The sequence below is a fragment of the Colossoma macropomum genome, unplaced genomic scaffold (assembly GCF_904425465.1).
Source record: "Colossoma macropomum unplaced genomic scaffold, Colossoma_macropomum, whole genome shotgun sequence".
Taxonomy (NCBI): Eukaryota; Metazoa; Chordata; class Actinopteri; order Characiformes; family Serrasalmidae; genus Colossoma; species Colossoma macropomum.
Window position 1 is genome coordinate 12,977,461 of NW_023494803.1, and position 288,358 is coordinate 13,265,818.

Consider the following 288,358-nt stretch of genomic DNA (forward strand, 5'->3'; position numbering starts at 1 on the left):
CAGATCAGCTGCCTTGGGCCCCTTTAAGCTCATTCATCTATTCCATTAACCTCTCTTTGTGCTCCCATCAGGCTGAATCCTGCCAGAAAATAAAATCACGGTTATCCTGACGACACCCAGGTTTACTTCACTCTCTCACCAAAAGACTGTGGTCCCGTAGATACTTTGTGTCAGTGCTCAGAGCAAATCCTGAGTCGATCAGAAGAGGATGGGTTCCCCTTTTGAGTCTTGGTTCCTCTCAAGGTTTCTTCCTCTTGCTCTTAGGGAGTTTTTCCTTGCCACTGTCACCCTCGGCTTGCTCATTTGGGGCTCGGACTTGGATTTTCTCTGAACCTGCTTTGTGATGCTTGTTGTAAAAAGTGCTGTAGAAACATATCTTGAATTAAAGGATCTGTCAACATCTTCTCCAGATAAATCAACACAGAAGTTGTATTACTTGGCAATGAGGAGGAAAGACCAAAGATCATTGCACACTTCAGAGCTCCAGTATCTAAAGACCAGGTCAGAAACCTGGGTGTACTGACGGATCCAAATCAAACTTTAATCCAGCCTGAAATTTTGGCCTGAAAACAAATTTGGACTTGGAACTGCCCTTTTTACAAATAAACATTTAATAAATAAATTTGCCTCCTGAAATCTTAATTAAATTTTCAAATACATGATTCACATGTAGAATAGAGGGTTTTACTTTGTTTACATTACAAATGTTTGTAACAGAGTAATAGGTGATGTGGGTCTATCTATCTATTATCTATCTATCTATCTATCTATCTATCTATCTATCTATCTATCTATCTGTTAATATGGAACATGTCTTTTAGTTTCCAATTAAGGGATGATTCCATATTTTATGGGATGGTTGGCCACCCCAGGCTGTAGGTCACAGTTAGGGCAGGGTTTAGGGTGTAGGGTTCAGCATGTAGAATGTAGTCTACAAGATGTAGGGCACAGGGTTTCGTGGTGTAGGGAGCAGGGTGTAGGGTGCAGGGTTCATGGTTTAGAGAGCAGGATGTAGGCCACAGGCTGTATGAAGCAGGGTGTAGGGCCCAGGCTATATGATGCAGTAAGTAGGGAGCAGGGTGTAGGGCGCAGGCTGTAGGATGCAGTAAGTAGGGAGCAGGGTGTAGGGCACAGGCTGTAGGATGCTGTAAGTAGGGCTCAGGCTGTAGGGTGCAACTAGCAGGGTGTAGCGTGTGGATGTGAACACTTCCTCATTTTTTTCTTTTTTATTTCATTTGACTCGCTTATAAAAGCCACACTTACAAAAAAATCTTACAAAAATCGAAGCCTGTAAAATTAGGCTTTAATACTCATTCAGACACTTTACTAGGAGGAGCTACACGAGAGTGCCTGCTGATATTTGAAGGAGAGCTCCACTGATTTTTCAAAATTTCTGCATAATTAAGTGGTTAAGATGTAAACAGAGTCATTCAGAGTGGTTTGGTGTGAAACACTCTGTCCTAGAGAAAGATGTTTTATATGAAGTTAGCAAAGACTTTCTGCCACTACAGGCATTAGCAGACACCCTTGACAATTGTTTAATATTTTAGGAGCTGTTCCTGTGGAAGTCCAGGTGGTTCCAAGAGTTTGAAAACTTTTTCATGCAAATGTACACACAGTAAACACGGAAAAAGTTCAGTGCTTGCTTTGTGCCTTCTTATGCTGGTGATTATGAACAGGTTTTTCAAAATCTCTTACATTTCATGCACCTGAGTCCAAATGTCCAGTACATATTATGTTTATTATTATACAGTATGTATTATGTTATTTAGTAGCTTTACCTGAATCTCTACACTCTGCCTCTCCTGCGCTCTGTTTGGCTGACCTAGCCAGGCTAGTAAAATGACAAAATAAGCACTAAGAGTCTTAAATATTGATAATGATCCAATTTCTGTATTTACTAGGTTTTCAAGGGTTTTGATTATTCATAACATTAGTCACTGGCGTCACAACGTCACTGAAGTTATATAATTGTGCTGTAACACCAGTGACTGTGACACCAGTGACATTCTGGTAAAAACTGAGGATTTTGCAAATTAGCTGACTCATTGGTGGTCAGGTGACCTTGTGCAACTATTTAAAACCAGTAATAAAAATGATATCTGGCATTATTCTGAGAAAATGTGAATTATATCATCAAAGACCTGATCCACATCATGTTCTTCAGCTTGGGTTTTCTTCTGGTAACTCCACAGGTTTTAAAGTTTCACTGATGGTTCGCCACTTATTCAGGTTGACCCTTTGGAAGCTCTAAGGAACTCTAAGCTCTAAGGAGCTCTGTGGAACCCAGCACACCTTCTCTGAGACTTTTGCTTCCGTGATTTGGGTTCAGCAGAAGGAGTGAACAGAAGCTACAGCTTTGGACAAAGTGGACCTCCTAACTTATCTGGAGTTCGGTGGCCAGGACTTCTTAGAAACATCCTTATTCTCGTGGGAGTTAATGTTCTGATTGCACAGGTAGGCAGAGATGCTGAGTTTGTCTTGTTTTTTCATGGTGTCTTCTGTCTGTCCATTCTGGCTGCTGTGACCAGTGCTTCTTAACTCAGCAGCTTCTTTGGGTCAATCTTTGGAATGCTGACAAATCCATTATTTTTCCATTTTGGCTGAAGTTCCAACCACTCCAACCATGAAATGTTCAGCTGAGCTGTCACTGGTCCTTGTCAAGCCTTGATCGGTGAAGGAATCTCCAGTAATATGTATAAATTATATATTACTGGAGATGGAAATGTATATAAATTGTTGTGTGACTGCTACTGACTGGTACAGGCTGCTAAATTTCCTTTGGGATCAATAAAGTATCCATCCATCCATCCATCCATCCATCCAAACATAAATGGAGCACTAATTCCTGAACACCTTGGTTTCTTCTCATGTCCAGTTCTGCTCTCCTGAAGTATCAGTGGGAGACGAGAGCTGCTTAATGGTTAAATGGTTCTTAGCATGGTGAAATGGTTCTTCAGATTGATGGAGAATGCATTGAAAATAGTTATGATATCAAGGTTGCATCAATAGAAGAAACTTTTTGGTGTTTCAAAAAGGTTCTACATAGAACCATATACAACACATTCTCCATCAATCTGAAGAACAATATTACCATGCATTGTTCACTGGGCTAATAAAACAGGACAGCGCTGTTGAGAGCCGCCAAGGACCCGAAAAAGTCAACTCTTATTGGTGAGGTGAGCTGATCAAACTGACTCAATGAAAAAAGCCACAATGCCCATCTCTAACTCTGACATGCTGGAGTCAAATAATCGTCTCTTTTGGAATTGACTGCTCATCACTACCAAGAGCACGATTTCACACTTAAAAGTAATGTTTCATATTTAAAATGAAATGATCATATAATAAATACGGGGATTTAAAGTAGCTGGAGCTTTTATAAAATGTTTGTAAGCATACTGCTTAAGTATTTTACAATAAATACAAACATAACAGACATTGGCATGGTAAAATCTTGTTGTGTTTGAGGCTGTAATATCAAATGTACTCAAGAACATAATGGATTTTACTCCCGTTTTCCAGGTTTCTAGAGCAGTTAGAGCTGTATTATTAGTATTAATCTCAATGAAGATTCTGAAAGTTCCTGGCTGCATGACCAGTTAAGCTTTTGGACAATCCTTTAGCATAAAAGACTGGACAGCTGACTTCGGCAGAATGAGAACATAGCATCTATCACCCTGGACACCTGAAACTTTCAACAACATCTCATAAATGATATTTCTATGACTTATAAAGCATGATCTTCAACAAAGGTTCTTCAAGGCACTAATCCTTCCCGCATGTAGTTTATTTAGTGAATAGAACAACAGGAAACATTTCAGAAATGATCAGAGATATTAACAAGATTTAGCAGAGAAAACACAAAAACCTAAGAGTGTTTATGCACAGGGACACATGTTGTACCTATATCATTACAGTTTTATGCTTTTGTGTAATATATTTATACCTAAAAACATTAATCAAGATTTCTTCACTTTTTCCTTGAAAAGGTAAGCCAACTTACTGCAATACAGTTTTCAGTTCACTTAACTTCTAATAGCAAGTTACCAGAAGAAAAATCAGTCTTACGCTCTAATTCAGTGAAATTCAGTGTTTTACACTGTCTGAAACATCTTCTTTAAGTAGCAACAACAAAATCCCAATAACACTCAGGGTTAGGGTTACATAGTCAATGGCTGGGTTATCTAATGTTTATATCTGCAGTAGATTGTGCAAATATATAAGCCTCCCCAGGCCTTGAGGTCTGAGGTACCCCAACACACCCACCCAGAGACCCCTGGGCACTGTCCCTCCCAGTCCAGTAAGTAGTCCATCTCTGTTTATGTGGTAGTTAAAGAGGAGCGGTGGATGGATTGATTTTGAGAAATGATCCTAACATCTAAATATAACTAGTGTTTTCTTTCAGCAACATGAATGTCCGTATTTTATAAAATAGAATGCATCTTAAATGCTGAAAATGTGAAAAGGTATTGTAGCTTATAAATATATGTAATAGGAATGTCCGATCTGCCCACATACAGTGTAATGGCAGATCATTTGGAGATATTTAGATTAGACTAGATTAGATTAGATTCAACTTTATCATTGTACAGAGCCAATGAAATGCAGTTAGCATCTAACCAGAAGTGCAAAATACAGTATTATTTACATATAAAGTGAAGAAGGACGGTATATAGTGGTAAAAAACATAGATATGAAAGTATCTATACATATATACATTGTGAGCGGAGAGCATACAATGAGGTAGTATGTCCTGTGAGAGCAGCATATGTAAAAGATAAGTATGCAGAGTAACTTTAGAATAATTGTTGGTGCACATATGAATAGTGCAGTAATAGACTGTGCAAATATGAACAGTGCAATAACACTAGATACACTGATATAAAGTACAATATAGTGCAGTGATTGCAAAGATGCGGTTAAAGTGGCAGTGAGAGTTTCAGCAGGGTCACAGCCTGAGGGAAGAAGCCCTTCCTGAGCCTGCAGGTGCGGGAACGGAGGCTGTAACGCCTGCCAGATGGGAGGAGGGTAAAAAGTCCGTGGTTGGGATGAGAATCGTCCTTAATGATGTTCCTCACCCGGCCCAGGCAGCGCTTATGGAAGATGTTCTCAATTTAGGGTAACTGGGCACCTGTGATGTGTTGGGCAGTTTTTACCACCCACTGGAGCGCTTTTCGGTCAGATGCGGAGCAGTTACCATACCACACTGAGATGCAGTTTGTGAGCATGCTCTCAATGGTACAGTGGAAAAAGTTCACCAGTATCCCAGGACACAGGTGAGCTTTCTTGAGGCTCCATAGGAAGCACAGACGCTGTTTTGACCATGACAGAGGAGTTTAGGGACCAGGTGAGATGATCTGAGATGTGGATACCAAGGAACTGAGTCAGACACATGCTTAGTGTGTCTGGCTCCTACCCCTCCTGAAGTCCACTATGATCTCCTTGGTTTTCTGGGTGTTGAGTGACAGGTTGTTGTCCTCAGACCATGCCACCAGGTGCTGCACCTCTTCCCTGTAGGCCATCTCATCACCACCTCTGATCAGACCTATCACTGTGGTGTCATCCACGAACTTGATTATGGAGCCATAAACAGGAACACAGTCATGGGTGAATAGGGAGTACAGAAGAGAGCTGAGCACACAGCCTTGTGGCATGCCAGTGATGGGGGAGCAGAAGACTTTAACTTAAAAGACTGATGTCTGTCAGTCAGGATGTCCAGAATCCAATTGCACAGACATGTGCTGCTACCAAGCTGGCTAAGCTTTAAGATCATCTTGGAGAGGATCACTGTGTTGAATGCTGTACTGAAGTCAATAAACAGCATTCTGACATACGAGTTTACAGTGTGGAGCACTGTGGAAATGGTGTCCTCTGTTGACCTGTTGCAGCGGTAAGCAAACTGGTATGGATCCAGTGCAACAGGCAGACAGGACTTCAGATGTGAAAGAACTAGTCTTTCAAAGCATTTGGAGATGATGGAGGTGAGTACGACAGCTGCCTTTTGTGCATTCACCTTGCTCAGAGTGTGACAGACATCCACAGTGGAGAGTGCGACTGGCTTCTCATCAGGTGGTGAATCTGTTTTGGAGAAGACCACCTTATTTCCCCTGTTGCAGCGAGCATAGAAGTGGTTGAGCTCATCGGGGAGTGAGGCATAGTTGGTAGGGGACACAGTGCTGGGTGGTTTAAAGTGAGTAATTGTATGCCTTGCCACATACACCGGGGGTCAGAGGAGTTGAAGTGCTCTTCAACCTGCTGTTTGTAGCAGTGTTTAGCCTTTGCAATGCCTCTTCTGAGGTTGGCTCTGGCTGAGCTGTAAGCCTCCTGATCTCCAGACCTGAAGGCAGCATCTCTTGCTTTGAGCCTCTGTTCATCCAGAGCTTCTGGTTAGGGAAGGTTTTTATTATTTTGTGAGTTGTCACTCTGTCCACACAGCTGTTGATATGTTCTAGGACAGAGTTGGTGTAGATGTCAATGTTGGTATGAGAGTCTGGGCTGGTGAGTGGTGGCCTGGGCTGCAAACACACTCCAGTCTGTGTGCTGGAACTGGTGCTGAAGAAAGGAGTCAGCCCTTTCCATGCAGATCCATCCAGATCTTCATCCAGTATATTTCAACAAATTAAACACTTTAAATTTTAAAATAAAAAATACTCAATAGGCAGTTTATTTAATACTTGCATTTACATTTACAGCATTAGGCAGACGCTCTTATCCAGAGCGACTTACACAAAGTGCTTTGTCTACCTAGAGAAAGTATCTTTGCTAGTTACAAATAGGTTAGAGAGAAAGCTAGTCCTGAGCTCAGATATTGCTAGAAACAAAAGCCCATGTTGATACCTACAGAAAAAGGAACAGAATTAAACACAGCGCATTGCAATGCATTTCAATAAGTGCAGTACAATACATTACAATAAAGGTACAGTGCGAGTTTTGACCATTGCCATCAGGTAGGGAGGGGCTGGTCCATTTTTGGTTTTGTATGCAAGCATCAAGGTTTTAAATCTGATGCGTGCAGCTACTGGAAGCAAGTGAAGGGAGCGCAGCAGTGGAGTGAAGTGACTAACCTTACAAAAATTGAAGAGAAGCCGTGCTGCTGCATTCTGGCTGAGTTTCAGAGGCTTAATGGCCTGCATAGGAAGACCAGCCAAGAGCGAGTTGCAGTAGTCAAGCCCAGAGATGACAAAAGACTGAACTAGCACCTGTGTGGCCTCTCGAGTGAGTAAATGCAAGGTCTTTCAAATATCATTTCCTGAATTTAACAGTAAAACACTTATCAGTATCTGTATTATTGGGGAAATAGCCTTGGTATTGCTGCAGTTTTTGGAAAATGCTGGCTCAGTGCTACAGCTCCACCTGCTGGACAAAGTTTATTCCTTCTGTGAGTTGCCTACAAATTATGAATAAACAAAAGCACAGTAGTTCCTTTCAAGATACAGTAGTTTGTAAAATACATGGGATACTTTGTGACCAAAATACAGAACCTCCTTAATTGAAATGTCTGGTGTACTAGATATTTTTCCCAGCTTATTCTAGCTCTATAGAAGCAGCTATGTCACCACACTCCCTATTGTGTGTGTTTTGAAATTATTTTTTGTACATCGCTCTTCTTAAATTCAAGGCCTGTGATATAAGTGAAGCCTGGCAATCAAATTTTAAGAACAGGGACTAGTGGTGAACTTTGTCCATGTTTTATTGAAAATATAAATTCAAGTATGAACTTGGCATTCACTCTGAATTAATTTGTTTACGTCTTAACCATTTAATTGCGTAGAATTTTTTTTTAAAAAAAAACTGGTGGAGTTCCCCTTTAATTATTGGCTGATATAAAATGCTATTTGCTGCTTCACTGTTCTCCACTCACACACTCAGACCCTACACAGGATCGCGTCCAGAATCAGAGAAAGCTTAAATTTTTCTCTGTCGAGAGTGAAAATATGAGCAAAACAAGCATTCTATGTCTTCTAGCATAAATGTTAATAAAGTTAGCTTCTTAACTACACACTTTAAAAAATGGTTCTTCAAGGGTTCTTCAGTAAAGGGGGGAGGGGGTTCTATTTAGAATCATTAGTTCTATATAATACCATCTGCATGTTTAAATGGTTCTGTGCATGGTGAAATGGTTTGTCAGATTGATGGATATTGTGCTGTATGCAGTTCTATACACCACCAAAAAGGGTTCTGCTGTTGTTACGATGTCAAGCTATTCACAATAGAGAATACTTTTTGGTGTGATACAGAACCATTTTCAAAAAGGATGCAAATGGTTCTAGAACCGCTCATAGCTCTAAGTAGAACCATCCCAGATAACAGACAGTTCTGGGCCGATTCTGGCTTATATCTGCGAGTGTTGATTGACTTCCAGATAAATATTAGGCATGTTTGCCAGAATTGGGCCAATATACTTGAAAAAGCACATTTACATACATTGACATTATTTGTGATGCATAAGTTTAGTTCCATGAGACTGACTTTTAAACTTTTTTCAGTAAAATCTAATGTTTAGGTATGGAAAATGGATGACATTATCTTGGATGTGCATATTGATTTTATCATTTGAGCTTAATAAATTGAAATAATTGGCAAAAGCAGTATTTGACTTTTACTATTTAGAACAGCTCTATTACTAGGTTTTAGGTGGTTTGAGGCAGGATGAGGATTAGGGGTGATGTGCTGGTAATGCAGATCTGCTAAATTGTTTTGGTGTTTATCTAACTCATCTAAAGTGGACCTGTGATAAACTGTCCTGGTCCATATAACATGAACATGTTATCCATTTTTGGTCCTGAGCTGAACTGAATTCCTCTGGCACTCTTTTGGTACATACCTATGGTGTACATATACTTGGTATACCTGACTTGCAACATTCCACTGGGCACCTGACCGACCTTCGACATTGAAATATTTTTGAAAAATGTCAGTTTCAATGTTGATAAAATGCTGAAACAATGTTCAATGTTAAATGGTTCTGAAAAGTTTAACAAAATACTTATAAATCAACATTGAAATTTTAACTTCAATGTTCTGCATTATAAATATGACCATAATTATTATTCTTTTAGCATTTTATTATTTTTGATCATGAAACTACTTCAGAAATCTAAATTCATATATTAAAAATGGAAAACAAGAACAATATCTAGAAAGTGAAGTTTGTGAAGAAAATTAAGTAAATATGATGCTGAAATGCAATTTGTATCACAAACTGAACGTTTATATCCAGTTAAAAATGATAAATGATGAGTATACGTTAAAATTTAAGCGTTTTTCCAAGCCCACCCATATTTAGGCGGCTAGACTCCACCTCTTTTGAGGCGGGCCGAGTCATCAACGTTCAAGGGGCGAGAGCGGCGCTCAGAGCTGCTTCTGGAAACTTCGGGAGGTTTGAAAACGCGCTTGGTGAGCAATGCTGAGTTTATTTGACGCACCAACAGTTTTCAGTCAGACCTTTACTCGGATGTGGTCCCATAGCTAATTTGTTAGTTTTAGACTGTTTATATGTAAAAACGAAAATAAGCATCAATTGCTAACAGTTAGCTAGGTTAGCTAGTAACCTCTGTCTGCTATGCTAAGCTAGCAAGTCTTTGCTCTCACAAAATAATGTAAGAGATTTTAACGACAGTAAAATGGTGCTCTTAAAAGCATTATTTTAAAATGAGAACGGCAGCGTCGAATTGTAAATGTAATAAACTGTTAATTGCTGTATAAGTTAGCTCAAGTTTAGCTAATGTTAGCAGCTGGCTAACAGCTGTGCTGGAAGACCGTTTAGAGGATGAAACAGAGATCTGAGGGAGAGACGTCGAGGGACTGGAGCTGGTGTTACAGTTAAAACAGTAAGTTTACCCTGACTAAACTAAGGCATGATGTGGTGCTGTCCTGTGGTTTACATGCAGAAATTCATATATCTAAAACAATTAAGGTTAGGTCAGTTTGGGAATTCAGCATTTGTTGCCTGAACTGGAGTTTGAGCATCCACTTTATGAAAATATGAATTGATTTATGATAACGGGATTAAGAATATTTATTGTAGCACAAGAAAACGGTATCACTGACTAGAGGTCAGTCAGACTGACATTGTTTAATTCTTCTTTCACCCTCCCTCATGCCCTTTCTACTTTAATAATAATTATTATAATGATAATGACTTTTATAATAACTTCCAGTTTTTACTTCTGATACGCAAGTAATTTAAAAACTTGTACAAATACTGATTTAATACTTTTAATATTAATTAAGTAATGTTTTACTAAGAGCATTTCTGCTTTTACTCTAGTAGAGGAGTTGAGTACTTTGTCCACCGCTGCTCCTGGCCTACCAGGAGAGGTTAGGATAAAACCCTGTCTGCATAAATCAGTATTTCTCAGGTTTGGAAACAACATCTACTGGATTTGAGAGGCTTGTGTGCTTATGCAAATGTAGTTAGTAAACATAAATGTGCCTGTATCTGTTTCAGTTATTTAAGTATAGTATTTTAAACTGTATTAAACATGTTATCTTCCTACAGCCATCCATCTACTGCTTCTGGTTCTTGCCTGATAAGGACTTACAGCTTGTCCCAGGTAATTTTATTTATAATAATTTGTAGTGTCGCTCTTTGGATTGTTAGTATGTATTTCTTTACGTATATTACTACATCTGTAGCACAAGGTATTGCTAGTATTATGTATTTGAAACAGCTGCTCACCTGCTTTGCTTTTTTGTACTGGCTGCTGTTCTTTTAGGATCATTTATAAGCAAACCCTCATTTATCTTGTGTGTTTATTACTAATTTTGATAATTTTTTTATTTTAGATGCAGCCTTGAAGAATCCACAGTCACAAGCTGGCAGTGACAATAAAATTGACCAGAGACCTCCACATCTGTTAAGTGCCGAGTATATTTAACATTGAAGGGTTGGGATCAGATGTTTGTTCTCTGTCTGCCTCTCTCTCTCACACATGCTCTATGTACACACTCACTGGACACTTTTTACACACCTAAATTAGTTTAACTAGTTAAGCCTCTCTGCATATGACCACGTCACTGCGTTGCTGTGGCGCGAACTGCCAGGTCAGGAAGTGATTTTCAACTTGGGAGGCCTGCTGCACCATTTAAGGTGGAACGGCTAAACTGGCAAAAAAAGAGGCTGCTTTAGGCCGTCACTTGGAGCAGAGAATTGTATTCTGCGCAGACAATGTATTAGAGATTGTAGTCCATCTGTTTCTCCGCATAATTTGTTTACACCATCAGTTCACAGGACCACAGCATAGGTATAATCTGGGAGGTGGTTTCCTTCTCAGCACTGCAGTGATATTGACATGGTAGTGGTATGTTATTGAGGGTTGTATTGGTAAAACTGGATCAGACACAGCAGTGCTGCTGGAGTTTTAAAACTCCTGTTAAGTGTCTTAAGTGTTTAAAGACTCAAGTAACACTACGGTCAGCGTCACTGCAGTGCTGAGAGTGATCCGCCACCCAAATAATGCCTGCTCTGTGAGGGTCATGACCATTGAAGAACAGGGTAAGAAAGTATGCAGAGAAACAGATGGACTACAGTCTGTAATTGTAGAACTACAAAGTGCACCTATATAGTAAGTGGAGCTGATAAAATGGACAGTGAGTTTAAATCCTGGGTAGCTGTACATAAAGTGGCCAATGAGTGTATACACATAATCAAGCACAATGGTGTACCGCACACTCGACTTTTATTATGTATTTTTCTTTAACTGTTTATTGGTATATGGTATATATACTTGGTATATGGTATATATACTATGTACTTGCTATTCCACCCATTTTGTCTGTGCAAGTTCTGTATATTTTTGTAAGACAATTAAAGCTGTTGTTTCAAAATTATTTCTAGTGTTGTCATTGAAATTCATGTATGCATACAGGTGAGCTTTACAAAGTAATACAGTATATACTGGCTTAATAAATGATGATGCACATCATGTTCTGTAAACAATCAACAGTTTGTTGCAGTTATGCTATGTCCACCTAAGTTGATTCACTTTTGAAAAACAAACCAAAATTAAAAGGTGATTTAACCTTGATTCACAACATTGACTCAACCATAAATAAACGTTGAAATGCCGGCTGCGGTGCCTGATGTACAGCCCATAACATGGTACTTTCATCTGGCCCATAACATGGCCGATGTAGGGTAAGTGTATGGTATGGCCCTGATCTGGCACACATCTGGCCCATTTTAGATGAAGCTGAGATAAGTTCTTTGCCCCTGATTTGGCCCTGACCTGGCCCATGTAAGGTGAGCGTATGGTACATTTAATTTGGCCCGGGTCTGGTCCACAACACGTGACATCCGGCCCATATAAAGTGAAGCTGAGGTTAAGTCCTTTGGCCCTGATTTGGCCCAGACATGGCCCATATAAGGTGAGCATATGGTAAATTTATTTGGTCCGGATTTGGCCCAGACATGGCCCATGTAAGGTGAGCATATGGTAAATTGATTTGGCCCAGACATGGCCCATGTAAGGTGAGCATATGGTAAATTTATTTGGTCCAGATTTGGCCCAGACATGGCCCATGTAAGGTGAGCATATGGTAAATTGATTTGGCTCGGATTTGGCCCATGTTTGGTGGACCTGTGGCTGAGTTGAGGCAGCCAGACTCACCCTGAGTCAACGCCGTACATCAAGGCCAAATCTGGGCCATAAGAGAACTGCAGATGTGGGCCACATTTGGGCCAAAATTGCATTGCTATCTGGGAAAGGTTTAGTCACATTACCCTTTTTAGCTAATTTGTCGTGGCTAATGTTAACTTATTCCTTTTAAATGTTTAGAGTAGTTAGCTCACGTTAGCTTGCAGTTACCTACTCATACTACAACCAACATGAGAAAGTTCACTGTTAACTAGCACAGTGATGATATAGCATCATGTAGCAAACATTATTAAGAAATCAGCAGGTACATCTATTTTGTCTCACTAATTGTATGAGTAGCTGCTTTTCCCGTTAGCTGGGGTTTGGTACAGACAGCCTTTTATAATGCATGTTAAATGTGTGCTTTTTCAGTGATCAGCAAAGACAGAGATGCAAAAGAGACAAGCAAAGAGAGAGAGAGAGAGAGAGAGAGGAGGGTAAATGAAAAAATCAATTTGAAACTATCACTTGATTTAGGCGAAGTTTAATATGTATTTTCAGCTTAAAATAAACATATAAAAATAGTTAAATGATTAATTAAATAGACAAACAGGGCAACTGGAGTCAAATACGTTTATGGAACAGTAATAGTAGTGTATGGAAGAATGGAGGTAAAGGACAAACTTACGGTTTGTGTAATACTCATGTTCGGCAGTTAGTTATGCACCATGACATGTAGGTAACATTTTTGCGAAATGGACCTCACTAAAGTTTTCATCCTAGTTACAGCCCTGAATATAAAATAATGCATTCAATTTCTAGACACATTTAAAGAATCCCTCCACTCTACTAAGACTCAATGGAGGCTGACTTTTTTTTAAAGTTCTTAATTTTGAATCAAAGTTATTTTAAAATCAAAATAAAGGTTAGGCTCAAAACCTGATTGCAACTTCTAAAGTCAGTTTTCAATACAAGCCCCGACCAAGCCCAGCATTGCTTAGTTTCAGAAATGAGACCAGACCAAAAGTTCTCTTAGATTTGTATACACTGGCTGAAGCTAGAAGCCAATACAGGCCTTCTAAAGTAATTCATTAGAACACATAACTGAGTACATGTAGACTTCCTATTTGCTGCCTTAAGCCTTCTGCTTAGTCCCACAGTATGAACTTCTTTTCACTGTTTCATTGCTTAGTTTCAGACATGAGACTAGACCAAGAGTTCTCATAGGTTTGTATACACTGGCTGAAGCTGGAAGCCAATACAGGCCCTCTAAATTAATTCAGTAGAATATATAACCGCGTACATGCAGACTTCCTAGTTGTTGTCTTAAGCCTTCTGCTTAGTTCCACAGTATGAATTACTTTTCACTGTATCCATAGTTTAATTTCAAAGTAAAGGTTTGGTTGAAAAGCTTCGAACTCCTGGCAACGCAGCATTGTCTCCCATCCAGTCACTGACCTGGACCAGCCTTGCTTAGCTTCATAGATCAGTCAAGCATAAGGGCTCCCAGCCCCATAGGGCCACTGGTTGTTGCTGGCTTCCAGTACTGGCTGGTTATACTTATGGTACGGAGCCCCTGAGGGGACGGAGGTAAAAAAAATAAATAAATAAAATAAAAATTCAAACGAATGTTTTGCAGTTCGTACGCACGTTTTTTTATTCGTGGTCACGATTTCTTAAATCGTTCCCTCGTTTTCTTTTAAACGTACGCATGTTTTCTTTACTTCGTGGGTACGATTCTTTTATTCGTGATCACGATTTTCTCATTTGTTATCTCGTTTTCTTTTAATTGTTGTCATGTTTCATTTTAACTGAACGCATTGCCCACGTGGTGAAAAGAATGCCTTTAAAAGCAAACTGATTCTAACTGTGACTTAAACATGAGGTGACAACAAGCGAACTATGACTCTCTTCCATTATGAGAACCGGAAGACAACGTGAATCCACATATTATAAAGTGAATAACATGTAGCGGCCAGTAGGTGGCGGTCTAAGACCGCAAACAGCAATTGAAACCTTACATTGCATGATCAGACTACATTTGTGGTCTACTAAGGCCATGACACTTAATTCTGAATCAAGTCTCTTTTTTTCCAAATTAAAGGTTGGGTTCAAAATCGACTGCATCTTCTAACTTCAGTTTTCAATACAAGCCCTGACCAAGCCCCAAGCATTCTAATAGGTTTGTACACACTGGCTGATGCTGGTAGCCAATACAGGCCTTCTAAAGTAATTCGGTAGAATATATAAAGAGTACATGCAGACTTCCTGACCTGGACCAGCCTTGCTTAGCTTTATACATCAGTCAAGCCTAAGGGTTCCCATCTCCATAGTACCACTGGTTGTGGCTGGCTTCCAGGATTGGCCATTGAAATTATCCAGTCACTCTATTAGGAATTAATAGAGAGTGACTTTTTTAAAAAACTTAAACCCAAATTTATTTTTATTTTAAAGTAAAGGTTAGGTTCAAAACCAGACCAAGGATCTCAGATTTGTATACACTGGCTGATGCTGTGAGCCAATACAGGTCTTCTGAAGTAATTCAGTAGAATATATAACCGAGTACATGCAGACTTCCTGACCTGGACCAGCTTGGCTTAGCTTCCTAGATGTGCACCTATATGATAAACATATTTGACAAAAATGGACAAGGAGTTTTGTTACAAGGGAGGTGTATTTAACCAAGTGGCCAGTTGGTGTATGGTAGAACCAAAAAGCATTCCCCACAGCAACAACTCGACAAAGAAAAACACGTGTTTAAAAAACACACTATTTTTATTTAGCAATACTAAGTAAACACGTTACAACACAGTGCAGCAAAATGCAAAAATACATGGTGTTTATAATGACATGCATAGCGATGAATACTTGCTGGAGTTGCTGAATGCTGGAGCATCCAGATCACGACCAGAACAATAACTACTCATACACCGCTTTGCAGCAGACATATGCTGTAACAGGACAGCACCTGCTCTGGTCGGTCTACAGGTACATGGTCCTTTCGTTCCGCCTCATCAAGCCTTCCAGGAGGTATATCTGGGGTGGACAGCATTGGCACAATTGCCTAGAAAACAAAGAAAACCTCTCACACACACTTTTTTTTTTTATCTATAATGAAATACTGAAGGCTAATGATAACATGACATTTGAAATGCTGAAAAATTAATCATTTGGACAAGTGACAAAGAGTGTAGATCAAAAGCAGTAAAAAGTGAAAAGTGTGCAGATAAAAGAACAAAACAAACACTCCTCTAACACGAGAGACAAGCTCTTGTAAATTAAGTTAAAGGGAGTACTGGTAAAATACCTAAAACAAAAGCACACTCTTAACACAAGAGATTTCAAACCACAAACAAGTTAAAAGACATTACCTGTGGTAGGTGTCCTCTCTCCCTTCAGCCATCTTGAAGGCCTCCTTTTAAGACTTGGGCTCCTCCCCAGTTACACCAGCCAGAGGCCCTCTACATGACTGATGGCAAAATCAGGTACACCTGTGAATGGAGAGACCGGAGAAGAGAGTGAGAGAGCCAAACAAGCAAGCAAGCAAGCAAACAAACAAACAAACAAACAAACATGCTCATAAGTAACACGTCTACAGCTAGACGGTCCTTTCGCTCCACCTCACCAAGCCTTCCAGGGGGTACCTCTCGGGTATCACAGCATTGGCACAATTGCCCATAAGGCAAAGAAAGCCTACAACACACAAACAGCCAAAAGCACACACAAGCAATTCACACAAGTCTAAGGGCATATTTTAACTGAAAAACATAGGTAGGCAATTGTAGTTTTTCCCCAAATGTGGTCCATCAACCAAGACACGTTCAGTGTCCTCACTTTTGCTTCTGTAGTTTTGCGCTTGAGCTACGGAGCAAATATAGCTAACATGTGACGGAAGCTTACAGACATGCATAATCTAAGCCTGAAATATTTTGCATGCATATTCAAATACACATAAGACTATAATGCAGAAAAAAAAACACATCCCATCATTGTTGTTATTAATATTATTATGATAATGATAAACAAGAAAGAGGTTGTAGTTCACTATACAGACTATGTTTCTTTCTGCAGAAAGCAATGCCAAAGGTGAAGTATAACAAGATAAATATATTTAACACGCCGATGCTAAAAAAGTGAATAATTTGTATTTATTGGTCATTTTCACCAGCAAGTAACGGACAAAGAGTGTAGATAGAAAGCAGTAAACGGTTAAAAGCGTGCAAGTAAAGTACTAAAACTGAAGCACTCCTCTAACAAGAAGCAAGTTCTTGTAAACCAAGTCAAAGGAAGTACTGCTTACATACCTAAAACAAACGACAGACATTGTATGACAATTCAGAGGTAAACTCCACAAAGAAAAGTTGATTTATTTCTTTGGGGTTTACCATATGGTGTCATTAGTAATTCCTTACACAGAAAAACGTCAAGAGACACATGTGGGTTTACTATTCCTTTTGGATAGGAATAAAATGGCCATATTTTTTTATATTGTGGCCATATTGTGTTGTAGACATCGCAACCCCCGGTTCTCATCACTGTCGGAAAACAATCCAAGTTTTTTTTTTTTGCGTCTCAATAGCTAAACATTCGCACATATATGGGCTCGAACATACGCTCTGTGGTGTCGGCTGCATGTCTCAGAGTTATGTTAACTGTAACGCAAGGTACACAGGTACGTTCCAGAGAACAATGGGGGCGGGGGGTGTTAACGACACAACATCCCAGGGACTGTGTGAAAACGCCACTTAAGGACAAAAGTCAAGTCAGGCAGGTCGTGGTGTGCACAACTATTTGTGACAAAGGTGGAGACCCTCAAAATATTTCTGATGCCACTATGGTTGCGCTCGTTCCCTGTGGCGTCCGCCGTGATGCACGTTTACCCATGTGTACGTGAGAATAGCTGGAAATGCTGTACAAGGCGTCTGCGTGGAACGCCCTCCTGGATGTTAAGCGCTGACCAGCCTGATGGCACTTGGGCTGCCTGCACACGAGAGAACACACAGTAGCGCATCCACATTCAGAAGGGCTGGCTAAGCAAAATGGCAGCAGGAGCGTGACTCATGACGGACAAGGCTGGGCAAGGGAGGAAAGTTTACTATCAATTTAAAAGATAGAGGATAATCAGCTCCTTTTTATGTCTCATAACAAAACACTACTCAAGCGCCATAAACTCGCCTCAGAAGCAGGGCGGCTGTCCGTTTCGTGGCCGTAGACATGCTCTGGCTGAAGTTGCTGTGGAAGGAGATGCTCTTGAAGGAGATGAGCAGGTGGATGAGCTGTAAACAAAGAGATAGTCAAGAGAAAAAAATAGTTTATTATTATTATTATTATACAAAAATATGGGGAAAAAAATGAATATAGACAACACAGGCAAATCCTAGCCAAAACGAATGTGGAGACAAACAATGCCGAGCACTCTGTGCAGCTACTTGAACAAAGCGAATAAACTGGCAGGCCATGCACAGAGAAGTAAAGCACTAGTCCATTTAACTAAGTTCCCCTTTTACTTCGCGACTGAACACTGGCCAATAATCCATTGTGAAGAAAGAGTTTAAGAAACTAAGTGGACTTTTCTGAAAGAAAATAAAACGTTTGATCGCATTTGTCGTCAACACATTTCAGTGATTCATTAAGCTAACCGAGAGAAAGAATACGAAATAAAAGCTAATGCATTATCAACTTTGGCATCACATTAGGACCGCCAAAAGACACTTCATACATTTTATAGGCATACCTACTAGCTAAAGCAGGCGTGTCCAATCTAATCCACAAAGGACCAATGTGGCTGCAGGTTTTCCACTCAAAACAAGCTCGAGCACACCTGATTTCACTTGTTTAATCAGTTGGTTTCAGTCTTCAAACTGCTGATCAGGTGATCTGCTTTGTTGGATTAAAAACCTGCAGCCACAACAGCCCTTTGTGGATAAGATTTGGACACCCCTGTGCTAAAGGTTCGCGGCTCGTCCGCGTTCAGAAGTCCTACAATGAATGAACACCGTTTAAACCCGCAGGATTTAACTCTTGAGCATGTGACCGCTCGGACCAATCAGACGTGGACAGCGCGAGCCCCTGACCTATCAGAAAGAGAAGCATTGAGTGCTTCCACATTTAAAATGGACAATGCTTTGTCGGTACATGACTGAGATAAGGTACGAAAAACTAATCAGAGTGCGATATTAAAGCATCTTAACAAGCTCCTTTCTGTCCCCGTGTCTCTCTGCCCCACGGTTTATCCCGAGATCAGTGTAAATGGCTTTTATTTCTTTCTTTTTTTTTTTAATGGCACACACGTCATAAAGGGCACGGAAAGAGGAAACCTCAGAAAAATTCCATGCCATTGGAAAAAAAATTGTAGTTTGGATTCAACAACAACGTTAGCCAATAATGCCAATTAACTGGGTCTTCCTACAATTCTCCACTTTTCTGGACCATGGAGCGAATCCTCAATCTGTGACACTGGGTCCAAAGTGAACAGAGAAGAAAATTAGGCAAATAAAGGCAGATGCTGAAGAAACTGTATGGCTATCAAGGTGGTGCTTCTTAATGAAGAAAGACTCTCCTGGATGGACATCTGCACAAGACACATGGAGATCCCACTTACCCAACCAGAGGAAAACTCTGCCTCACTGACACGCTGTAAGAGGTCATTCAGCCTGCTCAGTCTAGATGTACAAAATCAAAAACAGGTCAGTTTAAATTCAGCTGCAAAAACTGCTGAAAATTGTTGTATAAAGTTAATGTCAATGAAGCGCAACTATGAGGTCTCACTTCTATAAAGTGATAAAAAAGATAAAAAACAGTTCTAAACATAGTTTAGTGTGTAGAACATTTGACCTCCCAGAGGTTTAGTGTAGAGAACACATTGCTGTTTGATCTCTTTACAACAGTTTCATGCAGAGAACATAGTGCACAGATTGCTGAACACAGCGAACACACTGTAGTTTGGGCTCCCACCAATTTAGTTTAGAGAATAAATTGCAGTTTGATCTCCCAACAATAGCTTAGTGTGGAGAATATACTGCTTAGTTTGACCTCCCAATGGTTTAGTGTAGAAAACACATTGTACAGTTTGATCTGTCTGCAACAGTTTCACACAGAGAACGTAGTGCATAGATTGACTCCCGGACACATATATAATGCATGGCACAGCTTGAACATCCATACCTTTGAATGCAGAGAATACTCTGCAGTTTGAGCTCCCAACAATGTAGTGTGGAGAACACACTGCATAGTTTGACCTCAACAACACTTGAATGTAGAGAATGGCTTGCAGTCTGAATACACATACATAGTTTAGTCCTTAGAACACCTTTCAAAATTTGACCTCCCAACAGCAGAGTTTAGTGTAAAGAATGCATTGTAGTTTGATCTCCCAACAGTTCAGAACACATTGTACAGATGATGAACCCCACACATACCAGTGGTGTAGGCAGAAAAAAAATGGGTAAGCCTGTGGAAAAAGTGGGTAGGTCAACTTGGTATATACAAGTTTCCAACATGCCATGTACCACAATGTTATAACATCAAGCTGTAGGCAATTTCTGATGGCAGTCAACATTATACCTTTTCCAAGGCTTCTGCCTTGATACAAATGAATAGCAAGACTGTCAAATGACATAAAGTAGAATGCTGAATTCACATACACCCTAACCAACACTTCATTAACTGCCAGCACACTTCAGTGTAAAGCATATGTTAAATTTCATTCGCTCACAATTTTCTACAATTTTCTCCAAGTCTCCAATTACAGTAAAATGAGAACATTGTAACAATGGCTGACTTACTGAGTGATGAAATAAATGTAAGAAAATCACCCACCCACACAGAAGAAAGACTCACCTGGACTAACATCTACACACAAACACATTCAGTCTGGTGTACAAAAAAACCAAACTACACGTCTGTTGAAGTTCAGCCGCAGAAACTCAACATTGTTAAAGTGCAGCCGTGAAATGACACTTCTATAAAGTGATTAAAAAGAGAACCTCTAAAGAAACAACACACCAAAGACACAGCACAGTGGGAAAAACAAATCACCCAACAGTAATTTTCACCACCTGCTAGATGAACACACTGCATAAGTGCAGCAACAGAGAAAACTGTTATAGTAGAGAAACTACGCAAGACAGAACGAGCCCGCAGAAATGACTCCAGTTCAACAGAGAGATTGCAACTGAAGTAAATAAATTCCACAAAACATTTGAGCATCTCATAAATACATACACATGCACTGCACAGTTTGAACAGTTTAGTTTAGAGACCACCTTACAGTTTGACCTCCCATTGGTTCAATGTAGACAACACACTGCACAGTTTGATCTGTCTACAACAATTTCATGCAGAGAACACATTACACTGACTGCCAAACACAGTTTAGTGTACAGAGCACATTGCACAGCCTGAATGTCGATAGAGTTTAGTGTAGAACCTCTTCCGGTTTGAACCTTAGTGTGGAGAATGTCCTCACAACAGTTTAGAGTAGAGAACACATTGTACAGATTGCTTGCCCCACTCACACAGACAGGAGAACATCAATGACTGATCACTCCAATACACAGTGTAGTGAATACATTAATGACCCCACACATACCAGTAGCATAAGCAGGAATAAATTTTTGGGTAAGTCTGTGAAGAGCGGGTAGGACAACTTGCTTAACACAAAGTTTCAAACATGCTATGTACTGTATTGCAACAAAATTGCAATATTTGCTGACTTACTGAAAAATTAAGCAAAATCACAAAAATATACTATTATATTCCATGTTTACAAACTAGACAAAACCGCTGTTAAAACTACCCAAAAAAGTAACTCAAGCATTATAAGAATGAACACTCTAAAAGAAAGCAGTAGTTACAGGCAAATATAGGATCCTACCATGCTGGTTCACTTATTCTCTATTCCCTGAATTGTATTTCATTTTCAGTCAAGCGAGGCACAGACATCAGTAAGCCCAGGCCAGGGGAAACCTAGCTGAAGAAAAAAATCCATGCTAATTACAACGTTTTAAAATTTGGATCAACATTTAAACAACTTCAAGAAAATTGTTAAGATATTATGCAAAATTGTTAAGATAATATGCAAGAGAGAATGAATCATTGGAAAAGAATGACATTTAATAAAAAGATCTCACTTTAAGTAAATAAATCCCACAAAACAATTAACATACATAATCATGTACCAGTAACTGTACGCAGATGAATGCAAATGCAGTAGCAGACTGAATGATTCTAAACAGTTTAGTATGTAGAACGAACTGCAGTTTGAACACTCATACACAGCTTAGATAACACCTTGCAGTTTGACCTCCCAAATGGTTTAGTGCAGAGAACACATTGCACAGTTTGATCTGTCTACAACGGTTTCATGCAGAGAACAACCTGGACAGACTCAGTGCCGAACACAGTTTAGTGTACAGAATGCATCACACAGCTTGAATGTCCAAGCAGTTTAACGTAGACAAAACACTGCATTGAGCTCCCACCAATTTAGTGTAGAGTACATATTGCTATTTGACCTCCCAGCAGCAGCTTAGTGTAAAGAACGCATTGCAGTTTGACCTCAACTACAGTTTAGTGTAGAGAACAATTTGCATAGTTTGAATACATATACAAACTTTAGTCTAGAGGACACTTTGCAGTTTGAGCTCCCACCAATACAGTGTAAAGAGCACATTACATAGTTTGATCTTCCAACAACAGTTTAGGGTAAAGAACGCATAGCAGAGTTTGAATATACACAGTTTAGAGAATGCCTTGTGTAGATTGACCTCCCAAAAACAGTGTAGTGTAGATAATGGCTTGCATAGCCTGAATACACATGCAGTTTAGTTTAGAGAACACCTATTAAAATTTGACCTTCCAGAGTTTAGTGTAATAAATGCATTGTAGTTTCACCCCCAAACAGTTTAGAAAACACCTTTGCACAGTTTGACCTCTCAACAACAATTTAGTACAAAGAGCGCATTGCCACTTGACCTCCCAACAGTTCAGTGTTAACACATTGTACAGACTGCTTACTCCACATACAGACTGAAGAACATGAATCACTGATCATTCAAATACACAGCATAGATAAATACATCATCACTGATTAATACCAGTGATGCAGGCAATAATATATTTTGCGTTACCCTATGGAACAAGTGGGTAGGACAACTTGACCGATACGAGTTCCAAACAAGTTATATACCGCAATGATGTAACATCACTGCCATCAGAAATTGGCTATAGCTTGAAGTCAGTACACCTTTTTCCCAGTGCTTCTGCCCTGCTACAGAACAAAAGCAAGACTGTCAACTGAAGTCAAGTATAATGTTGGATTCACATACACAACACCCACAAATACACAGTACAATTTAGTATAAAGCATACATTCGCTCACTGCCGGCACAACCTCTGCCCAACAAAGACAGCATTATTATTAAATTACTATCAGACAGCTGAGATGTTGAAAGAGAAGGAAAAACACTGCCAACTTAAACAAACGTAACCTTTGTGAGCGAAAAGCACATTGCCACGGCAATCGTGAAAAACATCTTCTGAAAATGCATTTTGAAACTTACACTAAATCAGGTGATGGTTCTACATTTATTTTATTTTAGTTACTTTAGTTCAAGAAGAATCAGAACCGATGACAACTTGGCTGATCTCGCTGCTTGGAGCTCCTCAGGTCACTGCTATGAAGGTAGCTTCTGTTGAGTGCATCAGTTCAGTTTGAAGCCAGACTAGTTGTGGTCCTGGAGCCGGTTTTGAGTAAGAAAGAGAGATAATTGCATATAGGTTGCACGTTTAACAATTTTGATGGAAAAGAGTGATACTGGTCAGTAGCCCCTGACATCTGAGCTGTTAAGCATGGGCTTCATCACGAAGGGAATGACCTGGCAGTCTTGAAAGCCAATGTGAAAAGAAGAAAAACAGCATAAGGATTTAAGAGCAAGAAGATGAGGATTGATTGAGGCAGTGGGGACTGAAGAAAAGGCTAATAGAATCCACCAATCTTTTTCCTCCAAGAAAAAAAAAACAATCCTTTGAGGTAATGGAAGAGGGTGGTGATAGAGAAAGAGGGTTGAGGAGAGAGGAGAAAATGCTGAAGAGCTTCTGGTGAATCAGATGATGCTTCCAATTTCCCTCTGTAAGCACATGACTTTGCAGCAGTTATTTAAAGTGTGAAAGATAGAAAGTGTTCTGAGCAGTGGAGGGGGAGTTTACTGTGACGTCCAGTGCTGGGGTAGGTCTGCTGAAGATAATGTCCAGAATGTTGCCTGCTCTGTGCGTCAGAGGAGACAGCTTGAAAGTGAGGTTAAAGTATAACAACAGTGGTGGGAGACAGAATGACTGCATCTTGTCCAGTGGAGAATGAAGTCACCAAGGAGAACAAGTAGGGTTCCACCAATGAGGAGCGATTCAGAAGAACATCTAACTCATTTATAAAATTGCCTGAAAAATAGGAGAGCAATAAATGACAATGATATGAAGTTTGTTGGGGAAAGATACAGTAACTGCATGATAATCAAAAAGAAATTGAAAGGTAAGAAAATGAGAATGGAGTGAAACACTACTTTCTAGACAGAAGCAACCCTGTGCCACCACCCCTGCAAATCTGTCTCGAAGAATGGGAGAAGGTAAAGGCAGAGGAAAGTCTGCTGGAGTCGCCAAGTTCTGGGTGGTGACCCAAGTCTTTCCTGGTTAAAGCAAGGAAGTGCAGCAATTGGATGGATGGTTATGCTGAGATCAATTGCGGTTCCTGCAACAATGGGGTACTCTAGATCTGTGGGTTGTGTAGATAGGTATTAAAACATGTTGGAAGTGCAAAAATGAAATCATTAGAGATTAAAGAATAATAAGTGATATTTAGCCAAGGTCGAAGGGTCCTGTCTCTGAGTTGAGGAGAAAAGCCCAAACATTTGAGATTAGACTGAAGAGAGAGCTTAATTTGCCAAATATCAAAGGAATCCAGTGTCTTGTCAATACGATCCAAGAAGTTTGGCATGTGCGAATGCTGAATTTCATGACAAAAAGATTTAAAATTTAAGTCCTGTTACAGAATATGCGATCCTACCATGCACAGGTGTCAGAAAGTCCAGGCCAGGAGGAACCTAGCTCAGAAAAATTCCACGCTAATTAAAACATTTTTAAATCTGGATTCACCAGCATCTACCTAATGCTTACTGGCAATGATTTTATGTCAAATTTTCCACCTAAAATTTGTTCATTTGCACACAAAGTGTGGTAAAATAAGGCCCAGTGTTAGGCAATAATGGCATTTTACAGTACCTTACTATGGGTCTCCACTTTTCTGGACTTCCTCCACTTGCTCTTCCAGTACCACAGGTGCAAATCCTCAGCCTGAGGATCTGGGTCCAAGGTCAACCCAGCGGAGTGGACAGAAAAAAAAAAGAAATTGAGAAAATGAAAAATGCCAGATGCTGAAGAAACTCTGTAGATGTCGATTTGGTGCTCCTTAACAAAGAAAAACTCACCTGGGCTGACATGTAGACACAACCAATGGAGAGTCCATCTTACCCAATCACAGGAAAACTGTGCCTCATCGATATGCTGTAAAAGGCTGTCCACCATCTCACCTGTCTGTATGTACAAAAAGCAGGTCATTTAAAATGTATTTACAGCAATTAGCAGATGCACATATTCAAAGCTTCTTACAAAAGTGCTTTGTTGTCTACTCAATGTATCATAGGTAGTAGTACAAAAACCGTCAAAGATTACATCACCATGAAAAAGAGGAGCCAGCATTGAGTCTTGTGGGACACCGGTGGAGAGTCTGCATGGAAGGAAGAGACTCAGAGGAACATTCAACTCATCTATGAGGTTTCCTAGAGGTGAAAGAGTGGCAGTGATATGAAGTTTAGTGGGGAAAGACACAATAACAGCTTGACGCTAAGAAAAGAGAAAATTTAAATCTGTGAAAATGCGAGTGAAGTGAAATGCCACTTTCTAGACGAAAGTAAACCTGTGCCACCACCCCTGCCAGACTGTCTCAGAGAGTGGGAGAAATTAAAAGAAGAGGATAGAACCGCTAGATTTGCAGAGCTCCCGGGACTGATCCAAGTTTCGGTCAAAGCCAGGAGGTGCATCAAATAAACAGATGCAAATGTTGAGATGAGCTGCTGTTCCTGCATCCTTGATGGGGTGAGTCCTCTAGATTTGTGGGATGTGCAGACAGATATTGAAAAGCACAGGCTGGAAGTACAAAAATGCAAAAATTAGAGGTAAAACCTAGGCAAAGAATAGTAAATGATACACAGCCAACATCAAAAAGTCTGTGTTGTGAAAGTGAAATAAATAAATCCCACCAAACATTTGAGCATTTGCTAATACATAAATGTGAGCATCATTTGCCAATAACACCCAGTACACAGTTGAATGTGAATTAAGTAGTACAATGAATGATCCTAAAAAGTTGAGTTCTAGATACTAAAAGCAACCAATGATCAATGCCCTTCTTCACATACAGCCCTGTTTCGAAAAAGTTGGGATGCTGTGCAAGATGTAAATAAAGACAGAATTGAATGATGTGCAAATTATTTAAACCCTATATTTAATTGTAAATAGCACAAAGACAACATATTGAATGTTGAAATTCAGAAATGTTATTGTTTTTGGAAAAATATGCCCATTTTGAATTTGGTGCCAGCAACCCACTCTATTGCATCAACGCTCTGTAAGCATTTGGGAAGTCAGGACAACAATTCCTGTAGTTTTGAAAGTGAAATGTTTTCCCATTCATGCTTGATATAGGAATTCAGCTGCTCGATAGTTTAGGGTGTCCTTTGTCATATTTTTTGTTTCATAATGCGCCACCTGTTTTCAACAGGTGACATTCCTGGACTGCAGACAGGACAGTTTCGCACTGGGACTCTTTTACTACAAAGCCATGCTGTTATAATATGAGCAGACTGTGGTTTGGCATTGTCTTGCTGAAATAAGCAAGGTCTTCCCTGAAAAAGACATCATCTGGATGGCAGCATATGTTGCTCCAAAAACTGATACATATCATTTAGCATTAATGGTGCCTTCACAGATGTGCAAGTCATCCATGCCATGTGCACTAACACACCTCCATATCATCATGGATGCTGGCTTTTGAACTGTGTGCTGGTAGCAAGCCGGACAGTCCCTCTCCTGTTTGGGATTTCCAAAAAGAATTTCAAACTTTGATTCAGCAGACCACAGGACACTTTCCCATTTCGCCTCAGTCAATCTTAAAGTAGCTCAGGACCAGAGAAGGCGGTGGCATTTCTGGATCCTGTTCATTTATGTTTTCTTCTTTGTCTGGTAGAGTTTTAACTTGCATTTGTAGATGCAGCCACAAACGGTCTTCACAGACAATGGTTTTCGGAAGATTTTCTGAGCCTTTTTTGACATGTGTTTCTGAAATGTGCTGCTGGCAGCAAATTCAAAATGGGCTTTCATTTTTCAAACAACAGAAGTTCTCAATTTCAACATCTGATATTTAGTCTTTGTACAATTTTCAATTAAACACAGGATTTAAATGATTGGCACATCATTGGATTCTGTTTTTATTTATATTTTACACAGCATGTCTCGTTCAGGTTCTTCTTCTGAAGCCAGTCCACGATGCAGACTGAAGGAACAGAGAACAAATTATTGAGAAAGAAAATGATTGATTTTCACATTGTAAAATAGCCACTGTGGACTGTTGTCAAACTCAAGAGGAACAACACAGAGTGTTCCGATGAAACAGAGAAGACATCAAAGCATTGATACGCAACGAGACACGACTCACCTGGACTGCATAGAGAGCGGAATCCACTGTCTTGATATGATCCAAGGAGACGTTTGGCCTGTGTATACTGAATGGTCTTAAAGGATTTAAAGTCCAGTTCTCTCTGGTTGCTGCACAGGACACCTGTCAGCCAGGGAGAAGGTGGGGAAGATCTTGCTGGCCTGTACAGGACATAGAAGAACTGCAGATGAAAGTAAAGAAATTAGAAAGTAATAGCAGCTGCATCCAGGGAAAGAGAAGAAAATGAGTCCGGGTGGATCAGGGTAGATAGGATGAGGTTGAAAGAGACAAGAGGGGGATAGACTGCAGGGGTGACTGACAGGAAGAGTAGGGAGGGAGACTGTGAAAATGATCTGAGCAGTTGAGGGGGGTTATTGTGATACCCAGTGCTGGAGTAGGTCTGCTGAAGAATAGGTCCAGAACGTTGACTGCTCGTTGCCTGGCAGAATGACAGCAGCCTGTCCAATGGAAGGTTGAAGTCACTGAAGATCTAGATCTGAGATTTGTAGACAGACATTGAAAATCACGTTTGAAGTGCATAAATGCAGTAATTACATGAAAAGAAGTAAATGAAGGATAAATAATACTTAGCCAAGCTTGAAAGGCCCCACCTCTGTCTTGAGTGGAACAGATTATGTCCATCTACCAATACTGCCATAGGATAATTGAGATTATATGCAGGAGATATGCAAGCACTGCAAATAGAAATATTGCAATTGAAGTAAATAAATCCCTGAATAAATCATTTGAGCATTTCATAATACAAACATCACATATGATCAACACAGCACACAGTTGAATGCCAATCAAGTAACACGCTGAGTGATCCTAAACACAGTTTAGTATCCTGAATGCAAAACAGTTTCAGCTCACAACACAGTTTAAGGTATGCATTGCACAGTTTGGCCTGCTAACGACAATTCATTGCACAGAATGTATTGTTTAGGTGAATCTCCAGACCGATTCTGGGGTAGAGAAAGCATTGCACTTTACAAGTGTAGAAAGCAAAGCAGTGTCACATCCCAAAACACAGTCCACAGATTGCACGATCCACTTCCATACACACAAGGACATGAATCACTAACCACTCAAATACACAATGTAAAGAATACAACACTTAACATACACACAGTTTGGTGTAGAGAAGACTGAATGAACCTGTAAAAACAGATCCCCACCGTGGTACCCATCTCCATTTAATTCATGTTCTTCTGAAGCAACTCCAGAGTGAAAATGCAAACTTAGAAAGAAAAAAAACAAACACTAAGTTTAAAAGATATTAGCAAACTCTGTAGCCAAATGACATCACATGAAGGTGTTGTGGTAAAACAATCTTGGTTTTCAGAACACAAAATCTTCAAAAACAGCAAAAAAGAAAACTCAACTTCAGTTATGTTTTGGGGATTACTCTGCCATCTCTTGGGGTTAGGTCAGACGTCGGCAATATGCGGCTCCTTTACTGCACTGTTGCGCCTCAACAACAGAATTAGATGTTTAGGTAAAAACAGAAAAATCTTTGCAGTAAAATAAAGCTTTACTGTTTGTTCTGACAGTCTTAAATGTTGGAGTTAAGGTATAACTGCTAATTCACCAACCTTTAACCTTGAAGGTCAGTGTGCAAACTGCTGGTCACATAGCAACACAGGCAACAGTCTTGCCTAGCTAGCAGCTAAAGAAAAGGCAAAGAGAAAAATTTAAGATGAACATTGATTATTTGGATACAAATAGACTTTATAAGCAGTTAGCTGGTTTCCTGATATGTTTAATCTGCAACGAGAAACTGTCAAACACTAAAAAGTCACAAAGCTGAAGTCAGGTTCTTGCTCGTAAGCTTCTTGTTCAAATTTTCCTGTTCCACCTTAAATGTTGCAGCAGTTACATTCTGGTGCCTCAGGCACCATTTAGGGTGGAACAGGAAAATTCCAACAAGAAGCTGGTGAACAAGAACCTGACTTCAGCTTTGTGACTTCTTAGTGTTTGACAGTTTCTCGTTGCAGACTAAATGCATCAGGAAACCAACTTCAACCTTGAACTTTAAGAGACATTTTCAAGAAACTATTCCATTTTTGGAAAAGTTTTCTGCTGGAGATGCGAGAAAAGCACTACAGCTGAGCTAAAGCTTAAAGCAGAGCAAATTAAATCTGTGGTTTCATTTACAGGCTATTATATTTTTAGACTATAATAGCACATTAGAACATACTGAGACATTTACAGCCAAAATGGTAAAATGGACATAAAACGTTGCGGCTCCCAAGGTGGTTTGATTTTTGTTGAAAGGACAAAATGGCTCTTCTTAACATTTGGGTAGCTGACCCTTGGGTTAGGTTAAGGTGAAATGTAGATGGTACAGCAGTAGTTTAGAAATCTGTTACCTTTCAGAACTTAATACCTCATTTAAATGAGGGCAACAAAGAAATTTCTTTTGGATTAATGAAAGTATTATATTATAGAATAAAACAATTTACAAAAAACAGCCTTGCAGAATGCAAGAAAAGATTTATCTGCCTATGTCAGCCAGTGTATTACCACGAAAACAGGTTTACGGATTCCCACTAAATGTCAGTATTACTTGCCTAATAAAATAAATAACATTTGGAAAGGTATAAAAATCAGCTTATTAATGTGTAAAGGAAATGTACCTGTGTGTTGAATTGGGTTTGAGAGAAATTATCAGAAAATAAATTCAACTTTGAAATAAATATGGAAATGCTTCAATAAATGAGTTTAATAAAGTTGACAGACTAATATTTATGTTAATATGCCTTTAAGCTGTATTAAGTCAATATCTAAAATAAATAACTAACGTAAATCGCTGTGACTGTTTCACAGTAACGAAACTGATCATTACAGAACAATAAACTGACATTTATTCCCATAAATACAGATGTAAAACTGTAAATAAAATAACAGAATATTACAGAAATAATAATCAGGGAATCTGGGCTCTTCGGAGCTGCTCTGATCTGTGGAAGTAAGATCTGTATTCCCGCGAAAACACTTCACTCTTACGAGGCTGAAAACAAATTCCTATTTGAATTTTCCGCTCCACCTTAAGTAGACAGCAGTTAGAGCCTGGCGCCTTAGGCTTCACATTTTAATTCTCTGTTCCACCTTAAACTGTGCAGCAGTTCCATTCTAGCAACTCAAGCTTCTTATGTGAAATTTCTACCTGAAGTTCTGTTCCACCTTGAACGGCGCCTGAGGCACCAGAAAGCAACTGTTGCACCATTTAAGGCGGAACGGAAATCTGAAATAAGAGGCTGGAGAATAAGAAGCGACTTCAGCTCAGCGCTTTTTTCTGCTGGTCATTTTGGGCCGTTTGTAACACTGAAACAAAATGCGGGAAAAAAATGGGTGATTGCGCGCTCTAGGGTCCTTAATCTGTGCGCGCGCCTGAGTGTGATTTAGTGACTGTTTAATTTCCCACAGAAGTCAGAGATGAATCTCCGTTTGTAGAGGCGCTGAGGAAGAGCGGAGAATAAAGAGCGTGTACAGCAGTTTAACTCTCTCTCGCTCTCCTTCACTGAGCTGAGAAACGGAGCTCACTGTTCTGCCCCTCATTTTAACACGAGGAGGTGCTGCCTTCCCTTTGCAAACCCTTTGGCCACAATATTGCTTTTTTCCTGGTATTACTGCCACTTTAATGTCGTGATTCTACGCTTTTTTTCTCGAAATACCACGACTTTATTCTCAAAGTCTATTTTATTTTTATTAACAGTGGCCCTAAAATGCCGTGGTATTACAGAGCCCCTAACATGCCTTTGAAAAAAAATTACAAGATCAATGGGTTCGGTACACATGTTTTTTTTTTTTTTTGCTAAAGTTGAACATAAAAAATATTACTGACAGTTTCCATTTCCACAGCCCACATCCTCAAACTTTTAGAAGCATTAAAACATTTTTGTTAAAATCCTTTGGTTTACTGTTTCCATCAGTTTCTGATCTGCACAGATTCCTGAAGATGATGTGACACAGTTGAGCCGTACAGTGCGAGAGGAGACAGTGATTATGGCTCCTTTGTAGATCCACCTTAAAAAAGTCCGACAGTCACGGTTAGAGAAAAGTTAACGATGCTCTACATCATAGATAAACATGCATAGATACTACACTGACTGTTGTTCTAAGTTACAGTGATGTGTCTGCACATCCATTATTCTGGAACTGTTGATTTACTGCTTGTAAATAAATAAACGTATATTGAGATATGATGATGTTTAAATCAGACGTAACTGGTAGTATATAAGCTACTATATAACTATTCCAGTTATAAATCCAGGTTTTCATATGACTGTATATCTAAATGTCACTAACAGCGCCTTTTTTACCTCCCTCTTTCTTCAGAGTCTACACTCTGAAGAACGACAGCACTGAAAAAGGAAAGCAAACAAACTGTCTGAAATAATGATGTATTGTGTATTAAATGATATAAAGTTGTCAGTGTGTGGAAATGAATGCAGTGTCTTCCTCTTTTTGTCTGAATGTTGGTGAGTGGATTAAAAATGTCTTCACTGGTTAATGACTGTGCTGGAACATAAGATGAGATGAAGACTGTTCTGATAGACTTTATACTTCATGTAAATATAAATGTAATTATTAGGGCTGGGAGAATAAAATAATACAGCGTATCATAATATTTTTGGGAGGATAATAATTCACTTTTGAATTATTGATGTTTCCTAAACTCATTGGTAGGCTAATAGGAAACCCAAATGCATTGTTTTCTTCGTCCACCAGATGGAGCTGAGAAGTCTTTTTTTGCTTTATGGTGAGAGCAAGGCCTCTATCAGTGATGGTTAGAGAGATTAGATTAGATTAGATTAGATTCTTTATTGTTTATTGTCCAAGAGGAAATCTGTTTTCAGTCTGTGCCATTTGTACACTGTTAAAAATAAGAGTTCACACAACTCAAAGTTCTTAGTTGAGTCAAAAGTTCTCTTAATTTTTTCAGTTCTGCATCTCAGTTAAGTAAATAAAATGAACATGTTTTTTATACTCAGTGTCCCCACTAGCCAGGAATCTTTCCATCACACAATCCTGCTAGACAGCGTTTCCTCTTGGGTACACACTTGTGGATAGCTATGGCATTGCAGGAGCTCAAACTCACAACCTCCTGTTGGGGTGACAGCTTAGTCCACTGCACCGCTCAGGAACACATGAAGCAACTCAGATTTTGTGTCTACAAATGTTTAATACACTGGAGAAAATGTTTGTTGTTTTACATTTAGAGTGGCATAATTTCTTGTGGTGCAACTGTATAATGATTCATCCCAACATAAGGAGATTGTGAGTTTGAATCCCAGCAATACCATAGCTGTCCATATGCGGAAGCCCAAAAGGAAAATATGCCAGATGGGACTGTGTGATGGAAGGACTGCCGGCTAGTGGGGAAATTGAGTTAAAAAAAACATGAATTCAGTTTTGTTTGTTTAACTGAGATGCAGACCTAGAAACAATAGATGGGAAAATTTTTGACTCAACTAAGAAGTTTGAGTTGGGTGAGCTCTGGTTTCCTTAAGTTAAAAAGGAAAGACTAAGTCTGACTAATTCAACAAACATTATCAGGTGTGCTCCTCTCCTTTAGAACAACAACCTGTACCTACGCCGGCCCTTTGTGCATAAGATTGGACACCCCTGGTTTTAACTCATATGTACATTTAAGGTCCAATTCTGGCATGAAAGTTGTGGCCCAACAACATGGATGAACATCTTTATTAAGAAGGTAAGTAATATACTTTTACATACATTAACATTATTTGTGATGTGTAAGTTTAGTTCAATGAGATTGACTATTTAAAAGTCTAAAATGCAGGTATGGAAAATGGAAGTTATAACTATTCTAGCGTTTCGCGAACAGCTCTGTGGCCGCCATATTGAGGACCGAATCAGGGGGTGCCTGCTCTAGCGCGATGCCTTTAATTTGTTGTGATTTGTGAATGATTCACTTGCAAGACGCGACAGAAACTGAAAATGACGAGAGAGGACACAGACCTTTAATTAAGTGTTTTCAAACTCCAGGTTTGGAGTCCCTGCACTGCATATATTTTTGTAGTAGTTTGCTAGTACAGTGAGTGTTTTTCTCTGCTGTACACACCTCGTTCAGCTCAAGAAGGGATTAATTGGACCACTGGATCCTCCGAATTATGAGGTTGTTAAAGAGCTATAATACTAATATTGCTACATGAAAGCTAAAGCTACTGCACATCAATTTGATGTCACTAAGATAAAGGAAACTAAGGCGGGCTGTGGTGGTGCTCTGACGAGCTGTGCTACGGAAATGTTCTACAGTAGCGCTTAATTACAGTTATACCCGTAAATAAAACATCTAGGTAGGATATTTTGATAAAGGCTAAAACTCCTTATCAAAAATACTACCCGTATTAAAACTACGAGGCTGGATTAAGCTTCTTTTTCACAGCTTCTTGTTTGAATGTTCCCATTCCACCTTAAATGGTGCAGCAGCTGTGACTAGCTGTCACAAACATTAGCAAGCGAGACAAAATACTGACCTGTTGGTTCTGTGAAACAGCACAAATAAGTTAATGTTACTCAGCTGTTAAGCGTAAATAGAGAAACCTCCTCATGTCATGCCAACAACCTTCCATGAAGCTGAAGTCCGCTTCTTTTTTGCCGGCTGCTTGTTCGAATTTCCCCGGTGCACCTTAAATGGCGCAGCAGTTCAGAACGTGACCATTTAAGGTGGAACGAAAAAAAGTCGAACAAAAAGCTGGCCAATGTCCTGAGAAAATGTCCTCAGAAAAATGTTACTATCATTAAAATAAAAATTAGGATATTCTGAGAGCCAAGATCACTTTATCAGCGGGTGATAACCTGTTTAAGGAGGCTGCAAGTTTAATGACGTGAATTCAATGCGCAGTAGCTTCAGCTCTCATGTAGCAATGTTCATATTTCAACTCTTTAACGACCTCGTAATTTAGAGTATCCAGTGGTATTTGAGAGAAGAATGTTCACAGGACAAAAGTATCGGGTTCTGAACATTTTTATTTAACACAGGGGGCGATAGAGGCAATTTTTCGAAAACCCTATTCATTCTGGCCGGAGAGAAATGGAGCTTAGACCCGGAGTTCCTAATATGGGCATAAGAGCATGGCGCCGACTACAGAATGACGACACGACTACAGTGGTCTATAGAGTCGAACTGCAATGAAAGGCGTTTCCGTAAAACAAGAACGTGCACATCAGGAACGCCCACTTATCTTTCATTGGCGTTTCTGTAAACAAGAACGCCCACATCAGGAATGCCCCCTTTATTGGCGTTTCCGTGAACAAGAATGCCTACATCAGGAACGCCCCCTTACTTTTCATTGCCGTTTCCGTCAACAAGAATGCCTACATCAGGAACGCCCCCTTACTTTTCATTGCCGTTTCCGTGAACAAGAATGCCCACATGAGGAACGCCCCCTTACCATTCGTTGGCGTTTCCGTGAACAAGAATGTCCACATCAGTAACACCCTCTTATATTTTATGGGCCAGTATGTCTGCAATATGGCTTCTCTCGTTGGTGGAGATGACTTAATGGTGAAAATACGCCAAATATTTGTAAGGACATTACTCATGTTAAATTAGTATTGTCCCTACATATTTACCTAATCGTCATTTCAAAACAAATATGGGTGAATGTATAGCTTCTGAGGATTTATATAGAGTACTGTCTCCGGGTTTAGAGATCCCTGACATCTGTAGTAGACTTCTTTTTTACCTTTCTTTGTGGTACATTACTCAGCTCAGCAAAGTGCATAAACCTGTTGTATGGCAAGTTGAAATGGCAAACACGGCAATACTGTAATAATAAAATAATAAAAAAACAACAAAACAAAAAAAAACTAAAAGCATCTTAGCTGACTGAAGGTAACTTTCGGGTCATACTGTTATATAAGATTGTATGTATGCCCATAGCTCAGCTATTATAATTGAGCAGTTCGTAGCAGTTTTCTTTTGTTACCTGTCTGTATGATTTAAGTAAATTAATCAGCTTAACAAAGTATGGAATTTGACATCCTGCAATTGATATAACATGTTGATATTGTTATAATGTAGCCAGAAACCCTACATGCATCTTTTCCCACAGCTCAATTAAATTTTAGTACTTGATAAGTTAACCTTGATCAACATGAAATAACAGAAGAACACACATTCAAAATCCCAGTGATGGTGATAACCTTCAAAATAAAGCTTATAAACCAGACTTTTCTCATAATTATAAGACTTTTGGAGGAACTAAGAAAGCTGAATTCTACAGGCAATATAATTCAGCACACTTTAATGAACAGTATTTGCATTTGCTCCATCTGCACAGCAGAGCAGCACCCAAGTCTGCACGACCTTTAATGTTTCAAGACATACTAGGAGGAACATTGACACAGTACACTGGGATTCTTCTTTTGTCCCGTACTTCCTCCAGAAAGAAGTGCATGTCTGCCATTGATTCAAAAGTGAATTCCAATGGAGCTCTAAAATCCACCTCTTCATACAGGATGGCATGAAGACTAATTTCTCAAGAGCTTTGTCTCTGTCCATAGACAGAATCAGAGAAGGGTGAACTTGACATAGGAATTTCTCCATATGTTCCAAATACCAAGACTATGTTGCTCAAACATTTCTCATCATCCCTGACTCCTGTATTAAAAAAAGATAATAATAAAAAATAAAAATAAAAATAAAAACTCTGGTGGGAATTAAGATAATTAACTCCATAATTAATAGATATCAAGCTTACTATGTAGATCATTTTTAAACGCATATTTTAGGCATATACTACACACTTCTGAAACAATTACAAATTTGATCAAGTATGCAAGCACATAGTGATTACATAAACTAATTTTTAAACACAGGCTTCTCTGAAAGTTGTTGTGCTGATATGTATATTAAAAAGGTACGTATAAAACCTCTGCAAAGGTCCTTGTTAGAGCAATTTCTACATACCATAAGTTCATGAGGCTCTCAGTTTCACAGCTGTGTCCGTGGCTGGGTTCAAGTTGGCTCTCAGTGTTCTGGGTCTCATGTACGACTAGGCTGTAAGTCAAAAAATGAATCTGTAATTAATTATGTTGTTTGCAACTTTATTCCACTGGAACTGAGGCATATACTAAAAAATATAGGTGAAAAAACATGTTTGGCCCAACTATAAAAAATGTATGTCGTGCCTTTTGTGTGGAAACTTCTCCAGCAGCTGGTTGCTCCACCACCTTCTGATAGCTGGCATGTCCAACTGAGTATGTTTTATTTTTGGTTCTGAAGGCCTGGAGTCACAAAAGAGTGATTTCCCTGCTCAAACACACTTGTTTCAACTTGCTAGTTGATTCAGCATGTGTGTTCAAGCAGGAATACCCGCAAACTGTGCTGTACACCGGCCCTTAGCGGAACTTAAAATGTTTATTGTGCAAAATATGTTGTGCGCTTAAGTGTTATAAATGGCTTAACTTAGAACATTATGGACCAAAACATTTTTTCTCAGAAAGACTGATTGTGGAATTGTTAATTCACTAATGTAACAAATGTAACAAAATTACATTTTGTTAGCAATACATATAAACAGATGGAGAGATCTTACCTCATTAAAGTCAAATGGCATTGAGAGTGCAATGTAAAGTGCATACTGCAATGCTAATTTTTGTTTCATTGAATATTAAGAGAAATGCATGTAAAATTATTTTAGAAAGTACTTAAAGTTTTCATAAATTACCATTAGCATGAACACTCCACAGCCATAGCTCTTGAACTGCAGAGGTGTTCCCTGTTGTTATCTTATGTTATGATCTTATTTAAATTACTTTCCATTAAACAAGATTTTGCTACCAAAGAAGTGCAAAAACTTTACCTCACAGTCTTTTAAGTAAAACACCTTCCACTGCTCAAGGAATATAGCATTTGCCGGGTTCCTAAATAAACAAACAAACAGATGACATAAATAAACAAACAAAAACAAATTAAAACATCATCAGTATCCAGCTTCACAGTGTTTTAAATGGGCACAATGGACATTTTCAACAGTGGTAATCAGAACTTTGCAATGAGAACAAACTGCTTTAACAAAAAACACATGAACAGTATGAAACTAATATTGAAAACAGACAACAGAAAAAAAGTATGGTCTAAGAACGAACTTCCATACTTGAACATGGTCAAAGTCGCCCTTTAAGACAGGCTAATATTGATTACTGAATATAGATTACTGAAACTAAAAAATTATAGTTAAAAACATACATAACCCTGTGTCAATTGTTACATAAACCTGAAGACATATATGTAGCGGCCATCACCAATAGCACTTGGGTTTTTCGAATCTAACAAGTAAAGTTCTTTCAGTCTTGGCTTAAAATCCTGTTAAAACATGCCATGGAATTAAACATCAATTAATTATATAAATAACGTGAATACACCAAGGACACATGGCTGTGAGCAAAAATAATGTAGAAAATCATCAAAATCTCGAACAAATTATTCAGACTTGATTTCTAAGCAACTTTTAACACACAAAGAATAAAAGACTTCTTACACATAATGTCCAGTGTCCAGGGTGCCAGGCGGGAAGAAAAACAACATTGCAACTTTAGTTGCAAACTGCTACTGGAATACACATTGTTGAAAGCAACTACACCTGAAACCCCGTCTGCGTAGCTCGAAGCATCTGCGTTCGCATCTTTGCGTGAAGTATGTTTGAGACTTTAGGGTCCAAGACTACCAAAACAGATCAGGACAATCTCCATCAAACAAAGTCCTAGAAATTCTATGATCTTGATCAGGAGGGTGCAAGAACAAACCTTCATTTTTGTTCCTTTTGCTAATTTTTGCACTTAACCCTTTGTTTTAGGGTTTGTCCACTTTGGTAACAGTAATCAGTTTAGACTTCCCTAAGTCCAACTCTACTATCAGAGGTATAAGTAATGAATTACATTTACTCTTGTTACTGTACTTGAGTCCAGTTTTCCCTGTTATGGTACTTTTTGGAGTAGAATTACATTTCCAATAGGAAAGTAACTGATCTCACTCACGTTCAGATCACCATCTTTTTTTTATCATAAAATAACTGAGAATGAGGAGTGAGACATTTCAGCAAGTCTTGATATTAGTTAACAAAGACAAAACTGCCAGAAAAATACAAATATGTGACAATGTTAAAAAATAATCTTAAAGTATTCTTGAGGTTTTCCTGTATATGTGGTTATGGGTGAAGTTCCACTATAGTTTAAACACTGTAATGTTTGATGATAACAAAGCCATTAATCCTAACTGCTTCATCTAGCACGTGCTTATCTACACTTTAGTCACTGTAGTAAAGATAAGCTTTATTGAAGCTCTAGCAGCTGTGTTTTCTTTGTCACTGTGAGCCGTTAAAGCATTGAAAATAAAGCTTTTGGTACATTAACCATCAGAGTTAATCTCATGTGTGAAGCTAAATCCTGCATTAGCATTATGCTCTGGAGACTCTTTGGAAAACTTAAGTGCTCTGTTGAAAAGCTCTGGGCTGTGACTCACTGTGAAGAAACGGTATAAAAGCGAGTAAAATTTGTTCATGCTATTCGGCAACATGACTAACAGGTAAGTGAGAGAACACACTTTTACAATGTTATTATAATTATAATATAATTTTATTTTTAACTGCAATCTGAAGAATTCTCTTTATTTACATTGCTAGAAAAAAACAGCTAAACCAGTATCAGAGCAGCACAGTACAAACTGAGGACAAACTGCTACTCAGCTTAAATACTGCCAGAAATAAAAGCCAGTGCTGATTCCTTGAAAGATAGAGTTAAACACAGTATAAGTGCAATACAATCCATTTCAATAAGTATTAAGATTAGTGCTCACTTAAGTGCTGTAAAAGAGATGGTCCTCAGTCTGCATTTGAAAGACAGTGGTAGTTCGTTTCACCACCTGGACTCCAGGACAGAGAAAAGTCCTGATACCTGTCTTCACGCGTCCTGAAGGATGGCGGGTCAAGCTGGACTTGCAGCTCGAGGGGCTCGAGGAACAGATCGAGTTTTGACCATTAGGTGGGGAGGAGCTGGTCCGGTTTTTTGCTTTAGGGTTTAAATCTAATGCAGCTGAACTTATGAGTGATAAGTGATGAGTGGAAGTTAACTGCAGTATGAAAAAAAAGTGGAAATACAAGGTTTCTGTGCGACAGTGATGATATGATGTGTTTTGCTGGTATGCAGGTCAACCATTACGTCTATGCTGGGTGACCAGCTAGACTGATCAGCGTAAACCAGCTGTTTTTTTCAGCAGGATAAACCTGTTTACTGAGATCATCACCGGATTTAAATAACACTCTAACTCTGACCTCAGATCAAGGTCTGAAGGTTTTAGTGAGAATGTTCAGTTGATCAGTTTGAGCTGCAGCAGATTCACTGCAGTGTATTTTCTCTGTAAGTGTTTGGCGTCTGTGTGTGTTCGGTTCTCTCTCTCTATAGCGGAGCTGAGTGGAGCTGGCGGTCAGTGGTCGGGTTGTTGGTGTTGGCGTGTGTGCTGGAGGTCAGTGTGTGTCAACACTGGTCGTACGGTTGGCTGCCCGGAGGAAAGAGGAGCGTTGGAGAACTGGAGGCAACTTTCCGAGTGAGTAAATCTCTCTCCTGTAATTACTCATATAAAGAATTCCATCACTAGTAAGTTCTCTCAAAGTGTGATGGAAAAGCGGTTTTATTTCAGTCCGTTTTACACTCGAATGGTGATGTTCTGCTTTTATTGTTCTTAACTGACCAGCGCAACAGTACTGCTCTGTCACAGGGTGGCGCTGTAGCAAATTGGTTTTTTGGAATGTTCGCACTCTGAACCGCTTTAGTTCCTCACCAAAATATAAAAAAGCAAAGCAAATGGAAAACGTGAGCAGCAGCATCTGAACTGTTAATTTAGATTATGTAATAACAAAGAGAGACTTAAGTGTTCAGCCCACAGTGGAAACCAGGGCCCCCCTGTTACAAGGGGGTATTTCACACACTGATCTCATCACTTTAGTTCTCTGTTACTCTGTAATAAAGGCTCTGATTAGCCTCTGTGTGCAGTAATGATTATCAGACTGAACTGCAGTGTGACTGTTTCAGATGATGGATGCTGGCGATGCTGTTGTGGCTTTGCCCTTGGACTCTCCACTGGAGCAGATAACTCCACTGCAAACTGTGAGTGTTCACTCTCTCACAGACACACACACACACACACACACACACACACACATATTGCTTCACGTATTGCTGCTGTCGGAACAAACCTTGCATCTCCAAAAAAGGAACTTCACAGGACACACACAAAAAAAACATTTGTCACTTTTAATGGAAGTAAATGGAGGAATATTTTTTTCCCAAGTAATTTTGGATCATTTCTGTTGGTCTGTTCATCATGAAATTTTAATCCAACATAAAGGGCAACTGTCTATTTCAAATTATGTCAAAAATTGAAAAACAACAAAAGTGGATATTTGAGGTTTTGTCCCAACAGCAATGCTAATTATGTATAAAAATGTATAATATGTGTAATAGATAGGGATGGCGAGATTGGCCGCAGGCTGGGACAGGCAGCAGCAGTAAATCGGTCACTGTACCGGACCGTATTGGTGAAGAGGAGCTGAGCCATAAGGCAAAGCTCTCTGTTTACCAGTCGCTGTACATCCCCACCCTCACCTATGGTCATGAGCTGTGGGTAATAAACCTAAAGAATGAGATCACAGATACGAGCGCTGGACATGAGCTTTTTTCACATGGTGGCGGCTACATTCTACTGACAGGGTGGGGAGCTCAGACATCTGGGAGGAGCTCAGAGTAGAGCCGCTACTCCTCCACACTGAGAGGAGCCAATTGAGATGGTCCGGGCATCTGATCAGGATGACCCCTGGACGCCTCCCAATGGAGGTTTACCAGGCTTGGCTGACGAGGATGAGACCTTGAGGTCGATTAATACTAATGGCCTACAGCATGAAAGTAAATTACTGATTTACTGCTGAACAAATTAAACCTTAAAAACTCTTTCTGTGTGTGTGTGTGTGTGTGTGTGTGTGTGTGTGTGTGTTCATGCAGATGAATGAGGAAGACTCTGAAGCTCTTAAGAGGAAAAGAATTTCCTTCAGAAGACGAGGAAGAGCAGAATAAACTCACACTCAGTCTCTCTCAGTGCTGAATCTGAATTAAACTCTTTTATTCCCCCATCAGTTCTGCTGTTCTTCATTTTTTCAAAAGCTTTTTTCAATAACAGGGTCAGTAACACAGCGGTGAGTCCTGAGAGTTTGAGTTTCCGATGCTACAGATTCTCACTTCACAGTATGAACAGTATAAAGATATTTAACAGTTTTTCACTCTTTCAGGTGTGAATAAAGTCACTGAGTGACAGTTCGTAAGACTATAAAATAGAAGAGTATTTAGATGTTCGGATCGATATTCTTAAAATGAACACTGTCATTTGCTGACATAGAAGCTATAAAACTAGAGTTATTAGCTATGTAAGTTATGTAAGTTAGTAGTTACAGAACACGATGGTTTTGCTCTTATTTCTGCATCCTCAAGAGAAGATGTACACTTTTCTAAAAACAATTATGTAAGTTAAAGTCTATTTTATGCTCATTTACACGTAAATAGCTCAATCAGTCTTCATTCACTCCAAACAAACAGCCGAAACAGAATCAGTAGACAATCAAACATCCTTCTCAAACAGAACACTTTTGATTTAACCCATTTTTAATCACACGGCTGTAATTTCCATGTTTTCCACACAGTGGCACTCTTCAGCTCCCAAATTAATCTCACTCCTTCTGAGTTAAACTACCCACACTGTAAACATAATATCTCAGTGACTAAATCTCTGAAATCCTGTCAGTATATCCATCATTAGAAGATTACTGTTAGAACCTTATTCAGCCTATTTAGATACATGTTTACTTACATCATTTTATTCAGCAACATTGTTAATTTTTTTCAAGCTGATCATTTAACTTGTTTTAAGAAGTCAAACCAAGTAGAAACAAATATTCTTATAGTAATCTCATACTGAGAAAATATTACATTCATGGGTGAGACTGAAGATGATATAATTTTGTTTCAGTAAACACAATATTGCAGAAAATCTGGTCGCTAGATTTTGATATAAATTTTAGAATTTGATTTTAGAACTGTTTTATTACTGTTTGTTTTGTCCGCAGCTTCTTTTTCTCATCTTTTGAACGTGATAAAATAGCGCTAATGATCAAGGGTAAAAACAGAATCCTGCTTTATCGTCTTTCTTCCTCACAGCAGACGTGCTGAGAGAACCAAGATAAAAAGACGCTATTAGAGTTATTTTTCATGTGTTATATTCATAAACTGGTTGGTTGTGTATCTGCTCTTCACTCTGAGTGAATGAAGGTTTCATCTACAGGGGTTTACCAGAACACCACTTAAATTAACAATTCTCTATGATTCACCTTCAGTGCAGGTAAAGAAAATAACTGAGAATTTTTGCTTTTTCCCATTTATAGCACAATTAAATTTCCAACTGATCACCTGCTAAAATAAAACAAAAACAAAGAAACTGAGATAGAAATAAATCTCCTCTCCCAACTATTAACAGACTTTCACTGCAACAAAATACCCAGCAGATGGAGACTTCAATGAGATTTGACATTTTTCTGTAAAGTGTCAGATTAAAGCATCCAAGTGAAAGTTCATCAAAGTGTGCATAAACATTCGCAAATGAAAAATGAGCAGTGAAGCAGTTCATGAGGTAAAACTGATATTTATGACTGTTACTGAAAAACATTTACTCAGCAGCTAAAACTAAAGAACCAACAGATGTAGCTCACAAACAGCAGTGTGTGTGTGTGTTAATGTGTGTTTGTATGAATATGTGACGTCATTTGACAAATTAAATACTGCAAAACTGAATCATTTAAACTGAATTTGTTTCAGTGGTCAGTCTACAGAGGAGAACTTCAGCGAAAATAACAAAAAAAATAACTAACCCGTTAAACTGAGACACGCTTCATCTCTCAGAAACAGCGCTGTGTTCACTGTGTGTAGGAATGAGCTTTTTAGTGGACCCTTTTAATTGAAGGGGCGGGGCTACGATGCGACAATCCAATCAGAGCCCTTCGTGAAAGTGACGTTTCCGCTTTCGTCTCTGCTGATTGGCCGGGTTTCGTCACTGCACGTGGAAGACGGAAGAGAGTTCAGTCTAAACTGCGCGCGCGTCCGTCTGCGTGTTGAACGGAACGATGAGAACCGACATGATCAAAAACAGGTCAGAACACACACACACACTCTAACACACTCTCACTCACACTCTAACACACACACACACACACTCTCACTCACACTCTAACACACACACACTCTAACACTCTCACTCACACTCTAACACACATTCTTGCTGCGCAGTTTGTTTTTCAGTAACAGACTTACTATTAATGAAAACAATAGAGCAGTTAAGACTCTATACCGTCTCGTCAGGTTGTGTCAGGTGTGCTGGGAGCAGGAGAAGCTCTGAAATGTGCAGGTCAGTGTGACTCCAGGACCAGCACTGAGAACCACAGGTTAAAGTGTGAGACTGAAAAAAAAAGACCTCGTAGCTAAGAAGTCACTGGGTACCAGCGTAGACTGGTGAATATGTACGTCTGGAGGGGATTTTGAAGGCCTTATATGTGTTAGTCCACACAGCGGACTGAAGGATGGTCTGTGTAACTGAGGCCTTCCTACAAAATAACATAAATGAACAATTAAACCTTTTTTTGAATTATGAGTTATTTTGTTTTCTGTTTTTACCTCAACCTAAACTATGCTTTACATATGTTTTATTGAGCACCTGATTTTAAATACAGGACATCAAACAATGCCAAACTATGCTTTTATGATTTTTACAAAAATGTCTCCTATATTGTTTTCCATTGTGAGAGCTAAATGATCCAGATGCACTTTTACTCAGGAGAAATATCCAGATGTGTTTCTCCAACAGAAGCTCCATAATGGACAATAAACAAAAAAATAATGTGGATGAACTATATAATCACATTAATCTATGAAACACAGTATTTATTTGAGAACTAAGCAGATCAGCGTTTAATTGTAGGCAACATTTATAAATAGGTTAAAAAGCTGTCCAAATCAGCTCCTCGTACCTGCGTCTGTTTATACCTGTATCTACTTATAATAATCAATACTGTATTACAGTTGTCAGTTGCAATTATTATGACGATATATTTCATCCACACAGGCAGTTTCCATTACTGAGCTCCTTTTAGCTGTAGTTAGCAGGAGTAGCAGATCTGCAGAGGATGTTTCGTCTGGAAAAAATGGTTCCCCATAAAAACTGTTTACAATAGCAGACTGACAACAGAGATAGATATATAGATAGATAGATAGATAGATAGATTTAGATTAATTGATTGATTGATTGATTTTTATTGATCCCGAAGGGAAATTGCAGTGTTTCAGTAGCAAGACATATAATTGCACATATACTTACATATACCATGCAGAAAAATAGAAATAATATAATATGTTTGTATTAATCAAGAAAGCAACGTTTGTTACAAACGTAGTCAGTCTTAATGAGAGCAATCAGAAGATATCATGCTTATTTAGTTAATTAATTATTTATTTATTTAGAATAGTGCCCACACACACACATACACATTATTTAAGCCAATTATCTTCTGGGTTACAGGGGGGAGTGGAGCCTATCCTGACATAAACATAGCATAATTGAGATTTCCTGAAAAATAAATTATTTTTAATCTGAGTAAACAATGAGTAGTTCTACTGATAAATACTTTTTATACTGTTCAGTGTTGATTGGGTGCCAAAAGGCCAAACAGTGTTTTTCTGGTTGCTATGGTGTCCAAGGTGATTGCTAAGGTGTTGCTAGGCTGCTGTTGTGGTATCCCAGGTGTTTGCTAAGGTGTTGCTAGGCTGTTGCTGTGGTATGCCAGGTGGTTGCTAAACATTAGCTAGGCATTTGCTATGGTGTCCAGGGTGGTTGCAAAGGTGTTGCTAGGCTGTTGCTGTGGTATCCAAGGTGGTTGCTAAGGTGTTGCTAGGCTGTTGCTATGGTATCCCAGGTGGTTGCTAAGCATTAGCTAAGCGGCTGCTATGGTGTTGAAGGTAGTTGCTAAGGTTCGCTTTAATTTCAGTGATGCTTGCTGTTCGTTTCTGCCTAGCGAGTGCAGAATCTGATCTGTGAAGGAAACGGGAGTCTGAGAGGGAACTGAATCGGCCACAGTGCCAGACTGTGACTTGTGGGAGAGCGGTCAGAAAGCAGCTTTAGGTTTGGTATTTTGTATTGAGGATTTTGGTGTCTGTGTTGCTGTGTTGAAAACATGGAGACCTGCTGTGGAGACATTTGTGCACAGTTTTTCAAGGAAATTATAATTTTGTAAGTTGAAACTTACAAAAAATGAAAATGTACAGGGATTTTTGAAAATGTATTTATAAAATAATTTGGAGAAAAAAGTTCTGTAGACTCAGAAAATCTGTAAGACCTGCAAATGTGAAACTGTGTGTGTGTGTGTTAGTACTGCGTGTGTGCTGCAGTCTGTTTCTCTGCAGTCACCGGTGGGAGAGCTTCTGCTGAGCGGCTGCGAGAAAGGAGTTCACACCATCACCATCACCATGGAAACGGCACACAGGTACTACACACCATCACCATCACCATGGAAACAGCACACAGGTACTATACACCATCACCATGGAAACAGCACACAGGTGGTACACACCATCATCCTCATCATGGATACAGCACACATGTACTACACACCATCACCATCACCATGGATACAGCACACAGGTACTACACACCATAACCATGGAAACATTTATAACACAAGCTTTTACATGCCGCAGTGTGTTGTTACTGACAGTGATGAAAACATGATTGTAACATGAATCATACACTAAAGTGATCACTTTTGTGTTTGTGTGTGTGTGTGTGTGTGTGTGTGTGTGTTTGTGTGTGTGTGTGTAGTGCAGTACGCTGTGCTGATGTTGAGCTGAACGCAGAGCTGCAGCGGTGTGTTTTGTGGTTGCAGAGTTACTTCAGTTCTGCCCACTCTGTGACATCACTCACCCCTCCAGCCATACACCACCCTCTGCTACACACAGGTAACACACACACACACACACACACACACACTCACACACACTCTACTACACACTGGTAACACACCCACACACGCCCTCTACTACACACTGGTAACACACACGCACACACACCACTCTCTGCTACACACAGGTAACACACCCACACACACATACACTCTACTACACACTGGTAACACACACACTGGTAACACACACACACACACACACACTACTACACACTGGTAACACACACACACCACCACCACCCTCTAGTACACACTGGTAACACACACACACACACCCTCTACAACACACAGGTAACACACACCACCTTCTACAACACACAGGTAACACACACCACCCTCTACTACACACAGGTAACACACATCACCTTCTACTACACACAGGTAACACACACCACCCTCTGTGTATATCTGTGTGTGTGTGTGTGTGTGTGTGTGTGTGTGTGTCAGACTCCTTCAGTGCGCGGGTGTTGCGGACACTGCAGGATCGCGTCTCTGTGGGTCAGACTGTGTCCTACAGGCAGCTGGCAGAAATGGCAGGAAATAAGCGGGCAGTGAGAGCGGTGGGCGGAGCCATGAGGAGGAATCCGGTTGGTTGGATTAGAATGACTTAACAGTTTTGTGAAAAATAAAATTTACACTGTCATTTACCTTCACATGAAATTATCACACTCTCTCTGACTCTCTCTCTCTTTCTCTGGGGGGTCAGTAGGGTGGGGGAATAGGGTGGAGGTCGGTAGGGTCGAGGTATGGCGAATGGGGGTCAGTAGGGTCGGAGTATGGTGGGTGGGGGTCGGTAGGGTCGGGGTATGGCGGGTAGAGGTCAGCAGGGTGGGGTATGGGGTGGAGGTCAGTAAGGTGGGAGTATGGAGGGTGGAGGTCAGTAGGGATATGGAGGGTGGAGGTCAACAGGGTGGGGGTATGCGGTGGAGGTCAGGAGGGTAGGGGTAAGGGGTTGGGGGTCAGTAGGGCGGGGGTATGGGATGGAGGTCGATTGGGTGGGAGTGGAGGGTGGGGGTATGGCAGGTGGGGGTTGGTAGGGTTGGGGTATCGTGGATGGGGGTCGGTATGGCAGGTGGGGTGGTAGGGTCGGGATATGGTGCGTGGAGGTCAGAAGGGTGGGGGTATGGGGTTGGGGGTCAGTAGGGTGGGGGTATGGGGTTGGGGGTATGGGATGGAGGTCGGTAGGGTGGGACTGTGGGGTGGGAGTATGATGGGGATATGGAATGGAGGTTGGAAGGGTGGGGGTATGATGGGTGGGGGTCGGTAGGGGTGGAGTATGACAGATAGGGACCGGCACGGCAGGTGGGGCGGTAGCGTTGGGATATGGTGAGTGGGGGTATGGAGGGTGGAGGTCAACAGGGTGGGGGTATGCTTTGGAGGACATGGGGGTGGGGGTCAGGAGGGTGGGGGTGTGGGGTGGAGGACAGTACGGTAGGGGTATGGAGGGTGGGGGCAAGGGGTTGGGGTCAGTATGGTGGGGGTATGGGGTGGAGGTCAGTAGGGTGAGGGTATAGGGGTTGAGGTCAGTAGGGTGGGGGTATGGGGGTTGTTACCTACTGTCTCCCAGATGGTGACATAGTTAGCGGTGAGGGGGGAGGCTGAGGACCCCTCTTCAAGCATTATTCCTAATTTTTCAATTTGTGTATATTTGTAGAATTTGGAATGAATTGGTGATTGATGCAAATTGATGAATTTGTGTAAATTTCTCATGTTCGCCTAAATTTTTCACAGTGAAGAAGAAAGTGCGTCTTTGTCTTGACCTCACCTGTTACAGTAAAACGTCTGAAAATCAGGAATCAGAGATATTGATCACGTAACTGAAGAAGTGCTGTGTTACATTTTTCTCTGATTTTATGGCAGTTCTGAATTGTCCTGCTAAATCTATTGTTTCTACATAAATTATCTCTGAGTAAAGTCTTCATTTTTTCAGAATCGGTCAGTGTGGTGAAAGTAGGAATTTTGTTAGTAATTTTTTGGCAGAGAATGAAGTGCTTCAGTTCCTGTCTCTTCAGTTTGTGGTCACTCAGTCTGGACTTTGTTAGGATTTGCCTTGCTTTGTTATCTTTGATTCTGGTTAGAAAATTGCTAATGTGTATTTCTAATTAAGCATTTCATAACGTTTCATAACTTAACGCTCCAGCACCCCACCGCGACCCAGTAGGATAAGCGGTTTAGATGACGTATGTATGTATGTATAACGTTTCAATTTGTTTTGGTGTGTAATTAGGTTTTTCCAGTAGAGGCTCTGATCTGTTTTATCTTCAGTCTCTCTCAGTGTGAAGCCCTGAGCTGTTGAGTTCCCCTCTAAGTTCTTCTTATTGGCCCGCTGGCTTTATTGTACATTTGATCTCCATCACCACTGTGTTTACATTTGTAGAATAATCCTTTGTGCTCTCTCTCTCTCTCTCTCTCTCTCTCTGTATCAGGTTCCTCTCGTCATTCCATGTCATCGTGTGCTGTGCAGCTCTGGGGCGATCGGTGGGTTTATGGGAGGAAAAGGAACTGAGATAAAGCGCTGGCTGCTGCAGCACGAGAATCCAGACCATGTTAAAACACCTTAAAACGGGTCAAATCCAGATTATAGTTAAGTGAGGAATGTTTCACTGGATGGAAAGAGAGACGGAAGTTTGAGTGTGTTGTGTGTTTAGTGTTAGTTGGGTCATTCTGAGTGTTTGTGTGCAAGTGTCTAGGTGTTTGTGTGTGTGATAGCTTGAGTGTTAGCAGGTATGTTTTTGTTTATAAGAGGAGTATTTAATTAAAAGTATAATTCATTAACATTTATTAATAAATGTTTAACACTATGCATTTAACAACATTTATCTGTTTCACCAAATAAACACCTAATACAGACTCTTACACACTAACACACACACATTAAGCTTTCTGTCTGTGTTGCAGGTGAAGCTGTAATCCAGAAATGCCTGAAAGAATGAATATTTGATCATCTTTAATCTGCCTTGGTTGATGTTCATGTTAATTCACTCGTTCTTATTGAACTGCTGTTGCATGTAAGTTTAATGCTGTTAAAATCCAACAGCAGCCTAAACCTGCTAAAGCCTTCAAACTCCCACACTGGACACAGCCTGCTGATATTGGACACAGTATGCTGGTCAGTGTAGGGGACAGTCTGATGTCTGATGATGTCAGCTCTGATGATGTCAGCTCAGTGTGCAGCAGTGTTAGCGTGTAGCAATGTTCTTTACAAAGGATCAAAAAGAATCTGTTCAGGTTTATATAGTTTTGTTTGGAATTCCTGGAACAGAACAGAACAGAAAAAACACACAGTGCGCATTTGTGAAAATTCCAGTGTAGTGACATCACTGATAAAGACTGATAATCACTGGTAATCACTGTTTAATTGCTCAGAGAGGTTCTGTGATTAATTTTGTTTTTCTGTAATACATTAAAGATATACATTGTTGGATATTCATACAAAAAAAAGTTATGTTATCATTTATACCACTTTATTAGAGAAATAAAAATGGTTTTGTAGACAGTGTGTTCGTACATCAGTTTTTATTATTTTCAAAACTCTGTGGCTATGTTTACATGCAAAGATTTTTGCCAATCCGATTGAATACAATCAGATTACAGATTCAGACTGAGGTGTTTATATGCTCACTCTATTCAACAATTTGATGGAAAATCTTCGTTTACATGCTCACTAAAAGTAATCCGATGCAAAATGACGCGCATGCGTGGAGTAGCGCTTAGAGTAAACGTTACCATGACAGCGAACATGACGTGAGGTCCAGTCCGCGTGAGATGAGTTTCCAATTGGCACGCTTGTGTTATTAATTGCTTTAAAATGATGTCAGACTCAGAAAAACGTGCTTCACGTGTACTTATAAAGGAAGCGGCGAGAGGAAAACGTCGTGTTCTGAGACTCATAAGTTGGACGTCCGTCCCACCGCCGTCTTTTAAAAATCAGAGCATGAACTTCGTCTCCTCTGCAGACCAGTTTCTGCTCCGCCATGTTGAACGTTATAAACTTTCGCCATGACGCGACGCACATGCGCAGAACATACTTACACATTCCGATTGGGATGTAATCGGATTCAGGCGTTTACATGGCTATTATTCTTATATTTAACGGATTATTTGGAGGTTTACCCACCTCGTTCAATCGGATAGAAATTGTATTCCGAATGGCCTCAATCGGACTAGACTATTCCGATTGAGGTGTTTACATGGACGTATTCTAATTCCGATTTAGCTATTAGTCGGATTATTACGGATTATCAGGCTGCATGTAAACGTGGCTTGTATGTCCAAAATTGTTCTTAAGTAGCAGTGTACAGACTCCGTGATCATAATTTAGAAACAAAAAATACTAACCAGTCAGCACTCAGTAGCAGTAATACTAACCAATCAGCGTTCATTAGCAGTAATACCACCAATCAGCACTCAGTAGGAGTAATGCTAACCAATCAGAACTCAGTAGCAGTAATGCTAACCAATCAGCACTCAGTAGCAGTAACGCTAACCAATCAGCACTCAGCAGCAGTAATACTAACCAATCAGCGCTCAGTAGCTTTGCTTTGGCTTTGCCTTTTTTTATGAAATGTATGTGTCAACACTAAAGTCAAAATGCAATGTTTACGTTCTTATTTCTTTTTCATAGCAATAGGCTGCATATCGGACAAAATAAAAATGAAATGCAAAATGGATAAATCAACAGCGAAGTGACAGTTTGTGATTCAGTTTTCGGCGTGGTGGCGCTTTAAGTGTCAGAATGAAAAGGCAAATACAAACGAGCACAGGCGCCACCAGCTAGTGATTTATTTTTCATTTCCCACTTTGTTTTTTCGTTTTCAAGTTGACAGAAAGCCGTTTTAAATTTATTTTTATTGTTGTCACAAATGACCAGTGCTTCTGTAAAAAAATTAATTGCAAATATAGGCATTTCATTTCATTTTAATGCAGTGTTTTTCATTTCATTTTTAGGCAGGATATTTGCGCAGACTTTTTGGAAAAAGAAATGGCAAAAAGAGGTCTGCATTTACATTTTATTGTTTTAATTTTAATTTCTTTTTTGGCTGGATTTGCCTCCCATACATTCAGCCCCATTCACTGAGGACTCGCTCGCAGTCATGTTTCTGATGTAAAACAACGGTTCTGGTAGCGACAGAATGTTTTATCGCGAGAACAGGGCAGTGACACAGCTTTAAGCGTCATATCCGCTTCCTCGCGGTGTTCCGGTGGGATTTTGTGCTGTGAGCGGAGAAACAAACAAACAGACAAACAAACAGAAACAAACAAGCGGATTACCGAGCCGGATTACACCGAAAGAGTGGGGTTCTCAGAGGTGAGAGGAGCAGAGAGAGCTCTGGAGGAACATCTGAGTTTATAATCAGTCTGTAAAAGAGTGGATTAGCAGCGCGGCTAACGGCTATAACAGCTAACAGCTAACCCACACAGCGCGGTTTAAAGTCACGTACGTTCAGACTAGAGCTGATAGACTTCAGCGCAGCCGCTCTGTAACAGTGTAAAATTATGAAGAGAAGGCATTCATGTGTATAAGATTGGTAAACGTGCGAGATTGAAGTCTCTTATTCGAATTTTCCGTTCCACCTTAAATAGTGCATCAGTTACATTCTTGCGTCGCAAGCTGCTGCTTTAACTGCTGCGCCACTTAAGGTGGAACGGAAAATTCTAGTACTCAAGAAGCCTAAAGACGCTTAACAGCTATGTTTGAGAAACCGCATCATCGAATATAAAGGGGGAATCCAGTGATGTTTCAAAATGTCCGCCTAATTAAGCGTTTAAGATGTATATAAGCTAGTCATTCAGAGTGGTTTGGTGTGAAACGCTCCGTTTTAGAGAAACTTACTGAGTCAGAAGTGTTCACATTGGTGGTGATAGGAAACAGACGTCCACCTCTAAAAGTTTTCTCACAGAAAGTTATGACATGAAATGGTTATTTGATATGGTGTGATGGTTTTGCGAACTTAAAATCAATTCATGGTGGAGGGATACATGCAGAGCGCTGTGAGGCAAAATAGTCCCCAAAGAAAACGTATTATTTCAGATTTATCACTGTTAGGGAGCTTTTACCAAACACAGTGCTCCACAGCACCCTTTACTTTTAAGCTTCTGCTCTGTCTTCTTTACTGAGCTCTGAACCACCGAGCATGCGTCCTGCTTAGAAACATTATTTATCTGTGATTTGTCTTATCAATGTATTTGTGATTTATCTTATTTATTTATTATTTATAAATCTATCGTTTTGCCACTTTTATATTGTGCTACTAGTGTTCTTAGTAATATTATTAATTAAGGTTGTGCGTTTTGTCTGATTTTGATATTTTCACAAACAGATATTTTGTTAGGATGGTCTTAACCTAGGGATTTAGGTGAACATATTGGTGTTGCACAAAATTTAGTTTAAAATATGCGGATGATGTGCATCGTAGTTCATCTGAACAGCTCCAGAGCTGCCTGTGATTTCTTTACTTTCAGCGAACAGCACACTTACATTTACTGACTGTGTGTGTGTGTGTGTGTGTGCGCGCACGCAGATGTCGGAGGATTTGGTGAAACAGTTGAACAGTTACAGAGCTCAGCTCCAGCAGGTTGAGGCGGCTCTCTCCACCGACCCCGACAATGAGGACCTGCTCAAACTGCAAAAGGACCTGCAGGTACCCACAATGCACCTCGCTGTACATACTCTACCCACAATGCACTTCGCTGTACATATTCCACCCACAATGCACATCACTGTAAATACTTTGTCCACAATGCACCTCACCAGGTTTGGGATAGCTACTGAAAAAGTGGTAACTAGCTACCTTATAGCTACTTATAGCTAAGTTTTTAACTACTTGTCCAGAACAAGTAGTGGCTACTTTTTAGCTACTTTCAAAGCATGATTGTCAGAATGTTTGCGAATCTCAGCCTGACACACCAAACAAGCCCAACTGATACTGTGAACACTGCATTTAATCATGTGCCAGAAAGAAACATACAATGAAAAAGCTGCAAATATACAAAAAGATCACCAAAAAGTAAGTTTAGGTGTAACCAACAATCAAACTTACACAACCAAAGACGTGATATCCAACAAAAATTTAGACTAAGTAAAGGCAAAGTCAATCATTCCAGGTTTTTCCTAACAAAAATGAACAAAAATAACCGAATACAAACCAAACAACTTTGTGCAAAGCATTGTCAACTGTTGAAATATAACTACTCCAATTTAAACATTTCAGCAAGATACAGACAGACATTCAGAGTCCATTGTTAAACTTCAACACTTTAGCCACAAAATTCTCATCAGTGACTCTGGCTCTGTTTAGGGTGAAAATCAGGCCTGCGCAGCTGAATAATCTCTCCACTGCTGCAGAGCTGCCGCGGCTCATATCCTCCTTTGCTGTACAATCATTATAACACACAGGTCTAACACAGTTTTCACAATAAATTGTCTAACACTGGAGTTAACGCATAACTGCTAATTCACCAACCTTTAACGCTGAAAACTGACGCGTAGACTGCTGGTCACACAGCAACGCAGATAACGAAATGACAAAGAGAAAGATTTAAGATGAACATCGATAATTTGGAGATGATTGGACTTTTATAAGCACTCAGCTGGTTTCCTGATACGTTTAATCTGCAACAAGTCATGAAGCTGTCGTCGCTTCTCATTCTCCTGCTTCTCGTTCAAATTGTCCTGTTCCACTGTAAATGGCACAGCAGTACATTTAAGGTGGAATGGGACAATTCGAACAAGAAGCGACTTCAGCCTCGTAAAAAGTCGAACGTTGAGAGACGTTTTACAAGAAACTTGCGGAAAGGTTTCTTGAGATATGACAGAAGTGGCTATAGCTGAGCTAAAGTTTAAAGCAGAGCAAGGTAAATCTGCATTTTCTTTTATACTATATTTTTAGCCAATTCTAGTACATTAGCACACACTGAGATATATGTACAGGCAAGATAGTAAAATGTACGTATAATATAGTGGCTCCCCATGTGGTTTTATTTTTGTTGAAAGGACAAAATGGCTCTTTTTAACATTTTGGTTGCGACCCCTGAGCTAAGCCTACTGTCCGTGGCTCAGTCAGGATTGCACAATCACCACCAGCCCAGTTAACGGCCGCTTTCTGTGGTACAAATTTTGAGAGGATTGCCTGAAGCCTGTAGCGAAATTGTAGTGAAAATTATCGCTATAGCTACACAAAAATCTGTAGGTGCTACAGCTATTAGCTACATTTCATAAAACTAGCAGCTGCAGCTATTAGCTACAAAAAAGCAGTTAGCTACAAAAAGTAGCACGCTACTTAGCTTCTCCCCCCATCTCTGCACCTCACTGTACATACTCTACCCACAATGCACCTCGCTGTACATACTCTACCCATAATGCACCTCACTATACATACTGTACTCACAGTGCACTGCATACAGTGTTGGAGGAGACTAAAGATCTGTTTGTTTGTGTGTTTGTTGTTTAGGAGGTGATCGAGCTCACTAAAGACCTGTTGACATCTCAGCCAGCGGAGGGCGTCGCTGATGCTAACAGCTCCGATGCAGCTCCACCTAAAAGCAGCTGGAATGTTGGAGATCGCTGTATGGCCATGTGGAGCCAGGATGGACAGTAAGTAGCACACAAACACTTGTAATCAATATGGCTTTGTGAGAAAGTGCAGCAGAGCTGCACACACTGCATCGACTCATCCATACTGTTGAGGTTTATAATATTAAGCTTTAGGAGCTGTACTGCATCTTTAACAGGTCATTAATATGGATGTATGAGATTTTGGAATTATGGTTACATCAGTTAATTCCTACAACAATGAAAGTTGATATGATCCAGTCAAATAGTGTAATGTTAATTATTGGAAATAGCAACAGTAACCTGCCATTAAATGAGCGAAAATCTGAAAACAAAATTGAAGTTGGTCAAGCAGTTTGGCTACAGCGTGTGATTTTCTAATGGTTCTTTTTTCAGTCTTTTTGTCTAATAAGGTTATTTTTTTTTATTTGTACATATTATAGTAAACTATTAATGACCCTTTTGGACCAATGATTAAAGAAAGTACAATAAGAAAATGGCTCTCACACAGAAGCTTTGTAAAGCGAGAGTAAAGAAATGGTTCCGTCTGATGTTCTGCAAGTCTTTGGGCGTGAAGGGGTTAAACGTACAGTGGCGCTGCTCTATGGGGCTCTTACTGCACTGTCGGTTGTGTGTGTGTGTGTTCTGTACTCACCTGCTTACAGCTGTGTGTGTGTGTGTTTAGGCCGTATGAGGCAGAGATTGAGGAGATTGACGGAGAAAACGGAACGGCTGCTGTGACGTTTCTCGGATACGGAAACGCTGAGGTGGTTCCTCTGCACACGCTCCGGCCAGCCGAACAGGGCAAGACCAGCAAAGAGGAAGCAGCCAAACCCAAGTCAAAGTGAGTCTGTGTGTGTGTATGTGTTTGTGTGTTCAGTGTTACCAAAGGAATGCAGTGGAGCTGGAGACAGGAACTCAAACTAACCAGATCAGTATCATCCGCCACCAAAACGTACGATATGTGAATCATCAGTAGATTAACTGTTCGTTTATAACTTGGGGACACAAGTGAGGCTGTGCTAGCATAAATGCTATTAACGTTATCATTAGCTACCTCATTAATTGATACCAAAGGGGAATTTCACAAATTTTCCAAAATTTCCCCATAACTAAATGGTTAAGATGTAAACAGAATCTTTCAGAGTGGTTTGGTGTGAAACGTTCTAGAGAAACTTACCAAGTCAGAATTGTTCACAGTGGTGGTGATGGGAACCAGACGTACACCTCTACCATTTCACACCAAACCACTCTGAATGACTTTATACCTTAATCATTGAAATAAAGATTTTAAGACATTAGTGGAACTTTTTTTTTTTGTAAATTCTTTACATTCTGATCATTTCAAAATCATCAATTAATACGTGTACTTTTATTATTGATCAGTATTTCATTGCAGTGTGTTTTAGACGGTCTGCAGTGCCGAATGAGCTGCTTAGGGTCAACACACCCTTCATACTCGGCCGGATGGTGTAATGTGTGTGTGTGTGTGTGTGTGTGTGTGTGTGTGTGTGTGTGTGTGTAGGAAGAAGCTGCTGGCGGAGCAGAGAGAGTACAAGAAGAAGAAAGCTCAGAAGAAAGTTCAGCGTCTGAAGGAGTTGGAGCAGGAGAGAGAAGACCAGAAATCTAAATGGCAGCAATTCAACAATAAAGCTTACTCCAAAAACAAAAAAGGACAGGTGAGAGTTCACCCTCAAACCTACATCCACAGACAGGAGAAAGCAGCCATGTTTGAGCGAGATTAAATGTACTTGCAGTTTTCGGTTAGCTGCTTCTTTTGCAGCAGCTGCTCTGTGACTTTATATCTGTCTGTTTTTCTCCCACCTCACTGAGAAAACAGCACACCGAATAACATTGTTTTTCCACCAAGCTCTGTGCCTCTCTGAACGTTTCAGTCTCTTCTGGATTCACATCTCTGTGTCTTTCAGTCAGATGTCACCTCGCTTTGAAAAAGAAGTTTTGGCTGCTGATATTTACTGTATTTGGTCTCCTAGCGCATATCAGAGCCCCTCTCCCTGATATTAAACACTTTCTGAATCACAGCCAGAAAAAAGGATGCTTCTGGATAATCACTCCACTGTTTATTTGATCTGGACAATAAAACTTGGCTGGCTGGAAGAGAGAGCAGCATCAGGAGGAGAGTGAGAGTAAAACCAGTGAGAAAAGTGAGATCCTATAGGCTCAGTAAATGGGGGATTATAATGACCGCTGCAGTCTAATTGTATGACCTTGTCAAGCTGGAACGGTTGTATCAAGATCTAATGTTCTGCTGTGATAAAATACCTCATTAGAAAGTCGCTCATCGTGCTTTACAGACGCTCCCCTGATAAATGAATCCAACTCGAATAGGGCTAATTACAGTTAAGAGAAGGTGGGGTGTGAGAGAGTATAATCTTTGACGGAGGTGAGGTTTACCTAGATCCATATTACAGAAACTTCTAAAGTCTGAAATCTTAATCTTATCATTAACTCCAGATAAGAAAACAGTATTACACAAACATCCTAACTAGACTAAATATCCTAAGTACTGTCCTAACTTTAGGATAAACCCCAACAGGGTCCTAACTTCTGTTTAAGCAACCATTTCCGTAAACTGAATTAGCCCACTTTGCTAGCCTAATGCTACTCTTTATGCCAGTTAGCTGCATGTTGTTATTGTTAAGAAGTGTGGCGCCTGTTGCATAATGCTGACATAAACTTCCGCACAATGATGTTTGGATCTGGGCAACTTGGGGTAGTTTTGGGGAAACTGCAGAGGTTTTTCATCCCATATGAATCAGCCAGTCAAATCATGTGCAGATTACAGATAACATTTAGCTCCTCTGATAAAACTAATCCAGCTCCAGTAGGGCTTTAGCTAAAGCTCACTGTCAAATGTCTCTCTTTTCCACTCCAGTTAAACTTTACTCTGAACACACAGCGTAGCCTGAGCTGAAGGAGTCTGATGCCGAGACTGCTTTAGTCTGTGGTTCAGGGATGGTTTGTCAAAGAGAAACTGATTAATCAAGTAGAATCAGCTCCTGCTCGTTTGAAGACCTGCAGCCACATCGATCCACTGCTAGAGCGGTAGGGCTGCGCAAGAAATGTTTTCCAGCAGTCATGAAACTTATGTGCCTTTGATGTGACTTGCGTCACAGCGTCACGTGGAGCATCCGCGACAGGCAACGCGAAACCGCAGAAAGTATGCGAGCTTATAAGCTCGCGAAGGCACTTTCGGCTTTGCACAACCCTCGAGAATTTCTTTCTTAAGAAGTATCACGATATCTTAACAGTGTTCCCAGGCGTTGTTTCACTCATTGCTCCCATTCCACTGGGTGTTTGTGTCGTGAGTGCTGGAATAGATTCGTCATACTGCTACAAGTGGTTTCAGCTGTCTTTCGACACAACTTACACTTTACATGAATTTGTTCAACATCTGACTTTTCAAATCCGCACCAGTTCCACACCACTGAATTGATGTTTCCATTTTTCTTTGTTACGAGCTCACTCCTCTGCGAAGCGCCGCCGCCTCCATCTTGGAGTGTTTGTGTGTATTTTTTCTACCGCGCGTGGCTGAAGTCACCGCACAGACCTGTGAGAGGCGGCATTTTTTAATTTAAGATGCGTTTTTCGTACGTTTTTGTTGGTATTTTAATTAAAGTACAAGCAATGTAAACATGTACAAACTCGATTGTCACATTTCTAACATCGTGTGAAAACGTTAAATCGAATTAACCGAATTAATCGTGAAAATTGCCCAGCACTATAGAGCGGTACAGTAGACTCATTAAATCTCTCTCTTTCTGTGTGTCTCTCTCTCTCTCTCTCTCTCTCTCTCTCTCTCTCTCTCTCTCTCTCTCTCTCTTTAGGTAAAGCGCAGTATATTTGCATCTCCGGAGAGTGTGAACGGTAAAGTCGGAGTGGGGACGTGTGGGATAGCAGATAAGCCGATGACTCAGTACCACGACACCTCCAAATACAACGTCAGGCACCTCATGCCCCAGTGAGCTGTGCGAGAGTGAGAGCGTGTGTGTGTGTGTGTGTGTGTGTTTGTGTATTATGTAAGTTTGGACTGGATGCTGTGCAGATTGAGCAGCAGATCCCCAGATTAGAACGCCTTTTTATTTTGTGTAGTGGAAAGTTGTTTGTTAGAAATGTAAGAAACAGGAAATAGCCAAGATAAACAGGAAATAGCCCAGATAACGATGGGCGGTCATAATTTATGAGTGTTTCACTGCAGCTCTGATGTTTTCCAGACTAAACCTTCAACTCCACTGGAGGACTTGGGGTCAAAATGGTCCCTAAGTAACTAAATTAAGAGGAAAACCGAACCTAAACTAGTCCAAACCCTGAGTCTGACTCTAATCTAGTCTCTGACTCTTAAGCACAGCTACAGAGTAAGTCCAGTGAGGATGTTGTGGAGAGTCTGGTGGTTTGGACACTGGGGGGTTTGGAGTCCAGCAGAGCTGCTGAGAAACGTTTCAGCCACTTTAATGCACAGTGACTTCTTAGTAAATAATCCTCATTTTAAATGTTTGATATGCAATAAATAAATGAAGACAGTTTTGGAGTGAAGTGGCTTTTCTGTGAGAATCAAACATCTCTCTGTTTAGTACCCAGTACTTCAGCAAAATCTGAAGAAAACAAACACTGTGTGCTGATAATTCCATCTCCATACGCGGACCCTCACCAGCATCCACATTCAGATCAGTTTCCCCCTGCAGTGACAGAGAAACTGGTCCTGAATCAGCGCTCACGCCTCATTCTCCTCTGCAGACTTATGTTTTTTTTTTACAGGAGTCTTTACTGTCTTTGCCAAAGACACTCAGTTCCTGTAGATGCGGCTAAGAACATCTGGTGATGTTCTTCAGGGTATTTCATAGAAACGCTTTAAAGGCTGTGGTTAATGGGCCTCATTCATCAAACATTATGAAGAAGAAACTTCTTCTTAAACCCACTTACGCAGTTTTGACGAAGATTTTGACATTCATTAATGTTTTCTTATTTGGGATTTGTTCTTAGGTAAGAACAGAATCTACACACGCTCAAGAGCACAAAGGTGAGAACAGTTCTGCGCTTTAAGAACACGTCATGAATCTGACTTTTTCTTAGGACCTTTCTCAAGAACACACTTAAGAACAAGCTTAGGAAGATATTGGAGAATGAGGCTGTGTGTTTTTATTGCATGTCAGACAGATGATGAATGCGATTATTTGCCAAGATGTCAACGTGCTGTAAAGAAGTGGTTCAACAAAAATGTGTAATTCCTCCAGAATCCGCCCCCACACCCCCAACACACATACACACACTTTACCCCAAAAGTAGTCGAGGTTCTTTAGTTTTACAGTCAACACAAGTGACATTAGCCGTGTAGCTGCAGCGTAAAACCAAACACACCAAACATGTCTTGGCTGATGGACTGAATTTGCATTAAAATTGAGGGGGGGGAGGATTGGTTGGGGGTGGGATGTTAGGCGGGGTAGGAGGTCTGGGAAAATGCGGTTTTTCAGTGAACGCTCGCTTTAAGTCTCTGTTTCTCACCTGTTGAAATAATTTGAAATAATCAGCTGTCTGTCTGTGCTGTATTAATTTTGCTTCACAGTTTTGTACCTTTTCATCATTACAGACAATAAAGTTGATTTTGTTGCTGTTTGTAGAGGATGAGTGTGGAATATTTAAGCAGGATTATAATCTCAGGTGAACGCTAACCTTGCATTCTGAATGATCCTTTAAAAGGAATAATCACAATTACAACAATAATTCACTTCAATGTGCAGCACTTTTTATGAGCTAGTTTTGATGCGGTCGGTTTAGTTGGTAGATTTTTGTTGGGGATACTTAACAGAAATGTATGTTCCAGTCCTAAAATCTGATTGGCTGAGCTGAGTTCAAAGCCACTGTAAAATACTATATATATACACACACACTGATCTCCTCATGGCAACTGAATTGTGTATCACTGTGCCACTTCATGAAAAATCCTTGTGCTGCTAATGAATAATCTTTGACTCTAATGCTGCTCACATGCAGCACTGAGTGTACTGATGGAGTAAGAACCTAGTTCTGTTAAAACTGAGAGGCTGACATTTTCTTATCTAGAACTAGGCTAAAAGATGGACCCCTCAGTCGAGAAGAGCAGTCAGAAGGTGAGGGGCAGAGGCCCGATTGCCCATCATAAACAGTTTAGTTCCTGCCCAAGTACTTTAGTGAATTAAAACACTTATGGTATGATTAACTGTAAAACTGCAGTATAAAAGACTACAGAACATCACTTGAATATCTTGCACGCTTCATATGTTCCTGTTTCAGTCAGAAATTGCACCAAATTCAGACTCTCAGAGTCTCAAACGGTTCCATACTCCCTAAGTAGTGCGCTAGGAAAGTAAAAGAGGAAAGAAATTCTAGCCTCTACAGCCAAGCAGTGACTGTGTTGAGTGTGGATGTGTCTGAGTCACAAATGACTGTTTGTTAGCTATATTTTGCCCTGTTGGACTGCAGGATCCAGTATTCAAACTCCTACGTAGTGCACTATGTAGGGAGCAGGGAGCCGTTTGAGATTCAGGCCAGGTGTGAGAAGAGGGGTGCAGTTTTTGGAGCTAAATAGGACTCACAGTGGTAAATTGGTGACCAAAAAGTGCTTATAGAGTGAGGTTTTCTGCATTTAACTGTGCTGTGTTATCATATGTTTGTTGTTATAAGTTAAAAGTTCTTGAAATGACTACAATACACAGTGATAGGTGACTGAACGCTCTTCTTCTCACTCATCCATCCATGATTGCTTGGCAATGGTACCATACTGTAAAGGAACAACGTTTTTTGTTGATAAATATTAATAATAACCTAAATTTTCTAAAACATTGGGTATTTTAACATTTTATGTTGGCTGCTGTTTTATTGAAGCAGTGAGGCACTAAAGAGCGCATGTTATGGTCGTGCCTAAGAACACCCTTCCCCGTGATAAAACACACGGCCTCTTGTGACTCATTGTGTTATTTTTAGTGTTGTACGTAGTTGATGTGATTGTTTATTGAATGTGTTCTCAGTGACAGACATCACTTTCCTTTAAACTTGTACTGAACAACAAACGAATATTCAAGTGTCACTAATGCAAAACTGAAGATGGTTTCCATGATGGATTGATGGTGTGATGATGGAGGGATGGCTATATTGCTGGACACCACTGAAGGGCATCAGTGCCAAACAGTTTACACACACATACAGAGAACCACAGTGTTTATTACAGTGATGTCCAGTCTTGGTCTCTGTGACAATTCAGCTCTGATTAATATCAATGGGTGCAGAGTTTGATCTGTAGCTAATATTTTACTATTGATGCATTATTAATACAAATAAAACTATTAGAAAAATCTATCAGCTTTCTTATCTCCACTGACCATATAGTTTCACTTTGTGGTTCTACAGTTACAGACTGTGGTCCATCTGTTTCTCTGCATACTTTGTTACCCTGTTCTTCAAAGGTCAGGACCCCCTCAGATTATTTGGGTGGTGGGTCATCCTCAGCACTGCAGTGACACTGATGTGGCGGTGGTGTGTTAGTGTGTGTTGCACTGGTGAGAGTGGATCAGACACAGCAGTGCTGTTGGAGATGTTCTGACTCACTGCACACTGACCACCCTGAACACCCTACACACCCTGTCCACTCTCGCCACCCTGACCAGTCAGAGCAAACTGACCACCGTGGGTACCCTGAACACTAGGGGTGGGAATCTCTAGGCACCTCACGATTCGATTCGATTACGATTCAGAGGGCTGCGATGCGATTATAAAATGATGGGGGGGGTGTCGCTGTGTCAGACAGGGCGTGTCATCTTCCAGACAGGGCGTGTGCAACATAGCGCGAAAGCCCTGTTTCGCAACAACTGAGAATTGGCACGCAGACTGCAGGTCAGAAAAAGAGAAAGACAGACGAACATTTAGAGACGAATGGACTTATTCGCATTTATAAGCAACGTAGTTGGTTTCCTGATATGTTAAATTTGCAACGAGAGACTGTCAAACACTAAAAAGTTGCGAAGATGAAGTCGCTTCTCTTTCTAATTTTCCTGTTACACCTTAAATGCTGCCGCTTTTACCTTCAGCGCCTCAGTCAGAATTTAAGATGGAACGGGAAAGTTCAGCAAGAAGCTGGCGAATGAGAAGCGACTTCAGCCTCGTAAAACAGCCGAAAGGTGAAAGACATTGTACAAGAAACTTACTAAACCTTTGAGGAAAAGTTTTCTGGCGGAGATGGAAGAACAGTGGCTATAGCTGAGCTAAAGCTTAAAGCAGAGCAGAGTAAGCCTGTGTTTTCGTTTATATTGTTTAGTCTATACTAGGACATTAAATTCTTGTGGCTCCCAAGGTGGTTTGATTTTTGCTGAAAGGACAGAATGGCTCTTCTTAAAATTTGGGTTGTGACTCCTGACCTAACCTGGCTTTTAATGCAGAGGGAGCCGGTTGGATTTTTCGCTCATCCCGTTGTGTTTTTGTTATGTGCCACCACAGACTGTCAGGGCACTGCACTTACCCACTTCCAAGTTCCGCCCTTTACGTTCCGTCAACATTACGTTATAAATTAAATATTTAGAAAATCGATTTCTGATGTTGAATGAATCGATTCAGAATCGTCCACGTCCGCATCACGATGCATCTAAGAATCGATTTTTTTCCCGCACCCCTACTGAACACACTGACCACTCTCACCACCCTGAACACTGAGCCTACGGACTACCCTAAACAAACTGACCACTGTGACTGCCTTGAGCACACTGAGCACACTGACTGCCCCGGCTAACTTCACAAACTCACTGTTTTACAGCTAAAAACAAAAGGCTATGGTAGTAATGTTAGCTGCGGTAACAGCATTAGCATTGGTCTGTTTATCTTTTTGTTGTAATTGGCTGCTTTTCTCTGAGTGAAGTTAAAGCTGTGTGATCTGTCTGATCTCTGCGCTCTGCAGTGATAGTGAAGTGCTGAGTGACGCTCCTCCATTACAGTCAGTGGTTTTGGACACTGGTCTTTACACACACACACACACACACACAGAGGCTATACATAAGTAATGGAAGGTTTATGTATTTATTATAGAACACTGAACACACACACACAGAACTGTGTGTTTACAGAGTTAAATGCTCTACTGTGTTTACTGTAAAACAGGCTCCACCCCCCTGCACCCCCCTTACTCCAACACCCCCACTTTCAAACACCATTCATTCGTTTCATATTAAAGTCACTGTACACTCGCCATTTAACACTGCAGTGCAGGTTCTGTCCAGCAGGGGGGGGCATTCAGCTCCTTCAGGACTGGAGATCATAATAAACCACTTTAACTGTTCAATAACTTCTGAGGTTCAAATATTAATAACTGTTCCCACTTCCACACAACTACACCCCCCAACATCCACACCCCTCAATTTTTTGCCCAACCCCACCACAGCCACACCCTCAACACAACCCTCAGTAATGATACATTATCAGCTAAACTAACACACACACAGTCTGTAACAGTTTAAATCTCTAAACAAAGTTCAGAACTGAGACGCTGTATAAATATCAATAATAATCTAATTAATAATGATAGTTATTGATCAGTTGAGTTATATAAACAGTATTTCTGAGTGATTTTCAGCTTTTCAGCTGGATTGCTTTAAAATATTCAGATAAACACTTCCTGCTCATACAGCCCTTTACAAAACTACATTTCCCAGAATCCTTCACTGTCCATCATAAACATCTGGACCTGTTTTCCTCCTTAATTCTTCTCTTTCTGTTTTTCACTTGTTTTCTCTATCTTTTTCTCTTTCTTTACTCTTTTCTCTCTTTCTCCCTTTCCTTTTCCTTTTCTTTATCCTTTTCTTTCTCTTTTTCCTTTTCCCTTTCTTTACTCTTTTCTCTCTCTTTTTCTTTCTCCTTTTCCTTTTCTTTTTCTTTCTCCTTTTCTTTCTCCTTTTCCTTTTCTTTTTCTTTATCCTTTTCTTTCTCTTTTTCCCTTTCTTTACTCTTTTCTCTCTCTTTTTCTTTCTCCTTTTCCTTTTCTTTCTCCTTTTCTTTTTCTTTATCCTTTTCTTTTTCTTTTTCCCTGTCTTTACTCTTTTCTCTCTCTTTATCTTTTCCCTTTTCCTTTGGTTTCTTTTTACTCATTTTCAGGAAGGACGGGGTGCGAAATTTCTTTTTTTTCTTTTTCGGGCTCTTTGATTGGCCATCTGTTGGCTCAGTTTCCGGGATGTTGTCAGCGACGACGGTTGTTATGGAAACCTCCATCTCCTTAGAGATGCTAACTTCAGTGACCTGCAGAGTGACATCATCATCGTCTTGCTCGTTTAGCAGCAGAGCCGACAGAGCGTCTGAGAGAGAGAGAGATTCACCCTTTGATTAATTACTAAATAGAGGCATTAATCAGGAAGTTACTGTCTGTGAGAGTTCCAAGTGATTTAAGATAGAAAGGGAGAGAGGATGGACAGACAGATAGATAAACAGATAGATAGACAGACAGAGAAATAGACAGATGGGTAGTTGACCTCCTCTTTCTGGACTCTTCAGTGGAGAGAATGAGAGGGAGACCGTAGAGCCATACGTCGTTGTCGTCGTTTCTTCAACATCAGTGATGTCATCGGCCTCTGAGGAGTAAACAAACAACACAAACACAAACAACATGATCCAGTTCGACACACACTCTCCTACACATACACAGACACATTAATCTGGAATAATTCAGTTTCGTTCACACTGTCTGTGTGTTTTAACTACAGGAACACTAAACGATTCTCCAAAAGACTCACTGAAGCTGTTAAACCTCTGTACACCAGCAGGGGCAGAAGTGTGCGCCTACCTGATTGGTTGAGTTTATTCTCTATGCTCTGTGTATACTCCTCTAACTCAGTGTCTGATTGGCTGAAGGGATTTGGGGGCAGAGCAGCCGCCTCCTCCTCATCCTCATAGATGAAAGCCTGTAGAGGGAAACACTGTTTCTGCTCTCGTCCTGTTCGTCTGTTCGATTATGGTTAATATATTTGTGCTGAACTGCAGTTGAAGTGTTAAATCAGGATTACTCACAGGTCCAGGGGGCGTGTCTATAACGATATTGGCCAATAGTTGAGACTTCGGCCCTGCGGTCATCAGGTCCACTCGGTTCTGCTCCCGGATCTAAAACAGAATAAAAGTGTCTACACATCACAGATGTGATCAGACTGGTTATCAGATTATTTCTGTTTACTGAACTGCAGACTAAACGCTAATTATAATGGGGTTTGTGTTTATAGCATGTCTTATATCATCAATGAAGGAACAAAACAGTGTATATATGTTTTTGTCGTTTTCATTTTTTGGCATAATTTGAAAGCACCAGCTGCTGTTTATATTGGGTGAACGTTTATTGAAGAATGGACCAATATGCAAAATGATTTTTTACCTTAATTTCCATTTTTTTCTTTTCTGTAAAGTGTATACGTATATATATATTACTGATATATACAAAATCATAAATAATATTTGTTAGGGGTGGGAATCTCCAGGCACCTCACGATTCGATTCGTTTTTTTCAGTACAGGATTTCTTTTTTTCTCACTGTGTGATAACTTGGAACTTCTAAATCAAAGTATTTCTTATGATCCATAATTTACTTCCAATATCTTTTATTAATAAATCAAATGAAAGTGATATGCCAAGTCAACTGGAAGACTCTCATTCACTGCTCTTGTTGGGAGCGCATGAGACGCAGGCTGCCACTCATCTGCGATAAAATGCGCAGCTACAGTGAAATAAGATCCTGTGGCAATGGATCTCCACGCAGCAGATTACAGCTATTCTACCCATTTTCTTCAGTGATTTTATAACTTCAGTTTTGGTCTCGTTGTAGAGAGTGGGGGAGTCACTGTGTCAGTAAAATATGTTCGAGACGGGACACAGTATCTCAGCTCCAAAGTGTGCAACATAGCACGAAAGCCCTGGTTCTCAACGACTAAGTACGAATGCAAATCCTTGGCATTAAAAGTCGCGATAGAGTTTGTAATTCGCTTCGTCCTTTCCGAGTTGGGTGAAAGTTTTGACATCACTTGATCGATGGTCCTCTGGCTGGCAGCAACTACAACCAGGTGGAAAATGGGTGGAAACATGTAATATGCTCCACAGAAGCCAAAGTGCTTCTATACGCTAGCTCAGGGGTCGGCAACCTGCGGCTCTTTTACTTTTTTATATTTTTACCCTACACTAGGACATCAGCACATACTGAGACACGTACAGCCAAGATGGTAAAATGGACTCAAAATGTTGTGGCTCCCAAGGTGGTTTGATTTTTGTTGAAAGGACGAAATGACTTGTTAACATTTGGGTTGTCTACCCCTGCGCTAGCTTTTAATGTAGTGTGCACGCCACAGACTGTCCAGGCACTGCACTTTGCAAAGTTCTGCCTTTTGTTATCAATTAAACTTTAGAAAATCGGTTTCTGACATTTGTGAATCGATTCAGAATCGTCTACGTCCGCATCGCGATGCATCTAAGAATCGATTTTTCCCCCCACCCCTAATATTTATGTATCTATCTATATCTATATGCTGTCTGACAAAAACCTCGTATCTCCAAATCAGTACTTTTACAGCAGCTGGTGCTTTCAAATCATAACAAAAAATGAAAATGACAAAATTGTAGATAGAAGTTTATAAGATACAGATCTGAAAACATGGCGGATGCTGAGTTGAGCTCTAGCTCACATGATCATGCCTTTTTTACTGTCTCAGAAATGAATGATAAAAAGAACAGTTAACAAAACCCAACATAAACATGCTGATGAGTACAGGCTGCAGTATCAGTGTTCAATACAGAGTCATGAACAGTATGTGGTTTCCTCACCTTGTTCCGTTTCTCCAGAACCTCCGCTGGGTCTGTATTTAAAGGAACAAACTGGTTGGGGTCCTCGATTCTGATGGGGGTGCCCTTACAGCTGCCCGTCCACTAAAACATTAATACACAGAAGAACGAGCCATGATGGTGTCACAGAGTAATTAATAATGTTTCCAGGTAGAAATTTGACGATATGCAAGTAAAAGCATTGTGTTCATTGTAAGTGCTGGGTAAGTGGGTGGTGTCCAGTGGAGAACTTTGAAGGAGACGTTTGCATGTCAGATCCTAAAGCAAGTATAACAGTGAGAAAAAACATGACATCACTCTTCATTAGTGACAAAACGCAAAATCTTCATGACTTTGTTACATGTTGCTTGATTGTTTTAAAGAAAAGTGATTGTTTTCAAAGAATTAAATGCTGGATTTGGGTCATACCCAAATGCAATCTGCATTTACATTACATTACATTTACATTATATGTCACTCTGCAGTGCTGTCAGTGCGAAAGTAACTGCTAAGTACATCAGTGTATTTCTTTCTGCAACTAAAGATCTCCTGGATCAGCTGGAAGACCTCACGGTGCAGTCACAGCTCAGCATTGTGAGCGGCTGTAAAAAGGTTTTCTGTGTCTTTCTGAACGTGATGTGACGCTGAGAAATACTGCCAGTTCAGGATGTCAGAATCTGAATCCCTGGGTTATGGTTTCTGGTCCAGACTCCGTCCTGATTATGTCCCATGTGGATGCAATTTGTGAGGAGGTGGACCCACAGTCCTCAGCATGGCCAGTTATTACCTAGGATTGGCTGTGACTCCACAGAGATTTGACCCCGGAATGCCAGACTGTTATTAGGATACTAAACAGGCAGCTCATATCCCACGGTGGCCAATTTGGCCTTTGCTCGAACTCTCAGGCTGTGCCTTATCTGTAGCTGGGTTATCTTGCATTTAAGCGTGAAGTGCACATGGGCATTGTAAAGTTGACGTAGTACTGCAGGGACACAGTGTGGCGTGATGTTGAAGCCTCTGTAGAGGACTTTCCTACTGGAATCCTCTCGCACCTCCAGTTGCCAGGACATTGTAGGGAACATTTGAAGGTGCATGTCTCTGGCAAGCTTCACAGGGCACCAGCTCATTCAAGGTTCCTTCTAAGGTGCTGTGACCATCTTTCAAAATGTTTTGCCTTACTGAACATCCTGGCCACCAAGCACTCTGCCACGGGGTGTCTCCAGCCTCTCTCATAATTGGTAGTGAGTTGAAACTTCACCTTGACTGCTTCCAGCACAAGGTAAATGGAGAATCACCACTTTCTTGCAAGCGTAAATGAAGAAAGAGGTTGAAGCTGGCCTCCTCCTGAGGTCCAGGTGAAGATCAACAAAATAACTGGATGCAGCCCCTCTAAGTGACACTACACCTCAGCCCACTGACTTTTCAGCAACTGAATGGATCTCATTGTCATTATAACCTGCAGGGATTTCTGGCTCTGAAAGACCAGCACCAGAAATTTTGTTATCATGGTCTGGAGATTTGTCATGATGATCTCCCACGCTCTGCATGCATCTGCTATTAGTTACGTCTTTATATCCCTCAATTTTTTTTTGCACCTGTAATAAGTTGTGTGAGTGCGGGTGGCTGGAGAGAGGGGGCCGAATGTGAGTGGGCTCTTTGTATCCTACAATTTGTGCATTCCACATGTTTTTCACTGTTATGGCTGCTTGCTTGACAATCTAACACCAAACCAGTTTTTTTATGTGAACAGTAGATCCAGAGTGTGTGTGTTTATGTATGTGTGTGAGTGTGTGTGTGTGTGTGTGCAAGTGTGTGTGTGTGTGTACCGTGTTGTCCTGTATTTTGGTGTAGCTGTTTGGTGAGTTCAGCCACAGCATCCTCCCCCTGTCCCTCCTCACACCCTGCAGCGCGATGCTGCTCCATGGAAACGTGTCCTGTTCGTCCTGCCCAACCCCGGTAACAGTTGCTGGGATCTCCACATCATTACGGTTTTGAGGTTTCACTTTAACTATGGGATGGCGGTAAGCATAACCTGTACGGTAACCCTGGTAACAAGAACAGCAGCAAGTAAACACCCTATACACACACACACACAAACAGGGCGAAGTCGAAGGTCACTCACCAGGTTGTCCATCATCCTCATTAGAGACTCAAACTCCGCCTCCCCCACTCTCCATCTGATCTCTCCATCCTCCATCTCTCCACCAGCTGAGGGAACCACCTTCACACACTCTCTATCCACCACACACAGGTTCTCCACACCACCCGCACACAGCACAGCACACACCTGCACACAGGGGGAGAGAGAGAGAGAGAGAGAGCATCATTTCTAGCATGAGGAATTTTTTAGGTGATCATTAAAATGGGCGAAACAAGTGACCTTAGTGACTGTAAACATAGTGTGGGTCTCCTGCATGGTCTAAGTATTGGTTCTGTCATTGGGAAAGCGCAGATTCGATCTTTGGTGATGCCACAGCCATCCGTAACCAGGACCCCAAGAGATTATAACTGTCCTCTGTCTCTCTGGGTGGGCAGGATGGTCATCCCTCTCCCCCATTACAATGCCAGCCAACACAGGCATCTGTTAGCTGAAGTAACAGAATTTGCGGTTAGCGCTCTCCTCTTAGTGCGTTGAGCTCCAATGATGTTGTGTTAGTGGCAGTTTGAAAAGATGCAGTGGAGCTTCACATCACTCAGAGGTGACTTGTGTTAACCTTCACAATCCCAGCTGGCTGGACAGAGTGAGAGTTGGCTAATGGTGGAAAATGGACATGATTAAATTGTTGGGCAGGGCTGCAGGCCAGGAAACTTTACTTTGAGGTGGGGAGAGTTTTTTCTGTGTTAGCTGTGGAACTGTGTGTATGTGTGTGTGTGTGTGTACCTGTATTTCGCAGGCTTGCTGACCATGGTATGCGTAATGAAAAGCTTCTTCAATTGTTTCTCCAAACGCCAGCAGACCATGATTCCTCAACACTAACACCTGCAGCACAAACACAACACCATAATCACACAAACTACACACTAACACACTGATACGTTAGTATAATAGACTTTCTAATGGATCCTCTGAGCTCATAGTAGAATTGTAGGTGTGACCATGTTCAGGACAGAAAAAGCTGCAGTAGAGCTGTTGTTGCCGACTCTATGTATCCTGGGTCCTGTGTGTCTTAACGCTCTCATATCCTATATTTTCCTCTCTGAGCTCCACTTATAATGTTTGTGTAGTTTTAATGTACCAGTTATAATTCATTTCTACATGATCATTTTTCAGCCTCTTTTTATCTCTTGCAGTTAAACAGTCTGTTTATGTTACTGTACTTTTAAGACTGATTTATGTAAGTGAGCTCTGTTCTGATTGCCTATGTTGTATTGTGCCTCATTCAAAAAGCAGTCCGGGCTGCTGAATGGGCAGAGCTAAACTGCTGTAGATAAAATGGGTGGAGCTAAACTGCTGTAGGCTGAATGGGTGGAGCTAAACTTCTGTAGGCCGAATGGATGGAGCTAAACTGCTGCAGGCTGAATGGGTGGGGCTAAAGTGCTGAAGGCTGAATGGGTGGAGCTAAACTGCTGTAGGCTGAATGGGCAGGGCTAAACTGATGGTGTCCAGATGATGATGGTACTGTGGAGTGAACAGTAAGTTTAGAAGCTTTAACAATGTTTAAATATGACATTGAACTCTTTTATCTATAAAAAAACTAAATGGGTATTTATTTGTTTATATATTTATAGGTTTCTATTTTTATCTGTATTTAAATATTTCTATTAACTTTTGTTCTTCTCTGTGAAATGTTGTTTTAAACATTTATCTATGTCTAAATTTATTTTGGCCAAATGCACTCCTGATTCTTTGCTGATCTCCAGCGTCGGTCCAGTAAGAATAAACACAGTTACACAGGTCAGTGGAGTAACTGATCATGGTAAATGGTCATGTGGTGTGAAGACTAAGTTAAAAATAAACAGGTACAATTTGAGAATGTATGTAAATAAAACACTTCAGACCAGGAAAGACAGAAACTTAAACGTCCTCATAAACTCGTTTATCAGCTCCTGGATGCTCTACATGTTGGCCTGTTAGAAGTTTGTTGTCATGGTGACCGTTGCTGGACCAAAGTTTACCTTTGCGGTCGGACCCAGGGCCTTCTGAAGCTCCACCATCTCCTGTCCATCATCTAACTCACCATGGTAACTGAAGTAGGATACCTCCCCCAGCAGCAGAGCTTCATGGGAGATTGGTAAAATACCACACTTCATAGAGGAAATCTAAAAAAGGGAAAAATATAGTCGAATGAATAAGATCACTCTAAAAACGCTGCATCACACTGTCCACTCTTACAGCAGCAGGTGCACATGTAGATGTGTGTGTGGCATTTATTTTACAGAAAGAGTGTTTTTTTCAAAAACTACACGATCAGAAATGCTGCTGTTCCTCCGTCGTGGTTTAGGTGGGATTGAAGGTCACAGCCAGTGGCGGATTCAGGCTGTTGGAAGTGCAGCAGTGAAGAAATAAAAAGGGCACCGACTGCACAACATGGGGCCCCATCAACACACAAAAAGCTATGATGCATCATGTGTGATGGAATGTCTGCACATTATATTTGATTATATTTTATGGTTGTTTTTAGTATATTTTATAATGTGTCTTTACTTCTTCTATTTATGCATCTGTATAATAGCATCTATCTATCTATCTATCTATCTATCTATCTATCTATCTATCTATCTATCCAATGCCAGTAAGAAAGCTGTGATTTGGGAAGAGTAGTCTTGCTTAAGTTTATTGAAAAAGCAATTTACACCAAACTTTAAAGTCCTGTGGGAATTTTGTGCAAATTACCCTAAAATAATTCCTTTCAGGAAAGATTTTTACGCTTCTGCTTGATTTCCAAATTGAGTCAACAGGTTAGCGTAGAATCAGCTAAGTAAGCTATCTTTAGTTAGCTCACTCCTTAGCGAGGCATCTAGGCTAAAAACTGTGATACAGTGATCTGTATTAGCACTTGCAGTGAACATACATTAATATTTAGTAAAGCATCATTCTTTAATCATCACAAAACTCAATCTTTAAGACTTCAAAGAAAGCTTGCTGTATTACTTCCCTCGCACACTGCAGTGGGAGGTCAGGGTTACAGCTCAGACTGTACTGAGACCCCATCTGAACATTCTAGAGGGGGTGTGGCTAAAATTGAGGACTTAAATGGATGGAATAGAGGTAAGTTTTTAACAATGTAAATGAGTATGTTTAACTTTATTGCGTCATCGCTGGGCAGCATCATGTTTTCTCCACTAGGGGGCAGTAATTAAAGCATGTTATAATTGTCGTGCTCTTGAGGGCACATCACCACAGTTTATTGTATGAAGGGGCAGCCTAGAGGGCACTCAAACAGTTTTGCCCCTGCAGTCTGCAAGTGGTTACAGTCTTTCTGTGGAGGACTTCTACTACGATTGAAGTCAGTATGAGACGATTAAAGTAACACTGTGTGTGTGTGTGTGTGTGTGTGTGTGTATGTATGTGTGTGTACTCACAGCAGCAGTAGCAGGTGTGTGTGTGTGTATAACACACTTTGCGTCGGGGCGAGCGGAGTAGACAGCGGCATGGAGTTTAAACGCTGTATCATCAACACCCAATCCTGTCGAGCCGTGTTCCACCACCTGACCAATCAGATTCACTTTCATCTACAGACAACAAAACAGCAGACTGAGTGAGGGGCACCTGTTCAATGCTACACACTGCACTGACATCTGTGTGTGTGTTTCGCTGTGTGTGTGTGTATGTGTCTGTGCTTGGTTATGTGTCTGTATGTGTGTGTGTGTGTGTGTGTGTGTGTGTGTGTGTGTGTGCTTGGTTATGTGTCTATGTGTGTGTATGTGTGTGTTTACCAGACTAGCTGCTGTTGCCTCAGAGAATGAGAGACCCTGAGGAAGAATAAGAACATGATCCTGCTCTCTACAAACACGCACCTGAGAGAGAGACAGAGAGACAGAGAGAGACAGAAGGAGAGAGACACAACGATTAAACAAGTAATTTTTGTAAAAGTAGACAAACTACTGAAACATTGATCACTCACTCTGAAAGACTGGATTATGGTCACTCTGGAGGACTATACACTGGTCACTCTGAATGACTGTATAATAGTCATTTTGGAGGACTGTAAGGCTGTTACTGTGGAGGACTTTATGCTGGTCGAGCTGGAGGACTGTATATTGGTCACTCTGGAAGGTCCCATGGCTTTTGAAACAGAGTGACCAGTACACGTTCTGTTCCTAGAAAAAAAATGCAGCAGCTACTGGAGCAGCCACTCATTCATTATGCACATCATGTTCCTTCTCCAAAAACCCTCCAGAAGGGATGAATTCTGCTGAGAGCTCCTCAAACATCACCGTGCGTCCAGAAGCTTTCTGTGTCAAGAATTTCAGCTCTGAAACCTCTGAAGGAGTTTGAATGAATTATCATAATCAAAGTCCACAATGAGCCATGACTCATATACACCACTGTACAGCAGGAAGACTTACTTAATTTTGAAAAGTCCTCCGAATGCCCAGACATTCTCTCAGCCCTGAGTGAATGTGTGTGTGTGTGTGTGTGTACTCACAGTAATATATGCGTTGGTAAACTGTGTGTATCCGTACAGGTCCAGCAGGCGGTACAGGCTGGCCAGTTTGCAGCGACTCTGTCTCTCAGCTTTAGAGACCCACTCCAGCCCACACACATCATTCACCGGGCTAACAGAACCCACACCTACACACACACACACACACACACACACACACACACACATACAAAACACACACACAATGAGGAGCTCTTAACTGCACAGAGCAGGAAGCCTTTCAGTACAGACACTAGGGGTTAGAAATATGACCACATTTTATCATTATCATAATACATCAATGAGCCAAAACATTGATCAGATTGAACATGTTGTTCCAGCACATCTCACAGATGTTCAGTTGGATTGAGATGTCAGGGATTTAGAGGCTGGAGCAACACCATGAAATCGTTGTCATGTTCCTCAAACCGTTCCTGAGCAATGTGTGTAGTGTAGCAGGTCAATTATCTGCTGAAAGAGGCCACTGTCTTCAGGGAACACCATCACCATGAAGAGGAGAACTTGGTCTGCAAAGATGTTTAGGTAGATGGCACGTGTCAAACTGACATCCATATGAATGCCCAGACCAGAACATCACCCAGAGCATCACTCATCTCCACCGATTAGTCTTCCCACAGTACATCCTGGTGCCATTACCTCCCCAGGTAAAGGCCACATATTTACCCAGCCTTGCATGTAATGTAAAAGAAAATGGGTCTTATTGAACCAGGCAACCTTCTTTTATCACTCTAAGGTCCAGTTCTGATGCTGGCATGCCCATTGTAGGAGCTTTCAATGGTGGACAGGGGTCAGCATGGGCACTCTGACTGCTCTGCCACAGTACTGTTACTTGTGCCACAGTAGCTCTTCTGTCAGTGTAGACCAGAAGGAATAACTTTCATTACCCTCATGCATTAATGAGCCCCAGGTGCCCAACACCCTGATTAGGACCTCAGTTGCTCAGGTCTCCAGGCCTGCCTATTTCTCCTCATCCAACACATCGACTACAAGACCTGACTGTCCACTTACTGTCTAATATCTCCTTCCCATGCGCTATTGTTACAGGATAATCAGCGTTATTCACTTTATATCATAATGTTTTGTCTCATCAATATATATAGCACCACAGTATGTTTTTCTGTGCATATCATAAAACATAGCACTACTGGGGCTTTTGTTGTCCACTCCATTATCAAATCAAATCTCAAAAGAATAGAAAACTGTGATGTATTTGTGTATTGTGAAAATGTCTGTCATGTTATATTTTTGCCATGTGGCCCACCCCTGACAGCCACTATACTTTTCAATAAAATAATTAGAAGCACACTTCACACTCAGAACTTGGTTTATTACTGGAATAATTGCTAATGTTCAGGCTTTGTGTTATACATGCAACTCCTTAAACAGGGATTTACCAGGATGATGATAATAATAATAATAGTAATAATGATGTACACCTATGTAGCACTTTTCACAAAGCCAAGGTCTCTTTGCAATGTCAGGGAAAAATGCCCAAAGTCACATTTGTCATGAAAGTCCCGTTAAACAGGATGTCCTCTGCCTTTAACAGCTGAAAGCTCAAAAGCGAAAACTGCAGAAGCCGACACACTACTCAACTCTCATGGTGATGCGCTGGCCTCTGTTTGGGGTTTTGAGCTGTCCTGGTAGTTTGTACTGAGTCTCATGCTGATTAACTACATTTGCACTCACCACCTCATTTATTTAGCATAAAAGTAGTGTGAAATGTGTGAAAGGGTGTTGTTTGCACTCACCGTTGGAGCTGTATGTTGAAGTGTGTGTGAGTGTGTTGTTGATGATAAGGTCAGCGATGTGGTTCAGGGTGAATATCCCACCACCTTTAGCACTCTGCTCCTTCACCAAACACTCCAGCTCATCCTTAAAGTCCTGAAACACACACACACACACACACAGCTATAGCACCAACTGAATCTTAATCTCACAGCAGCATTGAAGAGTTAATTAGAGAGGGAGTGAACAAAGGGGAGGTGTGAAATTATGAGATTATTAGAGTTTGGAGTTGTGGTTTTGATTTGTGAAGTTGTGGACTTGTGAAGGTATAGGGTTGTGAGGTTGTGGAGTTGTGGGGTTGTGGAGTTGTGAAGTTGAGTTGTGAGGTTGTGGTATGAGGCTGAGTTTTGAGGTTGTGGAGTTGTGAGGCTGTGGAGGTGTGAGGCTGGGTTTTGAGGTTGCAGAGTTGTGAGGTTGTGGAGGTGTGAGGTTGCAAGGTTGTAGAGGTTTGAGGTTGTGGAGCTGTGAGGTTGTGGAGTTGTGAGGTTGTGGAGGTTTAGGTCATGGAGTTGTGAGGTTGAGGTGTGAGGTTGTAGAGGTGTAAGGTTGTGAGGTTGTGGAGTTGCAAGGTTGAGATTTGAGGCTGCGAGGTTGTGGAATTGTGAGGTTGCAGAGGTGTAAAGTTGTGAGATTGTGGAGGCATGAGGCTGAGTTTTGAGGTTGTGAGGTTGTGGAATTGTGAGGTAGTGGAAGTGTGAGGTTGCCATGTGCCAGAATGTAAAAGCTGCACCATTTAAAGTGGAACATAAAATTCTAATAAAAAAACAGTTTTAGTTTTGTAGTTCTTGTGCTGATCAGTGCTGGATGTACTAAGAAGTTCCACTGAAGTTCTGAAGGGGCACCTAGGGCTCCAGGAAGACCTCTGAGGTTTCTGTACCTCAGATTTTTATTGGTGTTTGGTTGGTCTTTAGTTGCTGTTTTATTTCTATCTGAATTGTTATGATACTGCAGTAATAGTTACTGCAGGATGGTTTTTGGAGGTAATGTTGGACTGAGCTACCTCCTCCGCTTCTGCTCATCTGGGAAACGGCCAGCACTCTAACTCCTTCTGCACTGTTACCATGGTGATGGTCTCCACTTGTTGGTTGTTATGCAATCGAACACAAGCGTGGGTTTCTTTAACATGCAGAAATGTGGAGAGAGAGAATGTAAAAGCATTCTGACTGTACAGATCATTTTAGCTGTGGAGTTTATGAGTTATTATTGTGTTACTGTAACACAATAACACTAACAGGATTACATTAATACAGTTTTGATGATAAACATATCTTAATTAAGACAGTCTGAGTTTTAGGGGCCACTGTGTATCCATTACACCACCAAGCTGTGCTTGTATGGTCACAAAATGACTTTCAGTAAATCTCTAGCTTATTATAAACTGCCATATGCAGAAATAAAGGAGATTCGTGCTGACTGGAGTAATACCTGATTAATATACTTTATATCTATTTAGTATGATTTGTTTCCTCTATGCCCTGCGTTGGACTGGCACTCACACCTGTTCAAGGTGTTTCCTGCCTTTCGCCCAATGACTGCTGGGATATGCTCCAGCTCCCACAACCCAGAAAGATAAGCTGCTTAGAAAATGTGTTTCCTCTATTATAAAAGTGATAATGTTCATGTTATTAATACAGCAAACATCATGAAGAAATAAAAACTGAGCAAAGGGGTCCACCTCCATCACTAGACTGCCCCTAATTGGTCAGAAGGCTGTCCCTGATTGGTCAGAAGCTCGGCCCTAATTGGTCAGAAGGATGTCCCTCATTGGTCAGAAGGCTGTCCCTGACTGGTCGGAAGGCTGTCCCTCATTGGTCAGAAGACTGTCCCTGATTGGTCAGAAGGCCAGCCCTGAGTGGTCAGAGGGCTGTCCCTGATTGGTCAGAAGGAAGCTTCTGAGGGATCAGAATCTAGGCCCTGATTGATCAGAAGCTCAGCCCTGATTGGTTAGAGGCCCGGCTCTGACTGGTCAGAAGCTTGGCCATGACTGGTCAGAAGCTCAGCCTTGATTGGTCTAAGAGCTGTTTATGATCTATAGTCCTGAATTTAACCGGCCCTGGAGCGGGTTAGTTGAGCAGCATAAGTTGCCATGGTGATGTGTCCCTGTGAAAAGTGATCCACATTAATGAGACAGAAAATCCACGACTAAATCAAACTAAGATTAAAATTGCTGGATAAACAGGAAATCCTGCTTTGTGAGACTGAGAGCTGGAATCAGTAAAAACACTGAACAGTGTAAACAGTCGGTGCAACAGCCTTAAATTTACACCTAGAAACTTCACACTGATTTTACTTCCAAGAGTGTATGTGTGGGTGTGTGTGTGTTACCGGACTCTGCAGTGTGTGTGTGACCCTCTTCCTCTGCTCCACCATGCTGATGTCTTGTCTGAAGTCAGGTGATACGGTGGTGGGGGATTGTGGGTGATGTGGTTTCTCAGAATTGGAGTTGTAGTTGTGTTTGAGCTCCAGGCTGCGGGGGGGTGAAACACGCAAGTCTGCTCTGCTCACACTCATCCTTACACACACACTGATAAACACACACACACACACACACACAGAGTTAGGAAATGCTGTTGGGATTTTTTCTTCCATATATGGTTAAACACACATACACACACAGAGTCTCAGTATTCAGTTCACAGTTCATATCAGTGAAAGCACAAAACCACTATTATTTTCACTCCATACTGACAACAAACCTACAGATCTTTAAACTGATCTGTTTAATTGAAGTGCTTCAGTTAAGATGATGATGATGATGATGTAAAAGTAGTCTGTGACGCTGAAATGACTCAATCACTCTATTAACCCCTCAGAAGGATCGACACAGCTCACATCGTGGCAATTTCTCATCAAATCGACCCAATACTGATCAATACTCATCAGTACTTATCAAAACTGATTTCATCAATATTCATCCATACATGTCAGCTGAACCCATCTGTAGTTACACACACACAAACACACACTCTCTCAGTATAATCAGTGGATTGTTGTGTTTTGTTAGTGTGTTAAACTCACCGCTGCGCTCTCTCTCTCTCCGTCTCTCCGCTGCACACACTCCGCTACAGCCAACACACACTCGCTCAGAGAGCGTCGGATTGGCGCTCGGGGGGGGAGGGGGGACTCTCTGTGTGGGAGAGCAGTGTGTGTATGTGTGTGATTTGTAAGATGGTCATGTGACTGACTGTTTCCGCCCCCAAACACGAGATGATCTTGTAAAACCTGCAGAACCAGAGACTTCATCTCATTAATGAATTATTATTTTCAAATTACATTAATATTTAACACAGAGTTGCTCCACGGATGCCCAGCTCACAGGATTCTTCTCCAAGAACACACTTTTCAGACCCACCAGGATTTTGCAGTGTTTTTTTGAGATCGTTATGGACTAAAATTCTCAATTTTGCAGCTGAAGAATTTTTTTTTCTTAGGGAGTACAGTGTAGAGATTTGTTACGATTATGAGTCTGATATTTAACTTGTTTTAAATGTAAACTAGTTTGTTTCTGAAAAACAAATAGGAAATTTAATGCAATTCTTAGAACCAAGAACATGCAAAGCAACAGAGCAGTTAGTGGACGAGGCTACGCAAAGTTTGCATGATAATCTGCAGGCTTAAGAAATCTAATGTTAAATTCACTAAACTTTATCTGCACTAGGACAGGCAGTACACTCTTAGAAATAAAGGTAGTAAACTGTCACTAGGGCAGTGCCCCTCTTGTCACTGGGGTGGAACCCTCAAGAGTACATCTCAGTACCATTAGTCAGGGAACATAATTGTACAATAATTCATTGATATTATATTTTCTAAATTATATAGACTCCACAGACCCCGTCTCGTCTCCAGGCTTTTATTTTATTGTTCTGTTTTAAAACATTAGGCTATGAAAAGGTACAAATACATACTTTTCACCTGGAAAAACTTATTTAAGGTTCACAGTTGGACCTTAAAACTACAGGTGTGCCTTTGAGGGAACATTTACATTATTTATATTTTTAATGAATGGAAAATGTACCTGCGCAAAACCTTTATTTCTAACAGTGTACTGTTAAGGAATGCAATCATGTGCAAAATTCCATGTTGTTGTTGATTTTCTGAGAGTAAATAAGTTACAGATCCTCTACATAGACTCACTTCTGCACATCTTAATACACAATTACTGTTTATTTACTAAAATTACTATATTGGGAAAAATAAAACATAAACTATGGCCTGTATAGCACACACCATACCTCTGTGTGTGCGTGTGTGTGTGTGTGTGCGTGTACGTAAACAAACCTCAAGTTTTGTAACTCTGCTCTTAAAAGGAGACACACACACACACACACACACACACACACACACATACAGTGTAGCTGTATTAACCACAGAGACGTTTGAACATAATGTAAGTATGTAGTTCACTGTAGGATCTGATTGGCTGTGTTTGTGGTTACTCTACACAAATTTACATATTTCCTCTAAAACTATGTTTATGGTTTTAGGAGACTTGGACTCTGAACAGTTGTTACTTCAGTACACTAGATGGCGCTATGTTTTTTTTTGTATTTGTGTTGAATATTAAAATATATTCTGTATAAAATATTGAACTTTTTTGTTTCATATTAAATTGGAAGCAGATCAGATTTGAGCAATTTACTTTTGGAGAAGTAGAGGAGTGTGTGTTAATGAAGTACAGGAGTGTGTGTTAGGGAAATAGAGGAGTGTGAGTTAGAGAAGTAGAGGAGTGTGTGTTAGAGAAATGGAGGAGTGTGTGTCAGAGAAGTAGAGCAGTGTGTGTTAGAGAAATAGAGGAGTGTGTTAGAGAAATAGAGGAGTGTGTATCAGAGAAGTAGAGGAGTGTGTGTTAGAGAAATAGAGGAGTGTGTGTTAGAGAAATAGAGGAGTGTGTGTTAGAGAAGTAGAGGAGTGTGTGTTAGAGAAATAGAGGAGTGTGTGTTAGAGAAGTAGAGGAGTGTGTTAGAGAAGTAGAGGAGTGTGTTAGAGAAATAGAAGAGTGTGTGTTACTGAAGTAAAGGAGTGTGTGTTAGAGAAATAGAGGAGTGTGTGTTAGTGAAGTACAGGAGTGTGTGTTAGAGATATAGAGGAGTGTGTGTTACTGAAGTAAAGGAGTGTGTGTTAGAGAAATGGAGGAGTGTGTGTTAGAGAAATGGAGGAGTGTGTGTTACTGAAGTACAGGACTGTGTGTTAGAGGAAAAGAGGAGTGTGTGTTAGAGAAGTAGAGGAGTGTGTGTTAGAGAAATAGAGGAGTGTGTGTTACTGAAGTACAGGACTGTGTTAAAGAAATAGAAGAGTGTGTCTTAGAGAAGTAGAGGACTGTGTGTTAGTGAAGTACAGGAGTGTATGATAGAGAAATAGAAGAGTGTGTGTTAGAGAAATAGAGGAGTGTGTGTGAGAGAATTAGAGGAGTGTGTGTTAGAGAAGTAGAGGAGTGTGTATTAGGGTAATACAGGAGTGTGTGTTAGAGAAGTAGAGGAGTGTGTATTAGGGTAATACAGGAGTGTGTGTTAGAGAAATAGAGGAGTGTGTTTTAGAGAAGTAGAGGAGTGTGTGTTAGAGAAAAAGAAGAGTGTGTGTTAGTGAAGTAGAGGAGTGTGTGTTAGACAAATAGAGGAGTGTGTGTTAGAGAAATAGAGGAGTGTGTGTTACTGAAGTACAGGACTGTGTGTTAGAGGAAAAGAGGAGTGTGTGTTAGAGAAGTAGAGGAGTGTGTGTTAGAGAAGTAGAGGAGTGTGTGTTAGAGAAATACAGGAGTGTGTGTTAGAGAAGTAGAGGAGTGTGTTAGAGAAATAGAAGAGTGTGTCTTAGAGAAGTAGAGGAGTGTGTGTTAGTGAAGTACAGGAGTGTATGATAGAGAAATAGAAGAGTGTGTGTTAGAGAAATAGAGGAGTGTGTGTGAGAGAATTAGAGGAGTGTGTGTTAGAGAAGTAGAGGAGTGTGTGTTAGAGAAGTAGAGGATTGTGTGTTAGAGAAATAGAGGAGTGTGTGTTAGAGAAATAGAGGAGTGTGTGTTAGAGAAGTAGAGGAGTGTGTGTTAGAGAAAAAGAAGAGTGTGTGTTAGTGAAGTACAGGACTGTGTGTTAGAGAAATAGAGGAGTGTGTGTTAGTGAACTACAGGAGTGTGTGTTAGAGATATAGAGGAGTGTTTGTTAGAGCAGTAGAGGAGTGTGTGTTAGAGAAGTAGAGGAGTGTGTGTTAGAGAAAAAGAAGAGTGTGTGTTAGAGAAGTAGAGGAGTGTGTTATAGCTGTTGAGGAGTGTGTGTCAGTAAGGTAGAGGAGTGCATGTTAGAGAAAGAGAGGAGTGTCTGTGAGAGAAATAGAGCAGTGTGTGTTAGAGACATAGAGGAGTGTGTGTAAGAGAAGTAGAGGAGTGTGTTTTAGAGAAATAGAGGAGTGTGTGTTAGAGAAATAGATGAGTGTGTGTTAGTGAAGTAGAGGAGTGTGTGTTAGAGAAATAGAGGAGTGTGTGTTAGAGAAATAGATGAGTGTGTGTTAGTGAAGTAGAGGAGTGTGTGTTACTGAAGTACAGGACTGTGTGTTAGAGAAAAAGAGGAGTGTGTGTTAGAGAAGTAGACGAGTGTGTGTTAGAGAAATACAGGAGTGTGTGTTAGAGAAATAGAGGAGTGTGTGTTAGAGAAGTAGAGGTGTGTGTTAGAGAAGTAGAGGAGTGTGTTAGAGAAGTAGAAGAGTGTGTGTTAGGGAAATAGAGGAGTGTGTTATAGATGTAGAGGAGTGTGTGTTAGAGAAGTAGAGTAGTGTGTGTTAGAGAAGTAGAGTAGTGTGTGTTAGAGACATAGAGGAGTGTGTGTTAGTGAAGTAGAGGAGTGTGTGTTAGAGAAGTAGAGGAGTGTGTTAGAGAAGTAGAGGAGTGTGTTAGAGAAATAGAAGAGTGTGTGCTTGGGGAAATAGAGGAGTGTGTGTTAGAGAAATAGAGGAGTGTGTGTTAGAGAAGTAGAGTAGTGTGTGTTAGAGACATAGAGGAGTGTGTGTTAGTGAAGTAGAGGAGTGTGTGTTAGAGAAGTAGAGGAGTGTGTTAGAGAAGTAGAGGAGTGTGTTAGAGAAATAGAAGAGTGTGTGCTTGGGGAAATAGAGGAGTGTGTTTTAGAGAAGTAGAGGAGTGTGTGTTAGAGAAATAGAGGAGTGTGTGTCAGTTAAGTAGAGGAGTGTGTTAGAGAAACAGAGGAGTGTGTGTTAGAGAAGTAGAGTAGTGTGTGTTAGTGAAGTAGTGGATTGTGTGTTAGAGAAGTAGAGGGGTGTGTGTTAGAGAAATAGAAGAGTGTGTGTTAGTGAAAAAGAGGATTGTGTGATAGAGAAGTATAGTAGTGTGTGTGAGGGAAACAGAGGAGTGTGTAATAAAGAAATAGAAGAGTGTGTGTTACTGAAATAGAGAAGTGGTGTTACAGAGGTAATTTAGTGTGTTCTGCTCTCATGTAACTATCCACTGTTCTTCTCTGAAACAGCCTGCAGGGGGAAGCAGAGTCCAGAGCTGAATCACAGCAGAGAGAACAGGACAGTTTATTTTAAGTGTGTGTATGTGTGTGTGTGTGAGTTTATGTGTGTGTTTTGACAGCCCACACAAATTTTCTCCTACACACACTCCACTGCTGCTGGCTCTGTTTATGTGTGTATGTGAGCGGATGTTTATCTGACCCCTCAACTCGAGTAGTACTGGTGCATTATGGGAAATGCTTCCAGGCCAAGAGACAGAAAAGACATAATTTAACCACACACTCACACACACTTTCTCAGACTTGAATTTCTTGGTACCAAAACAGGTCCATCATCAGATTAAAAATTACAACAACAATTCATTATAATAACTGTATGTTTTTTCTAGTTTGCTTTCATTTTAAAGAAAATTAAGGAAAATGAATGAAAATGTTTAAATGAAGCTTTTGCTATACATTATATATATATATATATATATATATATATATATATATATATATATAAAACACACACTCTTCTATATATATATATATATATAATATATTATATATATATATATATATATATATATATATAATGTATCACTCCTTTTTGAAGAAAACCTTGTTTCTCCTTTTTTTTCAGTTTTTGACATAATTTGAAAATGCCTGTTGCATTGTGTGTAAATTCCATGAAGAATGGACCAAAAGAAATGACCCAGAATCACTTGGAAAAAAAGTCTTACATTAGACTTAAAAAGACTTACATTAAAAGTAGGTTTTTTCCTTCTCCTGTAAAGTTATGATTATGGAGATACAAGGTTTTCCTCCAACATCAGCTATATATATATATATATATATATATATATAGAGAGAGAGAGAGAGAGAGAGAGAGAGAGAGAGAGAGAGATTGTTTGACTGTATCTGTTCTTTCTATTTTTGTGATAGAACATCTTATATTGGGTCTGGATAGTCATTATGAGAGTTCCACAGGGATCTGTTCTGGGACCTTTGCTTTTTTAACAGTTATTGTAAACCAAAGATGCTGAATTTAGGAGATTAACAAGAACAGGTCTGTTTATTAAATACAGCACTGAGGGATGTAATACAGGGTGTTTAACAGCAGGTGGCACTGTAGGCTCAGTAAATGCATCACTGAGGGGTGTAATACAGGGTGTTTAACAGCAAGTGGCGCTGCAGGCTCAGTAAATGCAGCACTGAGGGATGTAATACAGGGTGTTTAACAGCAGGTGGCCCTGCAGACACAGTAAATACAATGTTAGAGTTCATTCTGTCTCAAGAATGTTTTGTAGAATTTCAGTGTTATAATTATTTTATCATTAATATGATTGATGTGTACGAGCCCCAACACACAATCACAGATTTTATGACAGTAAAATCACAGTAAGACTACTAATACTATACTATACTTATACTACTAATGCTACACAGTACTAATACTACTAATATTGTGCAATACTAATATTATACTATACATTACCACTTATACTATACTATGAAATACTACTAATACTAAACTACCAATACTATAAAATACTAATACTACTAATAGTACCAATATCAATACTACTAAAGACGATATATATTAACACTACTAATACTATACAATACTAATACTACTAATACTATATAAATACTAATACTAATACTACTAAGACTATATAATACTGATGCTACTAATATTATATAATACGAATTCTACTAATACTAATACACACTGATGATATTTCTGTCACATTTACCGCAACTAATTTTGTACTTTTACTCAGAGAAAAATATAAAGACAGCACTTTTACTGGAGTAACTCAGTCACTTACATATACACACACACCTCCCTCTGTGTCTGTTGATTTGTGGTATTTTGGTGGACAGCAAAGGACAAAATCCTTTATCTATCTGAAATACAGCTTGTTTGTAAGTGTGCACGTGTGTGTGTGTGTGTGTATTTGCATGTGTGTGTGCACATGTGTGTGTGTTTGCATGTTTGTGTGCGTGTGCATGTGTGTTTGCACATGTGAGTGTGTATGTGTGTGTTTTATGCACTGATGTTTCACACACACACCTATATGAGCACTGACTGCGAGTGTGTGAGAGAGAGAGAAAGAAGGAAGTGTCTGCTGCTTTATTAGAATCTGTAATTGATGTACTGACCCTCATACGGGTCAGCAGACACCATCATTACTCACCAAGCATGGACATGTGTGTGTGTATGTCTGTGTGTGTGTCTGTGTGTGTGTGTGTGTGTGTGTGATGTCGGACGTTGAGGACACTCATCACTCTGCTATCTCCATCATAAAACCTTCTACACTGCAGCAGGATGAGCTGACTGCTAACTGCTCTTCATCATTATCATTATGATCACAATCACTACCACCATTATCACCTTCACTATCACCACCATCATCACCATCACCAGAATCACCATTGTCATCATTACCATTATTTTATCACCGTTATCAACACAATCCCCATCACCACCATCACATCAACAGCATCATTACCATTATTACTATCACCATCATTACCATTATCATCACCACCATCACATCACCATCATAACCTTCTCCACAATCACCATAATCACCATCATTATCACCATCATCACCACAATTGTTATCACCTTCCCCACAATCACTATCATCACAATCACCACCATTGCCACTACCATCACAATCATCACCATTGCCATTACCACCATCATCTCCATTACCATCATCACCATCACCACCATCACCATTGCCATCATCATTACTATTTTCATCACCATCATCACCTCCACCATCATCACCATCACCACCATCACCATTGGTATCATCATTATCATTATTATCACCATCATCATTGCTATCACCACAATCACCTTCATCACAACCATCACCATCACTATCATCATTACCTTTATTACTATCATCACCATCACCATCTTCACAATCACTTCTTCCTTCATCACAATCATTGTCATTATCACCACATTATCACATTACCAACATCATTACGATCATCATTACCATCACCGTCACTATCATCATTTTAATCAGCATCATCATCTTCAGCCTGTCTAGTATGTATGAAACCATTCAGTACACTGCTGGAAATCGGGCCTAAAATGTCACCGAAACTCTTTATTCCTGGATTGTTTTCTCCGATTAAACTTCTGTAATTGTTTTCAATGATTTTCAGAGGAAGAAATGGATACATTTGAAACTCACTGTACGATGCGGCAGCAGTGCAAAACAGTGACAGGTAGACACGATTAGTGCAATCAGATGTAGACAAATTAGCTCATTAAGTCTGGAATAAGTCTTTTTTTCTGCAGGAAGCTGTCATATTAATAAAAGTCCGTTCCACCAGGCAGAATGAATCCTGCTGTGAACGGTCCTGAAGCTGCTGCAGCTCAGTAACAGCACATGCTGGATCATGCTGTGCTTACATGTTCTAAAGAAGGTGTTTTTTCTCTGAATTAAGTGTCACTGCACATAAACGTCTGGGTTTCGAGAGTAAGCCAGCAGGATATGTATCTGTTAGAACCACCAGTAAAGCAAACACAGCTGAGGAGTTACAAAAGGTCTTGTTAAAGTATATATAAACCCATAACTCCATGTACTGTAAACAGAAGATGGACAAAATAATGAAAAATGACATGAAATAATGACTTTCTAGTGTGACAGTAACTACAGCACAAATTTCAAGTGCACAAATACAGGTGAGTGGTTTTAGGCTGAATGTTAATCAGCAGTGTGTGTTGGTTGGAAAAGAACTCCAACATTTGACACTGAATTCTCCTATCAGTGCTCACACACACCTGTAACTGGGCACCTGCAGTCATCTGGGAGTAGCTAAGTAGCGCGCTACTTTTTGTAGTTAACTACAAATTTTGTAGCTAATAGCTGCAGCCGCTACAGTTTTATGAAATGTAGCTAATAGCTGTAGTGCCTACAAATTTTTGTGTAGCTATAGCGATAATTTTCACTACAATTTCGCTATAGGATTCAGTCAATCCATGCAAAATCTGAACCATAGAAAGCGGTCATTAACTGGGCTGGTGGCGATCGTGCAATCCTGACTGAGCACACTTCGAGCAAATGGTCATGTGTGGGTCCCATGCGCTGATCACCTCTTACTAGCAGGCTTAGCTCAGGGGTCGCAACCAAAATGCTAAAAAGAGCCATTTTGTCCTTTCAACAAAAATGAAACCACCTTTGGAGGCACAACATTTTATATCTGTTTTACCATCTTGGCTGTAAATAAGTCTCAGTGTGTGCTAGTACAGGCTAAAAACATAACATAAACGAAAACGCAGACTTACTTTGCTCTGCTTCAACCTTTAGGTCAGCTGTAGCCACTTCTCTCGCACATCAGTCAGTAATCTTTACCGCAAGTTTCTTGTAAAATGTCTTTCAATCTTCGACTGTTTACAAGGCTGAAGTCACTTCTCTTTATTCTGCTTCTCGTTCGAATAGTCTCGTTCCACCCTAAATGGTGCCTGAGGCGCCAGATTGTACTGCTGCGCCATTTATGGTAGAATGGGACAATTCGAACGAGAAGCAGGAGAATGAGAAGCGACGTCAGCTTCGCGAGTTGTTGCAGATTAAACGTATGAGGAAACCAGCTGAGCGCTTATAAATACAAATAAGTCCATTCATCTCCAAATTATCGATGTTCTTCTTAAATCTTTCTCTTTGCCTTTTCGTTATCTGTGTTGCCGTGAGACCAGCAGTCTGTGCGTCAGTGTTTAGCATTAAAGGTTGGTGAATTAGCAGTTATGCGTTAACTCCAGCGTTTAAGACCATTTATTGTGAAAACTGTGTTAGAACTGTGTGTTATAATGATTTTACAGCAAAGGAGGATTATGTTATTTTACGTAAAAATCTAGTTTTGCTGGAGATATTATTCAGGCCTGATTCTCAACCCAAATGGGGCCAGGGTCAATGATGAGGATTTTGGGGCTAAAGTGTTGCTGAAGTTTAACAAAGATCCCTCAATGTCATGTCTGTACAGATCTTGTTGAAATGTCCAATTTGGAGCAGTTTTATTTCAACAGTTAATAGTGCTATACACAAAATTGTTTGGTTTGTATGAGTTTATTTTTGTTGATTTTTGTTAGGAAAACCTGGAATGATTGACTTTGCCTTTACTTAGTCTAAATTATGGTTGGATATCACACCTTTGGTTGTGTAAGTTTGATTGTTGGTTACACTTGACCTTACCTTTTGTGATACATTTGCAGCTTTTGTATTTTTCTTTCTGGCACATGATTAAATGCAGTGTCTTGTTCACACTATCAGTTGGGCTTGTTTGATGTGTCAGGTGGAGACTCACAAACTTTCAGACAATCATGCTTTGAAAGTAGCTAAAAAGTAGTGCACTACTTTTCAAAAAGTAGCTAAAAAGTAGCCACTATTTTTTCTGGAAAAGTAGCTAAATTGTAGCTAGCTACAAATTTTGGGAAAGTAGCTACAAAGTAGCTAACTACAAATTTTTCAGTAGCTATCCCAACCCTGTCTAGACCAGAGGTGGCCAGTCCTGACCCTGGAGATCTGGAACACTGCAGCTCCAACCCTAATAAAATAAACCTCTGAATATCAGTGTTGGATCTGAATTCTTCCAGGTGGTAGATCTCTAGGACCGTAATTTGGACACCTCTGTCCTGGACCACACAGTTTCCTGGACTGCCTTCCTTTGTGTACATTTCAAGCCACGTGTGATCTACTGCGGCTTCCTGTGGTCTCGATATGGCTTTTGATTTAATGTAGTAATGACAAAATGCTGTGTGTGTTGGCCTTTAGTCTTCTGGTTATCTGATGTACCTGATGTTCTATGTTTACTTTTTGTTTTGTTTTTGGACGTTTGTTATTTTTTGTTTTGTGTTTTCACCATGCTCTTAGACTGGACTGTTTTGCTGGATTGTTCTACCTGGACTGTGGATTGATAAATAACACCCCGCAGAGTCTCAGTGTTACAAAATACTTCACCTGATTGGTTGGGATTATTGCTGAGGAGGACATGGCAGGCCACTCAGCACTGAACTGCCCAGGTGACCTCTCTTTTGGTAGAGCTAGTTCAGTTTCCACTCCTGTTGCTCCCCGTCAGCTCTGCTGGGTAAGGCAGATTTTCCAGCTCCCCCTGTAGTTTCACCTGTTCTGCAGACTGTTCTCCCAGATAAATATGATGGAAGCCCAGATAGTGCCAGGCTTTGTGCTCCAGTCTTCATCTGTTTTACTCATGTGCACTGGCCCAGTGATTTCTGATCTTCACTCTTCACAGACAAAGCTTTGGACTGAGTGACCAACTGGGCTAATAGCCCACACTTAGCAAAAGACTACGTCCAGTTTTTTCTCATATTAGGGCATTTGTCAACCATCCTAGTTTGGGGAGACAACTACTCCACCACTCATTCTGCAGAGTTTACTCTATGGTGAGGAGAAAAAGGGCACCTCTATCAAACCTGGGTGGCATGCTCTCCAGCTCAGCAGGTTGGCTCCAGCTCAGTAGTGCTGACCTTGCTTATGAGGACTGTTTATCATCCCTATCAGTCTTAGCTATCTCAGTGAATTGATCTCTACCATCTCTCATAGATTCAGGAGACACTATGATGTGGCACAACAGTCAAAGTTACCCCTGCAATGTCTGCCAGCTCCTCTACAGGTGCCCACTTTGGACAAAAACTATCAGGAACTGGATCAGTCACCCACATAACAACTCTTCTCCAGGTTACTGTAGAAGTTTGCCATGATGAACAGAAATCTTTAATCATCCTCGCCATCTTTTGCGAGCTGGGACCATGCCTTCAGCATGTGGTGGTAGTATGGAAGGCCAGACACCCCCCCGCCCCTTCTTTTAACTGTGGTAGGACTGGTAGGACTGAGGAGGAATGGGAGGAGATGGGTTGGTGCTGGGGATTGTGAAAATTTTGTCACAGGAAACAGAAAGTGGGGATGAAAATTTATAGGGTGTTAGACTGGAAGTGGGAGGGGTTTCAGGCATGTTCCTCCTCCTAGATTTCAGTTATTCCATAATTCCATATAATGACTACAAGACCAGCACATATCCGGTATTGAAAGTTCATTAGCAATCCGAATTGTTACAAAGGTTTGCAAGAGGTGTTTATTGTTTATCAAATTTATCAAAGCTCTCTGCCATTTCCTCACTGACTACAGGACTGTGCTATTGAGCTCTTAGGAGGAACCAGCCCTCTGAGACCTCAACATCTAAAACAAAGGCCATGGAAGAATATATTCAAGAGACACTTCAGCAGGGGGCTACACATCCTTCTATTTCCCCCGCCTGTACAGGCCTCTCTTTTGGAGAGGAGCAATGTGGGTTAATCTCATGTGTAAATACACTGGCAATTAAGTTTCTGCTTCCTTAACAGCTGTTTTAGAAAATTAGACCTGCACTAATCTACATCTTCTTAAAAATATGCACTTGTGAAAGAGCCTCATATCTCACCACCTCCTACATCAACCCATAAGTGGCCAATGTATGTTATTTCATGAATATATCAGAGTGGAGTGTCCCATTCATTGTTGAGTATGACAGTGGTTACAATGGTGGAGTGGAGGGTAAAAACAGGAGTAATTTTTTTGTAGTCCAGTGGGGCACTCCACAACTCAATGTGCTAGAGTGTGGTCTTTATTGTAGCGTCCCTCTTTGATGCTCTGATGGCTGGGGAATGAGACAAGGCGCCAGCTCAAGAGGGGGTTCACAGCTGGACTTAACTGTTAAAACAGGATAACTGTCTAAATAGGCTAACTTCACAGCTGGGTTTTGTGCAAATAAGCTAAGCTTACATAATAAATTACAAACAAATCAAACAAAGCAACATTTAGGCTCAAGAACGTACCATATGTGATCATTATAAAGATGCTTAATTTGATATGATGCATTTGCGCATTTAGCTGTAATTCTCAATTCGATCACATATGATGTCAATTCCCATTGTCTCCAAAATGTTGTGTGTAGGCCCATCCATAAACATATTGCTGCTGTCAGAACAAAACCTTGTAACTTTACAGGAGACGGAAAAAACATGCTTTATTTTCAATGAAACCTGAGTTATAATTTTGGACCATTTCTTTGGTAAATTCATCATGAAATTCACACACAATGTAAAGAGCAACAGGCATTTTCAAACTATGTCAAAAACTGAAAAACAATAAAAGAGATACAAAGTTTTGCCTTGACAGCAGTGATATACAAATATAGAAAAGCATTTCTTTATAGATTTTTGGATGGGAAGTTGCATTTTTGAGCATTTGCATGGTCTATAAATGAGGACTCTGGTCTGTAAGGCTGCATGTTTAGTGCTTCTGGTCACTATGAGCATACAGTTATGCCATACGGCCTCCCTAATGCCCCCTCTGTGTTCCAAGCCTTTGTTACTGAGGCGTTCAAGTCAGTTTTAATGCAGCTGCCATAGAAGAATGGTTTTGCAAAGTGAGTGTTCATGGGAGACCATTTAAGCATTTCTGTCTAAGAGAAGCAGTTTAACGCTAAAAGGATCAGACAGGCTGCTGTCTTTGTCAAACACTCAAGCTGTTCTGAAAGCGCTGAAGGATTAGCTGCTTTATACTTGCAATACCAAATGTTTCTGTTGTGTCAACTGCATGTATCTGTATATAATACAGATTTACCAGTTTACATCTTTTAATTCAAACAACATGATTAATGTGAAATTATATGAAACTGCAATTATACATATAATAGAATCATTCACAATTGCAAATAATATGCATGTGAACTCAAAAATGTCTTCATTTCAGTTCCCCGGTCACGCAGTCCGACTGCAGCCCTCCCACCGCTTAATGATTTGTTTTGACAGTTTGGTGACGACGCCTCGCATTTTTTCCAAAGGTCATGAATAATGATTAGGCAGAAAAAAATGAAACACATGGTCTTTTCATCAAATCCTGCAAATCTGTGCCAATCAAATCACACTCGAGTGCAGCATTAAGAGGTGTGTGTGTGTGTGTGAGAGAGAGAGAAGCTGGACAGGCAGAGAGTCTCCAGCAGAGTTGTAAAGAAATGAAGACAGGTGTTATAATCATTCATACGATATTAAATAATCATTCATACAGCCTTAAATAGTCCTTCCTTTATCGATATCTCTGTACGGCGGAGAGCGGAGGATGACCTTTGGAAATGTTAAATATCTTTCAGCCGCAGCCGAGACACGACAGGCAGGAGACAACACACACACACACACATACACACACACACACACACACACACATACACACACACACACTCACACACACCATCAGATTCAGCCTTCACACATTCATTTCTGAATTTGAGGAAAATAAAAGCAGTTTCAGGGACACATTCATTCTACAAATCAGAACAGAGCAGATCTTTGGGTTCTAACTGCTGTAATTAAAGATCTGACAGATCTAAACCCTGTGTTCTAATCATCTACAAATACAAATCTACTGCAGTCTGCTTTCAGACATCTGAGTCTAACTCAGTGGTTCACTGATGGAGCTAATGCTCCTCTTTGGAGGAGCTACAGAAACATGCTCGCTGAATTTAGATGACGTGCCTGCAGGTGAAAAACGCTGATCACACTCGCCATGTAAAACACACCGGCTCAGAACACTGAGATCAGACGAGCTGTTAGATGTTGGTTTCTAGGGATAGTTTTAGGATTAATCCTAGTCTTAAGAATGACTGGGACGAGATTACAGTTCTGTATGGAGGTGGGGTGACTGGATCATCAAATCGTACAGGATTAGAGGTATAAATGGAATTCATCGATACTCAATTTCTGCACCACCTTCACTCCACAAAAGAGTAGAAAACACATTAAAATGGTTATTCTGTTCATCCTAATCGTCTGTCTTACTGTCTTAAATGGATGCATTGTCTTATTAGCATTGCCGTTAGCCTAGGAGCTAAGCTAATGTTATCGAGAGGCAGTAGGATGAAAGTGTAGGTCTGGTTTAATAATATGTTTTCAATCATTATCATAGCATTTGGCCTCATTCACCAACAATTCTAAAGAAGAAATTTCCCACTTATGCAGTTTTGAGGAAGATTCTGACATTCACCAATGTTTTCTTATTTGGGATTTGTTCTTAGGTAAGAACAGAATCTACACACACTGCACTTTAAGAACACGTCATGAATCTGATTTTTCTTACTTTTTCTTAGGAACTTTCTCAAGAACACACTTAAAAACATACTTAAGAAGATACTGGTGAATAAGACCCAGTTCCTAGAGTTGGGTTTGATGTCATTCTGCTGTGTTGGTTCAGCTGCTTTACTGTTCCTCTTACCTGGATCTTTAGCCTCTTATTCCATACCAAAAAGGACCCCAAAAGAGAAGAATCGTCTAATTGTGCTCATCTAATTCAGAATCACTTTATAAACCTATAAAGAATGTGTTTGACTGTGTATATAATTAATGTAAATATATTATTTATATATATATATATATTATATAAATATATTTTATAGAGCTATTTTTTAATTAAAAGCTAAGCTTACTTGAACTACATAATAAACGTCTCTCAGAGAACCTGTGGAGAGCTGACAGAGCAAAACTGAGTTTTCTGTGAAGTCTGAGAAACTTTAATCAGTAATGGTGTAATCTGAGAGGACGTTAGCATATCTCTCCAAACACGGCACTGTGTACACAAACCTCAGGGCCGAGGAACTGTCACATCAGCGGAAACGCTTGTCCAAAAGTTCACAATTTTCCCCAAGGATGCCAACCAATCAGAAACTGTTCTCCACTAACTCACTAACTCGTTAACTCAGCACGTGTGTGTATTGAAAAATGAGAATGCTTTGAATGACCTTTTTAAAGATACTGAAACAGTTCTTGAATTCTAATAATTTGAGGCAGCATTTTACATTTTTTTTTAATTTATTTGAATTTGAAGTTCATATATAAATTGATTATGTATCACTCATTCTACTCAGTAGATCCAAACAAGTGGAAAAAAATTTGTGCAAAAAATTGCACACAAATTATGTACAACATTTTCCAAGTTTAAACGATGATTTACGACCACATTTCCAAAAAAATGGGGACGCTGTGCAAAATATAAATAAAAACAAAATGCAATGATGTGCAAATCATTTAAACGCTATATTTAATTGAAAGTACAAAGAAAACATATCAAATGTTGAATCTGAGAAGTTTGACTGTTTTTTGAAAAATATATATGCCCTTTTTGAATTTGCTGCCAACAACATGTTAAAGTTGGGACAGGGGCAACAAAAGGCTGGTAAAGTTGTGAAGTGCTAAAAACAACACCTGGTGGGTGATTGACAACAGGTCTGTAACATAATTGGGTATAAAAAAGCATTCCAGAGAGTCTGAGTCTTTCAGAACTTAAGATGAGGAGGCCTTCACCACTTTTGTGAAAGACTGCATGACCAAATAGAGCAACAATTCAAGAATGTTTCTTGACATAAAATAGCAAAGAACGTTTGCTTGTCATCATTGACAGAACATAATAACATTAAAAGACTCAGAGGATCTGGAGAAATCTCTGTATGCAAGGTTCAAAGCCAAAAACCAGTATTCGCTTTCCATGCTCTTTGGGCCTTCAGGTGGCACTGCATTAAAAACATACATTAATCTGTAGTGGAAATCACTGCATGGACTCACGAATACTTCTGAAAACCACTGTCTGTGAAAACAATGCGTTGCTGCATCCACAAATGCAAGTTAAAACTCTTAAACGCAAAGAAGAAATTGTACATAAACAGGATCCAGAAATGCTGCCACCTTCTCTGGGCCCAAACTCATTTAAAATGGTCTGAGGGGAAGTGGAAAAGTGTCCTGTGGTCTGACGAATCAACATTTGAAATTTTTTTTTGAAAATTATGGATACTGTGTCCTCCAAGCTAAAGACCACTCAGCTTGTTATCAGTGCACAGTTCAAAAGCCAGTTGATGGTATAGGGCACATGGTATGGGTGACGTGCACATCTGTGAAAGCACCATTAATGCTGAACAATATATAAATGTTTTGGCAACATATGCTGCCATCCAGACGATGTCTTTTTCAGGGAAGGCCTTGATTATTTCAGAAAAGACAATGCCAAACCGTATTCTGCATGTATTACAACAGCATGGCCCTGTATTAAAAGAATCCAGGCACTCAACTGCCCTGCCTGCAGTCCAGACCTGTCACCACTGATAGCATTTGGCGCATTATGAAATGAAAAACACGACAAAGGAGAACCCCGAACTGTTGAGCAGCTGAAAGTCCTATATTAAGTAAGAATGGGAAAACATTTCACTTTCAAACTACAGCAGTTGGTCTCCTCAGTTCTCAAACAGAGTGTTGTTAAAAGAAGAGGTGATGAAACACAGTGGTAAACATGCCCCCATCCCAACTTTTTTGGAACGTGTTGCTGGCATCAAATTCAAAATGGGCATATATTTTTCAAAAACAATAAAATTTCTTTTATTAAAAAGACTTTTTTTTAAAGTTTTAACATTTGATATGTTCTCTTTGTACTATTTTTCCCTTAGTGGTTGGTGTCATGTAGTGGGTAACACCTCTGCCTTCTACACTGTAGAGTGGGGTGCAAGCCCCCTATACTATACCAATAAGAGTCCTTGGGCAAGACTCCTAACACTACTGTTGCCTACCTGTGTAAAACTGCTCAAATTGTAAGTCGCTCTGGATAACAGCATCTGGCAAATGCCATGAAATGTAAAAATATGGTTTACATGATTTGCACATCATTGCATTCTATTTTTATTTACATTCTGCGCAGCATCACAACATTTTTGGAAATGGGGTTGTATTTCTCATGGCATAATTTGAAATTAAGTCAGGTCAAAATTTGAAATTTAAGAAAGCAAAAAGTTTTTCTTTATTTGGTTTAATTACATAAATATGCATTTTAAATTAATTTCAGTAATGCACAGTAAATGTTAAAAGTAAAAAAAAACAACAACTGTGGAGTCCAAAAGATCTGAAGATGTTAAACTGACTCAAACATTTAGTGTTTTTGGCACCCGTAGATTGACAGTACCAGTGCTGATCACTCAAAAACCTGCAGCTTCACCTGAAATTCTGGACCAGCAGAGAAGAATTTTCAGGAATTAATTCTGAAATTGCATAAAAACCATGCTTATGCCACAGTAGATTTTAGAAAACAACCCAATTCCTTAATCAGGGCTTCAATTGAATGCTTACAAAGCTACTTTTTGTCACTCTTGATCGTAATTTTGTTTCACAAGCTGAACTGAAATTAAATTGAGAAGAAAAAATAGCACTCTGGACATTTGTTCACTGATTATATAAAAATACATTTATTCAGACTGATACAGTGAAATTCACAGTCAGATTTAAAACTGGCGTGTCAGCTTTACGAAGCAATGACTCATGCACCATAACATCTACTGTATAATAATAATAAACAGCAAATTAAATATACAGCAGCTCGATTTATCAAAATGATCCACAGCGTAAAGGCACAAAACACAGACACGATGCTGGTGATGAAACTAGAATCTTCTACAGCTGTCAGCTTCCAACGACAAACATTCACTCATGTAGCCTCTACAGTTTTAAATTTATATCAACATAGATCTTTAAAATCCTTTAAAAGAACATACAGAACTATTTAAAAGATTGACATGATTCTTTTTCAGTTTCAGATTGTTTATATTAGACTTAGATATCAAATATGTGACATTCATCTCCCTAAAGTGCTCTAAAATATCATGTACAGTTCTTCATATACCTGTCAGTTCTCATGCAGAGGAGTTTAAATCATTTTTATAAAATGAAATGAGCTACACTGTGTACCAATTAAAGATCTCATACCTAATGTGGTCAAACAGATAAACACGCTTCTTTTGTGATCTATAAGAACTACTGGACTTTATTTCTAATGCAAACTCCATTCTGTCACTTTCCACAGATTAAAACTTTATTTACAGTTTAAATAAATGTGTTTGGAGATACATTCTGCTGAACGTATATAAAGACTTGACTGAAGATTGATCAGCGAGAAAGACTCAGAGTGTTTTTTGGTAGGTTAGGTTGGTTTCAGACGTTGGTGCAGTTCGGAATCTCTCTGTTCCTCAGTCTCTCACCAAAACCTGCAGCTCCTACAAGCACGGAAAAAAAACACAACATGGACCATCATTAAGAGTGTAAGGGGCTCAAGATTAAAGTGATAGTTCAAGCAAAATCCAAACATGTAATTAGCCCCCACCCCTTTACCCCAAATGTTTTTAATCAGCCAAGACATGTTTGGAAGTTAGTCTTTAGTTTTAGCACTGGGGCTACAAGGCTAATGTAGCTAACAACTGACATGAACACACCATGTGAAGTTAACTAAACCATGTTTTAGCCCATGTTTGTATTAGTAGTGTCAGAAACCTCATAACGAACTCCATCTGTGCTAACTGGTGAGATATAAGTTTTTGGTGTTAGCTTGATGCTAACTAATGGGATATAAGCTTTCTGGTATTAACTTAATGATAACTGGTGGGATATAAGCTTTCTGGGGTTAGCTTTGTGATAGTTGGTGGGATTTAAGCTTTCTGGTGTTAGCGTGGTGCTAATTGGTGAGACATAAGCTTTCTGGTGTTAGTTTGGTGACAATTGGTGAGATTCAAGCTTTCTGGTGTTGGATTGGGGCTAACTGGTGGCATATCAGCTTCCTGGTGTTAGCTTGGTGCTAACTGGTGGCATATCAGCTTCCTGGTGTTAGCTTGGTGCTAACTGATGGGATATAAGCTTTCTGGTGTTAGCTTGGTGATACTTGGTGAGATATAAGCTTTCTGGTGTTAACTTGTTGCTAAATGGTGGGACATATGCTTTATGGGGTTAGCTTGGTTGATCAGCGAAATTTGCTTCTTTATTTTTAGCACTGGAGCTACGAGGCTAATGTAGCAAATTTCAGACACTAGACACGTCCTTGCTGATCAATTACATTTGAGGTAAGGGGAGGTGAGGGTGGGGGAGAATTGGACTTTTGCCTGAGCTATCGTTTTAAAAAAAGGTTAGATTGTTTTGTATTGGATTCAGGAACATAAAGAGGTGTAAACGCGGTCAGCAGGGAAAACGGCCCGCAATCAGCTTCTGATGAGTGAAGAGAGGAGTGTAAAAGGAAAATCAATACGAGGCTGAGAGGAAACTTCCAGAGTAGACACTGGGGGGAACAGGGGTCAATCTGCTGACCTCACTCTCTTTCTCTCTCTCTCTCTCACACACACACACATACACACACACACACACACAGTCGCATACAATCACATACTTTCACCTCAAACAGTCTCAGACAGAAACACACTGATTATCAGTCTATAATAAACCAATAACATACAATCTACTATTATTAGGCATCATTATTAACCCTCTAAGTGGCTAGGGCCCACTGGTGGGCCCAAAGTTTTATTACACACTTCAGAATAGCTCAACCAACTGCACTGAAGACCCCGTATTTACTGAATAATAAGCCTTAGTTTGTAATGGGCCTGGGATTTTAATAGAAAAATATTGCCATTAAATGTCTTTCATAATTTCACCTCTTAGAAGTTTTGGGGCATTGACGTGCAAAAAAATTGGACACCGATTCTCCAGTTGTAATTTCTCAGAACTTTAATAACTCGTTAGACCTTAGTTGACTCGTTAGGGTTGATTACGTCAGCTGTTGATAGCAAAGCATAACCAATTCTCTGACTCTTCAAGCCTTCAGACAACTAACAACCATGAGCTCCTCTAACCTTTTTAGATCACTGTACAGGTACCAGCACACTTCCATTATACACTTCCAGCTTTTCATAAATTTGTTTATGCATTAAATCATCCAGCAGTAGAGCTTGAAATCTCAAGATTCGATTCAAAGCAAACCATTTTATGATCTGTTATATACAGCAGTTATGATCGTCTCATTGGGAACATAAGTGAAATGAGCAAACTTTAGCAAATCTGCGAGATAAGAGTTGTGTTGTGGCTCAGCTGTGTCTGTAAGGTGAGGAACAGGCAGAGAGCAGTTCAGAGATCTATAAGTCAAGCAGAAATAAACTTCTTCATTCTTGCCTCTTACTTTGCCAGTAATTCATACAATTAGCTCAATTAGTTAAAAAAATTATCACAGTGTTACCTTTCAACAGCGATCAAAGCATGACAGCAGTCCAAAGTATGTGGGAACAGTGCCACCTTTTGCTTTGGGTATGGCATTTCACACAAAAGCTTGGAAAAAAGTGGCGACAGAAAAGAAGCTAAGCAGCTGCTGTGAAAATGAAGCTAATAGAAAAATCTAAAAAGATACCAAAGTGCATCCAGATTGCAATTTTTAAAATGCCATTTAGAAAAGGTGGAAGTCAGAGTGAGATCTGGACCTGATTGACAGAGCTGCTCATATGGGGAACAGAAAGACAAAGTAAAACCACAATATGACCGCAAAGGACCTGCAGGATGATTTAGCTTACAGGTGGTGGTGTTCTACTGTGCTGTGCTGTGTGCTCACCAGGAGAATTTCTCACAATAATTGTGACATTAATGTTTATTTTTGATTAATCTTACCTTAATGAAAGGTTTTATCATTCTCTAATTTTCTGTGTAAATTACAAACATCTCAACCATTTTGTAACGTGTGTATTGTTGACGTTTGAGGGTCCTGATTGTGAGAACACTGTGTGTGTGTGTTTATTGTTTTTACCTCCATTTGGGGTCTCCAGCTCCTCCATCATGTCCCGGCTGTTTCGGGGGGGCGGAGCCTGGCTGTGTGCTGCAGGGCATGATGGGAGCGGAGTGTGTGTGCTGATGCGGGTGGTGAAGGGGATGTGTGCGGTGTTGCGTGGTGTGTATGGAGTGTGTGTGGGGTTGCGTGGTGTGTATGGAGTGTGTGTGGTGTTCTGTCCTGGTCCGACGGCACTGATCATCTCCGGCTCCTTCTCGTGTGTGTCCTCCGTCTGAACATGAATCCACGGAATCTTACTGATCACACACACACACACACACACACACACACACACACACACAAACAGAAAGTTTATGATAATTTCTGTAGTTTTATACACTCAGTGTCCACTTAATTACGAATATTTGGCACTTTTCCACCACATGGTACCGGCTTCACTTCTCTCGACTCAACTCTACTTGCTTTTGGCACCAGCTACATAGTTTTCCACTGCATATATATAGAACCCCCTCAATGTAGCTGGTCATCATAGTGACGCAACATGAAGCTGCTGTTCCATGAAGTCAAACAGAGGCTGATGGCTGCTAAAAAAAACAGTTTGGGAAAAACCTGGTAGCTAACGTTATGTGTTTAGAGTGAGAATGGTGATTCTTTCCGACCAATCGATTTTTCCACATCACCCTTTGGTATTGGATCAGATCACTTGGAACCTTGATGGAGATGGTGCCAAAAATAGTACCAGGCATCAGGTTTGCCTAATGAAGAACCAAAAAAGGCGAGTAGAGTTGAGTCAGTACCGTGCACTGGAAAAACAGCTGTTGTTCTAACACTAACCTGTTCTAACCTTCTTTACTCTAAGAACAGCTTGAGTTCTTCATGGCATGGATTTAATCAGGTGCTGGAAATGTTCATTAGGGTTTGTGGTCCATGTTGGCATTCCAGCATTAAGAAACTGCTGCAGATGTATCGGTTGCACATTCGTATTGTGACTGTCTCGTTCTACCACGTTCTCCCAAATGTGCTCAACTTGATTCAGGTTGGGTGGCTGAAGAAGCCACTGAAGATTACTGAACTCAATATCATCATGTTCATGTAACCAGTTGAGATCTTGTGCTTTGTGATGAGGTCCGATATCCTGCTGGAAGTGACCATCAGAAGGTGGTAAAGGGACGCACATGGTCAGCAGCAATACACAGATAAACTGCATCATTCAAGCAATGCTTAACTGATATTAGGAGCCCAATATGTGTCTAGAAAACATCCCCCTACCATTACACCACCTCCACAAGCCTGAACTACTGACACATTACAGGTTGAATCCAGGGATTCAGAGTGTTTACACAAAATTCTGATCCACCATCATGTCTATAATCAAAATTCGTCAGACTGGCAAAACTTTTTCAATCTTCAACTGTCCAGTTTTGGTGGGCTTGTGTCCACTGGAGCCTCAGATTCCTGTTCTCGGGCTGACAGGAGTGGAACCGAATATGGTCTTCTGCTGTTGTAGCCCATCCACCTTAGGTTTGGATGTGTTGCATGTTCAGAGATGCTTTTCTGATCACTGCTGTTCTGAAGAGCAGTTATTTGAGTTATTGTCAGGTTGAACAAGTCTAGCCATTCTCCACTGACCTTGCTCACCAACAGAACTGCCGCTCACTGTTTTTTTTTTGTTTGTTTTTCGCTCCATTCCATGTAAACTGTACAGACTGTTGTGCATTAAAATCTCAAGAGATCAGCAGTATCTGAAATACTAAACCATCCTGTCTGCTACCAAAAATGATGCCCCACCAAAAGTCACTTTTGTTGGATGTGAACATTACTGTTCCTAATAAAGTTGGCGGTGAGTGTATGAGTGACTCAGATCTAGAAAAAAATCCATATTTTCCAGACTGTCTCCTGAACCTTTAATGTTAAATGTATGATTCTAAAATAAGATACCAGTTACATCCTGTAGACTTACAGAGCAAACAACTCTATCCAGATTTGATTTAAAAATGTACAACCAGAAACATAAAAGCTGTTTAGAAACATGTTTGAGTTTTCATGTGAAACGTGAATTAGTATTTTATCACAATCTTAGGTAGTATAAACTGTTATGTCCATATTAGCTTTTCAGTGTTCTGCCTGGGTTAGCTTTAGCTTCCTGTGTTCATCAGTCTGAGAGTAAAGACTAAGTTAGAAGGTCACATGAGTTCTGTTCTTAATTAGGTTTTACCATAAAGATGTAAATAACAGCAGAACTGTTGGAGAACACAGTAGAATTTAACTGCACTGCATTAGTGATTTATTACAGTTCCTATTACAGTGATTTCACTGCTGGTTTCTGTGACCCATGAAAGCCAACTTTTTCACTGTGTCTTAATCTAATACGACACATTTAGCAATATATAAAACACTGAAAAATGGGGATAACCTGTGATTTTGCTGAAATAAACAGGTTATGGTACCGTTTGAATTTGTAGATGAAGAACACGGCCAAACCCACGAAGGCCAGAGACACCAGCATCAGCGCCGCAGAGCCACTGGGGAGTGCACTGGAGTCCACCAATGGAGCTACACATAACACACACAGTACACCATATTACACACATTGCACACATTGCAGAGATTTATTTACATTGGGTAATATACCGACAGCATATATTTAAATCCAACATATTTAATTTTCATAAGGGTTTTACAGTTTATACCATCGCAGTGGGGAAGCTGCAGGGTTTTTATGATCTCACACTAATCTGACTGTAATTATGAAAGACAGAAAACTCATCACTGAAGTGGAGAGCATCAGGAGTCTGTGTGATGTTATATCTTTAATTACTGTTTAGTACATTCAGCAGTGCTGCTCAGTGTGTAAAACATCACGCTGGATTAACATAGATGAGTTTATTAACACAATCAGCTCAGATTCACATTCCAACTGAGTCAGTGATTATAATATAATAATAAGGCTTTAAAGAAAAAACTGTAAGCAAGACAAATACAGTATAACAATAATACAGAATAATAAGAGACAGAGAAGACAGACAGACAGACCGATAGATAGATAGAAAGATAGATAGATAGATAGACAGACAGACAGACAGACAGATGGATTGACCTGATCTACCTGAACAGTATGTGAATATCTGAATAGTCCAGCCAGTGTGATTTCTCATTCACCGCTAAACACTGACAGTAAATAGGCTCAGACTCTGCAGATCAGTAAGCAGGAAGATGTTCTATTGTCTTTATTGTATGGTGGCAATATTTACAGCACATATTCAACATTTTAATACTGTATTTCTCCATCTGAGCTCCATTTATAACATGTGTGTGGTTTTAGTACCAAAAACTGTATAATTTATTATATAGTCATAATCTATTTATACATGATAATTTTCCAGAATGCCTTTATCCCTTAAAGCCTATTTCTTTTCCTGTCCCTTTCGGACTGGCGTATGTAAATAAGCTCTGTTCTGATTGGCTGCCTCATTCAAAAAGCAGCCACCGCTGAAACACTCTTTATAGTATCAGTGTGAATGGGCGGAGCTAAACTGCTGTGGGCGGCACTACACTACAGTGTTGTCCATATATAGACAGTACTGACTGAGGAGCGAACTGTACATTGTGAAACTTTTAAACACTGTTTACACACATCAAACTCCATTGGAAAAAAGTAAAAATGATGTCACTCTTCATTAAATAAAAGCCTTTATTATGCTGCGGCTGAGGACACAAACATCACTTGTTTTGGCTTGTGTCATCAGTCAGAGTCACAGCACACACTCTACACAGGTACTGTAAACACCTTCAGCTGATTAGTCACATGAGTTTGGATGTCCAAGTGATTCACAAATATCAAAGTTACACAATAAGGAAAACAAAATTCAATATAATAATAATACTACTAAAAAACTATATACAAAAACAAACACCAATATCAACAACAAATTGTGTATAACAAGGTCATTATCTGTAAACTACATAGTGCACCAGTCTCATCGTATGCCTATGGAAATCAATTTAATCCAGGAAAACAGTCAATTTTTAATTTATAAACTCAGAAAGTCAGCCATGTTATAATAAAAGCTTTTATTTAATGGCCTGTCATTGTTTTTCATTTTTTTCTCTTGATTTTAAGCCCTGGCCACAGAGCATCTTCAGTACAGAATGTTTATTTCCCCACCTGTTTTCAAACATATTATAATCCATATCAATGCAGTGAGGTATCTCTATATCTGTTTCTGTCTCTTTGTGATAATCCAGCACGGAAATACAGTTCAGACATTTCCTGAATCTGTAGAGCCTATTTCTTTTCCTGTCCCTTTAGGACTGGCGTATGTAAATCAGCTCTGTTCTGATTGGCTGCCTCATTCAAAAAGCAGCCACCGCTGAAACACTCTTTATAGCATCAGTGTGAATGGGTGGGGCAAAACTGCTGTGGGCAGCACTACACTACAGTGTTGTCTATATACAACACTGTATATCGCCCTTTCCGTTCCATCTCATCACGAGATCGTATGTGACTCACATCCGGAGTTATGAGGCTATGAAGAGGGGCTGCATGTCACCATCCTCTCACTGTGTGGAACTGGTGGATTCGTGTGTCCGTCTACATTCTGTGTGAAACTGACCAATGGGCAGTCAGGAAATCACTGAGGACTGACCCATTACGCTGGAAACCCTTCATTCTTCATTCAGTCCTCATTGGAGACTTATGTGAAATGGCGTGCAGAGGGTTTCCAGCTGCTGAAGTTGCTGCAGTGGTTTTGGAAAGTAGTGATGAAGGTAACAGAGCATTTTGATATGAAACACATGAGTATCATGTTATATGAGCCTTTAAAAAAGAGTTTAAGAAGAGATGAACAAATGAAGAGATAATGTCTTCAGACCACAGAGGGGTAAAGAATGTTCTGTGTATAAACGTGTTTGTGAAAAAAGCAAGGAATTCTGTTACACTTGTTTCTCGTTAACTCTGTTTCTGTGGATTTCTTAATTAAACGACTCGGTTAGCTGAAGGTCATATAGGACTGTGATCACACTGAGCTCAGCGGTGCTGGTTTCGGTGTTTTTTGGAGGTTTGTGAGGTCCTGACAGGCAGATCAGTCTACATAATATCACACACACACACACACACACACACACACGCACACACACACACACACACACTGTGTGACCTTTCAGCAGAATTCTGGCGGCATTCTGAACCTTTTCCTGTTCACAGAAATGAAGATGAATTGGTCTGCCTGAAAAGGGTAAAAGTGTTTTTTTTTCTGGCGCAGAGAGCAACTCTTTCTGATGATTCTAAATCAGCTGCAGTCAGGGCTCCATATTGGGGGGGGGCAAAAAACATCCCCCGCCAAATCTGCTATCAACCTTAGCTGCTTCTGCCCACGCCCTTTCCTGTTAGCTATGTTGAGTGACTCTCTGAATTAGTACTAGTTTGCTGGTAATTAAGATGCAAAGTACAGGGGGTCTTGGGAAGTCCAGGACCCCCAAATTAACATCTTGGATCCCCTACATGTCTCAAAATTATAATTCTGGGGCTCCCTGAAAATAAACTTATGCCTGTTCAGAGAATTCATTGAAGCTCATTGTTTGTCTGCTTCACCCACAATCAGCTTCTGCCATTGGTGTTCTTAACTAACTAGAGCTGCAGCACTGCTCTGCCTCAGGGTGGCGCTGTAGCAGACCGGTTCACCCAGTTGGTCCTTCATAGCCTAGAAACTGTAACTCTGCCCGGATTCCTCTGAAACACTTGACAATGTGCTGCAGCGTATCTGTAAATCTGAAAACTCGCCCAGTTTCCCAAGAGTTTGGTGTAAAGAGTGACTGTTCCTCATTTCTCACACTGAAGACAGAAGAGGAGATGAGTAAGATCTCAGTTAATGAGAGGAAGAGCGCAGAACAACACTAGAACAGAGACTGATAAAACAAACATTTACTGACATTGAATCATCAGCACCACTGTGGTGAGTGAGTTAAAACAGCCAGACAACATGGGACCCCTGAATACCAGGGGGGGGGGTTTCACACACTGCTGGTAACTACTAATTTTCTTAACTTTTAGGACCCTGGGTATATCACAATTACAATTATAAAGTATTTAGGTGAGACGTTGACTCCCAGTGTGCTCTGTGGAGGGTGGTGGTGTCACTTACTGTTCTATACAACAGACAGACTCCACCCACCAGAGCAAGAGTATTATCTAGTACACTGGCCCATCGCTCTTCATCACAGCCTGAAGATAGTCACCCACTGAACATGTCCTGGTTTCAGAAACTCTTATTTATAACTGGACAGACAGTAAATCAACCCTTCTGCTGCAGTTTCAGGATAACAATGACCAAAAAAGCTCAGCCTGCTGGTCAGGAGCCTGACAGATGATGAAGGGAGAGAGCAGAGAAAATGTCCACATCAGTCCAGAACATTTAACCTCTGTGTTTTTTCTGCTGTGTTTTCAGCACGTGCAGTCTATAAACCTGTGTATTTGAGTCACTGGAATTTTCAGACTTAATGCTGTCTCTAATTACTGTGTAGTTACACATTAACAATACATGCAATGACAATGTAACTACAGATGAGTATTAACTATTACAGACAGATTACAGTAGTATTGGTTATGTAAATACTGTGTCAACTTCAGTTTTTACTCATGTAATTACACAAGTTGTGTTAAAACAAAATACTTTCTCTTATGTAATTACATGTGTAATATGGTGAACTGCTGATTTTCCAATAAGACTGGTGGATGATTTCCACAAACTCCTGTTACAATCAGAAAAAACGGGAAAAAACAGTTCATACAAATGAATAATAATTATCCTCACCCTATTACACGTATAATTACATAAGAGAAAAGTGCTGCTGCAAGTATCAAGATAGAGTTTTGTAACTATACTATTAAAAAGATAGTTCATCAAGAGTTCTTTAGGAGCCATGAACACTCAAAGAACCCTTTGCATGATGAAATGGTCCTTTGCATGGTAAAATGGCTCTTCAGGTTGATGGAGAATGTGCTGTAGATGGTTCCATTTATAACATTTATAGCACCAAAAACGTTCTTTTATTGTTATGATGTCAAGCTTGTATACGATAAAAGAACTCTTTTAAGTGCCACATAGAACCATTTTCAAAAAGGTTCTTTATAGAGCCATCTCCTGCACATTCTCCATCAATCTGAAGAACCATTTCACCATGCAAAGAACCCCATGCAAATGGTTCTCTGAATGGTCACGGTTCTGTAAAAAACCATTTTCTTTACTAAAGAACTCTGGAAGAACCATCTTTTTCAAGTGTGTGTAGTTACATTGTTGTTGCATGTTTTGTTATCATGTAACTACACAGTTATTGGAGACACTTAGTGTAAAGTGGGACTGAATATAAATGTAGATGAGGTTTCATTTCTTTTTAAGGATTGATTTTAAACACTGTTCTTGGTATTTAAAGCTTCACTGGTTCGTCTTTATTCATTTTTAAAACCAGCTCAGTAGAACGATTTCTAACTGAGGAGCTATTTGAATTTAAAGGGCTGCAGTCAAAATCATCAATTTTTCCTGTTATGGTATTTATTAATTTCATAACTGTCTTTTGTTTGAAGGGTTTAAACGGGGGATTATATTCTGTTGAACTTCCGCTCTTTATCCCACACCATCTGATCCGATGGTTTATAGAGGACACTGCTGAGTCCAGCCACCGCAGCCGTGTCAGACTGGAACAGTGGCCATGTCAGACTGAAACCGTGAAGCGGAACAAAGTGACAGGAGTGTCAGTCCCCGGTGTGTGTTTGAGTGTGAGTGTGTGAGTGAATGTGTGTGTGTATTACCCAGAGTGAGCTGAGTGACAGAAACAGTGATCCGAGTGTCCGGCTTCAGATCAAACTGGATCAGGTTCTGGTTCAGAGCGTTAATGAACACCTCCAGCATCTGAAACACAGCAGGAACGCCATTCAGAGGCAATTTACTCACTAAAGCGGGAAAGAAAAGGAAACACCATCAGCTCTCCAAACACAGCACAGCCAGCCAACAGTGAGGAATCGTTACCAGCAGGATGTGAGAGAACATAAAGAGAAACCTAACACTGCTTAACAAACAATCAGGTCATTCAGCGTATCACTGCTGTCAGAACAAAACCATCTTTTATCATTTACTTCCATCATTTTAAAACAAAAGGTTCTCTTCACATTGTGTGGTCGGTTCCTGATGAACAGATCAATAAAAATGATCCAACATTACTCGTAATAAAACCTCATTATAAAAGTATTAACCCTCCTGTAATGTTCAGCTGTGAGGAACAGCAGTGACATCCTGATGTATGGTTAACCATCTGAAAGTAGATAAAAATATATTTTTCTCCATAAACATTATTTTTACAAACATATTTAATAAGTCATTTTCCATTTACACCTTCATTACACTAATTAAGCCCAGCAGAAAAGGTTTCATGCTCCAAAAATGAATAATACTATTTTTCTGTATTTTTAAACTTTGAAACATTTTGACCTGCAACATAACAGGAGGATTAAGTTGAATTATAAGTTTAAAATGTCTTTGCTTCTCATAATCCATTTTTGAGATATGTGTTTTTTTTCACCAATGGTATGCAAAAAGTGTCCATGTCCAACTGTCCATTTCTGTACAGTGTCATATAAAAATATACACTCCTGCGGTGTATCTATGCGTGAATCTTCTTTCAGTGCGTTTTTAGGAATGCAAATTCACTTATGCAGCGTTTGAGCACTAATCTATTATTCACCTGCTACAAACTTCTGCTTTCTGAAATGTAAATGAGTCTGGTTATAATGAGTCTAGTTATTGCTCTTGTTGCGCTAGTGCACTTTTCAGCCCTAAGTAACACTTGAATTGCATCAGGCTGCGGTAATTAACAGACATATCACTAAAGGACAAGTCCAGCATCTCCACTCTACTTATTCAACATTACTCTGTTCCATTTTGTAAGACCAAACTAGGACCACAGAGTAAAACAGTGAGGAGACCAGGGCCGCAACAGATCATCCACCTCTCCTGCTCCATCTGGATTTATCTTAATGGACAAAAGAGGGTTGCTTTGCACTGACTGTTGTGTTCTTAAAAAACAGTTAAATATCATTGCCACCAGCCTGGGGTGGGGTGCCTGCCATGCTGGAGAATATGCATGGACAAACTGGACCTAAAAGCATGTGCAGGCTCACATGTGTTTAGTAAGGAGAAAACATTCCAACAATGTGTACCTGTTGATGAAAACATGTATGAATTAGAAATTTACTGTGGCTCCCCCCTGCCCTGCGATGGACTGGCGACCTGTCCAGGGTGTTTCCTACCTTCCGCCCAATGACTGCTGGGAGAGGCTCCAGCTCCCCCAGTGACCCAGAAGGATAAGTGGCTTAGAAAATGTGTGTGTGTGTATGTGTGTGTGTGTGTGTGTGTGTGTGTGTGTGTGTGTGTGTTTGTGTGTGTGATTGCTCCCCCAATCATGCACCTGAGAGATGTTCTGCACAGCTTCTCCTTTTCACCAGCAGCTGTGGAAATCTCAAGTGACATTTCAACACAGCTACTGTTCTGCACTGCCGGGTTTCAGAAAAGTTCTTCATACATCTGAAGTGAGAGTTGAAGCTGCACTGTCCCAACATCAAAGGAGCCCAGAGAAACTGTACACAGTTGATTTCTTCTCAAAGGAACGGCCACCTGCCAAGAGACACCATGATGTTGACTCACACCTCGAAGACTCAAGACTCAAATTGGACTCTCACCTCAAGACTCGGCATAGACTCTCAACTCAAGATTCAGCTTGTACTCTAATCTCATAACTCAACTTGGACTCTCACCTCAAGGCTCAACTTGGACTCTAACCTCAAGACTCAACTTGGACTCCAATCTCAAGACTCAACTTGGACGCTCACCTCAAGACTCAACATGAACTTTAACCTTGAGACTCAACTTGGACTCTCACCTCGAGACTCAGCTTGGACTCTCATGTCAAGACTCAACTTGGACTTTAACCTCAAGACTCAACCTGGACTGTAACCTCAAGACTCAACTTGGACTTGAACCTCAAGACTCAACATGGACTCTCACCTCAAGACTTTAGTTGGACTTTAACCTTGAGACTTAACTTGGACACTCACCTCAAGACTCAACTTGGACTCTCACCTCAAGACTCAACTTGGACTCTAACTTCGAGACTCAGACTCTCACCTTGAGACTCAGCTTGAACTCTCACATCAAGACTAATTTGTGACTAAGTGACTCTCACTTCAAGAATTAATTTGGACTCTCAAGACTCAACTTGGACTTCCACCTTGAGACTAAACTTGGACTCTAACCTCAAGACTCAACTTGGACTCCAACATGCACTATATCCTCAAGACACAACTTGGACTTTAACCTCTAGACTCAACTTGGACTCTCACCTCAGGACTCAACTTAGACTCTCACCTCAAGACTTAACTTGGTCTCTCATCTTAAGACTCAGCTTGGTCTCTCACCTCAAGATTCAACTTGGACTTTAACCTCAAGACTCAACTTGGACTTTGACCTCATGAATGAACTTGGACTCTCACTACAGGACTCAACTTGGACTTTAACCTCAAGACTCAACCTGTACTTTAACCTCAAGACTCAACCTGGACTGTAACCTCAAGACTCAACTTGGACTCTCACCTCAAGACTCAACTTGCACTCCCACCTTAAGACACAACTTGGAATTCAACCTCAAGTTTCAATATGGACTATAACCTCAAGACAGACACAACTTGGAATTCAACCTCAAGTTTCAATATGGACTATAACCTCAAGACACAACTTGGTCTTTAACCTCTAGACTCAACTTGGAATCTCTTTTCAGGACTCAACTTAGACTCTCACCTCAAGACTCAACATGGACACTCACCTCAAGACTCAGCTTAGACTTTCACTTTGAGATTCAACTTGCACTTTCACCTCAAGACTTAACATGGACTTTCACCTCAAGACTAAACTTGGTCTTTCACGTCAAGACTCATCTTAGAATTTCACCTTGATACTCAGCTTAGATTTTCACCTTGAGACTCAACTTGGACTCTCATCTTAAAACTCAACTTGGACTTTAACCTCAAGACGTAGCTTTGACTCTCAGCTCAAGACTCAACTTGGACTCTAACCTAAAGACTCAACTTCGACTCTCTTCTTAAGACTCAACTTGGACTCTCACCTCAAGATTCATCTAAGGCTTTTACCTCAAGACTCAGCTTAGAATTTCACCTTGAGACTCAACTTAGACTCTAACCTCGAGACTCAACTTGGACTCTCACTTCAAGACCCAACTGGGACTCGAACCTCAAGACTCAACTTGGACTTTAACCTTGAGACTTAACTTGGACTCTCACCTCAAGACTCAACTTGGACTCTCACCTCAAAACTCAGATTGAACTCTTACCTTAAGACTCAGCTTAGACTTCGACTTAGAGTCAAAGTCTAGAGTCTAGAGTCTTAGACTTTAACTTCGAGATTCAAATTGGACTCTAACCTTGAGATTCAGCTTGAACTCTCACATCAAGACTCAACTTGGACTCTCACTTCAAGAATTAACTTGGACTCCCATCTCAAGACTCAACTTGGACTTTAACCTCGAGACTCAACTTGGACCCTCACCTCAAGACTCAGCTTGGACTCTCACTACAGGACTCAACTTGGACTTTAACCTCAAGACTCAACTTGGACTCTAACCTAAAGACTCAACTTGGACTCTCACCTCAAGACTCAACATGGACTCTCAGCTCAAGACTCAACTTGGACTTTAACCTCAAGACTCAACTTGGACTCTCACCTTAAGACTCAGCTTAGACTCTCCCCTCAAGACTCAACTTGGACTTTAGCCTTAACTGTCAACTTGAACTCTCATCACAAGATTCAGCTTGGACTTTAACCTTGAGACTTAACTTGGACTCTCACCTCAAGACTCAACTTGGACTCTCACCTCAAAACTCAGATTGAACTCTCACTTTAAGACTCAGCTTAGACTTTGACTTAGAGTCAAAGTCTAGAGTCTAGAGTCTTAGACTTTAACTTCGAGATTCAAATTGGACTCTAACCTTGAGATTCAGCTTGAACTCTCACATCAAGACTCAACTTGGACTCTCACTTCAAGAATTAACTTGGACTCCCATCTCAAGACTCAACTTGGACTTTAACCTCGAGACTCAACTTGGACCCTCACCTCAAGACTCAGCTTGGACTCTCACTACAGGACGCAACTTGGACTTTAACCTCAAGACTCAACCTGGACTGTAACCTTAAGACTCAACTTGGACTCTCACCTCAAGACTCAACATGGACTCTCAGCTCAAGACTCAACTTGGACTTTAACCTCAAGACTCAACTTGGACTCTCACCTGAAGACTCAGCTGAGACTCTCCCCTCAAGACTCAACTTGGACTTTAGCCTTAACTGTCAACTTGAACTCTCATCACAAGATTCAGCTTGGACTTTAACCTTGAGACTCAACCTGGACTCTCATCTCAAGACTCAGCTTCGACTCGATCCTAAAGACTCACACATACTCACACTCAGACTTGCATTTCAGAAACTTGGGATTCAACTCAGACTCCCTTCTCAAAGACTTAACACTTAACTCAGACTCTCACATCAGAGACTCAAGACTCAATTCATACTTGTCTCTCAGAAAATCAAGATTCGATTTGGATTTGTTCCTCAGAGAAGAGACTTGAATCCCTTTGTGGTGCACCAGTAGAGCCCGAGCTAAACAGCTTCTTTACACTTGGTGTGAAGATGCTATGCTTGACATCAAAGCTTGTAGCATTCATCTAGAACAGATATCTAGTAGATATTTACTGGACTTCGACTCACACCTTAGAGACTTGAGACTCAACTTAAATGCTCACTTCCGAGATTTCAGACTACAAACTAAGCTCTCACTTCTTCACTCCCTTTAAAAGTAAAGTGAATCAGTCAAGTAACTTAGAAACAGCCATTTCACTGCAGAATCTCTCATTTTTCCATGTTCTCAGGGCTGGGACCTCTGACCTTTTGAACTCCTCCTATTGTAGAGGACAGTTCAGAAGTCATCGGTGCCAGCCAAGGACATCCTGGAATCCCTTTGATTGCACAATTCCAGCACCATTTTCCACAGTTTTCAGTCCCTCTGTTCTGTATGAACCGTTTCCCCAGCTGTACTTCAAAACGTCTAAATGGCAAAATGAAGTTTAAAGTTAGACAAGGGACTGATGTTTGTCCCTGACTGTAAGGTAAAACCTGTCATGGCAAAAACTCAGAGGAAGTTCGGATATTACAGACAATTTATTAATTATTTATTCATCATTTATATCTGTATTTCACAAACGTTGACTCTGTCTCAGGAGGTCTTTTCCCTGCTGGCCAAAATCCAAAGCAGGACTTTCTAGGAAAAAATGTTGATGATGAATCTGAGATTAGTGTGTGTGTGTGTGTGTGTGTGTGTGTGTGTGTGTGTGTGTGTTACTTTGTCGAGTTGTTCCTCTGCTCTGGGTTTGCTGTAGTTTTTCTCAGGGAGGATGAAGAGTTCAGCTGCAGTCGGAGATCCAGGAAACACAGACACCAACAAACGCTCCTCTGGAAACACACATACCTGCCGCACTCACACACACACACACACACACACACACACACACACACACACACACTGAACACTCTCTTCTCTATAAAACTCGTGTACAAAGACTCGTAGCAGATGTGCTACGATCAGTTATAACTATATTAATGCATGTCATTGTAATGTTATGTAACTGCGTTGACACCAAACTGTAAAAACATTTGTTGTTTTAACTTATAAAAGTAAGTAAAAGGATCTTCCATTCTGTTAATTTATTATTCAGATTTATTAATTACTGTTACTATTGCAATTTATCCTTAGAGTTCACAGTTACAGCTGACAGCATCACCATCATGCTGTGATTTGATATGAATAATTTCTGATGGGAACGAGAGCAGGAGCTGTCAGGTAAGTGCAGATTCTACATTTCAATCCAAACCACACTTGCACTTGGAAGTAGAAGAGGAGATATTTTATTATGGTTTAAATTTATTACAATTTGATATTTTAACACTATTGGATGTTATTGTTTTGTGTACATTGTTCAAATATCAAACAAAAAAAAATAGAAGTGCAAAGCTGAACCTGTTCATACAGAATGTAGACTGCATGTAAATGTAATTCCTTATATAACAAATTATGTACTTATATAATTGCATTAACATATTTTTGAAATTTAAATAAAATCTATGTGCCATTAATGACATGAATTATTTATTTAATGATGTAGTGATATTTAAATAATATGAAATATGGATCAAACAGATAGTGAAAGATCAGCAGTAACTCTGAACTCTGAGGGTTAAAGATGTATTTTCTGGAGTTCTGGACTAACAAAGCTTTTCGTTCCTCTTCAGCTGCAAACACACACAGTGAGAGAGGCCATTATATCTGTGCCTGAGTGACTGTCTGTAATAGAGCAACTCTTGACTCCCAGCGCTTTAATTGGCTGACTGGCTTTAGAGTGATGCTGCTCTCTCTGCGTTCAGAGAGTTTAATTCTCTCTGTCTCTTGCACAGCCAGGCTGATTTCCACCAGAGCCACAACAGCACTGCGGGGGTAAGCCGGGGGATGGTGAGGTGGGGGGGGTAGCATCACTCTTGTAGTGGGGCAATCAGACAGCGTGAGAGAAATCATTAACTTCTTTAAACTCCTCGATTGTTCACACTCACAACTACAGAACTTACACGGTTACTCAATTACTGAAAACTCTATTATGATTATGATTAATAACTAAATAATCAGCCTGCTGTGTCAAGTTTCCTCTCAGAGGCAGTCAGATTACTAAACACACTGATGTCCCCCAACATCTATATACTAAAATAGACCCCTTCAACATCCACCTGGACTAATTTGACACTCTCCAGCATCCGTGTGGACTAATCTAGACCCCCTCCAACATCCACCTGGACTAATCTAGACCCTCTCCAACATCCACCTGAACTAATTAAGACCCACTCCAACATCCACCTGGACTAATCTAGACCCTCTCCAGCATCCACCTGGACTCATATATACCCCTTCAACATCCACTTGGACTAATTTGACACTCTCCAACATCTGCGTGGACTAATCTAGACCCCCTCCAACATCCACCTGGACTAATATAGACCCCCTCCAACATCCACTTGAACTAATATAGACCCCCTTGAACATCCACCTGGACTAATTTCGACCTTCTCCAACATCCACCTGGACTAATATAGACCCCCTCCAACATCCACCTAGACTAATCTAGACCCTCTCCAACATCCACCTGAACTAATATAGACCTTCTCCAACATCCACCTGGTCTAATTTACACCTTCTCCGACATCCACCTGGACTAATTTAGACGTGCTTCAACATCCACCTGGACAAATTTAGACCCTCTCTAACATCTACCATAGACTGATCATCAAAATGTGTCATTTGCATAGTTTCCCTTCTTACTTTTAACAGTCATTCAGCCAAAATGCTGGGCTACAGTTTCTACAGTTTCTCATTAGGTTGAATGAATAACTCTAAATGTAGGTATTGTGATATAAACTCAGACTGTTCAACAGTTTCTCATTAGGCTGAACAGTATTTGTCTGTAAAACTTGTCCAGCATCACAACAGTAGCAATGAAAGAGCGCATTTGTGGGCGGAGCCTGGAGAGATTGTTATCTGCCTGGCTTCAGAACGATGCAGCACTCTCTGAGAGGTTTTAATGCTTTCATACTGTGGGGAAATCAGCCAGGCTGTGAGAGAGAGAGACAGCATTAAAACTCTCCAGCCGTCAGGAACCTTCTCCACAATAACACACACACTGACAGGAAGCCGCCGTGGACTCAAAAACACTCCCTTTACCTGAGAGAGCGTTGCCGTGACAACGCGCCCCACGTCCTGCCTCCACTCGGCGACGGAGGGGTTGTGCTCCTCCAGGTTTGGAGAAAACGACAGCAACAAAGAGCGGAAGAAGTCTAAGAGAAAGAGAGAGAAAGAGAGAAACAGAAAGAGACAAGTAAGAAGAAAAGAGATCATTGTGTGTGAAAGAGAGACTCCACAGTGTGTCAGTTACTGAACAGCAGCAGACAGAAACAGCAGCACTGTCAGAAATCAGTAAAAAACCCCAGACTGCTCAATCCTCCCAGATTAAAAGGACCATGTTTTCCATTTTAAAGAGCAAGTGACAGACAAGGGGCTAAAGTACGAAGCTGAAGTGACTGGAGGTTTGTGTGTGTGCAAGTAAGTGTGATTAGAGCTCAACCTGAGCCAGAAATTTTTGTGTGAACTTGGGGATATTTCAACTTGATAAATTCTGTTTAAATTCAAATGTACCCTCACAAAATTCTGTCTAAACTCGACAGCAGCACAGCAAACCTCTGTCTGAACCCGACTGTAGCCCCACAAAACTCTGTCTGAACTTGACTGTGGCCCGCAAAATTCTGTCTAATCCATCTGTAGCCAAAAGGTCTGTCTGAATTCGACTGTAGCCCACAAAATGCTGTCTGAGTTCGACTGTAGCCCACACAATTGTCTGATCTGATTGTAGCCCACAAAATTCTGTCTGAACTCGACTGTAGCCCACAAAATTCTATCTGAATTCGACTGTGGCCCACAAAGTTATGTCTGAACCCGACTGTAGCCCACAAAATTCTGTCTGAATCCCACTGTAGCCCACAAAATTCTGTGTGAATCTGACTGTAGCCCACAAAATTCTGCCTGAATTTGACTGTGGCCCCCATGTTCTGTCTGAATCTGACTGTAGCCCATAAAATTCTGTCTGAATGCGTCTGTAGCCCACAAAATTCTGTCTGAATGCATCTGTAGCCCACAAAATTCTATCTGAACCCGACTGTAGCCCACAAAATTCTATCTGAACCCGACTGTAGCCCACAAAATTCTGTCTGAATCCCACTGTAGCCCACAAAATTCTGTCTGAACTCAACTGTAGCCCACAAAATTCTGTCTGAATCTGACTGTAGCCCACAAAATTCTGTCTGAATTCGACTGTAGCCCACAAGATTCTGTCTGAATCTGACTGTAGCTCACAAAATTCTATCTGAATTCGACTGTGGCCCACAAAGTTATGTCTGAATTCGACTGTAGCCCATAAAATTCTGTCTGAACGCGTCTGTAGCCCACAAAATACTATGTGAACCCGACTGCAGCCCACAAAATTCTGTCTGAATCCCACTGTAGCCCACAAAATTCTGTGTGAACTCGACTGTAGCCCTCAAAATTTTGTCTGAATCTGACTGTAGCCCACAACATTTTGTCTGAATGCGTCTGTAGCCCACAAAATTCTGTCTAATCTGACTATAGCCCACAAAATTCTGTCTGAATCCCACAAAATTCTATCTGAACTCGACTGTAGCCCCACAAAATTCTATCTGAACTCGAATGTAGCCCCACAAAGTTCTGTCTGAATCTGACTGTAGCCCACAAAATTCTATCTGAATACGACTGTAGCCCTCAAAATTCTGTCTGAATTCAACTGTAGCCCACAAAGTTCTGTCTGAATCCGACTGTAACCCACAAAATTCTGTCTGAACCGACTGTAGCCCACAAAATTCTGTCTGAATTCGACTGTAGCCCCACAACATTCCGTTTGAACTGACTGTAGCCCACAAAGTTCTGTCTAAATCTGTGTGCAGCCCACAAACGTCTGTCTGAATCCGACTGTATGCTGTAGATAACCTACACATGCATGGTTGTTGTTCTTATGCTGACCTAATAGAACTTAACGACTTACTGCCAACAACCCAATTGACTGCAGATTAAACACTATATCATTAATATGAAGCATGAAGAAAAATTAAAGAGGAAAAATAAAGTAGAGAGAAAAACTACAACGCAAGCTTAAACTAAAATGGTGTCAGAACGCCACCAAACCTGATGGGAATGGTTGGGTTCTTTCAAATGTGGACAGATATTTAAAGCTCTGTGTGTGGGGGTGTGTGTGTGTGTGTGTGTGTGTGTGTGTGTGTACCTGTAACGGTGATGGTTTCAGAGTCTTGCAGTACGGAGCTTCCTGCTGAAACCTGAACCACCACCAGATGCCTGTCCTCCTGCACAAATGTGTGTGATACACTTCCCTCCAGTGTGATCAGCGGCTAGAACACACACACACACAGTTAAGGGTGCGTTCCAGGTTAATGTTTGGGTTAAACTTAAGATTAAAGTTGTATAAGCAGTTCTGAACCTCAGTGCTGTTGCTGAACCACCAGTAGAAGGCAGCCGTTACAGGCTGGCTGGGCCACACCACTGCTGTCAGGTTAGTCTGGCGACCTTTGATGGCCACCAATGGTGCTGAGAGGGTGATTCGCTCTACAGGACCTAATCAAACACCACACACACGCACACACACACACACACAGATCACATACTTACAGTGTAGCAGGCATATTACAGTTAAACCCACTATAATCGATTACACACATCTGTACACACACTCAGTGTCTCTACACATACCAGAGTGTCTTAACCTTTTATCTGACAGCAGAACTTACATTAAAAGGACTTTCTGACTTTGACAGACCTCATGACATTGTGCATGTATATGTGTGTATGTGTGTGTGTATAAACCCACTTGTGATATGCAGATAGAGGGAGGCGAAGTCTGAGCCCTGGCTGTTCTGAGCATGTGCAGTAACTCTGAATATCCCAGCTGTTCTGTATACATGTTTAATGCCGTTGCCAAGGCGACTGAAGTTGGAGTATGATACTGATATTCCATCTCCGAAATCCAAATGCAGACTTGTGGACATAGAGTCACCCTGGATAGATAGATAGATAGATAGATAGATAGATAGATAGATAGATAGATAGATAGATAGATAGATAGATACTCTGTAGCACTGTAAGTCAAGTCAAATCAAAGTTTATTTATATAGTGCTTTTTACAACAGGTGTTGCCACAAAGCAGCTTCATGCAAAAAATCCAGGTCCAAGCCCCCATGAGCGTTGCCGATTGCAACAGCGGTAAGAAAAACTCCCTAAGAGCAAGAGGAAGAAACCTTGAGAGGAACTAAGACTCAAAAGGGGAACCCATCCTCTTGTGGTCCACACCAGATAGCAAACAATAAGATTTCACCACTGAGGAGAACCATCACTAAAGCGTCTGGCCAAAGACCTAAGCTTGCATGCAGAACCTAAATGTTCAGGTGATAGATGTGGTCTGAAAGTTCTGAAATAAGCAACTAGTGGTTCGAAGCAGTGGCAAAGGCAGCTGACAGTTTGGGGAGGGATGAAGACCAAGGACATGGAATATTCCCTGGCTTTTGTGAAGAACTTCTGTGTGTCTCTAGAGTGTGCTTCCTAGGGAGAGGTGAGGTTTGTACCTTTATATGTTAATGTCAAGGTGGTGGTTTCTCTCAAGACAGGATGCAAGCTGTGCCAATTCCCCACATTCCATGAATTAGGGAAAAAATGAAAGGAATACAATAGGTCTGTAGCTCAGAAAATTTGTAGGCTCAAAGGTGGGTTTCTTGAGAAATCTTGCAACTCAATCTTAATCAAGACTTGACCACTAATGAGTGAATTCAAGCAAGGTTTTGAGTCAAGTGGGCAGGGTTAATGTACTGGTGTGACCAAACCTCCTGCAGCTAGACTCCCTTGCTCACAATCTTCCACAGGTAGACTCTCTGGTCTTTGTTGGGCCAGAGGTTCCACAGGTAGACTCTCTGGTCTTTGTTGGACCAAATCTTCCATGGGTAGACTTTCAGGTACTTGTTGGACCAAATCTTCCACTGGTAGACTCTCTGACCTTTGCTGGGCCAGAGGTTCCACAGGTAGACTCTCTGGCCTTTGTTGGGCCAGAGGTTCCACAGGTAGACTCTCTGGTCTTTGTTGGACCAAATCTTCCATGGGTAGACTTTCTGGTATTTGTTGGACCAAATCTTCCACAGGTAGACTTTCTGGCCTTTTTTGCACCAGATCTTCCACAGGTAGACTTTCTGGTCTTTGTTGGTCTTCCACAAGTAGACTCTATGGTCTTTGTTGCACCAAATCTTCCATAGGTAGACTCTCTGGCCATTGTCGGACCAAATCTTTCACAGGTAGATTCTCTGGTCTTTCTTGGGCCAAATGCTCCACAGGGATACTCTCAGATATTTGGTCCAACAAAGGCCAGAGAGTGTACCCATTGAACATTTGGTCCAACAAAGACCAGAGAGTCTACCTGTGGACCAAATCTTCCATAGGTAGATTCTCTGGTCTTTCTTGGGCGAGATGCTCCACAAGTAGACTCTCTGGTCTTTCTTGGACCAACCGTTCAATGGGTAGACTCTCTGGTCTTTGTTGCACCAAATCTTCAATGGGTAGACTCTCTGGTCTTTGTTGGATCAAATCTTCCATAGGTAGACTCTCTGGTGTTTCTTGGGCCAGATGTTCCACAGGTAGACTCTCTAGTCTTTGTTGGACCAAATCTTCAATGGGTAGACTCTCTGGTCTTTGGGCGACCACATCTTCCACAGGTAGACTCTCTGGTCTTTCTTGGACCAGATCATCCACAGGTAGACTCTCTGTTCTTTGTTGGTTTTCCACAGGTAGACTCTCTGGTCTTTGTTGCACCAAATGTTCCATAGGTAGACTCTCTGGCATTTGTCGTACCAGATCTTCCACAGGTAGACTCTCTGGCATTTGTGTGACCAAATCATCCACAGGTAGACTCTCTGGTCTTTGTTGGACCAGATCTTCCACAGGTAGAATCCCTGGTCATTGTTGGTCTTCCACAGATAGACTCTCTGGTCTTTGTTGGACCAGATATTCCACAGGTAGACTCTCTGATCTTTGTTGGACCAAATCTTCCACAGGTAGACTCTCTGGTCTTTGTTGGACCAAATCTTCCACAGGTAGACCCGCTAGTCTTGGACCAAATTTTCCACAGGTAGACTCTCTGGTCTTTGTTGGACCAGATCTTCCACAGGTAGACTCTCTGCTCTTTGTTGGACCAGATTTTCTACTGGTAGACTCTCTGGTCTTTGTGCGACCAAATCGTCCACAGGTAGACTCTCTGGTCGTTGTTTCAACAAATCTTCCATAGGTAGACTCTCTGGACTTTGTTGGACCAAATCTTCCACAGGTAGACTCTCTGGTCTTTCTTGCACCAGATCTTCCACACGTAGACTCCCTGGTCTTTGTTGGTTTTCCACAAGTAGACTCTATGGTCTTTGTTGCCCCAAATCTTCCATAGGTAGACCCTCTGGTGTTTGTTGCTCTTCCACAGGTAGACTCTATTGTCTTTGTTGCAACAAATATTCCATAGGTAGACTCTCTGGCCTTTGTCGGACCCAATTTTCCACACGTAGACTCTCTGGCCTTTGTGCCACCAAATGTTCCACAGGTAGACTCTCTGCCTTTGTTGGGCCAGATCTTCCACAGGTAGACTCTCTGGTCTTTGTTCAACCAAATTTTCCACAGGTAGACACTGTGGTCTTTGTTGGACCAGATCTTCCACAGTTGGACTCTCTGGTCATTGTGCGACCAAATCTTTCATAGATAGACTCTCTGGTCTTTGTTGGGCCAGATGTTCCACAGGTAGACTCTCTGCTCTTTTTGTGCGCCAAAATCTTCCACAGGTAGACTCTCTGGTCTTTGTTGGACCAAATCTTCCACAGATAGACTCTCTGGCTTTTGTGCCAACAAATGTTCCATAGGTAGACTCTCTGGTCTTTGTTGGACCAAATCTTCCAAAGGTAGATGCTCTGGTCATTATGTGACCAAATCTTTCACGGTTAGACTCTCTGGTCTTTGTTGGACCAGATTCTCCATAGGTAGACTCTCTGCTCTTTCTTGGACCACATCCTCCATAGGTAGACTCTCTGCCCTTTTTTGTACCAGATCTTCCACAGGTAGACTCTCTGGTCTTTGTTGGTCTTCCATAGGTAGACTCTATGGTCGTTGTTGCACCAAATCATCCACAGTTAGACTCTCTGGCCTTTGTGCGACCAAATGTTTCACAGGTCAACTCTCTGGTCTTTGTACGATCAAATCTTCCACAGTTAGACTCTCTGGTCTTTGTTGGACCAGATCTTCCACAGGTACACTCTCTGGCCTTTGTTGGACCAGATCTTCCACTGGTATACTCTCTGGTTTTTGTGCGCCAAAATCTTCCAAAGGTAGACTCTCTGGTCTTTGTCGGACCAAATTTTCCACAGATAGACTCTCTGGCTTTGTGCCACCAAATGTTCCACAGGTAGACTCTCTGCTCTTTGTTGGACCAAATCTTCCAAAGGTAGATGCTCTGGTCTTTGTGCGACCAAATCTTTCACAGGTGGACTCGCTGGTCTTTGTTGGACCAGATTTTCCACAAGTAGACTCTCTGGCTTTTGTTGGACCAAATCTTCCACAGATAGATTCCCTGGCCTTTGTTGGACCAGATCTTCCACTGGTAGACTCTCTGGTTTTTGTGCGCCAAAATCTTCCACAGGTAGACTCTCTGGTCTTTGTTGGACCAAATCTTCCACAGATAGACTCTCTGGCCTTTGTGCGACAAATGTTCCATAGGTAGACTCTCTGGTCTTTGTACGATCAAATCTTCCACAGGTAGACTCTCTGCTCTTTTTTGGACCAAATCCTCCACTGGTAGACTCTCTGGTCTTTGTTGGACCAGATCTTCCATAGGTAGACTCTCTGCTCTTTCTTGGACCACATCCTCCATAGGTAGACTCTCTGCCCTTTGTTGGACCAGATCTTCCACTGGTAGACTCTCTGCTCTTTGTGCGACCAAATCTTCCACAGGTAGACTCTCTGCTCTTTGTGCGACCAAATCTTCCACAGGTAGACTCTCTGGCCTTTGTGTGACCAAATCTTCCACAGGTAGACTCTCTGGTCTTTGTTGGACCAAATCTTCCACAGGTAGACTCTCTGGCCTTTGTTGGACCAGATCTTCCACAGGTAGACCCTCTGGTCTTTGTTGGTCTTCCACAGGTAGACCTGTTGGTCTTTGTTTGTCTTCCATAGGTAGAGTCTATGGTCTTTATTGCACCAAATCGTCTATAGGTAGACTCTCTGGCCTTTGTCAAACCAAATCTTCCATAGGTAGACTCCCTGGCCTTTGTTCGACCATATGTTCCACAGGTAGATGCTCTGGTCTTTGTGTGACCAAATCTTCCAAGGTTAGACTCTCTGGTCTTTGTTCGACCAGATCTTCCACTGGTAGCTCTCTGCTCTTTGTGCGACCACATCTTCCATAGTTAGACTCTCTGCTCTTTTGTTGCGACCAGATCTTCCACAGGGTCTCTCTGGTCTTTGTTGGTCTTCCACAGGTAGACTCTATGGTCTTTGTTGCACCAAATCTTCCATAGGTAGACTCTCTGGCCTTTGTTCGACCAGATCTTCCACAGGTAGACTCTCTGGTCTTTGTACGATCAAATCTTCCACAGTTAGACTCTCTGCTCTTTGTTGGACCAAATCTTCTACAGGTAGACTGTCTGGTCTTTGTTGGACCAGATCTTCCATAGGTAGACTCTCTGGCCTTTGTTGGACCAAATCTTCCACAGGTAGAATCTCTGGCCTTTGTTGGACCAGATCTTCCACTGGTAGACTCTCTGCTCTTTGTGCGACCAAATCTTCCACAGGTAGACTCTCTGCTCTTTGTGCGACCAAATCTTCCGCAGGTAGACTCTCTGGCCTTTGTGTGACCAAATCTTCCATAGGTAGACTCTCTGGTCTTTGTTGGACCAAATCTTCCACTGGTAGAATCTCTGGCCTTTGTTGGACTAGATCTTCCACAGGTAGACCCTCTGGTCTTTGTTGGTCTTCCACAGGTAGACCTGTTGGTCTTTGTTTGTCTTCCATAGGTAGAGTCTATGGTCTTTATTGGACCAGATCTTCCACTGGTTGACTCTGTGCTCTTTGTGCAACCAAATCCTCCACAGTTAGACTCTCTGCTCTTTGTGCGACCAAATCTTCCATGGTCTTCGTTGGTCTTCTCTTGGTCTTTTCTCTGGTCTTTGTTGGTCTTCCACAGGTAGACTCTATGGTCTTTGTTGCAACAAATCTTCCATAGGTAGACTCTCTGGCCTTTGTTCGACCAGATCTTCCACACATAGACTCTCTGGTCTGTGTGCGCCCAAATCTTCCACAGGTAGACTCTCTGGTCTTTGTTGGACCAAATCTTCCACAGGTAGACTCTCTGGTCTTTCTTGCACCAGATTTTCCACAGGTAGACTCTCTGGTCTTTGTTGGTTTTCCACAAGTAGACTCTCTGGTGTTTGTTGCACCAAATCTTCCATAGGTGGACTCTCTGGCCTTTGTTGCTCTTCCACAGGTAGACTCTCTGATCTTTGTTGCAACAAATATCCCATAGGTAGTCTCTCTGGCCTTTGTTGGACCACATCTTCTACAGGCAGACTCTCTGGTTATTATGTGACCAAATCTTCCACAGGTAGAATCTCTGGTCTTTCCTGGACCAGATCTTCCACAGGTAGACTCTCTGGCCTTTGTTGGACCAGATCTTCCACTGGTAGACTCTCTGGTCTTTGTTCGACCAAATTTTCCACAGGTAGACTCTCTGGCCTTTGTTGGACCAGATCTTTCACAGGTACACTCACTGGTCTTTGTTGGACCAGATTTTTCACAGCTTGACTTTAACAAACTGTAACATTTAACAATATTAACTTCCTCACAATCAAGTTGCAACACATGAGTCCAAAATTATAAAGATCTCACCTGTGTGAAGAGTTGAATAAAGAAAAGCATTTTACAGTTCCAGATGTTTTTTGATTCCCTGGTTACAGGTATAACCAAAGTGACCCATAGACGAGTGCTGTCCATCAGATCTACATACCACACCTTCGGAAACTGCATTTGCTATCCTGGCCAGAATTTAATAGGCAATACCAAGATTTTTTTTCCCAAAATCAGTTTTAGTAATGCAAATGCAAACACAAGTCTCACTTGTTTGCTAAGGTACTGACCAATCTTCCTCTTTTATTTCATCAAAAGCTGCTGCTTCCCAACTGCCCCTCTAGTGTTAGGAGACAGTATTCTAAATAGCATACTGTTCACTATGCTGAATACAGCAACAGTATATCCTGTTTAAAGTGTGTAATAATTATATCAATCAATCAATTGATCAATCAAACTTTTTTTAAACTCAGAGTACATTGAGGGAGACCCTAATTTACAGTTCAGCCGAGCCAATACCGAAATCATTGATGGAAAAAATTTAATTGTAAAACATATCAAAGGCTAAAATGCTAAATTGCCATCATGAACTGTGTGCTGTACTACAGGATCATAAAACCACAGTAATACCGCCAAAATGTACCAACACATTAGACGAATATGCCTATGGTTACGTCCTCCTGAAATAATTGCACTGCAATATGCGATGCATAATATCTGAAAGACAGCTCTGGCTGCATACTGAAGAAACTCACTGCACACTACATATTTTTTTCTACTTAGGCTGTTTCACACAGAGCCCAAGAGTATCGGCTGCTAACCTTCACTTGGGTCTGAAGACATTGCCAGTCAAAAAGAACAAATAGAGCAGTAAATCACAAAGCTACAAAACACAAACCGTGCTGAGTGCAGAGCCAAAGCGCTAACAGCAAAACTATGAGCTAACCTTGAAGTGACAGCAAATAAATCCACTTGACAGTGAATCCGTGTAGAATACGCTGACCACTGAGACTGACCGCAATCAGGTTATTAATGCATGTGTGTGTGTGTGTGTGTGTGTGTGTGTACTCACATGCTGTAGAGTGACTCTGAAGGTAACGTTGGTGCCTACATTAGCTGTTAGCAGTGTGTTGCTGGTTTGGAGCTGCAGGCCGCTGGGCGGAGTTTCCTCACACTGCTGCTGTCGGGGGCTCAGAGCCTCCTCCAGACCCTCATCACAGTTATTAGAGTGCACTCTCCTATACCTGCACACACACACACACACACACATAAAATGACCTTCATTGCAGTCATTTCTGCACATGCACACACACACCCAACACACACTTAACCTCCCCACAAAACAAACATACACACACAGAGGCAACAAAAGCAGATTTTAATGTATGTGTATGTTTGTGTGTTTGTGTGTTACCCAGTGCTGTTGAGGTAGGTGCATATTTGAGTGTGAGTGTGTGTGTGTGTTTGTTTGTGTGTATAAGTGTGTGTGTGCATGTTAATTTGTGTTACCCAGTGCTGTTGAGATAGGTGTATATTTGTGTGTGAGTGTGAGTTAGGATGTGCATGTGTTAGGGTGTGTGTGTTTATGTTTGAGTGTGTGAGTTGGTGTGTTACCCGATGGTCTTGAGGTAGACGTGTCCTTGGCTGCAGGTGTGTGCAGGTGTGTGTGTGTCGTACCAGAACGCTGGTACACACTTCCCGCTTACCTGCCTCTCAAAGCCATAATCACTGCAGATACAGAGAGAGTGAGAGAGAGAGAGAGAGAGAGAGAGAGAGAGAGAGAGCACATTATTAATCACACTTTACCAAACTGTCAACTAACCCTCAATTACTGATCAGTCTCAGCTTTACAGCGAGGAAACAGGGCAGATGGGAGGAGCTACACAGGTGTATAAACCAGCAGGTGTGTCTCCATTAAAGCACTGTTTAGTAGATGACTGCAGACAAGCTAACGTGGATCATATGATCAATCAAAGGCTCACATCAAAGGCACCACAGAAAACTTTACTAGCAGTTGATGCAGGAAACTGAAATGTTCACAATATTAAGCATTCAATTCTCCCACAAATGCTACATATTAACTTACAAAGCAAAGAATTATGGGAGATGGAGACAGAGAACAATGCATTAGTGGACTCAGGCATATTTTAATGATCCTACGTATTCTTCTGAAGTGAGACCCCATGTCAATACATGCAGCAGAAAAAAAAAACACATTTTCCATAAATAAAACATAATCTTAGTGTTTCTAGCTCATCAGTAAGTAAGTCATCTGTAAGTGTTAAAGTGTTACATATTTGTCCGCCAGTCTGAACAGGACTACAAGGGTTATTTGATCAAATCCAGCCTAATATTCATGTAGGTGGACATTCAGAGAGTCAGTGATGGGTTTAAGTGCATGACAGACTAAACTGGGAACATCTGTCTGTCACACTGAGGCAAAGTTAGCACTGAAAATGATTTATAGCAGATAACCAGGCATGAATATGATTTAGTCATGGTAATAAAAAGTCTTAAAACTGTCTTACCTCAGTTCTCTTACAGCCTGTTTTAAGACGAGAGATTTTTCCTGCAAAATTTCATTAATTATTGAAATAAACTGTCAGCTTCTCAGAGCAGCTTTCAGATTTAAACTTTGAGATGAGCTGAGCTATAAGAGTAACTACTATTACTAATTCCTGCTGGGTTCGGTGTCTGTGTGGGGTTCTCACTTCGTTTATACATCCATAAATATTACACATTGCACTGCCACTTGTTTATACACCCAGGCATATACAGCTATTATCATATGTTATCCTTTACAGTGTTTAGTCAGTCGGTTCATCCACTGGATGGGACATCCACCACTGCATTGTCACCTGCACTAAACAAACACATTTTTCTTCAGCTTAACTCACATTTACACCTCTTCCGTAGCCCTCTGGGGTCCATGAACTAGTCCACGTGCCAAATTCTCTGTTTCTATATCTGTTTGTGTATCTTTGTGATGATCCAGCACAGAAATCCAGTTCAAACACTTCCTGAGTCGCCCTTTTCTATTCCATTTATCACAAGATCGTATGTGACTCACATCCGGAGTTATGAGGCTATGAAAAGGGGCTGAGATACATGCCATCTGCCTCTCACCGTGTGGAACTGGAGGATTCATGTGTCCTTCTACATTTTGTGTGAATCTGACCAGTGGACACTCAAGAAATCATTAAGGACTGACCCATCATGCCGGAAACCCTTCATTCTTCATTCAGTCCACATCGGAGACACGTGAAATGGTGTGTAGAGTTTCCAGCTGCTGAAGTTGCTGCAGTGGTTTTGGAAAGCAGTGACGAAGATAACAGAGCATTTTGATATGAAACACTATATTGCCAAAAGTATTTGCTCGTCTGCCTTCATACGCATATGAACTTAGGTGACATCCCATTCTCAATCCATAGGGTTTAATATGATGTCGGCCCACCCTTTGCAGCTATAACAGCTTCAACTCTTCTGGGAAGGCTTTCCACAAGGTTTAGAAGTGTGTTTATGGGAATTTTTGACCATTCTTCCAGAAGCGCATTTGTGAGGTCAGACACTGATGTTGGATGAGAAGGCCTGGCTCTCAGTCTCCACTCTAATTCATCCCAAAGGTGTTCTACCGGGTTGAGGTCAGGACTCTGTGCAGGCCAGTCAAGTTCTTCCACACCAAACTTGCTCATCCATGTCTTTATGGACCTTGCTTTGTGCACTGGTGCGCAGTCATGTTGGAACAGGAAGGGGCCATCCCCAAACTGTTCCCACAATGTTGGGAGCATGAAATTGTCCAAAATCTCTTGGTCTGCTGAAGCATTAAGGGTTCCTGTCACTGGAACTAAGGGGGCGAGCTCAACTCCTAAAAAACAACCCCACACCATAATTCCCCCTCCACCAAACTTTACATTTAGCACAATGGAGTCAGACAAGACCGTTCTCCTGGCAACCGCCAAACCCAGACTCGTCCATCGGATTGCCAGACAGAGAAGCGTGATTTGTCACTCCAGAGAACACGTCTCCACTGCTCTAGAGTCCAGTGGCAGCGCTTTACACCACTGCATTCAACGCTTTGCATTGCGCTTGGTGATGTAAGGCTTGGATGCAGCTGCTCAGCCATGGAAACCCATTCCATAAAGCTCTCTACACACTGTTCTTGAGCTAATCTGAAGGCCACATGATGTTTGGAGGTCTGTAGCAATTGACTCTGCGGAAAGTTGGCAAGCTCTGTGCACTATGCACCTCAGCATCTGCTGACTCCGCTCTGTCGTTTTACATGGCCTACCACTTCGTGACTGAGTTGCTGTCATTCCCAATCACTTCCACTTTGTTATAATAACACTGGCAGTTGACTGTGGAATATTTAGTAGTGAGGAAATTTCACGACTGGACTTGTTGCACAGGTGGCATCCTATCATGGTACCACGCTGGAATTCACTGAGCTCCTGAGAGCGACTCATTCTTTCACTAATGTTTGTAGAAGCAGTCTGCATGCCTAGGTGCCTGGTTTTATACGCCTGTGGCCATGGAAGTGATTGGAACACCTGAATTCAATGATTTGGATGGGTGAGTGAATACTTTTGGCAATATAGTATATGAGTATCATGCTATATAAAGAGCCTTTAAAGGAGAATTTAAGAAGATATGAACAAATCTAGAATTATATGGTCACCTCAGACTACAGACGGTTAAATCATTGATGACTTCCTGGAAGTATAATTTTAATTGTGTAATAATATGTATTTTAAATGCATAAAGATTTCCTTGTTTGTATGTGACAGATGTAAAAACACACTGTAAACTGTAAATAAAACATTGACTGCAGTAGCTTCCTCTTTCAAATCATATGTTTTGCAGGAGAGAACAAAGATTTTCAGTGTTGAACAGAAAAAACAGCTTCAGCAGGTTTAGAGTTTAAAACAGCAGCTCTTTACTGACTCAGCACTGAAAGCCTTTTAAACACAAACACACACCTAAAAGCTCTGACCCTCCCACTGACCCACTGCAGAACCAAGACCTAATCCGACACTTGATCTTTCCTTTCCAGCAGTAAATTCGTATTTGACCCTTTATAATCCAGGAATAATTACATACTGTGGCTTATTATTCAGTAACTACAAGGACTTCTATGCAAATTGGCTAAGCTATTCTTAGATTATAGAAGTGTGTAATAAAACTTTGGGCCTGCTGGTGGACCCTGGACATTTAAGGGGTTAATGGAGTTATGGAATAGCTGAAAATTGGGGGGAGGATCATGCCTGTAACCCCTCCTTCTTCCAGTCTAACACTCAATAAATTTCCATTCCTGTCTCCTGTATCCCATGACAAAGCTTTCATAATTCTCACCACCCCACCTCCTCCCAGTTCCTCAGTCCTAAATCAGTCCTACCATAGGTTAACAAGGGGCTTGGGGGTGGTGGGGGGGGGGCGGGTAGGGTTTGTGGGGACCCTTCTAACCCCAAGTAGAAGCCACCCAGACCTCAAGCCCTAATTCTCAGTGTTCTCCTACCTCAATCAGACCTATCATACTGCCATCACACGCACTCTGAACTCACACTGTGATATTTACACACATAAGCAGTCTGGTGTCATCAAGCACAGTAATGAATGTAAGATTTTGTCACATATTAAAATATTAAAGTCTGTTATATAAATTTAACTGCATTGAATTAAACAGAATGCATATTTATGAAATTGATTCTTTTGGTGCAGTTAATCGAGCGTTTTTTTTAATATTTCAAGATTTTGCCTGCAGGTTTATGAACTTTATGAACTTAAATACTTCAGTTTGGCCATGAAAGATTCAGCCAAATGCAGATCTGTTTAAGGAAAATCTGTAAATGATGAAAATGATCTGCAAACCGAGAAGCCTTAGCATGACGTAACATTTCAGCTTAAAAATGAGGAGGTCAGTTTGTTTCAGACTTTATATCTAGCATGTACACCAAAGATCTACTACAGAAGATCGAATACAGAGTAACAGCTGAAGAGTAAAAGTAATCTTCAAAAAGCTGGAATTTAATGAAAGCAGTAAAACCGCGTAAACATCATGTTAATGAACAGCACAAAAGAAATTAGAATAAAGACCATTTAAAATATTATTTTGTCTGTTGTTTAGTGTTTCATCCTTTATTTCCTGTAGAAAAAGAGAAAGAGATTCAGCTTCAATATATTAATACTTATTCTTTGATACATATATTTCTGGCTTGCATTATAAATTATTAGGATGAGAATATAATACAGCTTTTGGTAAATTTACATTTTATGTAATGTATCTGTCATGGTCAAACTTTTCATGAGTTTCTATTTGTAGAGACACACGTCAAACTGCCCGACTCATCCATTAACTCTGGGAAGGTCAGAGAACTCCCAAACCAAAGCAGACAAAAGGTTCCTGCCCTTCATAACTCAGAAAATGACTAAAAATAAAAAAATAAAAAAAGACTGGAGATATAATGAAGCTCCTGGAAAAGGGCACATGGGTATTTCACCCCCACACACAGCAAGGAGGATGGATGGAAAACAAAAACATTTCCATGGAGAACCGCAGATATTGGCTTCATTTTGTGCTACCAAGAAAATCCAAAAATGAAAAAGACGCCAAACAGCTGACTGGAAGAGTTTCCAGAAAAAAGTCTCAAATCTGCTCAAAATACTCTGTAAACATCACTGGAACTCTGCTTGGAGCCAAACTCTGGTCAGATAAGCAAAACAAAGTCTGAGCTGAGTCAATGTAGAAATTAAGCACACTCAAGCTGTGGTGGGTGTTTCATGTTAGTGTTACTTTAAAATGTCTGAGGAACCTCAGGAACGTCTGTTAGATCATATGACACCACAAACTCCATCAGCATCCTGGAGTCTAACAGAAATAATGAAAGTGTCTCATCATCCTGCAGCAGGACAAACTTGCAGAGAGCTCTTCCATGACCACTTCAGAACAGCTCAGTGATCACAAAATCCAGCTGCAGTGGCCATTTTAGAAACAGGAGTGACCTAAACCCAACTAAAACCCAAATGAGGACCAGGGAGAGTTCTGAGGGATCTGGAGTTATTCAGCATCAAGAAATGGACTTAAATCTGTCACCTTAACCTTATAAACCTCCTCAAAACATTCACTAGTGCCTTGCACAAAGTACAACATTCAGGGCTGATAACGGTTCTCAACTCAAAATCCTTAATCCTGTTTGTTTCTCTTATTCCTCCTCTATCCTGAGATGAGGCTGCAGTGCTCCCAAACCCTTTCTACAACCTTCACAGCATATTTACCGCTCTCCAAAATATATCCCCATCTCTCTAAAATATCCCCGTCTCTCCAAAATATCCCCAACTCTCCAAAATATCCCCATCTCTTCAAAATATCTCCACCTCTCTGAAATATCCCCATCTGTCCAAAATATTCTCATATCTCCAAAATATCCCAATCTCTCCAAAGCTCACTACTGAGTCCTGCAGATTTACCACCTGACAGTGAAATCCCATCACTGACCTCAGACATGCAGCTGATCTGAGCTGTGACTGGTTTGTACTGATGTGTATGTGTGTGTGTAGGTGTGTGTGTGTGTGTGTATTTGTGGTGCAGTAACAGTGTGTTTGTGTGTTGTTAATTCTGCGCTAACCTGCAGCTCCGCTGGGCTAATGGGATCACTGCCACATTTATCTTCCATTTAAATGCTCATTACTTATTCATTTAGACATAATTAATCATTTGACACTGTGGTAATTTCTCATGCTTCTCATTCAGGCACGTAATTTGCTTACGAGCAGATGGCACTCATCAGGAGTTTGTGTGATGCGCTGAAGCACACAGCAGACGCATCATGGAGAATTCAGCTCAAACAGGAACATGCAGTGGAGAATCACAACGCTGATGACAACACTCTTATTTCTCTCACTTAAAATGAAAAGACAAGTCTGAGAAAAGAGCAGAATGTCCATCTGTGTGTTTTTATGGCTTTGACATAACAGCGCTTTCACTAATCAGCAGTATAAAAGTTATTTATCGCCCACAAAACTGAATTAATTAGATGCAGTAATTAATAACTCATATCTGAGCTGATGAAATTTTGAAACAACTTAAACTTTACAATTCCCTGAGAAACAACAAGTAATGACCAGATGAGCTGAGGACATTACTAAAGCTCATTTAAAGTGAAGAAAAAAACATAAAAAAGCCTGAAATTACAGCTCTCCAAATGCCTTTTAGGGAATAATGTCCACAGAAAACAGCTTAATTATTAAAGCTACACTGCACAATGTAAAAATCCACCAGCTTCAACCAGAGAAATGCCAGATCACAGCAGGCTGAGAAGATGCTGTGGAGAAAGTTCTTATAGATGGAAAAGATGTTGACAAACATCAACCAATAGAATGGAAAGATCAAAACGAGGAAAAATTAAACAACCTTCAGACAGTGAAGCTGCTGAGTCACCTTTACAGGAGACTAGCAGTTACAGTGACAAGGACGGATTATCTAGAATTGTGTTTATTTGCTCAAAACGCATATAGATTCTTCAAGTGGTGCTGCACTTTACCCCAAGAGAAGAGAGCAAAACAACATCAGGCAACTAAAGAGTTCATTTAAGAGAATTCCAAATTGATCAAATCGATCTACTAATTAATATATAATCATGCAATCAGCCTTGTGTTTAACAGACTGCGAACCACAAACACTCAAAGTCTAATAGACTGCAGGCTTTCTGAGGAGTGGGGGGGGGCATCACAGTGTCAGTGTAATGCAGCCTGAATAGTTACTGACTGCAAGGCAAAATAAACAAGTACTCATTTATACTATTGTAATTATTCCGTTATTTCAAAACCTAAATCGAATCATTCATTGACCCTGGATTTGTTTATAGTTCTCTTCTGTTTATCTTGCCTTTTACACAAATAGTTCTCTACCCCTGGTACCCAAGGGGTTCCTCAGAGGTTAGTTCTTAGTTCCCTTCTATTTATAACAGACATAAACCTTTAGCCTTATCATCTATTGCCTCATTCCCCATGGGGTACCTCAGAGATCAATACTTGTGCCCCTTTTATTTATAATAGAAAGTATCCTTTGGCCAAATCATTCAGCATTGTTGTTACTGAAGAGGATGAGCTCACGGTCCACTTCTGTTTATAACATACAGTGCTGTGAAAAAGTGATTTCTTAAATTTTCGCTAATTTGTTATTTTAATATAAAATAACGATAACATGAATAAACAAAATGATCATTCCATTTATTGAAGATGAAGATTCATTCAAAATCTAGACTATCAATATGAAAAAGTAATTGCCCCCTAAACCTAATAGCTGATTGTGCCGCCCTCGGCAGAAACAACTGCAATCAAACGTTTGTTATAATTTTCAGTGAGTCTTTTACATCACTGTAGAGGAGTTCTGGCCCACTCTGTTTTGCAGAATTGTTTTAATTTGGCTACAATGGAGGATTTTCAAGCATGAACTGCTTGTTTAAGTTCTTGCCACAGCATCTCAATGGGATTCAATACAGACTCAGCCACTCCAAAACCTTCATTTTGTTTCTTTTGAGTCATTCAGAGGTTGACTTGCTTGTGTGCTTTGGATCATTGTCCTGCTGCCCAACCCAACTGCGCTTGAGCTTTAGGCCATGAACGGACAGGCAGACATTCTCCTTCAGGATTTTCTGAAAGAGAGCTAAATTCATGGTTCTGTCAGTTATGACAAGTTGTCCAAGTCCTGCAGAAGCAAAGCAGCCCCAGACCATCACACTACCACCAGTTTTGACTGCTGGTATGATGTTCTTATGGTGGTACGCAGTGTTAGCTTTATGCCAGACGTGACGAGATCCATGTCTTCCAAAAAGTTCCACCTTTGACTCATCAGTCCAGAGAATATTGATCCAAAAGTCTTGGGGGTCATCTAGATATTTTTGACAAATGCAAGACAAGCTTTTGTGTTTTTTTTTGGTCAGCAGTGATTTGTGCCTTGCAGCTGTTCCATGAATGCTATTTTTGTCCGGTGTCTTTCTTATTGTGGAGTCATGTACATTGACCTTAACAGAGGCAAGGGAGGCCTGCAGCTCTTTAGATGGTTGTCTTGGCTCTTTTGTGACCTCCTGGATGAGTTGTTGATACGTTCTTGGTATAATTTTAGTCAGCCAGTCACCCTTGGGAAGGTTCACTGCTGTACCAAGTTTTCTCTATTTGTAGATAATGGATCTCACTGTGGTTTTCTGGAGTCCCAGATCCTCAGTAACGGCTTTGTAACCCTTTCCAGATTCACAGATTTCAAAAACTTTGTTTTGCAGCTGTATTTGAATGTCTTTAGAATGTAGCATCATGTGCTGCTTTCTGAGACCTTCTAGCTGCTTCACATTGCCAGACAGGTTCTGTTTAAGTGATGTTTAGATTCAGCAGGTCTGGCATCGATCATCTCTAGGTGTGGATAGTGAAACTAAACCCAGTAGTCAGTTGACTTGCTTTTGTCAGTTGAATTACTTTTTCACACAGGGCCAGGTAGTGCTGAAAATCATTTTTCCTTTAATAAATGAAATAATCATTTAAAAACAGCATTTTCTGTTTATTTGTTTTTTCTTTGTCTAATATTAAATGTAGTTTGATTATCTGAAACATTCAAATATGCAAAAATTTAAGAACCTGTGAAGGGGAAATATACTTTTTCACAGCACTTCACATGTCACCCATTAGACAAATCATTCACTATCCTAATTTCCAAAAGGGAGCTCAGTTCTTGGCCCTCTTCTATTTACAACCTTACCAATTCATTCACTGCTCCTTCCACTGAAAAGTTTCCTCAGGGATCAATTATTGGGTTCTCTGTATCATGACAGAAGTCAGAATAAGGCAAATCATGTGAACTTCAGGGATCAGCTGCTCCTCCAGAATGAAGCCAGTGTGTGTGATAGCTTTACTTTGTGCTTATCATCTTTAATTTCAGTGTTTTGAGCTTTCAGAGGGAAACAACAATTTCATCTTCAGTGTTCTAAAGATTTTAGTATGTTTCTGTGTGTGTGTATGTGTGTGTATGTGTGTGTGTGAGTGCGTGTTTCTCACCACTCGAAGTCGTAGAATGTGCAGATGCAGGATTCAGCTGAAATCACTCTGGGGCTGTCTGGTCCGATGGCACACTGCACACCTGGCTTCCTCTTCATAAATACCTGCCTCTGACCCATCACACACACCTCCCCCTGACACACACACACATTTGGCTTATGTGACCATTGACCTTTTTGTTGCATGTGGGGGGAAGTGTGGGGGTGGTTTTGTTTGTAGAGACAGTGTCAGATGCTGAAAGAACAGGTTGTTTTTCTGTTCAATACAAACTAAACATCCAACAACTAAAAGTTCAAAATCATGATACTCTTTGTGAGGATTTGGCACAAGAACTGGACCAACTAACCAATCCAGGATGAGCTATGGTTAATGGCATAACTTAACTTCTGAAATTCTCAAGTTCTCTCTGTGTGGAGTATACGTGTTCTCCCCATGTCTGAGTGGGTTTCCTCACACAGTCCAAACACATACAGTCAGGCTAATTAGAGTTATTAAATTGCCCCTAGGAGTGAATGTGTGTGTGTGTGTGTGTATGTCTGTGTGTCTGCCCTGTGATGGACTGGCGGCCTGTCCAAGGTGTTTCCTGCCTCCTGCCCAGTGAGTGCTGGGATAGACTCCAGCTCCTCCCGCTACCCAGGAGGGTGAGCAGCTTAGAGGATGAATGAATGAATGAAAATTTATTTGGTCTGATAGCAATAAATAAACAAATAGTTTTTATAGTGAATGTTACTTTAAGCAGCTTTAGCGTTAAAAATGTTTACATATTATGATGCAGAAGAAAAGCTATGAAATCAACGCATACAACAATAATTGAAGAGAAGATTAACCCCTTAAGATCTCAGGTTTATTACATACTAAGGCTTATCATTCAGTAACTACAAGAATGTCAAAGCAAACAGGCTGAGCTATTCTTACAATATAGGCATTTAAGCGATGAAGTGTAGCAGAAGCAGTAACTCAGCATCCCTGTGTGTGTAACATGTAAAACCTTGCTGTGTAGATGCCACGTCTGATAGTCTCCTTCAGTGCACTTTCTGCTGAATAAAGTGCTGTAATCAATCTTCACCAGCTGCCAATCAGACAGATAGCTGAAGTGTCCAAAAAATCTGAAATACACAGCAAAATGAGAGGGTTACAGTGTGTCAGTCACAGTGTTGCAGCATCGTAAGCAGAGTGTTACAAAATAGTAATAAAAAAATGTTACAGGTCACTAGAATATTAAAAGGATACAGATTGTTATACCAATGTGTTATAGACTGTTTTCTTGTGTAACGGAATAACAGAGGGGTAAAGAGTGTTCGTGTTGCAGAGTTATAGTGGGATATGGAGTATTACAGTTTTGTGTTACAGAGAAATAGAGGGATACAGAGTGTTACAGTATTGTGTTATATATTTATAAAGGAATACAGTGTTATGGTGTTGTGTTACCGATTTATAGAGGGATATGGAGCATTACAGTATTGTGTTATAGAGTTATAGAGGGATAAGGATTATTACAGTATAGCGTTACAGAGTGTTTTGGAAATCCAAGAGTGATACAGTGTCACAGAGTCTTTCACAATGTTAATAAGAGTTAATGATAGTAAGTGTTAAAATGTTACAAAGTGTTACAAACACAGTATATATTATAACAGAGTGTAACTGTGTAGAAGTGTTATGATCATTAAAATGATGTCATACAAAGGATCAGGGACATACAACAGTTACATGCATGTGTGTGTGTGTGTGTGTGCATGTGTGTGTGTGTGCGTGTGTGTGTGCATGTGTGTGTGTGTGTGTGTGTGTGATTTGTCTTACGTGATGATGTAATTCTGTGTGTGTGGTTCCATCAGAACTCCATCCACAAACAGAGGAGTGGAGGAAAAACTGAACCTGTCCCAGTGTCGTCCTTCATCCATACTGACCCTACACACACACACACACACACACACACACAATTAAATTATATTAATACAATCATTTTTGTCAACCTTCAACTAGATAGGGGTCTGAACTTGTACATGTATTTGTAGCAGTAAGCTCATTGTGATCTAAATAGTAGTTCTGAATGATATTAATAAAATTCAATATGACAGCATTTTTCAACTATATCACAGTGTTTCATAGACTATTTCATATTGTATAACTGTACGTAATAGTATTATATTGTACTGTATGAATGTATTGTATTTTACTGTATGACTGTATTTTATTCAGGCGGCACGGTGGTGCAGTGGGTAGCGCTGTCGCCTCACAGCAAGAATGGCCTGGGTTCAATTCAGTAATACATTAAATGTGATAGAATATGACAGCTGGGATAGGCTCCAGCACCCCACCGCGACCCAGAAGGATAAGCGGTTTACATGATGTATGTATGTATTTTATTCTATCACATTTAATGTATTACTGTAATAAAGATTTTATCTTTATGGGCTTAAATGAGCTGCTGCAGCACGTCTGGTGGTGCTTCAAGGATCTGAATGTGGATAAAAGTATGTACCCTGTTTCTGTATTAGATTTCTCTGTAGCAGTGTGTGAAATGTGAAGATTAGAGTGGTGTAAATGTATCCTGCGGGGTGTTCTGAATATTTTCTGATGTCTGAGGGTCAAACAAAGACGAGCTGTAGATCAGAACAGACTGGACTTGTATTCGTCCACTAAAATACTGCAGCTTCAACTGACTAATGGAGTCTGACAGCAAAACACAACCGACACAACCCAGAACATCAAAGCAGCATGAGCGTGTATGCGTGTGTGTGTGTGTGTGTGTGTGTGTGTGTGTGTGTGTGTGAGTAAGTGTGTGAAACCCATACATCCTGTTTCAAACCCTGAACTGCAGTGTTGGGTTAAAAGCCCACCTGACTACAAAGGCCTCCAAACACACACGCATACTGTGCTGAAAGCACTCAGACTGTTTGATATGGTAAGAAATTCCGCTGTTGTTGTTGTGAACTCGAGTGAACCAAACATAAAATGCAAGTATATATACACAAATATATAATATATATATATATATATATATATATATATATATATTAATAAATAAATTAATAATCCACAAAGTTTTAGCACCATTAATGCATTTTATACATCCTGACTGAAGGCCTGCTACAGTGCGCTGTTGCTATGACTTGTTCAAATACAACCCCATTTCCAAAAAAGTTGGGACGCTTCATTGAAAATAGAACAAAGACAACAAATCAAATGTTGAAACTGAGAAATTTTATTGTTTTTTGAAAAATATATGCCCATTTTGAATTTGACGCCAACAACACGTTCCAAAAAAGTTGGGATGGAGGCATGTTTACCACTGTGTTTCATCACCTCTTCTTTTACACAGGATACTTTTCCACTTCCATCACATTTGTGGATGCAGCACCAAAGTGTTTTCACAGACAGTGGTTTTCAGAAGTGTTTCTGAGTCCATGCAGTGATTTCCACTACAGAATCATATCTGTTTTTAATGCAGTGCCACCTGAGGGCCCAAAGATCATGGATAGCAAATGCTGGTTTTTGGCCTTGTCCCTTGAATGCAGAGATTTCTCCAGATTCTCGGAATCTTTTAATGTTATTATGTACTGTAGATGATGAAAAGCAAAAGTTCTTGGCTATTTTATGTTGAGAAACATTATTCTTGAATTGTTGCACTATTTGATCATGCAGTCTTTCACAGAGTGGTGAACCCCTCCTCACCTTTACTTCTGAAAGACTCAGACTCTCTGAGATGCTCTTTTTATACCCAATCATGTTACTAACCTGTTGCTAATTAACCACCAGGTGTTTTTTTATCATTACACAACTTTACCAGCCTTTTTGTTGCCCTCGTCCCAACTTTTTTGGAACGTGTTGTTGGCATCAAATTCAAAAAGGGCATATATTTTCAAAAAACAATAGAATTTCTCAGTTTCCACATTTTATATGTTATCTTTGTACTATTTTCAGTGGAATATAGGGTTTAAATGATTTGGACATAATTGCATTTTGTTTCTATTTACATTTTGCACAGCGCCCAACATTTTGGAAATGGGGTTGTACAATTTTTAAATAACAGGTTCTATTAATAGATGTTTTGACAAAAAACCAAAGTTATTACCAGCTGCTGGTTTGGTCATCACTGAAGTACGTTGAGTTGTAAGCAAGCAGAATACTCTGTAAGATCAGTAACGTTAGTGCTGTGCTGGAGGACGCCTTCAGCAGACTACACTGTACAGTGCAGAACTACAAATAAATCAACCAGCAGCAAACAAATGATAGCAGCAGGTTGGAGCTCCAGTTCCCCTTTAGATCCTCCACTGTAACAAGAATCCAGCTATATGAATCATATTCAGAGTCAAAGGCCACAATCACAGAGGAGCTGAACCACTGACTGTGTATATGATGTACTATATGGTCAAACGTAAGACACCCTTCCTAATTATTGAGTTCAGCTGTTTCAGTCACTCCCAATGATAACAGGTGTATAAAATTAAGAACATAGCCTTGTAGCCTTGATAGACAAACACTGGCAAGAACTGAACATCAGGAGCTTCACAAAATGGATCACTATGCACAATGCCAAGTGTCGGCTGGAGTGGTGTAAAGCACACAGCCACTGGACTGGAAGCAGCGGAAACGTGTTCTCTGGAGTGATGGATCACGGTTCACTATCTGTCAGTCTGATGATGAATATGGGTTTGGTGGATGCCAGGAGAATGTTACCTGCTGGAATACATAGTGCCAACAGTTTACTCATTCAGCTCTGCTGTAGCAAGGAATGGTACAGGAGATCGTTTGTACCAACAGCAATCGCACTGTATAACACCTCCTCACTGTGCCGGGACATTACTGTATACTGAGCCACTGACAAGACAGCCTCATTGGGCACCAGCTGGACACTACATTACATCTCTCCACTCACATTATTATGCATGGCCACTTTGATTATACATTTATACATATTTCATATTGCATTGCCACTATGTCTATTTGTCCACAAATATTGCACATTGCACTGTCACTTTGTTTATGCATCCATAAATGTCATATTGCACAACTGTTAATATAGGTTATCGTTACAGTACATAGTCAATAGCTAATTCACTGGAGGGGACATGCACATTTTTTATTGTTTTATTTTATTATTTATCTTTACTTTCTATTTATACATCTATAAATAGTGTACAGCAATACTTTGCTCCTGTTCATTTTGCTCTTGTTTTGCTCTTTACTGTGCTTTGTACTATCTATCTATCTATCTATCTATCTATCTATCTAACAGTAAAGTTTGGTGGAGGAGGGATAATGGACTAGGGCTGTTTTTCAGGGTTTGGGCCCCTTAGTTCCAGTGAAGGGTGATGTTAATGCTACAGCACACAAAGACATTTTACACAATTCCAGCTTTGTGTCAACAGTTTGGTTAAGAGACATTCCTGTTCGAGCATGACTGAGCCCATGTGCAAAGCGAGCTCCATAAAGACATGGTTTGGCCAGTTTGGTGTGGAGGAACTCCAGTGGCCTGCACAGAGCTTTGATCTCAACCCCACTGAACACCTTTGAGATGAACTAGAATGGAGATTGTGAGCCAGGCCCTCTCGTTCAACATCACTAATTCTTCTATGGCTAAATGGGCACAAATTCCAACAGACACACTCCAAAATCTTGTAGAAAGCTTTCCAGAAGAGTAGAAGCTGTTATAGCTGCAAAGGGGGGAAACTCCATGTAAAATGGGATGTCCAACAAGGTCATATAGGTGTGATGGTCAGGTGTTCACATACTTTTGAGAGTATAAATATACACTCATTGGTTGAAACATGCGGATACTGTTGCTCTCACTGGATGTCAGTGATGAAAATTGGAAACTGTGTTCACTCTGTGGAGATCATGTGATCTTTATAATCAGGTTTATCAATCAAACTATAATCCGATTAAGATTATTTTGTCCATTCATACAACTATAACACAATGCACTGATATTAAAATGGAAACAAGCCTCAGACTGTAGTCCATCTGTTTCTCTGCATTCTTTGTTACCCTGTTCTTCATTGGTCAGGACCTCCATAGGACCCCCACAGAGCAGGTATTATTTGGGTGGTGGGTCATTCTCAGCACTGAAGTGACACTGACATGGTGGTGGTGTGTTAGTGTGTGTTGCGCTGGTGCGAGTAGATCAGACAAAGCAGTGCTGCTGGAGTTTTTAAACACTGTGTCCACTTACTGTCCACTCTATTAGACACTACTACCTTGTTGGTCCACCTTGTAGATGTAACGTCAGAGACAATAGCTCATCTGCTGCTGCACAGTTTGTGTTGGTCATCCTCTAGTCCTTCATCAGTGGTCACAGGACGCTGCCCACAGGACGCTGTTGGCTGGATGTTTTTGGTTCTCAGTCCAGCAGCGACACTGAGGTGCTTAAAAACTTCAGCAGCACTGCTGTGTGTGTGTGTGTGTCTCACCATAAGTGCTGTGTTGGTACTGAAGCCTGCGTTACAGCCATCAGAGCTCCTCCATGATCCAGAAACCACACACTGTGTTCATCTTCAAACACCTACACACACACAAACACACACACACACACACACACGCACACACACACACACAGCAATGGTTAAACATCACCACACATTATCATTAACTATTACTGTTGTTATTGTTAAGCTGTATTAAGATTATATCAAGGGGTGAATGAACTAAACTGCTGTAGGCTGAATAGGTGATGCTAAACTTCTGTAAACTGAATGGGTAGGGCTAAACTGCTTTAGGCTGAATGGGTGGGGCTAAACTGCTATAGGCTGAATGGGTGGGGCTAAACTTCTTTAGGCTGAATGGGTGGGGCTAAACTGCTGTAGGCTGAATGGGTGGGGCTAAACTGCTGTAGGCTGAATGGGTGGGGCTAAACCATAGCAAGTCAGTCCCAAAGGCAACACTGATCAATAAATCAGAATATCTAAAGTTATTTTGTGGGGAAAACGTCCCAGAGTGAAAGCAGCCAAACTGTAATGGGGTTTTGGCCTGAATATTGCTGAGCACCATCATTCAGCATTTATGCTGAAGCTGCTCCAGAGAAGGAGAATATTTACAGTAATGAAATATTAAACTATTACAGTCTCTTTACACAGTTCACTGTTTTAAATCTCCCCCTTCAGCCTCCACGTCCTCAGTCAGCGTTACTCCTCTCTAACCGCTCGCTCTGCTGAGCTTCTGCTGGTAAATAATGACTATGACCATCACAATAAAACCAGGAATACAGAAAATAACAGTTATAATATAAAATGATGGACATCTCCACATGTTTACTCGATCAGCAGTGACTGTAGACAGTAAAGTTGGAGATCTCTGCTGTAAAGTTTTAAAGGTCTGTTGAAAATCTGCAGACATCAGCAGAGAAAATGTTCCCATATTATGAAGGTGATGATACATAATGCATGTATCGATATCTCAGCGTGTAGAGAAAAATATATACGTTTAGACGGGCTGATGGGATTCATGGCAATTTAATTTGTAATAAGTGAAATATTGATGCAGATGACACTGGGATGGTGTGAGAGTCAGATGGAGTGAGGCTCAGTATAGGAATGATTTTGTTTGAAAAGAAAAGAGGAAAGCAGAGAGGGAAAACAATAAATAAATAAATTATAACATAATGGGTATAAATATGGGGAAATATGTTAATTATGAGCTTTAGGAGCTTATTATAATATAATTATCATATAAGCTTGTCTGATTATTTAACATTTTTTTCCGCATCTTGCTGGGGAGAATTAAAGATGTAGGCAATACTGAGAGCCATACACTCCTAAAGTTGGTTCTTTAAGGGTTCTTTAGTAAGCACAATGGTTCTATATAGCACCATGAGCACTTAAAGAACCTTTTTCATGCCTAAGCGGTTCTCTGCATGGTGAAACAGTTCTTCAGATTGATGGAGAGTGTGTTGTGTATAGCACCAAACAGGGTTCTGTTATTGTTACAATGTCAAGCTTGTAATAACAGTAAAACCCTTTTGATACTATATGAACTCATACGCAACACACTTTCCATCAATCTGAAGAACCATTTCACCATTCAGGGAACCATTTAATCCTGCACTGTGTTGGTTAATTGGGTAACTGTAAAGCACCAGCTACCTGAGCTGTTACTCAGTCATTGGGTGGCTGGTCACTGTTATTGGATTCATTCAATGTTTGTCTAATAACATGCTTTTGAGATCTCTGATATTTTTATTTTAATAATCTATTTGCCATTTTGTTGCAAGTGTTTGGTTGTTTTTGTGATGTAGAGTTGTAATGTATGTTCAGACTCTCTACAACAGTCACTCCATTCAGAGTTTAAATATCTTGTTTTTAAATATGTTTTAGTGTTTTGGTATTTGCTGTCAAACAGAACATATGGGGTTGTGTGTGTACCAGGTTTATCCCACATTGTGGGGACCTAAACCTGTTTATATGTAGACCACAAGCTGGTCCCCATAATGTAAGTCTTTTTAAGGTGAAGACATGTTTTAAGGTTAGGGTAAAGTTAAAGCTATGGTTAAGGTTAAGGTTAGGCTAGTAGTAGTTGTGGGTGAGGTTTGGGACAGTCTTCAGGAAATGGATGAAAGTCTATTTAATTTCCCCACAACTGATAGAAACAAACATTTGTGTATGTATGTGTGTGTGTGTACCTGTCTCCAGGTGTTTCCTGCATCGGAGGAGATGAACATGCCGGAGTGTGTGAAGGACAGCTCGGGTCCAACGTTACCTGAGAGAATCACAGACACACAGTTTTGAAATTTATAAAAAGTTAAAAAAAACAAAAACCTACACACGATCACACTGGCCGTGTCTGACCCACAACAGAGTTCACGATTCACATCTGAAATTCTGTCTGAGCGCGACCGTAGGCTGACGGTGATGGTGTCAGACGTGTATGGAATGTCACTCTCACCTCTGGCGATGATGAGTCCTGGCGCAGTGTGTTTGGTTAGGATGGTATCAGGTGTGTAGGGGTTCTCAGACATCTGCAGGTGAAGGTGGAGGGAGCAGGACGGCTGCACAAACACACACACACACACACAGTTACAGCAACCAGACACGAATGAAAATAAAGCACGACTGATCCTGAAAACTCCTACTGTCAGTGCAGTATAATTACATGCTGCTCCTTCAACAGCACAGCTGGAAACATCAGGAGAACGCAGCTCACCATGATCCAACTGCTTCGGTCCTGCTTTAACATTTTACTCCTCAAATTCAAGTTCAAATTTACCTTCACTTTCCCTTAAAAAATTACAGTGACAACATAAAGTGTTCATGTTTAAACAGCAAGACATCAGAAAACAGACAGCACGAAGTATTGATACATACGAGATCTAGAACCTGTATGGAAATCAAGAACTCTGTGTGAATCCTCACTGCAGCTGCTGTTTATGTTAGTGAAGTTACTGATCACCTTTCACCCTCAGGATGACACTGTTTAGATGTACATGTGTGAGAAGGTACAACGCAAAACAGACAGTGATAGGTTATATTTTCACTAACTCAGGAAAAATATTACACCTGTAGGGTGTTTTGGTGAAAGAACTGCATTTATAAACTCAGCCAGGTCTTCATCACTGAGATTGTTGGCAGACTTTTTACTTCTCAGCTCCTTTTACTATATCAGTATCACTAGCAAGCAGTTAGTGGGTGGGGCTATGTGTCATTAGTGGGCAGTGATATTTGCAGGTAGTGGGTGTAGTATGTGCAGTTGGTGGGTAAGGCTATGTGCAGTTAGTGGGATAGGCTATGTATAGTTTGTAGGCGGGGCTATGTGCAGTCAGTGGGCAGGGCTATGTGCAGTTAGTGGGTGGAGCATGTGCAGTTGGTAGGCTGGGCTATGTGCAGTAAGTAGGAAGTGTATGTGCAGTTGATAGTCAAGTCAAGTCAAGTCAAGTCAGCTTTCATTGTCAATACTACATTGTCAATACTGTCAATACTGTACTACTGTACAGGACATACAGAGTATTGAAATTGCGTTACTCTCAGACCCCATGGTGTAAACACTAAACACTAATCATAAACAAAATAAACACTAATTGTAGAAAAATAGAATAATAAAAAGAAAAAAAAGAAAATAATAATAATAATAATAATAATAATAATAATATAAATATAAGAAGGTCCTGAAATTAACACTAAAGTGACATAAGGCACATACAGATTAAGGTTTGTGGGTATAAATAGTGCAAATATAAACAGTAGTGCAAATTGGAATGAGCTTATGGAGCAGTTAAAGTGATGAGTGCATAACAGAAAGTGATGGGTGTGTAACAGTCCCTGGGAATGTCAGAGTTCAGTATTGGGGAGTGGGGGTCAGGAACCATAGATGAGGTATGTGCAGTTAGTGGGTGGAGCATGTGCAGTTGGTGGTCGGGGCTATGTGAAGTCAGTGGGCGGGGAACGTGCACTAAGTTGGTGAGGCTTTGTGTAGATAGTGGGTGGAGCTATGTGCATTTAGTGGATAGGGAAGGCTCAGTTAGTGAGTGTGGCTATTTGCAGTCAATGGGTGAGGCTATGTGTGGTAAGTGGGTGTGGTTATGTGCAGTTTGTGGGAGGAGTATCCGCAGTTCATGGGCGGGGCCATGTGCAGTTTGTGGGTGGAATATGTGCACTTGGTGAGCTGGGCTATGTGCAGTTGGTGGAGAAGATATGTGTAGTTGGTGGGCAGGGCTATGTGAAGTAAGAGGGCAGGGTATGTGCAGCAAGTTGGTGAGGCTGTGTGTAGTTAGTGGGTGGGGCTATGCGCATTTAGTGCATGGGGAAGGCTCAGTTAGAGAGTGTGGCTATGTGCAGTCAATGGGTGAGGCTATGAGTGCTTAGTGGGTGTGGTTATGTGTAGTTAGTGGGTGTAGCCATAAACTTCGCATGATAATCTGCAGTCTTAATCTAAGGTTTAATTCAGGTGTGTTGTCGACTGATATAGTGGTCCTATCAAACAGAACCCAGTTAACTCGGTTTATCAGTGTTCTCTGTTTGTTTGGGTTTTGCAGTTTTTCATAAATTTGACTCACACTTTATCCACTCATCTCCTCCTCAGACTGTTACACTGTTTCAGGAGTTTATTTAGTCACTTTGCACACTGCTGAGAGCAGAAAACACAGAAAACCCTGATTCATCTCTTCACACACACACAGATTGATCAGCAGAGTGGATACAAAGCCGGTCTCATCCTCAGCATCCTTCAGCGTACAGTGAAAAGTCATTAAACTTCTTGCGATGTGCTGATAAATTAACCTCAATTGTTTAATTGAAGTGTGTAATCTCAGAGGAGCGAGACAATCATCAGATACGAACACAGAGAGAAAAAACACGTCTTAATTAAAACATCACAGAGAGAGAACGTCCTTTATTTAATCAGAGAGAGAGAGAAATCAAATTACTGCTGCTGGACTCTTTCGTAAAGGTTGAGATTTACTGCTGTGGTGGGCAGAGCTTATTGTGGGTGTGGTTTACTGCCATGGCAAGCATGGTTTATAGCTTATGGTGCATGTGGTTTACTGCAATATCAGGTGTGATTTACTGTCGTAGTGGGTGTGGTTTAATATAATGCTGGGAGTGGTTTAATGCTGTGGTGGGCAACTCATGTAGTGGGTGTGGTTTAATATGGTTGTGAATGTGGTGGTTGTGGTTTAATGTGGTGTTGGGTGTGATTTAATGTTATGGCAGATGTGGTGGGTGTGGTTTAATGTTATGGTGGGTGTGGTTTAATGTGGTGGTGGGTGTGACTAATGTAATGGTGGGTGTGGTTTAATGTGGTGGTGGGTGTGGTATAATGTGGTGGTGAGTGTGGTTTAATGTGGTGATGGGTGTGGTTTAATGTCACAGTGGGTGTGATTTAATGTAATGGTGGGTATGGTTTAATGTTATGGTGGGTATGGTTAATGTGGTGGTGGGTGTGGTGGGTGTGGTTTAATGTGGTGGTGGGTGTGTTTTAATGTTATGGTGGGTGTGATTTATCTGGTTGCTCTTTGGGCAAGTTGTATTAAAATGACTAACAAACGCTGATCCTTTGTCATAAAGAAATCTGGTAAGTGCATTAGATTCAATTTTTGGGTGGAACAGATGAGAACCCACTGATGCACAGCTCAGGCCAGACTGTAACTGCTTCTACAGAGCTTCAAACATGTTTTGATTGTTTTAGATGTCTTACTGTGAGTGGATGTAGACATGGTTCAGTATTGTGGGTGTAGTGTAGTGATGCAGTGGACTGAATTAATATGATGGCAGGTGCTGTTTAATGCAGTAGGTGTGGTTTAGTGATTGGATGGGAGTGATTTATTGCTATGATGGTTGTGGTTTAATGCAGTGGTGGGCATGGGCTGTGAAGTCCAGCTATTCACCGACCAGGCTGCAGCTGATGTCCTGTCCAGAGGCATCTTTGGCTGGTGCAGGCAGTAAACTCCACGTCTGTCCCTTGTTGTAGGTTACATACGTTTTCATCTGATTATCCTCCTTCTTATTGGCTATCAGCATCCCATTCACTCCGCCCACCTGCACACACACACACACACACACACACACAGCATCAGGAATGCGTTGTACAGCTTTCATGCCACTAACGATTACATTTACTCTTTAAACAGACCTCAAAACTTCATTCTGTTTTCACTGAACAGATACCCAAACCCAACTCCCATGTGTCTACCTAAAACATATGATGGAATAATAATTACTGAAATTAAATATTTTTCAGATTAATATTTTCAGTTTGGGGTATTTTTGATAAAATTATTACACCATTCCGTTCCTCCTTTATTAGCTGCAAAGGCTTGAACTCTGAACAGCTGCTACTGCAGTACACTAGGTGGTGCTGTGTGTCTTTTACTTTCTAGACAGGGAGGAGAAGAAGTCCAGCTGTTCACTCACGACGGAACACACTAGCAGGACAGTTAGCAGAGTTACCAAGTGTTAGCTATTTTCATTCAGCAGAGTTAGCAATCGTTTGCTCTTTTCAGTTAGCAGCATCAACTAGCATGATCTATTTTTGGTCATCAGAGTTATCAAATGTTAGCTCCTTTCATTTAGAAGTGTTAGTTAGCATTAGCTATTTTCAGTGTAAAACAGATGACTGTTACACACCTGAAAAACATCTATGACTGCCAAAACACACCTTTTAAATGTTTACTATGAACATAGCACATCTTGTAAACGTTTATAACTTATATGTTTCTTGTAAATGTCAACAACATGCATTACAGACCACAGAAATATCATAAATGTGAATGTCTGCAATGACAGACTCACACCTTATAACCTTCTTCGAACATGAAACCTTCTTTATTCTTCATTTATACAGCACATCTCCCGTAAAACGAGAGATACACACCTTGTAGACATCAACGATGAGGTTTCCGGCAGCTCCGCGGCTCGTGCGCAGGTTGGGCAGTGAGCGGGTGAAGTAAACTCCGGGAGCGTCGGAGATGTAGAGGCTGTACGTGTTGTTCTCGTTCCACTCTTGAACCGCCGCCAAAACCTGACCATCATCTGTACTGATAATGTGCATGTCCTACATACACACACATACACACACACACACACAGACTGCAGTGGTCATGCTTTGTTAAATTTATGCAGTGTTGAGTTCACAAGCAGAGAAAATCATATATGTATGTATTTTATCATTTTGAAAGTTCAACAGAGACAAAAATGATTATTTCAAGTGCAGTGTGCTAAAATCTGTCTGTCTGGTAGTTGCAGTTCCTTATTCTAATTAACCTAAAGCTAAATGTGGTAGTTGTACCCAAATAGCTAATTTTGAAGTGCCTGTAATTGTAAAGGTGTAGTTTTAAACAATCAGAGGTCACTGTAGGTGAGGGTGTAGGCGATGGTGTAGATGAGGTTGTAGATGCTGGTGTAGGTGAAGGTGTAAGTGATTCTGGTTGATGGTGTAGGTGACTGCATAGGTGACGAGGGGATAATGGGGATAATGTTGGTGATGGTATAGGTGAGGGTGTAGGTGATGGTGTGGGTGAGGAAGGAGGTGAGGATATAAGTGATGGTGTGGGTGAAGGTGATAGTGTAGGTGATGGTGTAGATGAGGGTGTAGGTGTTGATGTTTGTGATGGTGTAGGTCACTGTAGAGGACTGATAGTATTTGGTGTATGTAAGTGATGGTGTAGCTGACCGTGTAGATTACTATTGGTGGCGTAGAAATGATAAATGTGTGTATTTAATCATTTTGAAAGTTCAGTGGAAACAAAAGTCACAGTTGCCATTGGGTGTATGTCAATGCTGTAGGTGATGGTGAAGGTCAATGTAGGTGATGGTGTAGGTGACTGTAGGTGGCTGCTGTTGATGGTGTAGATTGCTGTGGTTGATGGTCTAGGTCAATGTAGGTGATGGTGCAGGTGAGGGGGTGGATCGTACTTTAGGGAGGCAGTATTTGGGTAGCTGGATGTGTTTGAAGGGTCCTCGTTGAAATGACACAAAATAGGTGGTCCGACCTGCTTTGGTCAACTAAACACACACACACACACACAAACACACACACACACAGAGGAAACAATGAGAGAAAAAGATCTGTTAGACACAAAAGTATTCTCATCAGACTCAATCAATTCACACACACACACACACACACACACACACACACACGCACACACACACACACACACACATTCTATCCGCAACACATCACTGATTAGAGGAAAAACACCAAATGTGTGTGTGTGTGTGTGTGATTCTGATCGATGGTGTGTGAATGTGGTGTGTGTTCAAGGTGTGTAGCGGTCTTTTCCTGAGGGAGTGTCACACACTCTCATTCACACTGGTTGTGCTGTTCAGATCGATACACTCATTATTCTCCGTCAACTTAAATCCAGACACTTCAACAACGAAAGTCAAAACAAAGTCACCCACAATCATCACACACTGATATAGAATCAGCTTCTAACACACACACATACACACACACAGCTTTTTAAACTTTCCTACATACAGTGCTGTACAATTTCCAATTGAAACAGCATTTAAGTACAAGTTATAGATTTTTCAGCACATATCTGTGAGGAGGAGCTGAGATGTAAGACAAGAAATGAATGAAAAAACATGAGTTTCCAGTGAGGTCAGTTGAAATCAGTTGGATCAGATATTATGTCTCCCACTCAGTGTTGAATCTCAGGGTGTTTGACCATGGGTGTGACACAGTCAGTTACAGCCAAGGAGCTAAATAAGGGGGTTCTAGGGGGTCCAGGAATCCCTAATTAACATCTTGGACCCCCTGAATGTCTCAAGGTCAAAATTCTGAGGGTCCCTGAAAACACACTTATTATGATGTTATGCTGTCCATTTGAGTAAAACAGACGCTCAAATACAGATTCAGCGAAGCTCATTGTTTATCTGCTTCACCCACAATCAGCTTCTGTCTTTGCTGTTCTTAACTGACTAGAGCTGCAGCACTGCTCTGCCTCAGGGTGCCGCTGTAGCAGACTGGTTCACCCAGTTGGTCCTTCATAGCCTAGAAACTGTAACTCTGCCCGGACTCCTCTGAAAAAACTTTACAATGTGCTGCAGCGTATCTGTAAATCTGAAAACTCGCCAAGTTTCCCAAGAGTTTGGTGTAAAGAGTGACTGTTCCTCATTTCTCACACTGAAGACAGAAGAGGAGACAAGTAAGATCTCAGTTAATGAGAGGAAGAGCGCAGAACCACACTAGAACAGAGACTTTACAGAAGAAGAACTGATAATTATTTTTGAAACTGATTACAGCAGCACATATCAACAATCAACAATCTGATTGGTTGCCACTTAGCTCCTTTGCTAAAGTTGATCCAGAAGTGAATGGAGAAGAGAAGGCATCACAGGTTTGTGTGTCAGTTATATGTGAACATTGTCTACTACTGCATTATAACACACTATGGAACAGAATGACACATTACAGCACATCGTAGCACATTATAACACAGTATGTTGCACTCTGTTTAATGTGAATTATCCAAACAATTACAATAAAATGACAGAAAAGTAAATTATTGTAGCATGCCATCATTGTGTATGTTATTGATGTCCTGCATCATCAGCATCACAACTATATATATATATATATATATATATATATATATATATATATATATATATATATAATGTGTGTATATATATATGTGTATATATATATATATATATATATATATATATATACACAATTATATACACACACACACACACTATACACAATTACATACACTATACATACACAATTACATATGCACACACTCACACTGTCTCTGTGTATGTACCTGTAGGAAGATGTATTCGTCCTGCACCACCAGAGAGTTGGTATCAATCCTGCTGCTGAAGGGGTACTGCCTGTTCCCCTCAGAACATCTCTGAGCTCGACACGTTACATACTGCATTACTGGAACACACACACACACACACACACACACACACACACACACACACACACATATTAACACGTGTTATAACTAGAATTATTCAGCAATCTTCCAAATGTGTTTTTTCATAGCTACTGATACCAGTCGAGTTTTACAGAACACTGTTAACAATCCTATTAAAACCTAATAGAAACTGTAGAACAGACTCAGTTTTTATCACAATACCTACATGTAGAGTCAGTTATTCATTCAATCTAATGAGAAACTGAAGAACAGGTTCAGTTTATATCACAATACCTACATTTAGAGTCAGATATTCATTGGTAAAGATATTTATGTTGCATGTGTGTGAAAGGTCACACTGTTAGGTTAGTTTAGGGGGAGTTTTTCTTTTTAGGGGTGAACTACGTAGAAGGTTCACCAGCTTCAGCTGTTTTAGCATTGCTAGCTAGCTAAGTTAAAGCTGTAGCTTGCAGCACTAGCTACTGCAGTATGGCTCAAGTTTACCAACAACATTTTTTCCATTTGTTTTTTGTGAAAATGCATAATTCACAATAAATATAAGCAAAATCTGCCTAGTTGTTTTTGTAATATTATGGGGACATGTGGGGCTCTACAAAAAGAGTACAACAGCACCCACCCACACACACACACTACCTTCATGGCAACTCAAATCAATCAATACACTCCATTATCAGTCTGTTTCTCTCCACATCTATCCATCCATCCATCAACATGACAGTAGAGATAGATGGGGAGGAGAAACAGATGGACAGGAGGGGGTGTTTTTAAGGATGTGTTTGTGGGACAGTGTGTTTGAGGGCAGTATTTCTACACACACTGTCTCAGACTCGATACACTGTGGATAAACACACACACACACACACACACACACACATACACACAGCGAGGAGAAGGGGGAGCAGAGTGGGTGATAGTGGGAGAGTGGGTGGAGGAAGGGGGAGCGGGAGAAAGTAGACGGGAGTCAGGAGAGCAGGGGAGAGTGGGGCAGGTGGTAATGGGTGGGCATGGGGAAGTGGGAGGAGTGGGAGGAAGCAGGAGAGCAGGAGGGAGTGCAGAGGGGTGTAATTGTAGGTGGAGCAGGAGGGAGTGCAGGGGCGGGTAGTTGTAGGGGGAGCAGGAGAGAGTTCAGAGGCAGGTAGTTGTAGGGGTAGTGAGATCGAGTGCATGGGCAGGTAGTTGTAGGGAGAGCGAGGGGGAATTCAGGGGTGGGTAGTTGTAGGGGGAGCAGAAGGGAGTGTTGGGGCGGGTAGTTGTAGGGGGAGCAGGACGAAGTGCAGGGGCAGTAATCGTAAGGGGATTGGGAGGGAGTGCAGAAGAGTGTAATTGTGGGGGGAGTGGGAGGGAGTTCAGGGGTGGGGTGTTGTAGGTAGGGAGCAGGAGGGAATGCAGGGGCAGGTAGTTATTGGGGAGCAGGAGGTAGTGCATGGGTGGGTAGTTGTAGGGGAAGCAGGAGGGAGTTCAGGGGTGGGTAGTTGTTGGGGGAGCGGGAGGGAGTGCAGGGGCAGGTAGTTGTAGGAGGAGAGGGAGGGAGTGCAGGGGTGGGTAATTGAAGGGGAAGCAACAAGGGAGTGGGGCAGTGGGGAGAGTCAGAGGGAGCACCAGGGCCGGGTGTGAGCCGGGGCAGACGGGGGAGCAGGGGGAGTGCTGGGGTCATTGTTAAAGGTGAAATTTGTGTTGAAAATTAGATCAGATTTAATAAAATTGTATTAGATTAGATTCTGACTGAAACAGTGTTCAAGGGTCTGAATACTGAAACAGTGATTAGCAGTTAATAGTGAAGACAATCACAGCGTCTGAGTTTGACTGTTTCTGCTCTACTAAATTACAGGTGGGACTGGGGGGGTCTGCTTCATGAATTAAGACCTTAAATCCTTAAGACCTTAAAAGACAGGAAGAGAAACAGCTAAGGGGTCCTTTACACTCTCAGAAATAAAGGTACTAAACTGTCACTGGGGTGGAACCCTCAAGGGTACATCTCAGTACCTTTAGCGAGGGAACATAACTGTACTCTAGTCCACTGAAATTATATTGTCTAGTTGTATTGACTCCACAGACCCCGTCTCGTCTCCAGGCTTATTATCTTATTGTTCTGTTTTAAAACATTATGTTATGAAAAGGTACAAATATGTACTTTTCACCTGGAAAACTGTATTTAAGGTTCACAATTGGAACTTAAAACCACTGTTGTACGTTTGAGGGAACACTTACATCGTTTGTACCCTCATAAACGAAAAATGCACCTGCGCAGAACCTTTATTTCTAACAGTGTAGTAAACATTATGAGCTCAGCCAGGATGTGTTAGTGGGTTAAACACACACACAGTTCCTTTAGCTCTGATCTACACTGATCTACATTAAGTTCCCTCCGCTACATTGCAATGGAATATTTTCTTGTTCTTGTGCTGTTTCACTTGTTAATCATTATTATGGATTTACAATGTTGATATGCAATAAGCCCTCCAATCACAATGCTGTTTACTGTGTGCTTCTGTCCAATCACAGCTCCAGAGGAGTCTCTGTGGGTGTTTATTTAAGTCACAGTCATCCAGCTCTGGCTCCACCAGTCCAGTTTCCTCAGTAGCCCCACCCACTCATTAGTGTTATCGCCTGTTTCCTGTTAGTCTCTGAGAATTAATAGCCACGTTGTGATCATGTTTGCTGGATCACTGTGTTTGTTTCCTGTTTTGGTTTATTAATAATAAATCTAAGAGATTATGCATTTACGCCCTGCTTGAATTCTTCTTTCATTTGGCAAAAATAATGCAGAATAATATTTAACTATTATTACATTATTGATCAATCAGAGTGTTTTACTATGTTACAAGGTGTTCTGCCATGGCAATATGTGGCATTATAATCTAAACACTGGCGTGATACTGTAATAATCATAATTCTGGTGTTTTATATTCTCATATTTTCTCGACCTTATTGTGAAGCTCTAACATGTTCAGCTTCTGTCTGCAGCTTTTCACAGATTATTAAATTTAAACAAAAGCCACTGCAGTAAGACTAGATTATGATAATTGATTATAAAATAAAACGGTGTGTGTGTGTGAGTCTGTGTGTGTGTGCATATGCGTGTGTGTGTGCGTGTGTGTGTGTGTGTGTGTGTACAGTTTGCTGACTTTCTAATCAATTTAAAAACTCACACTTAGCAAAAAATCAGCACATCAGCATCTCTGATTTATATTTTATCAATTACTGTTATTACTGTTTTAGTGATGATGCAGACAGAGAGAGAGAAAGAGAGAGAGAGAGAGGGAGAGAGAGAGAGAGAGAGAGAGAGAGAGAGAGAGAGAGAGAGAGAAACAGAGAGACAGGGATAAAGATATATAGAGAGAGAGATAAAGAGAGAGGTAGATAAAGAGATAGAAAGAAAGATAAAGAGAGTAAAAGGGAGAGAGAAAACAGAAAGAGAGATAAAAAGAGAGGGAGAGAGAAGGATAAAAAGGGAGAGGACAGAGAGAGGGAGAGAGAGATAATAGAGAGAGACAGAGAGTGAGGGAGAGAGAGAAATAAAGAGAGAGAGAGAGAGAGAAATAAAGAGAGGGAGAGAGAAAAGAAGGAGACATAATAGAGATGGGAGGAGAGAGAGAAGTAGGGAGAGAGAGATAAAGAGAGAAATAGACAGGGAGAGGGAGAGAGAGTTAAAGAGAGACACATAAAGAGAGAGAAAATAGAGAGACAGGGAGAGATATAAATAGAGATAAAAAGAAAGATTATAAAGAGATAAAAAGAGAGGGAGAGAGATAATACAGACAGAGAGAGAGATAATAAAGAGAGAGGGAGAGAGAGATAATAGAGACAGAGAGAGAGAGAGAGAGAGAGAGAGAAAGAGAGAGATAATAAAGAACGAAAGAGACAGAGAGAGAGATAATAGAGAGACAGGGAGAGATATAAATAGAGGTAAAAAGAGAGAGATAATAAGAGAGAGAGAGAGAGAGAGAGAGAGAGACAGAGGCAGTAAAGACAGTGATGTATAGACTGACGTCCAGAGTGAGTTTGAGCCTCGATGTGAACCAGGTCTGCGTCCTTATCCAGCCCACTCAGAGCCCTGAACACAGAGAGAGAGAGAGCAGCAATCAGCTGGGCGAGCGAGAGGGGGTGAGAGGGAGCGGATGGATGAGTGCAGTAATGGTGCTGGAGTGATGGAGTGATGTAGTGATGGAGAGAGAGAGAGAGAGAGAGAGAGAGAGAGGGGAAGAATAGAGAGAGAGAGAGAGAGAGAAAGAGAGGATGGACGGAATAATTCCACACGGCAGTACACACACACACACACACCCACACACACACACACACACACACACTCTATCTGCTCTGTTTTGGTCTGAACTGCAATTAATCACAATTTAACTCTCAGTTCAGTCCTGATATTGACGACCGTCTGACCGTGAGTGGACACTGAGATGTCTACACCTGACATTTCAATGTGACTGGATTTGCTGACTGGAGCTGAAGCTCCACCCACATTTACTGCCTCAGTCTCTCTCTGGTGCGGTTAAGCGTGACGTTTAGAGACGGTAATGGCTCCCGCCGTAAACTCAGATCAGGAGCTTACGGCCAAGCCAAGGAACAGGGAAGACTCTATTTAGCGGAGGTGTAGTGGGCGGAGTCATGCCTTTGGACAGAACAGCAGGGGGAGGAGTCTTAGGGATGGTGGAATTTTGGTTGTCGAGTGCTGCTTGGAGAAACGGATGCACACCATCTGGCTAAAACATATCTCAGGCTGAAACTCAAACTGAACTTGTCTGAGTGATCAGATTTATCTGTGTTTTGTGTGTTTACAGCTGCATCTTTATGTGGATAATCTCAGTTCAGATACACTTCTAATACTCCATGTGTGAGAAACAGCAGGTGTAAACAGGGTCGTAATTTCTTCAGATTTTCTCCTCTTTGATGACGCATCAGTTCAAGACATAGCCTCTCTCCTTCCCCATTCTGTGCACGAGCAGGAGTGCCCCCTGTTGCTGATTGGCTGGAATAGTGTCATTGTGTCGTTGAATCTAAGCCACACTGTTTGTTTTTTGATTTTGGGGCTGGTCCATACACTAATTTTGGGGCTGACTGGCACACTGATTTTGGGGTTTGTTGGCTCAATGACATTAGGGCTGGTTGGCACACTGATGTTAGGGCAGGTTGGCACACTGATTTTGGGTTGGTCGATACACTGATTTTGGGTTGGTTGATACACTGATGTTAGGGCTGGTTGGCACACTGATTTTAGGGCTGGTTGGCACACTGATGCTAGAGCTATTTGGCACAATGATTTTTGAACTGGTTGGCACACTGACATTAGGGTTGGTTGGCACACTGGTTTTGGAGCTGGTTGGCACACTGATTTAGGGGCTGGTTGGCACATTGATGTTAGGGCTGGTTGGCACACTGATTTTAGGGCTGGTTGGCACACTGGTTTTGGAGCTGGTTGGCACACTGTTTTTTGGGCTGGTTGGCACACTGATGCTAGAGCTAGTTGGCACACTGATTTTTGAATTGGTTGGCACACTGACATCAGGGTGAGTTGGCACGCAGATGTTAGGGTTGGTTGGCACACTGGTTTTAGGGCTGATTGGTACACTGATGTTAAGGCAAGTTGGCACACTAATGTGAGGGTTGATTGGCACACTGATTTTGGGGCAGGTTGGCACACTAATGTTAGGTTAGTTGCCAAAGCCCACCACAGGCTCTGCTGAGCATCCAGTGAGTTCTCAGTCTCAGGTGCCTTAGAGTTCCAGCCACCCCAGTGATTAACCTCCATAATTCTTTCTGACTAATACAGTTCTAGCACTTGCCAAACAGCCCCACCCATTGGTTTTTAAATATTACTTTAAGTATTACCTAACATTCCTCTCAGCAATTCAATAACATTATTCTCATAGTGTGAAACCCAAACATGAAGATCTTTTGATCTCCACAGTGAATGTGGTTTTCCAATTTTCATCACCAACATCCAGCAAGACCAACAGTGTCTATATTTTCCAAACAATGAATGTTGTGGCGGTGGAGAGGCAGAGATTTAACACAGCTGTGGCTAATGAGTAGAGCATAGACTCTTTAAAAACTGGCTCTCTTTTTGGTGTGAGAGAGAAGGAGGATGCTGACCTGCCACCACACACTAGGAGAGACAGCAAGGAACTATGAGAGTAAAAAGGACTCCATGAAGTAAGGCTAAGCTAGCCACGTTTGGCACTTTGGTTCACTTGTGCTGAGCTCTCATTGAGTTTTCCAGCCAGTGTGCATCAGCCGCAGCTCCAGCGTAAGTGGCATTAGTTTCATTTTTTTGTTTTGTTTTCGCTTAATTAAAAAAAAAATGCTGAGAGGGAAGAAGGCAAAAAAGGCCAGAAGGGCAAGCAACACTCCCATCCTCCTCAACCCTCTGTACTGCCTTTATTGGGTCTGGAGCAGCCAGCTGGCTGCCTCAGGAAACGAGCAGTGGGTGGACGGGGCCACATTAAGGGTCCCTTCACCCATGGAGGAAAAGCAGCACCTGGCGCTGCCAGAATGGGGCTGGTGCACATGGTGTTTGGAAGAGAAACATCTTGTTGGTAACTGCACCAGAACGAAGAAGGAGCTTTGCTGCTGTTGTCTGCTCCCTGAGGATTCAGCCAAGGGCAGCAACAGTGTGGAGTGGGTCTTTGGGCCTAAGGAGGTCAACATCCCTATGACACAGCCCACCCACTGCCTCCCAACCCTCATGAACATGGCGCTTCTCCCGCTGGATCACTGGGGCATAGCACAATGGAAGGCCCTGCCCCTGTCACCCCAGACCTAGTGCCTCCCTCTCCCTCCTGCCTGAGTTTGGCTTCTCCCTTTCTCTCACCCCACTGCGTTCTGCTGGACAAGCCGGGTTGGTCGGAGTCCCACCCCCTCCTGTCATGTCCCTGGCCTGCACCTGTTCCCGAGCCCCGTTGTTTCTCTCTTGGCCACGAGCCAGGTTCTCAGGAGTGGGGAAGTGGGCATGGAGAGGGCAGGCCCACAGAGAAAGAAGAGGACTCTCTTTGGCCAGAGTGGCTGCTACAGCCTAATGCCTGTGCGCCGTCTGGTGTCCCAGAGGACACCTCAGCACCAACAGCGCCACCTAGTGTCCCAGAGGACATGACAGTGCCGCCTAGTGTCCCGGAGGACACAACATCTCAGCCTGGTGTCCGGGAGGATGCTCCTGTGCTGCCAGCATCAACAGCACCACCTCAACATCAACAATGCCACCTGGCGTCCCAGCGGACACTCCAACATTGACATCACTGCCTGGTGCTCTGGAGAGCACCCTAGAGCTGCCCCCATTGACAAAGCTGCCTGGTGCTCCGGAAGGCACCCTAGAGGACACCCCAGCATCAGCAGAGCCACCAGGTGCCCTAGAGGGTGTCCTGGAGCAGCTGCCATTGACAGCACCACCTGGTGTCCTGGAGGGCACCAGGGAACCTTCTTCCACTGCAACAGTGCCACCTGGTGTGCTTGAGGATAGTTCCCCTGTGAGCGTCTGTGCAGTGTGGTCTGCTAAAGGAGCCGAAGACTTCACTTTAAAAGATGTTTAAAAGCTGCATTTGAGTGACAGCTACAGTCACAGATTACAGACTAGGAGAAAAATGTAATGACAATAAAAATATAATTCTGCCATTAATAATTTATCATTAACATTGACAACACAAACCTGAGAGCAACACATTATATTCTATGAGCATACCTGCTAACATCTACGCTCACACACACACACACACACACAGAGCAGCAGAAAAGTGTGATGGGATGAGGAGTGTGTGTGTCAGTGTGAGATATAGATGTAAAAAGAGAACGTAGTTTAATATCAGATTCATTCTTGGTGTTAGAATTTTTTGTGTCTGTGTATGTGTATGTGTGTGTGTGTGTGAAGATGTGTGTTTTCAAAGATCAAAGATTAATTTTCAGTGTGAGATTGCTGTGTAGGTGTGTGATATTAGATTGATGTTCGCAGGGGCCGTGTGTATGTGTGTGTATATGTGCGTGTGTGTGTGTGTGTGTGTGTGTGTGTGTGTTACCAGTAGAATCGACCCGGTGTAACTCTCTCATGCACCAGAATCCACTTTCTCCCAAAGTCAATGGAGCTGTACAGCTGCAGGACCACAACACACAGGAGTGGACAAAACAACAGAAACACCACCTGAAACTTACTGGTCACTTTAAGAGCTCTGATACAGCTGTACACTGTCAGTGATTAGTATACAGTTACAGACTGCCCTGTGTCAGTGTACAGCTACAGACCACACTGTATCAGTGTACAGTGACAGACTGCAGTGATCAGTGTGCCTTTACAGACGGCAGTGCATCAATATACAGTTATAGACTGCAGTGCATCAGAGCACAGTTAGAGACTGCAGTGTATCAGTATACAGTTACAGACTGCACTGTATCAGTGCACAGTTACAGACTGCAGTGTGTCAGTATACAGTTACAGACTGCAGTGCATCATTATACAGTTACAGACTGCATTGCATCAGAGCACAGTTAGAGGCTGCAGGGTATCAGTGCACAGTTACAGACTGCAGTGAATTAGTCTACAGTTAGAGAATGCAATGAATTTGTGCAAAGATACAGACTGCAGTGTATCAGAGCACAGTTAGAGATTGCACTGTATCGGTGTACAGTTACAGACTGCACTGTATCAGTGCACAGTTACAGACTGCAGTGTTTTAGAGCACAGAGACTACACTGTGTGGGTGTACAGTTACAGACTGCAATGATTCAGTGCACAGTTATAGACTGCAGGGTATCAGTGCACAGTTACAGACTGCAGTGTATCAGTACACGGTTATAGACCGCAGTGCATCAGTGTACAGTTAGACTGCAGTGTATCACTGTAGAATTACAGACTGCAGTGTACTAGTGTACAGTTACAGACTGCAGTGTAACAATGTGCTGTTTATTGGTACACTGACCTTGTTGTTGGCAGCATGATTAGGGGCTGATTAATTTTGAAGTTTATTGGCTCCCTGATTTTGGGGATAGTTGGCACCCTGGTTATAGAGTTTTTACACAAAAATAGAATTCTGGCTTGTGAGTCTAACAATAAACTAACTTAGGTAAATATTAATAACGAATCCAAGCTTCACTGTGTGTATTTTTAGCTGAGCTGTTAAGCTCTGACATACTGATACATGAACTATCTTAACATACAGTACAGTAGAAATAAATTATTAAGTATGACAACTGTGCCAACCAACCCCGACCTTGATGTCTCAGAAAAGATATGGGAGTAGAAGCAGAAATGCTCAGTCAAAACTTTACTGCTGTGAAATGAAAAATTCAATAGAACAGTAAAGTGAAATAAGTAAATAATAACAATAACCAAAAATAATAAGCCACTAAATAACAGTTTGTGTGTGTGTGTTTGTGAGTGAGTGTGTGTGTGTGTTTACCTTCTGGTCGTCGCTGTAGGCTAGTATCCAGTTCTCCTGTGTTGGGTGAAATAACAGGCTCATGATGTAAAAGTTAATACTGAACTTCTGAAAAGTGGCTCCTTCATCCGAACTGATCAATAAACTGCTCTCAACATCTGGATCAGACAGAATCAGCACCTGAGAGAGAGAGAGAGAGAGAAAGAGAAAAAGAGAGAGAGAGAGGGAGGGAGAGAGACTAATAACAATCTTCAGTAAACTCTAATGTCTTCATTTTTTAATGTTTCAGATCAGGCCACACCCACCTTCCTCTTATTGGTCGGACACAAGTACATGTAGCTGAGCATGGTTCTAGTAATGACTCGGTCGTTAATCTTCACGTAAGTCGCCCCATAATCCACCGACCTGCAAACAACAACACTCTGAATCAGATTCAGGTGAACATCAGAGCAGAAACTGTAATTTAGTGTATATTGACTGTAGTTTAGAGTAGATTACTGTAGTTTAGTGTAGATTACTGTATCTTAGTGTAGATTGGCTGTAGTTTGGTGTAGATTGACTGTAGTTTAGTGTAGATTACTGTAGTTTAGTGTAAATTGACTGTAGTTTAGTGTATGTTTGTGGAACTGATCAGGTAAAGTGTGATTATGTTAATTATTTCCTGTGAGATCAGAAGCAGAAATAGACCTAAAGCTCTGATTTAGTTAAATCAGCAGCAAAAATAAAAATACAATGTGTCACTCAGCACTGCAGTGAAAATAAAACCCACTAGCATAAAAAGAAATGAAAAAAAAAAATTATACTAACATAAAAGAAACAAAGAAACAATCAGTGAAGTAGAGTTTGATTACTGCAATAGAGTTGGGGTCAGTGATGTAGAGTTGGGGTCAGTGAGGTAGGGTTGGGTCTGTGAGGTAGGGTTGAGGTCAGTAAGGTAGGGTTGGGGTCAGTAAGGTAGGGTTGGGGTCAATATTAACAGTTGATAATGGGGTCAGTACTGACAAATTCTAGAAACAAATTAAAAGTACATAATAAATAACATAACGGTGTGTTTAAAATAATATTTTGTTAAGAATATTTGAGAATCTGTTTATTTTTCTGAAAATAGAAATAACCTGGCTAATGGCTAAAGCCTGGTGCTGTCTGCCAGGCTGTCATCAATCCACTACATGATGAACAATTTAACAGCTTACTACATATTTATTAAGATAATGTTTAAGTTTTTTTTAATCACATTTGCAAACACATTTTAAAAGTGTTCAGTGTTTTGTCTAAATATCTCTTGTCCTTTGTGTTTTTTGCTCTCTGGTGTGGACCAGAGGAGGATGGGCTCTGCTCCTCTCTCCAGGTTTCTTCCTCTCGCTCTCAGGGAGTTTTTCCTGGCGATGCTCGCGGGGGGCTCGGAGCCAGATTTTCCACAAACCTTTGTGACAGTGGCTGTTGTAAGAAGTGTTATATAAATAAATAAAGTTTGAACTTTATAAAAGCTTTAGTGAATGTGGTCCCTGGTGCTGAGATGTGTTTTCAGGTGAATGGACTGCACTGCGGATAAAACCAACTAAAAACACAGAACACACACACACACGGCGTATCAGACTGAGACGTAGTAAAGCAGACTTGCACTATCTCTCTCCAATTACACAAAAACATAATTACTGCATTAACTCCTGCTGACGCTCAGCACCAGATAAAGACCTGAATCACTGAGAGAGAGAGAGAGAGAGAGAGAGAGAGAGAGAGAGAGAGAGAGAGAGAGTGTGGAGAGATACTATCAAACACTGAGACTCTCGCAAACACAAATTCCATTCAAACACACACCATTCATTCATTAAAGCTCTCAATCTGTTTTTTCTCTCATTTCATATTTTTTCTCTTTGCACTATTTTCTCTCTCTCCTTTTTGTTTCTCTCTCCTTTTCCATCTTTCTCTTCCTCATTATTCTCTCTTTCTCTTCTTTGTCTGTTTATCTCCATCTTTCCTATCCCTCTCTCTCCCTTTCACTGTCTGTAAACACCCTCCAGCTTTAGCTACCTTTAAGTTTTTCATCAGCTCTGTTCAGATTTAATCTGTAAAGGGGTGTGTGTGTGTGTATGTGTGTATGTGTGTATGTGTGTGTGTCAGAGGAGCACTTGCACCATTTTTCATGGAATTTTATACTGAACCTTCCCTAAAACCAAAATCACAGATATGACAGTGGCCAAATTTAGTATAGATTCTTATTAGTAGTAAACAGTTAACCAGCAGTGACCCGTTTGGCCATAAACATATTCAGTATCTCACAGTCGGCAGCAGTGTGAACACAACCAGCCATCATCTCTATTATCAACACTAATCCAACAAGTTAGCAAGACATGCACGCCAGCTAGCTAGTTAATGTATAATAATGTCTAATGTTAGTTGGCTCACTAACGTTGGCTACTTTGGTATGACTTTCAGTCTAATTCATCAAAAAACTATAAAAACAACTTCCAAAAATTAATATTCTAGCTCTGTTTAGTGCAGCTGGAACTGACTAAACACTGTGTCCTTATTCACTCACCTGTTTATTATGTAGTGAAAAAGTACATAGTAAAGCTACTCGAGGCACAGACTGTGTCTCTGGAACCAGCAACATTGAGAAATTAATGGCTCAGTTATGTGCAAAACTGACATGGAGACAAGTTCTGCTGTACTATCACCAAAATCGAACAGACAGCTCACCCAGGGAGCATACCTATGCTCCCATGGTCCTATGCTTCCAGTGTCCTATATCCCCAAAGTCCAATATTCCCAAAGTTCTATGTTCCCAGGGTCATATATCACCAAAGTCCTATGTTCCTAGGGTCCTATATCAAGAGAGTCCTATGTTCCCAGGGTCCTATATCCCCAAAATCCTATGGTCCTAAGGTCTTATGTTCCCAAGGTCCTACATCCCTAGATTCCTATGTTCCCAAAGTTCTATGTTGCCAAGGTACTATATCCCCAAAGTCCTATGCTCCCAAAGTCCTATGGTCCCAATGTCCTATGTTCCCAAGGTCATACATCCCCAAATTCCTATGTTCCCAAAGTCCTACGGTCCCAAGGTCCTATGTTCCCAAGGTCCTACACCCCCAAATTCCTATGTTCCCAAAGTCCTATGTTCCCAAGGTCCAATATCCTATATTCCCAAGGTCCTATGTTCCCAAGGTCCTATGTTCCCAAGGTCCTATATTCCCAAAGTCCAATGGCCCCAAGGCCCTATGTTCCCAAGGTCCTATATTCCCAAAGTCCTATGTTTCTGAAGTCCAGTATTCCCAAGGTCCTATATTCCCGAAGTCCTATGTTTCCAAGGTCCTATGTTCCCAAGGTCGTATATCCATATAGTCCTATGTTTCCCAGGGGCCTATGTTCTCAAGGCCCTATATTTCCAAAGTGTTATGCTTCTAAGTTCCTATGTTCCTAAGGTCCTATATTCCCAAAGTCCTATGTTTCCAAGGTCCTATGCTCCCAAAGTCCTATATCCATACAGTCCTATGTTTCCCAGGGTCTTATATTCCCAAGGCTGTATATTTCCAAAGTGTTATGCTTCCAAGGTCCTATATTCCCAAAGTCCTATGTCCCCAAGGTCCTGTGTTCCCAAGGTCCTATATTTCCAGGCATCAACTGACTCATGAACGTACTGTTCTAGTTTCCATTCTGGAGCTCTTATTGGTGATGTAATAGTGCTTGTTGGCTTTATCTTTACCTAGAAGAGTGGTTGTCATTAACTTCAGCTGCCAGTGTTATCAAACATAAAGTAGAACACCATTAAGTACCATTAGGTCCTGTTAGTATTGATCATGATACTACCAGTGACCAATGGAGAAAGCACCATTCCAGCATTCTGGCGCAAAAAATTCTTCTACTTTATGCAGTGGAGAAACAGACAAAAGACTGACCTGTGAGTGCCTGAAGCTGCACTTCACATAGAATCAGGACTCGTTGGTGTAGATGAGCTCTGTGTGTGTGTGTGTGTGTGTGTGTGTGTGTGTGTGTGTGTGTGTGTGTGTGTGTGTGTGTGTGTGTGTAATGTTATATTAGATGGTGTTAAAGTTGTTTTGTTTTGAAACTCAGCTCTGTCTGATTAACTCTCCCTCCATCACTCACTATTCATCTTCATTTATCCACCTTCAAACAGCAACCAGCAGTGCTCATTAATCATTCATACTATTATTACACCATCATTTACACACATACTCCTCTCAAATAACACAGCCCTGTTACTCTCTCCCTCCCTCTCCCTCGCTCTCTCTCTGTCTCTCTCTCTATAATGTGACCGTTGGAAACGTACATTGCGTTGTTGTAATGTATCTGTTGATTTACTTGTATTGTGTGTGCTTGAACAATAAAAACACAATAAAAACTTCCTCTCTTTTGGTCTTGATATCCAACAGATCAAAATAATATTTTTACAGATTCATATAACAGAAGCAAATCTGATCTTAATTTAGGAATTGTACCTTGTCTTACCGCATCTTATCTCCAGTTAGGAATCTTAACCTATCGATCAAAGTCTACAATCAGCTGTCATGTCTGTTTCCTAGCAACCGACCATACATGCACAGCTGAAATGTAAACATCTAATCAAAATAACGTTAAAAATGAGAGTCACAGCTGCCGTTACTGATGTAAAAAAGGTCAAACTAAACTAAAGTGTGATAAGCTGTAAGTTGTGAATACTGTGAGAGCGCTCCCTGCTGTTTATCAGAGCATCACTGTTCCCCAGTTTCAGTCTCCATTTCCCAAATGCTTTAGCCGAGTGTGCTAACATTATTCCTCCCGATAAACAGACACACGTTCAGCTCTGTCTCCTCATTATTCACCACCATCACTGTAATATTTTATCATCAACATTAACACACGAAGGTAATAAGGGGGACGGTGGAGATCGAGACTGCAGCGTCTGAGATTTTTAAAACGCAGAGTTAGAATGGAAAAACATCTCACAGTGAAAGCAGCGTTTTACAGTATAAATAAATGTAGTGTCATTATGCTAGTAGTGAACTATGCTGCCTGACACAGCTGCCTAAAAACGATGGAAACGGACGGTTAAACAGAAGTTAGGACACTGTTGGGGTTCATCCTAAAGTTAGGACAGTATTTAGGAGATTTAGTCTAGGATGTTTGTGTAATACTGTTTTCTTATCTGGAGTTAATGATAAGATTATGAAGTTAGGACCTGTTATTCTTTAATAGCTACTGTCCAAAATTCAGTCCGTACTGAAGTTGTCATGGAGACACATCAGATTTCAGAGTTAAGATGTCTCTGTAATTCGGTTCCTGGTGTTCAGTTCTGTGTTTATATGCGTAGAGATTTTTCAACTTTCTTTCGCGGTTCCTCTGTTCTGCAGTGTGAGTCGGGCCAGTGTGTCTCTTTTTTCTCTCCTCTGGTGAACGTCTGATGAAAAGCTTCAACTGGACGATCCAGAGGTGTTAAAGAACACTGTCCTCTCTCTCTCCTTCTCTCTCTCTCTCTCTCTCTCTCTCTCTCTTTCCCTCTTTCCCTCTCTCTCTAATGCCCTGATTTCTAACCAGCTTCATCTCTAAAACCTGAATAAACCCTAAAGTTTCAGCAGGCACACATTAATTACTTTAAATTACAGCAACCACACAGTTGCTCAGTTTGCCTGATCAGCTGTAGAAGCTTTAACTGATTAGCTTAGTGTTAAATTAAAACAACCATCAGCTCAACAACACAGAAGCTTTATTTTAACTGTTTTTTTTTATTATCTCTATTTCTCTTCATATTTATTCAATTTGTTTATCTCTGCATTTTTTAGATTTTTATTAATTGTCTATAGTTATTTCTGTCTAAATTAGACTATAAAACTATTTGTATACTAATAATTTATTCTAAATAAATAAATACATTTCACATTTGTGTTTGTAAATGAAAGACATTTCATTATAATTTACATGTAATGAAAAGTTACTCAGTAGAGTGAACATAATGAAGCCTGACTGCAGTGTAATGAGCTGAGTTTAGGATTGTAAATGATGAATGAGTTAATAAGTGAATGAATAGTTGAACAAGTTCAGTGAGTGAGTGAGTGACTGAGTAAGTGAATGAGTGAGTGAATGATTAAGTGGGTGAGAGAATGAGTGACTAAGTGAATAAGTGAGTGAATGAGTGAATAAGTAAATAAGTGAGTGAGTAAGTGAATGAGTAAGTGAATAAGTAAATAAGCAAGTGAATGAGTGAGTAAATGATTAAGTGGATGAGTGAATGAGTGACTGAGTAAGTGAATAAGTAAATAAGTGAGTGAATGAGTGAATAAGTAAATGAATGAGTGAATGAGGGACTGAGTAAGTGAATAAGTGAGTGAAGTTGTTACCTCCAGAGTGAGCTCTCCGTGACGGTGCCGAGGTTGAAGTCAAACAGTTTGGTGAGAATCAGGATCACCTGAAAAAGACACACACACACCAATGTTAACTACCACACACGCCAACACACACACACCAACACACACACACACACACGCACGCACACACACATACACACACACACACACACACACACACACACCGATGTTAACAAACTACCACACACACACACACACCAATATTAACAAACTACCACACACACACACACTCATAACACACACATAACACATACACACTCAAAATATACATACACACAGTCACAACAAACACACACATACACACACTCATGTAACACATACTAATACATATTTGCCATTTGGTCCTCATAACAGCAGTAAGACGAGCGCTCACACTCTCACACACACACACACACACACACACACACTGTGTGCTGCAGTGCTGCTGAAAATGCAGCTGATAAATGATGAAATGTGTCACACAGAGCTGCAGACTGATGGAGCAAAACATCAGGAGTGAGTTTTATTATCAGGAGACAATAGACACATATACACACAGACACAAACACACACACAGCGATCAGCCTGATGCAGGTAATGATGATCACACACACACACACATTCATGCACACTCAAGCTGTCAAATGTCACACAGAAATGCGACGGGGAAAACACTCCGAAACCCGTTCATAAACAACAACAACTAACAAACATCTGTCCTGCTCAAGATCCTGACAGTGAAATCCTGAGGAACATTTATTTATTTATTTATTTTTTTTCCGCAGAGATGCAGAGGAAAAGTGTGTGTTAGTGTGTGTGTGTGTGTGTGTGTGTGTGAGTGTTTACTAGTGTGTCTCAAATTAATGTGATGAACAAACACAAAACACAATTTTTCTTAAAGCTCTTTATTCTGGAATAAAATGTCCTCTCTGCCCTCACACTAATATTTTCTAGAACCTTCACTGTAGACTTGAATATTCTGTCACTGATCTCTAGGCCCTTCACTATGGAATCTAATAGGTTCTATTACTAATAGCTGTTCAAATGCGAGTGTGTGTGTCTGTGTGTTAGGCTTCTAGGTGGTTCATGTGAAGTTCCAGGTGGTTGTGAGGGTGTTAGGCAATTTCTACGGTATCATATGTGGTTGCTAGGGTGCTGCTGTGGTGTTCCAGGTGGCGATGTACTAGGGGGTTGATATGGCCTCTTTGGCCTCATTGATGCTTGCTAGGGTGTCACTAGGTGGATGCTGTAGAGTTTCAGGTGCTAGGGAATTGTTGGATGGTTGCTTTATTATTCCATGTTGTTGCTATGGCATTGTAAGGCAGTTGCTATAGTATCTCTGATGGTTTCTATGTGAGTGCTACAGGATCTCTGGTGGCTGCCAGGATGTAGTTGCTGTAGTATTGAAGACGAGCACTAGGGTGTCGTTAGATGATTACTATGGTATCTCTCCAGGTTTGCCAAGCAGTTCCTAGGCAGTTGCTGTGGTGTTACAGGTGGTTGCCAGGGGGTTTCTACGGTGTTAGTCACAGTGAAATATATCAGTATATATAACTATGCTGTATTACTAATGTCTAGAACCTAGGACCATATTGTGTTCTATTACTAACTGAATGGGTGGGGATAAACTGCTGTTGGCTGAATGGGTGAGGTAGGTTTCTGTGTGTGGACTGTATAAACTGTGGAGTTACACATTTTGACAGTTCAACAGTGTTTACATTGTGCATAAAATTAAATCAGCCATTTAAATGTTTATTTGTTCTTAAACCTGCAGCAAGAAAAATGATGATATAATCCTGACAGAAACTTCATAAACTCCGTCTCCCAAAACTCAGTGTGTGTGTATGTGTGTGTAACCTTCACCATCTTCACCCAGACGACTACATGACTCCGACCGAGACGACTTCATCAGAGGTTAATTAACCAATCAGGAGAGGAGACAATATTAGCATATTCAAATACAGAGCAGGACCTGAGTCAGAATCAGTGAGCTTTTTGATTGGGTTAAATGATCTAATATATAACACTAATTACATTTACAGAGAGAAAGAGAGAGAGAGAGAGGAAGAGAGAAAGAGAGAGAGAGAGAGAGAGAGAGAGTCTATATATAGAGGGAATAGAGAGATAGAGGCAAGAGGCAGAGAGAGAAAGAGAATAGAGAGAGAATAGACAGAAAGAGACAGAGAGACAACAGAGAGAGTAGAGAGAGAGAGAGAGAGAGAGAGAGAGAGAGAGAGAGAACAGATTGAGAGAGTATATAATAGAGTTATACTGCAAGTGTGAATATGAATATAAATATCAGCGAGAGGCTGCAGGACCCCTGCGTGTCTCTGTGGGGTTAATGAGATGCGTGGTGGTTTAATGAGATGCGCAGCAGTTTAATGATATGTATTGTGCAGATTTAATTACATTTGCATGTGAATGGGGTTCTGGGTGTGTTTGATCAGTGTGTGTTCTGACTCTGATCTGAGTCTTAAAACATGAAGGACTTTCTCTCTCACACACACACACTCGCGCACACACACACACACTGTTCTATTGGCTCCATTCATACACACTCAATTAAACACACACACACACACACACACACACACACACACACACACACACACATGGTTCACTGTAATTTCCTGTTCCATTCTCACTCTCCTGTCCTCTTACCTGCAGAACAGGTGCAGTGTATCACCTGCCCTGACTGTGTGCAGTTCTATTAATGTTATTGAATCTCAGCTCAGAGCTGATGTCGACTTAATGGAGCTCCAGCACTTCAATCACCTCAGTATGGACAAGAACATCAAATAGAAGAGTTCACCCCGACAACACCAGCTAATGACAGCTGAGGAGCTTAATAGCTGTTTAAACTGTGTGTGTGTGTTCTAGGTTTCTAAGTAGTTCATATGATGTTATATAGGTGTTGCTGTGGTATTTCAGGTGGTTTCGAGGGAGTTTCTAGATGGTTGCCATACTGTTCCATGTAGCTGCTAACCTACTGATAGGTGGTTGCTATTACATTTTGGGTGGCTGCTAAGCGGTTGTTAGGGTGTCCCTAGGTCCCATGTGTCAAACACAAGGCCAGTGGGCCAGATTAGCCTGTGACACAATCCTCTTCTTCCTGCAAAAGCATTTAAATTTTCTTTTAATATTAGCCCACTTCACAATGTGCTGCACTACAGTCCCCAGCATGCACTGCAAAGTTACGTGTGCTTCGACTCTCCTACCCCAATAACAATCTATGGGACAGCGGTTACACCTTAATTCTACACAATTCTACATAGGTCCTATGGTTGCTATGTTGTTAGGCCATTGTCATGGTAACTCAGGTGGCTGAATGAGCAGGGCTAAAGGGTGCTGAAGGGTGAATGGGGAGCGAAAAGGCTGTAGACTGTCTCCTGTGTCTTTAAGCCCTGCCTCCTGATGAGCCCAGTGTGCTCTGATTGGTCAGCTTGCCCGCTCTTTTCTGATCTGATCTGTTCTGATGGTGGCCATAGTGTTCCATGTAGCTGCTAAGCTACTGATAGGTGGTTGCCATTACATTTTGGGTGGCTGCTAAGCAGTTGTTAGGGTGTCCCCTAGGTCCCATGTGTCAAACACAAGGCCCGTGGGCCAGAATAGGCCCACGACACAATCCTATCCGGCCTGCAAAAGCATTTCAATTTTCTATATTTATATTAGCTCATTTCACAATGTGCTGCACTTCAGTCCCCAGCATGCACTGCAACGTTAGCCGCTGTGTGCTGTGTGAGGGCGTGCCAAGCTTGCCAGTAGGCAGGCAGTAAGAACTGTGTTATGAGATTGCCTCATCCTGTAACAAAGGAAAAGGGCTGGAATTCCAACAAGGCGTTTCAGGCAGCTGAGAAAAGTGGTTTCTGTGGCAGAGAGTTTCTCCCTCTGGAGGGAACGCTGAGCTTTGGGATGTTCAGAATGTTTACATGCACAGAAAGCTACAACCCACTAAAGGAAAGAGAAAAACTGGAAGAGGTCCTCTTTAAAACTAAAAGCTGTGAGAGTGTGAGCGTAACTTGGCTCAACTGCGTCTTTGAGTGTCTCTTTTCACTCGGAATGTCTTTCCTTCTTATTCACACACAGTCCAGCCTCTCCTGCGTCCACTGTCTCCATGGATACGGTGGACGGAATGATGGACGTTATTTCACCTCAGTTTAGAAGGAAACACTCCGTCATAATGAACACACACACAGTTGTATTATTGTTAAACTCTCATGCGCGCCGTTGCGTTCCGTGTTTTATTCCTCTTTATTCTCCTCATTCTTTTCTAATCGAGTTTCCTCTGGATTTGATCAGTCAGAGGACGGCAGTGGAAACGATCTGCTGGAGCTCCAGGCCTTTAAACCTCATTACACTGAAGAAAGAGGAGAACAGCTTATATTGATTTCTCAAACTAATTTACGCATTTATTTGTTTTGATTTACTGAATTTTAGAAACAGAGAGGAAAGTCACCAAAAACACACACACACACACACACAGATTCAAGGACCACTCACAGCAAATTCCCACAAGCAAAATTCTGTTCATTTCAGTGAAATTTGCCGCAATGAGCGATTTCTGACTTTTGGGGTGAATCAACTTCAAATTTCTCAAACAGAAAAATATATATTTGAACGTATATTTTGTGTATTTGAAATACATTTCAAACACACTGCAGTCTATGCTAAAATACACAGCAAACACTAAAATGTATTTCAGAACATATCCCCATATTAACCAAACATATTTTAAAATACATTTATATTAAAATGTATGGGGAAATATAACACATAGAAATGTACCTCACAGAAATAAATGTATGTAAATGTGTTTATCAAATCCATTTGAAAATATATGAAAACAGCCAAAATCCTGTCTAATGCACTTTACTGTTTGATACCTTTAGAAATGAATGTGTTCCAGTATCTTCATTTTAAATGTGATCAAATGAACATTTAACACGACAAAAGCGAGTGTTGTGGGTATTGATACTCTTGTGAAAATGCAGTTATGATTTGATATCTTGTTTATTTGAAATACATTGTGTGTGAGTGTCTTACTGCATACATGGTTAACGTAAAGTACAATGCAGATCCCAGAAGTCAGTACGGTTTAGTTACATCTGTAACCTTTATTACAGCTACACACAACTGAACACTTAAAATAACTAATACAAATTAATACAGTTTAACTATATATGTGACCATTTTCATACATTGCAAAAATATTTTTGATAAATACATCTGGGATATATTTTTTCCATATGGGTTGATTAACTTTTACACACAGATGAACATCCTCTATCAGTAGCTCTTCTGCTTTTTCTATGTTGATCTCTGAACCATCAGAATGAAGGAACACTAATTTTAGCAGCATTTAAGTACAAGCCTGCAAAGATTTCTTCCCACTGTCTATAAATAAACACATAAAGAGAGACTGTTTGATATGCAGTCGGTTGGGAAACTCTTTACTTCTGTGGCTTTACTGTTTCTTTTAGACCAGTTAGCCAGCATGCTAAATGCTATGTTAGCTCCTTGGCTACCCACAGCTGCACACAACTCACTCCACTGTTGCCAAAAACTCAGTTTCTGCATTATTACGGTTTAATTTGCAGTGCTGTGCTGGGGTGAATAAATAGTTATCTGATATAATAATGTTCACTTTCGTGTTGTTACTGTGGAGTCAGTAATGACCTGCTGGGAGGCTGTGAGGTCAGTGATGACCCACAGGGAGGCTGTTTGTTTAGCTTGTTTTTACGTTTTCTTCGTATTTTCAGAGGAAAGTTAGATCAAGAAGGCAGAGTTGGTGACCACTGCTGTAAAGTGATATTTTCCATTTTGAAGACGAGCAAAATATTAAAACAATTTGTAATGGTTAATTGTGTGAATCTGATGAAGCTGAGTGATGCAATGCATACAGAATGCTGTATAACACCACTGGTAACATTAAATTCTATTTTAAGCCCTTTTAAGGTGTTGTATAAAATTCTAGGTTTCCAGTTTTTGCCACGTTGCCAGTTTCCTTTAAACGCTTCATGTACAGCATGTATCACTTGTTGTTTGAAGCTGCAGAGAAGCTGAAATGTCTGAAAGCTGTAAAAGAACGACTCTGCAGTGAATAACAGTGGCAAAACTGACAGACAAAGACGTGAAGGGGAAAGTCAGAAATAAAAAGAAATAAAAAAAGAAATATTAATTTCCCACTCTAAAGCTGCTGGTCCTGTTTTTATCCCCACAGTCTCTAACCTAAAGTCCGAGTCGAGTCGTCAGTTGGTCAACGTGACACTAACTGGCGTCTCCATCTCTGCTTTATAGTGACTGCTCCACAAACAGGTGGATTTAATAAGGCTTTATTATTTGATTCTGCTTAATAAAATCCACAGTTCCAGTCCAGTGTTTGTTCATTCAGGAATAGATCACAGCTCAGACTCCCGAAACCCATTAAACGTCTGTGTGTCCCATCAGCGTCCGCAGATACAAACGGCTGCTCAGCAGATGACAGATAATGACCAGATGAAAAGAAAATAACAGAGCATTTCTGAGAAAAGGCAAACAGTTCCAGCCCCATCAGCTAATGGAGGGTTCTCCACTAGAACATAATCACTGATTCTCCTCTGATAAACAAGCAGAACGTTCAGAAACACAGCAGGTACTGAAAAAGCTCAGACACGTCACACCATCACCACTAAACCAATGTGTACTGGCACTGAGTGGCCATAGGCTCACTATGAGGCACCTATGAGGTCACTACAGGGTCAGTGTGTGGTCACTATGAGGTCACTGTGAGGTCAATGTGAGGGGAGCAAAGGGGAACTGAGCTGTTTCTCTCATTATACCAGAAAAATTACTGCAAAACAATAGAGGGTGCCTCTCTGGCTGTGAGTTCACTGTGTGGTCACTAAAAGGTCACAGTGGGATCAGTGTGAGGTCATTGTGAGATCACTGTCAGGCTCTACTGGTGTCATTTTGGGGTCAATGTAGAGTCAGTGGTGGTTTTTAGATCACTGTGGGGTTACTGTGAGGCTCTGGGTCACTGTAGGTTATTTTGAAGCTGTACAGTCACTGTGAGGTTGTAGACTCAATGTGGGGTCACTGTACGGGTGAACGTAGCTGGAGGGTTAGTATTGGGCCACTGTGAGGTATCTGTGCTGTATCTGAGTTGCTGTGGCATCACTGTAAGTTTATTGTAGGTCACTGTAGAATCACTGTGGCATCACTGTAGGGTCACTGTCACATCACTGGGGTCAGTGTGAGATCACTATGTGTAACTGTGGGTCACTATAAGATCACTATAAGTTATTGTGGGATCATTACAGGTCAGCGTGGGATCATTGTGGGTGAGTGTAGGATCAGTGTAGGGTCACTGTGGGTCAATATGAGGTCATTCTAAGGTCACATTAGGTCAGCATGATGTCAATATAGGTCAGCAAGGGGTCAGTATCAGGTCACTAAGGGTCGCTGTTATGTTTCTATTGGTCAATGTGGGGTCACTGGGTTAATGTAGTGTCAGAGCGGGGTCACCCATGGGTCAGTATGAGTTTCTGTGGGTGAGCACAGGGTCATTGTAAGGTCACTATGGGTCAGCATGGGGGGTCATTGTGAAGTCACTGCAAGGTCAGTGTGAATTCACTGTCAGGTCACTGTCGGGTCACTGTGAAGTTACTCTGAGATCACTGTAAGGTCATAAGGGTCAGTGTGAGGTCACGATAGATCAGTGTGGGGTCACTGTCAGGTCATTGTGAAGTTACTCTGAGGTCACTGTGAGGTCACTATGGGTCAGTGTGAGGTAACTATAAAACAGTGTGGGGTCACTGTAGGTCAGTTTAGGGTCAGTGCAGGGTAATTATGGGTCACTGTGCACCTTGTGGTGGTATCAGCTGGGCTTCTTCTGGATGTGTATCAGAGCATTGAGCTACAGTAAAATGTGCTGTTTCAGGCTGAGGAGCTTTAATGGTGAGGAGTGCAGTATAACCTTCAGCTGCCTGGAGACTCTCAGTGTGACTGAGATCCTTTCTCTTTATCTCCACTGGAGCTGCAGCAGATACCTGTGTGTATATGTGTGTGTGTGTGTGTGTGTGTGTGTGTGTGTGTCCACTTCATCAGCTCTGAAGTGTTTTCATAAACACAGTCAGAATTCAAACACTAACCGCATGAAATTGAGTTTATGGTTATAAAACAAATAAAAGATGCGTTCTGGAATGAGTTTGTGCTTCAGGGAGTGAAAAGTTTTTCTCATCAGTCAAATCTGTACACACACACACACACACACACACACACACACACACACACGCACACACACATACACACACACACACACACACTGAAGTTTTATTCATATTTATGTTTTATTAATGCTCTCTGCTTTGCCTAAGGAAAACCCACAAATCACTGTGCGCTCGATTCTGCCCCGATGGAGATTTCAATCATTTTCATTTTCTCTCTCTCTCACACGCACACACACACACATACACACACACACACACACACACATTGCTCTCAGTCTGTGTTTTAATTGAATTCCTGACAGTCAGCCAGATACACACACACATACACACACAAACACACACACTTAGCACTGAAATGTCATATTCCTCCACCACTCAAATATAATCTTCACTGACTTAAACAGCAGACACACTGGCCTCATCTGCTACTCTGAGTCACAACAACAGCAGCTACATTTCCATCAGTGAGGAACTTTCAGGGCCTCTCAGGTCTTCAGAGAACGCTTAATGACTTCTGAGAACCACAAACATACATGTCTGTAATTTTAGCTCCTTTTTTTAGCAGAATCATCTGCCTTGTTTTTAAGCTCTGAAAGTGTTGTAGTAAAACTCTTATTTCACAGTTAACTTTTGGCTGGAAACCAGACAGTGTGGTCAGCACACACACACACAGTCAGCACACGCACATGCAGTCAGCACACACACATGCAGTCAGCACACACACACAGTCAGCACACGCACACGCAGTCAGCACATGCACATGCAGTCAGCACACACACACGCAGTCAGCACACGCACATGCAGTCAGCACACACACACACACAGTCAGCACACGCAGTTGGCACACACACGCAGTTGGTAACGCACACGTAGTCAGCACACACACACAGTCAGCACACACTCATGCAGTTAGCACACGCAGTCAGCACATATACACAGTCATCACATGCACACGCAGTCAGCACACACACAAGCAGTCAGCACACGCACACGTAGTCAGCACACGCAGACAGCACACACACACAGTCAGTGCACGCACATGCAGTCAGCACACACACACGCAGTCAGCACACACAGTCAGCACATACACACACAGTCATTACATGCACACGCAGTCAACATATGCAGGCAGCATGCGCACATACAGTCAGCACACACAGTCAGCATACGCATACACAGTCAGCACATGCACACGCTAATTACATATCAGCACACAGGCATAATCTATATAAAGGAAACTTTGAAGTGCATGGTGTGAAATTAGAGGTGGCGTTCTGGCCTCTGAATGTTTGAATGCTAAGTCTGAATAAATGTGAATCCTATAACTTTTTCCACCTTGACCATTTAAAGTCGCATAGCTAAAGATTAAAGCTACTAGCTAACTAAGAGTAGAAGAATTAATGCTACATTAGTGCTCTGCACTGTGAACAAAGCTGGTTCTTGATGCTCTCTGAACTCTAAACGTCCTGTTCATTTGATGGTTGTTTTTGCTGTGATGTGCTGCACAAACGCCCAACGTTTTAATTTCTGTCTTAAATGGCCTGAAAATGGTGTGTTTAAGTTTATTGTTGTAAATAATTAGAAAATAAACAAATACATTAAATGAGTAAATAGAATCTACTCCACACAAAATGAGATCCCCAACCCCCCTGCAGAAGGGGTCTGGGCTAAGCCCCCCGATGTCTTTAGATCCTAGTAACACCCCCGTGTCAGAGACAGATGGGGAACAGAAGTGATGTAACTCTTATTAATATAGTAACTGTAACGTATAAATGTTGTAATTCCTTAAACTGCTTAATTACAGCACAGTCATCACACACACACTGAGAGAAAGCAGGAGACAGAAAGAAAAAAGACTGAACAGGGAGAGAGGGAGAGAGAGAGAGAGACAGAGTGAGAGAGAGAGAGAGAAAGAGAGAGAGAGAGAGAGATAGAGACAGAGAGAGAGAGAGAGAGAGAGAGAGAGAGAGAGAGAGAGAGAGAGAGAGAGTATATGAGAGTGGACGGCTGTTAGCGGTTAAATTTCTTTCTGCTAAACATCAGCCAAAAGCAATCTGACTCAGTTCAGCAGTTTTACTGAGCCGAGCCTTTACAGACACACACTACACTATTTACACACACACACACACACACACACACGCACCGAGCAGGAGAGATAACACACTCACACACTCACATACACTCCGAGCGAGAGATATAAGGGCTGATAAAAAAAGAATGTATTCAAAGTGCAGGACATCATTACATTGTTTTACAGTTTAAAAACAATATTAGTGGCTTTGGGGTTCAATAATGTCCTACAGCTCTACACACTCTCTCTCTCTGCACCTCAACCTACATACGTTTTAGGGACGCGATCCCAAAAGCGGACCGCAGGGGGGAGCGAAAACTGAGGGGATTTAAAAAAATTACAGCAGAAACATGAACATTGCAGCTACTGCAGGTTTTTAAATAAACTGTGGCCAAAACCAGAATAGACGGCCCAAACAAATGACCACAAAACGTTTTGCAGATTTAAGCGATCAAATCGTCTTTTTCTGATTGTGGTTAAAATCAGCCGTGTAAGAGCTCTCAAATGAATAGTTTGTTAAAAACCCCCCCACATTCCCACATTGCCACGTATTTATATCTCATTCTACTCAACAATCTGATGGAAAATCTCCGTTTACATGCAAACTACAAGCAATATGATCCAAAATTACGTGCATGCGTAGAGAACCGCTTAGTGTAGACATTACCATGACAATCAGCATCACAGTGCTTGTGTTTTTTATTACTTTAAAATGATGTTAGACTCAGGAAAACTTACTTCACATGTACTTATAAAGGAAGTGGCGAAAAGAAGACATTATGCTCTGAGACACATAAGCTGGACGCCCATCCCACCGCCATCTTTTAAAGTTCAGAGCATAAACTTTGTCTCCTCTGCAGACCAGTTTCTGCTCCCGCCACTTTGAACATTATGAACTTTTGCTATGACGTAAACACACATGCACAGAACGTACTTAAACTTTCTGACTGGGAATGTAATCGGATACAGGCGTTTACAAGGCTGTTATTCTTCTATTTAACAAATTATTTACAGGATTACCCACCTCAATCAATCAGATAGAAATTGTATTCAAAATGACCTCAACTGGACTAGACTAATCCGATTGAGGTGTTGGACGAATTGTATTCAGATTAAGCTATTAATAGGTTTATTAACAGGTAATTAGGCTGCATGAAAACGTGACTACTGTCCTCTGCCTTACCCTCGCAAATACAGATATACTCAATCAGGCAAGACTAGGGGCTGCATGACTTCAGATTTTTTAAAGTAGACAGTTGTGTGATGAAAGTGGAATCAACATTGATTAATTTCTGAGGACTTCCTGAATAAATCCACAGGAGCTTCACAACAAGAGACTTTAAATATCCGTGACAAAGCCAAACTCCACAGGTCAGTGATGCACCCTTTCCACTGAACTCTGGATCACATTACTAGCCTTCAGGAAACCAGAGATACAGACCCCGAAATCACCATCCTCCTCACCTGCTGTCTTCTCTGAGGCGTCCATGTTGTTAGTGTCATAATCACGTGATCAGCAACTCATCAACATCAAGACTAAAGCAGTAGTCACCAGGTCAACTAGTCTGTGCAAACCCTTACCAAGACACATTTGCTTCTTTAGTTTAGTGCTGGAGTTATGAGGATAATGTTGCTAACAAACACTACATGTCAATAGTCACCGAAATCTTTTCCACAAAAACTTTTTTCACTTCTCTCGAACCACATTCAGATCTCCATTAACAAGACTTCAGCTAAATGGTGACATTTTGTTCATTTTTATAGCTCACAGCAGACCAGTGCCTCTGAACTCCAGTCCTGGTGACCCACTGCCCCAACACACCTGATTCACATCATCAAGTAATGACTGAATCAGGTGTGTTGGGGTAGTGAACTGAGCAGAGCAGTGGCTTCCCGCTAAAACCGCTGATCTAAACCACATCTACAAGTCTGCACCACCTGAATAAAGACCTGGATGCAGTCTGAGCGGATTGGAAGTTCTGTGGACAACATTCTGGTGACTATTGACTTCTAGTGTTTGTTAGCAACATTAGCCTTGTAGCTCCAGCATTAAACTAAAGAAGCAAAATCTGTACACCAAACGTGTCTTGGCTGAACAACTACATCTGAGATAACTGGTGCACATTTTCCAAGGTCTTCCTATAATGTGTCGCTGCTCAATGAAGGCTGATTTGATGTCTTTGGGAACCTCGACCCTAACACCACACCACAAAACAGAAAGACTGATTTTATGTCACATACATAAGACCATTTAACATTTAAATCCATCAAAATAACCTGAAATAATTACGGATTAAATTAAAGCAGCATTATGTTATATTTTTGTTAAAACTGAAAGGAGTGTCATTGCTTATTGAGGAGAATATAAACAGGCTAAAATATGGTGAGCGTGCGCTGCTGTGAGTCACCCTGTAAAACCTGAAATAATCATTTAAAAGTCAGAGGTTTTTACACCACATCATATGTCTTTACGTATTAACATCACACACAGACTCAAAAAGAAGGTCCAGCTCGATGTTTAGGCCTTAAATTATCTCAAAATCAACATTATACTGATGAAGATGTGATGACAATAGTAGATAATTCACTCACAACCTCAGAAAACGCGTCCTTCATCAAGTTTAGTCTGCGCTCAATCATCAGATTCATCCGCTCAGGGAAGAAGCACAACCCATGCTACAGAGTGTTCCACACATGCACGTTTCCACTAGAGAATCTCTGGTGGACAGCAAGTTGCTTTTATTTTTATTCTTTTCACGGTCATTCTCGCAGAGCCCCCTGGTGGCAGGCCCTGAAATGCAGCTCCTCATTTAGAGATTTTGGTGCAAAATGCAGAAATATGAGGCTCCGCCCATGGCTAAAATGCACCAATAAGAGAACAGCACAGGATGAAACATAAGTGGGCAGAGCTGATGGATGACCTGAGCAGAATGTGGACATTTTCTGACACTGTTGTTCGACAGTCAGAAAATCTCTATCGCATAATCGGGTGCGAAGCTCATGCCAGCATAAACAATCTCACAGTCTGTAGAGAATTCAGACTGTATTGGATTACCTCGCACCGTGTGACAGAGTAAACTTCTAAGAACAATGTTAGTGCACTGTTAGTGGGGGGTTTGTTCTCATTCTTACTGTATCTTCCTGATATTACACCTCCACACCACAGGGGGCACTGTCTGAGTTTCTGCAGGACAAACAGTTTGGGATCAGAACATTGCATTACTGTGAACACTGTTGCTAAAATCTGCCCTCTGAAATGTATCTGTGTCCTTTTCCTGAAAGGTATAAATTAGAGTGAAAGTTCATGTCAGCTCATCTGGACCAGAGATGGTCAGGGTCAGAGGTAACATACAGAGGAAATTGAGGAAATGAAAATGTCAGGAATCAGAGTGTGGTTCCTGCCTTGAGGCTGCTCGCTCAAACTGGTCAGACTGACCACATCTCTGTCACTGCAGCCGTCCAGACTTACAAACTCAGACCAGCAGGAGAGTCACAGAAAATCAGCTTTTACTGTTAGGGCTGTGTTGGTTAGTATGCTGTAGTGCAACCAAGGCACAAAACAGAGGGGGGTCCTCAGGGATCCGGTAATTAAACTAATTAAACTTTAATTAAACTCTTGGATCCCCTAAATGTCTCAAAATCAAAATTCTGGGCGGTTCCTGAAAATAAACTTATTACGACGTTATGCTGTCCGTTTGGGTAAAACAGACACTCAAATACAGATTCAGTGAAGCTGATTGTTTATCTGCTTCACCCACAATCAGCTTCTGTCTTTGCTGTTCTTAACTGACTAGAGCTGCAGCACTGCTCTGCCTCAGGGTGGCGCTGTAGCAGACTGGTTCACCCAGTTGGTCCTTCTTAGTCTAGAAACTGTAACTCTGCCCGGATTCCTCTGAAAAACTGTACAATGTGCTGCAGCAGATCTGTAAATCTAAACACTCGCCCAGTTTCCCAAGAGTTTGGTGTAAAGAGTAACTGTTCCTCATTTCTCACACTGAAGACAGACGAGGAGATGAGTAAGATCTCAGTTAATGAGAGGAAGAGCGCAGAACCATACAAGAACAGAGACTTTACCTGAAGAACAACTGATAAAACAAACATTTTGCTGCCATTGAAACATCAGCGCCACTGTGGTGAGTAAGTTAGCAGCCAGGACACGCTGGAGTAGCCAGACAACATGGGCCCCCTAAATACCAGGGAGGACTTCACACACGGAGTGCAACTCTGTATCTCTCAGTGTCTAATCAATTTTTAATCATTTTCATTCATCAGTGATCTCTCACTACAGTACCCAGCATGCATTTCACAAATATGTTGTATAAATTCTTGAAACCTCAACGGTGCTCAACAAATCCTGACTGTTAGCCACTGAGCTATAGATTAATAAACACATTCATACTGTTGCTGGCATTGGTGGTATAGAGTCTTACTACCGTGGCCTTCAGGTCCCCCTCAGAAGTTCCTCCTCATGACTTAATGCGATGTGATTTATACTGAAGTAGTTTTGGTCATTAGCGATGCGCTAATGATGCGCTGGGGATTTTGTTTTTTTCTGTGATCAAAGTGATACGTAAGGGCACACTTCATTTTGATGCTACAGATGATCTATAAATTCTTAAACTTTTAAGAAAACTCCTGGTGATACTCAGTGGATTATTAACACCATTAAGGTCAGGGTTAGGTTTGGAGCAGGAGTTAAGTTTAGGCTAGAAATAAAGGTTTAATCAAGTTTAGGGTTAGATTTAATACAGTCTTAAACTGGCTTATACTGGACTAAACTGGTTTATGCTGTTCTAAGCTGGTTTAAACTGGTCTAAGATGGTTTATGCTGGTCTAAGATGGTTTATGTTGGTCTAAACTGGATTATGCTGATCTAAACTGGATTTTGCTGGTCTAAACTGGTTTAAGCCAGTCTAGGGTGGCTTATGCTGGTCTAAGATGGTTTATGTATGTCTAAACTGGAATATGCTGATCTAAGATGATTTATGATGGTCTAAGATGGTTTATGCTGTTCTAAACTAGATTATGCTGGTCTAAGATAGTTCAAGCTGTGCTAATCAGGTTTATGCTGGTCCAAGATGGTTTACATGGTTTTACGCTGGTTTATGTGGTTTTAAGCTGCATGATGCTGGTCTAAACTGGTTTATATGGTTCTAAGCTGTTTAAGATGGTCTGAACTATTTTATACTGGTCTAAGCAAGTTTATAATGGCCTAAACTAGATTATGCTGGTCTTATATCGTTTATGCTGGTCTAAAATGGTTTAAGCTGTATTAAGCAGGTTTATGCTGGTTTAAGCTGTACTAAGCAGGTTTATGTGGTTTTAAGCTGCTTTATTCTGGTCTAAACTGGTTTATATGGTTCTGTGCTGGTCTAAACTGGTTTATGGTCACACTGGTTAACCAGCATACCAGCATCCAAAGCCCATCCTGAGCTGGTCTTTACTGTTTTTTTCTAGCAGGGTGACTGCAGCACCACTATAACAGCAGACTTGGCTTGTTTACCACAGATGCAGCAATGGGTGAATTTTTATTTTGGCTGGAGTGTCCCATTAAACTGCCGTCTTCATTTCTGTCCTGCTGATGCTGTAACTCTGGAGAAGAGCAGCTGTTCGAGCTTCATTAAAGACTTTAGAGGCTTCTGCTGGAGTTTATTGGTTGAAGATGTTGCAGCAGTAATAAACACAGCCGGTCAGGCTGGAAAGGACCAGGATGTGCATTCCGGTGAATTATGACACTGAGGTATCCGTATGAGTTCATGGACATTCAGTTAAGCACAGGGAATAAAAAAAAAAACTTTATCTGATTTCACTGCATCATAAACTACAATAAAAGTCCCTCCTGCAGGACTGAAGGGCAGCTCATCGCTCACTGTCACTTCTGTGATTATTTCTGATGTTTTCAGATCAGACTGAATTACGTTTTCGTGCTGGAGGCAGCGAGCTGTTATTGACGTTCTGAGCTGAATGTTCTGCTGTGGATGAAGCGATTGTTCAGGACGCCTCAGTTCTAAACGATTCAGGACCGAGCTGATTGAACCGCTGTAGGCCCTGTTTAGTCTTACAGAACTTTCACACCATCAACACCGTCAATTACCCTGTCACAGTACCGCTGGACGTGACTCTCCTTCCTTTCTCCTCTCCCCCCTCCCTCTTCCTCCCTCTCCCTCTTCTCCCTCTCACCCCTCCCCCCCCATCCCTCTTCGCCTCCCCCCCCGCCCCCCCCCCCTTCCTCCTCCCCTCCCTCCCTCCCCTCTTCCCTCCTCCCCCCTCCTCTACCTCCTCCCCCCCCCCTGTCCCAACACTCCCTACTGACACTTACTACATACAAAAAGCTCCATACCACCATACTCTCCAATTCCCCCTTCCCTTCCCCCCCCCTCCTCCATCTAAAACCCTATTACACATAACTCCTCCTAACCATACGTAATGATGTTCATCCTCCCATCTCCTCTCCCCCTCTCCCCCGCCTCCTTCCCCCACTCTCTCCTCGCTCTCCCACCTCTCCTCCACCCCCCCCCCCTAAACCTCCCCCATTTCTCCCCCCCACCCCCCCCTCCTTCTCCCACTCCCCAACCTTTCCCCCCCCTCCCCCCCCTTTTAACCCACTCCTCCTTTTCCCTCCAGCTTTTTACCCTTCCTCCTCTTCTCCCTCCCACTTACCCCCCTCCCTCCCCCCCCCCCCTCCTCTCCCTCTCTCTCCCATCTCCCACTTTTCTCCCCCTCTCCCCCTTCCCCCCTCCCCCCCCCCACCCCTCCCCCCCCCTTCCACCTCCTCTTGCCCCCTCCTTCCTCCTTCTCCTGCCCTCGCCGCTTACTCCCCCCCCTCCACCGCTCCACCTCCCCATTTACCCCTCCTCGCCAGCCGCCCCCCCCCCCCACTCCCTCCCCACTCATCCTTCTACCCCTCTCCCCCTAACAATCCCCCCCCCCATCACTCCCCCCTCCACCTCCCTCACACATTCATTCAGTATACAGCTATCCGCCCCCTTAACGACACCCGCACCCCCACTGTCCCCCCCACTCGAACCACTACCCACCCCATAGCGACATAATGACAGCTCCCTCTCCCGTCCACCCCCCTACCTAACGCCGAACCCCAGAACCCCCTCCACTGTATTTCACTTATCCTCGCCCAATCATCTACAAAACACTAGTAACCATAAACCTATTAAGCCACCCTCCTCACTAACGCAACTTAATCCCCTACCACCGCCAACCCCCCCCAAACAACTATAGAGCTGCAACTCTCCACAGCCATGTTAACTAGCTAGCTAGCACAGCTGAGGCTGGTAAACTTTTTGCTTAGCCTAAAAACACCAATTACACAAAATAAACTCCACTCTGTGTGACCGTTCACACACATACAAGATAAATATGTAATGTAATTTTATGATTGATGCCTCTCAGCCAATCACACACGTCTCTAAATGTTACTTCCTTCATCAAGTGAAGGAGAAAACCTCGGCAGAACCAGCTGTCTGTTCTGAGCTGATCTGCTAACAGTCCTGCTGATGAATAATATTGAACACAGTGCTCTGTGTGAAGATTAATATTAATGCTGCTATTTGTATTGTTTTGTTAAAGTTAAGAGATCTCGTCTGAAAGATGGCGAGTTCATCTTCCGCAGCTAACATTGCTCTGACTAGCTCCAGTGTTAGCTTTAGCTTCAGCTCAGCTTCTGTTGCTAAAACCCGCTCCTTATAAAGGCTATTTTTAGTCTAAGTGACAAGTGTCACTCTACAAAATCTGTGTCTGCTGGGGTGTGTAACATCCATCATATAGATCAAAAAATTGGAAATAGCACAGCTGTTTCAAATGTTCTCCTCAGGATAAATCCAGATGTTCCTTGTTCTGTGGAACTTTTCAGTCTGTTAGCACAGATGCTAAAAGGCCTGAACAGTTTATCTGACATAGCAACAGTAACCAAGAGGGGACTTTCTTTGAATTTTGCAGTCAGTCAGTTAAACACCTTCAGCCTCTTTTCTCTTCGTTTACTGCTTTTTGTGGTCAGTAAAGTTCTGAGCTGACCGTGGCCTCTGATGTCACTTCCTTTGTGTGACAGAACTGGGCTAGCGCAGCGTCCGGCAGCGCTCCTCTCTAAATTTAGCACGTACCATCTTTCGCTTCTTCTATATTTCCTCCTTACTCTCTCTCTGTCTCTCTCTCTCTCCCTCTCTCTCTCTCTTTTATTCTCTCTCCACACCGCTCCATCACTCCCCCTGGAGGCCAGACCTGTTCTGCCTTGTGCTTTAATTAACAGGACATAGACAGACACACACACACATACACACTCCGTCATCTCTGGGTTGTTTCTGACACACACACACACACACACACACACACACACATTAATCTCCATGTCTGTTAATATACATTAATATTGGCGCTCTGACACGGCGGCTCATAATGAATAATGCGACCGGTGTTGATCTCATTGGAGCGAAAAGGGGTCACTCATCTGCATATATTTAAATATGAAGAATACACTGGACCTGACAGGCAAAAAAACTAAAAAATTAACCAGCAGCCCCTTTTCACACACACACACACCGGAGGAGCTAGCGACTCATATTCATGCTAACTCACTAACTGACTCAGAGCTGGACGCTAGAATAAAGACTGGGACAAAAAACACCTGAAAATGATTAAATTAGACTATCAGCCTGAAGCTGGTAAATTAATGAAACCTCTCAGTTCTGACCTTACATTAGCGCCTTGGCCTGTTAATCTTGTGACAGTCATTTATTGCCATGCCGTTCTCTCACAGTTCACAGCGCTGTTAGGTTCAGTACGGCTTCAAATAACAGGACTTTTATTACAGAAACACTTCGAGGCTGGGCATAAGTACTACATGCAAAAAAGGAAACAATGAAACATCTTAAATTAATAATGACGTTTAGCTAGTACACTGCCTACCTAGCCTGATACTTGTGTAGCAAGTATGCCAGCTAGATAATTGAGCAGATGAGGTTACGATACACCTCTGGCACGTATGCTAGCTACCAAGCCTAACAGATACTCAGGCACATGAAGTTGTGATACATTTGCAAGTGTGCTAGCTAGCCTGATAGTTAAACAAGCAAATTAAGTTATGTTTGTATGAACTATGCTAGCTAGCCTGATAGTTAACTGAGCAAATGAAGTTGTGATTATAGTAAGTTTGCTGACTAGCTAATCAGTTCCCTAAAAATAATGGGTCCACAATATGGGGATGGGTCCTAGTTTGTGAAAGGTAATTCTAAATACATTTAAATAATTGCTTAATAAAGATTTTGTTTAAATGTCCTTTATTATGAAAATGTAAATTGAAATATACAACAGAAGCTAGCAGTGCAGGATACTTAAGTATAATATAGGATAATTAAGTTAATGATGTGAGACTAAATTACAATTCACTATTAAAGATTTGATTCAGAGAGTTGTACCTCACCAGTTAGCATGGTGCTAACTGCATGCCTCAAAGTTGTTTGGTATCTCTAATAGATTTTATTATGTGGTTTCGTAGCTGTGGTTGACAACAGCTGGAGAATAAAGCACCACCACTTTTGCACAGGCTGTATCTCTTTCATAGCGCTGAACACCACAATACTGTAGCGCTGCCGCAGAGTAACACACACAGGAGGCCGTGATTCTGCTGCGAGAGGTGCTCTTGTATTTAACACACCAGCAGAAAGGCACATACTGAGCACTGAAACCACCAACGGTGACCCCCCTCCAACACACAAAACAGCCACAGCAGCCCCGACACAGAACAGCACATAAAACACCTACACATAACCTAAACTAACAAACAACAGCATTAAACAACACAAACAGTCCCTTTGTTGGAGGGTGCACGCCTACCATGAGCCTTTGCACGTGGCCGTCTGCATAGCCACGCCCCCAGAGCCTCTCAGAGCCAGTACCAGCCAATAGCAGGTTGCTACAGTACATTATTATAATTGGACAAAAGCACAGACTGAATTCAGTCTTTACTCTGGTCGCTACTGTCGCTTTAAGATGTGATGTGAATGTGAAAGTGGTGTGTTTGTGGCAGTGACATCACCCGGCCATAAACTCTCCTCCTGAAGGAATCAGATTTATTAGAGTAATAAAAGAGAAATCAGGTGCTGAAGGTTGGAGGGGCAGGAACACGTTCCGATTAGAAAAGGTTAGTAATAGAACAGAAAATAAAGGAATGAAATGAGAAATGAAATCAGTTTAAGTTATCAAAAAAGTGAAAATGTCATCTTCCCACACTGATGATATCTTTATAATGGAGAAAAATTACATTATAAATTACACAGGGAGCTGTGTCTCTCTTAGTGGGGTGGGGGTGGGGGGGTTGTAGTGTAGTGGGGGGGGGGTACACTGAACAGAGCTGAAAGTCTAAGAGTTTTAGAATATTTCTGTGCTTTGGATTGACATCTTTATTCTGGAAAATTCTTTAATAAATATTCTGTTAAATTAAAATAATAATGAAATTAATAAACAGCAGAGAATGCATCATATGTACTTATTACACATTTATAATAACTCTGAATATGACTGGACTGTTTGTCAGTGGCTCTCTTACGTGACATATAGTGATGTATATGTGATATATAGTCATGTGTAAGTGATGTGATGATATTATGCCAAATGACACGAAATGACAATTTTTAAATCTTATTAAAAAGGATATGAGGTGCATTTTAATATCTGCATATATATTTGGATTTATATCTCTGTGCATTTTCTATCTTAAATATAGTGAGTGTTATCAAGTCTTTAATTGTCTATTTCAGTTACTAAACTGTGCTGGTCTGGTTGCTCCATCTGACTGACTGGTTGCGCCGCCTGACTTTTCAGACTAGTTTCAAATGAAACAGGCATCTACTTAGACACCCGTAGAAACCTTTGTCCTTCAACTAGAGTTTATACTCACTTTTTTATTCAAATAAATAAACATTATTATAATTATTCCACATTTTCATGGTTCTCTTGAGGTCAGACCACCTGACATGGTAAACTGAACCGTTCTAACCATGACTCAAACATCACACTTTTACTAAATCTGTTACCTTGGCAGTGCACCATGAAGCTCACTTGGGGTTTTCTTAACGATGCAATATCATGGCCCCTCTTTTGTAAAAGCAAGTGAAAATAAAAGTCCTTTGTTTTTGATTGTGCCACCATAGCTCACAGACAAAAGGTTTTTCAGTGAGTTGAGCACTTTTAAAGTTGACATATTTTGCAAAATGTTTCTTATTTTAAGGTTTTCAAATATAAAATCATGCATCACATATATGTCACTGTATAAGTAATGTATATGTGATGTATAAGTGTGTATAAGTGATGTCTAGCTATTTTATTTAGAAAATATTTTATTTACAATTTTATAACAAAATTATCCTTTTTGATAGTTTATTAATCAACATATATGGTTGGATGTTTGCACCTCCTGACATTTTTAGACTTCTGGAGGCAAAAAGGAACTAAAATGAATTTAATATGGATGCACTAAAAATTGTTTCACATGCAAAGGTATTGTTAGATAATTTGATGTCATGTAGTTTTCAAATAAACTATCAATTATTTTTTGGGAAATGGACCTGGGCACAAAAACAATGCATGTCATGTCAATGACATATATATAAAGAAAAAATATATGTGAAGAAGAAATGTTGTAAATTCTACATTTCTGGCTCACAAAATTGATCATGTTGAGCTGTTTGTACTAAAAGCTTAGAGTGTTTTCAGTCTGATCTCTTCCACTGAAGCTTGACTCTACTCATCAGAGGGTTTTGCACAAACTTGTGTAGCTCACAGACATGCTGTTATTAAAGCAAAAGAGGGACACACCACCAAATACTGAGAAATTCTGAAATTCAGGTTATAATTTTAAAAGTTCTACTTTTCTCTCAGATTAATATGCTGATAATATAATTTGTAATGAAAAATGTACTGAATTAGAAAAGAACGTGAAATTTTCACCGGTGTGCTCAGACCCCAGAGCACACAGTATTTCACATTATGAGATTACTGTAAGAACATTATGAGATTATATGACCCTTTAATTAAGGAAATAGTGCTGGAAGGGAATTAAATGATCTATCAGTGATAATACACTGAATAAATCAAACTTTAAACAATTAAAAGCCTGTAAATAAGTTAAATGGTTTATTTACAGCAGTCTGATAATGAGAAATATTCACCATATTGATTAGGTTTAAGATGATTTTAGTTGCAGAGATTTATTTTATTTGCAGTGTAAACACTTTTGCAGAGTTTCTTTTATTAGTGTTTGTCAGCTGAGACAGAAACTCAATGCAGATCAGTGTGTGTGTGTATGTGTGTGTGTGTATGCTAATGAGCGGTGTGTTGTGTCTCCTGCAGTGTTAGTTAAGGCTGCTTGGCACTCTGCAGGATCCAGTTTAACTCCAGATTCATTACACTTTATAATTTTTGTACTAATCAATGATATTAACATAATATTAATAGCATAATTACCATAACATTTTTTTTTACCTCAGACGGCTCTACCTAAGTTAATGGAGTGAGTTATGATGACTGTTAAGAGTAAAATAAATAAATAAACATTCTTAATAAAAAGATCATGTTTTCTTCCTCAGTTTGTCAAAAGAGCTGACTATATTAATCAGGTTTACTTACATATTCTTTCATTATTTCAGCTAAAATAATAAATTCCTTTCCCTAATATGCATATATTATACAGTCATGTGCAAACAAAGTGAACACATCCTCTACAGAGAGCATACTTAAATATGACTCCTTCAAAAAAACTTGCTTCACAATTTCTATTTATTTGTTGAGTAAACATATTACAAAATATTAAAAAAAACATAAAATAGAAAATATGCCATATACTTATTTACTTTATTTTTAGTTTTGTTTATTTACTTATTTATTTATTTTTTGTTGTTGTTGTTGAATTCAGAGAATAAACAGTAATTGTCTATTAATGGGAATCTATCAATCTATCAGACTGTGAGAATAAGCCAAAGACCACACCCATTTTCTCCCCTTGCTGTGATGTCAGCACTCCAACATTTCAGGTGTTTAAAGCACCTTTAAGCCAACAGAGCTTCAGTTACCACTAATCCATATGAGGCCATGCATTACAGGAAATTTATTACATGTAAGGAGTTTTAATAGACAAAGTACAAAGTGGAGTAAAACTCCTTAACTGATAAAATCACTATAAAATCACTGTAATGCGTGACCTCAACTGGATTATTATCTTTCTACACATATGGAAATTAAACTTCAAAAACAGCCTGTTTCTAATTCACTGTTTTTATGATTTCACAAAAACCAACATATTTGCATACATCTACTGATTCAGTCTACAGAAGTTTAGCCACGCCCATTCAGCCTACAGTAGTTTAGCCCCACCCATTCAGCCTACAGCAGTTTAGCCCTGCCCATTCAGCCTACAGCAGTGTAGCCCTGCCCATTTAGCCTACAGCAGTTTAGTCACGCCCATTCAGCCTAAAGCAGTTTAGCCCCGCCCATTCAGCCTACAGCCGTTTAGCCCCACCCGTTCAGCCTAAAGCAGTTCAGCCCATTCATGTTATACAGAGTGTTTCGTAGTGACTTGACTTTCAGCCCATACTGCTTTTTGATTGAGACACAATGCAAAGCAGACAATCAGAACAGAGCTCATCAGTGTTAAAGGTACAGTAACAGTAACAGCTTGTGTAACTGTAAGGGATAAAAAGAGGCTGTAAATTGATCATGTAGAAATGAATTATGATTATGGAATTATGAATTATGGATTATGTTTTTGATCCAGAAATTCACACAAACGTTGTAAGTGAAGCCCAGAGAAGAAAGTAAAGTACAGTAAAATGAGATTATAGGCTATTTAATGTACTGTAAGTGCCACATGTAGCAGTAAAATTGAGCCTGTGTCGCGCAGCTCTAGCAGTGAGTGTTCAGGAATGATCTGTATTTCAGTCAGAGATGGAGGAATGATAATAAAATCGTTTAAGTATTCACCCCTGATTACAATCCACCCCCTATAGAGACGCTTCCTGCATTTGCATCGGGTTTATTTTGTCTAGACGAACAAAAGAACACGAAATTACAGCGGAGAACGGATTTCACACTCCGCGGGAGCTCCACTCCGAGAAAATGTCAGCTCCGCGGACGCTGGAGGCAAACTATCGATCAGGAAAATACGGCGGAGCACTCAGCCGCGTTTCCAGCCTCTTATTTATGGATTTCCATTGATTGTTTTTAGTTTTTTTAGTGAATGCGCGTAGATTGAGCTAAGCAGCGTCCGTCCCTGCGGAGAGAGAATAAAAACTGAAAGCTTTTAGCGTCGCGCTGCATTAGGACTTTCAGAAAAGCGCACACACTGACACACACATGGTTTAGAAATCTGTCCGTTTGGAAATAAACAGAGCCGTCAAAATGAGCAGCAGAATTGTGTGTGTTGATTTATAATAATAATAATTGTCATAATCTTTTCATGAAGTGAATGCAGGCCAACAGATGTATATTTATTTTTTAACTCTGAGATCCACTTAAGTCAGTGTTTGAGTCAGATTACGGACCAAAAACAGCCATAATTCATTTCTACATGATCGTTTTACAGCCTTTCTTTATCCCTTACAATTATACAGCCTGTTTCTGTTACTGTCCCTTTAAGACTGAAACATATAAGTGAGCTCTGTTCTGATTGGCTGTCCTGTATTGCGCCTCATTTAAAAAGCAGTCCCGACTGAAACACTCCATACAACCTCAGTATGAATGGGCGGGGCTAAACTGCTGTAAGAAGAATGGGTGGGGCTAAACTGCTGTAGGCTGAATGGGTGGGGCTAAACTGCTGTAGGCTGAACGGGCGGGGCTAAGCTGCTGTGGACTGAATGGGCGGAGCTAAGCTTCTGTAGGCTGAATGAGTGGGGCTAAGCTGCTGCGGACTGAATGGGCGGAGCTAAACTGCTGTAGGCTGAATGGGTGGGGCTAAACTGCTGTAGACTGAATGGGCACAGCTAAACTGCTGTAGGCTGAATAGGCGGGGCTAAACTGCTGTAGGCTGAATGGACGGGGCCAAACTGCTGTTTAGTCAATAAACCTCTCTCACACACACATGCATGTGAGATTAATGTTTATTTATTTCTTTATTGTTTATTTTACTGCTATTATTCATTGCTATTATTAACACTGTCCACAGAGACACACTTAAATCGGACATTTACATTTACTTTTTTAGTTCCAATATCTGGTTAATACACTAAGGGAAAAAAACACATGCCACTTTTGCACAGTCCACATTTTTTTCCTAATATGTTCAGTTCAGTAAAATTGTTATAATCTGACTATAATCTGATAGACTGTTAGTTTAATGGTTAAAGTTCTTTATGTTCCACACATTATAAAAATAATCCACTAATAAACAGCCTCAGTGTGAATAACTAAGGAAGGGTTCCTTGTCCTAGCGAGCGTGGTCAGAACCTTGAGGAAGAGGTCAGCGCACCTGCAGCGCCCAAAACACCTGGCAGGATGCAAAAGGTCCAAACAGTTCCCAAAAGAGAGCAGAGAAGAATAAAAAATGGAGCATGCAGTGACTCCTGGGCTCAATGCAGTCAACAGTTTTACAGATAGCGCTTATTTTTAAAGGGACAACATGTAAAACACGGAGTATCTCTGCACCTACATGCACTGCACTGTAAATCCACCTGTTTAGTTTTTGAACACTTTTCTATAACAGTTTAAATGTGTCAGTTTTGAGTTGAGCTGTTATTTGAGAACAAACTGAGTAAAGACAGTAAAATCAAAAGTACCTTAAAGAATACAGAAAAAATTTTTTTCACAAATAACCAGTTAATGGAGTTTAGGCTTTAAGCTCTGTTGTTGTTTGGATTATTAATGTCTCTCACAGTTTTACAGCATGTACTGGCATCTTAACAACCTTCCCCCATAAAAAAGAAAAGCACATTAACACATTTCCTCACTTACTGCATTCTCTTTATGTTTTCTCCAATCATATATTCATATTCCAAAAACAAAGGCCATTAAACACGAACAACTACCTAAACAGATGGTTAATAATGCCCCATTCAATAACAATGATAATTTCTCCAGCTAAGGGAGAACCTTCAAGAGAACATACCCGTGACCTACGTAGCACAAACATCTGGTGTAAGTGGTGCAGAAGCACCCTGTAGACTATTACGGTATGTGAGTAAGTTAGTGCAGCACTCTGAGCTGAACTCATCTCATTTATTAAACTTTGAAAGGTTGTTAAAGCATTTTTACAGCCAAAGGAGGAATCTCGCTCCATATTAGCTATCGGGGGTCACAGAGAGATGAGAACCACCAATGGAACCTGCTACTGTAACCTGCCCATAAACACTGCCAACGTAACCCACCAATCAAAACTGCCAACATAACCCACAAATAGAACCACCTAGCATAACCAATCCATCAAAAGTGCTAACGTAACTCTCTTAAGGAAACTTCTAATGTAACCCACCAATGGAACCTGCTAACATAACCTGCCAATCAAAACTGCTAACATAACCCACCAATGGAACCTGCTAATGTAATCCACCAATGGAACCTACTAATAGAACCTTCCAGTGTCCCCTCAAGTGGTCTACTGTAGAGACAGGTGCTGCTCTGCTAGTCAACTCTGCATAGTCTGCTAACCTTCTATCAATTAAAATCAGATTATTAGTTCTACATGTTCTCCACTCACTCTGACCAGGCTAGCACAGTTTCTGGTTTTTAGAGCCCACCATGTTTTTGCTCTAATCTGGTTTCCAGTACACCTGTACCAGGTAGTAAGTTTTCTTAACAGCTTGGTTCAGGTGTGTTGGGAGAGGGGTTAAGTAAAAATATGAACCATGTTGTGGCCCGTGAGAAGCACTGGCTTAATAAAAAACTCTACCACTTTGTTTCAAATACAATGCTGCTAAAACCAGGGTCTCCTGAAGCTTCTTCAAATGTCCACCAACCAGATGTTGACATAAGCACACAGGGTTGAACTTAAATGTCTCCAAAACCAGTTGAGAGTAAAGCCTGTAGAATCATTAACTGAGTCTCTAGCAAACAGCAGGAAAGGCAAAGCAGCACCAGGATCTCCAGGGAGAGGAGAACAATAAGCCTTCATCATAGATTTGGAGGTTTGATGGCACCTTCTGAAGCCCCGCTGGGACTGAAGATGGTATGCAGAGGAGATGATTTGAGAAATACTCATGCATAAATTCCTTAAAACCTCCAAGACAAAGTTGGACCTACTGTCTGATTACACGTCTTTGAGTAAGCTGAATTGAGTGGAAAAATTAAGCTATGCATAGAGGACAGCGCTCGCTTTCATTTTCTGTATGAGAATCGCTTCTGGAAAGTAAGTCGTAACATCCATAATAATGAGGAGGAAATTAATTTCCTCTTAGATTTTGGGAGGGACTTTACGGTGAGTTTCAACAGAGCTTCTTCTGCTGGACTGGTATTTTCTGACAGACTGTTCAACAATAAGCCTCCACATCCTAATGCAGTTTAACCCAGAAAAGAAAACAGTGCATGGCATTTCCTGTGGTTGCATTTTCCTAGAATTGTGACATCATGGGCCAAACTCAAACTTCCCTACAGTAGCACTGGGGCAAAACAATCTGTTCAGCCACACCGGGGTGACCTGGGGCACTCTGCATTTGCATTTACTCGTCCTCATTCGAGTAAAGTCCCCACTGCCATCTATCTACTCTCCTCCAGAGAAGCAGCCATCTCCCCAAATGAGGCCGACACAGGATCTTTCTCCTGTTCCTCAATCAGAACCCACCAGTTTAATTGGAGTCTATCTAAGCCTCCACGTAATTTAGCAAAGAATCTGTCAGCTCTCTCAAATTAGCGCTCCCTCCACGGCTCCGTCGAGGCCTAACTGCCCTTTTGGCACTGCGAGCTGGGAACACCTCGGGATATTCTCATTCAACAAGCTCTGTCTCTTTAAATTCAGATGCTACACGACTCTCTAATGTTGTTATGCTGAACTGAAAGCCAGTCAAATTATTTCTCGAGAGAAGGCTAGCACTGCTAACAGGCGAAGAAGGGAGAGTGTATCAGTCTGTGACTACGGCAGGGCAACATGGTAGAAATTATGTATTTGTGTGTGTACTGCGTAAACACTCACCAGTCACTGTATTACTTACACCTCCTTGTATCTACACTCACTGTCCACTTTATCAGCTCCACTGACCATATAGTTTCACTTTGTAGTTCTACAGTTACAGACTGTAGTCCATCTGTTTCTCTACATACTTTGTTGCCCTTTTCTTCAGTGGTCAGGACCCCCACAAAGCAGGTATTATTTGGGTGGTGGGTCATTCTCAACACTGCAGTGACACGGACGTGGTGGTGGTGTGTTAGTGTGTGTTGCGCTGGTGCGAGTGGATCAGACACAGCAGTGCTGCTGGAGTGTAGAAACAATAGATGTCCCTAACAAAGTGCTTGGTGATAAGATTCTGGTTCTACGATACTCAGAAATGCATGTTGTACTTTTTCACGGCAGCAAAAAGAATTTCCGCCACTGTCAATGGCTGCTAGACTGGTAGGTACACTCTTTAAAGGGAGATGGATCCATATCCTCCTCCAACAGCCTTAATCAGACGGGAGGTGTTTGTTTCTGCGGCTTCCGGCGAATCAATCACTCCTGCTAACAGTAATGACTGAGCGGCTCCACTAAACACTGAGTGATGGCAACAAATCCTCCGGACACAAGACTGTGATAAACAGGGGAATCTGTTCCTCTTGAGACAACGTTCGTCAATTTAATGCCTCCTCATCCGCCGTTACATCTGTTTTTCAGATGAGAGGCTTTGTCACTAAAGCAGCGATGCCTTTTCGGGAGGGCTGGACAATGTGACTGACTTTCTACAATAGCGGAAAATGACTTCAGACAAAAACGCTCTCTTAGATGGCCTCCCATTGGAAGGTAATCTAGCAGATGAGCAGTGGCTTTGGCTTTTACCACGCTGTGCTTTCCTTTCTTCTCTATGTGGATTAATCCCCCCCAGTGGGCTCCTCACCCCACGGCGCTTTTATACAACAGCACGTAATTGTCCCAGCAGCCCTATTTGTTTCCTCTTGGTCTTGCTAACTCAAACAGACGACCAAATAGTTTGCCACACTACTTTTAGATTGTTCCAGTAATACCGCTTGCCTCGACTCCAGCCTCTCTGGTTCACAACCACTTTTTTAAGCAGTCCTTCCTGCAGACACGCCGGTTCCAGGCACATTTGACCGGGCTGCCTCTGAACCGGCTGTCTGTGAGCCTCCGGTTCAGCCTCATAAGCTTTCAACACTGCCTGTTTCAAAACAGTATAATGCGAACGGCGTCAGGAGCAGCTCTGGCCTTTGGGCACGCTCTGAATTAATGACACCCATTCTTCCTCTCATTCGTCCTCTGGCCAATCTCTCTGACAATTTTTCAAACAAATGAAAGAAAGCATCAATTCTATCAGAGCTAAAGTGAGGCATGAGGGCCAAACACTTACTCACATCAAAACATGCTTCATGATCATGATGTCAAGCTGCCGGCATTCCTTTAGCTCCGGCTCCTCGGCACTGCTCAGCCTGCTCGGCCTGGTCGGGGCGGGTCCTCTCTCTGTTCTAGATTTCTTATCCGTCCTTTTCCTCCTTCTCTTACTTAGTTCTCTCAGTCACCTGGTTAGTTAAAACCAGGCATAAAACTGCCTTAGACACTATATTTTATTTTTATGCCATATTGAGAAAGTTAAGCACTCTGAGTAACTGGTTTTAGCTTTGAGTTATTAAAAAATATCTACACAGTAATAAGTAGTTACTAACTCATCACAGACCCTGCTTATTTATGTTAAGGTGATGCCATGTGCTTGTATTGTGCCATGTGTCTCCACAAGCCTGGTTACACTCTTTAAAAAGATGGTTCCTCAAGGGTTCTTTAGTAAAGAAAACGGTTCTACATAGAACCATGAACTTTCAGATTGATGGAGAATCTGTTGTGTATGGTTCTGTATCTGGAGGCTTATTTGAAAAGGGTTCTATATAGTACCAAAAAAGGTTCTTCTACTGTTACAATGTCAACTTTGTATACAATAGAAGAACCCATTTTGGTGCTATATAGGTTCTATATAGAACCTGCTTTTGTAATTTGAAGGGAATACCATAATTGTTTCAAAATTCCTCTGTAGTTCAGTGTGTGAGGTGTAAACAGAGAGATTCAGAGTGGTTTGGTGTGAAATGGTTCAGACTTCCTTACAGTGGTGGAGATAGGAACCAGGGGTCGCCTTGACTACAACACAAACACAGACATTTTATTTACTATCCAAAACCACCAGTGAACCTACACAAGTCTTCTGAGTTTTATATGGAATGTTGATGATGGGAAAATAGTGGAAAATCTGAAATAATAAGTTTTCTTTGGGAACTATTTTGCCTCACAGTGCCCTGCATGTATCCCTCCACTATGAATGGATTTTCTGAAAACTATCATAAAACAGTGTCTCAGATATCAGGAAGTTTATTCATAACCATTTCATGTAATACTTTTCTGTGAGGGAGCTTTTAGAGGTGGATGTCTGGTTCCTATCACCACCACTGTGAACAATTCTGACTTGGTAAGTTTCTCTAGAACAGAGCGTTTCACACCAAACCGCTCTGAACCACTCTGTTTACATCTTAACCTTTTAATCAGTGGTCATCTCCTTTAAGGACCATCAGTGTGTCTGTTCTTACCTTCATTACATCTGCCATCATAAAGTAAGAGAAGTGGAGTCTCATTAATTAGTCAGAGACCAGACACTTGATGAGACCAGTGTGCTCTGATTGGTCAGCTTGCCAGCTCTGTTCTGATTGGTCATCTGCCAGAGTGGCCGAAAGCAGTAGTGACATCCTGCTGCAAGCTCCGCCTCTGCAGGCGGGCAGTAAGAACTGTGTTATGAGATTGATCATCTTGTAACAAAAACAAAGGGCTGAAATTCCAATGAGGCATTTCAGGTAGCTGAGAAAAGTGCTTTCTGTGGGAGAGAGTTTCTCCCTCTGGAGGGAACGCTGAGCTTTGAGGCTTTGGGACAGAACGTTTACGTGCACAAAAAGATACAACACACTAAAGGAAAGGGAAAAAACTGGAAAAGCATAATAGGTGCCTTTAAGATACACAATTTGTACATTGATTTAACACTGAGTGTGTTTACATGCTCTTAATAATCTACTATAATAATCTAATAACCGCAGAAAATCAGATTGTGTCAGTAATTTCAGTGTGTTTACACTTAATGATCTGATAACTGCAGGAAATCAGATTGTGTCAGTAACTGGTTCGGTGTGTATACGCTTAATAATCTGATAACTGCAGAAAGTCAGATTGTGTTAGTAATTATTTCAGTGTGTTTACACTTAATGATCCGATAACTGCAGAAAATCAGATTGTGTCAGTAACTGGTTCAGTGTGTTTACACTTAATGATCTGATAACTGCAGAAATTCAGATTCTGTCAGTGACTGATTCAGAGTGTTTACACATAATGATCTGATAACTGCAGAAACTCACATTGTGTCAGAAACTGGTTCAGTGTGTTTACACTTAATAATCTGATAACTGCAGAAAATCAAGTCAGTAACTGATTCAGAGTGGAACTGTTTTCACGCTCTTGGGTAATCAGATAATGGGGAAAGTGTCTGCATGAGTCAAGCAATCAGATTTCTGCTTTAAAACCAGCCAATAAACTCAGAGAATAAGATGTGATGTAAACATAACATAAAACTCAAATGCCATGAGCAGCTTTTTGAGTCACTTTAGCTGAAAATATGAACATAGATCATCTAAAAGATGAGGAATATTTAAATCCTTCATTTGATCGAGCACATAGTCAGTTTCAGCGTCACTCCAAAAGTGCTGTGCTGCATCTCTCGGGTGCTGTGTTAAATGCTGCTCACTGTTTCCGGGACAGCGCTCTGTTTCCACACATGCGCAGACTGAGAAAAACGAAAGAAATCAGAGTAAGAGTTTACATGCACTGAGAAACCCCATTACTGAGCCCAAATTCAGCCTCTTTATCAGATTTCTTCATCAGATTTATAGATCTGCTTGAAGATATCAGAGTGTGTGTTTACACAACTACTTAATAATCAGACAACTGCAGACATCTGATAATCCAACGAGCTCTGCATTGCATTGCTAGCCTTCTGTGTCTTCTCTGAGGCGTCCATGTTGTTAGTGTCATGAACATGTGATCAGCAACTAGTTGACATCAGGGAGCACGAAGCTGTGAGTGGAGCACTGAGCTGTTAGAGAAACACTGCTTGAAGCAGAACTTCTGTTCAGAGTTTCTGTTTTGAGCCAAACAGCCAAACATAATACCCACCAGCCGAATATCTCCAGTAACTTACATCTCCAATAACAGCATCACAGGCTGTGTTCTACATCAGCAAATACCTGCACATGTGCTTCACAGTAGTGGAATCTGATTAAAAAATCTATTTATTCATTTATTCAATAAGTACATTATTTTCTTTTAATTAACTCCTTAAAATCTCAGTCTTATTACACACTAAGGCTTATTATTCAATAACTACAGGGACTTTAATGCAAACTGAGCTATTCTTAGGTTATAGAAGTGTGTAATAAAACTTTGGGCCAGTTAAGATGTTAATTGCATTTGTTATAAATATGAACAAATATTCAGTAGTATTGAAATGTTAAAATATTTAAATTATTAAACCCAAAACGTCTTTGCATTTGCCATGACGAGCTAAAACATGCTTTTCCACAAGGCGTCCTCGAGAACCTCGATGATGAAGCTTTAGCATTAGCTTCAGCAAAGTTAGACATGTTGCCTGCAGGTACTGCTAATTAAAATATGCTATTAGTTAATTAGCTTGACAGGGTCTGTTTTAGAGGTGCTATACAAAAACATTTGAATATAAACATATCGGAACAAAACCTTGTATCTCCAAAATGGTAACTTTACAGGAGAAGGAAAAAACATACCTTACTTTTGATGTAAGTCAATGGTACCAAAATTTCTTCTAAGTCATTTTGGGTAATTTGTTTTAGTCAATTCATCATGAATTTACACACAATGTAAAAGACAACAGGCATTTTCAAATCATGATAAAAACGGAAAAACATCAAAAATGGAGATACGAGGTTTTGTCCCGACATCAGCAATATGATAAACATGAGCAATGTAGGCTAATAAAATGCTATATTCATTCCTGCAGTCTACTGATCACAGCTGTGCTTCAGTTTGAGTGTTTCTGCAGTGTTTCAGCTCCACACTCTCCTGGCTGGTGTACATTCTCTCTCAGACAGTCGCCTCTCTTGCTGACACTCGCTGATGGTGATGTGTGTAGGTCTGCCACAGGTTAACCTGCTGCTCTGGAGGACGTCTCAGTGAGTGAGGGTGAGATTTAGTAGCTTCTATTCTTGGTGGGTGCCAGTGATCAGGAGCCGTTTTACAGAAACTTCCTGTCTCTAATTCTGAGTTAAGATCTGACAGATCGAGATAAGATTTTACACAAATTTATATTTCAGAAACAAATTTGATCTTTTATTTAGGAATTATTATTATTTTACAGCATCTTATCTCCAGTTAGGAAATCTTAACCTTCTCAATCAAAGTCGATAATCAGCTGTCATGTCTGTCTAGCATCTAACCATACACACACATAGCTGAAATGTAAACATGTAATCCAAATAATGTTAAACATATAAGTTACAGCTGCCGTTACTGATTTAAAAAGGTCAAACAAAACTGAAGTTGTGAATACTGTGAGAGCACCCCCTGCTGTTTATCAGAGCATCGCCACTCCCCAGTTTCAGTCTCCATTTCCCAAATGCTTTAGCCGAGTGCGCTAACGTTATTCCTCCTAAAAAACAGACACACGTTCAGCTCTGTCTCCTCACTATTCACCACCATCACTGTAATATTTTATCATCAACATTAACACACCAAGGTAATAAGGGGGACGGTGGAGATCGAGACTGCAGCGTCTGAGATTTTTAAAATGCAGAGTTAGAATAGAAAAACATCTCACAGTGAAACAGTATAAATAAATAAATAAAATAAATGTAGCGTCATTATGCTGGTAGTGAACTATGCTGCCTGACACAGCTGCCTAAAAATGATAGAAACAGATGCTTAAACAGAAGTTAGGACACTGTTGGGGTTTATTGGGGTTTAAGTTAGGACAGTTTTTAGGAAATTTAGTCTAGTTAGGATGTTGTTGTTATCGTGATAAATTACATCTCAACACTCTGTAACACTGAACAACTGCAGGAATCATAAAAGACCAACTCTTACTGTGACTCATTTTGGGGGCTGCGACCTTCAAGAAACATGTCCTTCTTTTGTCCAAGTCCTGAGGATGACTTGATGTATCTTTCTCAGCACTGAGTTCCCATGAGCCTCTGCATTGCAAATTAATACGACAAAGCAGATGCAGGCTGGAGGGAGCGCGGGAGAATTCATTTTTAAACCCTTAAATGGCCTGAGCCCGTCGGCCCGGCCATTTAAGGAGTTAAAAGTTTTATTACACACTTCTGTAATCTAAGAATAGCTCAGTCAGTTTGCACTGAAGTCCCTGTAGTTACTGAATAATAAGCTTCAGTATGTAATAAGCTTGAGATTTTAAGGAGTTAATGTATGTTGCCCTGATTGTTGTGAAAATTACTACCAGTTTACAACTTAAACGGCTGTAAAGGACGTTAGTGTCCTGACATTATATGGATGACCAGCTATATTTTTAGCATTGATGAGTAAAATTGTCAGCATTTTAGTTTCATTTGCATTAATGTCACTTTGTAAGGTAAAGGGTTAAAATTTTAGTGAAGCAAACAAACAACAAAGAAGGTGAAGCTACACCCAAACCCAAAACAGAGCCCTTAATTAAAATGAAACTGGTGAAAGCGGCTAACGTTACCAGCCAAAGCCGAATCTGTAGTTGAGCTACACAGCTGAGTAGGCAGCAGCAGACAGGGGCAGTCACAACGTTATTGAAAACCATATTATTATTATTATTATTATTATTATTAAAGCTCAGCTTCAGTTGCAGATTGTCGTTCGGAGCAGAAAACAAAAATGTGGAAGACGTTGTGCTGAATCGAGATCTTTACAAGCGTAGCATGCTGCAAACTGTGGAAATAAGTCTTGTTGGTAAACTTTATTTGGAGTGGTCCTTTGTAGCTGATTAATAAACTCTTAACAGATTAGCAGCAACACATCAACAGCATATAAGTGAAGTAGCAGTAGTGCAAAACCTAATCCTAACCCTCCCCCTGGCCCTAATCCTAACCCTAACCTTAACCTCAAACCAAAACCTAATCTTAACCCTCACCCTGGCCCTAATCCAAACCTTAACCTCAACACAAAACCTAATCCTAACTCTTACCCTGGCTCTAATCCTAACCCTCACCTTAAACTTAATCCAAAACCTAATCAAAACCCTCACCCTGGCCCTAATCCTACATTAGACACACTGTATATTTACCTTTACAGCACCCTCCACAAACATTGGAACCACTGGTAAATAGGCTGTAAAAAATATTCTTTATTGCTGATCATTTTGATCTTTCATGCAAAATATTGACACAAATCTAGGCTTGAGTTTGAGACGTCCTTCTGCCCCCCCAAACCCACCCCCCCTCCCCCAATGACACCGTCAAAAACGAGGTCAGCTCAACTCAAAACCATATAGTAGCTCATTACATGGCTTAAGTTAACTCAACTTGAGGACATCAGAGTTCACCCAACTCAGATGCCTTAGTTCAGTCAAAAGTTCTCTTAATTTTAATTAAAGCCGTTTTTAATAAAATACATTTATTTTAAGCTCAATTTTCCCCCTTAGCTAGGACTCTCGCCGTCACAAAACTACTATTTTACCTCTTGGGTTCTCACTTACAGAGGGCTATCGCATCACTGGAGTTCAGACTCACACCCTCCCATTGGGTTGATGGCTCAGTCGGATGCCTCACTCAGGAACACCTGAAGCAACTCAGATTTTGTGCTCATAAATGTTTAATATGCTATAGAAAATGACCGTTGTTTTAATTTTGAATCGTGTCGTCGTCTCTTGTGGTGCAACTGTCTAATAATCCATTCCAACATCAGGAGACTGTGAGTTTGAATCCCAGCAATGCCAGCTGTCCATGTCTGGAATCCCAAGAGGAGGAAATGCCAGAGGGGACTGTGTAATGAACAAAGCCCCAGCGAGTGGAGAAACTGAGTAAGAAACACAAATTCTGTTTTGTTTATCTAACAGATTTAGACCGAGAATTTTTGAGTTAAGTAATGCCGGCCCCACACCAAACGACTTTTCAAGTGATTTCACCATTGCAGGCAAATTTCCAATGTCGGAATACAATCATTAGAGTCTTGTCACAGTTGCGTCGTGTTCACATCATCTCGATCGTTTGGTGTGAGATGGTCAGTCTGTCTTAGTTCAGTCTTTTCTCGTCTTGACGCTGCAATGAAATGAACAGTGTTTAATAATATCATTAGTTTAAGTCTTGTCTCATGTAAATAGTGATGTGCCAGAGGCGAGAGAGAAAGTGGGCAAGTACATGCACACAGTGCGATGGAGAGAGAAGCAGAGAGAGTGTAAGGGATAAAATACATGCATGAAAATACTGCGAATCTGAAACCTCTGTAAAAAGGCAAATCTGCTCCACTTTAAAAAAAAATAATCATATTAACCTAAAATGTAAACTGGCTCTTTTAATATTTCAGGTTCACTGAATGTAACAGTGATGTAAGGAAATGTGCAGAGGACCTTAAGAATGGCATTACTGAAGAAGCATCAATGGGTTTTTTTTGCTTTCTGCAACAGGTGTTTCTTATTTTGTTTGTTCCTTTTTTATGGTTTAGTTCATAACAGCCCAGCCAATCAGCAATACTGAATCGCTGCATGTTTTGTTGATATGTAAATCTTTATATCAAATAAAAAAGTTACTGCATATTTTACAGGTTAATTAACATAATTCTGGGTGATGAGATGCTAAAACTATTCTACAGTGACCTAGGCTGAACATGCCCAGTCAGCATGTCCTCCCATTAGTCCCACTACAATAATAAATAATCTCAGAAATCCAGCTGCAGTCTTGCAAATAGTGACCCTGAAAAAGCCCCAGACTCTGCAGACTCAGTCTGTGACTAAAACTCTGACACTGTCTTTAGATGTGAGAGAGTGTCAGACTTTTAAAAGTCTTTTTTCAGAGTCTTTTTTTAAAGTCTTCTAGTGTTCAGTCAGCAGACGAAGTCTGAGCCGGGTGAACTCTGGTGTCCTCGAGTTGAGTCAACTCATGAAAAGCCATGTAATCAGTTACTTTATGATGTTAAGTTGAGCCGACTTCTCATTTTTACCATGAATTTGTGGTTCTGTAGGTGGCGTCTGATTGTGGTTTGGAGATGTTCTGACCCTGAGACCAAACTAATGTCTGCAGGTCCTCGTCTGTGATCCTGGAGATTCGCTGTCCAATCAAACCTCCTCCTCACTGTGTGTGGGGTCAGTACAGACATGCGGCCTCTTTCCAGCAGATTCCTAACATCTTCTGCTGTTTTAAGCTTCTTAATTGTAGCCCTGATGGTGGAAATTGGCATTTCAGCTGTGTGGATATTTTCCTGATTTGAACAGCTCAACAACCTTTTCTGGCTCATCACTGATGTTTTCTTTGCTCTTTCTCACAGTGATGGATGGATTGAGAGACTTTGGTCTGTGTTTCATCTCACATTTATTCCCCAGTGAAGCAAATCATTGCTGACCATTTAAATGTTCCTAATTGCTCAGGTAAACCTAAAAATATCAAATAATGGGAATGGGAATATATATCAGTTAGATTTCACTCTTAAGGATTTCTAGGGCTGCCAATAATTGTGGCACACATAGATTTAAGAAAATGTATTTCATGACAAGATTTAGTTTTTATTTTCAATCATTACACCTTAAACTAAGGTTAGATTTTTGCTAATATTTTGAGTAAAAGATCAACAAGAATAATTGAGAATATTTTACAGCTCATTTTGCTCATGATTATAAGAGGTGCCAATATTTGGGGAGGTCACTTTATATATTTAGACCAACTATAGAGAGCCTATAAACAACAACAACACAATAACCAGTGTTTAGTAACTGCACGAACTACATAGTAACAAGCAGCTGATTGGAGGCAGCTCGTTATGACATCAGCTTATTTTATTCATTTATTTTCACTCCTTTTTTTTCTTAATTGTGCTGATAGTTTTCAGCCTTGTTCAAGTGTAGCTCTGTTGTTTTGCTGGTGCAGTCTGTCATCCCTCCTTCTTAATAAACCTCAGAAAAACTGCATATTAAATATTGTGGGAAACAATCGTGATGCTATATTTTTATCATATCATCACCTTCACCTGCCCTGCCGCGCTGGTGTAGAGTTCATCTGAACTGATTGTGTGATGATCAACAGTGACGCTTGTGCTGACGTTTAAACTCATTTGAGATCTAAATCAAAGCTGAGCTCCTCTTTTCTTTATTTAGAACTCTCTAATAAAGTCCTGGTGTTCAGAACCTGTTTGGATTGATCTGATAAACAGATTAAAGTGAAGATTTCTGCAGGTGAAGCTCAGGAGTTTCATCTTCAGGAAATTACACTTCACATAAACGCTGACTATTGATAATTGCGAAGAGCAAACTCTGATAATTCCTGTTAAGATGCAAACAAACTGCTATTTATCTTGTGATTTATAAGTCCTTAAAGTCCAAAATTTCTGCAAAATTAAGTGCTTAGAATGTAAGCACTTGATCATAGTGGTTTGGTGCAAAATTGGTATGAATTGTTCAGTGGTGGTGATAGGAACCAGACATCCACTTTTTAAAAGCTCTCTCACAGAAAGTTACTACATCAAATGGTTATGAATACGCTGCCTGATGTCTGAGACACTGTTTCACGATAGTTTTGAGAACTTATAATCCATTCATGGTGGAGGGATACATGCAGGGTGTTGTGAGGCAAAATAGTCCCCAAAGAAAACTTATTATTTCAGATTTTCCACTATTTTCCATCATCAACATTCCATATAAAACTCAGAAGACTCGTGTAGGTTCACTGGTGGTTTTGGATAGTAAATAAAATGTCTATATTTGTGTTGTAGTCATGGCGACCCCTGGTTCCTATCACCACCACTGTAAAGACATCTGAACCATTTCACACCAAACCACTCTGAATCACTCTGTTTACATCTCACACACTCAATTAAGAAGGATTTTTTGGAAAATGGGTGGAATTCTTCTTATTCAATGGATAAAAAAATAACCAGAACAAAACTTACAGCAAGTGAAAGTAATTAAGAAGAACAGAAACAAAGATGTGTAGAATAAATAAAGCCATGAAATAAGAGTTTTAACTGAGTGTAGAAACAGAGCGCTTCACGAGCAGTCAGTGATATGAGCTCAGCAGCCGTGTGGGTTCAGCAGTGCGAGTGTAAAGCGCATATACATAGTCATAAATCCATACATAAATATATCAGTATATATTAACATGAAAAATAAGCAGTATGTGTGTGTTAGTAAATGTGTATGCGTGTGTTATCATACTGCCATGAATTTAATATAAGTGTGTACATATACATGAGGGTGTGTGTGTGTGTGTGTGGGTATGTGTGTATGTGTGCGTGTCACAGCGTGTTGCTGTCGCAGTCTCTAAAATCATCACTCATGCAGCTCAGTAAAAGTTGCATGAATGGCATCAGCCAAAATAGCACCGCAGAGTGCTACACACACACACACACACACACACACGCACACACACACACACACGGGCGCATACAGCAGAGGACAGTTATCCATCATCGCTTCCACTTACAGACAGACAGACAGACGGATGGACAAGTGCATCATGTACACTCTCATTAAACAGTGACAGGCCCTTCAGACACGTTAACCCTCTGTGGTCTGAGGTCATTTTCTCAATTTTCTTAAATTCTCCTTTAAAATCTCTTCATATAACATGATCCTCATATGTTTCATATCAAAATGCTCCGTTATCTTCATCACTACTTTCTAAAACTGCTGCAGCACCTTCAGCAGCTGTAAACTCTCTGCAAGCCATTTCACACGTGTCTCCGATGTGGACTGAATGAAGAATGAAGGGTTTCCGGCGTGATGGGTCAGTCCTTAGTGATTTCCTGAGTGTCCGTTGGTCAGTTTCACACAGAATGTAGATGGACACACGAATCCACCAGTTCCATATGGTGAGAGGCAGATGACATGTATCTCAGCCCCTCTTCATAGCCTCATAACTCCGAATGTGAGTCACATACATGATGAGATGGAATGGAAAGAGTGACTCTACAGATTCAGGAAATGTTTGAACTGGATTTCTGTGCTGGATCATCACAAAGATACATAAACATATATAGAAACAGGTAATTTGATGCACGGGCGAGTTTGTGGACCACAGAGGGTTAAATAGTTACTATACATTCACAAACGTAATTTGAAGAATTGAAGGCTGATATGAAAGTAGTTGAATTTAGGTGTAGAGAAAATATTTAGGTGTTTATAGAGAGAATAAAACACAGTACACACTCTGGCCCCACCCAAACACACTCCGCATCACAACACACTATAACACCATCAGCACCATGGACAGCGAATAAAGAACTAAAATATGGTGAGTGCGCTGCTGTGAGTCGCCCTGTAAATCCTGAAATAATCATTTAAAAGTCAGAGGTGTCAAGTTTTTCACACCATGTCGTACATTTTACATATTAATGTCACACACAGACTCAGAAAGAAGGTCCGGCTTGATGTTTAGGCCTCAAATGATCTCAAAATCAATATTATACAGATGAAGATGTGATGACAATAGTAGATAATTCACTCACATCCTCAGAAGACGCGTCCTTCACCAAGTTTAGACTGAGTTCTCTCTGAATTCTCCTTCAGTGCACTTGCAAAAGTCAGATTCATCCGCTTGTGGGGGTCCGAAACACAACCCACGTTACAAAATGTTCCACACGCTGCATGCAGTTACACATTTCCACCAGAGAGGGTGGAATCCTACATAGGCCCAATCCCATTTTTAATTTTACCCCTACCCCTTGTTTTTGAATGTTGCCCCTTGGAACTGAGTTACAGGGAAGTAGCTAAAATCTTCCCTACGAAATGGGACCCTCAAATAAAAAGAACATTCCTCTACCTCAACAAGAATCGGGACCCCCCCCTAGATGATCACGCAAAGTGGAGGGGTAGGGCTGAGTCTTAGGGGTGAGGGCTGAAATGGGATTGGACCTTAGTCTTGTTTTAAGGCCAGAGTACACTGATGGGACAAACATGCACTTGTACTTTATGTTCCGAGAAAGAACATTAGAGCAAAATGAGTTGGAGTGAATGAGAACATTCTAGAGTCTATGTTTGTCCTGTTGGTGTTTTGGCCGTTATAATTATTTATGTGTAGTTACATAATTACTCAATTAATCACAAAGTTACATAATATGTAACATACTATTTATATCTTATTCTAGTCTGTATGGAGGCTCAATTCTGCATTATCATCTATTTTGCTTATTTCCACATCAAAAAAATTATAAACATGGTTTAAATGTAAAGCATGCTTTTTTTTCTGCAAGTCTGAACAAACAACAATAACTTTTCATCAAATTCAAATCAAAATAAATATCTCTACTTCTCCTCACAGACGCAGTGTGTTCTGAATTGAGTTTGAAATCTGCACTTTCCACACAGTTTCTTCTCTCACTTCAAACATCTATATGTCAGAAATTATTTATATAAGGTATGAAGGTGTTTATGAAATAGAGGCTGAGTTATATTTCTGTGAAGATGCACAGGATTGTGAGAAGATCAGATATAAGATGATCCACTTGCTTAATAAAGGAGAACTTGGTAGACACCAAAACTGTCCACATCAGATAAACAGCACGTAAAGCTTTCATCTTTGAGAGAGAGGAGAAAATCAAGCTGCTTCAGATCTGAAAACATCCACAGGTGTTTCTGTCCATCCTTCCACTGTGACAACACAACTCTAACACAACAGCGCTATGGGTCTGAAAGGATGTGTAGCTGTCAAGAAGCTTCACTGAGAAAAGGAGACAGAAACATCAAACAAAGAAGCTGAACAGTGGACTGACCACCCCAGTGTCCAGACTCAACATTACTGAATGAGTTTGGATTACTTCAGAAAATGGTCAACCAGTATGACAAAAATATTTAAAAAGTCTAAATACAACCCCATTTCCAAAAAATGCTGTGCAAAATGTAAATTAAAACAAAATGCAATGATATGCAATTCATTTAAACCCTGTATCTCATTGAAAAAAAAAAACATATCAAATGTTAAAACTGAGAAATTTTATTGTTTTTGAAAAATATTTGCCCATTTTCAATTTGATGCGAACAACATGTTCCAAAAAAGTTGGGACGGTGGAAACAAAAGACTGGTAAAGTTGTGTAATGTTAAAAAAAAAACACCTGGTGGGTGATCGGCAACAGGTCAGTAACATGACTGAGTACAAAAAAGCATCACAGAGAGTCTTTCAGAAGTAAAGATGGGGAGGAGTTCACCACTCTGTGAAAGACTGCACAATCAAATAGTGCAACAATTCAAGAATAACGTTTCCCAATGTAAAATAGCAAAGAACTTGGAGATTTCATCATCTATGGTACATAATGTCATTAAAAGACAATGTCTTTTTCAGGGAACGCCTTGCTTATTTCAGCAAGACAATGTCAAACCACATTCTGCACGTATTACAGCAGCATGGCTCCGTATTAAAAGAGTCCAGGCACAAAACTTACCTTCCTGCAGTCTAGACCTGTCACTACTGAGAACATTTTGCACATTATGAAATGAAAAATACTGCAAATGTGACTGTGAACTGTTGAGCAGCTGAAATCAAACAAGAACGGGAAAGCATTTCACTTTCAAAACTACAGCAGTCGGTCTCCTCAGTTCCCAAACGCTTATAGTGTGTTGTTAAAAGATGAGGTGGTGAAACACGGCGGTAAACATGCCCTCGTCCCAACTTTTTGGAACGTGTTGTTGTCATTAAATTCAAAATGGGCATATACTTTTCAAAAAACAATACAAATTCTCAGTTTCAACATTTGATATGTTGTTTTTGTAGTATTTTCCTTTAAAAATATGGTTTACTTGATTTGCGTATCATTGCATTCTATTTTTATTTACATTCTGCACAGCGTCCCAACTTTTTTGGAAATGGGGTTGTAAGAATAAACAAATGTTGAATGTCTAGTTTTTTGCCAACTTACAGAAAAAAAATGTAAATTATTTTTAAATAAAAGATGAGTGAATTATTATTGTAAGTAAACATCTGTAAGAGATGAAAAACTGGATTACACTCAATATTGATTGCATTGATATTAATTGAGCTAAAGATGTAAGATAAATGTTTATAGAGAAAAACATACTTTCTTACTACTTTCAAACGCACATCGGGACATCACTGCTGTTCCTCACAGCTGAACGTTACAGGAGAGTTAAAGTCAAGCTGCATGATGCTGTTTCTGTCAGAGAGCAGTGCTCACTGGTTTTTACAGTGCATTGTGAGAACTTTCAGGGAGCTAAAGTTCCAGTGCACCGGACTGATTTTGACAATGAGACACTCTAGAACATGGCTGACTCCCTGAGCAGAACCCTGCCTACTGAACTACGGAGCTCTGAGACACACAGATGTGGGGAGAAGTTTAAGCTGGGGGTTGAAATTTTAAGCAGCGTATATGAGACGTAAATGATGACATCATGCAAAACGCTTTGACTTTTTATTATCACTTTAAAATAAGACTACTCTTACAAAGGCATATGAATGGTTTAAAATAAGTTAATGGTTATTACTTAGGTCATAAATACTTTCAAAATTATTAATACGCAGTTATAGCACATTAATTAAATAGTGAGCTGTGATATCTGATGATCATAATATGTGATGATGCTGACAGTTTAATTCTGATGATGAAGATGCCAAAGTAAGTTCAGTAAACATCGAAATCTGAGTTTTAACAGTATCCTGACACTGCTCTTATTTATGAATGGTTTAAAATAAGTTTATTAATGGTTAATAATTAGGCTATAAACACCTAATAATCATTAATAAGCATTTACAACACAAATAAAAAGGGGCAGCAGTGACTTCTGTGACTTCAGTAAACCATAATTTATACTGCTGAAGTTAAGATTTTAATGTTTACTGATCTTAGTGTCAGAATCAGTCAGAATTAAACCATCAGGATCATCACATTATTAATATTCATCAGATAACAGCTCACCTTTTTATTTATGTGCTTATTAATGATTTGAAAGTGTTAATGACCTAAGTAATAACCATTAATAAACTAATTTTAAACAACTCATAAGCCTTTGTAAGAGTAGTCTTATTCTAAAGTGGTACCATCTTTTTTTTAATTAATTAATTAATTTGGCTAATTTACATCAAACACAATGTGTCATGCAGTGCTGTAATGAGAGGATGTAAAGTGATATCCAGTCTTCTCTCTGCTCTCTCATTCTGGATGAACTTTATGCAAATGAGCTGAGTGGTGACCAATCAGATTCTTTATGTGTGGCGCAGTAACCCACTGTATCATGCCATGAGATTTAACACTGGAACACACACAGAGTGGGAGAGATAATGGTGGATAAAATCCTTACTAATAATATTATTAGATTAGATAATTATTTTTAAGTTTAAAACCAATATTAGGCTGTGTTTGGGACCAGAAATGGCCTGAAACTTTGCACAGACTTTCTCTCTTTGAAACTCAACTGGTGTGTGTTTGAATGACACCCCCAAAGCGGCCAGTTTTCAGCTCACTGTTAGAAAATATGAAAATATGGCGTTTACTTAAACAATCGGGGCTATTGCAGATTTTGATAAAAATACAAACTCCGCTCTAAAACAAGCACATCTACTAGACTTTCTCTCAGTCACTGTGTCGTCACATCTGGCTGTAAACAGTAGCGCTATGGAACTTCTGTCTGAACCATTTAACAGAGCGGTGATTGAGAGTCGCTGATTTTTAGCCTCCCTCGAAAATCTTGCTTCAACCTCAGACTAGTTTGACTTGGCCAAAGTGCATCACACTAAACTTAAAAACATTTAAACTCTGTAAGACCTGCACGTTTGTGCTGTTTACCTCTGAGCAGTGCTCAGGGGCAGCTGAGTAAATGGAGTTCGCCGCAGCAGATGACTGTGTCATCATCCCATGTCTAAGAGTGATCTCCATGTTAAAGCAGCTGCGTCAGACGGTGGAACGTATTCCACAAAAATCCACATCTGAACCATAAGGAATCTGCCAGGAATTTTGCTAAGCGAGGAAGGAGCACTTCACACCATGTCACACATCCCTTAACAGATCTGCACTCATTGCGCTTCATTTTGGAGAAAAAGTCCACCAGGTTTAATTCTTCATACTCAGTCCATGGAAACATTAGCAACATTAGCAAGAACATCACAACCAGCTCAGAGACACAGCGTCATATTTCTACATTACAGTAAACTGATCACTGAGCTAGAGTGGTGTCTGTTTTTTAGGGTTTCAATCAAACCTCTGTGATCTCCAGGACTGTACATAGTCATTTTTAATCACAAATGTGAGTAAATCTATCCTGCTGTTCAGCCCACTTTCACTCTCCAGTTCAGTTTTACCTCTTTTTTGATTGGTTACCTCGTCAAAAGTGACGCAGAACTTTTCAGCTGAGGTTGAAATTTTTGAACTGATTTGAAACTCAGGAGAGGCTGTTCAGTTAAATTATTGGTGCATTTGAGAGCACAGCAATGATTCTGGGCAGTATCAGCCATTGTTTACAGTGCATCTGGAAGCAGTTTAATGCTACTATTTACACTTCCACATAATTAGGTGGCAGTGGATTTAAGGTGGCAGTGAATTTAAGGTGGAAGTGGAATTAAGGAGGCATTGGATTTATAGGAGCAGTGGTTTCAAGGTAGCAGTGAATTTAAGGTATTAGTAAATTTAAAGGTGGCATTGGATTTGAGGTACCAGAAGATCCAGCTGGCAGTGTTTTGAAGTATCAGTAAATTTAAGGTGGCAGTATATTTTAGGTGGCAGTGAATTTAAGGTTTCAGTGAATTTAGGGTGGCAGTGGATTTGAGGTATCGGTAAATTTCAGGTGGCAGCGAATTGAAAGTGACAATGGTATTTAAGGTAGCTGTGGATTTAAGGTAGCAATAAATTTAAAGTTGCAGGAAATTTAAGGTGGCATTGAATTTAAGGAACCAGTGAATTTAAGGTATCAGTGTATTTAATAGCATAGCATCCTCCTAGCAACACCTTAGCAGGAACCTGGGACACCATAGCAACCACCTCTCACCATCTAAGTAGCACTTTAGCAACAACAGTCAACGTTTTAACACAATCCGCTGGCTTTTTTTTCAAGGCAACTTAAAGTTCGTTCACTTTCCCTTTCTAGTTATTATTATTATTTTAAATAGTTGCAGTCCTAAAATCAGGGGTGCTGCAGCTCCCTCAGCCTGCCTTTCCTGCATCCCTGCTGAGACACACCCTGAATTCTTCTGTATCACATTCGGAGAATCACTTCTTCTGTTCAGTCTCTGGAAACACGTTACACCACACTAACGTGAAAGTGGGCGTGGCCTCCTACACCAACAAATGACCTCCACATTAGTTACAGTTTGAGTGAAGAAGGTCAGTAAATGCTGACTCTGAACAGAAATGACACAGTTCAATTAAATTTATGCAGTGATTTATTTTTTTGAGTGGACGTTGGGCTCCGGTGTCCTTCATAACAGAAATGCTAAAATCTCACACACACACACACACACACAGACGGGGCTGTGAATCGGACTCCTGAAAGCACTTTAATTTTGTACTGATCTAACTGTCAGTTTCTGGCCCTGGCTGTGAGAGCACTGCCCCCTGATGGACACACGGAGATGTCCTCCAGATTACTGCTGACTTTTCTATGTAAAAATGTATTTAATTCAGATCAGAATTCTTCATTATGTTGGTCATTAAGCTGGAGTAGCAGAGCTGGACAGACCTAAACACTCATTTATTTCAGTTTCTGCTTGTCACTTAATTACTTCAGTGTTATTATATTACAGGCATGCAAATTAATATGCAAATGAAGCGCTGTCCTGAAACTGGTAAAGTTAGAGAATAAACAAACACACTGGATAACAACACACACACACACACACACACACACTAAAACACACTAAAACACACTAATACACACATTCACTTATGTGTGTAAACACAAATACAACAGTACACATGAACTCACACTTTGCGCATACCCCCATATATGTGTGTGTTTGTCATTGTAATTGTAGTATGTTAGTGTGTGTGTAAGTGTTTGTTTGTATGTTACTGTGTAGCAGAGTGTAGCAGCGTATAGCAGTGTGTACTTGTATAGCAGCGTGTAGTTGCATGGTGCTCACGCTGATGTTGTATTCTGCCTACAGCACTCTGTGTGTATTAGAGTAAGTGTTGTGTGTAGTTAGTTAGTGTGTATAATAGTGTGTATGTTAGAGTGTTAGTGTGTAGTAATGTGTAGCAGTGTGTAGTTGTATAGTTGTGTAGTACTCATGCTGTTGTTGTATCTTACCCCCAGCACTATGTGTATTAGTGTTTTTTGTAGTAAGTTAGTGTGTTTGTTAGTGTGTATGTGGTGTGTATATTAGTGTGTATGTCAGTCTGTAGCTTTGTAGCAGTGTGTAGTTGTGTAGTACTCACACTGTTGTTGTGTCCTGCTTGCAGCACTCTGTGTGTATTAGAGTATGTGTTGTGTGTAGTGAGTTAGTGTATATGTGGTGTGTATGTGGTGTATATATCAGTGTGTATGTGTGTATGTCAGTGTGTAGTTGTGTGTAGTTGTGTAGCAGTGTGTAGTTGTGTAGTTGTACTCACGCTGTTGTTGTGTCCTGCACTCAGCACTCTGTGTGTGTTAGAGTATGTTGTGTGTAGTGAGTTAGTGTATATGTGGTGTGTATATTAGTGTGTATGTCAGTGTGTAGTTGTGTAGTCGTGTGTGGTTGTACTCACTCTGTTGTTGTGTCCTGCCCACAGCACTCTGTGTGTGTTAGAGTAGGTGTTGTGTGTAGTGAGTTAGTGTGTATGTGGTGTGTATATTAGTGTGTATGTCAGTGTGTAGTTGTGTGTCGTTGTACTCACGCTGTTGTTGTGTCCTGCCCACAGCACTCTGTGTGTAGAGTAAGTGTTGTATGTAGTGAGTTAGTGTATACGTGGTGTGTATATTAGTGTGTAGTTGTGTGTCGTTGTGTAGTTGTGTGTGGTTGTACTCACGCTGTTGTTGTGTCCTGCCCACAGCACTCTTGCCTGACTGTGAGCTGAGTCTCCGATCAAAGCCACGCTGGACGTCCTGATGGACGACACTTTCAGTCCTCCGCTCGTTCTGTCCATTCCGTTCACTCCTCCGTCCGCTCCTCCGCTCCGTCTCTCTCTCTGCTGTGCTCTCTCTCCGTCCTCACTCGCTTGGCTGATCTGTCTATCCCGTCCATCTCTGAGCTGGACGGTGTGAGCGGTCAGCAGTGTTAGAGAGTAAAACAGCAGTAAACTGGACAGTCCCATCACACCAGCCGAGTAAACATAAACAACAACAGCAACAACAACAGCAGCAGTAGCAGCAGGAAGTCCACCCGATAAACACACAAACACAACAACTCTCCCAGCAAAATAAACAAAAACAACAACTACAACAACAACAAGTCCATCAGCTCAGATGCAGCACGAGGGCTCCACTGGCTCTGAGCGCGACTGAGTGAGCCAGAGAGACTGAGAGAGAGAGAGAGAGAGGGAGAGAGAGAGAGAGCTCCACCTCTCTAGCACCAGCGCTCGCTCGCTCTCTCACACTCACACTGTCTCTCTCTGTTCCACTCTGTCTCTTTCTCTCTCACTCTCTCTGTTCCACACACTTTCTCTGTCTCTCTATGTTTCTTTCTCTTGCTTTCACTCTTTCTTTGTTCATCTATCTCTGTCTTTCTCTCTTTCACTCACTCTCTCTCCGTTATCCTTTCTCTCTCTCTGTTACACTCACACTCTCTGTTACACTCCCTCTCTCTTTCTCTCTCTCACTCTCTCTCTCTCACTCTCTCTCTCTCTGTTACACACACTCTTCCAATCCTTTTCTCTCTGTCTTTCTCTGTCTCCTCTCTTTTTCTTTTGTTTTTCCTTTCCTGTGAGTGAGTGTGTGTGTGTGTGTGTGTGTGTGTGTGTGTGTGTCTGTGTGTGTGTCTGCGTGTGTTTCAGTCATTAAGTGGAATAAAACATTTTATAGAGTCAATCAATATAACAGAGAGAGAGAGAGAGAGAGAGAGAGAGAGAGAGAGAGAGAGAGAAAAGAGAAAAAGGAGAGAAAGAAATAAAAAGGGAGAGAGAGAAATATAGAGAGAGAGAGACAGACAGAGAGGGGGATGAGTGAAGAGAACAGTCTTTTCTTTGGCAACTTAAAATATGTACCAATTCACACATACACACACACACACACACACACTCACACACACACACCACTGTCTGAAGAACTGTTTTTTAAGAGTGCAGCATGAAAATGACGGGAGTGTGAGAGTCAGTGTGTGTCAGTAGGAGGATGGAGGGATGAAGAAAGAAAGGATGAAGTGTGAGTGGAGAGAAGCTCAGTCGCAGGTCAGCTCTGTGATGACTAGCTTCGGAGGACCAAACCTGCAGATCAGTGGAGAAACACAGAGTTGAAACATGAACTAAAGCCTATAGAAGGAAAAGCGAGGGATGAAAAGAAGAGCTAAAAGGAGGGATAGAGGGATGAAAAGCAGAGACGTATTTTACATCAGTGCCCAGAACCTCCACACCAAGTTTATACGTTTAGACTGAAAGATTTAATAAGAGGAGCGAAAATGTCCAACACGAAAAGATAAACAAATAGAGAGAGAGAGATAACAAGAGAGATGAAGACCGAAAGAAACAGAGAAAAAGGGAGAAAGAGAGATAGCAAGAGTGAGAGACAAAGACAGAGAGAGAAAGAGATAAAGACGGAGAGAGTAAGAGAGAGGAGGGCACGTTTCAAGAGAGAAATGATAGATTGATGTGATTAAATTAATTCTGCAAAACAGTCAAACAAATCTTTAAACAGCTTCACTGATGTGTTTAATCTGAGTGAGTTCGGCTCTCAGAGAGAAACAAACTAATAACTGATCAATCTCAGAGTCTCCGTAATTACTGAGAAGCTGAGTGTTAAACTCCAGGTTCTCACGCTCCCTTTAAAAGGACTCGCTCAAATCCCTGCACTCTCTGCTCAGATCAGAGTCAGTGTTCCTCTACAGAGGCTGTTCTGAAGCACCAGCAGTGCCAATCACAGACCTGCTGAATCTTTAACACTGTCTTAATCTCCATCCTGAAATCACTGTACACCTTCAACCACCATCGCTACACTGAGCATTTACAGCGCAATAATCAACTTTCATATGAAGGAATTATTGGAGTTATTAAGAGTTACTAAAATAATTAAACATCACTGAAGACATTTTCCTCAGACTTCTTCACTGGAGCTGATCTACCAAAAGAGTGGAAACCAGGTGGGGCATAGCTGGAGCAGTAACAGTAAAGCCAGGAACAGAAAAAATAAAACAAGATGGAGTCTCGATGAGGTGAGACCAAGACAGGATGGAGTCAGGACAAGTCAGAACCAAGATAGGACAAAGACAAGATGGAGTGGAATAAGGAAAGAATGGAGCCAGGATGGAACGAAACTGAGAAAGGGCAGAGAGGGTGGGTTTAAACCAGGATTTGAAAGAGCAAGGACAGGGTGGAATCAACATAGGATACAGACTGAACAGGTCAGAACCAAGATAGGATGGAATTGTAACGAGTCAGGATCAAGATAGGACACAGCCAGGACAGGGCGGAATCAAGATAGGACAACGTCAAGATGAAGTGGAACCAAGATCAGTGAGAGCCAGGATAGGGCAGAACAGAGATAGGATGGACTCAGCATGGTGGAAATGAACCAAGAGAGGATGGAGCTGGGACAAGATGGAATCAAGATGGGATATAACTTGGATGGGGTGGAATCAAGAGAGGATATAACTGGGATGGGTGGAATCAAGAGAGAATGGAACTGGGACGGGGTGCAATCAAGACAGGACATAGCTGGGACAGAGTAGAATCAAGAGAGGATATAAATGAGATGGGGTGGAAATTAAGATAGGATACAACTGGGATGGCATGGAATCAAGACCGGATATGACTAGAATGGGGTGGAATCAAGAGAGAATGGAACTGGGATGCAGTACAATTAAGAGAGGATATAGCTAGGATAGGGTGGAATCAAGAGAGGATATATCTGGAACGGGATGGAATCAAGAGGGGATGGAACTTGGATGGGGTGAAAACGACAGGATATAACTGGGATGGGGTGGAATCAAGATAGGATATAATTGGGATGGGGTAGAATCAAGATAGGATATAACTGGGATAGGGTGGAATCAAGAGAGGATATGACTGGAATGGGGTGGAATCAAGAGAGGATATAAATGAGATGGGGTGGAACCAAGAGAGGAAATAACTGGGATGCAGTACAATTAAGAGAGGATATAACTGGGATGGGGTGGAATAAAGATGGGATGGAATTGGGATGGGGGAAACAAGATGGGATATAAGTGGGATGGGGTGGAATCAAAAGAGGATATTACTGGGATGGGTTGGAGTCAAGATCGGATATAACTGGGATTGGGTGTAATCAGGAGAGGATGGAACTGGGATGAGGTGGAATCAAGAGAGGATGGAACTGCGATGGGGTGGAATCAAAAGAGGATATAACTGGGACAGAGTGGAATCAAGAGAGGATGGAACTGGGATGAGGTGGAATCAAGATAGGATTGAGCCAAGATAGGGCAGAACTGAGATAGGACAGACTCAAGATGGGACACAAACAAGATAGGATGTAGCCAGAAATCAACTAGAGTCCAGACAGGGCAGAACTAAGATGAGGACCTGGAATTGGGATGTGGTGGAATCAAGAGAGGACAGAATACAGATAGAATGGAACTAAGAGAGGATGGTGCCAGGATAGGGCAGAACTGAGATAGGATTAAGCTAGGATGGGAATTAGTTAGGAAGTAGTCAGGAATCAAGATAAGATAAATTTGGGAAGAGGCAGGACATAAATAGGACACAGCCAGAACAGCGTAGAATAAAGATAGCAAAAATTCAGAATGAAGTGGAACCAAGATTAGATGGAGCCACAAGAGGGTAGAATGGGACAGGGTCAAACCAACATAGGAGAGAGCTGGAGAGGAGGGGGATTCTGTGAGGGCTGGCAAACAGTACAATATGCAGGGCTATGTAGGGTGGGGGTTCCCTAGAAACACTGAGCTAGGTCGCACCCCTCCCTCAGTGAATGGAGTGCTGGTTAATTGGTTCTATATGGTTCTGCAGGCTGTTTTTGCCCCCAGTGATCCACAGCTGTGACACTGAACCACAGTTATGGTCACTGCAGGGCGCAAATGGTCACTTAGGGCATAAACATACACCTGCTCAAATAACACACACTCACATTATCATTCACACTCCTAATCACTTTATATTAGCACACACACACAAACAGTGAGGTATCTCCGCTCTTTACGGTTCTGCTGGGTGCATTTGTTTATTGCCACTGGAAAGCAAACACCATCTGCTGATCAACTGAAACTCTCTGACCCACTTACTACTGCGCACACACACACACACACACACACACACACAAACTTTAATCATTTGGTGTGTGCACACAGTTACTACAGCAGAAACACACCATTTGAGCTCCTCACACACACTACTACACATCGAATCCAAAAAAGTTGGACAGTGTTTGAATCACTAATAAAAACAAAAAGCGGTAATTTGTAAATCCATATTGATCTATATTTAAACAAAAACAGTATAAAGAAAATATGTGTCATGTTTATCTTATCACTGTCATTGTTTTTGTAAATATATTCTCATTCTGAAACTGATGCCTGCAACATGTTCCAAAAAGTTGAGGCAGCAGCAATGAAAAATTAGGAATGCTGTAAAATGTTCATTAACATCTTCAACAGAGAATGCAATCATGCTGGGCCCAGTCCTTCCAGTCCTTTATGAGCGAGGGAGGGTCAAAAATGTGTCCCCAAATAATCTTAAACGGTTTAAGATCATTGGGCCTCATTCATCAATGTCTTTCTAAGTTTTTTCTTAGATTTAGTCTTAAGAAAGGTCCTAAGAAAAAGTCTACGTCAGATTCATGACGTGTTCTTAAAGCGCAAAACTGTTCTCACCTTTGTGCTCTTGATTGTGTGTAGATTCTGTTCTTACCTAAGAGCAAATCCCAGATAAGAAAACATTGGTGAATGTCAGAATCTTTATCAAAACTGCGTAAGTGGGTTTAAGAAGAAATTTCTTCTTATGGACGGTTGGAGAATCCAAAGAAATCTCTGTGAGTAAAGTAAAAGACCTAAAACCACAACTGAATGCCCATGACCTTCGACCCCTCATTTGGCAGCTCTTTTAAAACCAGTATGTTTCTGTGATGATGTCACCACATGGGCCCAGGAAAACTTTGACAAACTGTTGTCAGTGAACACCGTCCGTTGCTGTACCTTCAAATGCAGGTGAAGACTGTACTCTGCACAGTGGAAGTCACAAATCAACAATGTTCAGAAACACTGTCGACTTCTCTGGGCTCGAGCTTATCTGAAATGGACTGATGTGTATTGTGGTCTGACAAGTCAACCGTTCAGATTGTTTATGGAAATAATGGATGTTCTGTTCTCCAGGCCAAAGAAGAAAAAGACCATCCAGCTTGTTGCCAGCATAAAGTTCTAAATCCAGCATCTGTCATGGTGTGTGTGTGTGTGTGTGTGTCGGGTGAGTGGGTAACCTGCACATCTGTGAAAGCTCCATTTAAGCTAAATGTTGACTAGCCTACCTGCAGTCCAGATCTCTCTGACTAAAACATGTTGCACAGTTTGTTACAATTTATGTCTTCAGTCCTCAAACATTTATTAAGTGCTGTTAAAGAAAAGGTGATATAACACAGTGGTGAACATTCTAACTTTTTTGGAACATGTCACAGGCATCAAACGGAATTCATTTATATTTACTAGGATGCAACAATGCCATTTTATTCAGACCAAGTATGAGTACATACTGATAGCAAGTCTGATACCACACTGACTACCCGTTCAGAATGAAGTATCTGTTAGCACAACTGAGTGTAGTGAACCTTAACAGTTAAATCATTAAATTTATCTGACATTAAATGAAGTGCGTTAGCTAGCTCTGCTACATTAGCGATCTCTGATCGAGTAGCGCTGCAGTGGAGAAGTGCAGGTTTTGTTCCCAGTCAGTAAAGCGCTTCTGTACAGCTGTAAGTAAAGTAAGTTTCATAGTTTTGATCCTCAGCTGTCTCTTGCAGCAGCAGCACAGTGACAGCAGGAATCACATTCGAGGAGCTCACACTTCTAGTTTTCCATCCTGTTGGAGTCTTTTGATTGGCTGGTTAAGCTGTAGCTGAATGTCCTCTAAAGTCAGACAGACATTGTGTGATTTTAGAAATCTTGTTCTTTGGTGACTCACACTGTATGTTTGAATAGACCATCGTGTTCGGGCAAAGCTATGATTTATATACTCACACTGTACGAAAATGCTCCCTCTGACTGACCTGCTACATGAAACGCAGCCTCTACAGTAAGACTGCTCTGTGTGAGCAGATCCTCCTTTACTGGGTTTGTTCATTAGCACAGCAGTTACATTCTGCTTACATCACAGCAGGTATCAGTATCAATGTATCCCTAATATTTACAAAAATAAATGAATACATAAAATTCATGACATGAAATATTAAATATTGTGTTTTTGTGCCATTTTCAATTGAATACAATTCAAACAGAATTTACTAATAACTGCTTTCTTGCATTTTACATTATCCCATTTTTTTGGAATTAAGATTTTTATGTGTACACCATTATACTTGCACACCCACACACACACACACACACACTGCACACAGAAGCATCACTGTGCTGGTGCTCATGAAGACACACGCATAAACACACTGTCTATCTGGCTAAACAGAATTTATCTGAATTCACCTGAGAAACAACCTAAAGTTAATTACTTAAATCAGATTATAAATCAATAGAATCAATGCATCGTGCACTGTGAATGAGTAACTGAAGAGAATGTGCTGGAGAGACACATGCAGTAAAATCCTGCTCTGTCTGTTTCCCAGAGTCGCTCTACCTTGAACTTTTCACTGAAACCTCCAGTTGCAGCTTTTCAGGGCACCATCTGAAGATTAAAGAGTGTTAAAGTCACTGGAGATTAAAAGACCGAGAGGTAGATTCACCGAAGATTAGCAGAGAGAGGGTTAGTGGAGATTAGGTGTGCTAATCTCACCCTGGGTTAACAATTACTGAGCTAACCTCCTGCTCTTCAGGTTTATTATCCAGATAATACATTTAAGGCTTATTAATCTTAAACCTTATTTTAATGTGACATTACTGACAGACAGTATTAGAAACAGACAGTCACAGAGATATAGTTACCTCTATAAAGCCTTTAGGGCAAACAGTGCTAAACAAAGAGTTAAATATATATAGCCTTAAAGGCAGCCAGTGATAGAGGTGGAGTTACCTGTAGACAGCCTTTAAGACAAACAGTGATAGAGACAGAGTTACCTATATACAGCCTTACAGGCTGGCAGTGACAGAGGCAGAGTTAAATGTAAATAACCTTAGAGGCAGCCAGGGACAGAAGTGGAGTTAGCTGTAGACAGCCTTTAAGGCAAACAGTGATACAGGCAGGGTTACCTATATACAGCCTTACAGGCTGGCAGTGACAGAGGCAGAGTTAAATGTAAATAACCTTAGAGGCAGCCAGGGACAGAAGTGGAGTTAGCTGTAGACAGCCTTTAAGGCAAACAGTGATACAGGCAGGGTTACCTATATACAGCCTTAGAGGCTGGCAGTGATAGAGGCAGAGTTAAATGTATATAGCTTTAGAGGCAGCCAGTGATAAAAGTGGAGTTACCTGTAGACAGCTTTAAGGGCAAACAGTGATAGAGGCAGAGTTAAATGTATATTCACTTAGAGGCAGGCAATGGTAGAGGCAGATTTAAATATAAATAGTCTTAGAAACAGGCAGTGATAGAGGCACAGTTAAAAGTACATAGCCTTAAAGCAGGTGGTGATAGAGGCAGAGTTAATATATATAGCCTTAGAGGCTGGCAGTGATACAGGTGGAGTTACCTGTAGACAGCCTTTAGGGCAAACGGTGGTAGAGACAGCTTTCAGTGTAGACAATCTTAGAGGCAGGCAGTTGTAGATGCAGAGTTTCATGTATTTAGCCTTAGAGGCAGGCATAGATAGAGTCAGAGTTAAATGTATATAGCCTTAGAGGAAGGTAGTGATGACGGCAGACTTATCTGTTGACAGCCTTAGAGGCAGGCAGTGATACAGACAGATTTCAATGTAGACAATCTTAGAGGCAGGCAGTCATAAAGACTGTCATAGAGGCAGAGCTAAATGCCAATAGCATTAGAGGCAGGCATAGATAGAGTCAGAGTTGAATGTGTATAACCTTAGAGGCTGGCAGTGATAGAGGTGGAGTTATTTGAAGACAGCCTTTAGGTAGGGCAAACAGTGATATATGCTAAGTTACCTGTAGACAGCTTTAGAGGCATGCATTGATAGAGGCAGATTTAAATGTGTTTAGAGGCAGGCAATGGTAGAGACACATTAAAATATTAATAGCCTTAGAGGCAGGGAGTAATAGACACAGATTTAATTGTAGAGAGCCTTAGAGGCAGGCAGTTGTGTTGATGTATTGAACACTCTTCTGTGCTCGATTTGTTACTTAAACTCTACAAATTTCTTTCAAATTTCTCTCTCTCTCTCTCTCTCTCTCTCTCTCTCTCTCTGTATCAGTTCTCTGCTTTCATGCTTGTCTGACAAAGCCGTGTGTTATAGGGGTGATCCTGGGGCAGTGTGTGTGTGTGTGTGTGTGTGTGTGTGTGTGTGTGTGTGTATTTATGTGGGACAGGCTGTGTATTGAATCTAAAATAATTAAACAAGGCAAGAGAAGAAAAGGATGAAAAATAAATGAAGGAATGAATGGAAAGAGAGTGAAATGGACAAGGTCACTGCAGCTGGTATAGATTTTACACATTATAATGTACAACAAATAAAGCACATGAGAAAGTATGTGTGCATTCCTGAGCCTCAGTGACAATGAAGGAAAACATACACACACACATTTGCCTTGCTATACTTGTAAGAACTTCGATAGTCTTAAACTGATTTTTGTATTAACGTAGCAAAATAAAACTGCACCAACACTCAAACTGAACCTTAACCTCAACCTCGTGTATAAAAATATTCTGCTCCTTTAGTTTTTCCAAAAAAGTGAGGACCAACAATATGTCCCCACTTGAACAAAAATGTCATGTTTTCCTATCGTTGTGAGGACATAAGGTCCCCACAAGTATAGCAAGACAAGCGCACACACACACACACACACACACACACACACACACACACACACGAGCACACACCAGAAAACTGACACTGCATGTGTGTGTGTGTGTGTGTGTGTGTGGTCTCTTTGAGGAATTATTGATGCATGAAGCTTTTAGAGGCCAGAAAATTCACATCATACATAATTACACACAAACACACGCAGGGACATCGTACATAATTTCACACCCATTTAAATGGGCAAACTCACAGTCTGAAACTTATCGGACACGACGTCTAACTAAACCATCCACCGCACACACACACCAGGGCATCCACTAAAAGCTCAGAGCAGCCCAAATGAAAGAAGAAGAAAAATCTGTAAAAGTCAGTAAAGTCACACTAACAGCTGTGCTGCTTTTGCACTGAAAGACGAGAGTAAACACTGGATACTTGGCTGTGTCCCTTCAACAAACAAAAGCAAACAACTCCGAATATGTAATTTGAGGACACCTTGCTTTCTTTTTGAAATGTTTACAGAAGTAATGTTAATTTTTATCTATTACTCTTCAATAAATTAAGGAAAAAGTTTACAACCCTTTCAGCAAAAAAACTGGGACGCTGTGCAAAATGTGAATACAAACAGAATGCAATGATGTGCAAATCCTTTAAATCCTATATTTAAGTGAAAATAGTACAAAGACAAAGTAACATGTTCCAAAAAAGGGACAACAAAAGACTGGCATAGTTGTGTGATGCTAAAAGAGACACCTGGTGGAACATCTAACAAAAAATTGGGTTAATTGGCAACAGGTCAATAACTTGACTGGGTATAAAAGAGCATCCCAGAGAGGCTGAGTCTTTCAGAAGTAAAGATGAGGAGGTTTCACCACTCTGTGAAAGACTGCACGAGCAAATAGTGCAACAATTCAAGAATAACATTTCTCAACGTAAAATAACAAAGAACATTTGCTTTTCCTCATCTACAGTACATAAATGTCATTAAAAGATTCAGAGAATCCGGAGAAATCTCTGTATATAAGGGACAAGGCTGAAAACCAACATTGGATGCTCGTGATCTTTGAGCCCTCAGGCAGCACTGCATGAGAAACAGACACAATTCTGTAGTGGAAATCACTGCATGGGCTCAGGAACACTTCTGAAAACCACTGTCTATGATAGCAGTTCGGCACTGCATCCACAAATGCTGTTAAAATCAAATATTAACATGATCCAGAAACGCCGCTGCCTTCTCTGGTCCTGAGCACATTTAAAATGGACTGAGGCAAAGTGGAAAAGTGTCCTGTGGTCTGACAAATCAAAATCTGAAATTCTTTTTGGAAATCGTGGACACTGCGTTCTCTGGGCTAAAGAGGAGAGGAACCATCTGGCTTGTTAACAGTGCACAGTTCAAAAGCCAGCATCCATGATGACTGCACATCTGTTAAGGCCGTTAAGGCTGAATGATATATACAGATTCTGGAGCAACAAATGCTGCCATTCAGACGACGTCTTTTTCAGGGAAGGCCTTGATTATTTCAGAAAGACAATGTCAAACCACATTCTGCATGTATTACAGCAGCATTGCTCCGTATAAAAAGAGTCCGGTTGCTAAACTGACCTGCCTGCAGTCCAGACTTGTCACCACTGAAAAGATTTGGCGCATTATAATCCAAAAAACATGACAAATGAGACCCCGAACTGAGCAGCTGCAATCCTATATCAAACAAGAATTAAAAACATTTCGCTTCAGAGCTACAGCAGTGTCTACTTAGTTCCAAAACGCTGTTAGAGTGCTGTTAAAGAAGAGTTGATGCAGCATAGTGCTAAATATGACCCTGTCCAAATTTTTTTAACATGTTGCTGCCATTAAATTCAAAATGGGTATATATTTTTCAAAAAACAACAAAACCCTCAGTTTCAACATTTGATGTTGTCTCTGTACTATTTTTAATAAAATATAGGGTTTACATGCTTTGCACATCATTGTGTTTTGTTTTTATTTACGTTTTGCAGAGCGTCCCAACTTTTTTAGAAATGGGGTTGTAGTTCTGATAAAGCAGCTCTGTGTATATTCATCTTCAACAATCACCTTCATGTTCATCAAAGTGAATCTGTAGAGTCGCCTTTTCCATTGCATCTTATCACATGACTCACATCTGGAGTTATGAGGCTATGAAGAGGGGCTGAGATACACGTCATCTGCCTCTCACCAAGTGGAACTGATGGATTCGTGTTTTCGTCTACATTCTGTGTGAAACTGACCAATGGACACTCAGGAAATCACTAAGGACTGACCCACCACACCGGAAACCCTTCATTCTTCATTCAGTCCACATCGGAGACACGTGTGGGATGGTGTGCAGAGTTTACAGCTGCTGAAGTTGCTGCAGCGTTTTTTGAAAGTAGTGATGAAGATAATGGAGCTATGTAATGTTTGATATGAAACATATGAGGATCATGTTATATAATGAGTCTTTAAAGGAAAGTTTAAAGATATGAACAAATCAAGAGAGAATGACCTTAGACCTTAGAGGGTTAACTGGGTATTTTACTTCACTAAGAATAATATTTCACGGCTATAAATTCAAACAAAAAATTAATTTTTTGAAACTTGTACTTCTATTTGAAAATGACTTGGTTTTGGTTTTTGGATTTTGGTTTTGTGCAGTTTTACTACTTTTCTATCCAATCTGTGAATTATTAATTTTGACGCAACATTTGAAGTTCATAATGGCTTTGTAACTGATAATTTTTGGCTGTTAGTTTCAGTTTGGCGCAGATTAATGATTGCTGAACAATAATGTTAAACAATAATGAAACAGTAAACAGAGTTTATTCATGCAGGTGGACAAAGCATAGCATTTACTCCATTTCCTAAACTGAGTGGAAATGATCTCCACCACTAAATGTGTTTTTACTTCAGAAAATGATCAACCAACTTCTAAGACTGGACTTTGGAGGTCTGTCTGCAGATTTCTTAGAGAAGCTGAAAGTGAGTCTCCTGAAAAGAATGGACGCTGTAATAAAGGTAAAGAGTGACACAGTGAGCACTCAAACAGCTGATTATTGTGTAAATTTTGTTAAATATGTTTTCCGGGTTTTTTTTTTTTGTCTGAGTGTGAAAAACAGATAACTTGTATTAATGACTGTTTTAACCAAGTCAGTGAAGAAAGTGGAGTTTCTATTTTTAGCTTTGGAGACTCTGTATTTCTGACTTTTTTTGCTTTTCTTTTTTTGTACTGAAAATAAAATGCTGCCACATTCTCCAGCAGGAACAGAGAACTATCTCAGCATGTCTGTGTGTGTGTGTGTGTGTGTGTGTGTGTGTGTGTGTGTGTGTGTGTGTGTGATCAGAGCGGGGTGTGTAGCGCTAGTTTGTTTCAGTTTTGTGGAAGCGGATGGAAAGTGTCATTGGTAGAGGAGAAAGTAGGGAAGCAGAACTGATGATAGGATGAAAGGATGAACAAAACGAGTGCAGGGAGACTATCTGCTGCTAGTCACATTCTGTTTGATACCCGTCTATCTCCCTCTCTCTCTTGCGTGCTCTCTCGCTCTCCCCTGCGACTGCTGTCTGTCTGCCTGCTCTCACCTACACAATCATTAGATCAGATGATGGAGAGATGGAGCGATGGAAGGAGGGAGAGAGGGAGCGAGCGATGCAGCCAGAGGGATGACGGGAAGGAACAGCATGATTGGCTCCCAAAAGACTTTGCCAACCATCTGAACTCACACACCTTTAGCTGGGTGTGTGTGTGTGAGAGAGAGAGATGCTCTGATTAATTTAATCAATTGAAAATTATTCTTAAGCCTTAATTGATTAATTAATTAAGATAATTAAGTGACAAATGTTCCTCAAGATTCAAAGAGATTGGGACACTGATCATATACACATCAGGCTTTGATCTTATCTCTCTGTTTCTCTCTCTCTCTCTCTCTCTCTCTCTCTCACACACACACACACACACACACACACACACACACACACACACACACACTCTGCGACTCTTCGAGACTTTCAACCTCGCGCGGCGCCGCTGGACACGAGCAATATCAGACACATCACAGCACAGGAAACAGAGAATCAGAGAGGAAACAGCAGAGATGGAACTTCACAGCCTGGAGGAGAACAGAATGAAAGTACAAGTGTGTGTGTGTGTGTCTGTGTGTGTGTGTGCGTGTCCTTTCTGAGTGAATCTGTGAGATCAAACAGAGAAAATGAATGAATGTCTTTGTTGGAGTGAAAACTGATCTGTCTCTGATCTCTGGTAGGACTGAAGACCACATACACTCAGTATATAGCACACTACAGCTCAACACCATCACACACTACAGTTCAACACCATCACACCCTCAGTACAACACTGTCACACACCTACAGCTCAACACTGTCACATACCCTCAGGTCAACACTGTCACACACCTGCAGCTCAACAACAACTTTATAGGAGTCTGTATGTCAGTCTTTATTAGTCTATATCAGAATCTTTATCATTCTTATTCAGGGTCTTTTTTTGAAAGTCTGTCAGTGTCTTTATCCAAGACTTTATCAGAGTATCATCATGTCTTTATTGTGGTCTTCATCAGTTTTTTTACCAGAGTCCCTGATTAGAGTCTTTACCAGAAATACCGTTAGGCTTTTCATCTTCTATTTTAGTCAATATCAGTCTTTGTCAGTCTTCATTAGTCATTATCGGAGGCGGGTAAAAATAAAGCAACTTGAGCAGAAGTGCAAAAGTATCAGCACAGTAAACTACTTCAGTACTGAGTGACTAACAGAGCTGTTGTGGAGCTTCAGCCTCTCTCAGCACAGACGCTTAAGACTGTTCGGCTCAGTTCTTCACTTTCTGAGATTCTTTCAGTCCAAAATAAAACAATAAAGCTCCAAAGTCACAGATGTGACCAATCACAGAGTACAATCCATGAACATTTTACTGAAGTACATGTACTTGAGTAAATATAAATAGTCACCACCCACCTCTGATCTTTATCAGTGTTTTTACCAGAATACGTATGTTTTCATGTTGTGTCATAAGCATGTATGATTGAGATGTCAGCAGTGAATAAAAGATTAAGCATTTGGGATATTTAGACTAAAAAAAAAAACGATCACACTCAACCCAAAAACAGACAAATATACAAGTAATAGGCCCTTTTCACATTTCCTTTTCACTTTTTTTTCTGCTGTAAGTTCATGTTGCAGAGTAATGCTGCTTCAGCTAAAGCAATGACAGTAACAACGATGATGAAGATGAAGAGTAGAGCGTGTGTGTTTGAGTTTGAAGCAAAAACAGCCTCATCTCAGTTTCAGTGATTTGTCAGCTGACGATGAGCGGAGGTAAACAAGTTTGTTATTAAAGGAATAAACTTTGTCATTTGGAGTAAAAGAACCTCTGTGTCTCCATTTCACTGCTGACTAACGTTACACTGAATGCAATTTGTGCTTTAAAGTTGCTGGAACGGCCGCTTTCAGAGGAACAGTTTTCATTTTCTCTGGCAGGGGGCAGATGTTCGTTCACTGGTGGCAGTGGTTCCAACTTAAACGGTGCCTGAGCCACCAAAATGTAACTGCTGCACCATTTAAGGTGGAATTCAAATAAGAAGCTGACTTAAGCCTTGCGACTTGGTGAGATTGAACATATCAGGAATCCAGCTGAGTGCTTATAACAGCAAATAAGAAAACGTCTACAGTGGCGCTACGGACCCTAACAACCCAGCGCGCCCCCCTACCAGGATGTGCGTTAGCTTGCTGCCGCTAGTTCATTGCTAGTGAGCCGTTTCAACATGTCCAGCTAATATGGCTTATCTAGCATTTTGGTTATAGTTATTTTCACCTCTGTAGACGTTAGCTGATGTTACTGTACTCTGATAGCTGTGAAGGAATTTTTCCACAAAGCATTTATATCCTTTATTTAGTTTGGACTCCCGCATTATTGTGTGTTTGGTTCTCCAACAGTTCTGCACACATCCTCGAATTTCAATCTTCAACTATGACAAAGTGAGACACCTTTCTGTGGTGGGCTGTAGTGCAAAGAACTCCTGTATTTCTGAGGTTAATAACTGTCTGAAAGGCAATAGCGGAACTTGTTTTACCCAGAGTTTAAACACTTCCATTTCTTGCCAAAAGGGCCTATATACCTACATGCTGCAATATATATTGCCTGTAATTGATCCACTTAATATACATATTGTGATCAACAAAATTCAATACCAGACTAATTCCGATACTTACTGATTTTACATCATTTATTTCTACTTTTACCACAAATGAGCTTTAGACACACTCTTCATGACCCTGCTGACCTCCCATCCCCCCACCCACACACACACACACAGAACAAAGAGAGCATCAATGACATGAAAGCTCCTAGACTAAAGCAGTTTCTTGCACTAAAGCCTATTTGTGTGTGTTTCTAAGAGTCTGTTTGTGTGTGTGTGTGTGTGTGTGTGTGTGTGTGTGTGTGTGTGAAGTGAGCCGATCTGCTGAAGTCGTTACTCTTTGATGTAAACATTAAAGTCTTAATGAAGCCTGACTAAGCCGAAGGGTAACACACACGCATTAACTAAAACAAACCACACACCAGCAGCGCTTGTTAGAGTGATTTACAGCTAATTAAGATGGTTTAAAACTAATCCAGCAATAATCATAAAACTGATGAAATTACAGCTAAAACCAGACATGTATTGAGTGGACCGGTGTGTGGTGACTTCACTCAGGTAGGGGAAACCCTCTGATCCAAAAAGACTTCCCGAAGAGTTGCGGTCTCTCTAGCTAGGTGTGTGTGTGTGTGTGTGTGTGTAATCCGCGGAGGGCCCAAACTGCTGAATCTCCGCTAAGCTGGAGATGTTTGGTAGCTTCGGGAGCTGGTGGTGTCTTTGAACAGCTCTTCATATGCTAATGAGTTCGCTTTAATCAGGGCGTCCCGTTAAGACCTCGTTAATGCCTCGTTAGGGCTCCCTGCAGGAGCTTATTAAGGTAAACCTGTTTTAGGACGGCCGCAGGATTACAGCTAATTAACAAACTCCAAATCAAGAGGAGAAGTGACCAGAACTAAAGACCAGGCATGTCTGTGTGTGTGTGTGTGCGTGTGTGTGTGTGTGTGTGTGTGTGTGTGTGTAGAACTCCATCTTCCAGGTGTTCAAAGCTCTGTGTTTGTTTTTTATGAGTAAAAATATCTACTACGCTACACCAGGACCATCCCACTGTCACTTTACAAGAGTCTGTGTGTGTGTGTTTGTATATTTTAAGTACAGAATTGTCCTTTATTAAAAACACAGATAAATAGGACTAAAATACGTATGGGACACATTACTTTTACATATAGATTCTTACATATTTTTACTATATGGCCAAAAGTATGTGGACACCTGTTCACCTGACCAGTGTTTAGCATTCTCTCTGTTTCTGTACTGATTCTTTTTTGTCCTTTTATTTCCTCTACTGTTATTTTCTGTTATAATTTATTGTAATGTTTGGAATATTTGTTGCTTTTGTTGATTGATTTTGTAAAGAGAACTTATGTTTGAGAAAAGAACTATATCAATTAAACTACATTAAAAATATTCTGAAATCAGCTTAAACAGGAAGTTGAAGAAGTTCTTCTCCTGTAAAGCTGGGTTCTTGAAGATACAAGATTTTGTTCTGTCAGTGATGAATTAATAGTGCATATGTACACTATATGGCCAAAAGTATGTGGACACACTTACTAATTACTGAGTTCAGGTGTTTCAATCACACCCATTAATAACAGGTGGATAACATCAATCACACAGTCTTGCAGTCTCCATAGACAAACAGTGGCAGTAGAATGGGTCGTAATGAAGAGCTCTGAGACTTTATAAATGGTACTGTCATTGGATGCAATCTCTGCCAAAAAAGTCAGCTTGTGAAATTTCTGTCCTGCTAGATCTGCCCCTGTCAACTGTAAGTGCTACACACAAGCCTATGATCACTATGCGCAAAGCAAATTGACGAATGCCAGGAGAACGTTACCTGCCTGACTGCATTGTGCCAAGTGTAAAGTTTGGTGGAGGAGGGATAATGCGTTGGGGTTGTTTTTCAGGGGTTGGCCTAGGCCCCTTAGTTCCAGTGAAGGGATAACTTAATGCTTTAGCAAACCAAGAAATTCTGGGCAAAAATGGGCAGAATTCCCACAGACACACTCCAAAATCTTGTAGAAAACTTCCCAGAAGAGTGGAAGCCGTTATAGCTGAAAGGGAGACCAACTCCAAATTAATGCCTATGGATTTAGAATGGTATTCATAAAAGCTTGTGTAGGTGTCCCAATATTTTTGTCCATATAGTGTATGTATAATGCTTGGTCCTAACTGTGTATAAAAACAAACGTCTGTGTGGGCGTGTGGGTGTGTGTGTTAAAGCCGCTCTCAGGACAAAGTGTTTAATTTTGACTGATGTTCCTCTCCTGCTCTCAAATGTTATTAATTCAGAAGAGCTAATTAAACTCTCATCATTATTATTTACTGCTGCTGCAGTGTGTGTGTGTGTGTGTGTGTGTGACTCATTCATATTACAATCACATACTGATGGATTTCTTTAATATCTTTAATTTATGAATTCAAGCCGAATCAATAGAACATGCAGTATTAGAGTCTTTACTGAGAGCAAACAGTGAAGACACACACTCAGAGAAAATTATGTTTAAAACATGGGGACACACGGTGACTCCATACACACAGCCGAGTTCAGTCAGAATTTTACCAGTAATATTCTGACTGTAGCCCACACAATTCTGTCTGAACTCGAATGTAGACCACAGAATTCTGTCTGAACTTGACTGTAGACCACAAAATTCTGCCTGGACCTGACTGTAGACCACAAAATTCTGTCTGAACTCGACTGTAGACCACAAAATTCTGTCTGAACTCGACTGTAGCCCACAAAATTCTGTCTGAACTCAACTGTAGACCACAGAATTCTGTCTGGACCCGACTGTAGCCCACAAAATTCTGTCTGAACTCACTGTAGCCCACAAAATTCTGTCTGGACCCGACTGTAGACCACAAAATTCTGTCTGAACTCAACTGTAGACCACAAAATTCTGTCTGAACTCAACTGTGGCCCACAAAATTCTGTCTGAACTCACTGTAGACCACAAAATTCTGTCTGAACCCAACTGTAGCCCACAAAATTCTGTCTGAACTCACTGTAGCCCACAAAATTCTGTCTGGACCCGACTGTAGACCACAAAAGTCTGTCTGAACTCAACTGTAGACCACAAAATTCTGTCTGAACTCAACTGTGGCCCACAAAATTCTGTCTGAACTAGAGTGTAGACCACATAATTCTGTCTGAACCCAACTATAAACCACAAAATTCTATCTGAACTCAACTGTGGCCACAAAATTCTGCCTGAACACGACTTTAGCCCATAAAAGTCTCAACCGACTGCAGACGACAAAATTCTGTCTGAACCGACTGTAGACCACAAAATTCTGTCTGAACTCCACTGTAAACCACAAAATTCTGTCTGAACCTGACTGTAGCCCATAAAAGTCTCAACCGACTGCAGACAACAAAATTCTCTCTAAACCCCACTGTAGCCCAACAAAATTCTATTTAAAAATGAACTCCTGTATTGTTTGTTTTGACAACACATTTCAATAATTACAACCTATTGCAATTGTATCTTAACCACATCATTATGCCTTCCTCTCTCTCTCTCTCTCTCTCTCTCTCACACACTCTCTCTCACTCACACACACACACACACACACACACACACACACACACGCACACACACACAAACAGTTTGTTTAATTTGGTTTGACCACTTGTCTCTCTTTAATGTGTTTTTGTTTTTTGTTGATTACTATCTTATCTGCTTAATTATATGGCACAATAAACATCAGCACACACCACACTCACACACACACACACACACACACACACACACACACAAACACAGACAGACACACGCAAACACACACATAAGCAGACACACTCTGTCCCAGACACACACAGTCACACACACACAGTCCGGTGGGTAATTGTGTGTTATTATGAACATCTGGCTCTCTGTGGCATTTTTCCATCTTTCAGTTAGAAACAGAGTTTTACCCGTAAATTCTGTGATTCCTCACAGCACCAAGACCTGAGCTTTTACCGCATCTGATTTAAAGCAAGTGTATTCACAGTGTAGTGACTCTGAAAGCAGAGAAGTGCTGATGGTGTGTGTGTGTGTAAAAAGGTTGTGAGGAGGTACTAATGGAGGTGTAAGGCCATGTAGCGTCTATAGAGCTGCAGGGAGGAGATGGAGGGAAAAATTTCTTTCTGCCACTGAGGGTCCAGCACACCACAGCAAAGAGATACATCCCATAAAGCTTTGGGGGCCAGAGGTAGATGATCTGAGAGATAAAACTTGGCTGCTTTACTTAAGATGCTGTGTGGATGCTCAATTAATTGTCTTTAATTGCTGACATTGAACTGAACATCTATTAAAATCACTGCAGGCATGGAGGCTGTATGCACGCTGGTTAGTTTTATTGAAGTCCAGATTAATGGCCTGAGTTAAGAATCAAAAAGAAATGTCCATGAAAATTAGGGCCAGACAAAATCTAGAAAAGGCACGATATAAAAGACAACGCTGTTTCTAAAAAGTTGGGATGCTGAACAAAATGTAAATAAAAACAGAATACAATGATGTGCAAATCATTTAAACCCTATATTTGATTGAAAACAGTAAAAAGACAACAAATTAAATGTTGGAACTGAGAAATTTTACTTAAAATATATATATATATATATATATATTTTTATATATATAATATATATATATGCCTATTGTGAATTTGATGCCAGTAACATGTTTCAAAAAAGTTGGGACAGGGGCAACAAAAGACTGGTAGAGTTCTGTAATGCTAAAACACTAATTTTAATTGGCAGCAGGTCAGTAACATGATTGGGTATAAAAGAGCATCTTTCAGATGTAAAGATGAGGAGGGGTTCACCACTCTGTGAAAGACTGTCAAATAGGGCAACAATTCAAGAATAATATTTCTCAATGTAAAATAACAAAGAACTTGGAGATTTCATCATTTATGGTACATAATAACATTAAAAGAGAAATCTCTGTATGCAACGGACAAGGCCGAAAACCAATATTGCCTGACCGTGATCTTCGGACCCTCAGGCAGCACTGCATTAATGAGACCACTGGTGGTTCCAAAACGCACTTCGTCATATTCTACATAACTTTCTTATTTCATAAGCTACGTTCAAAAGGTGGGTGTCATATGAGAGCTGTAACTGTCTTCTTTCCAGTCAAATAGATGGGTAATGTAATTTTAAACCCTCATAATAAAAGAAGCTGAACAATTTTTTTTTCCTATTTTTTTTCCACAAATCTGGGCTATAAACTATAAACAGATGGTGTCTCTTCAGTGATCTGCTCTGTAAAAATTATTTTTATAAAAAAAATACAAAGAGCATCTAAGATTTTTGGCTTTTAGCAGTACATTGTAAGCATATAGCAATATGTGTATGATCATAAAACACATTTTCTGTTAATTTGAGAGGAACTTTTACGAAAAACAAATAAATAAATAAAATAAAAATTTACATTCATTTCATGCAGTTACTGAATAATTTGCCTTACGATTTGGTCATGTAAATTCAGATGGAAAAAACAAAATATACCCTGGTGCATAAGAGGTTAAAAGCAGACATGATTCTGCAGTGGAAATCACTGCATGGGCTTAGGAACACTTCTGAAAACCACTGACTGTGAACACAGTTCATCACTGCATCCACAAAATGGAGTCATGTAATAACTAAGTTATTACATGCCTGAAACTCCTCCTTCATCCAACCTAATGTCCTATAAATTTACTTCCTCACATTCTGTTCCCATGACAAAGTTTGGGCAATCCCCATCGCCACCCCATCTTCTCCCTGTTCCTTCAGTCCTACCTCAGTCCTACCACAGTTAGAAGGGGGGGGTCTGGCCTTCAGAAGCCAACCAGAACTCCAACCCAAATTCTCAGAGTTCTCCCCCTCCCTCAACCAGTTTTCCCTCATACTACCACAAATGTTGAAGGCATGGTCTGAACTCACAAATTCAGGTTAAAACTCTATCATGCAAAGAAGACACCACATATAAACAGGAACCAGAAACGCTGCCACCTTCTCTGGTCCGAGCTCATTTAAGATGGACTGTAGCAGAAGTAGAAGAGTGTGGTCCTATGAATCAAAATTTGAAATTCTTCTGAAATCATGGATGCTGCACTTCCAACTAAAGATCATCCGGCTTGTTATCAGCACACAGTTCCAAAGCCAGCATCTGTGATGGTGTGTCTGGGGGCATTAGTGCCCATGGTATGGGTGACTCGCACACTTGTGAAGGCACCATTAATGTTGAACAATACAGGTTTTGGAGCAACATATGCTGCCATCCAGACGGAGAAGAATAACTAGCATTATCCAACAGTTTATATACACACAGGTGACTAGACACAGGTGCAGATTATGATTCCATAGCAGGACTACAGACTAGCAACGCAGGTGAAAGATGACAAGATGGTGGAGCTACAGTGAAACAGAGAGAGGACAGGCTTTATGGTGCAGAGCTTGGTTGGGGATACCTTGATGGAACCTTTAAAACTACGGCAGATTCAGGAAAATGTACTTCCCGTGTACTTCCATCCTGTTGACTGTTGTTAAGTTTTTTAAAGTTTGAAGCATAAACTTTATCTCCTCTCCAGACCAGTTTCTGTTCCTACCGTGTTGAACATTATAAACTTTACATCATAACGCATATGCACAGAACGTACTTAAACATTCAGACACATGGCTATTAGGCCTTGTTCAGCCTGCCAGCCTAAATCCACTGCTGCTACTTCACTGATATGTTGTTGACGTGTTACTGATAATATGTTAAAAGTTTATTAATCATCTACAAAGGACCACTCCAAATAAAGTGTTACCAATCAATTCACAGCCAATATAGTTTACATGTGTTTATTTGAGAGACAGACTAAGATGACAATGCAGGTATGAGGATGAATATTAGTTTGTGTTATTTTTATTCTATTGACTAATAAATAACAGAAGTGGTAACATTCCTCACCGCTAATGGCTACAGAAGAAAATACAGATGATAGAGAGAAGAGCTCTGAACGGAGAGAAGAAAAGATCAGCATCAGCTTCAGCCTCCATCAGCATGAGATCAGTAATGGATACACCGCAGGTGTGCGTGTGTGTGTGTGTGTGTGTGTGTGTGCTGTATCCATTACTGAACTCATCATGATGGAGGTTAGAGGTGTAACCTGTTAAAAGCTGCGAGAAAGAGAAGGAGACGCAGTGTGTGTGTGTGTGTGTGTGTGTGTGTGTGTGTGTGTGTAATGAGTTTGGCGTGTGTCCAGTCTCCGAGCTGGTGTGTTTCCTGTTAAAACTCTCCGAGAGGGAGATTTTCAGAAGTGTGTGTGTGTCAGTGTGGGTGGGGGGATGCAGAGGGGGGTCTGGGGGTCTAATCTCATCTCTGAATTACAGCAGCGCTCTCTCATCCCATCTCCTCTCTTTTTTTCTTTCTCTTTTCATCCCGCTTTCCTGAGACAATCACTCTCTCTCTCTCTCTCTTCCACACCTGAGCTTTCACTCAGCCTCACATGGCCAGCACGCTGCAGTTTTATCTCACACACACACACACACACACAAATGTTTGGGGACCTCCTCCCTTCTTCTAAAATTTTCCACCTAATCTTTCAGAGTGATTTTCACTGCAACTTTTCCATCAATATCTGCAAAGCAGTTATGAAAGTGATTAAAGTGATAGTTCTGTAAAAAAAATCAGATACAACTATCACCCCCCACCCCCAACTCTGCCCCACCACAAAACATGGTCGATCAGCAATGACATGTTTGGAATTTGAACTTAGCTTCTTTATTTTTAGCACTGTATCTATGAGGCTATGAAGCTCCACCCACAGAGGTACTACTGAATGTTAAGCTTGCTATTGAAATTTAGTCAGCCTTGTTCTGATTGGCTCTTCACAGTGATTTTAATCTGTCTGATGAGAAACATGTTTGTGATGAGTCTTTCAGATGGAGATATAGTAGTAGGCGGGGCTTAATCTGTGCCAGAACCAGACAGATCTAGATCCGGCACCTTATAGATCAAATCCAGCACCTATTTTAGTGGATCCAGCACATCATTAACATATTAAAAACATTCTTCAGACAATCTGTAGAGATGTATCAACACTTTCTGCAAACTATTCAATACATATAAAACAAGAAATGTGTAAAAATTCTCTAAATTAAATTTACAACATAAACAGAACTGCCGCTGTTTATCACTCGCAAGTGCGCAACTACTGCTGTGACTGTTCATCACTCAACAGAGCTCAGTTATGCTGAACTAAACCACCAGCTCTGATTATTAAAGTGTCACATCATGTATGATTTGGGGATTTGGATTGGCCTAGTTCAGCTATAGCCGCTTTTCTCACATCTCCGGCAGGAAATTTTTCCACAAAAGTAGAACAGTTTCTTGTAAAATGTCTCTCAACGTTTGACTTTTTGCGAGACTGAAGTTGCTTCTCATTCGCCAGCTTCTTGTTCAAATTTTCCTGTTCCACCTTAAATGTTACCTGAGGCACCAGAATGTAACTGCTGCACCATTTAAGGTGGAACGTGACAATCCAAACAAGAAGCCAGCAAATGAGAAGCTGGGGGCTTTCTAGTGTTTGACAGTTTCTCATTGCAGATAAAACATATCAGGAAACCAGATGAGTTCTTATAAACGCAAATAAATCCATTTGTCTCTAAATTATTGATGTTCATCTTAAACCTCTCTCTTTGCCTTTTTGTTAGCTTCTAGCTAGGAGAGACTGTTGTCTGCATTGTCTGTGTCGCTATAGTCACCAGCAGTCTGCTCCAGAGTTTAAAACCATTTAGTCCTAAAACTAGAGATTTATTTTACTGCAAAGTAGGATTATTTGTGGAGCCACAACAGGACAGTAAACAGCTGCATGCAGATCCAAAGCCACATGTTGATGACCCCTGGACTAGGGAATAAAAGCGTACCTCGATTCTCTGGGCAACTCCCACTCCTGCCTAACCATAGCAACCTCTAGTGATGAGGCTAGAAAATACAGCCTCAAACTTGGCTTAAATCGAAAATAAAATAAATCCCACTCTCTGTTCTTGTATGTATTACAACATCATCGCTTTTTAAGCTATTTAAGTAGTTGGATGTAAAAGTGAGGGAAGCAGAGTGTTCCTGCACTCCTAAATTCAGCGTATGAGCCTCTCTCTGCACCCGAATTCGCGGGAACAACGTGTTTCAGGTTCAGATCCCTCATTGATGATCACAATAACCTGCTGAGGTGGGATTTACAGCATTTTCCATCACATATGGTGAGAGAAGCTCAGTTCTACAGTGAAAGCGTCCCAGACACAGCAGAAACCCAGAGAGGCTGCCGTGTTTCAGACTAATTTTCCTAATCAGCTTCCCAAACGCACTCCAGCACTGCTTCATCAATAAAACACAAGCTTGATTGACAGGTTTGATGTGAAAAGAATAGTATGGCTTAAGAACTTGCTACGATGGGTGAAGATCGTTTACACTTCATTTAGGAGCTGAAATAAACGCTCAGCTTCATCCACCTGCAGGAATAAACTCTGTTTGCCGTTTCACTGTTGTCACTGTTGTCAAGAACACATTTAAGAACAAACTTAGGTAGAGATTGGAGAATGAGGATCAATGACATTGGAAATAGTGCAGTACTAGTGTATATTGTGTATATGTGTATATATTTAGAGTGTATATATATTTCTTTTTTCTTCTTATGTACATATAAGTATTTAAATTCTACAAGGGGGCTACAAACCTAAGATTTTCAATCACGTTGCACCTGTGTAAATGTGATGTGACAATAAATGTGATTTGATTTGATTTGACTTGTAATAATGAAATGCCCACTCAGTCCTGATCAGACAGAGAAGGTTTTATATCTTTTCACTAAAATATTGTTTTTTTATCTGACTTTTATCATCATAATATTGTTACACTCATTGAAATGTTTTTAATATTTGTGATGGAGTTCACATCCCCTTAAGGCACGACAAAGCAGAACGTCCTCACCTCCTTTCAGCCTAACCTTCACAGAACCGGTTGTTAGAGATATTGAAGGCTCTGCGAAGGTTCTGTGGAGGTTCTGTGAAGGCTGTGTGGAGGCTGTGTTATCTGGGAGGTGATGAAGTCTGTTGGGAAGCTGCAGAAGAGCCTCAGGGCTTCAGGTTCTAGCCTGTTTGGGTTCCAAGTAAAAACAGAAAAACACAGAGCTGTTGAGGACCTCAGTTCCTGAGACGCGGCTGTTGGGCTGTTTTGGCCCTGAGCGAGTGAGGCGCGTCATCTAGCAGCGAATCTGAATACTTATGAGCGTCTCTGGCTGTTATTCTGTAATTACGGCTGACACTGTAACCCCGACAGTCGTTTCAGATCCAGCCTGGTGTAGAAACACAAACGCAGTGTTGGTGCAGCAGCACAGTGGCCCGTCAGGAGAGCAGCAAAACTGCAGGGCTGAGATCGACCGGACTGGACTGTACGGGGAGAAGGGGGGGTCTGTCCATCCCACACACACACAGGAAAAGGTCCAGGCCTTCGGACATACATGCGTGGGAAATGCCCACACAGAGGACGAGCCTCGCACACAGAAACGACTCGGAGACCTTTCAGTGAACGAAGGAGTGTCTGAGTTTATTCCCTCCAGGCTGTAAATGAGCTTCAGCCTTAATGAGGAAAATCTGCATTCACAAAACCTCCCTCACTTTACCAGAGGTAGAGAGAGACAAAGAGAGAGAGAGAGAGAGAGAGAGAGAGAGAGAGAGAGAGAGAGAGAGAGGATAGAAGGTACAGAAGAGAGAGAGAAAAAAGTAGATAAAACAGAGGACACAGAGAAGAGATAATAGAGAGATAGAGAGAGAGAGAGAGAGAGGGAGAAGAAGAGATGAAATGTAGGTATAAGAGAAAACAGAGAAAGAGAGGTAGAGAGAGAGAATGGAGGAGACAGAGAGAAAGACAAGTAGAAAGAGAGAGAGATTGAGAGAGATAGAGATGAGATAGAAATGTAGAGAAGACAAAGGGAGAAGAATGGAAGAGAGTAGAAAACAGGGGAAACAGAGAAAGAGAAGCAGGTACAGAGAGACAGAATGAGAGAGGTATAGAGAAATGAAAGAAGGAAAAGAGTGGGGAGAGGATGAGAGAGAGAGAGGATGGAATATAAGAGATAGAGAGAGAAAGATGAAAGAGAAGGCAGGATGAGTGCTGTGTTGCCGTGCAAGTTTGATCCCTGAATTAGAGGCAGATTTTTAGCTGACAGATACTGAGATTCAGAACAAACACAGTTTAGTTTAACAACTACACTGACCAACAGAGAGAGAGAGAGAGAGAGAGAGAGAGAAAGAGAGGGGGGGAGGGGAACTGGCAGTTCTACATGACGTTATTAGGCGAAAGCAAACATGACCGTGTTTCAGAGAGAGACAGACATGTCAGAGCTCTAATCCTCATTCCTGTCAGAGCTGCACACACTGATCAGAGAGTTTCAGCTGAAAAAGCCTTATTAAAACACAAACTCCTATGAAAACACAGTCTGATTAAAACAGAGAGTCTGATTAAAGCTGGAGCCTCTGAGGACACTGAGCTCCATTTATACTCCACAGAAACAAAGAGCTCTAAGTCAGTTACTGTACAATTGCAGTTTTACAGAAAACACCAGGATTATAATAAACACACTAACTGAAATCTTCATTTTACATCATCACAAATACTGTATTCCTTTGCTGTTCTGGTTGCTTCCGCAGTGACTGCTATGCTCCTACATGCTAGGCTACCTGCTAATATGTTAATATGTCATAGTATGTCACATCCTCCTTTGCACAGCTCCACATACTCAGTACCGTGTACTGCCTGTGTTCTGTTTTGTATTTATTGTATGTTTTTCTCATATTTATTGTACTGTATTGTCTGCACTGTATATTGTATTGCACTTGTGTTCCTGTGTTGGTCCTGGAGGAATGTTGTTTAGTTTCACTGTGTACTTGTATACAGCTGGACGATTTGATGTGTAAAAATGATGTACAAGTAAAAGTTGGGACGCTGTGCAAAATGTAAATAAAAATAGAATGCACTGTAAAAAAAAATTAGCTTGCACAACAAAAAATAAAAACTTGGTACAGAATTTCCCTGAATTTTTTCTTGTTCACTCAACTTTTATAAATTATTTGTTATTCTGACTGACATTTCTTTGTCAACACTAAAAGAAATATTTAGTTGAGCTAAGATGAGAATATTTGTTGTACAAAGAAGTACAACTATTCTTGAGCAAAGCTCTTTGAGCTGTACTGACTTTTATTTTTTTATTTAACAAACAAAGAAATATGAGTTGTACTAACTTTTATTTCTTTGTTTAACAAACAAAGAAAATGTAGTTTATGTAACTGTTACATTCTTGCTCACTAAACAAAGCTTTATTAAGTTAACTAAAAATATTCTTTGGAAATCAGTACTAAGGAATATTAAGTTGTGTCATTAAACTTAAAAAACACAGTTAGTGTCTAGCTCTACAGTAAAACTGAATGTTTATAGAAATAGAAGAGGTAGTACAACACAGGTGATCACAGCTGAGCAATCAAATATCTGGCACAGTTCTAAGAAAATAATGTCATACATTAAGCCACTATGTACTGTGTCATGCCCTCTAAATTTAACAATTCTTAAATCTCACCTGTGTTCACCAATATGTTGACATGAACTGATTACACCAAAAAGCATTTTGAAGCAATTGCTTTAATTGTCAAAACAACTTATACATAACTTACAATTCAGACAAAATGAGTGAAATAACAATTACATAATTAAAGAAACAGTTACAAAGGCGTTTACCAAAAAATTACAAACTAAATTGGTGTTGGTGTTGTACTTGATTGTATGTATACACTCACTGGCCACTTAATTATGTACAACTAGCTTGCATTTGTGCTCATTTCCCATTTAATCAGGTCAATTTAATGTATAAGTGCATTTTGTAGTTCTGCAAATGCAGATTGTAGTTGATCTGTTTCTCTGCATAATTTGTTAACCTTTTCACCTCGTTTATCAATGATCAGGACCCCTGCCTGGACCACCACTGAGCAGGTATTATTATTATTTCATTCTCAGTACTGCAGTATCACTGGCATAGTAGTATGTGTGGTATTGGTACTACTGTATCTGATACAGCAATACTTTAAACACCTCAGCGTCACTGTTGGAGTGAGAAAAAAAAAAACACAACATCTACAAGGTGGACCAACAAGGTAGGAGTGTCTAATTGAGTGGACACAGTGTTTAAAAACTCCAGCATCACTGTAGTGTCCAAATAATACCTGCTCTGTGGTGGTCCTGTGGAGGGTTCTGAACACTGAAGAACAAGAGAATGGACATCTGAAGCCTACCCCACTGTGCTAAACATACTCATCCCTTAACAGATTTCTGGTCCATTTCTTTGTCACTGCAGCTTGTGAGGGTGGATTCTTCATGGCTGCATCAAAAATGAAGAAAAAGTAAACAAAATTGGTAATAAACACTCACCAGACAAAACATAAGGATGAAAAAAATCCAAAAAGTGGACAATATGAAAAATAAACATACAAATCAACACCAAGAAAAAGAAAAGACTTAATACAAGTACAGAATACAAGAAGGAGCATGTTATTGTGAATAACAATGTACTATGTTTTTCACATCACACAATCTTGAAAGCTCTTGCTTTCAAGCAACAGTTTTGCAAAGTAAAGAAAAAAGCAAAGCATGTGAGCCATAAAATACATCTTAAATACATCTTAAAATTCATACATTGGCAATATTTTGAGCTAAAAGATGTAGTAAAACATATAATAAAATCTGTACTAATAATACAAACAGAAATACTATAAACAACGCTATACGTAAACACACCTGGGACAAGCTCTGAGTCCTGATCAGTCAAGAACCACACAGATGGCTGTAGGAACAGAGAACATTTGGTAAAGGTTTAAAATGATAATTTCAACAACTAAATCAGATACAGGCATATTTCTTTTGACTAACTAAACTTGTACAAGCATTCAATCCTCTCAAATCCAGTAAAGACATTACTTCCATACCGGAAAAATACAAATATTTTTGGTTCCTGACCTCTTCTGAGCAGGGCGGCCAAAATACAAATACAAACTTGAGTAAAAGCAGAAATACTCTTGGTTAAATATTACCTGTGTAGAGGTATTCAGTCAACATTTGTGCTTGAATACTGGCTTCTAAATTATAAGTATCACAGGTGAAGGTTATTACAGAAAATGTTAATTTTGATGAAAACTTTCTTTTAGAAAACTTTGCTACAGACACGAACAGTGAACTCTGATGTTTGCAGCCACACAGGCCTCCTTAAATAAATATATCAAATTAATATAACTGCAACTATTAATGACCATGATCATATTAAACTAAATTTTACATAAAACATTAAATTCTTGTTTCACCATTATCTTCCATCTGCATTGACTTTCACCAATAAATACATATATAAAATTAAATAAAAAACAACCAATAATAGTTTTACGCTTTTTGATATCTGATCGACACTGACTTTAAAACCCGGAACTTTTGCAGGTAAAATCATAAATAGAGTACTTTAACTCAAATCATATTTTACAAAGATAATTCCTACTTTTACTCAAGTGTACTTTGTTCACTCCTGGCGAGAAGGCTCCTGTAGCTACAATGTGGTGGGTGGGAGGGGCCTAGAAGTAAAGGAAAAAGACACGCTGAAACAGGACCTTAAAAACAAAAAATGTTAAACTTTGGTTGTACAAGATGGGGATCCACTATGGAAGCAGATATATTAGTCATGAAAACTCGAGAGGAGTAAAAAAAAAAAGACAAGATGAGAAAACACAATCCGCTGTAGGTGAGTTCAGAGGCATCCTCACCAGTCCGAGTTTCAGAGATTTTAAAATGAAAATGAAAAATTCTGGTGCACATTAAACTACAGGAAAGGAAAATAACAAGTTTCACTCTGTTAAAAATGACTCATCAGTTCAACCTAAAAAAAAATACTTCATGTGGTAACAAGTAAATTAACTACTTTTATTCAAGCTAAATAAATAATTTGAATGAACAATTCTTTCAATCAATGTAACTTTTTGAGCTGAATAAAACTAAGTCAATTGTTTGCTACCACATTAAATTTTTTTTTTAGGTTGAACTGACAAACCATTTTTTACAGTGTATAAGCGATGCAATATATTTATTTTAAATGGTAAGAAACAGAAATACCATCTGTGCTACAGATAGGAGAACTGTTGAGTACCCCCTCCCTTCAACAAAAACTCATGGAATCCACACATTTCACGTGAATGGCTCATCTACCACCTGCAGCATCAGTCACTCCCCTCAGATTTCTGCTTTCATCTTCTAAACTCATGGGAGTTCAGCTGGTCTGTGGTGTGTGAAGCCATTAGCCTGCTAGCCAGCAAGCTAACAACCCCACACATCACACAACCTGGTTGGTTTCTTCCTTTCTGTCACTCCAACACCAGACACTCGACCTCTCGCTCAGATTTGAGCCTTCATTCGTCGTGGGTTATGATAAGTTAGCCGGAACTGATCCGGTCTTCCAGCAGAGCTATTAAGTTAGCCTGCTAACGTTAGCTAAGCTAGCACAAGCACGTTAGTTAGCTAGCTAGCTTGCTAACAACTCTAACAAGTGTACACACCAGTTCATTAGACATGGAATATAAATTCGACACCGTTCCAAATTCATTAAAAAAACTTTTCTCGTATTATTTTGTGAGAGCACTCATCTAAAAGAGGTGACTCACTAGGCTAGCTACCACAGCAGATAATGGCGAGCTAGCTAGCTAGCTAGCTAGGTAACTGACTGTTAGCAAACGACGCCCATGTTCGTTTTAACATAAAAGAGTTCAACATTAACAAATTATAGTATTAGGTTTGAGTAAATGTCTGACTGAAAAACTGTTGGTACGTCAAATAAACCAAGCATTTACTTACCAGACGTGTTTTGAAGTCTCCGAAGTTTCCAGAAGCTGCTCTAAGCGCGCGCTTCCTGCCTCTGCGGTGGAGCGTTGGTGACGGCTCGGACCTCAGTACGGGTAGATCCTGCCTCAGTACGGGTAGACTCTGCCCATGTATTTTTTCTCTAAACATCAGTTGCCGAGTCTCGCCTGTAACCGTCCCGATTCCGGTGTGCCAAAACTCTTAGCCGAGACTGCCGCACAGCAAACGAGCTCGGCCGACTCTTCATGTTAGCTGGGTTATTAGCCCGTTAGCATGTTGGCTAGCGTCATCTAGCTAACAGCCAGCCTGCTATAGGAATATAACGTTATAGCTACTTAGTCCAGCTAACGTTACAGAGAATGTACAATATAAACCAAATAGAGCCTGCTAATAGCTGTTTTTGTTAAGTGTTAACTTTTGTGTAGTTTTCTACACTGGGTTTGATATACCCTGTTGCATAGCTCCATGTTTATAGAGAATCAGTTGGACGCTACTGAATCAGTTTGCTGAACAGTCCCGTCCAGGTACTAGAACCCATGTAAAAACCTTACATCAGCTTGAAATTGTCAGTTGATGCAGCGTGTGTGCTATGAGACCGCCATGAACGCAGTATAGATTGTTGAGTCAGTTAAATCATCATTAGAAAGTTGGACCAACTGTATTTTTTAAATTGGCCTAACATTTAGCAAGTTGGATTTTTTACAGCGTGGGACGGTATGTAAATCATTTAAACCCTATATTTAATTGAAAACAGTACAAAAACAACACATCGAATGTTGAAACTGAGAAATTTTATTGGTTTTTAAAAAATATATGTCCATTTTGAATATGATCTCAGCAACACATTCCAAAAAAGTGTGGATGGGGGCATGTTTACCACTGTATTGCATGACCTCTTCTTTTAAAAACACTCTGTAAGTGTTTGGGAACTGATGAGACCGACTGCTGTAGTTTTGAAAGTGAAATGGTTCCCTATTCTTGTTTGATATAGGATTTCAGCTGCTCCACAGTTCGGGGTCTTCTTTGTTATATTTTTCAATTCATAATAACGCAAAGTGTTTTCAATAGGTGACAGATCTGGACTGCACCTGAACTCTTTTACTATAGACCCATGCTGTCGTTAATAGGTGCAGAATGTGGTTTGCCAGTGTCTTGCTGAAATAAACAAGGTCTTCCTGAAAAAGATGTCATCTAGATGGCCCTGAATGTTGCCAAAACCTACATTTATTGTTCTGCAGTTTGTGGTTTAAAGTTGCTGCAGCTGCTTTTAGAGGAACAGTTTTCATTTTCTCTCTCAATAACTATCAGTATCTGAGAGAGCGAGTGCTCAGCAAGGGTTCGTTCACTGGAGCCGGTGTCTGTGGAAAATGTTTATAGTTGCATTAAAGACGCTGACAACCTGGCACGCCCCCCTGCTGGAATGTGCGCATGTTTAGCTTTGCCAACTAGTTAATTGTTAGCGAGCTGTTTCAACATCTCCAGCTAACATGACTAATCTAGCGTTTTGTTTATAGTTATTTTCACCTCCATCGATTTATGGCTTTGTAGACGTTAGTTGATGTTAATGTACTCTGATAGCTGTGAAGGAATTTTTCCACAAAGCATTTATGTCCTTTTTTTCAGTTTGGACTCCCGCATTGTTGTGTGTTTGGTTCAGTTCTGGATACATTGTCAAATTTCAGTCTTGGTAACTATGACAAAGTGAGACATCTTTCTGTGGTTAGCTGAAGTGTTACGAACGCCTGTATTTCTGAGCTTAACAACTGTCAGGAAGGCCATAGCAGAACTTTTTTTTTTCTACCCAACATTTCCACACTTGCTGACCAAATGTGCTTGATAACTTCACTGACCAAATTTCTTTTTTGGCAGTGTGTAAATGTTTAGCTCTCATCATTCATGATTTTCAGCTTTAAAAGCTCTAGCTGATTCTAATAAAGAAATAAAACTGTAGCTCAGCACCTGCAATAACCTCACAGGTTAAACCCAGTGATTAAAACAGAGTGTAGATTTAATCAGTGTCTCACTCGGAGTGAGAAGAAAGAATTTCAGCTTCAGTGAGATTTAGTCTGATGACTCAATTTCTGGTTAATCTAACTCTGATCTGGTTGTTAATCACAATCAGTGCCCCGCTCCCCAGACACTTATAAAGGCCTAACAAAGATTGTCCAAACAAAGAGTTATAAACAAAGCATGCAACATCAACACATTGAACATATGTACATGAGTAAACATGTTATGAGATAACGGAAGATCAGAATAAGTTCTTGGAAAAAAACGTTGGGAATAAATGAGATGAGAATGACTTGTCAGTCTGCTTTGAGAAAGTTCTGGTCAACTGTCAAAGAACATATTTACTGTACTAAATCATAAATTGATCATGATACGTCATCAAAGATTAACCCTCTCAGGTTGATGGTGTCATATGCATCATTAAAGAACATTGTTCATGAAAGAATAAATATCTTGAGAACACTGCATGTTAGAGACTTACTTTCGAATTTTCGTAGAAGGATAATATTTCACCATTTGAGTGGGGGCTCCATGCGATCATATTTCTTTCAGAAGTTTTGTAATCCAGACTTGCACTGTGTTTTGGAGACTTTGTAAAATAAATCCATAATGACAAATCCAACACTAAGTGTCTTTTGTTATTATGTTTCCATTTCTCCGTGTTGAAAAGAGTTATTGTTGTTGTAAGCATGGCTGTTAGCACCACTGACGGCTTGGGTTGAGTCCTGATGCGTCAACCAATCAGAGGCTGTGTTCCTTATGTGTCAACCAATCAGAGACTGTGTTTTTGGCATGTCAGCCAATCAGAGGCTTTGTTCCTGACACGTCAACCAATCAGAGGCAGTGTTTCTGACTTGTCGACCAATCAGAAGCTGTATTCCTGACATATTTTACCAGAGGCTGTGTTTCTGACTTGTCAACCAATCAGACGCTATATTCCTGACATGTCAACCAATCAGAAGCTGTGTTCCTGACGTGTCAATGAATCAGAGGCTGTGTTTCTGACTTGTCGACCAATCAGAATCTGTATTCCTGACATATTGATTAGCGGCTGTGTTTCTGATTCATCAACCAAACAGAGGCTGTGTTCCTGACTTGCCAACCAATCAGAAGCTGTGTTCCTGACTTGTCGACCAATCAGAAGCTGTATTCCTGACATATTTTACCAGAGGCTGTGTTTCTGACTTGTCAACCAATCAGACGCTATATTCCTGACATGTCAACCAATCAGAAGCTGTGTTCCTGACGTGTCAATGAATCAGAGGCTGTGTTTCTGACTTGTCGACCAATCAGAATCTGTATTCCTGACATATTGATTAGCGGCTGTGTTTCTGACTCATCAACCAAACAGAGGCTGTGTTCCTGACTTGCCAACCAATCAGAAGCTGTGTTCCTGACTTGTCGACCAATCACAGGTTGTGTTCCTGACATTTTGACCAGTCAGAGGCTGTGTTCCTGACTTGTCGACCAATCACAGGCTGTGTTCCTGACTTGTCCACCACTCACAGGCCTTGTTCCTGACTTGTCCACCAATCAGAGGCTGTGTTCCTGACTTGTCCATCAATCAGAGGCTGCATTCCTGGCTTGTCGAACAATCAGAGGCTGTGTTCCTGACTCATCAACCAATCAGAGGCTGGGTTCCTGATTGCTGGAACAACATTACCCTTCCGGGCTAAATGAAAGTACATCTCTGGCATGCAGCCATTTTGACACCCTGAGTTGCCAGATAAGAAACAAATTGGCCAGCAAACACAGCCTGCTGCAGCCATGAAAGCAAGCAAACGAACTGGATCAACAGAGATGTTAGATTCTGCCCAACGTAAAAATCCTCGGCATCCTTCTAAAAAGCTGACCTGAGACGCAGTAGAACATGAGAAAATATTGCTGATGCATTTGAAAGGTAGAGGCAGCTTAGAGCTCAGAAAGACTTCAAAATGGATGCCAAGTTGACTGATTTTCTCGTGAAGGGATGAGCAATGAGCTTTAGCTAAGGTTGGCTAACTTTCATAAATTTAGCCATTTTAAGTCATTTCAACATTTGAGTACTCGCATTCATACTCTGTGGTCCATGTTCAGCTGGTTATCAAGGCAGCAAGTATTTGAGACTGGCTAACACTTTCATGCTAATACATGCTAATGTTAACTGCTGTCACTCACACTGGAGGACCAGATGGGCCACGACTGTTCACTACCTCAACTAATTTTTGCTATTTTTGGCTATTTTCTCCTAAACAAGTAAGCACTGAGCTATATACTATATTGCCAAAAGTATTCAGTCATCTGCCTTTATACGCATATGAACTTGAGTGACATCCCATTCTTAATCCATAATATGGATTAATATGATGTCGGCCCACCCTTTGCAGCTATAATAGCTTTAACTCTTCTGGTAAGGCTTTCCACAAGGTTTAGGAGTGTGTTTATGGGAATTTTTGACTGTTCTTCCAGAAGCGTACTTGTGAGGTCAGACACTGATGTTGGACGAGAAGGCCTGGCTCGCAATCTCCACTTTAATTCATCCCAAACATGTTCTATCGGGTTGAGGTCAGGACTCTGTGCAGGCCAGTCAAGTTCTTCCACACCAAACTCGCTCATCCATGTCTTTATGAACCTTGCTTTGTGCACTTGTGTGCAGTCATGTTGGAACAGGAAGGGGCCATCCCCAAACTGTTCCCACAAAGTTGGGAGCATAAAATTGTCCAAAATCTCTTGGTCTGCTGAAGCATTAAGAGTTCCTTTCACTGGAACTAAGGGGCCGAGCCCAACTCCTGAAAAACAACCCCACACCATAATCCCCCCTCCACCAAACTTTACACTTGGTACAATACAGTCAGACAAGTACCGTTTTCCTGGCAACTGCCAAACCCAGACTCGTCCATCGGATTGCCAGACGGAGAAGCGTGATTTGTCACTCCAGAGAACACGTCTCCACTGCTCTAGAGTCCAGTGGCGGCGCTCTACACCACTGCATTCGACACTTTGCGTTGCACTTGGTGATGTAAGGCTTGGATGCAGCTGCTCAGCCATGGAAACCCATTCAATGAAGCTCTCTACGCACTGTTCTTGAGCTAATCTGAAGGCCAAATGAAGTTTGGAGGTCTGTAGTGATTGACTCTGCAGAAAGTTGGCGACCTCTATGGCACACTATGCGCCTCAGCATCCGCTGACCCCGCTCTGTCATTTTACATGGCCTACCACTTGATGGTTGAGTTGCTGTCATTCCCAATCGCTTCCACTTTGTTATAATACCACTGACAGTTGACTGTGGAATATTTAGTAGTGAGGAAATTTCACGACTGGACTTGCACAGGTGGCATCCCTTCAAGGTACCACGCTGGAATTCACTGAGCTCCTGAGATCGACCCATTCTTTCACATTCTTTTAAATGTTTGTAGAAGCAGTCTGCATGCCTAGGTGCTTGGTTTTATACACCTGTGGCCATGGAAGTGATTGAAACACCTGAATTCAATGATTTGGATGGGTGAGTGAATACTTTTGGCAATATAGTGTACATAGCCAACCATGCATCTAGCTAACACTGACAGAGTTATAAAAAAAAATCCACATGAAACAATAAAAAACAATGCATATGTAAACATTAACTGATCAGCTTACAGTGTTACTCTTTGCTCGCCATTGTCAAAGTTTAATGTTGTGCTTGTTCATGTTTGTTCACTGTCCTCAACCACCTGGCAACCTGTGTGAGCTTCGAATCTATGGAAGAGGGGTCGGGGCAGACAACTCTGTCCAATATTTAAATCCATATTACATATTGTTCCTTTAAATCTCAGCACAAATCACAACACATTTTCCCCCCTGCTTGTTTTTTGTGCTTCTACTGGCTGTTAGTTGTCTTGTCCACATAGGAATTACAAGAAATCCTTTAAACAGCTACTGAAAATACTGAAAATGTTCATTTTTGTGACACCTGTTCTTCTGTTAATGTGTTTTAATGCATACCACAATATATTACAAAATATTGCAAATGAAACAAATTAGCACCACAGACTCAGCTAATTACAGCAACGTTTGATATTTTAATATTTGTGCCACAGGGGTGTACTTTAGGTCCAACAGCATTTAAATTAGGATACCCATCAGTAATGTTGTACTGTAATAATTACTAATGTAATAATTTACAATGCTGCTCTAGAGAGCAGTGCATTAATAACTTAATTTAATGTCAGTTCAGTGTTACTTGTGTTACCACTGTCCCAGAGCAGCTTTCCCAAAACGTGGGTGCAGCCGACTAACAAGCATCACCAACAGAGAAAAACTTAGAAAGGTACTGATCTTCCTCCGGAGAACACACAAGATTAATCCAAAGATAAACAGGTAACTGTAATATTCATCTATAAGCTGCATATATCTGCCTTCTTCAAAGTCAAAGCCTCGTCTGATTTACTGGGTGATTTTACGGTGCGACCAAACTTTCACAGGAGCATTAGACTGATTCTGAACTCAGAGAAAAGATACTCATGGTAATTCTGGGATTCACTGTACTGTTAGGCTGAGATAGATAGTTTAACAGATTCTTTTGCAAAAGAGCCAATAGGAGCAGCCATACAGCAATGAAACAGTAATAAACAAATCCTCAAAGCCCAGAGCACTAACGTAATGTTCTCCACCAAATCCCAACAAACCCTGAAGGCTGGGTTGGTGTGTTGCTGCTGTTGGGAGACCGGAATGTTCTCCCTTGTTTGACTGGTCCTAGTTCCTCTTATGGAACAATGTAAAGCCAACTTTACAATGATAGCATTTATTTGTTGGGGAATGAAGGTGTTTGGTGGGGAGTGTTGACATTTGGGGGCTAATGAATGTGTTTCTTGACAAAAGTTGAATGTGGGTGTTTAGTAGAGAGATGGTGTTTGTTAGAGAGTAATGGTGTTTATTGGTAGATAGTGATGGTGTTTGGTAGAGAGTAATAGTGTTTATTGGTAGAGAGTGATGGTGTTTGATGGAGAGTGATGGTGTTTGATGGAGAGTAATGGTGTGTAGTGGAGAATGGGGGTGATTGGTAAAGAGTGATGGTGTTTGGTAGAGAGTAATGGTGTTTATTGGTAGAGAGTGATGGTGTTTGGTAGAGTGATGATGTTTGGTAGAGAGTAATAGTATTTATTGGTAGAGAGTGATGATGTGTGATTGAAAGTGATGGTGTGAGTGATGGTGTGTGATGGAGTGTGATAGTGTTTACTGGTAGAGAGTGATGGTATTTGGTGGAGAGTGATGGTGTTTGGTGGAGATTGATGGTGTTTGGTAGAATAATGGTGTTTGATGGAGAGTGATGGTGTTTGGTAAAGAGTGATGGTGTGTAGTGGAGAGTGATGGTGTTTAGTAAAAAGTGATGGTGTTTGATGGTGAGTGATAGTGTTTGGTAGAGAGTGATGGTGTTTAGTGAACAGTGATGGTGTTTAGTAGATAATGGTATTTTTGGTAGAGTGATGGTGTTTATTGGTAGAGAGTGATGGTGTTTATTGGTAGAGAGTAATGGTGTGTGATGGAGACTGATGATGTGTCATGGAGAGTCATGGTGTTTAGTGGAGAAAGCTGGTGTTTGGTTTGACCACAGAGCTAATGCTAATGATCCTAAGGAAACACATTTAGACCCCGGTCAGTAAGGCAGTGTAGAGGTAATCTCCAGTGGATAGTTCAGGGTGTTTTAGTTATCCTGTGGTTTAAACATTGTAAATTAAATTTCAGCAAAACTTCACGACTCCAGCTTCACTGAACTAAAACTCCGAGAGTTTTAGCTGTGACTGTGATCGCTGGCATTCGTGGGTCCGATGGGAGAAACAGACAAGTTTTACTGCAGTTTTTATTCTTTATGCATCAAACCCGCTGTCATCTCTAATTCAGCCACTGCGTTCTAATCTGAAATGTTTCTTTCATTAGCGATGGGGGTGGGGGTCTCCAACCTCGGTTTAGTGTTTAACAAGACAGAATTGAGTGTGTGTGTGTGTGTGTGTGTGTGTGTGTGTGTGTGTGTGTAGGAAGAGAGACAGTAAAGTGAAGCTCTGATCATAACAAAATAGCAAAGAACTGCAAGAGTGGAATTCAGAGAGAAACATGAAAAAGAGAAACACACACACACACACTGAAGAGTGACAGCCGTTCTGCGGGGGAGGCACTGGAGTGGGGGGTCATTGTCTGTGTGTGAATAAAAGCCTGTATGTCATGCGTTAACCTTGAGCTCTACAACCGCAGCAGAGTCAGAGATACTTTCTGTTCTTGAGCTTTAAAACACACACAAACACACCCATACACTCACACACAGACACACACATGCACACACACAGAGAACACACATTAACACACATTAACACACACTGATATACACTACCACACAGACAAACACACAGCGCCTTGTTTTTGACCTTTGTTAGGACAGTGTCATACATATGTCCTATATGCATTATGAAAGTACCAAATTGTAAATAAAAAAGAATCCCTTATACATTATAAATATGTAATGACAATAAGTCACACATATAGTATATATAAGTATCCACATCTAATAATATGTCCCATTAGTATTATATATGTATGTATAATATATTGTATCATGTAGTGCAATGAAAGCGCTATGTGGAGACAGACAGCTGTAGATATTCATGATGTCTGCAGATGAAACAGAGCATTCTGCATGCACTGTGTGTGTGTGTGTGTGTGTGTGTGTGTGTGTGTGTCTATACCAGGTTTATACAACATTGTAGAGACCAAAACATATTTATGCACTCACATTGTGGGGAACTTTCTTCTTTGAGGAGACCACAAGCTGGTCCCCACAATATAAATCATTAATTTTAAGATCAGGACATGTTTAGGTTTAATATGTGTGTGTGTGTGTGTGTGTGTGTGTGTGTGTGTGTGTGTGTGTGTGTGTTTGAGTGCACCAGGTTTATGTTATATCGTGGGGACCAAATTCTGTTCATACACTCACATTATGTGGACCAGCTTGTGGTCCCAACAATGTAAATCATTCAATTTTCAGGTGTGAGTGAGGTTAGGGTAAAGTTAGCATTAGGTTTAGGTTTAGGTTTAGAATGAGGTTAGCAGTAGTTCGGGTTTCACTGGGTAGTTTTAGTCTACTAGCTGATCAGACATTTATAGCTGCTTTATGAAAGTGGACAGGTTCTGAACACTGCACTGTTAAATATGCTCTCAAATCTACAGGGAAGAACGTTTGGATTTACAGTGAGGCTAATTCTTGGCGATTTTGTGGTTTTGTGGTGGTTTTGATTCATAGTGATTTCAGTTCACAGTGATTCTGATTTATAGTGATTTTTATTCACGCCCATTTTTATTCCTGGCAGTTTCGATTTTGATTTGAATTTTTTTTTGTTTGATTTACAGCAGTTCTGCCGTTCTGAACGTCGATGATGTTGATTTGTGGTGATTTTTTTGCGTTCATGTACGTTGTGTAACCTTTCTCCATGTTGAGAAAAATTAAATATGAGAAACACAAAGTAGAGAAATAAAGCCCACAGTGTAAAAACTCTGACTTCTCTTTTCTTTGTTTCTCTCACTTTCCTTCTCTTTTTCTCTTTTTTTCTCTCTGTCCTGAATCCTCTGAGGCCTCAGGAGGCTTAATCAGTGTCAGACAGGCCTTCACTGGATCCTCCGGCGTGGACATATTAGCGCGCACACACACACACACACACACACACACACACACACACATACACACATACACACACACACACACACACAAACACACACCTTTTGTCTCAGCGCAGGGGTGTTGGGGGGTGGTGGGCGGGGGGGTGAAGTGGTCAAACTGCTGCTGCCAGAATAGGACTTTTCATTTTCAGTGGGAAATGGGGTGTTGTCTCTCGCTCTCTCTCTCTCGCACACACACATACACACAGAGCGGAGGTGCAGGCAGTGTGATTCACAGCTGTACACTCACCAGGAAGCACTCTGATTTGTGTACTCGCTCACAAACACAGAATAACACGACTTTGGTTTCATATTATTTTATTGAACATTTTACCCTCCTGCCGACCTGTAATTCATATTATTATTATTATTATTATTATTATTGAAGCTATGCATCATATCTGTCTGTCTGTCTAACTATCTACCTATCTATATATCTGTCTATCTGTCTGTCTATCTATCTATTGATAAAGCAGTTCTCCTTATTCTCAACCATTATTGATATAAAAATACAGATCAGACTCTATCAGATTGGAAATTGACTAGATGTCAATAAGAGCAGCTCAGGCTGTATTAAAGCCTCTACAGCAGAAGTTCAGACCAATATAATAATTATAGTAAATAAATATTTATAGTAGAATAGAAACTCAGTTTTTTTAGTGCTAACATCTTTTTTATCTGAGATATTAATAATAAGATGCAAAAGTAAATAAGCACAACATAAGTCCAGTGTTCATGTACACAAGCTAAATAAAAGTGCTCTAGAAAACACTTAATTCAGAGTAATTATGGCTTAATAAAGCAGTGATGAGCAGCCAGTTCATTAGCAGCTGCTGTCTTAATGAGAGCTTTACAGGAGCTTTACTATACTCAAGTGTTACTCAGCTTTAAATTAACACTGAAACCCAGTTATGAACATACAAATAAAACTCCCTCATTAACAGCAAACACAACTTTATGATGATCTACAAATGCTAACGGCAGCTTTTTCAATAAGCCTTGAACAGATCAGTGACAAATTATAGGAAAAGCAATAGTAAGTGTTTCAGTGAGGTGTTGACTGTGTTGGTGAAGCTGCTTTAAGTGTAGCTTTGGAATCGACAAACTACTTCACACTGGAAGAAGCTGAACTACAGCACAGTTTCCCTCAGGAGATATCTGGTTAACCCTTTAAAATCTCAGGCGTATTAAATACTAAGGCTTATTGTTCAGAAACTACTATTTTTTGTTACTTTTAGCAGTTGCTAAAAGGAGTTGTTAACCAACGCTCAACCGGTCTGGGAATGCTGTCGCCCCCTCAGCACCCCCACTTCTTACGTCCCTGCTTTCAGCACAGACTCCAGTCCTTGTCTTTAAACACAGATCTGAACACTGAGGTCACTTTAGTCACTGTTTCTGCTGAAACAGCTGAACAGTCTTTCTGTCTGAAGCTCCATCTGAGCTCTAATAATGACTTTCAAAGTCACTCAGATCTTTTCCTCTTGGTCATTTTTGAGGTCAGCTGGTCCTGCTCAGTGTTTTTAGGCCTGACACAGAGCTGATGGGGAGTTTATTGTTTAATTGGAGCATGCACACCGGTGTGGAAGCACCTGCACTTGTTATGTTTCTCCACCCTCCATTTTTTTTCTTTAATTTCTCAGCCACATCATAATGAAGAAAACACTCAGAAATGTAACGTTAGTAGATATTTACAAAGTTTGCCAGTCAGTTATGTTCCTATGTGTAAGCTGGGCTAGTCATGTCATACACAATAACACAGAATAGACTGCACCTCTGAGTGTCTCACACTGACAAAGTGTTTCTGTTTACTGTAGTTTGATCTGTAAATATGGAGGTTTGCTCCATTTATTAACATTAATATTTCTTAACAGGAATATTCAGATTGTAATCAGCACTCTGATGTCGGAGAGGAGCTTCATTACACACAGATTAATCATTAATGTGATAGTGAGTTTGAATAGTGACAGACAGACTGAACTTAGACCGAGTGGGTAGAGAGCGCCTCCCAGTGGTGAACCATGCAGAGCTCAGATTCACAGGTTACTCAGAACTTCAGTAGTTTTTCGAGCTGCTGCTTGATGTGTTACTGCTCTGTACAGTGAAATCTGTATATATCTGTATATGCTGTTTCTGCCCTCTAGTGGTGGCAGTGCAGAATGCCTCAGTATGTCCATTTTATCCATTTTTGTAGGCAGCAAACAACAGAAACAGTGTAAGATATACTTGCATATAACATATATATGTATATATGTTTAATAAAGAAAATTATTATAATTTTATTTTTAGATTTGTAGTCTGCATTACGTTCTTAAAATGTACCAAATTCAAGTCGTTTTTTATTTGAAATTTATAAATCAGACAGAAAACAGAGAATTATGTCATTCAGTATTTTTATCACTGTAACTCAGTTGATAGAAAGAAACTGCACTTCTTAAACACATTCATTTTATTGCTCACAAAATGTGCATAATCTTAATGGAAATGTAGCTGATGATATTAGCTATAAATTAGCTATTAGCTGCTTTAGCGCCACCTGAACAAGAATTAATGTAACCAATCGCCATCATTACTCAAGATAATCTGATCGTAAGGTCTTTAACTAATAATGAAGTTCGTTTTGAAGCTGTGTCAGTTGTGTCAGGGTGGGGGCAGGAGGGGGGGGGGTCACTTTGCGTTTTGTTGCCATTTGTCTACAACAGCATGCTACAATAGAATACAATGGAAGTCAATGCATAACTCTTGGACATAGCCAGCCTTTTGACACCCAGGCTTAAACCACTTATGCATAATTCAACTCAAACTCAAAAAATGAGTTTTTAGAGCACATAACAGTGTAAAAATGTTTATAATATATAAAACATATTTGGGGGCAGTCATGGGCTGGAGGTTAAGGAACCAGCCTTGCGACCAGAGCTGACAGTTTGTGACTGTGGTGCCCTTGAGCAAGGCACCTGCTCCTCGGTGCTGCGGATAGGGCTACCCACTCCGGGCGAATGTGCTCACTGCCCCCTAGTGTGTATGTGGTGTTTCACTGCACACACGATTGTATAGGTGAAATTTCCCCCTTGTGGGACTAATAAGGGTCTATTAATCTCTCTCTCTCTCTCTCTCTCTCTCTATATCTATATATATATATATATATATATATATATATATATATATATATATAAATCTGGAATGTAAAAAAAGTTAGAACTGTATTTTTTATGGCTACTCATCGTAGTAAGCACAATGCTAGTTGGGTGTTAGCGTTTGGGGAAAACTTGTAAAGTGCTTATTTGCTGTAAAATCTGCTGCTAACAAAGATACGCATCCTCTAAACCCGCCCCCAAATTCACCTGCTCTTTTAACATCTAGAGGACAATCAACAACACAAGCAGAAAAGTTAGCTGGCAAAACGCTATCATTAACAGAACTTGGGACTCACATCTACATGCTTAATCAGAGTTTTCTGGGTGACTTTTCAGCTGTGCTAATTTACGTTAGATCCAGGTGCTGACGGCAGGCTTGCTGCTTGACGGACAATGTTTGATGATCTAAACATCTTGACTGCACTAAACCTCCTGACTGCACTAAACCTGCTCATTACACTTTGTTAACCTCCTCACTGCACTAAACCTCCTCACTGCCCTAAACCTGATCACTGCACATTATTAACCTCCTCACTGCTCTAAACCTCCTCACTGTACTCAACGTGCTCACTGCATTTTATTAACCTCTTCACTGCACTAAACCAGCTCATTGCACTAACCCTCCTTACTGCACAAAACCTGCTCACTGGGCTGAACCCCCTCAAATCTCTAAACCTCCTCACTGCACTAAACCTCTCCACTGCACCAAACATGCTCACTGCACTAAACCTGCTCAATGCATTTTATCAACCTTTCAGATCCACACAGTTCACATCTTCAGAACAATCAGCTCTTTAACGTTTTCTTCTTCTTTGTTTATTATTCGTTTCTTCCACAAGTAATTGACAACACAAATGTCAGCAAGAAAAAAGTGACCTGAAGTGGACTGTAGGGGTCCATCTTGGTCAGAAGCTCAGCCTTGATTGGTCAGAGGGATGTCCCTGATTGATCAGAAGCTCAGCCTTGATTAATCAGAAGGATGTCCTTGACTGGTCAGAAGCTCAGTCTTGATTGGTCAGAGGGATGTCCCTGATTGGTCAGAAGCTCAGCCTTGATTAATCAGAAGGATGTCCTTGATTGGTCAGGAGCTCAGCCTTGATAGGTTGTGAATTTATTTTTCAGGTTCTTGCGTCGTTTTCAATTCTTGTGGATTGGCTTTTTGACCAGGTAGAGTTTCTCCTGAGGCAACAGCTGCAGACCATGCAGAAAGCCCCACACAGTCAACAGTTCACTGTCATCATGAAGGAGAAAAATGATTACTAAAGTTCAATGAAATAGTCAGGCTTTTCAGAGTGTGAATGAGACTTTGGTCTTTGTTGTCTGTACAAAGGGATAATGAGTCCCCACTCCCTCTCAGACAAACTACATGACCATGTACCTGGAAATATTTTTATATGCTGGCTGTCGCTTCATGATCCCTTCCTACCTGAACTTAACCAGGCCTGGAGCAGGTTAGTAGTGCAGTGTAAACTGCCAGGATGAAAAAGAGATTAAAAAGGTTTCCACCATTGTGAGACAGAAAATTCAGGGTTAAATGTAATTATGTTCAAAGTCTTCTATGGCTGTAATGAAAATATTGACGTCCCTCCACAAGGAGAATTGCTTTATTAGTTTCTCCTGGAGTTTGAGGCTGTGTGAAATACACTGATCTTTGTATTCTGGTAGCCAGACTCCAGCCAAGGAACATTTTTACCAGATAATTACCTTCAGCCAAAGAAACATCATTTCATTGCATTTTACTGGCCTACAGTAGTAACTGATGGACATCTCAGAAATGTTTATCAGCATCTGTTTGCTTGGTTTTCTTGATTTCATTTTAGGGATGAAAAAATATTCAGCAGTAAGAGCAAAAGCATAGCGTCTTTATTCACTGTGAAGAGGCCTGAAAATCCAGAAAAAACAACACACTTTACTAAAGAATGAACTTTACTCATTTAGCACAGAAGAGAAAACCACTATTATTACTCAGTAATGCTAACCCTTAGAAACCTAAAATTTGGGGGATTCTTTGGTATTTTTTGGGTCAAGTACAATTACAATTGCAATTTTAAAGTTTTTACATGAGACCATTACACATGCCATATGTTATTACTTTTAGGAGAAGCTGGGCTACCCAGATATGCCATTGTTTGACATGTAAATACTAACAGAAATTAGATATATTTGAATTTGGGTCATTTCAGATCAAAAATATATCTAGCACCTGCTAAATTTTGTATATTTTTAATTAAAGTGATCTTGAAAACAAGTGCAGTAGTAGTTATCTTTTCAGAAATTGTTAGTCTGGAGTGTCTATGAGATGAAAGTGTAATAATTTGGATGGTGATTCATTCTGTTGGTTATTATGAGTAAAACTAAACAACCAGCATAAGGCGGACGTTTTTTATTGATTTTCTGTCTTCTTGGATTGATGCTCAGTGCTAAAACTCTGATACACAGCAATAGGCTTTATTTTTAATTACAAATTGAGTTGCATATTTAATATCAGACATTATTAATACTCAGAGTCAATGTATACTACAAGCCCTTTGTTTATAATATGAAGGCTAAAAGCAGAGATGTAAGATAACATTAGCGAGTGGGTTTGGGTGATTTTGGAGCTGGATTTCTGGCTGATGGATGGTCACAGGTGGATGAAATCACTCTGGATTGTGAGGGCAGAGCCTGATGAGTGATCTGATGTGTGAATCATGTCACTGTTTGTTCTGATATGTGGATCATGTTTGTATCTTAAAACGTTCTGAAGTTATGAAGGCTAGAAGTGACCTATCGTTTTTGCAAATTGCTGTCTCCGGGTCCCTAAGGGCTAAACTACACAACGCATAATGCCCAGCAGGCCTTAACTTTCACCCCACATAGCCTCAGCCAAAAGCAGGCGGTCTGCTGAAGAGCTCCACAGACCCTCACCTAGCTGTAAAAAACTAGGTTTAGCAGGTTCTTAGCGCCCCCTACTGCTGACCTTGTGTTTTGTTGTAACCACATTATGGAATATGACGCTTTAAAGAGATTCCCAGTGGTATTGTCAGTGCAGTGGTGATGTGTGCATACATGACAGGTCTGAGTTTTTGAGGTGAAATGTCCTGAGGTGGCGGTACTGCACCAGAGGTGACGCCCAAGAGCAATGAAGTTCAAGGTACCAAAGCCTTTTAGATTTTGTGATTCAAGCTGAAGTTAGTTCTCATTAGTGGTTTTTATATGCTTGTGTCCAGTGTGTGAAATCCGCCTCTGGTATTTAGGGGGCCCATGTTGTCTGGTTGCTAACTCACTCACCACAGCGGCGCTGATGATTCAATGTCAGTAAATGTTTGTTTTATCAGTTCCTCTTCTGTAAAGTCTCTGTTCTAGTGTGGTTCTGCGCTCTTCCTCTCATTAACTGAGATCTTACTCGTCTCCTCTTCTGTCTTCAGTGTGAGGAATGAGGAGCAGTCACTCTTTACACCAAACTCTTGGGAAACTGGGCGGGTTTTCAGATTTACAGATACGCTGCAGCACTTTGAAAAGTTTTTCAGAGAAATCCGGGCAGAGTTACAGTTTCTAGGCTATGAAGGACCAACTGGGTGAACCGGTCTGCTACAGCGCCACCCTAAGGCAGAGCAGTGCTGCAGCTCTAGTTAGTTAGGAATATCAAAGACAGAAGCTGATTGTGGGTGAAGCAGGTAAACAATGAGCCTCACTGAATTCCTTGAACAGATAGGATAACATTGTAAGTTCATTTTCAAGGACCCCCCAGAATTTAGATTTTGAGACATTCAGTGGGTCCAAGAGGTTAATTAGGGCTCCTGGACACCCCAGGACCCCCTGTATTTTGCGGCCCTGCAGATCTGGCGTGATGATGCTGAGCACTTCAGTGAACGTCACAGAACGTATGTACAAAGTTTGTGAGACCAGAAGCCTCTGACTGGAGTACAGAGACTTAAAATGGGCAAATTATCACACTTATACAGTCTGAGGGAAAAAACAGGAGCTCTAGCCCCCCTTGCTGTCTACCTGTGCACAGAGAATCGGACATTAAAAACCCAAAGATTTGGTGTAAACATGTCAATAATAATATATATTCCACTGTAGTTTATTTACGGTGATCTGAAAGTGCTATTAATAGAATATAAAGTATAAAAATATCAGTGAGAATAACATCACGTCATCAACAGCAGCAGCTAAATATAAAACATGCAACACATACCAGCATACACATACACACAGTAATGTAGGCTTCATCAGCTCTATAGTACATTTTACTGAAGATAAAAACAACTGGTCATCATCTTCTTCGTCTTCTTTGTCATCATCTGTCCTTGCCACAGGTCAGAACTGCTTTCTTTCAAAACAAACCTGCACATGTATTCGTGCCTTTACTATTCAGCTTTGAGCTCCAGCCTTACTGATCACCTGCACACTGATGCAGTTTTTCTGACCATATCAAAATGCCCACTATGAACTGCTGTCAGCTTTCACCACCAGATGGCAGCAGATCTCCCAGCAGTGCAGCAGGAGATCTGTACTGAACACTCTACTGTCCAGCTGTGGTCACACTCAGCGTCTGTATCACACTGTCTTAGATAAATCCTTGTGATATGGATTAAATAATTTTTTAACACTTTCTATGAATACCACGTCTATAAGAACCTATGAACACTTTCATAACGTGCTATAATGCATTCACAAGGCTTCAGAAACATGGCTATAAACATTTATAAAAATGCATTGCACTTTATAGCTATGCTTATTATGCATTATGTATTGTTAATGCATTATAAGTAGTGTTAATAACCTGTTATAAGATCTTATCTGTAAACTGTATTTGTCAGCTGTCAGTACAGTGAGGCGTGTTTTACACTAATGTCTCCTCCTGTGTTCAAAGTAAGGCTTCAAACCAGAGGATTTACTGAAACACTTAAACACACAAAGTGAAGCTCATTAAAGCTTCAAATGTCAGAATTTTAACTAGGGCTCCATCAGTCATGTTTTACCAACATGGGAAAGTCAGAATTCACCACTGTTAGCTCAGCACTAATGTAGCACTGCATATCCAACAGGGTGCTAGCAGAAATTAGCATTACTGTAGTGCAGTGTAGCAATGTTACACAGTGAAGGTTCTAGTGGTTGATGTTAGAACCACATTACAGTGATAGCGCTCTGCAAACCTGCCTCTCTCTCTCCAGGCCTTCACTCCACAGTGATTTCATGCTCAGTGTATAGTAATAACTCTGGGCTGGACGGCTTGTTTGGAGCATCTGAATATTCAAGACTGAAGACCTAAAGCTGCAGATCTAACAGCACCAGCACTGAGAAATGGCTATGAAGTGTAAGTCATTTTTATAAATATTATAGCCATGTTTATAATGCCTTATGAATGCTTTATAACATGTTACAAATCTTTTTATAGATGCTCGTAGGCATGGAATTCATAGAAAGTGCTATCATTATTTCTCATAAAGATTACTGTATTTATTATACAGCTTAAATATACTAAACATGCATTATTCACCAAATTCAAGAGTATAAGTTTGTGTTCTGTAGGGTTCCAACCAATGATCATTTATACTGACAATAAATTGATCGACAATTATTAATCAACCTAATCTGACTGTTACATAGCATTATAAAGTACTATTTAAATGAACCATATCGCCCCCTACCTCTCTGTAGTGTATTACAGTCTGTCGAATGACTGTGTGGATCATATGAACATTATAGAGCACTTTTTAAATGAAACAATAGAAGCCATATCGCCCCCTACACTTCCTGTAGTGTATTACAGTCTGTCAGAATGACAGCATGATACCACAGGTCACTGAACCGCACCAAGATAAGCAGTTAGCAAACATTTGCTAGCTAAGGTTAGCTATGACCTAACATGACCATATACTATTATAACATTTGAAGTTGTTACTTGCATATTTAAAATGATGTCACATAGAAATTAATCCAATTTGGGACAAAGATATTTAATGGCTCAGCCCCTTTCATTGCACATGGCCGCCTGCACAATACATCCTGCCGCATTTCTCATTGTGATCTCTCACTAACTCGTCTGGTGTTTCTCAGTTTGAGACAGAGGGCTGTACTTTGTTTTTCTCCACCATCTATTTCCTCTTTTCCAGGAAGTTGGAGGGCACCCAGCCCCGGCGTGTGTTTGTGGAGTCAATGGTGCGGCAGTACCACCACCCATTGGTGTTCTTCTCCAGAACCTCCAGCCTCGTTCCTGCTGGGAACCCCATGGACTCTGCATCGCCATGGTAATTGGCCACGGAGACGTACTCCTCACGCAGGTTGTTGTGGATGATTTGTGGTTTGGGCTTCACCATGGACACAGGGATTGACCGTCCAGAGCTGGTTAGATCACGGCGGGTCTCATTCTTCCAGCGAGGGCCAGTATTCTCATTAGCAACACCATTTTTGTCCTTGGTAACACTGGCGTAGTCATTAGTAACACTAGCGTTATCCTTAATAATGGCAGTGCAGTCTTTAGTAACGCCAGCATTACTGTTTTCATCCTGGGGCCTCACTGTAACCCTGCTGGCCCCGCTGACCCCACTGACCCCTCTGTTGTTTGATCCGGTCACTTTCTGCCCACCCTCCTCGTTCTTCACACTGTTTGAGGTCTCTGAAACATAAGTATGTGTGATGGGCTTGAGGAAATAAGTGGGCACCCAGCCCTCTTGCGCCCCCCAGCGGACAAACCACCAGCCGCTCTGCTGCTTCTCTAGCACCTCCACCAGCACCCCAGCTGGCAGGCTCAGCTCGCCCGGTGCCCCCTGCTGGAACTCTGCAGTAGTACGATACAGCTGGAGGGCTGCAACCTCAGCCTGGTTGCTGACAGATGGACGGGGGGGCGTGACCTCTGTCTTTGCACTGACAGACATCCGAGGAGGCATGACCTCACCCTCTGTGCTGATGGACATCCAGGGAGGCGTGACCTCAGCTTCTGCACTGACTGACAGCTTGAAGGTCAAAGAGTCATCCAGTGAGGAGGCGGAGTCGGTCTCGGACCCTGCTGAGGTTTGCGAGGTTCTCCATTGATTGTGGTTCTGCTGGTTTGTAGGTTTCAGGCTTTGTCTGAGGGAGCTGAAGTCCGGGTTTGAGGGTTTGGGCCGCACGCTTGGCTTGGGTTTGGACCCTTCCTCCGGTTCTTGAGATATGGACAAGGCATTGAACTCGATTGTAGGGGCGTCATATTCAGGAGGATCCCAGATTGGCCTCTGGCGCCCCCTGCTGGATGAGTGTGAATGTGAGTGTCTCGTTTCCAGGCTCTCTGTGATTCCAGCTGTGACTCCATCGTACACACACTGCTCTTCTCCAGTCTGCTCCTGCATGTCCTCTCCCAGCCAGTAGGGGGCACTGCGTGGAGCTTTAACATCTGAGGGGAGGAACTCGAGCTGAGGTTCCAAACTCACTGCCGGAACGTCGTACTCGGGTTCTTCATACACTCGGCTCTTATCAAGGGTTGTGACCTCTGACTCCATGCAGGGCAGTGAGGTCTGCTTTTTGATTGGTGGGGCCGGGGGTGGGACTTTGGGTCGTGTGAGAGTGCTGGTCTTCCGGTTTAGGCTTGGCTTCTTACGCTTGTCGATGTATGAGCATGGAGCCCAGCCTTCTTTATCCCCAATCTGCACATACCACCAACCTCCTGAGTTCTTCTTGATGACCTACACAAACATACACACATTCATTAACCATGGAATGCTCAATATCTTTGGCCAATTTATCAGAAACCCCTTCATCGTAATTCCACATTGCTGGTGTACAGTTTTACAGGGGAAAGTTTATTGACTTTTCTAAATTTAGCATAATTGAGTGTGTGAGATGTAAACAGAGTCACTCAGAGTGGTTTGGTGTGAAATGGTTCAGATTTCCGTACAGTGGTGGTGATAGGAACCAGGGGTCGCCATGACTGCAACACAAATATAGACATTTTATTTACTATCCAAAACCACCAGTGAACCTCCACATGTCTTCAGAGTTTTATATGGCATGTTGATGATGGGAAAAGAGTGGAAAATCTGAAATCTTTTTTTTCTTTGCCCTGCATGTATCTGCCCATCATAAATTAGTTTTTTTTAAAAATATGCTTTCGGCCAAAATATTCTCAAAACAAATGGAAACAAAACAATGTCTCAGACATCAGGCAGCGTATTCTTGATGGATGTACAGGTAGGTGGGATGTCTGCTAGACATTACAGCCTGTCGCATCTCTGATTGTGCTGTCAGGCAAGCTGCAAGCTCGTCAGCCAGGAGCCACCCCCCGCTGATGTTTTGCTCCATTAGTCCTGGTGGCAGAAACGTCACCCCCTGCAGCTGACCCTAGCTGCTTCCCATCACCACCGTTGTGAACAATTCTGACTCAGTAAGTTTCTGTAGAACAGAGTAACACCAAACCACTCTGAACGACTCTATTTACATCTTAACCAGTTAAATATGCAGGAATTTAGAAAAATCAGTGAACTTCTTCTCGAAGTGATAAAGTTATACACTCATAATGAAAATGTCATACCTAAACTACACACATGGCCATGACAGGGTCACTGCTTTGCTAGGAATGGAGCATAACCCAAATAATATATGGACATCAGTGTCCAGGTGTGTACAGGTGTGACGGTGTATTTGTACAGATGTGATAGTGTGAGAGTGCAAATGTGACAGTATACATATGATGGTACAGGTATGATGGTGAAATGGCACAGATGTGTAATTGTACACTGCAAGTATGAAGGTGTAGAAAAGATGGGACAGGTGTGGTAGAACAGATGTGATGATGTGATGATACGGGTGTGATAGTGTAATGGTACAGGTGTGATGATATGATGGTGGTTGCATAGGTGTGATGGTACAGGTGTCACAGTGTGATGTTGCAGGTCTATTAGTACAGGTGTAATAGTGTGCTGGTGTGAGAGTACAGGTATGACAGTACAGGTGTGACAGTGTGGTGGTGTAATGGTACATGTGTGATAGTGTGATGTTAAAGATGTGGTGGTGTGATGGTACAGGTGTGACAGTGTGGTGGTGTGATGGTACAGGTGTGATAGTGTGATGTTAAAGATGTGGTAGTGTGATGGTACAGGTGTGATATTGTGATGGTGTGATGGTACAGGTGTGATACTGTGATAGTGTTGTTGTACAGGTGTCACAATGTGATGTTGCAGGTATGATAGTACGGGTGTGACAGTGTGGTGGTGTGATGGTACAGGTATGATAGTACAGGTGTGACAGTGTGGTCTGGTGTGATGGTACAGGTGTGATAGTGTGATGGTGTGATGGTACAGGCATGATAGTACAGGTGTGACAGTGTGGTGTGATGGTACAGGTGTGATAGTACAGGTGTGATAGTGTGATGGTGTGATGGTACAGGTGTGACAGTGTGGTGGTGTGATGGTACAGGTGTGATAGTGTGATGTTAAAGATGTGGTAGTGTGATGGTACAGGTGTGATATTGTGATGAGGTGATGGTACAGGTGTGATACTGTGATGGTGTTGTTGTACAGGTGTCACAATGTGATGTTGCAGGTATGATAGTACGGGATAGTGTGATGGTGTGATGGTACAGGCATGATAGTACAGGTGTGACAGTGTGGTGTGATGGTACAGGTGTGATAGTACAGGTGTGATAGTGTGATGGTGTGATGGTACAGGTATGATGGTACAGGTGTGACAGTGTGGTGGTGTGATGGTACAGGTGTGATAGTGTGATGTTAAAGATGTGGTAGTGTGATGGTACAGGTGTGATATTGTGATGGTGTGATGGTACAGGTGTGATACTGTGATGGTGTTGTTGTACAGGTGTCACAATGTGATGTTGCAGGTATGATAGTACGGGATAGTGTGATGGTGTGATGGTACAGGTATGATGGTACAGGCGTGACAGTGTGGTGGTGTGATGGTACAGTTGTGATAGTGTGATGGTAAAGATGTGGTGGTGTGATGGTACATATGTGATAGTGTGATGGTGTGATTGTACAGGTGTGATACTGTGATGGTGTGATGGTACAGGTGTGATAGTGTGATGGTTAAGGTATGATGGCACAGGTGTGATGGTACAGGTGAGATACTGTGCTGGTGTGATGGTACACATGTGAGTGTGATGGTACAAGTATGATGCACAAGTGTGATGGTACAGGTGTTCTACCTCTGCTCTCTCTCCTCCACTGAAGCTGATGCCGTCACCCAGACAGGAGTGGAACTCAGCGATGGTGTAATACTCTGCATCAACACTAGGGGGATCTGGAGGCTGCGGCAGCTGAAAGCCCTAAAGAAACACAGACCCACTTCAACACAACCACTAAAAATCGAACTCGGGTATTAACCAAAGACCCAATCAGAACCTTTCACTCAGACAGGTGAAATTCTGAACAGAGCTGAACTGAACTGGACTTAATTGAACTGAAAGGAATGGACCTGAATTGACCTGAATTAACCTGAAATGAATTCAATTAAACTGGACCAAACTGAACTTTAATTTCGCCTTTAATTTTAATGTCTGCATATTTCAACACATTCAAAAATCAAATACTACTGGATTAGCTCTACTGCTTTCAGCTACACTGCTGTAGAGGACTCGTCACATACGACAGTACTGAATAAATTGAACTAAACTGGATTAAAATGTGCTGAACTGATGTGAACTGACCAGACTGTTTTCTCGGCGGGGGGCAGGTTTCTCTCTGTAAGATGGAGATCCTGAAAGAGAAGATTAACATCATCATCATAATCATCATCATCATCATCATGAGAGAGAGTAAAGTGGATGGAGTGAGAGCTCAGGTGTGAGTGATCTCACCATTCTCCACGCTGTGGTATCTCTGAGGGGTGACGCGGGCGACGGCGGGGGTGTGTGTCCTCTGTACGGTGGAACACACACTCAACTCTGAAAAAGACACACACACGCTCACATCCGAGGCTGCCACACATGCTCCGGATGAGTCTGTCACCATCATTTCCGCACTGGTGGAATGTGTGTGTGTATCTGAGCTGGAGTCAGTGTGCGAGTGTGAGTGTGTGTGCGTGCCTGTGAGCTCCACTCCGGCTGTGATGTCATCAGCATGTGTGTAACTGTCTGTGTAACTGTCAGTGTGTGTGTTGTCTGCAGTAGTGTGTGTGCTACTCGCAGTGTCAGATTTTACGCTGAAGTGTGAGTCGCTGTCCGTGTCGCGCTCCGAGTGTGTGTACGTGTCGCTTGCGTTGCTGTGAGTGTGTGTGTCGCTGTTGGCTGGCTTCCTGTTCAGCAGGTTGCTGATCTCCATCAGGTTTCCAATGATCTCCACTTGGCCAATGGTGGACTCTCGGCTGGATTCCGTGGAGACGGTGTGGTCGGTGGGGGGGCAGTCGTCCTGCACCTTCCTCAGGTAGGAAGCAGGAGCCCAACCTTCCTTCCCCTCGTACCTGAGAGACGGAGGTAGGAAACACTTTATCCCTGTGGAGCTGGATTAGTTCTAGCAGAGGACGTTCAGTAACATAATCTATAATCTGAGAGTGATTTGACTGGCTTGTTCGTACAAATGGTTCTATATAGAATCATGAACATTCAAATGACCTTTGCATAATTAATGCATTCTCTGTATGGTGAAATGGCTTTTCAGATTGATGGAGAATATGTTGTATATGGTTCTACATAGCACCAAATGGGTTCTTCTATTGTTACAAGCATTTTCAAAAAGGTTCTATGTAGAACCACCTACAGCACATTTTCCATCAATCTGAAGAACAATTTCATGATGCAAAGGACGCTTTAACTAATGTAAAGGCATTTTTGAGTGTTCATGGTTCTATGTAGACCCTTTTTCATTACTGAAGAACACTTGAAGAACCATTTTTTAATGGTTGAGTGTACAGGATAAAGGATCTCTGTAATTTCCCCAAATTACCCAAAATAGCCCGGATCCAAACATCATTGCTTGGACGTTCACGTCAGAATCATGTGACAGGCGTCACTACTACGAACAATAACAACATGCTGTGCAGCTAAATAAATGGCAAATATGGAGCCCTAGGCCATCACACTGGGTTGCCATATTTGTGGTTTTCTCTGCAAATCTGGCTGTTTGAAAGTGCAGTATGGGTGGGAATTAAACAGTTATGGGGTTTGTTTTTGACTGTAGATGAAAATGAAAAAGAATCATCTTATGAATATTGGTTCTAATGTTTAACAGCTGGCAACCCAAAGACACACAGGCACGAACAGTAAGAGAAGCGGGAGAACAGTGTGGCTGGTTTGGTGGTGACGCTGACTGCTCTAAACCTTTCACACTCTGTTTCAGGCATTTACAGTTGGAGACATTTTCAATTTCAGCTTCTGGTGAGTTTTAATGAGGCCTACATTCAGCCATAATTAGGCCCACTTACAGCTCACACTCATGGGTCATTCACACACTCAGCAGTGCTGCTGAACAGAGACCTACAGATCTCCTTTAACCAGACAGACAAACGCTCAAATCAGTCACTCTGCTTAATCAAAATAGAATTCATAAAAGAGTAGGTACAGCATTCTGTCTTGTGATTAGCCAGTGGTTTAAAGCCCGCTGGGCCATCCGGGAAATCGGTCTGCAGGACAGAATGTTTAAGTAGTTTTTTTGCATGTTAACGATCATGAATGAAGGAACTTGTGTTTTTAAAAGTTTTATTAAATATTCTGCTATTTTTTATTCATTCTTATAAATGAGCGCAGTGACTTTAAATATGGCACTGTCATAGGATGCCACCTCTGCCACAAGTCAGTTTGTGAAATTTCTGCCCAGCTAGATCTGCCCCTGTCAACAGCAGCAACAACAGCTCAGCCACAAAGCAGTAGAACATGCACACTCACAGAACGTGTTCACCATGTAGTGCTCATAAATCACCCCTCCACTGTTGCATCATTTACTACAGAGTTCCAAACTGCCTCTGGAAGCAACATCAGCACAAGAACTGCACTTTAGGAGCTTCATGAAATGGGTTTCTAAGGCCAAGAAGCTGCACACAAGCCTAAGATCACTATGTGCAATGCCAAGCGTCAGCTGGAGTGGTGTAAAACAGGCCACCACTGGACTCTGGAGCAGAGAAAACATGTTCTCTGGAGTGATGAATCACGATTCTCTCTTCTGGCAGTCGGATGGATGAATCTGGGTTTGGTGGCTGCCAGAAGAACGTTACCTACCGGAATGCATAGTGCCAACAATAAAGTTTGGTGGATGAGGAATAATGGGCTGGGGCTCTTTTCAGGGTTTGGGGCCCTTAGTTCCAGTGAAGGGTGATGTTAATGCTATCTTATAGAAAGCCTCCCAGTAAAGTGGAGGCTGTTATAGTCGCAAAGGGGTGCAACTCCATATTAATGGCCATGGTTTTGTAATGGGACTTCCAACAAGCTCAAAATAGCCTGTTTGCTATCTGAAGTTTGCTTTTTTAGTTTTGCACTGGAGCTACGAGGCTAATGTAGCTAACAGGTAATGGAAATTTATATCTCATTGATTAGCATGGTGCTAACTGTGTGTCTCAGACTGTGTGGAGATGTTTAGTATCTCTCACAGACCTGATCATGTGGTTTCTGACACTGTATGCATCACTGTTATCTAGAGGAAAGCTTTTTGATGGATGTTGGATGAGAGATGGAGGAATGAGTGTGATTACCGTATGAACCACCAGCCCTCCAGGTTCTTCTGGACAACCTCTACTCTGACCCCACACTCAAAACCCAACTCATCTTGACCTGGACTGCTGTAGGCCTGGACTGTAACATAGTGACCTGCATTGCAAGAGAAATGATATAGTAATTAAAGAATTAGAGGATGTGGATCTGCAAGTGTTTGTGATAAAACTTTAATTGTTATTTCAGCTCATTTAATTTGAATGGACACCCAGTGACTATATCAGGCAGGTGCCTTGGAGTGTGTTCAGGTGAGTTTGGGTGTATTTGGGTGAGTTCAGGAGTGTTCTGGTGAGTTCAAGTAGACATCGGGTGTGTTTATGTGCTTTTGTGGGAATTCAGGTGAGTTTGGAGGAAATCAGAAGAGTTGGTTTGAGTTCAGGAGGGTTCTTTAAGGATGGTTGTTTAAGGGTTCTTTAGTAAAGGCAGTCGTTCTATGTAGAACCATGAACACTCAAAGAACCATGGTTCTCTGCATGGTGAAACGGTCCTTCAGATTGATGGACAGTGTGTTGTATATGGTTTTATATAGAACCTTCTTTTTTAAGAGTGTGGTTCAGGTGTGTTCATGGGAGTTTGAGGAAATGCAGTGTTTGGGTGAGTTCAGGAGTGTTCAGGTGTGTTTGATTGTGTTTTTAGGTGTGATCAGCATGATAATCAAAACTATTTACAGGACTTGCTTTTATTCTGACAGAGTGTCATCTGCCACTCTGAACATCCTGCAGGATTCTGTGCCTCACTGCGGTACATAACCTACATTGGCATGCAGCTATGCTAACGTTGCTGTAGTGACAGCATTACTGGTGAAAATGGATGACTATCAGAGAGCTTTAGCAGTGCAGATTGTTTATATAAGGTGAAAAACATTAAGACGAGGCTCTGAACTCTTTTTACTGTTTGTATATCACTGAGACTGCTGAAAATTTATAACATAACATTCAGCGTTTATGATTTCCAAAAGAATGTCCAGTTTATTCCACCGCCACAGTTAACTGCAAAAGCTGAGATAATTGAACTCTCAGCTGACCGCTGCAGTTTGCTGACATCGCTGCTGGGGGAGGCAGAATTTTCCATCGCCACTCCACTCAGGGAGACGGTACATACAGTGTGCCGTCCACCGCCATAATATTAACACAGCAGACGTCCAGCAGGAGAGAGAATGGCGTCATGACATCTGGCAGCCCACAGTTTATATTGCTGTGATGAGGATCTACAGAATGAGCTTTAATGTGAATGAGAAAATCATGTGGAAGATATAAGTAATATTTCAGAACTCGTGATCTGGTTTAGAGAGCAACACCAACCAAAAACTCACCACAAAAGTATTCCACACGGTCAGCAAAACTCTCTTTCCCTCTTTCTCCGCAAACTCATTTTATCTCTCTCTCTCTCTGTTCATTGTCTCTCTCTATCTCTCTCACTCTTTCTACCTAAGCACAATCCAGCTCTCTCTCTTTTTATGAGTTGAACACAGTTTTATAACTTTTCTGGCATGAAAGCTGGAAAAATCAGAAATTTCTGCCTGAAACACAAAAACAGTAAAACAGCTGCCAAACAGCCCAACACTCTAAGTGCCTGGAGTGTGTGTGTGTTTGTGTGTGTGTGTGTGTGTGTGTGTGTGTGTGTGTGTGTGTGTGTGTACCTTGCTGAGGCAGCACTAACTTCACTCCTTGAATACAGTTAATTATTCAGCTGGTTAGGCGGTAGATTATTTAGCTGGTAAGGCTGTTGATTATTTAGCTGGTTAGGCTGTTGATTATTCAGCTGGTTAGGTGGTTGATTATTCACCTGGTTAGGCAGTTGATTATTCAGCTGGTTAGGTGGTTGATTATTCAGCTGGTTGGGCAATTGATTTTTCAGCTGGTTAGGCAGTTGATAATTCAGCTGGTAAAGCAGATGATTATTTAGCTGGTAACACAATTGATTATTCAGCTATTTAACCGGTCGATTTTTCTACTAGTTAGATTATTCAGCTGGTTAGGCTGTTGGTTATTCTACTGGTTAGGTGGTTGTCTGTTGAGCAAGTTAGGTGACTCTTTAATGAGCCAGTTAGGTAGTTGATATGCAGTTTGTTACTGACATCTGGTGATCCTTACTATCTCCTTTTGGTGTTCTGTGATCATTTCGCTGTTCTGCTGGAGAGACGAGGTAAGTGGATGGAAACCAGCCTTGTTCCTCTGCCGTACTCACAAACCACCAACCTACAGCACAGAAAAAGTAAGAAACCCATATTAAATTAATCTTTCAGCAAGCAAAACATTTTGCTTCTCTGGTCCTCTTTGGCACTGAAGCTTCAAATCAAACATAGTAAACAAGTACTGGAAGCTCATTCTTCACCGGTTAGCATGGTGCTAACTCCTAACTCATCACACATTCTAATAGACTTGATTATATGGTTTCTTATGCTGTATGATACACTGGAACTAAAGCACAGTGCAGTGTGTTTACAGATAACAGTGTGTCAGAAACCATTACACACACAGTAAGGGCATAAGATGCCCTGCACAGAGCATGATGCTATAAAAGTGCTGATGTCACACTCATTACCCAGCATGCACCACACTGAAAATCAGCATCACACGATAAACACAGAAGGAGGTTTACACAAAGAGAGAGAGAGAGAGGTGAATAGTTGGAGGTTATAATGACTCTCAGATTCCTCTACTGATGACTTAACCATCTGCCTGACTATCCCACTCTCCTCTCCACTAGACAATAAAGATCTATTCTATTCTATTAGATTCTATTCTATTCTATTCTATAAGCCCATTTCCAAAAAAGTTGGGACGCTTTGCAAAATGTAAATAAAAACAAAATGCAATGATATGCAAATCATTTAAACCCTATATTTCATTGAAAATAGTACAAAGCCAACATATCAAATGCTGAAACTGAGAATAAATATATGTCCATTTTGAATTTGATGCCCACAGCATGTTCCAAAAAAGTTGGGACGGGGGCAACAAAAGGTGTGTAATGCTAAAAAACACCTGGTGGGTAATTGGCAACACGTCAGTAAAATGATATATAAAAAAGCATCCCTGAGAGTCTTTCTGAAGTAAAGATGGGGAGGGGTTCACCACTCTGTGAAAGACTGCATGATCAAATAGTGCAACAATTCAAGAATAACAGTGCTCAATGTAAAATAGCAAAGAACTTTTGCTTTTTATCATCTATGATACATAATACCACTAAAAGATTCAGAGAATCTGGAGAAATCTCTGTATGCAAGTGACAAGACCAAAAAACAGTATTTGCTGGCCATGATCTTTGAGCCCTCAGGCAGCACTGCATTCTGTAGTGGAAATCACTGCATGGGCTCAGGAACACTTCTGAAAACCACTGTCTGTGAAAACAGTTAGTCGCTGCATCCACAAATGCAAGTGAAAACTCTAAAAGGCAAAGAAGAAACCATATATAAACAGGATCCAGCACATCTGTGAAGGCACCATTAATGCTGAACGATATATACAGATTTTGGCAACATATGGTGCCATCCAGACGACATCATTTTCAGGGAAGGCCTTGATTATTTCAGCAAGGAAATGCCAAACCACATTCTGCATGTATTACAACAGCATGGCTCTGTAGTAAAAGAGTCTGGGTACTAAACTGGCCTTCCAGCAGTCCAGATATGTCACCCACTGAAAACATTTGGCACATTATGAAATGGTAAATACGACAAATACGAATTCAAAATGGGCATATATTTTTCAAAAAACAATACATTTTCTCAGTTTCAAAATTTGATATGTTGTCTTTGTAGAATTTTCCTTTAAAAATATTGTTTACATAATTTGCATATCATTGCATCCTATTCTTATTTACATTCTGCACAGCATCACAACTTTTTTGTAAATGGGGTTATACATCCCAGCATTTTTTACACATGTTTGATGACGTAACTGAGGAGGAATTTACAACTTTTTACAACTCTCTCCCTCTCTCTCTCATTTTTCCATGGCTGTGTCTCTGGCGTTTCTGTGTTTTGGACTCAGCAGTTGAAAAAACTCATAAATCTGCTAAAGCAAGATGAACAGAAAATCTCCTGCTTATGTAATCTGCTCTCCACAGAGGCCCAGAGAGCCCAAATCACTGCACACTTTCCTCTCACTGAGGGCTACTGAAGGTTAACAGAGGGTTACTGAGGGCCACTGAGGTTAATGCAGGGCCACTGAAGATCATTTGGGGCTACTGAGGGTTACTAAGGGTCACTAGATAATTCTGAGGGCCACTGAGAGTTACTGAGGGCCACTAGGTTTATGTAGGGCCACTGAGGATCATTGATGGCCAATGAACAGTATTGAGGGTCACTGAGTGTTATTGAGGGCCACTGATAGTTATTAACACCACTGATGGTGACTATAGGCTACGGCTTTTTGAGGACCACTAAGGGTTTTGAGGGCCACTGATGGTTACTGAGAGTCAGTAAGGGCCATTAAAGATTACTGAGGGCCACTAGAGGTTACTGAAAACCAGTGGGGGCCACTGAGGGTTATTGAGGGCCCCTCATGGCCACTGATAGATACTGAGAGACACTTGGATGATTGAGAGCAACTGGGGATTATTGAGGGCCCCTAAGGACCACTGAAGGTTATTGAGGGCCACTGAGGGATTCTGAAGTTGTAAATTACATTGTTGCTGTCTATAATAATGCCATGATGTAACAATGTAGTGACTTATTAAGTCAAGCCAATGCAAAAACTACAGTGTAGATGTTTGTGTTACATTCTTAGATATTAGAGCAGACAAACATACCTTTATTACCTGAGTGTTGAACAAGGCAGGTGTTTCTAATAAAGTGGCCAGTTAGTGGAAGTACAAGGTAGGTGTTTCTAATAAAGTGACCAGTAAGTGGAGGTACAAGATGGGTGTTTCTGGTGAGGTGTACGAGAGGGGGTGGGGGGTGCTGGTGCTCACCTGTGTCGTTTTTCTCGATCACCTCCACTCTCTCTCCGGCTCGGAGACTGATCTCGGTGTTCTCCTGACGCTGATAATCTGCTGCCACCACAAACACACAGACAAACTCCTCTCCGCTCATGGCCTCCCGGCTCTCTGCCCCTGAGGATGTTGGGAAAAAACAGGCTGTGAACCAGCTGCCCCCCCGCCCGCGACCCCCCGAACCGCGCTGGGCCATCTGCTGAAGCTAATACAGCCTCGGCCAATCGGCACACAGCATCAGGTCAATCCATTCCTTACAGATGTCTTGATCCCAAAGGTCCAATCACAGGCAGTCTTTTGGAGATACAGTCAGTATGAGCCAAAAGGTCCAATCACAGTGCCTTCAGGTAAGATCATTACAGCCAAAACAAACCGGTCAAGAGGAAAAAGTTTAGAGGACAGAGATCCAACTACAGCAACACAAAGACTTTAGATCCTTTAAGTCCAATCAGCAGACTCCTCAGAGAGATAAAAGGGCTTTCTGTGTCACATCCAGAAAGAGCACAGAGTATAAAAACACAGGGACCTCTTGCAAAGCTGCAAGAGCGACAGATAAAGGAATGAAAGTATGGAGCGAAGGAGCGCTGCAGGAAGAGAAAGAAAGCATGCCAGAGAGAGAAAGAGGTAAAGAAAAAGAGAGAGAGAGAGTCAAGCAGATGCAAGCAGAAACTTTCTTCTCTGGAAAATAAACGAAATGGTAAAAGTCAAGGGGGGTGGGCAGAGAGACAGAGAGAGAGAGAGAGCAGCTGCCAATCAAACCTGACTCCGCCCCTGTAACTAGACCTAAATAAAAACATATGTGCTCCATGAAAATGAAATGCACACACAGCACTCTCTCTCTCTCTCTCTCTCTCTCTCTCTTCCTCTCTTCCTCTCTCAATCATTTTCTTCTCTTGTCTCTCTTTGCTCTTTTCCGCATTCTCATATTCTTTCTCATTCTTTTCTCTCTTTTTTCTCTTCTCTCTCTCTCTACCCTGTCCTCCCCCTCTTTTTCCACTCGTTCTCTCACACCCACTTTTTTCTCTCTTTCTCCATCTTTTTCCACTATCTCTTTCTCCCTTTTTTCTCTCTGTCTTTCTCCCTCTTTTCTCTCTCTCTTTCTTTCCCCTCATCATACTGAACCCATTTCCTCTCTGCCACGTCAGCACCCCCAAACAGACCGACTGCACACAGAGCTTCACTGTTCCCCTCTTAAACCCTTAAACTCAGGATCATTATTCAGTTAAAACAGTATCTGCTATAAAACTATTATGTAAACTTGGTTATCTGGAATTAAAAGTGCTAGTTTGGTCAAAAGGTCCCCCCCAGTAACCACCCCCTACCCCAACCGTAGTTGATCCAAAACGTGTTTGGTGTCTGAGGTTTGCTTCTTTAGTTTTAGCACTGGAGCTACAAGGCTAATGTAGCTAATAAGCAACGGAAGTTAATATCCACCAACACTACAAAGCTTATATCCTGTAGATATCAGTGAGTCATACAGTGTCAGAAATTACCTAATCAAGTCTATTAGAAATACTGAACACCTCCCCACCCCTGATAGCAAGAGGATAATGGACCACTGTTGGCCCACAGATGGCAAAGCTGGTGGTCCACTGGCGTTTTGCTCAGCGTTTTCCGTGCGGCAGTAGAGTATTAGACAAAATTCTACTTTTCATGGCTCGTTTTCCATTTACAGTACAATTTACTTATTTTTCCTTCTTTCCTTTCTTAAGTTATACTTTGTAAATTAGTTTAGTAAATAATTTTAATCCAGCTCAGTGTCAACAACAACATTTTCTATAAAATCATTTTATATTAGACGGGGTGATTAATTTTTTTTCTTTCAGTTGTTGGTAATATTTGTCTTAGTTTATTTTATAAATACAAGACTATGTGCATTTAAAATCTGTTTGTATGCAGGACAGTAATGGTGGACCAGCAGTGGCAAACAATCAGTGGGGTACCAAGCCAGTGGACCAAAATATGCTCGCTATTTGGGACACTCTGAAACATGCAGTTAGCACCATGCTAATTGTTGGGGTATATGACAAATCAGCGCTGCACTGATACAACAGGATTGTGTACCAATGATGATACTGATTTCAGAATTATTTAACTAAAGTATTGGAGAAAGCAGAACTTTTTCAGTGATCTTATGATGAAACATTTAAACACTGAATTAGTGAGCAGCTCTACATATTCATTATTAAACACTGGTTAATGATATGCTCCTATTGTTGGCATTGTTGGTATTGATAAACCTGTGAGCTGCTCTGGTGCTGTTAAATTCTATTTAAACTCTGAGAACTTCACCCTTAACTTGGGTTCATTTTGTCCTTTAATCAGTAGCACCAGCCATTCATTTACAGGGTTTAATAAAAACATCATTTTATAAGCAGGCTTCATTTTATCTGCTATGATAATGCTAACAGCTGTTACATTAGCGGCAAGCTAACACTGCATTCACTGGGTTTCAGATCACTTTTAGCAACTCTATCAGCTGGAAAACGGGAAAAATGGAAAGCTGAAGCAGCGTGTTGCTGGGTATCCGCGTTAGCTGGTCTGAGAGTTGAGGCTAGCTGCTCTGAGGTGATACCCAGTCACTTTAGCACACTTTTCACTGCAGCTAAATCACAATGAAGCATGGTGGCAAAACAGCCACATTTATTAGCAGTTTCAAATTAAACTTAACATAAAATAAGTAGAATTGAGCCGTGAGGTGGATGAAGCAGAAAACAATAAGTTTTTTTTTTTACAGACCTTTTCATTCTCTCTCTCTCTCTCTCTCTCTCTCTCTCTCTAATTATATATCTCTATCTATCTCTCTCTAGCTATCTATCTATCTCTCTGACAGCACTAACAGGGCACCTTCATACTTCCTTAAGCCTCTCGACTCCATTTCCCCCAAAAAACATTTGACATTACTAACACAACACTATTTTGCATTATTGATCATTTTTTGGTTCAGTCTGTTCTGCTTGGGTTTGTCGCGACTTAAAACAAATTGCTTCTGCCATTGACTGGATGCTTTATCCACACAGACATAGAGCCAACGCTCATGTTTACAAACATTCAGATTTAGTCTATAAGATTTCATTACTTGTGACACTGCAAAAAAATGGTATCTTGTCAAGTAAATTTATCTTCAAAATAGTCAATGAATTTAATATTTCTCCTGTTAGGATTGTTGTAAGCTTAATTTAATAGTATTTACTTTATTTCTAGACATTTTTTACTTGTTTAAGTAATTTTATTAAGTAAAATTATCTCACAATATTGGCAGATAATTTTGCTTGTTGTTAGAAATGTGCTTGAAACCAGCAAAATTATCTGCCAGTATAGTGAGATCATTTCACTAGATAAAATTACCTAAAATAAGGAAAAAATATCTAGAAATAAGATAAATAATCTTATAATAAGTCTACAACATTCTCAAAATGGGGAATATTAAATATATACGCTAAATTTAAGATCATTTCACTTGACAAGAGACCATTTTTGCAGTGTAGCTACATTAGCCTCATAGCTGCAGTGCTAAAACTAAAAGTGTCTTGGTTGATAGTATAAAAACCTGCTGGTTTTGCTTTCTAATGGGAATTGACCCCTAGTTCCCTGTAGAACACCTTTAGATCCCAATAGGAAACCATCAAATACATTTAGAATCAGCCACTGGTCTCCTGTTAAACCATTAGGATCGTTTACACTGTGATATCAACCCATTAAAAAGCCCAAACCATTACAAAACCATCAGGAACCAACAGAAACACTTAGTGGATTTCTTCGGCAGGGTTGTTTAGCGGATGGGGGTGGGTGGGGTGAACTATCTCTCTACAGAGTTGACCCTTCCTTCAGCTCCCTTCCCTCAGCACCTTCAGCTAATCAGAAACAGTCCACATATTTACTTTACTGTGAGTGTTGGGGGGATGTGTGGAGCAGGACTTGCTGAGTGTGGAGAACATGCAGAGATCTCCTGCAGCTTTACAGGGAGCCTCCTACAGCAGTAAAACGGAGGGGCGTTTGGGGGTGGTGGTGGTTTGTTGTGTGTAAATGTTTTCCAGGCTGATGTACAGAGGCTGCAGTGATATATACAGTGTGAAGTATAAAGTAGGTCAGTGGAACTTCAGAGTGCTCAAATCTTTCTCTTTGTTGATGAAAGTCCGTCCACTGTGGAGGAGAAAATCAGACTAAGATGTTTCTGTAATACAGTCCTGGATCATTTATTCTTGGCCTGTGATCCAGGTGACAAAATCAAAGCAAATCTTCTTTATTATTTTATTGCTCACCTGCTGTTATTATCAGCAGCTCACGCTGCAAGAACGATAACAGAATCTGTAAAGAGTCAGATGTTAAAAGAGCAGTTTATGTGGACAGTACAGCGCTGGTCAGCACTGAGAAAAGCGTAATTTGTTGTTGAATTCTCTCATTGAGAATGAGTTCCCATGAGCAGTGAACTGATGCAGCATTCACTTAGAAGTTGACCTGAATTCTGCAGACCTAAATACGGGTGGAGTGTTCACACGTTAAAGCAGACCACACTAAAGAAAAAACACTTGGACTCTATTCCACACAGTGACGTCCAGATGTTCTCCTGTCACTGTTCTAGATGGCCTGTCTGACAAACACAGCCTTCCACAACTCGCACATCCACAGTCCAGCTGTGTTTTACCAGGAAAATAAAGTAAAATGTCTAAATTGTAATGAAAAATTGGCTCACAGTCAAACATCACTGCAGTGCCAGAACATCTGCACACCTTTAGGAGTCGTCTGAGAGTCATTCAGCAGGTTTAATATAAATATCAGCTGTAATCGATTCTACACACTTAAAAAATGGTTCTTCAAGGGTTCTTTAGTAAAGAAATGGTTCTGTATAGAATCATGAACACTCAAAAAACACTTTGCATGATTAAAGGGTTGTTCAGACTGATTGAGAATGTGTTGTATATGGTTCTATATAGAACCTTTTTGAAAAGGATTCCATATAGCACCCAAAAGGGTTCTTCTATTGTATGCAAACTTGACATCATCACAATAGTAGAACCCTTTTTGGTGCTATATAAGACCATATATAACATATTATCTATCCGTCTGAAGAACATTTCACCATGCAGAGAACCATTTAATCATGCAAAGGGTTCTACATAGAACCATTTTCTCTACAAAAGAACCCTTGAAGAACCATATTTTTTAAGAGCATAGAACTTTGTAGAAGTGGGTAGGAGTGTTTTGCTCTAATGTTTCACTGTTTTTATTATGTAAAACGGTGAAATGACATCTTTACATAATTAATCAGTACATTATTAATTAGTTAATGATATGCTTACATTATTAAGTAATAATGTTACATTATTAACCATATTAATATTATTGTTCAAACTAAATACTATATATTATAGAGCTGGAAAAGACAGATTTGAACCCTTTTAGCCTCAAACTCTGTTTGTAGGCGCTACAGTAACCACCAGGTGCTGCTAATGTGCAGAACAGTTTAACTAGTAAATACTTTTAGATGCGGTTTAAAGAAGAGAGACTGAAAAAGAGAGCAGTGTGTGTGTGTGTGTGTGTGTGTGTGTGTGTGTGTGTGTGTTTCTTACCTGGTGCATGTTTAGTGGGGCTCCTGCAGAAACACAAACACACACAGTCATTACACCATCACACACTGCCATCTAGTGGTAAAACACAGACATCAGAAATATGCAGTGACATAATAATCATTATTATGTTATAATATTGTGATTATAATATTGTGTTGTCATTTGGTCTCACTGTGTCTGAGGCTCGAGCAGGTCTTCAGGTTTGGGCTCAAAGAACTTCAGCACCTCCTCACTCTGAGAGATATGAGGAGGCAACCTCAACAGAGCCTGAGAGAGAGAGAGAGAGAGATAGAGGGAGAGATGGAGAGAGATGGAGAGAGAGAGTTTGTAGAAACAGATGAGAGATGATTATTAGATTACATTAATATTTATTAAATGAAATTACTAAAATGCCTGTAAAATGTAAGATTTTACAGTGAAGTAAAGCAGTCAGAGCGCCCCCTGCTGTTAGTGTTAAATTGGAGGTGATGTAAGTCACAGGCTGTACAGCTCAGTGTGCCGAGTTGCCCCTCAATCAGATACATCTGTGTTAGTAATTAACTGACAGTAAAAGACAGAAATATAGACTTTATAAGTGTTTCCTCAAAACGGACTGTAATAAACTCTTTCACATGGATGACATCACCGTCACACACCCACAATGCAACATTCTGCTGTATTTCAGTCTTAGTTTTATTACTCGGTAAAATGTTCTGCTTTATTTATTATTTGTAGTTTGTAGCTGCTGTAGAATCACAAAGTGACAATTTCAGTGAAGTTCTTTTGGGAGGAACTTTGGGAGATTTTCAGTCAGTTATCAAAAATTCCTTTATCGAGAAATGAATGCAGACATAAAGAATCACAACCGGGAAAGGGTGCAGTTCTGCGCTTTCCCTCCCCTTAATGAGGTGAAGTGCTGTTACCTGGCAATAATTGTCCAGGTGTTTGAGTCTCCTCACAGCTACATCCCTGATCTGACTACGGCCAAAGAGGACTTTACCTAAAACACACACACACACACACACACACACACACACACACACACACACATACACACACACACACACAGCAATGAAATTAAAGCAATAAATGAATGGAGAAACATAACAAGTGTAGGTGCTTCCAGACAGGTGCACTGCATGCTCCAATTGATCATTTAGCATCCCTTCAGCTCTGTGTCAGGTATAAAAACACTGAGCAGGACCAGCTGACCTCGATTATGGATCAATAGGAAAAGATTCAAGGCCTTGTATAGACTGCCAGCTCAAATCTGATTTCTGCTTATCCAGATTGTATCCAGATTCAGTTGGCAAATCAGATCCAAACCACATTTGGAGCTGGTCAGATTTTTGCAGGTTTTTCTCAGTCTGGACGCTCTGGTCGCTCAAATTAGATTTTAAGTGTCTTTTGCGTCACTCACAACATGACAAACAACGACGATGTCAAATCCAGAGTGATGAAGTGCTGGGATTCAAGAAGAGCTCCAAAGATTCATGATTAGAGAGTTCAAGAGAGTTCTGAAGAGTTTGGAGGGGGAGATGATGCTCCTCCATCTCTCCTGCATCTGCGCTTGAAATCTGCATTGCCAGCGTAGCTACATAGTTACTGATGCCTATGTTGTTACCACTGCAACCCATGCAGATAGACTGGTGATACCTGGACACACAAATCTGATCTGATCACGCAAATAACAGAGCAAACAGTCGCCTTAAAAGATCTGTGTCTCGCGGGTGCTGTCTTAAACACTGCTTGCTGTTTCAGGGACAGCGCTCTGTTTTCACACAACAGACTGAGAGAAACGAAAGAAATCAGAGTGAGGGTTTACATGCACTGAAAAACCCCATTACTGACCTCATCTCTAGCCTCTTTATCAGATTTCTTAATCAGATTCATACACCTTAATCAGATCTAGGAAATCAGAGTGTTTGCACGACTACTTAATAATCAGATCACTGCAGAAATCCAATTATAATCGGATTGTTAAGTGCATGTAAACACAGTCGGTGACTAAAGTGAGCTCTGTGTTGAGGTCTGTGAGAAGGACATCAGTAAACAGATTGTGGTGAAACTGGAAAACAAACAAGGAGTGAAAACGGCCACTGAGTGTGTTTATACTGAATTACAGTGAGTACCTGGTAGAAACGGGATGATTCTGAGTTTGGGATCTCTCTGCCCCCCCTCCTCTGGAAACAAATCCAGCAGCTTCATCTGTAACACAGCAAACACTGCAGTTACACACACTACATATAACACTTACATACACACACACACATACACACAGTGTGTACCTGCAGGTTGAAGAAGTGGCTGTATCTCCTGTAGAGCAGCTGAGAGCTGGAGTCAGAGTATGAGACTGAGATAATGAACACCTGCACAGGTACACAACAACAGTGCTGCATGAGGAAACAATGACTGTATGTACACAGAGAGGTAACAACAAACTCAATTCCAAAAAAGTTTAAACGGATGCTGTTAGAAAGACATTCAGAAAACATCTTAAACAGGCGATGTAATCATGCTTGGATATAAAAGAAGCATCCTGGAAAGGTAGAGTCCTGTATGAGCCAGGACAGGTTGAGGCTCAACACTTTGCCCAAAATGTATCAGTAAAAAATCCAGCAAGCGACGTTCCTCAGCAAGCGATTGTGAGGAATTTAGGTATTTTACTCTTTACAGTGCATAACATTGTCAAAACATTCTGAGAAAACAGAGAAATCTCTGTGCCTCAAGGAAAAGGCGAAAACCAGAGCTGAATGCCTGACCTTTGACCCTACAGATGACACTGCAATAAAAATTGGCATGTTTCTGTGATGAGATCACCAGATGGACTCAGGAACACTTTAATAAACTGGAACAATATACTCCGTCTGTCGCTGCATCCACAAATGCACGTTAAGTCTGTACTCTGCGCAGCAGAAATGCCGCCGACTTCTCTGGGCTCGAGCTCATCTGAAATGGACTGATGCTCAGTGGAACGAGTGTTATGGTCTGACGAGTTAACCTTTCAGATTGTTTATGGAAATAATGGACGTCCTGTTCTCTGGGCCAAAGAGGAAAGGGCCCTTCCAGATTGTCACCAGCATAAAGTTCTAAATCCAGCATTTGTCATGCTATTAGTGGGGAACCTGCATCTGTGAAAGCACCATTAACACTGAACACATTTTTGAGCAACATATGCTGCCTTTTAAATGCTGTCTTTTTCAAGAAGCATTCTGCATGTGTTACAGTATCACGGCTGCATAATCAGAGTGTGGGTGCTAGACTGACCTGCCTGCAGTCCAGAACTGTCTCCAATTAAAACTGTCTGATTAAGCTCAGAATATGACAGCAAAAGGGCCCAGTTTCACAGCTAAAGTTCGTACAACTAAAAATGACAAAAAAAAATCCACTTTCAAAACTGATTTATGAGTTTGTGTCTTCAGTCCCCAAATAATTATTAAGTTCTATTAAAGGAAAGCTGATATAAAACAGTGGTAAACATGCTCCTGTAACAACTTTTTCACAAGATGTTGCAGGCACCTAATATAGAATAAGCATATAATTAAAAAATACAATAAATTCATGAGGTAAAATATCATATATTGTTCCATTGTACTGTTTTCAATGTAATACAGGTCAAACAGAATACACTAATCGCTGCTTTCTCATTTTAATAGTCATTTACAAGCTCTTCTAAAATTGTTGCAACTGGGTTTGTAGATACAGGAGACAGACAATGATTACAAGACAGGACTA

General features: G+C 40.8%; 6 protein-coding genes across 9 annotated transcripts in view; 3 read left to right on the top strand and 3 right to left on the bottom strand.

Moving 5' to 3' along the window:
* The first annotated feature begins 38,692 nt into the window (after positions 1 to 38,692).
* gnrh3 (gonadotropin-releasing hormone 3) lies at positions 38,693 to 41,499 on the top strand. Of its 2 annotated transcripts, none has more exons than XM_036593510.1 (4): positions 38,693 to 38,905; positions 39,781 to 39,922; positions 40,408 to 40,482; positions 41,374 to 41,499. In XM_036593510.1, the coding sequence occupies exons 1-4, from the start codon at positions 38,880 to 38,882 to the stop codon at positions 41,443 to 41,445; spliced, it is 315 nt and encodes a 104-aa protein (XP_036449403.1). In that variant the 5' UTR covers positions 38,693 to 38,879; the 3' UTR covers positions 41,446 to 41,499. The 2 variants fall into 2 exon arrangements, with proteins under 2 accessions (XP_036449403.1, XP_036449402.1); XM_036593509.1 differs by lacking the exon at positions 38,693 to 38,905 and adding an exon at positions 39,064 to 39,360.
* A 1,956-nt stretch (positions 41,500 to 43,455) lies between these two features.
* mgmt (O-6-methylguanine-DNA methyltransferase) lies at positions 43,456 to 49,923 on the top strand. 3 transcript variants are annotated; one of them, XM_036593507.1, is made up of 6 exons: positions 43,456 to 43,564; positions 45,834 to 45,947; positions 46,283 to 46,419; positions 46,872 to 47,011; positions 48,851 to 49,012; positions 49,323 to 49,923. In XM_036593507.1, exons 1-5 carry the CDS (start codon positions 43,539 to 43,541, stop codon positions 48,983 to 48,985), a joined length of 552 nt encoding a protein of 183 aa, XP_036449400.1. In that variant the 5' UTR covers positions 43,456 to 43,538; the 3' UTR covers positions 48,986 to 49,012; positions 49,323 to 49,923. The 3 variants fall into 3 exon arrangements, with proteins under 3 accessions (XP_036449400.1, XP_036449399.1, XP_036449401.1); XM_036593506.1 differs by having other exon boundaries at positions 48,851 to 49,007; XM_036593508.1 differs by lacking the exon at positions 49,323 to 49,923 and adding an exon at positions 43,774 to 43,819 and having other exon boundaries at positions 43,526 to 43,564; positions 48,851 to 49,314.
* A 1,664-nt stretch (positions 49,924 to 51,587) lies between these two features.
* On the top strand, positions 51,588 to 60,610 carry smndc1 (survival motor neuron domain containing 1). The gene is made up of 6 exons (XM_036593369.1): positions 51,588 to 51,732; positions 52,946 to 53,065; positions 54,875 to 55,017; positions 55,661 to 55,819; positions 56,501 to 56,654; positions 58,824 to 60,610. Exons 2-6 carry the CDS (start codon positions 52,946 to 52,948, stop codon positions 58,959 to 58,961), a joined length of 714 nt encoding a protein of 237 aa, XP_036449262.1. The 5' UTR covers positions 51,588 to 51,732; the 3' UTR covers positions 58,962 to 60,610.
* Positions 60,611 to 65,040: 4,430 nt separating this feature from the next.
* On the bottom strand, positions 65,041 to 79,308 carry add3b (adducin 3 (gamma) b; the record flags this gene model as incomplete). Its single annotated transcript, XM_036593357.1, has 15 exons — positions 79,212 to 79,308; positions 78,519 to 78,717; positions 76,157 to 76,289; positions 74,388 to 74,533; positions 73,675 to 73,755; positions 73,321 to 73,470; positions 71,914 to 72,057; positions 70,679 to 70,777; positions 69,920 to 70,084; positions 69,624 to 69,842; positions 67,801 to 67,902; positions 66,010 to 66,099; positions 65,786 to 65,903; positions 65,475 to 65,573; positions 65,041 to 65,300 (listed from the first exon to the last, which is right to left on the bottom strand). Coding segments are annotated over exons 2-15 (1,992 nt in total), but the record flags the coding sequence as incomplete, so codon positions are not given.
* Positions 79,309 to 97,352: 18,044 nt separating this feature from the next.
* Positions 97,353 to 216,954, bottom strand: sorcs3b (sortilin related VPS10 domain containing receptor 3b). The gene is made up of 27 exons (XM_036593842.1): positions 216,512 to 216,954; positions 167,970 to 168,037; positions 161,943 to 162,042; positions 161,659 to 161,817; positions 160,282 to 160,355; positions 156,262 to 156,326; positions 152,150 to 152,268; positions 150,282 to 150,371; positions 149,242 to 149,421; positions 148,260 to 148,406; positions 144,823 to 144,925; positions 144,560 to 144,636; positions 142,356 to 142,447; positions 137,743 to 137,850; positions 136,934 to 137,051; positions 135,946 to 136,079; positions 126,523 to 126,636; positions 125,981 to 126,152; positions 118,868 to 119,054; positions 118,481 to 118,614; positions 118,268 to 118,391; positions 116,143 to 116,255; positions 113,722 to 113,847; positions 108,074 to 108,173; positions 102,717 to 102,822; positions 100,288 to 100,565; positions 97,353 to 97,726 (listed from the first exon to the last, which is right to left on the bottom strand). The coding sequence occupies exons 1-27, from the start codon at positions 216,794 to 216,796 to the stop codon at positions 97,665 to 97,667; spliced, it is 3,435 nt and encodes a 1,144-aa protein (XP_036449735.1). The 5' UTR covers positions 216,797 to 216,954; the 3' UTR covers positions 97,353 to 97,664.
* Positions 216,955 to 266,262: 49,308 nt separating this feature from the next.
* sh3pxd2ab (SH3 and PX domains 2Ab) overlaps positions 266,263 to 288,358 on the bottom strand; it is a 25,095-nt gene continuing 2,999 nt past the window's right edge. The window contains exons 2-13 of the mRNA XM_036593536.1: positions 286,912 to 286,992; positions 286,756 to 286,831; positions 285,547 to 285,623; positions 284,817 to 284,911; positions 284,645 to 284,667; positions 279,054 to 279,194; positions 276,230 to 276,334; positions 274,118 to 274,232; positions 271,296 to 271,897; positions 271,146 to 271,195; positions 270,645 to 270,764; positions 266,263 to 268,170 (exon numbers count right to left, since the gene is read on the bottom strand). Of these exons, the coding sequence (XP_036449429.1) occupies positions 266,608 to 268,170; positions 270,645 to 270,764; positions 271,146 to 271,195; positions 271,296 to 271,897; positions 274,118 to 274,232; positions 276,230 to 276,334; positions 279,054 to 279,194; positions 284,645 to 284,667; positions 284,817 to 284,911; positions 285,547 to 285,623; positions 286,756 to 286,831; positions 286,912 to 286,992 (3,048 nt within the window). The 3' untranslated portion in view covers positions 266,263 to 266,607. The remainder of the gene's footprint in view (positions 268,171 to 270,644; positions 270,765 to 271,145; positions 271,196 to 271,295; positions 271,898 to 274,117; positions 274,233 to 276,229; positions 276,335 to 279,053; positions 279,195 to 284,644; positions 284,668 to 284,816; positions 284,912 to 285,546; positions 285,624 to 286,755; positions 286,832 to 286,911; positions 286,993 to 288,358) is intronic.

What these genes read in the sequence shown, in the direction of transcription:
- gnrh3 (XM_036593509.1), top strand. Translation starts at nt 39,296, where the DNA reads ATGGCGGGTCAAGCTGGACTTGCAGCTCGAGGGGCTCGAGGAACAGAT. An exon ending in GATCGAGTTTTGACCATTAG is followed by an intron (nt 39,361 to 39,780) that starts GTGGGGAGGAGC and finishes CTCTCTCTATAG; the next exon opens with CGGAGCTGAGTGGAGCTGGC. An exon ending in AACTGGAGGCAACTTTCCGA is followed by an intron (nt 39,923 to 40,407) that starts GTGAGTAAATCT and finishes TGACTGTTTCAG; the next exon opens with ATGATGGATGCTGGCGATGC.
- mgmt (XM_036593507.1), top strand. Translation starts at nt 43,539, where the DNA reads ATGAGAACCGACATGATCAAAAACAG. An exon ending in CCACCCTCTGCTACACACAG is followed by an intron (nt 46,420 to 46,871) that starts GTAACACACACA and finishes TGTGTGTGTCAG; the next exon opens with ACTCCTTCAGTGCGCGGGTG. An exon ending in GAGCCATGAGGAGGAATCCG is followed by an intron (nt 47,012 to 48,850) that starts GTTGGTTGGATT and finishes TCTCTGTATCAG; the next exon opens with GTTCCTCTCGTCATTCCATG.
- smndc1 (XM_036593369.1), top strand. Translation starts at nt 52,946, where the DNA reads ATGTCGGAGGATTTGGTGAAACAGTTGAACAGTTACAGAGCTCAGCTC. An exon ending in GCAGCCAAACCCAAGTCAAA is followed by an intron (nt 55,820 to 56,500) that starts GTGAGTCTGTGT and finishes GTGTGTGTGTAG; the next exon opens with GAAGAAGCTGCTGGCGGAGC. An exon ending in CCAAAAACAAAAAAGGACAG is followed by an intron (nt 56,655 to 58,823) that starts GTGAGAGTTCAC and finishes CTCTCTCTTTAG; the next exon opens with GTAAAGCGCAGTATATTTGC.
- sorcs3b (XM_036593842.1), bottom strand. Translation starts at nt 216,796, where the DNA reads ATGGGACTGTCCAGTTTACTGCTGTTTTACTCTCTAACACTGCTGACC. An exon ending in GGGCAGGACACAACAACAGC is followed by an intron (nt 168,038 to 216,511) that starts GTGAGTACAACC and finishes TGTCTTTTTCAG; the next exon opens with GTGATCCTGATTCTCACCAA. An exon ending in CGTGGCATCTACACAGCAAG is followed by an intron (nt 136,080 to 136,933) that starts GTTTTACATGTT and finishes TGTGTGTGTCAG; the next exon opens with GGGGAGGTGTGTGTGATGGG.